Below are 242,974 nucleotides of genomic sequence, written 5' to 3'. Positions count from 1 at the left end.
TTTTGGCTCTAGTGGCCTTTATATGACAGTTGCTTGACAGGAAGGGGGTGAGAGAGAGCAGGGAATGACACGCAGGAAAGGGTCCCAGGCCGGGAATAGCCTCCGTACATGGGGCGGGCGCTCAACCCACTGAGCTACACACCGCCCCAAATACTTTTAAGAGATACAAAATCTATGTTGACTCATTCACTACTTTGGTCAATGTAGACATTTTCTATCCCGAACCAACTTATGTATATGTAATCATCAGTGACGTGTAGTCAGGGTAGGCAAGGTAGGCAGCGCCTACCCAAGGGTGAATTGATATTTTGATTATTTTTTTTAATTATAATATAATTATAAATTATTTATTTTTCAATTTCAGATAGCCTACAATACCTATAAGTTTGAAAGTGTCAGCATTTTGTGCTTTTCATAGCCCAAATCGCTAAACATCTCTATTTCCTAACCGCTGTAAGGCAGGAGGAGGCCACACCCCTTCTCATTGCTGCTGCGCCTCTGTTCCCATAGCGTGTTTTTATGTCTGCACATGTGCACTCAGTTCCCCAAGATGAAAACCATTTAATGATTAATGATTAACTTAGGTATAGCATTTAGCATAGCATTTAGTATAACATTTAGCATAGCATTTAGCATAACATTTAGCATAGCATTTAGCATAGCGCGGTTACAGCTATGCTGCCTTTGGACGTAACCGCGCTATGCTAAATGCTATACCTAAGTTAATCATTAAATTCCTTCTAATATTTGGCTCTTTTATAAAATTTGATGGGCTCCATTTTAGTTTTTCAATTTCCAAAAATGGTCAAAACTACAACACTTTGAGTCCCACCCACTTGTTGCACTAAAACAATGAGATTATTAGAAATTGTAGTTATTTAAAGGGTGTTATAGTACAAATGTGTCCTGATCTACCTGAAGTTTTATTGAGTTCTATGTGTGTTAGCTTATACCTGAAGTATGACTTTGATACTTTTGGTAAAATCACGAGTCAATTTCCAAAAAGCAGTGAAGTTCATGGACGCACTCGTTTGTTGCCTTTTACCGCCCACTGGTGGTGACTCAGCAGCAGGACATGCATTTATATATCACTCAGAGGTTGTTAATGACTAAATAACAAAAACTGAAAGAAAAAAAACAAATTCAGATAAAAATTAATAAAAAACATTAAAATGAAGATAAAAATATGAAAGAGTAATGTACAAAACTACAATAAAAATATGCAAAATGACTCCAAATCGACAAGAAAAATACAAAATTAATTCTGGGGTTTGGGTTGGGTTTGGTGGCGAGGGTGCGTTGGGTCCTCGGCTCTTTGAGGCTTTCTCGGGTGTGTATGTGGGGGGCGGTGGCTGCCTCTTGTCTTGGGGCGTCTGGGAGGCGTCTGGGGGGCTGCATCCTGGGGCTCCTTGGCCCCCGCTCCTTCTGCAGGTCTGGCTGTATCTTCTTTCAAAATATATAAAATATCCTTCATTCAGATTTTATCTACCAACAACCTAACATATCTTAACCGAATGGCCAAATTCTCAAATAAATTTTAACCTAAAGTAAGACTTGACACACTATGATCAATATTTACAAAACTGAAAGGTAGTCCTTTGAATAATAATTTAAAAAAAAAAAACTTCTTAAACTAATTTATAAAACAGAACAGAACAAAACATTTTATGTTGTCTTTATAAAAAATAAAAAAAAATTTAAATTGCCTTGGTTTTTTTTGTTAGCAAACGAACAGTTCAAAAATTTCCTTTCTCTCCACTCCACAGGAGCACTACACTTTTTAAAGGCTCTGAAAAACTGATGCATTACACAACATTATCTTTCTCTGTGTGAGCTCCAGGAAGCTGGAGTGGAAAATCAATAAGCTGGTTTTGTCAAAACCGATGTGATTAAATGGAACAAATCAGTGCAAAGCAGTTGTGACTGAGAAAACGCGGTGGCTGCTTCGTCAAAGTCTTATCGCTCCGTGGCCGAGCTGAAACCTAACACCACACTGTCTGGCTACGTCTTGGCTCATTTGCATAACCACTCACTCCTTCCTCTGTTCACGGCCACCACCATTATACCGAAGCCCCACACGTGCCACCAGACAAGCTGAACGGATTACACAACACAATTAGCACAATATGCACAGCTCACTCTCACTTTAAAGCAGTCAACTCTTTCCCACCCTTTCCATTTCCTACCCTGACTCCCTCTTCCCTGTTCCTTTCTCCCTCACCTAGATGTAACACTGCCCATTTTCCTACCCTGACTTCCTGTTCCCTTTATATCCTCCCTATAATAAAGTGTTTCATACCTTTCCAAAATATGCATTGCTGTTTTTAAACGATTGCACTTCTTGTAGTGTTGACCTTTAACAGCATGTGCAGACAAAAAAAAGGGAAAAAAAGGACACAGAAAAACAAACACGTGTGTGGTTTAGTTATAAATACATTGGTTATCTTATTTTATTTAGATTCTAGGGATTGTTTTTAATTGTTTTATTTCTGCTGACTTTTTCTTTTGAGTTACTCAGTGAAACTGTGATAAATCTTGGTTGTCTAGCTCTTTTATTGTTGTTATAGTTGTGTTGTTTCCTTTTGTTTTTCAGCTCAGTTTGAAATGATTTTCCCTCATAATAGAGAGAACAAGTAATTTACTCTCGCGGGCAAGTGTGGGACAGCAATCAATTAAACAAAGCTACAGGAGCATTGAAGCTGGCACCCAGAGGAAACCCATGCAAGCACAGGGAAAACAAGTAAACGCCACACCTAACCATTCTAGACTACAACAAGGTTTCAAATACAATACTAAACCTTGAGGTTATGGCTGACATGCGTCCAGGCTAGAAATTAAGAAATGCCGTGATTATGGGCGGGGCACCTGGATCAGTTAAGGCAGGGGTCTACAACCTGCGGCTCTGGAGCCTTATGTGGCTCTTTGACTCTTTCACAATGGCTCCCTATAGCTTAAAAAATATATATGATGATAATATTTCTTACAGATATTTGTTAACCTAAAAATAAATCAATTTGCGCAATAAGTCGACCACCTTCCTACTTCACCTCCTGCAACCTCTCTACAGACATCAACTTTCCTTACACCTGTGGCTAGTCTTGAGTTGTAAATCCCTGCCAAGATAACTAAACTAACAAAAAGACTATTCTGGAAGAAAACAGATATTTTATTTGTGTGGGGAAAGATTTATTCAACTGTCAACATGCATGCTTGATATGTTGCAAGAAGTTAGCATGTGTTGACCGACAATGATCACTTGTTCTCAAATTCAAGTTATATTTTGTAGCCCTTAAAAACCGTTAATTCATAAAATTATTCAATATTATTTCAATTGTATTTTATTTTATACACTGAATTGTCTTAATTAAGAAGGTATTCTTTTCGGCTCCGGAAGGACTTTAATCCAGGTGAGATTCGGCAAAATGGCTCCTTTGAGAGTAAAGGTTGCAGACCCCTGAGTTAAGACATGCCCAGTCTATTCTATAAAGTATCCAAAGAACAGTCAATGCAATGCTAACTCGCTACTCAATACTCACTATCCCTCTGTATTCACAGTTTTTCTCAACCCAACCTTCTCACCACAGACTGAAGTGTCCAGAGGTGCTAGTTTTTATAGGAGGGGTGGGGCTAACAGTGCTGGTTTGTGATGTAAGAATCCACCAAAACGTCACAAACCACCATTTTCAGCCAAAATAGTAAAATTCAATTGTAATAGCCGGGTTTCAACCCATAGAAGGGCAGTCACTCTTTTTACAACAAAATATGCTGACACTACTTCATACTCAAATTAGTTTTTTTCTTCGATAGAAAAAGTGGTTTCAAGGTTTAGTTATTCTTTAAGGGCCTTAAAATAAATTTAAAAAAAGATGAGCAGGAATAAGACAGGAAAATACAAAATTAGAAGGAAAAAAAAAATCACATGATCTTTTTCTTTAATTTTTGTCACGCAATTGCCTGTGATCCAAACATTTGAGTTGTCTTACTTTGCGTTATTTTTAACGTGACACCACTTTATTTTATTGTATAATTTGTATTTTATTCTTTTATTCTATACTCTTTGTTATAATTGTATTGATTTTGAGCTGCACTGCACTTATATCCACGACAAATTTCCCCTTTGGGAAAATAAAGTTTATCTTAAATATTAATAACAATGAATTTTATGTTGATAATGATCAATTATATATTGATAGCTATTCAAAAAAAAGTTTTTAAGTTGCACATATAGTACATATTTGTAAGTTTATTATTTTCTTTTACCATGTAAACCATATAAGATGATCCACTTCCCCCTATCATTTAATACCTGCATGCTTCTTTCTGTTACCTGCATATCACGCTGTTTTCACCAACTTCCGCATATATTCGAGCTTTGACAGATTTCTTAAAGCACCCGCCTTATCCCGGAAGTTACTCACACTTTTCAACCAATAGCATCACAGAACTTCAATATAAATGACGTAGTTATGTGACGAGCATGTCTTTTAACCAATCACTAACATCGGTGTCACGCCTGCCTAATGAGACGGATTTCCGAGCTCAGTGTAGCGACGAGCCCGCACTTTGTTTACGTCCTGCTGGTTCCCTGACAGCTGTTGTATCTCCGTGTCTCCGTCTCTGCCTTCAGCCGAGTGGGAGGAGGATGGACTGTTTTGTTGAATGAGGGGTTCCGCTCGATGCCGACAGGAGGATGAACTCCATCACCGGTCGGGTTCTCGCACTGCCCGCCGCCTCTGTCACCAACTCTGGAGCTTCATCGTCTCGATCCCTGCACGTAGAGCTGACGTCCCAGCAGGTGAGTTCAGACCCTCTGGACCTGTATCAACACCAGCTGTGTTACACCGAATCACCCCCTGTGCATAACGTTACTCCATTGTGTGCACGTCTCTCGCGTATAGCACGAACTGCTGCCTGGACGGTGTTCTATTAATACTGGTTAACATTTTAACTGGTGTCTGACTTACGAATGCTGCACTGTTTTTAGCAATGCTGATGTTGGGTAATATTGACGATTACTTCTGTTATCTGTTAGCATTGCATTAAAATGGCTTGAAACAATACCCGCAAATATCAACTACCTTCACGTGTTCATGTGCAGCAGATTTGCATTTTCAGCAAATTCAACAAACATAAACTAAAACGTTAACATTTTTAATCGCCTGGTCACTTTATAATGACTTTGCCTATTTGAAGAGAGCTATGCCCTATTTTCCAGTTGTATTAGTCACTTTTACCGTCATAAACCAGCAACAGAGTTGGAGTGTAGTCACCATTTAAAAAGGTCACGAGCGGAACTGTAACATCATCAGGCCGACCCAGCTAGCTAGCTAGCCAGCAGCTGCTAGCTTACGGTTTATTCCTTTAGTGTCAAACATTGATATAATGACACTCAGAGAGACTGGAATAACTTAGTTTATTTTGCTATTTTCAGCTCTACATTTGCAGCATTACTCGTTGGTATACCTAGAAAGCTTAGACTATATATGTACGAATATAAGCTCAAACTATCGTCATGACAGCTCACAGGTGACAGCTCAGTGGATGAAGACAATGTACATTAGGCTGTTTAATTAATTACACACAGCTCCATTGTAATGCTAGGAACGTTTTAACCTGCAGCCTATCTTTGAGGTTCACAAGGTGTTTACCTGACATACTGTAACATGCAGTCATTCATTCATTCAGTAACTATAAATATAAACTCTCATGATCATGCTACCTACGGAACAATACATTATTAAATCAATAGTTCAATGACATTGTTTGAGTCTAAGATAATTTGTTCTGCATAATTCTTTTTTGCCGGAAACATTCATTCTGATATAAGAATACTAATGGAAGTAAGCAACATCTTTAGCCACAGCTGGTGCAGTCTAATAGAAGTGTGGCTTCCCACCTGTGCCAGGAGCCTCTTGACACACCAGTACATTCATCCATTTCATGTTGTTTAAAGCTGCTGGAGATTACATTATTTTATCAGATAAATTCACAGTGTAGGGCTCATACAATGATAAATCGAAAAAGATGTAAAAGGTTGAATTTGCTGCTCAAAGGTTTGTTTTGATCTCCATTGTTAACACTTGTTTATTGACATTGTATGAAAAGCTTCGTGCATTGCATTGTGAGATGTGGAGTCATGTAGATGGATGCTTAGAATAATTATTTTTTACAATAAATCACAGTTAGAATGTAGTAAAAACACTGCTTTGTATCTGTTTATGGGACTCCACATCCCACAATGCATTGCACAAAATCTTTCTGACAATGTCAATTAACTTGAGTATTTACGGTGGAGATCAAATCAATTGTTTGTGCAGCAATTTCAACCTTTTACAGCTTTTATTTGAGGAAACCATTTCTGATGTATTGATCTATGAGGCCTACTTTATGGTTGTGTTAATATAATAATAATGTACTACTCATACTACGTCTAATGTCAAAATGAGTATGTAGTGCGTTCACATTAGATAGTATGAGAGAAATACCCGCATTTTTATATCGGGACATTTTTTAAGTATGCATGACCATGATGTCATTCTCAACTGCCCCATGATGCATTGCGAGCGAAATGAGAATCGTCCCAGGACTGGTTTAAAGCTAAAAATGAAAAGTCATCTTTTCAAAAATACAAGCATCTCTTCTTGTCTTCCCTCTAGTTTTTAAAACTTTTGTAAATAGGGCTCTTGTTTTGAAGTTAACCGGAAGTTTTGTCAGTGGCACGATGGCCGGCATGAAATGTGTTTCCACAAGATTTATGGATCAAATAGGCACATGTTGATTTCTACTTGGTCACTTTCTCACTTAAAATGCTTTCAGAACTTTTAAAGGTAATATTTAGCCTCAGTGTTCTTGAGGTTTTTGTCGTTGTAGCTTCCAAATGAATTTTGGCGAACTTTGAAGTATACTTCAGTCGGAATGGAATGGTCCTCTTCCTAATCATACTTATAGTATATAGTAGACATTATTTACTCATTGACTTTGTAGTGTAGAGTACCGAGTGACATTTCGAACACAGACCATGTCTTAGCCTGATAAAATGTTTTTGTCTCCTGCATCTTCACAACTAAATAAATCTAAAGTAAATAATAAGTTAAGTTTGCTGGTGTTCCTAATGATTCATGAACTCACCATTACTATATTGCATTGAGTTTTCTTTGTTTCACAATCACAGCTGAGTAGAGCATTTGTTGGGGAAAGCTGTAGAAGCAGACTGTGTGGAAAAAAAAAAAAAAAACAAGCTAGCCACTTCTTGTTGTACACTTCTTAAACCACTTCCCCTTTTTTTAGGAGCCTCAGGCTGGCAGGCAGATGAGTAGTTGATTAAAGCTGTTTTTCTCTATTATTCCATTTGAGTTAAAGTAATACAAAACCCATCACATGAATCCACTTTAGATGTTCAGTATTTAGCTGAATAACATAACTTTGTTACTAATTCCTGAAAGAAATGTCTCTGGAGTCATTTATAAAAATTTTCAGCCTTTAAATACACATAATATTGGGTATATAATAATTAACAAGAAATATACCTTAAACTGGGTGTCCACTCTACCTTTAACCTCAGAACCTCCAAAAGCATGAGTTTTAAGTTCTTTTCTTTTTTTTTTTTTGTATAGCATATGCAGCCTCTAAATCGCCTCATTCTTTCTTACGTGTAAACCTATGAAATAGTCTTTCTTTTGAGCTGTCTGTCTTTTGGGTGAAGTATCCCTTTAAACATAAACAATTGAATAATGTATTATTTCATTCATTTAAAAAATGTGATGAAGTTGCCTTTAGTTTAATAATTTTACAAAACTAGACAGTCTAAACATTGAACTTTGGACTGTGTGTAAAAGTTAAGTACTGGCTGTTAGGGGTGTGCCACATTTTCAGTAAAACGATATATCGCAATATTTCGTCTTGCAGTACGTTATCGATACACTCCCACCGAAGATCTTTTATTTTTTTTTTATTTTTATTTTTTTTTTACACAAGTTAAGTACTAAGCGCAAGTTAAATGTTCTCAGGTCTTCAAGTTTACAAAGAGCAATTTGATATTAGCATTAGCACTGAAATGTATGTGCCGTCTGCAGTGCAGGTTTAAGTTGAACTTTACACATGGTGGCAACTATAAGTTAAAATGTGTGCGGTGTGAGGTCTTCATAAACCACCCAGTTGTTTATATTATAATGCACTGACTAAAATGTTTATTTTTAATATGCAGTGAAGTTTTCATAAAACAAGATAATTCTGTTTGTTAAGCAGCACAGGTATGTGTCCATGTTTACAGAGAAGTTGATTATACTAGCACTGAAATGAGTCTGACTATTTTCTGCATTCATTTTGTTTTTAATGATTTCAAGTTAATTTGCACAAACATTATTAATAATTTTTTGGTGACATCATTTTCTATCAGTCTTCCCTTAAAGACTTAAACATAACACAAGGACATGTGACTAGTTGTGGTCATGGTGTGTTAAGCAGAGCCACTGTGTTTGATTTTTACTGTCATTCATGTGAAATTGATTGACAATGTTTTATAATTCCTGTGAAATGGATTCAGTGCAGTCAATAAATTCTATGTGTCTTCAGTGACACATATCGTAATGTATAAGGGCCAAAATTAGTGAAGGAAAGCTATAGTTGGGTTTGTTTTTTGTTTTTTTTTGTTCCAGTACCTTAAAGATGCAGTCCACAACTATCAGATCCCTCTCTCTCCCTCCCCGCTGCTCTCTTGCCCTGCCTCCAAACTTTCCAAAGTCCCTCCCTTAGAGGAGCTAACAAGCTAACATTAGTCCGACAGCAACATCACAGTAATACAACATGCACTGTTAAAAACATATTAGTGCAGCGCTTCTCTCTCTCAATGTGCACACACCTCAGAAGCAGCAGCAACAACAGTGTCACTTACAGCGGCCCACAGGTAGGCTCCTGTGCGCACTCGGTCGCGGTGCATTCTGGCAATCTGCCAAAGGCTGCAGGAGCAGCAGGGAGGACTCAATGACCCTGTTTTTTTCACACAAACTACTAGATTGATGTAAAGCTGTCCTTGCATAGTGACAGCTTTAGCAAATATGACAAAAAGTCACTTTAATAAGAGTTGCAGACTGCACCTTTAAGGTTAAAAGTTATTTGTTGAATTGGTGAAGGTGATGACGAATGTAGTTAGATAGTCATTCATGCTTGGTATATATATATATATATATATATATATATACACACACCCTAATGTATCCTAAATTTATGTAACGTTTCACTCAACCCAATACAATTTGATTCACGTTACTGGGTTCACGATACGATTCGCTCACGATTTATTTTACAAAATGAGACTGTAGACAAATGATGACTGAAAAATATAAAAAAAAAATTCTTCGAAAATAAAAAATACTGTACTATTTTCTTTTTTCTTTCATTATCAAAAGAATTCCAAAACAATGCAATTTAACTAAAAATAAATCCTGAATGAAATAAATAAATAAAGGAATAGTACAAATGAAGAAGAAGCCTACTCATTTAAATTCTGGCTCTACAGTAAACTATGTAAAACTGCATAATAGTTCCTTTTCTTTTTAAAAGTGGAACTGAAAATGTATTTTGTGCCTTAACTGTTGGACTTTAAAACAAATCCCATATCAAAGAAATAATATAAACTATGGCTTTCATTGTCTCTCTCTTGTTTCTCTTTTTTCACTCTGAGCCCCTCTTACCTTGGATTTCACATTCTTTTTTTCTCACTTCTTTCATTTTGTCTTGGGGAAGCCAAAATGCTTCCACACTTCTGATTTAAAACACGGTGGTGTGTCCTGAATTTCTAGATTTGCTGTGTAAAAAAACCAAGCAGAGTAAGTACACAGGCAGCATCAGGGGTAGTTAAAAGGCGGCAGGGGTCCTCTGGGTCTTCGGGTCAAAACAGGAACATCCGAGCAGATCGCCTGTAATAAATTGACAGTGCGGCTGCTGTATGTGTTTCTCGGTTATGGAGTTTAAAAAGATAGTTTAAATAACCCGTGCACAGCTGGAAGTGCCTTTAGTGTCCAAGTGTGCAATAAATATTACGACGTTTGCCAATTTAAAAAAAAAAAAACTACAGAATCCCCCCCTTCCCCACCATTGCTCCGTCGGGGATCAAAATCTGAACGTAGTGGGCCACTACGTTCAACAGGGCTGGCGACAACACTGCCTGCGATATATTGATTATCGCTGTATTGTGGTAATATCGTTATCTAAAAATATTGCGATGTATTGTATCGCGAGATACCTGGCGATTCCCAGCACTACTGCCTGTGTTTATTGTTTAGTGATACAGTATGAGATATCAGACACTTATTCACATGTTTGCTCACAAGATTGTGTCGAAATGGTTCTTGTATGATTAAATGTATTATTGTGTCGATTCAATGTGAATCCATTATTTTGCCTCATCTACTAACTCCAGTATGACTGTTCATTAAACTTTAGTGGTAAAATGTAATTTCCAGAATGGAGATGCTTGTTTAATGATCCTAATGTAAGACAAAGACAGGCATACCAACCCAATCTAAGCTACTATACATGCATTAAAGGTATTCCTCACTCCGTGTTTCCCTTTTAGCAGTTCCGACTCCTCTTTTCCGTTGTTTGCTCTAGCATATTGTGTGAGTTAGCCTGGAGTACACACACACCATAAGGTTGACAGACTTGCTTTACTAGAGTGAGTCACTACAGATAAGCTTTTGCGTTGGTGTATTTTTAGTTTAAATGAAACAATGTGAAGTTTCTGAGTTATGGTCCAACATATCAGGAGGAAGCAAAGCATGTGACCAGCTAATCAGTCACTAAGTCACACCACTGCATACCAGCAGCAACATAATGATCATTTGATACCATGGGACTGTTTTTGTTTTAAGCCTGTGTTGATTTGAAATAAAGGCTGTGATAGTGATGTGGAAGCTTTATTTGAAAAATATTTGGCCCTCTGCAGCATCATCATCATCATCATCACATCTACTTTGCTCTGCACTATTCCATCTCTATAAAGGAAATCCCATGACTTAGATTTGGCCTGCTAGAGATATACTGGGCCATGTTAGTTAAGAGGGAGCTGTGTTGTTGAGATGTGCTTCCCTAAAGGGGGTTCAGGCCTAATCACTACTCTGTTTCTCCTGGTTCTCTTTGAATTTCAAATGTTTTTAATGAGAAATAATTTAGAAATAGCAGTTTGACCCGTACGACCCATACCTATGTAGGGCCCTATAAAATCGGTTTTATTTTTTTTCCAAATTCCGTTTTCTCTACTTTAATTTTTTACATTCCGTTTTTTTTTTTAGAAATATTTATCATTTTTTAAAGAAAATATTAGTTTTTAACTTCTGTGAGGAAACAAAATAAATTAAAATAAATAAATAAATTCATAATTAAACAAAAATGTATGTCAAAAATAAAGTACATACAATTAAATCCCCTCTCGGGGATCAATGGTTTACTGAATCTGATCAGGTTTATTAATTAAGTTTGGATCAACTTAGGATAATTTAAATCAGGTTAATTTAAACTATCATCTGTGTAATGTGGAATTTGACATTGTTAAAAAACAAAAGAAAACAAAACATCTTTTTTAGGAAAACAACAAAACAAAACAATGTTCTCTAAATAGATAAAAAATACTACATTTTTCATTGCTTAATTAACTGCGCTACATGAAACACGGACAGAGCTTTACAGACACAGCAAAGTTATACTGGCACTAGAGGTTCTGTAGTTAGGAGCCAGTGATGATTTGCGTTGTTTTAGAGGGTGTTTGTGGTGGTTTAAGATGAGTTTAATGCCGCCAGGACAAAAAAAGCAACTACCGAGTCCATTGTTGGTGCTGTGAGCCACAAATCTGTAAACATCCCCATCATTTCCTCCTCAGTTGACAAGCGATGTCGGGTCTCGCTGCATAGGCTGGTGTAGCATTAGCACGGAGTGCTAACAGCTGATGTGTCTAAACAATGGCTCAGTGGCTCCAAGCAGTGACTCCCAACATGTTTGGCAGCATAAAAAGTAGTGCAGTTTGTATTTACATATATAGCAATTAGGAATGTGCGATATTTTATCGTTTATGATTTATCATCAAAAACATTCTCGTCGGTAAGAATATGTCAATCCACGATATAAACGATAAATTCACATGTCTGAAATTAACGAGAGCCACAGGCCATTTGTCCCTCAATTTAGCCAAGAATGCCTAAAAAAAACGTGTTCCACGGGACAAAACTGCCCCTGTTTGTCGTCAACAACTTATTATTCTCTGGAGCAGAACGCTGTTTACGGAAACTCTGCACGGTGTGCACTGCCACATCACTACTTGGTTAAAACCAGATAACCATCCAACAAAGGGAACCAATTCAAGTTCCTCCGTCAGATCCACCCAAAGTTCCACAAACACGGGTACAGAGATGAACCCGCAGCAACGATTATGAACTGGAAATTCAACTAATGCTAACTATACTAAGCTAACCCATCGACACACAGACTGGGCTAAGAGCTAACGCTAACCACTCCATATAAGGAATAGTAAAAAGAACACGTCTTACTGTCATGATTTGTTTATGGTCAGATTTAAAACTTGTATGAAAGAATAAAAGCTAAACATGTCACATGTTGTGCGAAATAAATGTTAGCATAAATAGTAATGTCACTATTCATTCGTCCCAACTTGTGAAACGCAATATTTTTTAATTATATTTCACGTCTTCACAGACAAAGCTGGTCCCATTAGACTAATTTATTGAGATTACACCTAAATATACTGAATAATTAAATCATCAGATTGATCTGGATTAATTGTAGGAAATCAAAGAAATATATTTGTCAATCATAACTTTATGTAACTCATTATCAAATATGAAATAAACAAGATTCATCAGCAGTAAAAACTATTGGAGTTATTTGTGCTTTTCATGTGCTTTTTTTTTACAATTTTTATTTCAAGTGAGGAAATAAATGAATTTCATACAATAGCACTAATAGTGACCCACATTCACAAATATATTTCATAACATATCAGCTCATGAACTCTGAGTCAGCAGCTATTGTAGCCTTTTTAAATATGTCTAATGTTGATGTATTCACATTTATTTGTTTGTAAGGAACCTGTTTACACTAAGTTGTGAATTTTTCAAATAGTTTTTATTTATCGTGATTATTATTGTTATGATAAATACCAGAAATTATCGTGATTATTTTTTTGGCAATATCGCCAACCCCTAATTTCAATAAAGTATAATATATATTCTATATTAAACAGCACTGTTGTTTTAGCTGTTAGATAGTTGGAGAGGGAGGAGCTCACATTTTAGGAGGCGTGTTAGATGACGTCACCTACTAACGTGGGCAAAATCCAACTCGCCCGTTTAAAGCTGACTTTTTACAAAATGTGGAATAACAAGAGAGGGAGGAAACAGACCTTTTTCAACTATGTAGCTCTGAATGAGGCTAAAGGGATGTATATCACTGTATCAAAACTATTATAAAGTGTTTTTTTTTCATCATACCTCCCCTTTAATGCACTTTAGGTTTTTTTGGAATGCGTGTTTTGTTTTATTTGAAGGCCTAATATAAATGAAAAACTTTGTTGTGCTTTTTATGAAAAGCAAAGACTACTGGAATATTTGCTAAATGTCAGAATATTCAATAAACATTTGCTTTCTTTAAAAAAACATGTCTAAAAATGTATTCTAGGCCATTTATGCACTATTAAAAAAAATTGTGAAAAACTTAACCTCATTTGATATTTGGTATTCGGCCAAGCGTTTTTTTTTTTAATTCCGCTTCGACCTAAAATTTTCATTGTGGTGCAGCCCTAGGCCAATACCGATATTGATCTGATACAATCTCATCAAGAATCATACTTGATCAAGTGATCAAAATAGTTAGCAACATAAGGTATGAGGAAAAGTGAGCCATTTATTATTCACCAATGGTAACTTACATCCACTCAAAGCTTAAACATAATATACTACATTTGAATAAAATAAACAAAAATACAATTAGAAGACCCAGAGCAATGTTCTCAGAGATTTTAGATGCAGGCTGATGTAATCAAATACTTTTGTATGATATAGGACCGATTTCCGATATCAATATTCGATCGGGACACCCTTACTTTGCATGAAATTATTTAGTTTTGAGCCACACAGCTAATTAACAGACCATACTGTTTTTAAAACCCAGCATTTAAAAAAATAAATAAAAAATTACAATTTATTTGTTTGAAAATCAAGTGTCAGGATTTTGTTTTAGTTTCCTGTTGCAAAAAATTCTAAAAGTATTAATTTACCAAATCAAGAAAAAAACTATTCTGAATGCAAAATAAAATACACAAATGTTTGTCCGGCTTCTACAATTCATGAATTAGTTCTGATGATGTTTTGCCTTGTAATTAATTTAAGATCAATATGTTTTTGTTTCTAAAAATGACAGAGTCATTCAGTCCAGCCTAAACAATACAGACTTGATTTGGCTCCTGTTGAACCTAAACACTTTCTGGCCACCCACTTTTCTGAAGTCATCTTTGTAATGGGTGATACTGTATTTGAGTGTGTTCTGCTGCTTTGAAGCGGTCATTTATGTGTGGTTTGGTGCAGCTGAATGATCCTTTACTGCATAGCTAAAATCTTTCACACGTTCCTCATGTGACAGCCATGACTGAGCGTTTCCTGCTTGTTCACTGGCCGTAAAGATTTAAAGTTTTTTGAAACCACACACAGACAGAAGCTCTTCCCTGTCTGCATTAAAACTAATCAGTATCAGAATCAGAATCAACTTTATTGACCAAGTAATGTATTGAATACACACAAGGAATTTGTCTTAGTGAACTGTGCTCTCTCTGATAGTGTAAACATTAAATAATAACAATCAATTAGAATGAAGAAAAATAAATAAAAAAGAAGCATAACATAAATATAAAGAGTAGTTAGACTAATAATAACAATCAACTAGAAAAAAGAAAAAAAAGAAGTATAAACATAAATATAGAGTAGTTAGACTAATATGTGCAAACTAAATAAAATAACAAGATAATTATAGTAATAATAATAATAATAATAATAATGAAATGAAATAAAAAAATACAATAATAATAAGATAATAGTGCCGTAGTGCATTGATGAGTAGTGCAGGTGAACATTTAAATGAAAATATTATGTCCATGAACATTCTCAGTGACTGGTTGATCCAGGGTTGTTATGTTTAGTTCTATGGTTATTTCACAGTAACAGAAACAGGTCTGACACTCTATGACTGTTAAGTGTTGATCAGAGTGACAGCCTGGGGGAAGAAATGGTTCATTTACAAATTTTAGATTGTGGTGTAATTGGTTGTTATCCCAAACAAAGCTGCTGTATTGTTTACAAATGGCAGGTCTCAGCAGTGAGTCGGTGATGTTTGTTGGTCTCCATGTCTCACTCTGTCCTCTCTCCTGCTCATCAGAGACGGCTTCGTCATCTTCGAAGCATCGCAGCCAGAAACATTGTTAACAAGAATGGTTCCCCGCTGCTCGACACTTACTTCACCCTGCACCTCTGTTTAGGGGAGAGCATTTCCAGAGGTCAGTGTTATCGCTTAATGCACATACACACATCTACCTGGGAGCTCCAGGTTCCCTTCACACTGGGTGTTTGATCTTACATGTAGTCTGAAATATTACTGAAGAGGACCGATCCATTCACCTTCTGTTGAGCACAGGCCCAACTTATTTACGGTAATTTATTATCTTTGATTTCTCTAAAGTAGATGCGCTTTTAATTGTAAGTCAATGACACATTCATGATTTATGAAGATGACAATAAAATGAATTGATTTGTGTAAGGCCATTTAATCTCATTCCAGCACTATAAACATTTAAATCAGCCACCAATTGTGCAAGTTCTCCCACTTAAAAAGATGAGCGAGGCCTGTAATTTTCATCATAGGTATACCTCAACTATGAGATAAAATGATCAATTCATTAAAAACCCTACAATGTGATTTTCTGGATTTTTTTTTCTAATTTTGTCAAATCTGTTTCTGTATTTACAAATATTTGTACCATCCCATATCAGGTTAATCAATGATATATGCATCTTAAAAAATGCAGAAACTATGCTGTATATTTTATTCGACAATATCTGTAACAGCTTTAGTTGACTAAAATTTCAATGTCATTTAGCTGAATAAAACTAGACTATAACGGCCTGTACTACGAAGCTGGATTTCTTCTTATCGCGCTAACTTCCGGGATTTATTTTGTGTGTGCTGTATACAATGCTGGCTAACTCAGTTGAAAGTTACCTGCCCATTCCTAGAAGATCCTGGTTGCTGCATTTATGGAAGAAAGAATATTAATGGATAAATGCAATCCTTTCATTTAATGATGCCATCCTTTAGGAGAGGTATAGATTGGTTAGATGAAGTCCGCTGACAGAGAGATATCCTGGATATACTTAACCAGCTTTGTAGTACAGGCCCTATATGAAATAGCCCTGATGACTAGATTTTGACTGCATTGTAATTTAATGATAATAATAATTATCCATTAGATTTTATATAGCAATTTTTTCGTAGACACTCAAAGCCCTTAAAATGGATATGCATTATTCTTTTACTCCACACATGGTGGTGGTAAGCCACTATTGTAGCCACAGCTGCCCTGGGGCAGACTGACAGAGGCGAGGCTACCCCAGGCAGGTCGACCCCACCGACCACCACCAACATTCACTCACACTACATTCATACAATTCAATGTGGGTTAAGTGCTTTGCCCAAGGACACAACGACAATGACTTGGCTAGAGCAGGATTCGAACCCCCAACCCTTTGGTTATTGGACTACCCACCCTACCACTGATCCACTGACTATATAAAAAGTTCTGTCTAAATTACCACTGCTTACCCCTTGAGTCACATGTTAGGCTCCAGTACCTCTGGACCCTGAACAATGATAAGCCAGTATAGACTGATGAGAGTTCTCAGTCTTCATGGCTGATAAGTGTGTATGAATGTTTGTAACTTTTGAATAATTCGCCCTCTTGATGTTTTTTCAGGTTTCTACAAGAGTGAAGTGATAAGAGACTCTTTGGTGAGTATGATTATTAACATGTTATTTTCTCAGTTAGAAAAGGTTAGCTGTAATATAAATACCACTGCTTGTGTAAGTATCCTCCTGTACAGGATTATCTGACCTTTACTGCGTTTCTGTGCATAAGCAATGCAGCTCTGCATGAAGCTTCTTATCAGCCACTGGTAATGAGCCACTGGCTTTGGGCCAGCAGTCCAGTAATGAGCTGACCTAAGCTGGTTCAGGGACCCACCACTCAGGCCTCTCCGCAGACTGAAGCAGTAATGCTGCATAGGAGTCATGGGGCCCTCAGCTCTCAGCAGAGCTCTGCAGCATTGCTGACAGGGCTGTTGTAGATCTCAGTCTTCTTCCTGTCACTAAGAGTGGAGGGAAAAGCTTCCTCTTGGCCTTCCTATTTTCATTCAAACTGCTGTTTAGCTGTTTCCTGTCAGGACTCTCACTAGTTTTATTTGGCTGTAGTCCCTGGGTCACACTTCTGCTTTTAAACTTTGTTTTCTGTCCCAGAGAGAGGAACTCTCTAAATGGATTAAGTGAAAGGAATTTGGGATTGAAGGTGAATTAAGTTAAATGTCAAGTTTGGTTGAAATTGACTTAACTGTGATGGAAAAACTTTACATTTCTCTCCTGGTGAGAGTGAAAGAAAAGAATCATGGAGAGGGTCCCACACAAAGTAATGATTAACAACATGTACTGTATGTTTAGAGGTCCTAGTTCAAACATTCGGCCTTCTAATGGTAATAGTTTTGGATTGGACTGCTGAAGTGCTTCCTGTTGTCATCTATGGAGCAGGTCATGCTTTTAATGATGGGACAGAATGTTTCAAAGGTTGATCAGGATCATTGAGTTACTGAACAGATCAGAGACACATTATGGGAATTAGACGTTTGCTTTTAGATTTGATTTAGAAAAATAAACATGGGCTGTGTTCAAAATGTCACACTCCGTACTATACACTACATTCTCAATGAGTATATACTGTGTGTCTACTGTATAGTATAAGCATGATTAGGATGATGAGCGTTTCCCAAGATGCATTTGCAGAGCTCGAAACTGCGACCAAATTGGTCGCATATGCGACTATTTTTTCAGTGTGCGAGTGAAAATTTAATCTGGTCGCGCGGACGTGGGGAGGAGGGGGCGGAGGGGGCGGGGTAGAGCGCACAAAACTCACCGAGCATAGAGACGGAGCGCATGTGGGGTGCGTTTATCGGACCTGGGGGGGAAGAATGCGCTGTGCGCACCAAGCAGAGTGAGAGAGCGTACACGTGCGGCACATATACGATTCCACACCAAAGAGGAGGACCTCATCAGAATCAGCATGGAGGGACCAGAACTGATGGACTATGATGCCAGGCCAGATGTTCAGCTGTGGTTCTCCCTGAGCAATGGTCTGCAACCTGCGGCTCTGGGGCCTAATGTGACTTTTTTCCAGTGGCTCCCTAGAGATTTAAAAAACTATTGAAATAAATAGTTATTTTTTACAGAAGCTATTAATGATTAATGACAAATAAAATCAAAATATAACAATTTGTTAACCTAAAATAAATCACGTTGAGCAATGACTCAGCACTTTCCTACTTCACCTCCTGCAACATCTACAGACCATCAACTTTCCTGCACCTGTGACTAACCTCAAGTCCTAAATCCCTGGTAAGATAACTAAACCAACAAAAAGACTATTCTGGAAGAAAATAAAGATTTTAATTGTGTGGGGACAGATTCATTTAACCACCAATTTACCGGTTAAATATGCATGCTTTATGTGTGGCAAGAAAGGTTTATAACACTGTATTGTCTTAATTTATTTTTATGGCTCCAGGAGGACTTTCATCCAGGTGAGATGAGGTTAAATGGTTCCTTGTAGAGTAAAGGTTGCAGACCCCTGACCAGGGGAAGAGGGTTAGGAGACCTCACTAGAGTTGGACCCTCTGAATTTAATTCCATGGGGTGAAGCAATGCAGATGCTAAGCTAATGTTACTGTTAACTTAATTCAAGTACAGCATTTCTGCAAAATAAAAAAAACAGAATTAATGTAACCTGTTGTTATGCTTTGCTGTTATTTAAAACATTTTTGTTACGTTTTCTTTTAAAATTATATAAAAGAAAATACCTGTTATTTCAGACACTGCTTGTTGCAGAAAAACTTAATATTGAAATTAAAACATTTTGCAAATATCATCTCTCGTGTCACTGTCAATCTTTACGTCAAACAAAACAACGGTACGCCACTTTAGTCAACTATTCATCAGAATACATGGTTATTCTGTAACCCCCGCTACCGTATTTTGTGCTGGTGCTTGATTTCTAAAATCAAGTTTCAGATTATTATTGTGTGTCCTTTTAAATGTTAGAATCCCACCTGGCGGAGCCTGGACTTTGGGATGCTCCCGGACCTTTTGGACACCTCAGTGTCGTGCTTTGTGGTCAGGATATGGGGAGGACAGGAGGACCACTACCAGCTGCTCATCGAATGGATGGTCAACCTTGATGGGCTCAGATACACTGGACAGCAGGTTTGGAAATCACTCACAAGAAAATGGAACTGTATTGTGTATTGTAGCATATATGCGCATGTATGTGTTCTTCTTACCCTATTTTTTTCCTTTTTTTAATGTAATGTAATGTTTCATACATTGTGTACCAAACTGATCTCCTGCCTTACTGCCGATTTGAGCTTTGACGACCCTGCACAACACATAAAGGGGACAGAAGATTTATTATAACAAATTAAATGACATACATCACATGTTTCTGTACGGTTTATACTGTGTTAATGTTCTCATATTTTTTAGAGTTATTTTCCTCCAATGACTAGATTTGTTTATTAAACTAACTTCATGTACATAACTTTGGTTTTTATGAGATTTAATTCTTAAAAGGTTTTACTTGGGTTATTAGATATAGTTCATCTTTGTATCTGTCAGAGCATTTAATGCAAAACAGAAATGTAATAACAATGTCGGTATAAAACAGTGTTTCTCAAATGGGGGCTTGTGTACACCTTGGGGTACGCAATGTCACCACAGGGGGTATTTGAGAAAGAGAAAGTGGAAAATTAACAAATGAAAGCATTAAAATATGGGGTTTTATGTTTATTATATAGTTAAAAATGATAATCATAATAATGATGATGAAAATGATCTTGATTAGAACATGAACAGGTACCTAAAAATCAAGCACTACTTTAATCGGAATATGAAAATACCTTCATCTGACCAAACATTTATGTCACTAACAACACCCTTGTCCCTTACCAAAATGATTTACAAACTGTACAACAGCATCTTGTGGAGTATGGAGGAGAGCACCTACTACGTAAAAAGAAAAATGGGAAAGAGAAGGGTGTTTTACGGTAACTGAGGAAGAAATGGGATCACATTTGTGAAATTCAGTCGGCCTCAACTGGGTCAAATACATATCATCAATTCTGGTGGAAAAACACAAAGCGTTTTTTCATTACACCAGCACAAAAATGATACCAGGAAACTGGAGATGCATGTTGGAGATGTGGTAGTACAGGGGCGAATCATTTTCATCATCATCAACATATTCAAAATGTATTTTCAATTGTTTTCCCCTGACATTTGAAGCAATCTATCTTTGTAGAATAGAATTGGATGGAATTGACAAGAGAGAAAAGAAACTGCTTTACGTTCTCTTAGCAGCAAATAAAAAGGCCGTCACAAGAAGATGCCTCAAGCCTGAAAAACCAACAAACGAGGATTGGATAAACATTGTACAGACCCTTTCCAAAAAATTAGAATATCACGGAAAAGTTGTTTAATTTCCATAATACCATTTAAAAAGTTAAACTTTCATAGATTATAAATTCAGGGCCCACAATTTAAACAATTTCAAGTATTTATTTGTTCATTTTTACATAATTTGGGCTTCCAGCTCAAAAAACGCACAAAAACAGGAATTCAAAAAATTAGAATACCCTGAAGAAATCACCATTTACTTTTCAATTTTTGCAGAAAAAAAAGAGGAGAAGAAGGACTGGACTGTTGGCCAGTGGTCCATGGTCCTCTTTTCAGATGAAAGTAAAGTGTGGCTTTCATTCAGGAATCAAGGTCCACGGGTTTGGATGAAGACGGGTGAGGAACAGAACAGAACATTGCCCAACAAATCATGACTGACTGTGGATATTTCACATTGGACCTCAAGCAGCTTGGGTTATGTTCCTCACCCGTCTTCCTCCAAACCCTTGGACCTTGATTCTTGACCTTGGACCACTGGCCAACAGTCCAGTCCTTCTTCTCCTCTTTTTTTTCTGCAAAAATTGAAAAGTAAATGGTGATTTCTTCACAGTATTCTAATTTTTTGAATTCCTGTTTTCGTGGGTTTTATGAGCTGGAAGCCCAAATTATGTAAAAATAAACAAATAAATAATTGAAATCGTTTAAATTGTGGGCCTTGAACCTATAATCTAGGAAAGTTTAACTTTTTGAATGGAATTATGGGAATTAAACAACTTTTCTATGATATTCTAATTTTTTGGAAAGGGTCTGTACATCATGAAAAAATTTTCATTTCAGTTGAAATTGCAAGCGGACCTAATTTATCGAATATGGACAGAATATGTTAAGCCTACAAGATCTGATTTCATGTAATGTTGAAATATAAATACTGATAACTGCTATTGTTGGTAATGCTGTGTTATACAAAAGGGCGCCCCACCTCTCTCTATGGTTTTTTTGTTTTGTTTGTTTGTTCCAAGTTTCATAATGCAAAAATTGAAGAGCAAAATCACATGACCTTGTTGAAGGAAAATGTAAACTATTTGTCTCTTCAATAAAAAATAAATGTGGGAAAAAAAAAGTATAAATAAATTCATTCAGAAGGCACTAAATACACTTTAATGTGTGTGTTATTACTCGTTTATTCCATTATTATGCTCTATAGGGGCTTTTTGGACAAAGGGGGGTACTTGGATTAAGAAATAAGAGAAAGGGGTACTTAAGCCAAAAAAAGTTTAAGAATTGGTGTAAAAGATAAGAAAGTGAATTTTGTAGGCTGTGATAAAGGTTGGTGAAACTTTAGTTGTAATTTCAATGGTTGCATTTATCTTTTCTCTTCAAAGACTTAGTAGATTTGTGGAGCTAATCTGGTTCTTTCCATTTATAAAAGTATATAAATGGCGTGTAAAGAGGGTCTGCGTCTCACAGCCAGACTGTATTCAGACTTTGTAAATGGATAGCACCACTTTATACACTTCCAGATGCTCGCTGTCCTTTGTTCTGCTGTGTCTGACTTTACAATTAGCCTCTGCTGTGTCGCTCTGTTCTCAGATCAGATCCAGAAATCCAAATGAGATCATTTTCGGGCTGAACGATGGTTACTATTCAGCTGACTTTGATCATAAGGTACAAGCTTCCTGTCTGTTTCTCAAAGCTATTGTGTGGTGATAGAGTGGCCCTGCAGTAATCACATTTACTGTTCGGTCACGCTTTGAATTCTGAAACACTGACGTTTATTCTTTTCAGGATCAGTCGGAGCGGAAGAAAAACAGCCTTCTTCAGGTTGACCCCAATGCAGTCAGGAACTCCTACAGTGTCTTCTCATTGCTCAGGTAAGCGAACAGCACACATTCTTATGGAGCCAGACCATCATATCATAAACTATAGTATCAGGCATCCTTACATACTCCAGTGTAAATGCTTAAAGCTGTTTTTAGTCTGGTATCACTTTTCAATAGTCAAGATCAAACGTGGGGGAAAAGTGCTAAAGTCAAACCTTTGCTCCTCTGTCTTTTAAAGTCATGAAATAAATTACACACAGTTACAGTTAGTTTGATTTATGATCATTTCTTATATTAACAAATATAAACAGGCTACACAACCCTGTGAAATTGCTCTTTGTTAAAGCCTGAAGGCTGTGGGTTGGAGTCTTATCTTCATGGAACATTTAGACTTAAGTCTGGTTTAAGGTTCAGCATCAGGGCCTACGCCGGGGCCATGCCGTCAACGTTGACCCTTTTACATCTGCGTGGAGGGAACGCCTCGCTATGTGATTGGCCGCCTTACTGCTAGGGGGTTGTGGCTGTGTTGTTGTTGTTACAAATGAGCATTAAAATGCCCTTGTTTATCTTCCGGTCACAGAAATATGTTATGTGTTTTTTAAGTGTCTTAAAATGTAAGTTATTTCTGGATTATTACTTACCTACTGAACCTAACCATGTGTGTTATGTTAGACACAAATATTAAAACAACGCTTTCAAAAGGTGTACTTTATTTTTCACTATAAACATAGATAACTCATAAACAAAGTATAAAAGTGTATCGAGCGGACTGTCGACTGCTCCGGTCAACAGTCACGCCGGGGGTGAGGAGACCCCGACCCCACCGTAGAGAGAGCAGTGAGGTAACCGGGTCCACGGAAATGTAATGACAATGTTGGTGTTAAGCAGTGTTTCTCAAAAAGGGGGTACGGTCATTTTAGAATGTAAAACAATTACTCATATTGTAATAATTGCTCTACTTTTTTTTTTGCAAAAAATAATGAAAAACAAATGTCCTGATTATTCAGATGAATAGTTTCTAATATGCTCAAACAAACAAATGAACACACTTTGGTTAAACCTTCATGTTAGATATGCAGAATCTAAGACTTTATACAGTCCACCAACATGTTTAGCATGATTTTATAGAGAAAACTCCACTTTTTCCTAAATACAGATGCAATCCAGTATTTTTGGGATTTGCTTGATTAACAATTGAATTTAAAGTAATCATGGCATCAGAAATTAAAGCGCACCTCAGGATCATCAGTGACGTAAACGCTGATCACGGTTGTCAATCATTGTATTTTTTAAACTAATTTTCCATTGAGTAAATACAGAGAAAAGTAGAAAAAAATTGACCATACTAAATTATGACTTGAAGTCTCACAGAAAAAAGTCGCCGCAGTATATTTTTGGACCACAGGAGGGAGGCAGAGTTTGTAAGTAAATGTCTCAAAGGGAAACTTCCGATCAGCAGTGAAGGAACTTCTAAGTGGTGGAATGTGCTGAGGAGCAGACATGTTGTGTTGCATGTGTGTGTATAGATGTGGTGAGCTGCAGGGAGCACTTTAAGGGTTTCCCTCAGGGGAAACCCTGTGTTTACTGAAACACCACCCACAGCTTAATTACAGCAGCAGCCGCCAAATAAATGAACCGTTGGAAGGTTCAAGTTGAACACTTCCAAAGTTAGATAATGATCCTATTATTAGGATGGTTACCAAGGCTCCACAAGCATTTTCCTGCTATAAAAAACAAACATCCGGTTTATAAAAATTTCAAAGGCATGGATTTGGGACAAAAACTTTCAATCAAAGCTCACTAACTTAATCAAGCAGTCTCATGACCAGGGGCGGGGCCTTGTTTATTGAACGCTGCGTAGGATCCATACTCAAAGTGAGCGTTGGCCGAAAATCTGAAAATGTGCTGTCAAAAAAAAAAATCTGATTTATGAAACCGGACGAGGAAAACCTACACAATATCGTGATTCAAAATGTATCAAGTTTTCTATTTTGGCGATATAGAAAATGACAATATCCACTATATCAAGATATATCTATATATTTTTTTTTTAACTTATTTTTATTTATTTAATTTATACAACAAATCGTATCATACAAGTATTTAATATTATTCATGGAGTACAGTCAAACAGTGTCCTCCAAGTGTCTACAAGTTTTCCATAGTTTTGAGATATACATTTTTATAGGTTATTTTGTATTATTATATATACCAGCTGTTTTAGGAATCACTGCTTTGCTTTCGTTACTTTTCAGAACACTATGAAAAGCACAGTTAGATGGATTTTCTGAGTGTGTTCTAACCCAGACCTTCCTCTAAACAAGCCACACTACAGAACTCACTCACACATGCTGTTCCTTATAATTTTAACCCAGAATTATCTTTCTGGTAAGACTTTATTGACATAGAAATATCGAGATTTATATCGTATATCGCCATTTTGAGAAAAAATATTACGATATGAGTTTTGGTCCATATCGCCCAGCAGCCCAGTGAAGTCACTTCATAGCCGACCCTCGACAAACCCACATTCTACAATAAACGGTCAAAGCAAAGGAGCTCATCAATGTTTTTTGCATTGAAACGAGCCACTGACCAATAAGATTCTACGATTTGAACACTGCGTTTTCAGAATGAGGAAGGGGTGCTTGTGAGTGATGGAGGCCAGAAAAAGATTATTTGTTTGGTGGTCACAGTAGTGGCATAAATAAATGAAAGTGAATTAATTATAGCAGTCGTCACTGCTGTAAACAGTGTATAAACAGTTGAAACTCATCATTTGAGATGGTGTAGGTCCACAATACAAAAAGGTAATCTGTGCCCTAGAAGTGTATAAAGTACAGTGGGGCAAAAAAGTATTTAGTCAGCCACCAATTGTGCAAGTACTTCCACTTGAAAAGATGAGAGGCCTGTAATTTTTATCATAGGTATACCTCAACTATGAGAGACAAAATGAGAAAAAAATCCACAAAATCACATTGTAGGATTTTTAATGAGTTAATTGGTAAATCCCTCGGTAAAATAAGTATTTGGTCATCTACAAACAAGCAAGATTTCTGGCTCTCACAGACCTGTAATGTCTTCTTTAAGAGGCTCCTCTGTCCTCCACTCGTTACCTGTATTAATGGCACCTGTTTGAACATGTAATGATTTAGTTTTTTTTTTTTTTACTTTAAAGTGAGGGGAATCAAAATGAAACTCACTTTCAATCACAACTTTGTAGACTTCTGTTCTTGCTTTGTTGTCTAGGTTCTTTTTCTGTTCACACCTTGTTGGACTTGGTAAACTTGACTCCTCCCTTTTTTTCTTCTGCATGAACTTCAACTCATCTTCCCTGTTGGGCTTTATTTTACCAGTTTTCCAATTAATGTATTTTTCTTCTTCTAGTTTTCCCAAGTGTCAATGCTAGTTTACTGTAATGAAGAAAAACATCAGGACTGCACCAGTTTGTGATGAAATGCCAACATTATTGTTGTTCATAGTACATGTCTCAGTACAAGCCTCACTTTCAACTTGTTGGACGCAGTGTGTTGTGATGTTGCATGTTCTTTGTTCTGTGAAACCAGCTAGGCTTTGCTTGGGTGCTCAAGTCAAATAAGGGACTTTTCACTGACTACATACATACCCATATGCTTTCAGACTACTGCAGTGTGGGGATAAAGCGCTATATAAAGCAAGCCCATTTATGATCATAGTTTTTGGCAACTGAACGTTGTAGAGTCTTCTTTTAACTGTTTTTCTTAAATCCAAGCTTGATCTTTGAAAAAGGATCTTCTTAGGTAATCCATTACTTGATTTTCTCTACCTACAATAGGGGATATGCCAAAAGGAATCCCACAATGTAAAACATTCTCCAGTCTTACTCTTATATGTCTGAAGCATGTTCTTTAGTGAAGAGGCTGAGAGCTTTTTTACTGCAGAAGCCCTGATCTTGATTAATGACTGCAATTTGTTATAAGTCTGCTCTTCTGCTCATCCCTAGTTGACAACATCAGTTGCTTGTGTGAGTAACTTGGTGATGCATTGCTGACCTGTGAACAGACAGGTCACCAATTAGACTCTTCTCCTTTTCTATGGCCACTGTGTAAGCAAAGCCTCTTCCTCCAGTGAACTGGTCCCCTGAAGTTGGTCAAACAATAAGCCAAACTTTCTGATCTGTAGGATCTTTCAGCATTTTCAACTGCATTTTGCTGCTAAAAAATCCCAATGGATTTTAAACCAAAACAAATAAATATATGGTTATCCATATTTTTGCAGGAGAACATTTGGGACTAAAATGAGTGAGAACATAAAAGCCTGCTGCAAATTGAATTGGCCAATTTAAAATAGCACTGTCCTAAAATATTCAGACCTGTGTTTTTATGTATTTGTTATATACATTGACAACAAAACTACTTTGGTTCCCAAATTTTAAGAGTGACCTCAGTGACACAAGGCAAATAATAATTCCCAAGGCAGAACTTTCACAGTTCACTGCCTTGTCTTAAACTCCTTTAGCCTAAAGTATAAACTTTCCTCTCATCTCCTGTGATCAGAGCCACATGTTGCCTGTGCTTCTTGATTTGCTCATGTATGGTCCTATAGTGGAGGCTGTTCAGCATGCGTGAACAGAAGCGGTGCAACAGTGACGCTCTGGGAGGGGATGGTAATGATCTCAGGGCCAAAGCCCCTGAGGTGTCCTCACTTTCTGTTTTTTGCATCGACATGTCAGTGCTGTCATGGTTCTATATTGAGGGTGCTTGACCTTTTGAACTGAAGATTTTCATTTAAGAAATTACCGTCTTGAGGCTGTTATCTAGGCATATGTTACTAAAATTTATCTCAATTCAATGAGACTTAATTTATATAGCCCCAAATACAACGTTGCATGGTTCCAATCACAAAATATAGTTATGTTTTAATGAATAAACACATCTACACATGAACAGCATCATTGACATGTGGAAATGTTCCTTTTTAAAAGAAGAAACCTCCAGCAGAACACGCAGCCATCTGTAAAACTGGTTGGATTGTTTGTGGACAACGAAGAGGAGAACAGAACAGAAAGAGAGAATAAATATCAGAGAGCCACAGATGAGGAACTGTCTGTTTCAATGCCAGGATACTTGAAAATTAAAGAGATAAGAGTGAGGAGAATGTGCAGTCTGAAGAGGGAAGGTTTAACTAAAGTTTTGAAGCCTTATTTAGTCTATTTTGGTCTGAAAATTACTAATATTGTGGATGAATTAATTTAAAGTGGAGAGTTAGGAGAAGAGGATGTCAACAATGAGAAAAGCTCATGATGGAGAAACCATTTAGGGGTTAGGGTCGTTGTTAGGGAGTCGGTGTAGGGACCAGAAAGTGGCAGATTAGACTGCATCAGACACGCTGGGCTCAGCGCAGTCTGGAATTCTAACCTTCACCCCAGACCATTCAAGTGGGAGGAGGAAAGGACTAAGCTGATCCTTTATACTCTTTTTCAAACAAGTATTGTAATTTCCGGACTATAAGTCCAAATTCTGACTCAGAGTCCGTCTCGCTGTGATTGCTCCACGGTAGTTCACGGTAAGAAGCGCGGATGAAGTGTTGTATCAGTCTGGTTCCAGTAAAAAGTGACCATAAAAAGCTGTAAATGGACTGATATGTAGACACGGGGCAGAGGAGGAGACTTCATGTAGTAAAGGAAACTTATCAGTTGAAACACGGACACTTTTGTGAAAACTAACTTGAGTACAGCAGCTCGTTCTGATTGGCCGAGTTGTTTGACGGACACCGTCATCAGCCAATAGGCGTGCAGCCTAAGTTAGGCTGCGGCATTTGTGTGGATTTTTATTAAAAAATTGCTAAATTATTGTAATGCGGCCAATAAAACAGTGCGCTTTATAGCCCGGAAATTACAGTATTTAAAAAAAGTTTAACCTTAAAGGTGGAGGGCCTACCAGCATTGTGTACTGAGATGGAGATCTGGTTCCATAAGTGAAGAGACTGATAGTTGACTGCTCTGCTTCCTCTACAACTTTTCGATACACTAGGAACATCCAGTAATCAGACATGGAGCCAAGTGTTGTACGTGGACACTAACATGTCTTTGAGAAATGCTGGAGCTTGATCATTTAGGAGCTTTGTATGCTAACAGGAGGATTTTACAGGAAGCCAATGAAGGGTAGCCAATACAGCTTGTACCTGTTAGTTCTCTAGTTCTGGATTAACTGGAAACTTTTATTGGGATATCCTGACTGGAAAAATGATGTCAAAAATACATGGATTAGTTTTTCACCATCACTCTGAACCAAGGTGTTTCTGATGTTAGAGGTAGTATGGAGGTTGAAGAAGGCTGTCCTTGACATTTGTCAAGTTGGTATCAAAAATAACACCTTCACTTCACTGTGGTACTGGGTGACAGAGTAATGCCAACTATAGATATTACTGCTATTTGCTCTGGTAATTTGTCTTTGAGGTGTTTTGGACCAAATAAAATAATTTCTGTTTTGTCCTGGTTAAGAAGGAGCAAGTTACAGCTCATCCAGGATTTGATGTCTTTAAGACAGGCCTGGAGTTTTAATAGTTGCTATATTTCACCTGCTGTTCATAGAACGTTAGAGCTGTGCTTCATTTGCACAGCAGTAAAAGTTTACAATATACTTTGTGATAATGTTGCCCAGTGGAAGCTTGTATATTGTGAAGAATATCGGACACATCAGCTTTATCTCTAGATTTTCATGAAGTGGTCATTGCTCAGGGCACTGATGATTTTTCAGATTGGTCATTAATCTAAAAGCTGACATGAATGAATATTGATAATGTGGCCCTTTGACCAGACTATTACAGTTTTTGTGGCCCCCACTGTGATTTAAGTTGTCCATCTTTGTGTTGTAACAATATCCAGGGCATGATTAAGATGATGAGTTAGTTTGTTGACATTCTATGTGAAGCCAATTGAATCTAATAGCTTCATTGTAATTTTGTTGCAGTATTCATGTAAACAGGCTTTATGGTAACCCGGCAGAAGCCCACAAAAACATCAACCTGGAAGTGTAGAAAGCCCGGCTGACAATTACATTTCATCCAAGAAATCTTATCTCTGCAGATGGAGACGAGAGAAGTGTTGTGAATAGCCAGTGGTTGAGTTTGTTGACATTCTTTTGCACTGAGATAGAAATTAGACATGGGTTTGTTTTGATTGTTCTTCTGTGTTGATTATTTGGTTTCTGGCAGAGGTGTGAAGTGGGATATCATCTATTATTTGTTATTATGGATTGCACTATGTTTACACAAAACAGAATTGAAACTTCTCTTTCTGTTTCAGACTTTGTTTCCAGATTTTACAAAATATTTTCCCTTGGCAACCTATGATTGAATTAATTTTACATCATGCACAATTCACATTATATTTTTGTCATGTTGTGCCATTGCTATAGGTTCCCTCATGTCACCATTGAAGCCACTTTTAGGTTTTAAACATTTTTTTTATCCAGTGTTTTAAAACAACAGTTTGGCATAGTTACCTGAAAAATTTGATATAATTATTGAGAAACTATACATTGGGTATCATCTCGTAATGTCTCTCTTCATGCATTGTTTGGCAGCGTAGACCTTTTCGTTTGCTAGGGTTTTTATTTTCTAATTTTGCTTGTGTATCATCTGAAAGAGGAGGTGAGGGCTAATTATGGATTAATAATAGGAGAGTTTTCCTTCTTGCTTGACTATCGCTGTAGCCAGATCACACATCTGTATTTGGTCATTCCTCCTAAACATTACTTATAAAACTGCAGATGTTGGAACAACATAGAGCATAAAACCGCTACAAATATTTATCTCCATCTAACCAATATGTGCAAAGGTTTGATAATGAAGAGTCATTGATGATGAGGTTTGATTTGTCCTTGGCTGGTTAAGTCTGCCCTCAGTCTTTCATTTTAGGTTTATCTCTCAGGAGTAAAGGTTGAGTGGCGGTCACAGCCATAACTTCTTCTGTGCCTGGGGAACAGTCGTTTGGCCACTATCATGCCTCTTAAAGTAAAGGAATCATGGTTCACGAGTTAGTGCTCTTTGGAAAGTTGCCCAACTGTTAAAAGATTGCCTACAGACTGCCCCCTGCTGGTTTGCAGGCTGCAGTAATAATAGGGAAGCCTTTAAGGGAGCCGACATGCATGAAAAGCACAACAGAGATAACTATTCTCACCTGGGGGAGAGGACCGTATCAGATTCTGCTGTTGCAATCACCCAAACAGATGAAGCTGTCAAAACAGACTCGCACTGATGTTCTAAAAAAAAAACTATCTCCAGCTCCTGACATTATCGCAGGAGACCGACTCAGAAGTAAAGTTAACAAAACCCAAAACGATTTTTCACCACAACTTCTTTATGCTCGTATTGATTTGTCCCACTCGTAGGTGAGTATGTGAGGCTCATACCCTCCACCAGGGTTTGTAAAGTGACCCCACCAAGTGGTAAGCCTGTTTAAAAGAACCTCTTAACAATAAATCCACTCAAGAGCCGGTTTCTTGAAAATTGAAAGCAAGTACATACCTAAGAAAGTCCACTCACATCACCCTCATGACCCAAACCTTAATCCTCTTACTCTGCTAGCCATAATCACCATCTCCTGTTTCTGCTCTTATGAATTCCAACTGAAGCTATCCAGTTTTTGGACCACAGTAGTATAAGTAACTTATATACGATTTAATATGAACACTGATCTTTGAAACTAAAAAAAATCTGTTATTAAACTAAAACATCTGGGCGGTCTTCTCCTTTTAATTTAGAATTAGGAGATTATTGGTTTGTGCAGAGAGTTATAATGTTCTTTCTGAGTGTGGATGGGTTTACTGTCTGTCCTCAGCATCACCCATACATCAAGCGATGTGGTTTGTTCGACAATCAAATATACTTTTGTAGGTTTTATGACATTAGTCTATGCTAACAAGCTTAAGACAGCTTTTCGTCTAATTCTGTCCAAGTCCTTGAATTTTTAAAGAATCACAATGTAAATAGTGTCAAGGATGATTTGTAAGAAATGGAAGGGTTTTAGGAAGCGTCAACATGACGTTTTATAATCACAAAATATGGTCCCGCCACTACTCTTTACGTATGTGTTGTTTATCACTTTTCCTTATTAGCAAAGTTAATAGATAGAAATTGAAAGCCAGAAAAAGGAATAATTTGAATCGCATGTTTAGTGATTTTTATTTTATGATCAAAGGGGGACAATCATAAGCTGTAGATTATCAGGCCCAACAAGCACTACAATGATACAAGGGTACTTTATTTGACATTATGTGCATAAAGATATACATAATGAAATAGTCTCCCCAAGTTCCCCATTAGTCCCTTAAAGAATAAATGACCAGAAAGATTAATAGTGTAAAATGATAAAAATAGAAAAACACCAGTTGTGCTGTGGCAACATTATACCAGTAACTGTTCACTTTAATGGCTCCTTGATCATGTTTTCAGTGTTATGTCCTCTGTGTAATTTATAATGATGGGAATGACTTGTTTTTCTCTCACAGACTTCACACGGCGCAGAGAGCAATCAAACAGACCCAAGTGACAGTGCAGAAGATTGGGAAGGAAATAGAGGAGAAGCTTCGGACAACAGCGACCTGCACAGAGAAGGTGAGCACAGTAACTCCTGAGCAGCATCTCTGCCTAAGCAGGTCATTAGCCTATTAGCATTTTTAGCCCATGAAACAATAATATTATAAAGTATTTGTACAATTGTTAAGAGGGAAACACTATTGATGAAATTCTGTTTGAAATGTGATGCTTTCCATGAACTTCACTAACATCACAGTTGTGATTGCTGAAAGTGGCATAACGGAATCACGGTTTCTGTAATAACAAGCATCAGCAGACTGTTCTGTGAGTATTACTTATCAGACTACATGGGGCTGTATCACCCAAAGCCCCAGGTGTAATGGTAATGTTTCACACCGTAAGTTGTCATCATAAACTTAGGGCAGTTACTGGAGCTGTTTGTTTTGACAGATCAGTTGAAGAGTAGAGGGAAAACTTGCCTGAGTGATAACACTTGAGTGAGCGAATTCCCCTGTTTGTGTTTCCACCTTCTGTCATACCCTCGGCAGGGATCCACAGCAAAAACAAGAAAGCATATTTAACATTTTTGGGGTTGGCAGCCATACAGCTGTGAAAACCTAGAGCTGATCTGAGCTTTGACACAGTATTTATGGTAAACACAGTCCTGTCTCTGAAGTCGTAGTCGCTCTACTGAGTTTTGTCTTCCAGAGAATCTTACGTATGTATCTCTTGGATCATTTTGGTAATGTAGTTAGAAACGTATCACACCTTTTGCTCTTATTGGCACAATGGATGCATTTAAGGTCCACAGACAAAACAAGCATGGTGACATTTTTGGTCATTTGCTTAGTCAAAAATAGAATATTAGGTTTGATCTATTGCACATCCTGAGTTTTGTCTACGTTGAATTACTTAATGCTTTTAGTGCGCTCTAACAAACTGTAGTGACATGTTGAATATACTAACTATTAGTATAATAAGTAAATGTTAAAGCTACAACAGGCTAGTCTTAAAAAAACTGAAGAGCCTTTCATACTGTCATGTAAGGTCTGAACATAGTCATATGAAACGTCATAGAAGACGAACCCTATGGAGGTTAATTTGGGCAAAAATCTGCAGTATGAACCATATATATTGGAGTACATGTACTAGTAGATATTAACTAGTACTAAGTGATGTGTGGTGAGGTTCATGACTGGTGAGGCATTTAATAAAAAACAAATTTATGTACCCAATTAGAAGCTTAAATGCATTTTTTTTACAATATAATTTCATATTTGTATATAGGGAGCTGTTATTTCATTGTACTTTTACTTTTATTCTGCATTTGCTAGAAGTATTTCTTGCATATATTGTATTGCACTTAAATGGTATGAGTTTGAATGTAATTCACCAAAAACTTTCTGATTTTGCATATTTATATTTCAATGTTCTGCCTTAATTAAAATATTTAGTTGTTTTGAAAGTTTATTATTTAATCCATTCCATATTTTTTAACAATACAGGAGCAAAAAAACAAGATTTTTCATTATATCAAACATTTTCAATAAAATGTATTTGCATTTTACATTTTTTTCCGGGGTGGGAAAATTAGTCATTTTTATTTACTAAATAAAAATATAGTAGTAGAATCACCGCACTCACTACGAAAACTGCCAAAGTGCCAGAGCTTAACACATATTTGTGTGAAATAGAGATATGCACACTTGGATCAATGCAAGTAAAAATACTACATTTCCCAAGGTTTCGGTCAGAGGACCTTCAGCAGGGTAAAATGATTATCTTATTTTGAAGTTTGACGTTTAAGGGTCTTGTTTGGAAACTGATGGTGGGGAAGGCCATGCCTGATCACTGCTGGTCTCCAGATTTAAAAACTTCCCCCTGTCTGTGAGTCGAGGTACGGTCTGCCTCACTTTATACTTTTTCACTGTGCATTTATAGATGACACCGCCGACCAGATAGACTAAACATGTCACACGTTCATTAAATGTATTATTGTATTAGACAGATTGTGGAACGTCAACATGTGCTAAGGCTGGGCAATTTTGCCTAAAAGTAAAAGAAAAATTTGAGTTTCGATTCGATTTTCAAATTATTATTTTTTTTCAATGCCCTTAAAATGACTGCAGACATCAGATATATTTTCAAAAGTGCAACTTTATTTCTGTGATTGTTCTCAAGAGTTAAAATGCATAGAACAATCCCAAAATTAAAAGTAAATGAGGTTCTGTCATTCAACAATTTCACGCTTTAACCAGGTTTAAGCAAAAGTGCAACAGCAACTTCACAGTAGCTTAACTTATCTGATTACGAAATAAGATAACTACATATTTTACAACATAAAACATTACAATAAAAAAACATTAAACATGCCTGTGGCACACATATAGCCTACTCAAAGGATAAACAAATGAAAACAAAGAGAGGGCTGGCTTACATCGCTCTACGGTAACCCACAAGGATGCAACGCGAAAAAGTCAGAAAAAACTGTGGTGGGAAAAAATGAATACATTTAAAATAAAAAAAAAAAGATATTTTTCTTTTTAAACTCGAATTTGCAAAATAAAATAGTTTTATCTACAAATTTGATAAATCGATTAATAATTATTTTTGCCCATGAGTAATTTAAGCATTATAAAGAGAGAAAGCAAAGGGCATGTGCTCAATAGATTGAACAGGGAATGTGTAAATTCAGCGATTTTGACCATAAAAATTTGTAACAGTACTACTAGTGAATCCTTTGGCTCTACGAGTACTACCAGTTGACTAAAAGCAGTCTACGAGTACCACTAATTACAATTTAGATTTTAGTTGTATAATTAGTAAACAAAAAACTTGTTTGACTATTAAAGATTTATGTGCACTAGTACATGAGTAAACCGTACTAGTAAAGCAAAAGTTAAAATTAAGTTAGTAAAGTAAAAAAATCTAATGTTTAAAAGTCATGCAAAATTGTTTAATAGTAGATGATTTTGCAAGTAAGGTTATTAGTTACGACCTACTTACTAGTAAGGTTTACTCGTGCTCTAGTAAAACATGTTTTTTTAATATGAATATAGATTGGCTTGCACCATATGAAATTTCTGGGCTTTTGGAAACTTTTTCCATTTGTCTGTACTTCACTTTGTGAAATTCTTAACAGCTGGGATGTTTTTATGTCCACCGAAAGCTTCAGATCTTTGAGTGTATGTCTGTGCACTGAAGAGCTACTTTGCACAGCTGTTACAGCTGTTGCTTTCAATCTGTGCTCCTTCAGCTTTTGATATGCTTCATTTTCTGTGTGCCTTTCCCCTAACCTTCAACCTACCTATTAAAGCTGCTCCTCATAGCCTCAGTCTTCCCACAAAAAACATTAAGGCTCCATTCTTTTTCAGCCACAAAGGATTCCATTCAAAAAGTCCTCTCTGATATTTCCCTCTCAGTGAAACATTCCTTGAAACTCTTGTCAGAGCTCAGAGCAGCTAATAAATCACCTAATCCTCATCTACTACCTTTCTGTAAAAGCCGCACCGCTCAGAGTGAGTGGAGCATTGTGTGGCTCTTCTAAGAGTTTCTCTCTTTGAGATCTGTGTGCGCGTCGAGGCGACCGTGGATCAAAGGGGGACAGAGTGGAGGCCACCAACCCTGGCGTATGGCCCTTTCACCCTCTCACCCACACTCTGCCATTAATCTGCAGGGTTATAACGTGCAGCACCTCCTCCCTACGCCTGCTAAGTATTTACTCAGCTGACCCACTGCTGTTTGATGTTTACTAGGAGTCAGACAGACCCTGGTGGTGGGTTCAGTCCTTGTCTCACACACACACACACACACACGCACACACACACACACGCACACACACGCACACACACACACACACACACACACACACACACACACACACACACACACACACACACACGACTCTAACCCTCTTGTTGAGTATGCTGCTCAGAGTAAGTGTAGGAGGATTACAGTTCGTGCAAACGTCAGTGAAGGTTAACATGCAAGTATCAGGGTGTAACACGATGGAAAGATGGAGGCTCTATCAGCCATCTCACTGCCACTGATATCGCTCCTTGTTTGCCCCACAGAGTCCGACAATCTCCCAAAGAACACTTATCTGTTTTGCTTGTGATTCAGACTGGGATCTCTATCTGCGTGTCTGTGCATTTATGCCTGCATGTGTGTGAAATGCAATACTCTGAGCTTGCACTGTGGAAGATGAAAGAATAACTGGAAACTCTGTGACTGGAAGAGTGGACCTGGAACTTTTCAGTGTAAAGTTTGCATTCTTACATTGGACAGTTTTCCTCACTAATATACAGTATTATGTATTCTAGGGGCCTCGAGCAGCGCACACACTCATGGGTCATTCCATGTCATTTCAACAAATTTACAGCACATCCCATGCACTTTGCACATATCTGACTAATCATTAGTGATTCGAACAGTATATGTACATAGCTGAGGCATATGCCAAGTTGTTTACTGAAGGTTTAAACATGTTTGAGCCCTGACAAACTTTTTTCCAATTTTAAGGAACTGGCATGTCCACCAGATAGGATGTATAGCAGATCTTTTTATTTATTCTGAAAGTGTTGGTGGAGCTGTATTACTATACCAAATAGTTTTCTATTTGATGTAGTTCCTGAGATATTAGAAGCTGAAAATTGAAAACAAATAAGGACCCACGAAAATCGACACATACCCCCCTCACTAAAATAGCCATATCTCAAAAAGTATTTATCTAATTAAACAAAAAAATTGCAGTATGCCAATTGAATGATGATAAAAATCATAATTGTTTTAGACCAAAGTGCGTGGCCATTTATTCAAGTCTTCCCTGGATGTTCTGTTCAGGTTTTTGTTGTTGTTTTAAATAATATCACATCCACACTTCACCTAGCCTCTTAGATCTTCCAAATTCATGCTCAAACCAGTACTTATGGCACAAGCTGAAGTTTCTGGGTTTAATAGTAAAGGTGTGGACAAGACCAAAGTCAGGCTAGTATCGAGGTTATCGTTTTCATATTTATGACCTGAAATGTTGATATGGATGTCAGTAACCCTAGTCTTTCATTTAGAAAAAAAGCTTAATCAATCCATTTCTAAATATTTAATTCATTTCATTTTTTTTTTTTTTTTTCGAGCAGGGACAAGAAAACAAAAAACAAAAGAAACAAAAAAGACTTTGTTTACAAGGAAACTCAAACAGAGAGAAACAATCAGAGATGTTTAAAATAACAGATAAGATCCACATACACCTATAATTGTAATAATATGTCTGCTCAAAAGGGAGGGGAAAAGAAGAAATGCTTATTTAATCCCACCCCCATTTCTTAATCAACAAGTTTCATCATATTGCTTCCGTCTGTTTGGACTTCTAGAAATACACAATGTGCTAATTACTATCATTGATATTCTGTAGGATTGTAACGGTCCCTCCGAGCTTCTCCCACGACCTCAACCCTTCAGGAAACCACTGCAGTGCTTGAACACAGATTTGAACACTATTCACTCCTACGAGCAATTTGAACACTACAATTAACCAAACTTTCATGATTTTTAAAAGTTTGGAGGCAAGTTCAGCTAGGAAACAATCATGGCGAGAATGTGTAACTTCTACACAGAGTTCCCAGGTCTGCCCAAAGAGTCAAACGCAGATGTTCTGGCTGCTAATCCTTTCACCGCTCTGCTTCCGAAATATATATTTGTATAATAGTGTTCATATCTGTTTTTTTCAGCTGCTCATTGAACTTCATAAGATTCTGTTATCAATCTAATGTCATCCTTGTTTAATTTGATCACATTTTGATATGAGCTCTGTTCCTTGTTAGATGAGTCCTTCAGTTAAACCCTTTTTTAGCTGTTAATGTGACCAATTTCTGAGATTTTTCTAAATGTTTCAAAGTAAAGATAAAACTCTGGTACATAAGAATCAGTTCAATCGTTTAGTCTTGCGGCCCATTTCTGAGCTTGGCCTTTGATTAAATTTGAAATTATTTTTGGCCTTTTGCCTTAACACCTAGTATTGTAGCAAGGCCTGTTTTGCTGTTTGTTGTCTGTAATAGATGTTCCTTTATCCTTTTTATGTTTTTTTTTGAAGCACTTTATTGATTGAATTGGCTCTATAAATCAATGTTTATAATTAGTTGAAAGGGCAGGACATCACATCGGCTTTTAAGTCTTGACTAATGGTCTGTATACTAATGCTTTTGCTGTTGCTCACGAGGCATGTAGTTTGGGGAGATGCCAGGCAAGAGTTGTGGTTACAGAAGCAAACTCGGTGACTATTGTGAAGCTTTAGTGGTTTTTCACTCTTGGATTTCTCTCTTTTCATCTTTTAAAATCCAAACATTTACATTTTATTGGATTCACTTTTCTACTTGATGTTCCACTGATCCAAAGCTCTGACAGTAGTGCATATTTACAACTTTCCATGCTGCCACTCACCACAGGATCTTTGGTGCGATAACGAACTGATAACCTCACTGTCTCCATCAGTTAGACACCCTCTGTTGACACCTGCTTGACGAGACATGTGCTCAGGTTTCATCCAAAGAGATCTATGCCAACCTTTTTAAAGCATGGACATTTCGGTCTAGGTTCAGTTTGTTTCATTGAACATGTAAAAAAATAAAGGACGAAAAAGTCCAAATAAAGGTAAGAGAGTTCAATTCCATTTTTATTTGTATAGCGCAAATTACAACAAAGTCATCTCAATGCGCAGAATTTAAATCTCTTTCTGTTTATTGAACCTGAAAATTTGACCGTTTACAGACAAGCCCATGTCCGCTCTTGCAGTTAGGTTATGTTATGATTCATTCCTGTTTATGTGGACTGTAAATCATAACCGGCTACATTCGAATTTGAATCTCTTTTTGTTTATTTCAAAGCGACCATTTACAGATGAGCCCATGGACACTAGCGGTGAAATTAATGCTATTATCCGGTATACGCAGTGACGTGCCGTGACCACTAGGGCTGGGTAGGCACGTTGCAAACCGAGACCACCAATGACAATTTCATATGTTTCTGCTGTCAAGCGTTTATACAAATAAAATTGATTTGAATTGAATTAAGTAATTTCCAACAAAGTCATCTCAATGCGCTTATCAAAATATAAAATTCATAATAAGAAAGAAAAAACCCAATAAGATCCACATGAACAAGTGTTTAGCCATCTAAGAAAAATAAACATCATAAACACCATTAAAGAAACATAAACAATTATTTAATATAGCCTCCATACTCTCCCAACAACATATATCTTATGACACGGCAGCACATCTGTTGTTTGTGTTGGAAACACAGAAACACCGAGAAAATGACAACTCAGAACAGCCTCAGTGAGGAGCATCCACAAAGTCAATCCTTCCTTTTGTTCCATTCACTGTGAAAAGTATGAAACATGTTCTGACCTTACCTTTGCTGAAGCTCTGGTAACTCAGGTGTTCGTCTCCATCTTTTAAAAGCTGTCGTTTTTCCTCAAAGCAAAGTTTCTCTATCATCTCTAGCGCTGTCATCCTGACTGTAGTGTTGTCCCGCCCACTAGCTAGAGAACGTAGCAGCAGCAGTCACGTGTCATCTATTCACTAACTAATGTGCTGTGAAATTACGTATAGCATTTAGCATAGCGCAGTTACGTGCAAAGGCAGCTCTCCACACTGCCTTTACGCGGAAATTGATGTCACATTGGGGACCTGACTGCGCATGCGCAAACACGTAAAATAACGCAATGGGAACGGAGGCAGAAGAGCGACGTGCCTTTGGGAGGGGGCGTGGCCTCCCTCTGCCTTACAGCGGAGCGAAAAAAAAAGACTGCAGCTGTTCCAGGAAATAGCGCTGTTTAGTAATTTGGGCTATGAAACGCACAAAATGCGAACACTTTCAAACTTATAGGTACTGCAGGCTATTGGAAATGGAAAAATAAATAATTTATAATTAAAAAAAAAAAAAAAAAAAATTAGAATTAGAATTAAATAATCAAAATATCAATTCACCCTTGGGTAGGCACTGCCTACCTTGCCTACCCTGATGGCACATCACTGGGTATACGCTTCAGCATACAGTATATTTAGGTTTAGAGTTTATCCTTAAAGGTGTTAATGGATTTCAGTTAAGCTTAAATACATTTTGTTTTCCATTGTCATTCTGCCTTGATGACAAAGGGACATTTATTTGTATAGCGCATTTCATACACAAGACCATTCAATGAGCTTTTCATCATTAAAGATGCAGCAATTAGAAAACATTAAACAGGGTTTGAAATCTACAATAAGGTGAATATAAAACATCCTCTCAGTCATAAGCAGAGAAAAGGGGAGCGTTTAACTTAGATTTAACAATTTTCACATTGGATGCTGATTTCAGGTCTGCTGCAGTTTGCTCAACTTCTTTGCAGCATAAAAACTAAAAGCAGCGTCACCATGTTTGCTCAACAATCTGGCCTGTGTCAATAGATCTGAGAGACCTGCTGGGTTCATACCTGACTAACATCTCACTGATGGATGAACCAAACCCATTCACAGATTTATACACCAGCAGCAGAACTTTAAAATCTATTCTGAGGCTGACTGGGATCCAGTGTAAAGACTTTAAAACTGGACTAATGTGCTCTGATCTTTGTCTTGGTTAAGACTTGAGCTGCAGTTTGCTGAACCAGCTGTAGATGTGCTTAGAAAATAACTTTGCTCCTCCAAGTAGGACTTGCAATCTGTGCAACAAAATGTTCTGGTCCACAGTGTCAAATACAGCAATTAAATCCAATATAATGAGAACGGAAATTTTTCCTAAATCAGTGTTAAACGTTATGTCATTGATCACTTTGATAAGAGATGTTTCTGTGCAGTGATGAGAACCAAAGCCTGACTGAAATGTATCAAATATTTTGTTGAAGGATAAGATCAGATGTTTGAAGATGTCCTTCTTAATGGTCTTGGCCATGAATGGATGGTTGCTGATTGGTCTATAGGTACCCAGTATAGAGGCATACAGTGTTCTCTTTTTACAGAGGTTTCTACTTTCAGAGATTCTGGTACTGTGCCTGACTGGAATAAGCAGTTGATTATCTGACACAAATCAGTCACTATTGACTATACAACTGTTTTAATGAAGTTCGATGACAGCATGTTAAGGCAGCAAGTTAATGGATTTAGCTGCTGAGCAGTTTCCTCTAATGTTTTAGTCTCCACATGTTAGTTGACTCATCCCTCAGTGGTTGAAGCTGGCTCACTTTGTTCGGGTCTGAATTAATTTCAAGTTTTGTTTTTTCCATTGACCTTCAGCTTTCCTACGATCAGATTTTAAATTCCATGTCATTTAAATTCCAATGAGAGGTTCTCTTTTGGTAGGATGAATTAGCCACTGCACATACAAAACACAGGCATTTCCCTTGATGTACTACTGTTTGACAAAGATTATATGAATGGAAGGGTGCAAGTATACTGTAAGCATGAAATATTCAGATGAAGCATGACATATTTAATGTGAGGAAGAGTAAAGAGCCTGAAAGTAATGTCTAATCAAATGAATAGTACACTGTATTGTTGACGGTCCACTTTATGTTTGGCTCTCAGCCTCATCTGCCACATGTTATCACTGCAGCTGATTGGATGCCAAAAAGCTGGAACTCAACTGCACTTAACCTTTTTCCATGATACACGTTAAACTCCACAGTTCCCACTGCACTCTGACACGTGTTTAGATAGAATATTCACATGTTCATTGGGTTATTTATACTTGGTGGAGTTCTCAATACAACCAGTTTTACAAGTTTGTAGTCAATTAATCAAACAAGCTTGTTTTTTGATAAACCTTTTGGATCCTTTATTAAGTATATTAAAACCAAGATTAGTTTTGAACTGTGTTCAATATATAATGTTGCAGAAAAAAGAGCGGGAGTGCATGCAGCTGCGGATAGCCGTGCTGCGCAGTGAGCTGCAGCGGCAGAGGAAGGCCCTTGGCAGAGAGTTCGACCTACGGCAGAAGGACAGGTTACAGCTGACAAAGAAAGGTAAACTTTAGAAATGTGCTTTGTGAAATATTTAATCTTGCTTATTGTTTCCTTCTAATAGATGCTCTTCTTTTTATGCATATTTTTTTTTCTTTTATGTTTAAAGATAAATTTATGTTTAAACACAAGCTGACATAATGAGTGATGGATTGGGTTGAGTCACTTATTAACATCAGATTTGCTAATAGATCCAGTCTGAAAAAAAATAAACGTTTGTTAAAAATACCATTAAAATGAAATGCTACAGTAACACATTTACGGTTTGTGTGTAAACTTGCAATTATAGAATGTAAGACAACATAATGCAGGTAAGTTTAAAGGGGACATATCATGGTTTTAAATCCTTCCTTTTTACATATAAATCATACAGTTGTGGTCTATATAAAGCGGAACTGCAATGCTTGGGTCTGAATTCCACATTATTATAGCTCCACAGGCCCCTTTTCTACCCCTTTTCTGATGTGCTTCTGAGTGCAACTTGTTTTGGTGCGGTCTCTTTAAATGCAAATGAGACACTCCATACCCCGCCCCCTCTTCAGGTGACACTCGGTTCAACTCCACCCTGCTCGGCCATTTTTGTAGTTTGATAGAAGAGATACGGCTATGTAGCGGCGCATAAACTTTTTATTCAGAGGTTATTTACAAAATGTCAACAACGGAATACTTGTCCATCCAGCCTTACATGTTCGAGCCAGAGTCTGACCCAGCGGAGCGAGATGAAAATGAAGATGATGAACCTGCAGAACCCTAAAAAGTGAGCTAACACAAGCACCGAGCTAACGCTAGCGCCATGCTAACGTCACGAAATGCATTTTAATACAGTCTTTTCAAAGACAAAAACGGCAAAATGAAATGACTAATGAAAACTTTAGACTTAAATTAAATCACGTAGGCCATATCATCAAGGATCTAAAACGAGCACACAGCGCTAACATATGAAGTCTGAAGACGGTGCAACTGCTAATGCTAACAAAACAATGACAGGGACGTCTTATCACACTTTTTAGCGTTATTTACAGCTTACCGAAGTGCTCTATTCGTCGTCTCCAAAGATAGAAGGAATTGAACCCTCAATCAGACAAAGTCTTTCGGCAAATCCTTCTTTATACTGGTGGAGGTTGCAGAAGCAGTCATCCTTGAAGTGCTTCGCACACAAAAATGACCTTACCCACAGATGTGGGTACATTTCCGTGAAAAATAAAACTCAACCAGGCACTTTGAAAAGGTTCTGATGCTGGGAGACGGTGTAATGAAGTGTGTGGGTTACTACATCCAACAACCAAACATTTTGATTTATCCTCTTGTAACTTCTGCATCCTTGAGCTTGGACTACAAAATAAAAGCGAGTAATAAAAATGGCGGATTGCTCGAAGTGTTGGACCTGGAGTTGATGTACTAATTTGGCAGTTCCGCTGCAAATACTGTGATGTAATAGTTCAAAAAACGTAATAGAGAATAGAAAAATCGAAACAGATTGAAAAATATGAGCAAAACAGAATATAAAGATATCAACGGAGCACCTGAAGAGACTAATTTGATTTTTTTCTGTACTTCTAAGCACTCTAAATATACAACAAAATGCATTTAAGGGCTAAAAAAGTGGATTTAGCATGATATGTCACCTTTATGGTTCCCTCATTGTATTGAAACCTCCAGCATTGACAGAAAGGGCAGCACTTTATTTTTTAATCTAAGATGCATATTTTATCACATATTTAGTGAACAGCTTTAAGACATAACTCGAGTACGGGGTGCTTTTTACCTTATTTACGTTTTTAAATGTACCTTTATAAGGACATTTTCAGCAATGGGAGAAAAAGAACCTCAAACAGATTATTTGCATCTTTCTACAGCTAAGTAAGGGCATGTATGTAGTAATGTACACCACCTTAAAATTAATGGCCTCTCCAATATCACCCTGTTTTTTTTCTCTTTTTTTTAATGTCTCACCCATTCTAAAAATGTTCATTAAAACTTGCTCGTTATAGAGCTAATGTAGCCTCCACATACCACACTATTACCTGAGGTATTGCTGTGCTGATGATTAGTCTTAGACATATCATTTGTCATATATATAAGTATGTGTCTGATGTAAGGAATTTGCCACAGAAAAATAACCCAAGGTTTCAGTGTAGTCTAACAGCAGGAGGGAGGCTGTGAGCGCCCTTTATTACCTGTTCAGTTGGGAGTACAGTGGAGTGTTGTCACATAGAGGAAACCTCAGTCACGCTTCCAGTCAGAGGATCAGAGTCACTCAACACACACGCACACAATGCACCATTCCTGTGGTTTTTACTGCCTCTGCTAGGCCACTGAAGCATGGATGTTTTGTGTAGTGATAGCATTTTAGTTAACTCCATGCAGTCTGTACTGTGCTATGGTAAAGAGTTGAGAAGTTGTACATGCATGATAAACGGGGACAGTGGTGGATGTACACCTGCATGAAACGATTACAGACCAAACCAATCTATGGCTCGGCAAAATTAACCAAAAATCATATCTTGATATATGATATATAGATTGAGTTACAAAATGTTAACAAAACAGACGAAGAACAATTTAAGCAGATCATATCCTTTTCACTGCTTTAGTTATATTGCTCCACTTTTTGATTTTTCCTCTTATAAGGAACAACGCAGTGAATGAGTTCTGTAGTGTGTCCTTTTTAAAGGACGGACTGCGTTGGCTTGGCTGCAGCAGTAGTTTAACACACTCTTAAAATTATACCATATGCTGCTGTTATAGATGGTGTAAGAGATTAGTCATGCTCGAACCTTTAGTAGTTGTCTCTGCCAATTGTGTGAGTGAGCGTGTAGCATAGAGAGAGAGAAAGACAGATATGACTGTGTGTAACCCCCAATTTCTGATACGTTTCCATTAAAGTCTATGTGTCAATTTTCACCACATGCATAACGACTCCGTCAGTGCGACACCCTCCGCAACAGATATTCAACCCTTCTATTTTTGCCGGATGCCGGAGCAACGGTGCATACATTCAGCAAAGAAGCCTGTGTGGGACAGGAAGTAGTGCACAGACACAGAATAATATATCCAGTTTATTTTCAAAATACAATACTCGTTCAAGGCGGATCATATTTCCATTCATTTTCCAACCAGCTTGCTCCTTTTCAGGGTCGCAGGGATTTGCTGGTGCCTATCTTCAGTTTTCTTCAGGTGCTAGGAGGGGGTACACCCTAGACAGGGTGGCAGTGGATCATATTTCAAATATAAATATTGATCTTATCCATGGTTGAATCACAAAGATTTATAGGGCGGGACTGAGACAAATGAACTGTTTGTATGGCTTTATGCATAAATTTATGAGATCTCCTGAATCTTTGACCTCAACAGCCGCGCATCACAAACAGAGGCGGTGGGGATTGACGGACAGCAGATTACTGAGCAGTTATGCAGCTGAAACGTTGAGTAGTTAGGCATCCAATGGAAATGGAAGTCGCAGGAAGTTAGGGAAGAAATATGAAAGGTAGTGATTCTTAAAACTATTATTTTTACGCCAATTGAAGTGAAGCTGTATCGAAACAAATAACCATGTCTTGTTCCGTACCGCGCAGGATAAAACTCTTAATACATCTAAAATCTTAATTGACGGTCCAGCTTTAAACCAAAGAATGATGGTAAAGCACTTGATCTTGTATCAGAAATCATAGTTGTGATGATGGTCTCTAAAGTAGGACTAGTCTACTCACCTTAAAACCTTTTAATAATTTTCAAAGTTTAATTCTGCCATCATAGAAATATTTTTGCACACCCAAAAACTTTAATTACAAGGGTTGCAGCTCAAGTCTTTTTTTCTTCTTCTTCTGCTTTTCGTGAAAAACAATGACTTTCATTTAAATGTCTGAAACGTTTCAGCATGTCTTTGTAATTTGGGTTGAGTATCTCTTTAACACTCCCTTGCTCTTTCATGGGCTCTCTGCTACTAGCTGTTTGACAGGTGCTTATTGGGAAACTGTGGAAAAACATTCCTTCAGCCAATTTGAAAGGGAAAAGGTATTTTAGGAGAAATTGAGCTGCCGTGGTTGAATGAGGCAGCACTGAAGTCTTGTTGTATTTTCCCAGACTCATAACTCAAAAGCTTTAATCCGTGAAGTTGTGCTGTAGCTCTAGCTTCAACTCTTCTAATCAGCCGGCCGATGCTCATTTGTTTCATAATGCATTAATTACAGACAGGATGCTCCTAAGGACAGGTGTTTATAGAGCTGCGCGCAGCAACTGATCACATGTTGGCTTATGTTTACATCAGCATCATATTTTGTTTGCTTCTTCTAATTCTGCCTTTTACTTTGCACAGTTTTATATAAATACATTTGAACCTCAATATTATAGCTGTTTATACAACACACAAAGTTGAAGAAGAAACTGTGTATTAGTCATGTTTAGTATATATGCACATGGGGTCATTTACATACACAATTAGACAAATAACACATTATATGTGGTTTGTTTAGTTCCTTTGATTATCTGTTCTTATAAAATGGCAGAGCATGTCCAAAAACCATTGTATCTTAACTTCTGTCTTGACAGTGAGCTTGTAAAAAAAATAGGTAGTGGAATGCTATTCTGGATTGGTGGAAAAAAGGGAGGCGTTTGATTCCTAACAGCCTCCACTGGGAAGAAAATCAATTCACTCCAGCTGGCATGATGGATAAAGTGGTCAATCATTTTAAAAACTAAAATGAACAGTTTTAAAACGAGTTAGAAAATGCTCCCCTCATTGTAATAACGACCAAATTTATGTTGCTAATTTAGTCGTCATTGAAATAAACATAATCAATTTTATTATTGGCTCACTGTTAGTAAACATATCTATAGTTACTCTTTTCCTATATTCTCAAAATCCAAAGTCAGTGCTTCCCAAATGTTGCTGAGCTCAGGTTTTATAAATGAAATAAAAAAAAAATTGATTCCAAAAACACAAAATCACAACGAGATAAAAAGAGAGGGCAGTGTTACACCTAAGTGGGGGAAGGGAACAGGGAGGAGAGATTCAAGGTAGGAAATTGAAAGGGTGGGGAAGTGTTGATTATTTTAAAGTGAGAGAGATATGTCATGTTGTAGTTGTGCATATGGTGACAAGTGTGAAGCTTAGGTATAATGGTGGTGGCTGTGAACAGAGGGAAGGAGTGAGTGGTTATACCTAAAACTGGTATTTAGTTTAAACCCACTACTTGCACATTGTATATTGTTGTCATGCTTTACTGCTACTTGTTTTACTTGGTTGTGTACGGGTATATTTAAAGTTCAATAAATGTTAAGAGTTCTATTGGTGTATTTAATTTCTAATATATACGTTTATATCATATTAGTGTTTCAATTGTCTTTCATAATCAATGTGCTTTAAAAAAAGTATATCGGCTTCCAAAATTGGCTTTAGATATCAGCCATCGGCTGAATTTTTTTTATTAAAGAATCGGCATTGGCCTTTCAAAATCCAATATCGGTCGACCTCTAAGTTCAACACGAAAACAGCCTTAGTCAGTCCATCTTGTCTTTGATTTAATTAAGAATCCCATTGGTTAGATCATGTGCTGTGGTCGTAAATGTCATACTAACGTATTACTCATACTAAGTCTGACATCAAAATTAGTATGTAGTGCGTTCACATTAGATAGTATGAAACGACTGAGTATGCGAGAAATACCATAATGTACCAGAAGTGTGACAATATCTTGATACGGCGATATATCACAATATTTTTTCGCACAATCAATTATCGATATGCTCACGCTAAGTATCGATTATTTTTAATAAAATTTTTTAAATTTATAATTTTTTTTTTTTTTTTTTTTTCCCAAAACCTTTTCTGCTTTTTCACTAAAATGTGCAGAAATTTGGTTGCTGTTGAAGAAACCAATATTTTGTTTACTGGAATATTGCACTATAATGTGTCACTGGTAAGAAAAACCCTATTGTTTGTTTACAGAAAGCACTATTGGAGATACTTATTCATTTACATTGGTTGACACTTTTTGTTTACAGAAATGTTGCACTAAAATAGTGTCACTCTTCATAGGACACTTTTTCAATTTATTGTCTTTCAGAGATATAAATTGTTTTTTTTCCACTTAATCTTTTTTTTTTTTTGTTAGATTATCGTAGATTGATTTCTGACCAATATATTGATAATCGCAGTATCGTCATATCGTGAGATAATCGTTATCTTGAGCGTTGTATCGCGTATCGTGAGGTACCCAGAGGTTCCCAACCCTGCTGTATACTATATTGGGACATTTTTTAAGTATGCACGGTGGGCACACTAGTCATACTCAACCGCCCCATGATGCATTGCGAGCGGAATCTAAAATTGTCCTGGGACCAGCTTCAAACTGAAAATCAAACATCCCCCTTTTTTTTTTTTTTTTTTTTTAAAAAAAGCATCTCTTCTTGTCTTCTATTAGTTTTTAACACTTTTATAAATAGGGCTCTTGTTTTGAAGTTAACTGGAAGTTTTGTCACTTGCACAATGGATGGTCTCTGAAAATCTCTGGAATGTCGGAATGAATTGTGTTTACATGAGTTTTATGGATGAAATGAGCAGATGTTGATATTTTACTTGGTCACTTTTTCACTTAAAATGCTTTCAGAACTTTCAAAGGTAGGGAATCAACAGAGATATTTAGTCTCAGTGTGCTTCAGGTTTGAAATGTATTTTGGGAAACATGGAAGTATACTTTAGTGGGAACGATCAACTCCTAATCCTCCTAACCATACTTATAGTACATAGTAGACGGTATACACTCATTGAGTTTGTAGTGCATAGTACGGAGTGTACCAGTTCTATCACAGCCACTGACATCACTGGGTGGTGGAGACATAAGCAGGAAGACTTGGGAACACAAAGATATGAGGTAAAGCATGAAACTAGAATTGAAACTAACCAGAATAAACAAAGACTCACCGAAAAACAAAAAGGACCACAACAGCTAAAGCCAACTAAAACCAAACAGAACCTGACAAAGAAAATTAAATCTGGTGTCAACACTAGCAGTGTTCTCAAACATCAGTTGTCAAGGCTTGAAACATCAATCATTGTTTCATGTTCAATTTGTTGAGTTTTCACACGTTCCTGCACTTCTCAGATGCAGCTTTTCTTCCAAACTTCATTGACAGTTTAGCAGCGTGTGTAAGCACATTGCTATGCAGCGTGTCCCCATAGGCCATCCTGTATACGGACTCTTAATCTCCATTTTTCGTCACGCTCTCGAGGATCTCATCTGTACCTGGCCTGTGTGGTCTTCCTGTCTCTGCCCTATTCACAGGATGCATTAGCCAACAAGTCTTATCAGCCTCTTTCCCAGCAGAGCCCACCTCCTTCAAAACAAACAGCTGAGCAAACCCAAACATCCAGTGCCACGCCCAGGCAGGTGTGTGCAGAGAGGAAATTTGCCTTTTCCCTCTTTTGCAAAGCTTGAAGCAGAGTTGCTATCCCGTATTTCATTTATTTATTTAATTTTTTCCATGTTCGAGTACTACCTGAGTTACTACTGGCATATAAAGATATTGGGAGAATTTAAACTCTTTTTTTTTTTGCTTTTATTTCTCTTTGAGGTGATGAAGGCTGCACTGATATGTATCACACAAGTAAACAAATAGTACTCTTTTCAGTTTTTGTTCAGTTTGTCATCCTCTGTCCTGGTTTTTTTTTTTTTTTTAAATGGTCTGAAGAAAAATGAAGGAAGTGCTGCCTTGTTCTTAACTCTGCAACATCTAACAAATAATAGTGAAGGGAGAGCTGTGTCACTGGATAAAGCTCTTGTTTTCAGACCATTTTTTGCAAATTAGCTTTATTCTTACTCAATAATATTCTAATACAGACCTGGCCCTTGGCCTTATTTTGTGTAGCCCACGAAAAAAAAAAAACAAAAAACAAAACATACACAAAATTTCTTCAAAAACCCACAAAATGACTATAAGTAACTTACAGATATACGAAACGACAACAAAAATACACAAAAAACCCATTCACTTGTAATTCACTCATAGGTTTATTGTATATTGTTAAAATGTTTTTTCTTTTCTGAATAGGGTGTATTATATAATTAGTTTTTTTATTTTATTTTTTCACTGCTCTAATAAGGGAATTTTCCCATTGTGTGATTAATAATGTATAATCTAATCTATTTATACAAAACAAAACAAAAAATACAGGACAGAAAAATATACAAAATGACAACAAAAATACACAGAATGACACCAAAAACCCACAAAGAACTAGGGCTGCTCGATTATAGAAAAAATAATAATCACGATTATTCAAACAATTATTTGTCAACCAAAAGGTGATTTATTTTTTGAACAAAAAACACAATATTTTCTTTAAACATAAATAAAATCCTTCAAACAGTAAAATGAAGTATGTTCACATTTGCACAAAACAAAACACTTCTTGCACACGATGTGTGTTTGCTCTAGGTCAGGGGTCTGCAACCTGCGGCTCTGGGGCCTCATGTGGCTCTTTAACTCTTGCAATGGCTCCCTATAGCCTTAAAACAATACATTGAAATAAAAAGTTATTTTCTTACAGAGGCAATTAAAGATTAATAACAAATAAAATAAAGATACAACAATTTGTTAACCTAAAATAAATCACTTTGTGCAATGACTCAGCACCTTCCTACTTCACCTCCTGTAACATCTACAGACCATCAACTTTCCTGCACCTGTGGCTAACCTTACGTTTTAAATTCCTGGTAAGATGATTAAACCAACAAAAACACTATTCTGGAAGAAAATAGAGATTTTAATTGTGTGGGAACAGATTCATTTAACCACCAATGTGCAGGTTTAATATGCAGGATTTATGTGTGGCAAGAAATGAGCAATTAGCATGTGTTGACCACATCATCATGTGTTAACAAACTTCAAGTTACTTTTTGTAGCCTTTCAAATACATTAACCAAAAAAAAAAATCTTCTTTATATAACATTGTGTTCATGTAAACTGAGATTTGTAAGAATATTTTATTTTATTTTAAACTGTTTTTAAGTTGCCATTTACATGATCAATAAAAATCAAATCAAATGAAATCAAACATTCTATATCATTTTAACTGTACAGAATTTAATAAACTTCATCGAGAAGGTATTTTTTTTGGCTCCAGGCGGACTTTAATCCATGTGAGATAAGGCAAAATGGCTCCTTTGAGAGTAAAAGTTGCAGACCCCTGCTTTAGGTCTTTATCATCAAACCCAAAGTGTTCCCTTAGAAGAGAATTTGACTTCCCTTGCTTGTTTACCAAGCGTTTTTGCTGCATTTCTCCTGCTATGTTTTAAGACCACTAGCAACAACTTTCCTTGTGTTATCCTGCAGGCTAGCTTTGGCTTTGAGAGGGGGAGGGCGGAGGGGAGGAGCTTGCATATGTGTGGATTAAACAACTCAAAGTTAGTATTAATAACATGTGTGCCAAGCTTTATTATTTGTAGATGTCCGAAGTCGTGGCTTTGTTTTATTTAGCGAATAAAACGTATGTTTAAAAAAAAAAAGTGAAAAAACAGAAATCGAATTTCGATTAATTGAGCAGCCCTACAAAAAACCTCAACAAAAATATACAAAGCATCAGACAATCACGTTTCTGTGGTACCCACTGTGATAAAAGTTCCCATTTCTGAACTAATACAAGGGAGGAGAATGTATGTCAAACCCCAAGAAAGAGAAGCTCAAAATTATGTTGAGATCACTATCATAATTGCTCACTTAAACATTTGCTCTCAATTCTCTATCTTGTCTTTTTTTCCAATTATTAGCCACATTAGATAAGGTGGATCCAAAGTAGTATGATTCTATGCTATGAACTTGGACAGTGTTAACATTTTTTTGCTTTATTGAATCCAGAACATATTTGTATTGTGAGCTGTCTTTGTGAATTATAAAGCCACCTGAAATAGGTTAGAGCAGTGTTCTTCACACTGGCTCGTGAGGCCATTCTCTGCATGATTCTGATGTCCCACTGCGCTGACGCACCTGATTCCAATGACGCACACTGTTTCAGAGCTTCATAATGACCCGTTCATTTGAATCAGGTGTGCTGTAGACAACTCTATCATCCAGGAGTGTGGAACACTGAGAAAATGGATGGACAGATGAGATTTGACAGAGATGGGCATCACATGAAAGCAGTAGTGCAGTAGATGTTAAAATATGTGTTGGTTAGCAGTGGGATAGCCTGTCTGATCTCCGTGTGACCCGATTTGTCTTTCAAGCTTATCTGATGGAGATACTGCTGAACGTCTCTGTTATCTCGCTCACTCTCCACTCTCTCTCTCACTTTAAGCCCCTATGAAATGGAAGAATCATACATTTAGGTGGAAATATCTTGGAAACATTCTTTGCCATATTTAAATGTTGCTGCATTTGTCTTCCTGAGACCATATGCCGTTTTCTAACAATTGGAGACATTGGTTCTTATTTATCAACGGTTCGTACGTTAAGATCTGAGCGTACGACGTGCGCTCGACCAAATTCACGCAAGCTCTGGTATTAATCAATTCTGACTTGATAGTACGCTACGATCAGATCTCGCGTCAGGTCTGACTTTGTGTACGCAAACCTGAGTGTGTGGTTTTGTGCTGTAGCACTGCCTAATGTGACTGAGACTGAAAATAAAGTATTAAACTATTCTCAGCTGTCATTTAAACATAATTAAACACACTTTCAGAACAGATCAAAATTGATTATTAAAACAAAATGAATGAATTTCTGAAAGCCTACGTTATTACTCATACCACTTTTTTGGCTTTTCTTCAACAGAATGCTGGATAAACCCACTGATAAACCCAGCTGCTACAGGGCAGGAGCGCATAGGTTCACCCCGCGCTCAACACACTCACACGGACTCGCGCTTGCAAGCCTGACTCATATACTTTTTCTTGACCAAAAAGCAGGGTATTACCCGTTAATGAGTAACATAACATTTAAACAGTGACGTGCCGTAAGCACTAGGGTAGGGTAGGCAGGGCGTTCCAAATTGAGACCACCAATGTCAACGCCAATGACAATTTTATATGTTTCTGCTGGCAAGTGTTAATTCAATTCAATTCAACTTTATTTGTATAGCGCAATTTACAACAAAGTCATCTCAATGCACTTATCAAAATATAAAATTCATAATAAGAAAGAAAAAACCCAACAAGATCCACATGAACAAGTATTTAGCCATCTAACAAAATCAACATTGTAAAACACCATTAAAGAAACATAAACAATTATTTAATATAGCCTCCATACTCTCCCAGCAAGATATATCTCATGACACGGCAGCACATCTGTTGTTTGTGTTGGAGAAACAGAAACACGGAAAAAATGACAACAACAACTCAGAACAGCCTCAGTGAGGAGCATCCACAAAGTCAATCCTTCCTTTTGTACCATTTACTGTGAAAAGTATGAAACATTTTCTGACCTTACCTTTGCTGAAGCTCTGGTAACTCAGGTGTTGGTCTCCATCTTTTAAAAGCTGTCGTTTTTCCTCGAAGAAAAGTTTCTTTATCTTGTCTAGCGCTGTCATCCTGACTGTAGTGTTATCCCGCCCACTAGATAGAGAACGTAGCAGCAGTGGTCACGTGATATCAATTCACTAATGCACTGAACTTAGGTATAGCATTTAGCATAGCACGGTTACGTCCAAAGGCAGCTCTCTGCGCTGCCTTTGGTTAAATGGTTTTCATCTTGGGGAACTGACTGAGCATGCGCAAACACATAAAAACACGCTATGGGAACAGAGGCACAGCAGCAACGTGCCTTTGAGAAGGGGTGTGGCCTCCTCCTGCCTAACAGCGGTTAGGAAATAGCTATGTTTAGCGATTTGGGCTATGAAAAGCATAAACACCGCCATTAGTCATGGGTTAAGTCAGCTACGGAGAATTTAATTCAAATCTTAGCTCAAGTCTGCTCCAATACGGAAACGCTTCCATTGAATGAGCTCCTTAAATTCCGGTTTTCACACTACCGAAAAGCACATCTTTGTTTTTCTTCACCTCAGCTGTGAATGCGCTGATTTTCATTTCAGATACGTTCACTACCTTCCCAGTGCGTGTTTGTTTGGCCTCAGTGGGTGGGGTCTCTGAACCAGGATTATTTATTTGAGGGTGTAACATGTTAATGATGATCAAATTCAGCGGCTATATTTATCAACCCCTGATCATTGGTGCGCTGGGATTGCTCAGATATAAATGTTTCACAAGTCCCACGTTGGTCCTGTCGTACACAATGTGCACTCAGATTTGCACTCGTTTTCACGCAAGGTTAATAAATGAGGGCCAATATCTTTATGTGCATCTATTGTTATTAGCAGGCGTGTACAGGAATGCTATGGCTTTGGTAAGGTTAGACATTGCTCACCCAGCTTTAATATATGCCTTTGTATATAATGGAGGTAATCACAGAAACCATGTAGAATCAGCCTGTAGGTCCAGCCCCTGAAACATCCTGTGATAAGTTGTAACTCTTTAAAGCCACTTAAGACAGACTTCAAACCAGTTGAATTGTTAGCCTTCGGTCTAATTTTGTGCGGCCCTCAAAGTAAATGCACAAATTGACTCTAAAAACACCCAAAATGACAGAAAATTACTCAAAAAGATGACAAATAAATAAAAATGAGAGCAAGATATACAAAATGACAATAAAAAATAACAAGTACACAAACAACAAAAATATAGAAAAAGAAAGACACACAAAATGATTCCTAAAACACACAAAACATTATAAAATATACAAAATGAGAGAAAATAATGAAAATTAGCAAAATAAATAAAGAAATGCCAGCAAAAATGCACAAAGGATCATAAAAACACAAAAAACAAAATTACATCAAAAACACAAAAATGACTCCACAAAACATGCAAAATAATAACAAAAACACACTATATGACAAAAAAAACAAAACAAAACAAAAAACACCAAAACGACCTTTTGTTCTTTCCTGTATTAATGTTCAGATTGGTGGTTATTTGAATTGCTGATATTATTTTCTGATATTTGACCCTCATGTCAGTTAATAACATTCAGTCCTTGTCTTTGTGTGATCATGTATGTAATGCACTTTTTGGTTTCAGGTGCAAATTCTACCTCATACTTTTGTGCTTTGAACCCATGCTGATGTATTGTATACTGTGGTTTGCCAACTGCCCATCGCTTTATCATTCATGTCCATTATCTGTTTGATTTTATTTATTTGCTCCATTCTGTATTTACTGTTTCTGACAAATCCTATAATCTGCATAACATGTGTTGTTTGGTTTTATGTGGTGTCAGAAGGAAACGGTTTGTCTCTGATCAAAAGTGTTGTCTGATCCTGCAATCTTTCACCGCTTTACAGACAGTGAATCTCACACAACCAAACGAGGCCACCTGGATATCTTAACAACACACACACACACACACACACATACACACAGCTGATAATTTCCTGTTTTCTTTTGTCAGAGGAAGTGTTTTCTGCTCAACACGACAGTCTACATGAGGAGAGGAGTTCCTTAAGCAAGCTGGAGAAGGAATGTGCAGCCAAGAGGTGCGTACAAAGCTTTAATTAGCACTGATTCATGTGCGTTAGAAAACCCATTCATTGCATTCATCCCTGTGGGGTGAACAGAGCACTGGTCCAACATGTTACATTAAACTGTGATGAGATTACCGCTCAGGCTTTGCCTCCCACCTCGATCTCTTAAAACAAGGGGATGTTTTTGTGTGGGAGCCTACAGGCAGATGTCTGCTAAGGATGCTGTTTCTGGATGTAATTTATTTGTGAAGTAGCTGGCAGTCACAGAGGATGAACCAGAGCCTCTGGAGGGCCAGCAGGAGCTGCTGTGAACCAGCAAACAGGAAATCAACACTGACACTTGGACAATCAGCCTTCTACTTATCATTCAGGATTTAATCAACATTATTGACTAATAAACTGACTCACAAATGTTTTCAGGGATTTATTACTGAATGAACAATGTAATCATTTGCTTTTACCACGATAATTTAAGAACAGCTAGAGAAAAGCTACAGTTTGTCTGCATGCTATCAAAGGTTAACACTATATGTAATGCACAGCTATGCATATTTTATTTTTGATAATAACCTGACAACAAATTCATTTATTACATTGCTTAGTTGTGACCATCACCAGCCTTCCTTAAAGAATGGTAAGCTTAACTTTATTTTAGGAAAAACATAAAAAGAGAAAGCACTGTTACACCCTTGTGAGGGGGATAGAACAGGGGAGAAGGAGTTAGGATGGACATTAAAAGTAAATCCTTAAAGGTGCAGTCCGCAACTCTCAGATCCCTCTCACTCGCTGCTCTCTTGCCTCCAAACTTTCCAAAGTCTCTCCCTCAAGCTAACATTAGCCCGACAGCAACATCACAGTAATATAACAAAGAGTTACGAATGTAACTATGGTTTTATGAATCCCGAATGACCGCCAGAGGCGGTGCTTTAAGCACTGAATATTCCCCTTCGCGCATGCGCAGTGCGAGTATGTATACCAACAATGTCACCCGTGACCCCTGGATGACCCAGAGGAAGTTTATATCTTCCGGTATCACTCCAGGGCACTTTCCTACAGAATCTTATCGCGAGCACACGAGGGTTCTGAGTGACAAAGAGCTCTGGCGGTCATTCGGGATTCATAGAACCATAGTTACATTCGTAACTCTTCGTTCTATTTCATCCCTGCTGACCGCCAGAGGCGGTGCTTTAAGCACTGAATGACTTTTACCAGAAAAGTCACGAAGAATCCTGCTTACCACCCTTCAGTGTGTAGGGTCAGAGGACTCTGGCCGAAGGACCACAGCCAATGGATGGGGTGTGGCTACATTCACCCTGTAGAATCTGGAGAAAGTGCCTGGCGACGCCCATGAGGCCGCAGCACAGATGTCTTCCAGGGGCACTCCCCTCAGGGCAGCCCATGATGTAGCAACACTCCTGGTAGAGTGGCACCGCACACCAGATGGGATGAGACGGTTACTTGCCTGATATGCATGGGCAATCACATCGACAATCCAGTTGGACAGGCGCTGCTTGGAGACAGCACCACCCCTGTTAGGGCCACCATAACAAAGAAAGAGCTGATCAGACCCCTGAAAACCTACAGTAGCTGCAATGTAGGCTTCCAGGGCGCGCACTGGGCACAATAGGTCAGACTGAACCACTGGCTCCACGGAAGAAGGGTTGAACCGTGCCAGCCGAATGGGCTGGTTGAGGTGAGCGCGGGACAGCACTTTAGGGAGAAAAGCTGTGTTCGGCCACAGAGTGACTTCCGAGCCATCCGAATTCCACCTCAGACATGTGTCGCTGATTGACAGGGCGTGCAGCTCACCGTCACGCTTTGCGGAGGAAATGGCCAGAAGGAACGCAGTCATAAGGGTAACCCACTTCAGCGCTGCTCGTGCCAAGGGCTCAAACGGTGGAAGGCGCAATGCCTCCAGCACCAGGGGAAGATCCCATGCTGGAGTCCTTGTGGCTCTTGGAGGATGCAACCTCCAAGCTCCTCTCAAAAAAAGGGACACCAGCTTGTGGCTACCAATTGTGCCATTGTCGACCATTACATGTCTGCAAGATATTGCTGCGACATAGACTCTCAGCGTTGAATGAGAAAGCCCTTTGTCCAGAAGGGACTGGAGAAAGTCCAGAATAGCTGGCACAGGGCAGTGCGCCTTGTACACCAGTCGGGAAAAAAGTTTCCATCTGTTCTCATACTGCAGGCGAGTAGACGGCGCTCTTGCATTCATTATAGTATATCTAACTGGGTCAGCACAGACGCTCAGGAGCGTCTCGGGCCCCCCAGTGGCCAAACGCACAGTTGAAGGAGTTGCGGATTGGGGTGCCAAATTTGCCCGGCCAGTTGGGACAGGAGATCCCTCCTGTCGGGAAGGCGCCACGGTGCGCCGTGACAGAGGCTGTGCAGCAGTGGGAACCAGCTCCTTCCTGGCCAGAAGGGAGCCCTGTGGAGTACCAGCTGAATCAGAGGAAACGGAGGGAAGGCATACAGGAGGCCATCCGGCCAAGGATGAGCCAATGCGTCCTGGCCGAGAGGACCGGTTGTCTCGGCCAAGGAGAACCACAGAGGGCAGTGGGTCGACTGCTCCGAAGCAAAGAGGTCCACCTCTGCCCTGCCGAATATGCGCCATATAATGTTCGTTACCTCCGGGTGGAGGTGCCACTCCCCTGACGGAGGTTTCCGACGGGAGAGGAAGTCCGCCAAATGGTTCTGTTCTCCCGGTATATGCATTGCTCGTAGCCCACTGTTGGAGCTGCTGATGCGAAAAAAGTCCGACCGCCGGCCCCAAAGCCTCAATCTCTGCCCCTTGGGGCCCTAGTGGGAGGGCGGAAAAGGCTCTGGAGCTCGAAATTGTCTGGGGGGCAGGCGAGCAGAGCCCCGAAAATCCCAGACTGGTGTCCGTGCGGGACGCTGGGCATCACGACGACCAGTGGAGTGAGTTGTCGACGGCATGTGGCTGCGAAAAACCACCGGGGGGGGCCCTCAGCCTGCCGGCCGGGGGTCTATCAGTAGGCGGCATCTGGCTAAGCCCGGCAAGCTGCTGCCTGGTTTGCCCCGCCTGGATGGTCCGTTCCAGCGCTTCCTGGGCTGCTGGACCAAATATCTCCCCTGGTTCGACTGGGAGGTTGCGCAGCATTCTCCTGGCTGCCTCCATTAAGTTTGACTGGGACAGCCAAACCTGACGACGAGCTTGGACTAAGATGGACATTATTCGCCCAAGCTCTCTGGACATGAGCCCAAAAGCCTCCAATGAGGCATCACAGAAGGTGACCGCATCGGCATGTACACCGCCCTCCTGCAGTGAGGCTGAGAGGGCCAACATGAGGTGTGATAGGGAGTTTCCCATGCGACCAGCACGTGCTCCAGCATCATAAGCCCTCGTGAGAAGGTCACCGGTTATTCGACACTGTAGCCCACACGGAGGCTGCTGCGCGCACATGAACAAACACATGCACTACAGAGTTCTAGTGTATCAATTATGAATCAAACAAAATGTAAATCAAGCAGCAGTAATTACCTTTCAAGCAGAAATGTTGCTTATTCCATCTTCTACTCCTCTAGACCATACACTGTAAAAAAGACGGTGTTCTAGTCCCGGGAAAAGGGCGTGGCCTGTGAGCAACAGCTGTTAGACAGCTCAGCAAACTGATTGGTTCTTTTTGCTCGGTCGCGGTGCATTCTGGCAATCTGCCAAAGGCTGCAGTAGCAGCAGGAGGGACTCAATGAGCCTGTTTTTTTCAGACAAACTACGAGTTTGATGTAAAGCTGTCCTTACATAGTGACAGCTTTAGCAAATATGACAAGTCACTTTTATTTGAGTTACAGACTGCACCTTTAACATTAATTAAAAAAAACAAAAAAAAAACATATGCCATACATCGCCTGCTGATTTTTACTGATCACTCATTTCACTTTTTTCACTTTATATTTAATGGATTTGTCTTACTAACTCTTTTTAAATGTTTCAGTTTAGAATTTAAATAAACACAAATACAATTTAGAATCATTTATTGGTTTTTTGTGCTTCTTAATCAGTTCTGGCAAATCATTTTTTATTTAAGGGTCTGTGGTTCTTTTTTTTTCGAAAAGTGTTAAGAAAAATAATTTTTAGTTCTCACAAATTGTGACAACAAATAATGTATTAATTTGACATACATGTGTTGACTGGGAGAAATGTAGGTGAAAACCAAATCACTTTTAATCGAATGTAATACAAAAAAGGAGGCTGGTCGGAACAACAAATATACAACATAAACATACAGTACATGAAAATATAAAAAGTGCAACAAAAACACACAAATTACTTGTTTTTTTCCATGTTAATGTTTAGATCATTTTAGCTGTTTCAAAGAGCAAAACTCTCCTTAAATTTTTATGCACCTAGACAGTGGAACTGCCTGCCAGGAGATCTCATAGGAGCTGAAAATATTCCGGTTTTTAATTTATTCAGTCTGGCTTTTTTAGTGCTTCATAATTTTACGCTTCTACTTTGATATTTTTAGCCATTAAATATTTTGTTTTTAACTTTTATTGTTTTTGTTCTAATTTTAATGTTTTATTTGCCATCTTTTTAATTATTTTATTAAATAACTTCTGTGTGCATTAGTTTCTAAGCCATTTTTTATTATAATTTCTAACTTTTGTAAATCATGTTGCAAAATTCTGTAAAGCACTTTGATCTACAATTGAATTTGTCGAAAAGGTGCTATATAAATTAAGTTTGATTGATTGAAATTCAAAATTTTGTCATGAATATTGATACTGTGGCCCTAGGATTAGACAACCACATTCTTGTGGCCCTCACTGTCATACATGTTGCCCATCTCTGACTCAGGGTCTGATTTACTGAAATCCCTGCCAAAAAAATTTCTAAATTTGTTGCACACTGTTTTTGCACCTGTCTTTCAAAGAATAACTAAACCCCTGCTTTCTGCTGACCTGCCACTAGGGGGGAAATCCAAAAAATGCCTTGATTATGGGTGTTAGGTGCAGCAAGACACGCCCACTCAGGCACCGTTCAGCACTGTGCGCAGAGACAGACGGTAAAACACTCAATGATGGTGTCTACACCCACAGCGAGTTCATAAGCTGAGATGTGTCACTACAACCACACACACATAATCACCAAGTGAAGCTCACACACAGCCTTACAGACACCACTCAGAGGCGAACTCCTCCCACCACCACACTCACACAGCAAAGACGTACAGTACTCTATGTCCGCGCACACGCAGAGACAGACGGGAATACACTTATGATGTGTCTGTAAACACACACAATTTGATGAACCCTCTGTTTGACCAGAATCTGCTCTTTATAGAAGCACAGTGTCAAAAATATCACTGCTGCACCAGGCTGTTTCAACTGTCAATCAATGCTCACTGAGGGCTGTGATTGGAGGAAAGCCTCCTCTCAGCTTTTATATGAGGGGCGGGGCCAACAATGAAAGTTGTTGAAGCAGGGGAATTCAAAGAATCTGTTTCAGTAAATTGCAAAATTCAATTGTAGTAGGTGGCGTTCAACGATTAGGAGCCAGTATATCTGACATTTTACAACTAAATACGCAAAATTAAAATACTTTTACTCAAATGTTAAAAGTTGGACTAGGATCAATCAACAGCACTATTTAATACCCAAATACATACAGTATGTATTCAGCAGAAAAAAGTGGGTTTGGGGTTTAGTTACTCTTTAAACTAGGCTTTTGTTCACTCAAGCTTGTGAGGGAAGACAACATGGCTGATGGGAGTGACCACATGTACAATATGAAATGTTGGAGGTGTTGCAACCTGGAGCTCTTTCCCAGGATTGTATCAAATCTCATTTTAGATTTAACTTGCCTAACATAGATACAGGAGGTCTGGGGAAAACATGTCTTCCCTTTTCGGGCCATCTCCTCTCTTTCATGCCTGCAGCGTTCATGTGTAAAGCTACAGTTGAATGTTTGCTCACATTTGTACGCATGCAAACAGCGAGTAAATCAGGCTCTTAGTATATAATTCCTATGTTCTGTTAGCAGCCAAATGCTCATATTGTCTTCTCTGTGTCTGTTTCTCTCCTTAGAGAGCAATTCCTTAAATTTAATGCCCAGCTCACCTTCCGCTGTCGGCAGCTCCTCTCTGAGCTATCCTACATCTACCCTATTGATGTGGTGAGACGCACACACGCACACACACATTCTCGCACACACATGTCTGCACACTGCTTTCTGCCTTTATTGCTGTACTAAGGCAAGGTGAATGTATTTGTATAGCGTATTTCATACACGAGGCAACTCGATGTGTTTTGCATGATCAAAAAGTGCAACAGAAAACATTTAACAGCTTAAAGGCAGAGTTTCATTTTGTGCACACTGATAGTTCTCTAATGCAGTGGTTTTCAAACTTGGGATTACAAGACACTGGGAGATGCCTTCAAAAAACTAAGAATACTTTTTCTCACAATTTGAGCCTATTTTTGCTTATTTTTACCCTTTTTATGCAACTACACTAAACTTGCTATATTTCAACCTATTACAATCACTTTTTCTTGCCATATTTTTGCTCCTGCGTTTTTTGCTGCATTACCACTTCTCCATCAAATTTCAATGCCTTTTTTCCACATTTTTTTTCCACTGTCAAGACATTTTTGGCACTTATAAACCCTTTCCACCACTTTTCCCACCTAATAGCACATGCTGACCCATTATTTTCACTTTTAACCTCTTTTCTACAATAATTATTTGCTTGCTTATTTAGCCATCTTAACCACATTCATGATTTTTCATGCCCATTTATGCCGCTTTCAAGCCAATATTGACTCTTTGAACCCCTCTGACCACTTTTTCTGTCCATTTTTGGCTAACTTTTAACCAGTTTTTGTGGTTTTTAAAATCCCATTCCACCATTTTAGGTCACTTTTAATTCATTTTATTTTTAATTAAAACAAGGATTTACATCTTTAAGATGACTATATGCTATGGCACAAATAATAACAGTGGATATTATTCAGATAAATAAATAAATTAATGTGGTGTCTCTGGCATCTTTATTTTGGAGGTTGCGGGCTGAAAAGGTTGAGAACCACTGATCTAATGTATGCTAAATTAGTTACGACTACTAGCTAATTCTTACACTAATAATTCAAATTCTACCTAAATGCTGCATATTTATAATGCTCTGTTAGTTGGTGGCAGTCAGAGTTGAGCTTTTTAAGAGAAAAAAAACAAACCTAAAACAGAATAATTTTCTGCGTTCATGAAGCAATGAGAGCAGCTTGTTGCACAGCAAACTGAATACAGACAAATGACTTTTAGGGGGAAAAGAGTGATTTGAATCCAGTCCCTCAGGCACCTGCCAAATGTTTTAGTTCCGTCTTGTCTCCGACTGCTGTCTGATTGTTGCCTTTTAGATGAAACTCTTTTTTTTGAATCCACAGGCTAATCAGTCCGATTATGTCATCTGCGGAGTGAAGCTGCCAAACTCTGAAGAGTTTCAAGGTAATTCATGACTCGTCTGTTGGATTTTCAGGGTCCCAGGAGGACAATATGACAGAAGTTGGCTTTGCTTGGAGCTTTTTCTGAGACACTTGTTGAAACCAAGCAATTCCACGTTTTATTTTTGGTTAACAGCTTGAGTTATTATGCACACAGAATCAGTAATATTATAATTATAACTTCTCCAGATGGCAATTTTGCAGAACATTATTACGATGCTTAGGTGTGACAGGTACACATGAAGGACATCATTTAATAATTACCGATGGCGCGTTCTGAAAGACATAATGACATAATTATATATAAGTAGAAAAGCTGCAGATTGACTAACTGAGGGTATTTTTTATTTTGCTTTGAACATTTCCTCAATTAAAAGCACACATTCACCAATGCGCTTACCTCATGTGTTAGCTATGACTGAGCAATTAACATGCGCGCACACACACGCACACATGCACACACACACACACACACACACACACGCGCGCGCACACAACCCCCAAGGGTGCTTTTTTAGTTTTAAATTTCTCTTAGGATGTTTCCTTTTAAACATTTATCTTCTCATCAAATCTTTACAATTACAATACACTGAGCTATCACAATGTAAATCTGTAGTTTAGTCAATAGGTTAAAGATTAGGGATGTAACGATTAATCGTAAGGCAGTTAAAAATCGATTCATAGGTATCACGGTTCGCATCGATTCTCTGAAAATTGAATTGCAGTACTTTTTTTAAACAGCTATATATTTATCCTTCTCTTGTCCAAATGCTGAGGCGGCGGATGGAATCTGCTACTACTTTCTTTCTGGCCGCCTTCTACTCTTAAACATGTTCATAAATGATTCATTACCCCTTTAGCACCAAAAGAATATCTGTAATATTACGTGAATATCTGTAAAAGTCACGTTTTTTTATTAGCTTTCTCTGCTAGCATAGCATCTCTTCTTCACTGCTAGATTAGCTGCATCCCAACCAACCACTGAGTTACCAGCGCCCTCTGCTGGTCCAAACAAATATCTGATGTAAATACAGTGCAGACTGTTTTTTTTTTTTTTAAAGTCTAATTGTTAAGGCACAAAATACATTTTCAGTTGCACTTTTAAAAAGAAAAATAACTATTATGCAGTTTTGCATTGTTTACTATAGAACCAGAATTTAAATTAATAGGCTTCTTCTTCATTTATATTATTCCTTTATTTATTTCATTCAAGATTTATTTTTTAGTTAAATTGCATTGTTTTGAATAGTTTATCAAGGGATTCTTTTGACAATGAAAAATAAAAGGAAAGTACTACAGTATTTTCTAGTTTTTTTCCCAAAAAAAAATAAAGGAATATTTTTCAATCATTTGTCGACAGTCCCATTTTGTAAAATAAATCGTGAGAGAATTGTATCGTGAACCCAGTGAATCGAATCGCATTGGGAGTTGAGTGAATCATTACATCCCTATTAAAGACTAATGCATGACTATGTAGTGTGAAAAAAAAAAAAATATTTTCCCCTATTCCTGTGTTTTTAACAGGCACTATTTTCTTCTCATAGTTTAAGGTTGATTAGAAACTTTCAATGTTTTTGATTCATGTGATCATGTTGTGCTCTCTGCGTTACGCATGCATGTGTAGTTATATACAGTATAAGAAATGACATTTTGATTATTAAAAATGTGTCAACATGTTTGGAGTATTTAGTTATGGTTTCACTTTAATGTTTATTACTATTTCAAGATTATTATTTTTTTAAAGCTTAACGGTCCAGTATTGTGCTATTTTTCACTTGTCTCCATTTGTTTTAACAACATAGTATTTAAGGTTTATTTTCCTAAACTCGCCTGTTTTCTGGAGTTTTAGCCCTCTGGAAAGTGACTTTCATGGCGCTTCTAAAAAATAGGCTGTCTTTGGCCCTCATGCATATGCATGAGTGGGTGTGTCTGTAGAACTAGATTCCAGACCACAGCTGATCACCATAGCGATTGTATTTTGCTATTCACACACTCTTGTTATTGTTTTCAGCCAAAAAACTGCACAATACTGTGAAACACATGGTTATTTACGCAGCTATTGTGATTGTGAGTCCGACACACGCAGCAGCGGAGTCAGTCATCTGTTTCAAACTCTCACCAGAGCTGCTACATCGTTTTCTTGTCATGCTCTTCTTTTCTGAACACCGGAGTAGTTCATTTAAGATGATAGTCCACTGTTTTGTCCTACCACTGCATTGCATAGGGTTATAAACATGTCAGATCATGTCAAAGGCAATATAACAGCTACTAAAAATGGAACTGATTGTGTACGCTCACACTGCGCTTCAGATTATCTATATACTGAACGTAAAGATATTATCTGTGGATAAAGGGACTAGTGGTTAAGGCAGCAGGCTTGTAATTGTAGGCTCACTGGTTCTAATCTCCCTGGTCCATCACTGTGGGATGTTGATCAGTCTCTTATATTAACCCTAACTGCTCCCTGAGCGCTACACCGTGGCTGTCCACTGCTCCTCAGGGAGAGTAGAACACATTTTGTGTACGTAGCTTTACATATATGACTATAATGTATATTCTGTATTAAACCACAGTGTTTGTTTTACCTGTGAGGTTGTTTGAGAGGGAGGACCTCACATTCTTATATAGGGTTGGAGGAGCCTGGATTGTCAGGAGCAGGAGTTTTCGCTTTGTGACGTCACAACTCGAGAAAAATTCAAATCGCCCATTTGGAGGTGACTTTTTACAAAATGTGGAATAACGAGTGAGGGAGGAAACAGAACTTTTTCAACTTCAGCCCTCTGAATGAGGCTAAAGGGAAGTCTATCACTGTAGCAAAACCATTTTAAAGTGAATGTTTCTGAATACTGAATACTTTTAAAGTGGCTGAATACAAAAATCTTAATAAATCCATGGTTTAGAACTCAATAAATAAAAAATCATTTGCTTTGAAAAAAAAAGATGTAAATAGCTGAAATTTCTGCTTGCAAGTTCTTTTTATCGAGCTAATGATCTTTGTTTTATTGATCTATGAGGCCTACACTATGGATTCATCATGTGATAACACAGATATCCTCATCTTCAGCAGTTTTAATTTTGTTTGTTTTTTTTATTTATCTGCCTGCAGTGACACCGTGTGAATAGTAAAGTCTAAATATTAGGCTATAGGATAAAAGGGAAAAAATGCCTGTTAAATCCACAAAGCTCTTGTTATGGTGATGGTGAGGAAGATTAATATAAGGGTCACACCTGTAGGTTGTAATAAATTTGATTTAGTGTCATTGTAAAGGAAACCTGATGAGATTCAGACGGATGGAATGGTAACTGGGTTGAAGCAGGTAATAAATGGTTAGCTGTGCAACACACACACACACACACACACACACACACACACACACACACACACACACACACACACACACACACACACACACACACACACACACACACACACACACACCTGTTCATACTCTTTTCCTAATCACTTATAAAGCAGCAGGCTCAGGAATACCACGAGGAGCCCCCTCCGCTCCCCGCTGTCACAGCCCACCTGTCCACATCTGTTAGGACTGCACAGATGTTTGTGGTGGTGACAGCAAACCCATTTGTCTTTGAGTGATCACTTGTTCCTTTAAAGTGGGAGCCTGTGTGTAAGTCTGCTTCAGATTCACCAACAGAGGAGAGCATAATGATGACATGAGCAGATTTCAACAACTCCATAACCAAATATAATTAATCTAATGCTGCCTGGTAACTTCAGTGTCCTATTGACATTGATTTCTGTTTCATGTGCTTGTGTTTTGTGAAGAACTATTGTTCTTTTTTGTTTTAGTCTTTTAAAAAAAATCTATTTTTTTTTTATAACATCTATACATGTTTTTTTCCTTGCAAAAAAAACCAAATAAAAAATCCTCAAAATGTTTTCATTTAAATAAAAAAAACAAAGGTAACTTAAGAAAGAAAAAAGATTAGATGAGCAAAATAAATTATTTATTAGTGCTTCAGACACATTCATTTTGTGTGTGTTTTGGCAAGTGGTAACATGCACGTTATGTTTTGTGTTAAAATCACTTTTACACTGTTTGTGTGTGTGTGCACACATCAAGTTTTAGGTCAAGTTTTTTTTCCCTAGATTTATGATCAACAATTTTATATTGTTTTATGTTTTACAGTTATTTTCATGTGTCACACACACACAGGGTCATGAGTTGGTGTTCCATCTCCAAACAAATGTGTTTTTTTGAGTTACTTAAACTATCATGACCTATTCATTATACAGTATATATGGTTAAGAAAAAAATTGGCATGTATACCAATTTTCACTCACAACCTTCTTCCACTGCCAATAGTGTGTGTCTATGAAATGTGTTAAAGTATGGATAATCATTTGGTGTGGAAATTAAAATTCAAGGACTCAAACAACATCCTCTGGTTTTATCAAGGACCGATTGGAAAGAAAGTTGTACAAAAACTACACATTTAGATAACCATTTTTCCAAACTAGATGGATCATCATAATTCTTATTTTAAAGGGATTCTAAACCCAAATGACAATTACAGCTCAACCTAAAGAATATAACAGCCTTTCTCATAGAAATAAGATGTGATTTAGCAATAAAAAAGCGCTTGAAATTTTTGCTTGTGGAGGTCAACGTGTTAGACAAACTGACGTAGTGATTACTAAAGGAAGTGCTCCATTCATGTAACTCAAACTGGTTTGATGGTTAAAGACATCCCATGGTTCCCATAAAGCGCAGATTAACCAAACCATTTTACATGTTTCACGATTCGTTAAAAGTTTTTTGTTGGTGGCTAGTAAAATGTGAACATGATGATTTTCTATGAAATGTAATGAAAATGAAACAATTGCATAAATTAAGAGAAATAAAGTGTTGAACGTGCCTGCTAGCCTACCTTATTATCTTACCCTCTAATTCAGGGGTGACCAAATTATTTTCATTGAACTGCCAAAAATTAATTGCAGTGGAGGGACGTGGGCCAAAACTAAACAATCATCTTACATTGCATGGAATTAAATATTGAAATTACGTAGCTGTGTAAAATTAACATGGTAAAGTAGTTTTCTTTATTGTGTTTCACGACATAAAATTATGAAACCTCTAAATGTTTTCAAAGACATTTAATGCACTATAAATTCAACAATGATTAAAACACTACAATTTCCATGTCTTGAACAAAACTTGAGAAAAAAAAAGTAATTGGACATCAGTCTTAGATTTTTTTTCTTACTGTACATTTTGGTTGATATTAACTATAGAGAGCAAAACATGTTCCAACGTGACTGAAAAAGGTGAGGAAAAAGCATATGCCAGTTTTGAGGTGACGGGAGCTCAACAGCACTACCCTACTAATGTAAAAAAAATAATAAAAATGGCAATTTGTGGTGATGGGAAGGAAATGCAACAAATCACATTCAGACTGCTGGAAATGGGGGAAAAAAAACATATATTCATTTTTTTAAATAATCTCACATATGGGCAGTGGGCCAAAACCAATCGCTGGCAGACCAGTTTTGGCCTTCTGGCCCAAAATTTGGACGGCCCTGCTGTAATTAAAGTGAAACTATGAAGTTTTTGTATTTAAGAAGTGTTTTTCTAAGTTGTAGCCCTTTGGATTATACAGTACCTGTGAAGTAGCTCACAGTTTCAGAAAGGTTGGTGACCCCTGCTCTCGACGGTTGGTGTAATCCCACCTTATGCATGATGATAGGCACCAGCAGACCCCTGGGAGTCTGTTGTGTTGAGTCTTTGGTGCCGTTCTATGGTTCTGCAAACCAATAATGGATACATTCGTACATGGAATGAAGGGATTGATTACAATTTAACTATAAATTACACAAATGAAGTGTATTAAGGTTTTCAGACAATAAGAAAATGCTTTTGGGAGAGTAAGCCATAAACCCCGTCAATAGTCAATACAACCATCAGCTCAGATAACTGCTGATCATTCCTCTGACTAACCCCTTAGCTGTAACATGCCATTAGTGTGAGGTCTGCCCTGGCTGCTCAGGTCTGTGTATTTATTAGTGTCAGAGTTGGTTTGTAAAAAGGTCCTAGAGGGGAGGATGTTCTCAGTGTTCCTCTGCCTCCATCAGGAGTCAGTCTGTGGTGTTGCCCATAGCGTCATGTCCTTTAAATTGAGGCTTGTGATAAAAGACAGAGTGCACACAGCGAGCGCCATTGGAAGTTGCCACAGTCTGTTATTTCAAAGCCTAAAGATGAAAACCACGGTGATGCTGAAGCACTGTCCTGCTGCGCTCTGACAATGTGAAACCACTTAGTGTGGCCATGAAAACCTTTTCTTCATCTGACAGCGGGTGTCCTTCCCTGACTAAAAATGCTCACAAAGGCTTCCAGGTTGACGATGAATGTGTTTTTGTGCACAGAGAAGAGTTATGGTGATGTGTGTTTGGATTTTTGGAACAATGTGTTCTCTGCCCTCCAAACCACAGATGCTCATCTTCTTCTAAATATACGGTCACCACACTGTTTCTATCTCTCACTGCTATGTTATTGCGTTTTTGTTTATCCACCTTTGTTTGTATGACATGATTTCTGTAAACACAATTTATTTTTCCATGCAATATGATTCCACCATAAACAGTCAGTCCTGACTGGGTTGCACATCATAAAAAAACTAATATTTTGAACCTATCCTCATCCATTTTCTGTTTAATTCCCATCAAATTACAGGATTAGAGGTTTTGTGTTCCTATCAAGTACCCGGATTCCTAAACCATACTCTAAAACCACCTATGAACGCTTTTAGTTCCAGTTCTGTTTTCTGATTTCTAGAGCTGTGGAGCTCAATGGACAGCACGTACTGAGAAATGAACTGTTTTTCTTTTATCTGTCATTGTAGGCAGGTGTAAATGCTTTCACTATTAAGGCTTTATCAGCTGCAGGTCAGAATTTGTATTTTGTGAATTTGTTTTGCTATGCACTTGGGTATATTTACATTTGCTAAAAAATGCTTCATTCAGCACTTTTAATATCAAGTCACAGATTACTTCGATCTATTTCAGTTTTAAAATATAATAGTATTGTGTATATTATGTATAATGTATTTACCTTTGAATATTGCTTTTCTTTTTGTAATGTTTTGTGCAGTGGGTATTTCCTCCATACTTAATTATTTCTGTTACTTTTAACCTTCTAAAAGCCTCCTGTGGACAGGTGTTGTAAATCAGCATGTGCTAAAACACTCGAAACAATACATCTGCGTTACTAATGTAATTGCGATGTCCATATTAAATAACGGGAATCGATCAAAATTAGAATTGTATCTAAAGAGTTTACTGTGAAGTTGCAAAAAATGCTTTTGTTGAATAAAAATGCTCTTTCAACAGATTTTATTAGGTATTTATTACTAATTGCATTATGTAATTTAGACTTTGAAAACATGCAAAATGAAATCAATAAGAATGAGTGCATTAATTCGTCCAAATAATTGTTTTAATACATACATATAAAATGAAATTTATTTAATTAAGTATGATATAGTTAACAACTGTTAAGCCAAAGTCAAAAATGTAACAGTAAATGCACATTTTTGAGTTTTCCTAAAGTCAACAAAATGAGAAGTTCACTAAACTACTAAAAAGTGGTGAAAATGTTACCTTTTTTTTAGTTTAATCTAAGCAACAGTTTGTTACAATGCAGAACCCTTTGTGCCCCACAGCAAAGGATGATGGGAGTGTGGCGGTCGCCCTGGGGTACACGTCGCACCTGGTCCTGATGATCTCCTGCTTCCTGCAGATTCCCCTCAGGTATCCGGTGATCCACAAGGGTTCACGCTCCTCCATCAAGGATACCATCACCGACAGACTCACAGAGAAGGAGAGAGAGTGAGTACACGAGTGACTGACGTGCAAACACCAACTATAACTCAATCTAACCATAGGGGGGTAGTATGATGGAAATATTCAATCTCCAGCTATACACATTTATAAGAAAAACAGCTTCACAATTAAAACAAAAAACAAAACGTCCAATTGTCTATCATTTCCAATAAGAAGCTTTTTTTCCAAAGTTGTAACATTAAATCCATGTTGCAAAAAGTATTAAAATATACAAAGATCTGCATGGAATGGTTTTTTTAAAGTGCATGTTATGTTTATTTTATTTTTTTATTTCCCACTAAAACCATTCACATGTTTTGGATTCTGTATTAAACCATCAACAAATGCACTTATTTCCAGACGTGTAAAGAGTACTGATATATCCTACTGTTATATATCGAAGTACTGTTACTTGATTGAAAATATACTCAAGTACAAGTAAGTCATACATAAGATACTCAAGTACAAGTAAAAAGTAGCTGAATGAAATAGTCCTCAAAGTAAAAGTCACTAGTTACTTTCACCCTCCCTGTTTATTTTTGGTAATAAATCTTGCCACGGTTCCCTTTCATACAGTAAACATCTCATGTATAAACTTAAAAAGGAAGAGACCAAATCTGGCACAATTGGAACTTAATTTATTTTGAACAAATGCATCTGTATAAAATAAAAGGTTTGACAAAATGTTTAATTCTTTTTTGAATAAACTAACACCAGAAAATTCAACTGAAAAATTCCTCAGGCTTTAAGTATAGCTACATTTATGAATTCTAAAACAGTGCCATGCTAAATATGCCATGTGGGTAACAACATATTAGGTTGGAACCAAAGAAAGTGGTGTTGTTCAGAAATGGCACGACTAAGAACATATGTGTTGCGTAATGTGCTTCATAAACAGCTATGAAGAGAACATGGAACGGAAATAAAATAATATTCACAAAAATTATCATTTACTCGGTTATGGTTGGGTGTAGAAATGTAACAAATTACTTCAAACATACTTAAGTACAAGTAAAAAAAAAAAAAACTGATTCAGAAATATACTCAAAAATGTACAAGTATCCATTAAAGCAACTTAATTACAGTAACATGAGTACAGGAATATGTTAACCTCTGCTTAGTTCATATCTTAGTTTGTATGCTGTAATTATTATTTCACCATCCTCCCACTAACAAATATAGTAATATAAAGTTGTATTTTTTTGGATTAATTGTTGTGCATTCATATGCAGCTCATATTATCTGGCAAATAAAACAACACACATTTGGTAAAATGCTGTATCATTTACACCATTTTGTTGACTATAAATGTTCTTCATAGTTTTCTTAGACTACATTTTTTTTAAGTAATAATAACTAGACTGACTAATTAAAAAATACACAAATAAAACTAATAAATACTTTACTAATAAAACACAGTAATTTTGTCACATATTAGTCAAAATCCAATCAGAACTCATGTGATCATGTGATCTTATGCATTGATCACAAATTCTGTCTGTCTATTTACAAAGATTAATACAATCCATTATCAGGTTGATCAATAGTAATTAAAGCATTAAACAATGCATACACTATTTTGCTGTATATTTTAGTCGACTATCTGTAACAGATTATGTCGACTAAAATCTTAATGTCATTTAGTTAAATAAAACGAAGTTTTAGAAACTAAAATTAAGTTATTTCGAGCAGTGTATTTATTTATGTTATCTACTCACCATGTCAATAGCCATGTATGCTACAAATTGAAACATGTATGTACACATACTAAAGCTTTTTTCTGTTTTTATTAAATTGCTCGAAATAAATGAAAAATAAATAAGTTACATTTTAGTCAAAAGATGAAAACTAAATAAAAATGTATTAAAATTATCACTGGTGAGACAAGTCAGTTTTCACACTGCATAGTAAATTATTTTACTTGAAACATTTGTTGTTAATGAAAACAAAAAAGTAATCCTAAACTAAAAAAGTGTAACAAACTGCAGATCCTACATTTAAAATGAATTGCATTTAGAAAAGTTCCACATCAATACTCAATCGTTTGGGTGGATTCAACAGAAAAACGGTTACAGTGAGTTTGCTTTTCTTTTTTTTTTTTCAAACTGTGCAACTCATTTCCTTTTGTTAGCATTATCTCACAGGTGTTGCTCATTTGCTCCGTCACTTCCAATTATGTGAATATCTTTGCGAAATTGTTCTCAACAAGGCTCACATTTGTTTTCTACTTGCTTTTTTAGAGATAGGGGGATTTTTCCCTGATTACTCCCAAAGTTGGATCCGTCATTCGGGCTTTATTTATACGCCACATTCCATGCACAAGTGTGCCATGCAGAGTACATATAGGAAGTAAACATTTCCCTATGGCAGAGATTAGAACGTGAGAAGAACACTTGTAGAAAGATACTTTAACGCAAGAAGAGGAAACAACGGATAAATAGAGAAAAGTGTAGAAAAGGTAAATAAAATTATTTTCATAATTTCTACACGGTGGAAATATTACGATAAATGCTATGATCAGTCATATGTAATATTCATAGTGTAAAAAACAAGAACAAATAAATGACAGGATTTATTTAATTGATGACATGATTAAAACAGGCTTGACAATATAAAACTAGGCAATTAAAAAAGTAGTTAAAAATGATAAATCTCAGTTCATTGAGAAAGTTGTTCCAGAGATGTGGACTGGAATATCCAAATATGCAGCGCACCCCGCTCCAAGTGCTTTGCTACATGTTCACAGTTTTATTCTGTATTCTGTTGTTGCCTTCATCCATACTTTTAACTGAAATATTGTGCAAATGATGATCATATAAAATCCAGAGCACCAAGACAACATGATCATGATATAAATAATTTCATTTAATTAGTAGAAAACAAATTGACAAAATTAGAAAAATAGTTTAAAGGGTTTATCGTGTTTTTTTCAGCCGCATAGTACCATTCTATAGCATTCTCAATGACGCCTTGATTTCACCTCTGTCTCTTTAAGAAACTCCAAGCTTGTCTGACGCACCCATGAACACGCCCCCTTCAGTACTCACACAAACACACATGGATTTTGTTTACTTCTGTTTTTCTGTGTGCTGTATTTAGTTACTTTCTACATTTTTACATCGCTACAATACATTACAATGATTATCAAAGTGAGGAATGCTAACGTATGGACAGAGATCTCTTCCCTGTCTCTCTCTCTCACACACACACACATTCAGTGTCAGTGTACTTATTAATCCACTTTCAAATAAGCTCGTTTTAACGAGGGTCGCTTCATAAGATAAACTCCAACTATTGTTGACGAGTTGTTTCATCCAAAAGAGGGCTGATTTTTTCGCATCCAAAAATACATTAGATAAGGCATTTTTAAAAACTAAAGGCAGGCAGCTACTACGATGAGCAGAGTAGACAATCGACACATAGTTATCTCACAGCTGTTTTTGGACGGAGGTACGTCCTGGAAGTGGGGCGAGGGGTGCATTTTTTTTTAAATTTATTTAATTTAATTATTTGTTTTGATTTTTAATGCGTACATAAATGAGCACAGACAACATAAGCCATGGGTTTATTACAAAAGTATTTAAAACAAGTAAGTTAAAAGCTTAATCTGCGGAGGCGGGTGTTGTGTGCTGAACTAAGGAAGAGAACATAGGAGGGGGGAGGGGCCTCGTTCCCAAGGCGGAGGCTTGTCCCCTCGAGCATAACAGCAGCAAAATGGCTGCTGGCAGGAGATTTAAAGATTACTCAAAAATATGTGAATCAGTCTGAGCAACACTGAAAGTATGTTTTTTAGGAGCCAATGACACACTAACATGATATAAAGCTTGAAAAAGTGATTTTTACATGATACACCTACCCTTTAAGAAAAACAAAACTTTCCTTAAATTAAAAGAAACCAAAATGGATTTGTTTTGGATTGTGTAGGACAGATTATACCTTGAAATTGGGTCTGAATGGAACAGAAATTTATCGTGTCTATGAGACCAAGTTCTTGGGCGTCATCATAGATCATGAGCTTTGCTGGAAGCTGCACATAGAACATATTAAAAATAATACATCTAAAACTATTGGCATTCTACATAGAACAAGAAGTGTATTGAATTGAGAGCGTCTGAAGTTGCTTTATTCATTGCTCATATTTCCTTACCTGGCCTATTGCTCAGCAAGCTGGGATAATACATGCAAAACATATGTAGATACATTAATCAAATTACAGAAGAGAGCATTAAGAATAATACAGAAAGTGAAATTCCAGACACCTACTAATAAACTGTTTAAAAAAATCTAAAACAATAAATAATAAAAGTTATGGATATAGTAAGGTTAAAAGTGAGATTGTGTTCCGAGTAAGAAATGAAAGCCTTCCTTTGGGTATTATATCACTTTCTAAACAAAGAGAAGGAAAGTATCATTTAAGAGGGTTTATATTTTTGAAGTAAATTTAGAACAAATTTTAAAAGAAGATGCATTTCTGTTTATGGTGTTAGAGTTTGGAATGATCTTGAGGATCACTGTAACTTAATGAATTCACTGTCTATGTTCCCAAATTCTTTAAAAAACAAAATGCTTTATTGAAAGTTGATAAGCTGTTATTGTTTTATATATAATGCTATTTGGGGATGGGCTCTGATAAGCAGTTACTGCTTCTGCCCATTCCATTTTTGGTTGTTTAAATGAATGTGTATTCTTTGTATTGAATTGTATGATGTTGGATGACAGCCAAGAACAAATAAATATCAATCAATGAAAAAAATCTACCTCCACAAAGCTAAGAGGCCACATCAAATACCTCCACACTGCCACATTCTAAAGATCTGAACGGTGTAGTCAGTAAAATGCCGGCCCTGTTACAATTTTATTCGCCTCCAGACACTGTATTTAAAATTTTGACAGACTGTAAATCCACACAGTTAATACAGCGTGGTCATGGGTAGAGAGAATTTTATGACTTAAGTAGTTACAGCATTTCAGGTGAAATTATTGGCAGTTAAATCCAGTTTTAGATGTGGTGTGAAAGCTGAAAACAGCCAACATTTGGAGTGAAGTGTAAGATCATGTAAGAATTTCTCCCATAGTTAGGACAATGGATACAGCCTGGGAATGTAAGTGAATATGATACTGAGAAGGTAAACGTACCTGAGGATGTGTGATGCTCTCTTTTATGACAGCACACTATTACAGTGTGGAAGCAGTGTTACAGCGACCTTTAAAGCAGCTGATTGCTAGCTTACCTTTGCCTCGTCAGTGTCAGTTGCATCTTGCTGTCCTGTCTTCCATTAGCTGCTATGGAAGCTCCAGGTTTCTGTTCATAAGCAAAAGCAGATTTATTGTAGGAGCAGTGCATGGGATCGGATTGGCTCGAGCATTTCTGCCTTTAATGTTTATGGGATCATTTTGCAATTCCACAAAATCATGCAGCATTTTTACAAGAAACGCAACAATGAAATGTACTGCATGGCTTTAACTGTGGATGTTGGTGTGTTAACGTTTAACCGTATATCAGGGGTCTCCAACCACCGGGCTGTGGACCATTTGTATTCAGGGCATAAGGAAAGAATATTGTGTGTGTGTGTATATATATATATATATATATATATATGTGTTTCTCTAAAAACTATAGAAATAAATCCATTCAGGAGGCAGTGAGTCAGGTTTTTCAACCTTGGGGTCGTGACCCCATGTGGGGTCGCCTGACATTTCTGAAAAATGTAAACAGATTTTTTAAATGTTTTAATTATTATTCTTATTCAGTCTTAAACAACTGTATCTCTATACTTTCACTTTGAGAAATATAAATCTAGTTCAACTAAATTGCAGTAAAAAAAAATATCTGAGCTCGAACTTGTTCAAAAATTAATTCAAGAAAAGCAATGTCTTTAAGGTCAACAGAAATTCTTGATACATCACGATCCAAAAAAGCTTGGGAACCTCTGCACTAAATACTGTTTCTTTTCACTTATTTACAAAATGAGATTCTTTAAAATATGTTGTTTAGTCCATCATGGTACTCTATAGTCGTTTTTAAATCGTAAATCGGTTTCAAAGCAAATGTTGTAGTTTGACAAAAGGGGGTACTTGGATGCAGAAATAAGAGAAATTGGGTCCATGAGTAAGTTTGAGAATGAGATATATGATTTAATTTCCATGTGTTTTAGAAAAAGACACTAGGCGCATGTATTGGACACGCACCAGCCACACAAAGGCATACACACGTGCGCGCTCACGTGCACCTACTAAAGGGCAGTTGTCACTTTGGTTCAACCAAACATCAGACCCTGTAAAAACATACTAAACTATAAAAACTCTTATTAACAGTTTCTCTCCATGTGGGCAGACCTGTTGTACAGGTTTTAAAACATTTTTTGAAAAATTTAGATTTTATGTTAATATGTTTCATGACAACAGAGGAACAAAGGAACCAAGTTTGTCTTGCATAGCTCGTAAAGGATTACATTTTAACCACCTCATTTAGCACTATCATCCTTTGGATGATATCTAGGAGATATTATAGCTCTATGGCAGGAGTGTTAAAATCATTTTACTTCAGGGGTCAACTACAAAATAGTTTGATCTTAAAGCTGCAGTATGTAATTTTTTTTTGGCATCATTTGGTCAAACATCCATAATCATCTTTGAGCATATTGTAATCCAAAGTGTTCTGAGTGAGCAGTGAAACTATTTTCCTTCTCCTGGCTCTGTAAATGAAGTTCATAAATCCAGGAGCGTGTTTTGTGAATTACTATTGGCTACTCGACTGAATTCAGGCACGTTCATGTACCATCGGTAGTAAAAGTGCATTGGCGGATGTTCCGGCAGAAGTCCCCATCACAGCGTTACAACAGTTAAAGAAAAAGGCAGACCGAGGTTAAGAAGCAACAGAATGAAATCACAAACACTGAGAACAAATGGACCGCTTTGCGTCCTCGCTGACCAACGTGACTGCGGAGGGACCGCCACATGTACTTGTGTCAGAGGGAGAGTGAGAACTGACGGGATACATTGCGTGTAATCAATACTGTTAAAAAAAATATATATATATATTGACTAAAGCTCCCCGGTTGAGTGTAGCTTTTATTTTTAGAGCTTTTCCTGCTGACTGGCTGCAGTATAGGTCATAAACCCTGCCTCCTCATTGATGACAGATAGGTTGTGGGTCAAACTGTAAAGTTAAAATACTTGTCACATGATTTTTTCAAACCTAAACTCTAGCTGTGATCATTGGTTATTATCATCCTGCATTGTGTTAAAGTGCTTATTTTTCTGTGAAGTTTGTTTTAAATAAGTTATTTGAGGTTAAAAAATGGGATTTTATGTCATATATGACGATGATTGACAGCCACAGATCTTGCTTAGCTCTCTTTGTGAATAGCAGTTACATCGTGAAGGAAAACAGAGACCGAATTTAACTCAATGACTGCCATTGATGTCTATAGACAGCATTTGGTTTAGTAACGTTGACTGCCAATGACGTCTATAGATGTCAGTTATGTTTTTCAGAGGGAACAGGTGCAGTAAAGCCTTATGCAACTTCCATGTAAAGATCTTACTAATACAATATTTTATTGAGTCAACAGTTCTCTTTGAATGCCCAATCACAGGTAGCAGAAGTAGAAACCGCGGCTACTTCCTTTGATCTGACTGACGAGGGTAGGACGATGGCGCCGAGAGCAGGAGAAGATCGAGAGAGAATGGCGAAATGCGAAAAATCCGATAAGGAAAAATACGGGCAATTCACACTTTAACAGGTTTTGGTTAGCGGTGGTTCTCGTAGTAAGAATGTTGGAGGAGATGATGGGAGAGTATCAAGACAGAGCTGCTGCTTGCAGGTAAAAATTATTATTTTGCCATCAAAAGCCCTTTCTCACTGTTTTTATAGGGAAACCTCTCTTCAGATGTTTGAGGTGTCACTAAAGCAAAAAATATTAGGTTCAAGCTCGTTTTCTCTGTTTTTTTTGGTCAGAAACAGCTGTTTTTGGTGAAACCAACCGATGATATACTGCTGATAACTACAGAACGTAAAAAGGTGGAAATAAAATTTGTTTTCCTGATGAAAGAAGAGTCTAACCTTTCTTTTGGTTGTTTCTATGTTTACATATAGTCAAAGCACACAATATTCTGTGGGCCTTGAAAGATCAGTGAAAATAATCTAAAACGGCTGGCAATATGGGGTTGGCTGCTCTAAAAACGTATTTTTGGGGAAATTGTGTCAAATAATTTCAGGAAAATTTAGTTCCTTGAATAATTTGAGATTTAAATGACAAGTGAAAAAGTGAAAAAAGCATTTTAATACTGCAATCTTCTAAATATTGTTGAGTTTCATTGAATTTGTGTATTTAGATATCTGAAATATCTAAGCAGAGATATCTACAACTTATTTGGTAATTTGGACAATAATTTATGTGTTTTCTGCGGGCTGCATTGGATGGTCTACAGGGCCGGATTTAGCCCCCGTGTCTAGAGTGACACGTGCTCTACGGCATTGAATGCAATACAAAGAAACGACACGTCCAACACAATGGAATGGATTTGACCAGGAAGCTTCATCAAAATACACAGAGAACTCTTAGATGTTTTCTGTCAGAGGTTTTAAAGTCTCACAATGTCTTCTGGGTGTCCTCTCATGTAGTCATAGATTGTTTTTCTTTAATTTTCCCCTCAGGTGCACATGAAGTTGGCACTGCACATCAAATACAGATTTTGTATGCGTCTCTGCAGCAAGAAGAGTTTAATCACATTTATATTTTAGCATTGTCATTTAACTCAAAAGAAGCCAATAATTAAGAAATACCAGAGTGACGTGGACCCCTGCAAACACTAGCCTCACATGACCTGAGCCAGTCATGAGCTGTGGAGTGATTTACACCAGGTTCTTAATGCAATGAAATTATTGTTTTGTCCGTATTATGGTTTTGTTGCCATGCACCCAGGCTGTGTAGATAATTGCTTGCTGGTCACACTCACCTGCTCAGGTATGCACCGTATAGATCTACCAGCATTCCTCACTTGCATTAAGTTGCATTCAGTGAGAGACCTGAGTCGTGCTTCCACATGTTGATATCAGCTGAATGGCTAGAGCCTCCGATTTTTCATTTCAAAATGTTCCCAATTCCGTTTCAGTTTACCCGTTTCTGTGTCATTTTTGCATCAGTTTCCACTTTTACGTATTGTTTCTGATTTATCAGCTCATTACAGGCTCATGAGCTTCCCAAAATCGTGTCTAACATGCCTAATATGGTTTACTATTGGAGTTAACTATTGTCATTAATTTCAGATTTATACACAGCAGAAATGTGCTGAAACAAGCATGCCCTGAAATCATGGGAGATTTTTCTCAAGACGCGACGAAAATTCGGCCACTGAAAAACTTTTTACACCAAAACAACCTGGCCGAAACAGGATTTTGTCACGATTTTGTCAATTCCACAGTCAGCATGCGCTTGTCTGGATCGTGGCCAACGTGTATGCAGAGCGGCCTTATTTCAATAGATCTGCTCAATAAAGCGTCTTCTAAGCAGAGGTTGAGACGGAACAAGATTTATGTTTCCCAAGTCACACCAAAGGACAAGTAAAAATCTGAAGGCACACCTATAGCCTTTATAACACGTGTTATCACTCATATCATGTACAATATCTGTAAATGTGCATAATTATTTACAAAAGCCAAATAAAATGTGACAAAGACAACTATATATATATATATAGGTATAGAGTATGTATTGTGAAATTAGTGCATACAAAGTAGTACATTAAAAAAATATTATTTTTGTGTACCTAATAAACGGTCCTCGGAAACATTTCCGCATAAAAAGAACATTCCCTTTCCTCACGGTGATGCCGTTTTATGCCGATTCTGTTCATTTTTGCGTTCAACAGTGGATACCGTTTTTCATTGGTTGATTCCGGGATTCAGTCCAAGTCCGTTAACGTGGATTTTATGGGGCACTAAGTAATAATGTATAATTATTCTCCCAAAATCCCATGGCACACCTGGTCTTGTCTCATGTCCCACCGTTTTGGAACCACTGCCCTACACCGTGCACTGTACACTGATGTGCGCCTCAAAAAAAAAAATCCTATCTTTGCGTGAGAAGCATAAATTTGGCTTTAGAGTCAATCAGCACACGTTTCACAGAGATCTAATCGAATCCTCTGCACTGCATCGCGCATGTACTTGATTCGCATTATAAATCATCAGAAATACTTTCTGTAATGTGAGAATAAAGTGGCACGCACAAGAAACGATCCACGTCGTGAGCAGAAGCAGCACGGAGAGGCGAACAGAGCAGTGTGCTGAGAGACTGTTCACTGTGTTCAGTGCTGCGACTCATGAGAAGAGGAACAGATTTCACTGTGATAAAGCAGAGAAACTGCTTCAATGCACTTTGTTTATTAATTAGAGAACATATTCAATTTATAGGCATGTACATTATTATTTAATGTATACAAAGGTGATTTCAAGTTCAACATTTCATTTTGTATTTTTAACTTTTAATGAAAATATTTTGCATTGTTGCAATGTCAGTGCTAAATAAATATTTGCAATATATTTTAGTTTGTATTTTTTCGAAGCATTGTTATTAATTTATTAAATGCAATGCCTTAATTTTAGTGAGGTTATTACACAGTCAGAGCCAGAAATTCAATGGTAAGAATAATTGGCAAAATGATTTATTTTGGTGTTTCGGTTTTTGGCCATGGTTCATTTCGGTATACGTGTTATTTTCCCAAAACATACATGTGAGGATATATTTTGTGTCCTATTGCAATTTTTGCTTGCTTTTGTTTGAAGAATAATCATAACAATATTCTCATTTCTGTTTTAGGAACTTTGTTCTGTATTTTCTGCCTGTTTTCAATGAAAATTAGAGGTCCTAAAGTTGTTTTTTATTAGAGCTCATTTTTTATTCCTTTTGCACAATTAAATAGCAATATTTGTTTTTATATATAGTTTGAAAAATTAGTTATGTTTATAACAAAGGCATTTAAATGTAGTGTAGTTGAAGCAGACTTTCTGTACTCACTAAACTGCACGTGTTGAGGTGCCGATCAGGCCTCAGCATTCAAATGTTTCCTTTTGTGTGTTTTTATTAAAAAGTGTTTCTAAATTCATTCTCCTGGCTCAAATATCGACTGAACCAGATAATTATTTTTCAAACCATCCATTTCAAAAGAACACAGCTGTTGTTCTTCTGATATGGTCAGTTATTTATTTTTTTTATCTTGGTGCATTTCTAGATACATTTTTTTCAAATGACGAAGACTCTGCTTTCAATACTTTTTCTGTTTTATCCCATAGTTCCCCCTTTTTGTTATTTCTGAATCTAAGTCCCCCTTTGTCCGACTACAACATTTTGCTCAGAATACTGTGAAAAACAACTATAGAGCATAATGATGGAATGAATGAGTGTTAACACACATTTTGTAAATAAGTGGAATGAAGCAGTATTTAATGCTTTATTTCCATATTTTTTCACAGCTAATATTGAGTGCAATGAGTGGTGATCGTTATACCAATCAAACATAAATTGACATTCACAAACACCACTGAGGGGCGATTCACTAAAGGTTTAGGGGTATTAAAACATGTGCAAACGTCACTCCACGCATTAAAAAGGGAACTTCAGGTGATCAGGACTGCGAATCTTCTGCGCGTCACAATGCGCCCAAAATCTATTACGCGTGTTTCCCTCTGATGACTATGTAAAGTAGGCGGATCTCATAAGCAAATAAATGAATGCAGTGGGCGCAATGCAATTCTTCAAACCTGGAAGTGTTTGCGGTGACTGTTTCAGCTCAGGAAAACAGTACGACTGACAAGCAAACTCAGATCAGGACTGTCACGTCAGAATCAGCTGAGCGCTGCTGGGGGTTCAGACCTGCTGGACGATGGTCAGTAGATCATCTTCAAATGGTGCTGATCGACTGATTGACAGACTCTGTTGCTGCATTAACTCAGATCAATGGCATCAACAGATCAATGGGACGGTTTGTCCAAATCTGCCTGTTTTTCATGGACTGATGAGAGCAAAGTTACAGGACGTGACAGAACATCCACATTAGATTAGGGGAAAAAACATCATTGGGGTTTAAAGTTGTTCTTAAAAAAACAAAACATGTTTTATTTAGTTTTCTACATTATTAAATGTTTGTGAAGCTGACAGAGAAGTCCACCCACCCCCAATTGAAATTCTTCAAATGTCATTTTGTGCTTCTGTGCACTCACCTCTCCATGTTGAACGAGCACAATGTTCATTTAAATAGGGCGGACAAATTTATGCGCACCTATTAGTGCCGCAATGTTACTGAATTCCCCTCAGCATGTGAGGAAACAGTGCCACCAAAGGATTTAGGGAGTTACCTGCTTTACCACCCTTTATTTCAGTTCTTATTGAATCCGCCCCTAAGTGTAGAGACTCAACTGAGCCTATTCTTTTTCCTTTTTCAAACACACAAGTGCCACAGTAAGGATATGTGATGGGTTTAACACTTGAACATCCTTGTGTCTAATAGAAGAAGACTAACAGCTGGTAGAAAGTGTGCGTAACAAAGAGACCTTATCAGCCACTTCAGTTATTGAGCAGTCATCTCTGTGTGTGGGTTAGAAAGTAAACGTACCAGCTGGAGATGCTCACAGCCCTACCACTGTCTGTTTATACCAATAACCACAAACACAAACATGTGGCTAATAAACAAACACAGCACTCACAATTTTGCTCTCAAGTGTCTCTAACAAGGTTGAACACCTTAACCCCCACCACCACCCCACTTACACATGTGCGTGACCCCTGAGGCCTGGACGGCTGCAGACACAAAGCAAAATGACGTGTGCGTGGATGGAAAGCAACTAGTCGTGTTCTAACAGTGTACAGAAAGAAGGTGATTAAAGTGTCGGAAAGAGGCAGCCGCTGGTGATAAGTGAGGTGGCACGGGATCGGTTTCTCAAAGTGTGCTAGGATTAGCGAGCAGTCACTCAATTATTATGGCGTGCACTTAGAAACCTCATGCTGGGTGACGGTCACATGTTAAACACTCAAAGTCCCAAGCTGGTTTTCTCTTCAGTAAATGTTTTTGTAATATGAAAAATGGTTTTACCCTTTGTAGGCCACTTGGTTCATCTTTGTCATTAATTCATGGTGTCATGAATCAACAACTTTTACTCTAAACAGGTAAATTTAAACTTGTGGAAATCCATTTTTTATTTTTTTTTTATTTAGTTGTGCATTGGAATTGAAGAAAAGTAATTCCACCAGAAGCTGGCATCATGGGATTTTGTCAAGTGCTTCAAAAACATTTCACCTTCAGATGTGTAATGACATTTTGTTGAGCTGCTTTGTGCCAGTATTGTGTTAATGTAATGTTAATGAACGAGTTCAGTTCTAAGTCACCGGTTAGTTAAATGTACTTTTCGTTGATGCATTAAAGTAATAGGAATAATGAAGTCCTTATGGAATGGTAAAATATATTCAGCTTTGGTTGTAGCTCCTTTGAGTTGTTGATAATCCTAATTAAATAGTTTTTATAGCTTTTAATGTACTTTAAATTCTACATGGCAAAACTTGAATAGTGAGTTGTGTACTATTATTTTGGAACTTCAGTGTTTTGTTTTTTTAGTTTTTTTAAACTAGCCACAACTGGAAATTCAGGATTCTAAAATAATAATCTCTTTCTATCCAGTAATCTGCTGTACCTGATTATCTTCAGCAGGTTTCTAGAGCAGTGTGTGTACATAGGAAGTCCTAGAACTATATTAAAATGATGAATTATTTTATCTAATTAATCATTTTGCAGAGGCAGGTGGTGCAGACCACTCCTAAAAAACATATGATTTAGTCGATTATTTCTGGTTACTTAATTAGTTAATCTCTCCAGTTGCAGGTTCTACCTTCTATTGCCTTCCATGTCCTTTCATTTTATTCAACATACATTGAGTAAGGTGCTGAAAAGCTGAGATAGTTTTTTTTTTTTTTTTTTTCCCCCATTACCGTGAAAGCACCATGTAATTCCTTTTAGATTTTTGTATGTCATTCCATCCCATTCAGGAGGGGATTGGTTGCTTGAGGATTTAGTAAGGAGGTTATTAGAATACAGTCATTATTTTCCATTATGTGTTAACTCTGCATCTGCCAAGCATTTCCGTTTTGTTTATTAAATAGTTACTAAACTTCCCAAAATTGTGCCAAACATGCTTAGTACAGTTAATGGAGTTTGCTAATGTCATTGATTTCAAATTTATACACAACAGAAATTCCCCAAAACAAGCACACACTGAGGTCATGCAGGATTTTGTGCGACATTTGACATCCAGCCGTTTTATACTTGCTAAAGCCAGGTATTAGACGGGCCGTTTTATGGTTAAAAATACAGTGGAAATGTGTGATATTGTCTTAAAACATCTTGGTGAGGGTTTAGTCCTTTTGAAGATACTGGCTGTATTCGAAATGGCACATTGCGTACTATACTCTACAAACTGTCTACTATATACTACTAAGTATGATTAAGATGACAACCGTTCCCACTGAAGTATACTTCCAAGTTTCCCAAGATGCATTTCAAACCTACAACAACAAAAACTTGAAGCACACTAAGGCTAAATACTGTATCTCTGTTGATTCTCCATCTTTGAAAGTTCTGAAAACATAAGTGAGAAAGTAGAATATCAACATGTGCTCATTGATCCATAAAACTTGCGTATACACATTTCATTCTAACTTTTTGAAGATCCATATTGTCCACCATTTACTACTGACGAAACTTCCAGTTAACTTCAAAACAAGAGCCCTATTTACAAAAGCATTAAAAACTAACGGAAGACAAGAAAAGATGCTTTTGTTTTGAAAAGGGGATGTTTGATTTTTAGCTTGAAGTCGGTCTCAGGACAATTTCACACTTACTTTGAATGTCCGCTCGCAATGCATCATGGGGCTGTTGAGCATGACTCAACCACCGTACACACTTAAAAAATGTCCAGATATAGTATACATCCGGGTATTTCTTGCTGACTCAATCTTTTCATGCTAACTAATGTGAATGCACTACATTCTAATTTTGACGTCAAACTTAGTATGAAGTGTTGTTATTTCAAAATTGACGTGAGCATTAATAAACAATGTTAAATGATGGTGAAATGAAGGAGTGTGCCTTGGTAATATTCCATATGACCGGGTTGAATAATTGATACAATTCTTCTGTCATTTACTCCAAAAATCAAGGTCACATTTTTGAATGTGGCAGCCCAAGATCATAATTGATAATATTAGTGTGCTGTGCAGAAAACATTCGATACATTTTTCATTAAAAATAACTGTGTTTTGTCACAATAACTCTAAAAAGTCTGTAGTCCTTTAAAGTGAGTTGGTTACAGTTCAGCAAGAAGCTGTGTATCTACTGTCAATGTTCATTAAAGTGTCACAAGCACCAGGCCTTCAGTGTTTGAAGTGTTTTACCATTTAAGTTTTGCTGATCTAACTTTTTACCTTCTTACCTGAGGTGTTTGGAATAATGGATCTCTTATTTAATATTCAGATTTTCCTGCTACAAGAAAAGAAGCCAGAGGTTTTGTTGATCTCGAACTTTGACTTTTGGCACGAGCCAGAGAATGAAGGCAGCCCCATAGGAGAGTTTGAAAGACAGGCGTGGAAGAGGACTGCTTTGTTTAGCTCTCAGTATGATTTGACCCTCTTGGGATCTCTGACTTGCTATCTTCAGTCGGTCAGTGATGTTCTCTGAAAATCAGTAGACTCAAACAACATGTTGCGTCCACATTTGCTCTTTTGGAGGGTTCAGTTCCAGTGATTGCAACAGGGGGAGAGGGAGGAGATGCAATCCAGATGTCCAGTCTTTGATTGAGACCAGAACAAGACCATTAAAAGCAGGGGGCTGCCTCCTATAGCCGCTGTATTGTAGAAATTCTGCTTTTTCTTTTGCAGGGGTGAAAAAAATCTAGAGGAAATAGCGACATAAGCTGGATTTACACATGGCTGCTGGGCTTAAATTCAAAAGAAGCCGATGATGGAGGTGCATGTACGAGTGAAAAAGTGAGAGGGCAGCTCAACAGTAGTGAAACCTGTGAGATCCATGTAAAGAGGTTATTGTTCCAGAGCTTCTGGGGCTTTGGTCTCTTACTCTGGACTATGTGAACAGAAGAGAAGAATTACTGTATGAGCTCACCAACGAGACACCTCTGCCTCTACTGACATTACAGATAGTCTAGTATGACAGCGCTGATGGTTAAAGGTCTCACTGGCCTCCATCAGTTCCTGTTGTGTACCTTAAGGTTATGTTCACACTGCAGGTTCATTCAGATTTTTTTCACACATGTGACATGTATCTGATTTTTTCATGTCAATGTGAACAGTACAGTTCAGATCTTTTTTAAATTTGACCCAGGCCACTTTCATATCTGGATATACTGTAAATTGATACATATCTGATATTTTGCAATGCGACTGCTGTCTGAACGGCCAGGTTGCATTCTATCTGACTTTTTCGTCATCAAAATGCGATAACATCATAATTCTGAGTTCCAGAAGGAGCGGTTGGGGGAGTGGGGAAACTCCGGTGCATGACGGAGTAAAAAATAGTCAAGGAGAGTGAGTTCTTAAAATGAATACATATTTATTATATTATACATATTATCAATGGCACACACAGGAGTAGATAGGGAGGTATCTCATCTCAGCATAACACTTTTATTTTATATAACGCATTTATTTGCCAGTCATGTACAGCTTCTCGCTAAACCTGCTTGAGCATTAAGACCTGCAATGTGAACGTAGCCTTAGGCCTTGTTTACATGACAATGTTATGCCTCTGTTTCCAAAAAGTTCCGCATTCACATTGCAACGTTTTCAAAACAATCTCTGTTTACATGAGACTTTAGGAAGCATAAAAACAATGTAGCATACATGCCAGGTCAATAGATGGCGATGCACTTTTGCAAGCTTATGCGCAGAGACACTTATGCCGAACACCAGTAAGGGAAGAGCTTTAATCTTTGTAATGTTTTATTTTTAACATTTTTGAATTATGTTAACCCACTCTTCAAAGGTCGGAGGGTCCGGTTTTAGCCACTTCCTGGTTATGGCTTTTTTACTCGCTGCCAGTAGAGTCCAAAACAACCTCTTGTCCTTATTTCTCCAGTTGGTAACATCTAAATTGCCCAAAATTGCAAGGTATTTTACTGCCAAATATATGATTAATATGGTCACATATTTGTGACCAATAAGAGCTTAACAATGTGCAGCCCCAGAAAATGTGGAAATGATTGGCTCCTGAGGATCTACAGAGCCTTCAGCATGAGTCTCCACTACCCTGGTGCCTCTTTTGAATAGGTGTGATATAAAACCTGACTATATTCTTCCAACCAAACTCACGCCAGGTGTTAGAACCAGTAGTGCTCCATTGAAATCCACATATATTCCCCCAACTGTCATTTGAAATTTTCATATTACCTTCCATTTCCCATCTTCTCTTAATGAACTCTGTTAGGTTTTTTGCCTTGCTGAATGGATTTGTATAATTTAGATATTAATTTATTTAAAGAAAATTATTTAATTAGTGTTAAGAAAGTCTGTAGGAACCCTAAGTCACATTTTTCCAATGTTATTTTTATATTTTGATCAAAATAATGCCTAACCTGTAAGTACATTATCTATAGAAATCGTCTTGACCCTAACCATATTTGTTCTGTAAGGATTCATAACTCATGAATGCTCATTTGTGGATAAAAGAGTAATAGGTTGTAATTCCTTTTGACACCCAACCTTTAAATCTTCCATTTAGTGCATTTGGTCTGAAGACAGAATCATATGCACACCACCTTAAAATTCCAGACAATTTTTCTAAATCACATATTTGCATTTTTCTATTCCAGGAGTTCAGAAGAGATTCATAGATAAAGTAGTCAGTTATATTGATATTCCTTTGTAGTTCTTTTCTTGATTAAAAGGGCTATAATGGGTATATCTTCGGTAATAGTCCCTTCAACGTCTTTCCATCCAGCTGAATAAATGTGTGAACATAAACAGGTTAAAGGTCTAACTTGAGCAGCATATTAATAATCCCTGAGGCAGGGAAGACCCAGTCCCCCTTTCTCCTTCATCAACTGCATTGCTTGATATTTTATCCTAGCCCTTTTATCTTGCCAAACTATACTTTGCCAGTATTTTATCCCACTCATCAAAATGTTTTTGAGTTATACAAATAGGAAGACATTGAAAGAGGTACAGGAAACGGGGGGGAGGATATTCATTCTAAAAAATTCAACCTGAGAGTGTAGACTCAGAAATGGGACATTGTTCTACCTTTGTAAATCTGATCCTATTTTTTAGATTAAGGCCCATAGTTGGCACCAAACATTCTAGAAGGATCCTTTGTCAGAATAGTTTCCAAATATTTAATGCTATCTGATGCCCATTCCCATTTGTATGTGTTTTTAATCCTTGTAGCCAGGTTGAAACTCAGCCTTAGACCCTGAGTTTAGGTAATATTGATTTTATAGCCCGAAAAAGTGCCATATTCCTCCAGCATTTTCATTAATTTAGGAAGCCACCAAGTGGGATCTGTCAAATATATTAATACGTTGTCAGCAAATAGAGCCAAGCTTTGTTCCCCTGATTTTAAAGTTACCCCTTGAATTTCTGTGCTCAGCCTTATCCACTGCGCTAAGGGCTCAATTAATAAAGAGAATAAAAGTGCTGATGCTCAACAGCCCCTGCCGGGTTCCTCTTTCTAAATTAATAGATTTAGATAAATCCCCGTTTATTTTAATTCTGGTGGTAGGTTTGTTGTACAGTGCAGAAAATATCTCAACTATGTCAGAATCAAATTTAAATGCTGCCATTACTTTATATCAAAAATACCCATCGTACTGAATCAAATGCTTTTTTTGCATCTAAACTTATAAGAGTTACTAATTTGCAATGCCTGACATGTTTCGTTATTAGAAGCGCTTTCCTAATATTGTCTTGCCTCTGTCTAATAAAGCCTGTCTGGTCTTTGTGTATGAGTTCAGGTAAAATTACCTTGAGACGTTTGGAAGTAAATCATTTGTAATAAATATTGAGTACACTCACAGGGCTATAGTTTACACAGTCAAGTTTGTCTTTGTTTTCTTTGGGGTTAATCAAAAATAATAGCCTCTCTCCGAGATGGAGGAATAGTCTTTGTTTCAATTACCCAATTGAATGCTTTCATTAATGTTGGTACCATATGATCTTGCATGAGTTTATACCATTTAGAATTTAATCCATCTGCACCGGGGGCTTTTCTGTTTTTAATCTCTTAATTGCGGATATAATTCTTTAGTTTAGCTTCTTGTTCTGATCATTTGTGACTTGAGATAAATTTAATGAAGATAGAAATAAATCAATTTTCATGGCACTTCTTAATTGAGGCTGATAATATAGTTTCTGATAATACTCCTCAAAACACTGTTGTATTTGTTCCAGGTTAGTCTCAATTTGGTTTGTTTCGGGATGTTTAATTTTGAAAATTGTTCTCTCCACCTGTTATTTCCTTAATCTATATGACAAAAGTTTAAGCGCTTTCCCACCGGTATCGTAGTACTGTTTCGTAAAAAGAAGCCTTTTTTGAATGTCATGTGTTTATTTAATATATCTCCTTCTTCACTTCAAGCATTTTTAATTCCTCTGAGTCCTGTAGAGAAGATTCATGCTCTTTCTGTAATTCTTTAAGTTTATTCTCAAGATCTAGTGATTTTTTTTTTCAATTTTTTTTTTTACAGTAGAGGAAATTGCTATAATTTTCCCCCGAAGCACTGCTTTTAAAGCATCCCATAATACAGTATAGCTGGTGAGACTGCGTCATTGTCATTGTATTCCAGATTGGATTCAATTTCAAATTCCAATTTATTCCTGATTTCCTTGTCATTCAGAATATTCACATTTAATCTCCATAGAGTATTTTGTAGTTACATTTTTTAAAATATTTTTTTTTTGGTGTCTGGTTTGCCATTTCAACTGTCGTTTTTTGGACTTAATCAAATGTTAAAATCCCCCCCCACATATTAAAACGCCCTGACTCTTTGTTGTCATTGGTTCATGTACGTGTTTTTAAAATGACGAGTCACTACCTGGTGGAATATACACATTGAACAGACTCACTAAGGTTCCCTCAGTTATACCAATTACCATAATATACCTCCCCTCTTTTTTTACAGATATGAATTTGAAATTTACTGCACTGCACAACAAAACCACCACGCCTCTACGTCTACCTGAGTCATGTGAGGAGAAATATACTATACTCTTTTTAAAATTTAACTGAACTTGTGTTGATTTACTTCAACATCACTTGGATCAGCCGAGACGTATTTTATGCCTGCACCAGATTCTGACGACATTCATAGTCTACATAGAGCTATTTGCCCAAACCTGCGGTCGTGCTTAATTTTGATCATTTTAACATGGACTCTGGTTAGGCTCGGCTCGGACGCTGTGCGCTGAATGAATGGTCAGGTGATACGTTTCAATAAGTGCGAGAAAGATGCACAAATGTTTGCTGAGAAGGTGACTGGATGGCTGTCATCTGGTACATGAATAAATTAAGTTATAAAATTCATAAATGACTCGTTGTGGAGCTGTCACACATGTAGAGAGCACGTTGCAGAGTTGTGTGTGTTGCAGCAGTAACTGATATAGCGCGTAGCGGCACAAGAAGTTGTCATGTTTACAGTTGTATGCAGAACGAGTAACTATTAAATATAGCCGAGTTAAGAAACTTGCCTACATGTGCGAGCTGCACACGGATTAGAATAGCATCGGGCTTAAAGAGAGATCAATTTTCTTCAGGTACGCATGCCTGTGAAACAGAAAGTCCCTTCCACTCTGGAGCCTTTTTTTAAAAGTTCCATTTTCAAGCACCAAAATGCCATTCTCATGTAAACAGGGCCTTAGATCCTTTAGACCTGTTGGTACCAACTTTCTTTGCCTTGTGTAGCTTCTGCAAACATAGGCGCTTTTGTTAAAACATGTGTCACTTTTATATCTGTTACTTTTCAAGTTCAAGTTTCATGTAGCCCTTATAAAGTATTCATGAAGTTATTGCATTAAAGTGTGTAAGCAGCACATTGCAGATGATTTGGAGAACTTTCTTGTATAAGATTGTTTTCTCAGACATTATAAAACAATTTTAGTTATCGACTTGTCCTACAATTGGTTCCACTCATTATTTAAAAATACGACACAAGTCTTGGGAGTACACCAACAGACAACAGAAGAATTGTGCCACAAATTAAACTTTTCCTCACATAGTCCAGTGACACTAACAGATTTAGAGCTGCTGGCGATGGGGCTTTATTCAGACGAACAAACAAATGCAGATGGTTTGTGTGTTAAAAGTCATGATCAATGGTTACAAAATGAGACTACTTTCCCAGTCTCATGTTGGCTATTTCTTTCATACAATCAATCAATTTGAACGTTTTTCTCAGATCTATTTAAGGATTTGGTTTCACTGTTGCTTCTGAAAAATACTGCACTTGATGCTTTGCATTGACTCTGAATGCACTAAATCACACATGCGCGGTCTCTCCAAAAACTGCTGTGCTATGTGCCGGTTATATCGTAGTGGCCTCGCTGGATTGGTGTCTAAGTTAGGCTTAGGCTTAAAAGAACATTTTGGACTCCTTTGTGTAAATTTTTGTCACAAGTATTCGTGCTATTGTTATTTATTTTAAGAAGTTCAACATTTATTAAGTTGTGGTTCTTGGTTGGGGTCATTTTGATTTTTACTGTATGCTTCAAAAAGGAGATGAAGAAGCCAAAAGAGTTCAAATCAAGTTGGAAAAAACAATCTCTTAATTTATGTCTACCTGTCAACTACAAAGGGACGCCAGGACCTCACTAAATGTTTACGTGTCTTCCAAGGGTTTCTGCCAAATCACTCAATGACAATGGCAGGAATGTTATGTTTATAATAGCCCTGAAGAAGTCAAGGAGGCTGTTTGTGGCTGACAGGTTAGTTGTATAAGAAGCCCTTTATCTTGGCATCCTGCTGTTGCAAAGCCTATTCACACAGTTGTCTTTTCTTCATTAAAATGATGACAAAAAACATGTGTGCTGAATGGCTTTATGAGAGGAAACCTTGCTTGGGCTAAAGAAGCTGATGACAACTCATGTCAACTAGAAATGTATGTTTTTGTAAGACAATTTTTTTCTCACCAATGATTTTTATTATTGTATAGCTGTTTTGGTAGTTTATTGAGTTGGCTATTTGGTCTTTCAAGAAAATATATTCAACTAATCAAGTTGTTGACTGAAACTTTACATTTGTCATTTGTCATTGATATTTGATTAAAGACTTTAAAAGCAACTATTAGTTATCACAGTAATTTAAGTCAGTGCGGTGTAGGTATCACATTGTGCACAATTTGTGTATATTTGTGAAACATAGACTGATTCTGTCTTTGTCTTTGGTTCTCGTTCCATGTTATACCAGAGCTTTGGGCTGTTTCAGACAGTGTGGTAGTATTATTCACACACTATTTGATGCTGACAAAAACCCATTTAGATATTGGTCACTTGTATTACCATGTGCCTCATCTCCAATGTTATAAGTTACCTCACGCAGTCAGGAGTGCGTTGTACTGGCTTGAATGAAAGATGGCGGAGAGGAGAAATCTTTCCTGCTCGAGTCGACATTTACATTACTTTCTCACCGACAGCCTCCAACATTTAGTTTCTCCTGCTTATTTTCAGATTTGTTCACGTTGCCCTCCCTAAATGACCAGGCGTCACGTTCTGTTTGGAAACTTTAATTCTTTCAAGTCTGCAGTTGGAAGTACTCCACAAAGTTGTTTCTGGTGCGCACAAAAGTTTACAAACTGGTACACATGTTCACATTTTACATTTACTGCTGAATTGCTGTTTAATTGTAAAAATTTAAAAAAAACTTCTTAGAGCGCGTTCATACAAGCAAATCCTTAAAGTTAGGGTTCACAATGTTGAAAAGCTAGCAAGACCTCCTCCATGCTCCTCCCCCTCCCATATGCTCCTATCAGGGCTCTGTTAAAAGCCATGCATTAACGCACATACGACAGGCAGGGGAAACGAGAGCTGATTCAGCCATTTCATAGTATGGACAGAGTGGGGGTGAGGGCAGGATGAGTCAAGAAAGAAACTGATTGGTTCTTTTCATTCAGACTGAACAGCAGGAATTGGTCAGTTTTTACAGAATTGCAGCTGCTGGAGACGTCTGATTCTTGCCTTTCCTTTTTGAGAATAAATAATGTATTAAGTACTCTCAGGATGGAAGGACCACTTCACCCAGTATAACAAAGTATTTTTGAACAGGATTGCAGACTACCCTGGAAGAATAATCTATTTTATCTTAAGCTGTTTAACAGCTCTACAACCACATTTGCCATAAAATATAATATCGGTCGACATCTATATCAGTTTTTCTGCCTGTACAGATGCCAATTGAAAAACCATCCATGTGCTCTGTTGTTGTTTCAGAAAACATGTTAAAATATTATAGTATTAATATTACCTTCACTAAAGTTCATCTACATCCAATAGGACGTCACACTAAAAGTAGGCTTAACCTGATTTTACCATGGAGATATTCATAGAATAGAATTGATAGACAGAAAAAGAATAGAATCCTTTTATTGTCGTTGCCGAGATTTTATTGTCAAATTACACATCAGAAATTAAGCATTGACAATATCGTCATATTGGACAACAGCAAAAAGCTGATTCGAAAAATCTCTGTAAATACAGGATTTTTAATTGAAAAAATTAAGCAACTGTGCTTAAGTGAATTCCATATAAAGTTCTACACATGCTTCTTCACTCTAAAGTAAGGTGAGTGCATTGCCACTATTCTCAGATTCAATCCAATTATTATTTTCTCCACAATTAGGAATGTTGGCAGGTTACGTACATGGGTATAGATTACATTCTTTCTACACTGATTTCTTGTCTCTAAAACAACAGAAAAAAGCCGATCTAAACAAAGGCTGAGGGGATAATGAGAGTTTGGGGTTAGGAGCTGGCTCAGCAGAACCCTGGATATTCTTAAGAGGCGTGATGAAAACTTGGTATGACAGAGCGAGCAACTGCCACATCGCTCAGGAGACACTTTAAGAGCACAAACCGTGATGGCCAAGTAGTTATGCAGGGGTCCTAAGTGCAGCAGCAGTCATTAAAATAGCAGCCACTGACAGATGCTCAGTGTAATCATTTTTAAGATATAGAAAATTACAGTTTGACGTGATTTATATACTAAGCACTGCCATTACAGCTTTGACAGTTGCAAGGCAGGTGATTCTTTTAAAGCGAGCAAAAATGATTTATGATCCCCATGCTGTTTATAATTGCACATTAAAGATGTTGCTGAAACGCGCAAGACACACACGAAAGCATACCAGCACCGTTACATTAGGAACAGGAGTGTGAGCCCTGGCCAAAGCTGGGCTGCAGCGATGCACACCAGATCTGCTTTTCACACATTAGCAGTATTAATTGGAATGTCTAAACAGGCCAGCCAGCACATGTGTATATATCAGCCTCATGTGTGTATATTACAGCAGGTCACTCAGTCACTACGAGTCTTCCCACCATTGCAACGCTGAGCCCGACCACCCACCTACAAACCTGCTTCCTCTTGTCATCTCCTTCACAAGGAAAGAGTGGGGTGTCCAGTACCCTCCACAGTACTTAAATATACATTCTTTCTATAGTTTGTACAAGAAGCACCCACTGACCTCATGGCCTTGGCTCCCTAACAGCCCACCTTTTAACTGGACTGATGCAGACACGCCGACTGTGTGAGAAAAATACATTTCATACGGACTCACTGCCCTCTACCTTTGCAACTCTGTTATCATAAAACTATTGTCAGGGTCTCCACAGTCATGAAATTCTTGGAAAAGTTATGGAATTTGAAAAACCAATTTTCCAGTGTTGAAACGTCATGAAATAATTTAACTGTTTTGGAACAGGTTTGGAAATATAGCTCATTTTATTATAATGTTTAAAATCCAATCTTTGCCATTACTATGGGACGTTAAGCAAGTCCCTTAACCCTAAAACCTTGTGTTGTACATAGCTTTTAATACATGTTTGCAAATTGAATTTATAATCTTATAATTAAACATGGTAGCACTTAGTTACATTCAGTAGCTGGTGCATCGTTATTTGAAAAATAGAGAAAAATGGGCGTCAAAGTAGGGCTGGGCGATATATCGAATATACTCGATATATCGCAGCTTGTAGTCTGTGCGGTGTTGAAAATGACCATACCGTTAAACTCGCGGACTTTTTTCTTTTTTTTTTTTTTTTTTTTTTAAATATCTTAGTGGCATTATGCACAAAAGGTGCACTTAAATTTAGTGTTGTTTTGAAATGTCATCTTAATGACAACATGCACAAAAGGGCACTATTTGTTTTAAAATTTTGTAGTGGCATTATGTACAAAAAGTGCACTTTAATTTTGTGTTTTGAAATGCCATGTGAGTTGCATCCTGCACTAATGTCTTGTTTTGAAATGTCTCTGTGACAATTTTGCACAGAACGTGCACTTTCTGTTGACAATTTTATGTTTGAGCCACTCACTGTTTAATAAATACAGTTATGTCAACTTTGACTTAGTTGTGATATCCCCTTTTTTGCATGAAAGTTTAAAATTGGCATATATTAATGCAGTATGATCAAGAATGTTTTAATGTAGACATATAGAATCATCATACTGGTGTGATTTTGTGCATCAAAGTGTTAATTCAAGGGTAATGCAAAATATCGAGATATATATCGTGTATCGTGACATGGCCTAAAAATATCGCGGTATTTATAAAAGGCCATATCGCCCAGCCCTACGTCAAAGGCAATTGCGCCATAGTACGATGCTGTATATGTGATGGGAACAACTTGCATTCCCTGTGCCACGTTTTTGCTACTAACCTTAGCACACTGCAGACCTCTGTTACATCAGTACGCTCATTTTTGCACTCTAATAGTCTTGAATAGATCTTAGTGATTCAAAACTAACTCATGGAAATTTGGTAAACTATTTTGTAAAAGTTTAAAAAATCACTGTGAAAGAACCATGTGAGGACCATGAATTGTAAAGCAATTAAAAATGTTCTAAACTCTTTTACAAAGCCTTAACTGACATGTCCGTCATAACCTCATTTTCTCTCTTTGCATAAACACTTGTGGGCACTTAGAGCCAAAGCAATAAAAGGCGTCATATGCTGCTGACACCTGCTCACAGGCCCCCCTGGGTGCAGTCCAGGAAGACGGTGCAGACAACCGTGTGGTGAATGAAAGAATTATCACTCTGCCTGTGATTAAAACGTCCCTCTGCAGGAATAGAAGACAGAACACCAAAAGAAACGGGCAGCACGTAGAAGCTATGAACTTCCCGTTGCTTCATCTCGTCATTGTAGCTCCACGTTTATTGGTTGTTTCCTCCTTTTAACGAGAGTCCCTGCTTTGTATTTGAAGGTTCTCTGTGTTGCTAACGGCTGTCTAGACCCTGCAGTTAAAGAGCTGGCAGATGCTTTTCACTCATAAAACCAGGGGACTTTCCTGAGAGATGCTACTTTTGTCTTGTCAATTGTCACAATTTCACGCTTATCAATTACATATTTCATGGCTGAAATGTAAATGAAGGGGTGAGGCAAGGCATTTTTTAATGAGGGTAGAAAACAAATGACAGATTTACTCCAGCTTTCAAACCCCTGCCATTTTTTTTCTTCATTTTTTTCCCCGAAGCTTAGAACGTTTGAGTATCAGCTAAACAAAAGCACATTTCATGTTCCAGTAATCAGTGTATTCCAGCACACGAGGGTAAGGTTGGTGTGTTGATTATAGTTTTTGTCATATTCACTTTGCAGTGTTAGTTTCACAGACACAAGCCTTCATCGAAGCCACCGCTGAGCAGAGTGGGATTGGGATGTGCTGACGGAAGGAATGGCCTGATGAGGGAAAGTGAGGAAATGGACCACTGAGATGTAAATGATTGGGTTTGATTTATACGTACAACACAATTACACAAAAGAACCAAGTACACTCTGCACAAAGTGAAGGAGGTGAATGAGACATGAACTCTCAGACAAAAACACAATTACAAACCGTTTGTAGAGCAGTGAAAGCAAAGCCAGTACCATCATATACCTCCTTTTTCCACGTGTATATATATGTACGTTCTATCCTGGTTGGTAGAGAGGCTTTTCTCACCCCAAATACAGTTTCAAGTTTTAGTAAACTTGATATCCAAAACTCCCCCAAATATCTTTTTTATGCCATCCAAAAGACACTTTGACTTAGTTTTTTTTTTTTTTGGTTGTTCTTTGGTGCGTTTGCATTTCATACTTCATATTCCAAAAAAGTCTTGCATGTGCTATTGCTCTTTGCTCTCCCATAATTAGATATTAATGTTGAAATGTGAATATTCATTATGATAGAAACACAGATCAAATATGAAACGAACTACATTCCCGTTAATTGCATTGTTATGAAAAAAATATGATAGTCGTTTAAAATGAACTCATAGCAGCCTACATGCAAATAGCAATATGTCACTTTAATTACAAACCAGGAGGTGCCCAAAGAGAGAGAGAGAAAATCCCCCTTAATGTCCAAGCTTCACATTAAAGTATTGCTGCTGGTTTAGATAATGTTTCTCCAATTAAGCGTTATAGTGGGGAAAAAGGTTTTTCCTATTCCTATTTAATTGCCGATGTATGCAAGTATTGAAAATAACTTAAGCTAACTTTATTATAGATAAACAATAACTTAACAATGTTATAAAATGTTAAGTTATGGTTTAAATGCATTTACTGTATGCTTTCTCTCAGTTTCACCTTTGTTCAGTTTTGACCAGTTTTACTCTACATAAAAAATTGAAAGGTCGAAGCTGGATTTTAGATGTTTTGGTATAATTTCCCCAAAGTCTTTCATTAATTAGAAGCATTTGGTCATTTACTTTATTTCAATCAGTTTTAATTAAAAACATGAAAATAATACCAAAATAACCCAAAGCAAAGGTTCACTGGGGTCTTCAGGCATTTGCACTGGTGGCCCGGGGACCACATGCGTACGTGGTCTAACTTTGTGCAGCCACTAAAACAAATCCCCAAAAATGGAATTATAGAAGTTGAAAATAACATGAAACCCAACATACTACACATAATGTTAACAAAAGTACACAAACTAGCAGCTAAAACACACAAAAAATTAAAAAAAACCCACACAAAATGACTCATAAACCTCACAAAAAACTAGATGCATAAAACTGCCTCACGGATATAAAAAGAATAACCCAAAAGAGATACAGAATACCTTTAAAGGCACACAAAATTATATAAAATGGCAGCAAAATACACAAAATAACTAAAATAGAGAATAAAACTCACTAAAAAATACACAAATCTAGAAGCAAAAATCTAGAATATCTCAGAAAAATCACATCAATGTTGCTTTTGCTGTGATAAAAGTAGCCCATCCATACTGTAACCTAAACTAAAAACACAACTAAAAAGTGGACTACTGAATCCCCAGCCCAAACTAACATAATAAAACACCAACATGAGCTTGGAATAAAGTAAAACCAAACTCAAGTAGACATAAACCTGTATGGGGAGACTTAGAAGATAAGGAGAAAAATGAACTCCTTTGCTGGTCGATGAATGTTTATATTGTTAGATGTATTGCTGGTGAAGAATGTGGGTTATTAGTTTACTATTTTTACTATTTTCTTGTTGATTCTTGTTAAATTTAACAATGACTACTTTTAAATGATGGGGTCATTGACAATTACTCTTGTATTTTGAGTAGGAGTTAGAATAATAAATAATATACCTAAACGACTTAAGGAACGAGACACTGATAATTAAATGAATGCTTTACTCCTTTAAAGCCTCCTCCTTTTCCTCCTCTTCCCTCCTGCTGCTGTGTAATAATATATTTGACTTTACTGGACGTCCCTGTGAGGAATTCCTGGTGTTTGGTGAACCGGAGTCTCTCCAGTGTGATTTCAGACACAGTGGACAGCGGTCATTAATCACCTCGCTCTGTGACGTGTGCGTTCATGTCTTTGTGTGCGCGCCTGTGTGTGTGTGTGCGATTTTTTTTTTTATACGTGTTCCTCAGCAAACAGCTCCTGTCTTTTTGCGGTGAAGTGGTTTTGGGTATGGCAGCAGTACCGTGTGTGGGGAATGCTTGTTGCGGTGTTCTTCCTCTCGCTGGTAATTGTTTCCTAGTGCTCGGGTATGACCTCTGGCATGTCGCTTTTCTTTTTGGGGCCCTGGTTTCACTTTGGGGATACCAAGAGTGGCTGTGTGGCCCTCTGGCCAACATGTCTCACTTCTTACTCTCCTAGCTTTGCATTAACATCCTGTTAGATTTCATTCTCGGGTCGCAATGATCTCCATCTGTTTGGCGTTTAGTTTTTAAACTTCCTGGAGCTCAAGTGTAACACGTGAGTGAAGAACTGTTTACAAGAAGCACAAGATCTCCAAACGGGCTCAGAGCCCACACAGAACAAACTCTGAAGATGCAGATAACAGCCAAAAAACTAAAAATGTCATGTTACAATAGAAACTCTGTCATTGTCAAGTTATCAAGAACAAATGATAAAACAAGAATGACAGAGCAGGGATCTGCATGGAGGTGTGTGTAACAGTGCCGAGGAAATAGAGTTTTATTTGTATTCTTACCTCAGGCACCTACAGGTCAAATTAACAGGGAGAAGATCTGCTCCCACACATTATTAACTGAAGACCAAGACCCAATCCCTCAGGGGTTCACACACATTCTTACTCAGGAAGTTAGCATGCTGATGTTCCATTCACACCAGTAGGCACTCACACGTGCAAACCATTCCACATGAAACCATTTCGTACATACAGTTCTATTATAACCAGAGGAGGGACCAAAGAAATCAGATTTTGATTAGGTAGTAAAACGTATTTAAGGCCCATTTAATGTCTAGATTGTTTGTGCTATTTACGTATTTATTATTCAACCGCAGCGTTTTAATGCACTCAAACCGTTTGTTTGAATGTGGTTAAAGAAGGGATGTCTGCTCACGATTTTTGGCTCCCGATCTGATTTTAGATTTTGAGTATTTGTTTTTTTCTAATCATAGGCACCATCAGACCTCCGCAAGTCTGAAATAGGACAAAGTGGGTCTGAAAATGGATGGTTGGATGGATTTTCACCGATCTGTTTTTATTTATTACTATGTCGATATACAAACAGTTCAATAAATTAATTAAAGCAACTCTTTTTTTTTTCTTGCTCTCAACACAGGCGTACACTATTTCTCTGGCTCCCTCCCGCCCTTATCTGCCCTGCTTGCTGTTTTGTCTTGTACTGTCTTTTGTTAGAATCTAATAGGAGCCTCTCTCTACATCGCTATCCAAAAACCGAAATGATGGAATTGATCAGTTGGTCTCTCAATGCAATCGCCGAAATTTTTTCCACGAAAAGAATAGGCCGTGGAGAGCCCGCCTGTCCTGACGGAACATCTGCAGCTGGATACACGATGGACTCCTGGGACAAGTGGAGAATCGTGTGTCTGTCTATTCTTTCTGTTGAACGTGGAAGACGTCGACATAATTGGAATGATGATAACAGGTATGCTGCTGATTGGAGCTAGCAGTTTTCTGATCTATCACAAAGTCTGGATTACGTTGGTAGCTGTTTTGGGAAGGCTGCCTGTAATTTCTGATCGATTGTGCAGGGTTCTTAACACTCAGACTCATATGATAAACAAACTCACAACTTACAAAGTAAGCAGGATACTACTTTGGAACGTCTACATGAGATGGAATCTAACGTGGAGAAGATAAAGGCTAGCATATTGGATACACTGCTTGAGACCTGGATTCGAAGGCTGACGGAAATTGTGCTTAGCCTGGACGAAAACAAAATGCTTAACTACATTGGATCCCCCACAAGCCAGCCATTCAAGACCAATTTATCTCACTATTCTCCAGGAGGTTTGTGTTGAATGACGCTTCGTCCCCTCCTTCTCCTCTTCCCCACCGCCACCACCTGGGAACTTGGTTTCTGAATCAGATCTACCCAAGGTCGTTTCACCTCATCTGGCGACGAGCTGAACTGTACAGAGTGAAGCGAACGGGATGGTTCAGTGCCTCCTTTGGTCCCCCGTCCCCCCTCCCTCCCACTTACTGGCAGCAGGAGGGGCAAGCAAGGTACCTGTAAGAGACTGCATACACGCCCCAAAGCGGCTGACTGCAGTCCTTTCCTCCGCCCCAGACCCTCAACCCTCCCCTGCCCTGCCTCCTGCCCATGTGCTATGTTCTCAAATTTTGTTGTGATTGTGTTTTTTGGTGCCTGTATGTGCTGAGGAGTTATTTCCTAGTCCTACACTGTGCTCCCTCTAAGGGAGCATAGTTTAGGACCTGCCTTTTACCCCTGTCCTTTCCTCCTGTTTTCCACTTTTCATCTAAACACGCCACAGATGGCTGCCTCTGTGTGTTGGTTCTTTGCACCAACTGCCAAGTTAAATTCCTTGTGCTGTTTTAAACTGTACTTGGTGATAAAGTCCTTTCTGATTCCAATTCTTATATAATGATCTAAAGCTAAATTTAGATACGTTTCGTCAATTTCTATGTTTAAAATCAAACCAACAGTTCAATGCACAAGCACCATATTACCTTCAACAGGGCAGTACAGTGTGTGCATTTCACTCACATTTTCCTCCATAAAAACGTGTTCCGACCCCTAAAAATAATTTAGGTGCTTGTTGTACGAATGAATGGCACATGCCACTTGATTGGCGCGCAGTGCACCCATTCTGAGATCACGTGTTTTCTAGCACGCAAATCATTGTGCAGATTTATACCACTCAAAATTACTTTCTGTGAAGATTACGCTACCTGAGTGGTGAAGTTTTTCCCTTCAGATTCTGACATGCTAACTCTCTCTACCCTCCATTGTTGGTTTTCTTTTAGTAGACTAGGGCTGTATTCGAAATCGCATACTAACGTATTACTCATACTAAGTCGGACGTCAAAATTAGTATCCAGATTATATTAGATTAGGTACTATGAAAAGATTGAGTATGCAAGAAATTTGTATGTATGTATACTATATGGGACATTTCTCAAGTATGCACGGTGGGCACAGGAGTCAAACTCAACTGCCCCATGATGCATTGCGAGCGAGTCATCTGGCAATGTAAAATCGTCCTGGGACCAGCTTCAAGCTAAAAATCAAACATTCCCTTTTCAAAACAAATCATCTCTTCTTGTCTTCCATTAGTTTTTCAATGCTTTTGTTCTTCTTTTGAAGTTAACCGGATGTTTAGCCAGTTGCAAAATGGAGGGTTTCCAAAAATCACAAAAATGCTTTCAGAACCTTTAAAGGTCGAGAATCAATGAAGATATTTAACCTCGGTGTACTTCAGGTTTTTGTCGTAAGTTTGAAATGCATCTTGGGAAACTTGGAAATACACCTCAGTGGGAATGATCATCATCCAAATTAGTGATAGACTGATACATCGGCCGGCCGATATTATAGGCCGATTTTTGCGTTTTTTACGTGTATCGGCATCGGTCGATGCGGGCTGCTGCGTTCGCCAACCCTCATTATTTACAGAGAGCAGAAATCTTTTTTTTTACTTGTTCTTGTTCTACGTCACCTGTTTTTAATATTTGTTAAGTATTTTTTTACTTGTTTACTCACCTTTGTTAATTTTAAAACATGTTCATTTTTAAAAAAATTGAGACTCGTACCATTTGTTATCGTGTAATTTTTATTATGTAAATTGAGGAAGCAAAAGTACTATCAGGTCCAAATATCGGCTCAAGAAAATCGACAGTCCATATTGGTCATCGTTAAGGCTGATGGAAAAAAAATTGGTATCGGCATCAGCCCTAAAAAGTCCATATCAGTCTATCCCTAATCCTAATGATACTTAGTATAAAGTAGACGATATATACTCAGTGAGTTTGTAGGGTATAGTATGTAGTATGCCATTTAGAACACAGTCTAGATGCAGCAGAGGCATGTTGCTGCCCCCACTGGTCAGCAAAGGAAGTTGTTGTAGACCAGGAACAGTTTATGGTGTAGATGGGTGGGTACTGTCTGTGTACCAGCAGAGTCCACTGCCCTACATGTTTTGGTTTTTTCTCTGTTCGTTAGACCTTATGCCGAGCTGATTAATAGCACAATTATTGGAAACAGGTGTGAGGAAGCAGGAAAACCTCTAAAAACATGCAGGACTGTCGACCTGGTTGACCTGAAATGCCCACCCCCTGTGTAGACTGTGGATTTTTTTAAAAAGGATGTCATGATGATGATGACCATGTATTAGCTGTGTGGTTCTAGTTACAGATTGGCATGAAATGTCAGTCTGGCAGTGACACTTTAAGGTTTTGCACTTTAAAAAGAAAAAAATCTTATTTTATTGTTTATTTTAGTTTTTTATATTCAGTTTGAAAGTTGAAAAGCTCATAGAGAGTGCAAAGTCAAATACATTTTGGTGTAGTAATAATAATAATGATAGTAGTAATAAAAAAAAAAATTGAAAATAAACTAATAAACAAATGAATAAATAAAATAATATTTTTCTTATTTTTATACTTTAGAAAATGTTATATTGTATCAAATCTTGTGAAACAAATATTGTGCACTTTGTTGTATTATGACACCAGTGTATTGCCCCAACCCAATATATTGGTTACATATAAATAAAGAAGTAGCTCATCTGTGGAAAAAGTGTGAGCACCTCTAATCTACAACTACAAATCCCGCAAAACAGGATGCAGGATGAAGTCACTCCACTTTGATTTTGAAAGAAAGTGAAAGGAACACACGGGGGAGAAGTCGTGAATAAAGGAAGATTAACAGGACGGTTATTGCTTCTAGTTTAGTGGTTCATATTATTTTATGCAGACACGCTTTGTCCTTTAAATGCAGATTTAAGGACTTTCCTAATTAATGAGTTGATCAGCTTGGAGGCTCCATCTGAGAAACAAAGTTTGACTTCTAATTGTGCCAAATGGCCAACACACAAAGGTAGTTGGATAACTGATATTATCTTTGTTTAGTTCACAGAGGGAACAAATGAGAAATCAAAATGTAAATTAAAAAATGTGTGATTTGCTGCCTGTTTGTTTTTGTCTACAAATAAATAAATCATGTGCCCCTTGGGAAGAAATGTGCACATAGAGCCCTGATCAGACATGCACCTGAATCATTCAAGTGTAAAGTAACAACCAGCAGCTGAAAAAAGGAGGAACAGCACAATTTTACTCATCACTTATTCCTGAAATTTTACAAAAATTGGCACAGATTACATTAAGGTTATACTTAAGATGCAGAAAGGATAGTATTCCTGTAGCCTGCTTAAGATGAACAGGTAATAATTCAAACACCAATAAGACATATTAGAGAGTTTGAAAACAATTAATTCAAAAATATTGTTAATATTGGCTTTCCTCCATTGAAATACTACAGTCCAGTCTTTTTTGGTCCTGCCTTGTCCACGGTTGTGTTTTTGGCTCATGGATTGAAAGGAAAGTTGCTTATTGCGTGGAAAAATCTAATGGTTTTCAGCTGTTTTGGCAGTTTGCAGTACAATCGACTGTAAAACTGTCACTTTTTCTATATAAAAAGAAGTGCAGACTCCCTACTGAGCCTGCACTATAACCCAACCTGAATGAGGTGAAGAGCCTTTTGTGGGTGTTTGGCAAAAGTTGTAGAATAATGCTGGGTGAGCACTGACGCAATTTCAGGGTCAAAAAATAGATCACGCTGTATACTCAATTAGGCTACAATCCAGTGTTTTGTCAAACTTTTGTGTTAGAAATTGTGGGAAATGTTGAAGACAATCAGGGTCGTCAATGTTAGCCTGAGATTTTTTTATTTTATTTATTTTTTTAGCACTGGTTCAAATCCAAGTTTGCACTTATGAACAACATGGGTCAGTTTAGGGTTCCCCTGATTAGCTTTTTGCTTGAGGGTGTGAGAAACTTGAGGCTGAACCTAAAGGTTTGCTCTTTTACAAAGAGCAAAGTTGCACCAGGGTAGGTTGCTCTAGTATAAGTGTAAGTGTATAGCATAGCCATGAATGCTGATGAATGGTTGACTTAACTGGCGTACCGTAGCTTTGTTTGTAGCTCAGTAAAGATTGACAATGACTTGAGATATATGTTTCAGGTTTTAGTGACAATATTAAGTTTTTCTGCAACAAGCAGTGGTTGAAATAACAGGTAATTTATTTTATATAATTTTCAAAGAAGACGTAACATTTTTTTTTTTTAAAAAACAGCAAAACCTAACAACAGGTTACATGAATTCTGTTTTTTTATTTTGCAGAAATGCTGTACTTGAATTAAATTAATAGTAGCATAACCAACTTAGCTTCTGCATTGCTTCACCCCATGTAATTAAATTCAGAGGGTCCAGCTCTTATAGTGGGGTCTCCTAACCCTCTTCCCCTGGTCAGGGGTCTGCAACCTTTACTCTACAAGGAATCATTTAACCTGGATTAAAGTCCTCCTGGAGCCATAAAAATACCTTCTCAATGAAGATAATACAGTGTAATAAAGTCTATACAGTTAACATTATATATAATCATGTTTGATTTACTTTGATTTGATTTATATTGATCATGTAAATGGAAACTTAAAAACAGTTTCAAATGAAATAAATTGACATCAAGAAATAAAACAGTATCTTGCATCTTCAAATTCTTACACATCTCAGTTTACATGAAAGCAATGTTATAGATAAGATTTCTTTAGTTATGTATTTGAAAGGCTATAAAGTAACTTGAATTTGATAACACATGATCATGTGGTCAACACATGCTAATTACTCATTTCTTGCCACACATAAAGCATGCATATTTAACCTGTACATTGGTGGTTAAATTAATCTGTTCCCACACAAATAAAATCTTTATTTTCTTCCAGAATAGTGTTTTTGTTGGTTTAGTTATTTTACCAGGGATTTAAAACTTAAGGTTAGTCACAGGTGCAGGAAAGTTGATGGTCTGTAGATGTTGCAGGAGGTGAAGTAGGAAAGTGCTGAGTCATTGTACAAGATGATTTATTTTAGGTTAACAAATTGTTATATTTTGATTTTATTTGTCATTAATCATGAATAGCCTCTGTAAGAAAAAAAAAAAAAGCTATTTATTTCAATAGTTTTTTTTAAAGCTATAGGGAGCCTTTGCAAATGAGTAAAAGGGCCACATTAGGCCCCAGAGCCGCAAGTTGCAGACCCATGCCCTGAGAGAACCACAGCTGAACATCTAGCCTGACATCATAGTCCATCAGTTCTGGTCCCTCCATTCTGATTCTGATGAGCGTGTACACTCTATCGCTGAGCTCAGCACTTTATTCCTTTTTACTGCTGCCCTCAATGTGAGCGCGCACTCAGTGAAGGACTCGTTATTCCTGGCTCCGTTCACGGACCGCGCGCACACCAAAGGAGCACATTGGTGTTTATGCTCTGCTTATTCACCGTTGTATTACCCGCAGCCAAGTTGTGAGTGCGCACCGTCTCCTCACCCGCAGCGCGGAGTCCTAGAGAGAGAGAGAGAAGTGCACTCTGTGGGACGTGACGAAGTGCTCGTCCGCGCCATCCAAAATGAGGTCACCTATACACACTCGCACGGATGCGACCGGATAAAATTTTCACTCGCACACACTGAAAATATACTCACATAGACCAATTTGGTCACAGTCTCGAGCCCTGAGTATGCTTACTAAATGATTCACGTTCACACCAAACAAGACTTAAAGTATTTTGCTATTTTTCTCCAATTGTTCTAAGAACCCTAACAACATAATATTTGAGATTTATTTTTCCAAACGTGCCTCTTTTCTGGAGTTTTAGCCCTCTGAAAAGTCACTTTAATGACCGCTTCTAAAAACAGGCCGTTTTGGGGCCTTCATGCATGAGTGGGTGTGTTTCTAAACAGCGACCACGCCACAGCTTTATTACCATAGCAATTGTCTTTTGCTGTCCAGCTCTTGTTATTGTTTTCAGCCAAAAAATTCCACATTATAGTTAAACACATGGCTTTTTAAGAGGTTATATTGTGATTGTGAGTCAGACACAACGTTGCTTCAGGGTGTGTTTTTATCACATCAGCAGCAGCGGTAAATCATTAACGGTCACTTCCTTCTCCTCCTCACATCTTCTCACCACAGAAATAGGCAATTTAAGACAATAGTTCATTGTTTTGTCCAACCACTGTGTCACATTGGCTCACAAACATGTCAGATAATCCCATAAAGGTGATACGAGGCAGTATACATATGTTAAAAGTGACACTGATGAACGCTCACGCTGCGCTTTGTATTATCTATGTATTGGATCATCTATATACTGAACGTAAAGCTATTAACTGTGATATCAATCTTCCTTTGCCATGTTTGTTTTATCTATGAAGTAGTTTGAGAGGGAGGAGCTCACATTCTTATAGGGTAGAAGGAGTCAGGATTTTTACAAAATGTGGAATAACAACGGAGGGAGGAAACAACTTTTTCAACTTTGGCCCTCTGAATGAGGCAAAAGGAACATATATCACTATAGCAAAACCATTATGAAGTAAATTTTTCATAATATTGCCCCTTTAAGCGACTTTAGTTGTAAAATTGTAAATGGCTCCTGATTTTTGCTCGCTTCCTTGCTTCATTTACCCCGCCAATTTCAAAACCCGTTTCCGGCTCAATATTCATTTTCATAATAAACGTGTCTGATCCTAACACGATTGCATCATTGTTCTTGCCGGAAGACTAGACGCACTCGTCTCTGGATTCATGAGATCCTTCATGAGATCCATGTTTTTCCAGTGACGTGACGACCGGGGAAGTGACGTTGTAAGAAAGTCATTGCTGATTGGATATCGTGACACAGCGTCACTTAAAGTCGCTTGAAAAGTTAAACATTTTTAACCTTGAGCGACATTGCTTGAAGTAAGGTCGCTCGACGTTGAATCATTTACATTGATTTTGAATATAATCTAGTTTCCAAAGTTTCTTTTGGTGTGATCACACAAAAGAAGTGTGATTAGCTGTGTTCTCTCTCTTTTGTTTCTCACTACTTTAACTCAGACCCCTGACTTGTATCGGTGGGACTTTCCCACCACGCTGAAGTCACCTTTGCTTCTATTCAATCGCCTCCTCTTGTGTTTGATATTTTAGTTTAACAAGGTACAGAGGTAGCATATGTGGGATGGGATCACAGTCCCACACCTACTGTGTTGAACCCAATGCAAGTGTAAAACGCTCTAAACGCTTAAGGCTGTGCCAGCGAACACTATGTGAGGAATTCATTATTCACAGAAAAGCCAAAGAGCAACAGTTGTTTAAGTCCTTCACTGTAAAATGAACAAACACTGAACCCCTTTTCAATCTTCTACACGTTTATTGTGATATGTACTGTGTCACCCGCTCCTGCTTAACTGTGTTTTCTTGTCTTTTGCAGATTCCCGTTGTACTCCAGGGGCGAGCGGTTTCATTTTGAATATGGCGTTTATTTACTCAACAAGAACATTGCTCAGGTAAGACATGAACAGTGCATTAATGATGGTAAAGTGCAGTTACATAAAAGAGATAATACCTGAGCACCTGCAGTATGTATAGATATACCAAAGAACATATTCCACCCTTAGTTAATCTGCATCAGTCGTTCCATCTCTATCTTCAACATGGACTGGACATGGGCGGAGCTTTAAATTGACTGGTTCTGTCTATTTTGCTGGTCATGTTCTTCTTACATGCCTTAAAAAAACACTTGTATTCCTTTAGAGGTAGATAAACTCATAGATACAATTATTTTCTTCAAAATGCATCACCACCACATTAAGTTAGAGTAGACATGTTAAGTAGGCCAGCTACCAAATGTGAATCACTTTAATCCTTGTGACAGAAGCATGCTGGCTGGAGCACTTTATCTTTCTCAATCAACACTACGCTTTTAAATGTTGCTTTTTCTCCACTGGAATCTATTTCCTCTTACTCATCTGTTTAATCTCTCTTCTCTTTCTGTAAAACTCCTGATATCTCTTTCCTTGTTCCTCTGTTGGCTACATTATTTTACTGATGCTTACAAACACTACAGATGAGTGAATACACTAGTTGATTTGGAGATTGACAGTTAGCAAATTCCATTACATTTGAAGTATGTTTGGAAAGGTTGCTCAACTCTGACTGCTTAAGTGTCAACTTCATTCTTTTCATAAATATTTTACAAGAACATTCAAAGACACTTTATTATTAGTGATTATTATTTCATTATTGTACACATTTAATCAGATTTAACCTAAAGAAGTTGTTGTATTGTAATATGGTTATTGATGTTTTTTTCCTTATCAGGATTTAGTATTTTATTTTTGATAGCCCTTCTCAAACCTTCTCTATTATTTTGACTATAAATAAATCATCCAGGAGATCACATCACTAGTGTACGTCCTGGGTAACCCACTTTATCTAATAACCACTGTTTACCATAAATGGTTGTTAGTTAACTCTTCACATAATTATGGATAAAGGCGCCTCAGTGAACAAAGTAAAAGTCGTTGCTGTTCATTTCTATTCGAGGTAGAAATCTATATCTTGTAATGAGGGAATTTCCCTCTTGGATTCCATCCATTCATTAATAAGATTAAACACTTTCATAATGAAAAAATGTTCACTACATAAACATTATTTGGTTGTGCTCTTAGAAAGTACATCAAATATATTTCTAAAGGAAGATAAACAGACAAACGCAAAACTTTCCAAAAGCAGCAACAAAAACTACACAGTCATTATGTTTCGGAAATTAAGTTAAATTAGGCTCCAAGTTAATTTCTGTGTTGGCCCAGTGAAAACAGCCGATTTCATACATGTTGAGTTCTGTGTAAGATGTGAGAAACCATCCGGAAAGACCCGTGTCATACTTTTTTAGTAAATGGAGTAGTTGTTTGTACTCATTCCCTCTCTGTTAGGGGTTTTCCCCTTAACTGAGACTGAATGTTTTGTTGAACTGTTGACCCATCAGAGCTTATTAAAGTGCAACTAATAGTGTTGACCTGTGAGGCAGCCCTCCGTTTATCCATGAGACATTTTGCAATTTGCATTCCATTCCCCATTTCCCTCGTCATCCGTGCTGGGAATGAACGTCCTCTCCATTCAATGAGACGGGACAATTAGCACTAGCAGGTGGCAGACTTCAAACCACTGCATGTTGACAGGTTTTTGTTGAACTACCAGACCACAAGCTGCTAGCCAATATCCAAGACTGCCATCTTCTCACCAAGACAGGAGAAACACTTGCCTCAAAATGCCTTTTGGCTGTCAGGTAAAATAGGATATGTCAGAAACCACCCAAAGGAATGATAAAGCATCGAACCCCGTGCTCTTTATTAATGCTATATATCTCAAAAATCATTATGAAGCCGTTATTCAAGACTGGCCCTCTAATGCACCTCCTGCCTATTTAATTGTGTGTCAAACTCCGCTACTCTGGCACTCATTCCATCATTGCCCTTTCCAAACACTCACATGTCAGAGGAGGAAAATAAAGAGAACTCAGAGGTTGGTATCATTCACTTCATTTTATGGAAACATAATAACTACCACCGTTAAAAAATCTGGCTAAAACCTTTTCCTTGGCACATGTGTCTAAAAAGGTCAACACAGTGTATGCTCCCTCCCATTTTATGAATAATTCCAAACACTTTGTAAACGAAAGGTTTTTATTGAGTTAGTACCATAAAGTAATAATAAAAAATAAAAATAAAAAACAATAATGTAATTTAATGTAGTTTAATTGCATTTTTCCTTCAACCTGGTGTCCATTCCACCAGCTGAAGACATCAGAGAAAAACTCCAAGACAGATCCAAACATGTTTAACACTTCATCATTTCTTTCACAGACTGAACATTTGGTGCCCAGTCATCTTAGTGCACATTCCTACCTTTCAACTTATATAACTCTCACCCCCTACTATCACCATTCATAATCCGTTTTATCAAAGCCATACATCGTGATCAGTGCTCTTTGAAATTTCAATTTTATGATTCCTAACCATGTGGTGCCATCAGATGTGACGCTGTACACTCAGTCTGGCTGAAAGTCTAATTTCTGTACATGGAAGTATTTTTACTGTCTATAGTTTGCGGTTTCTGGAAATACACTAAGCTATGGAACATTTAAAAAACAACAACAGATAGTATGTTTGTTGCATTGCATTTCTGTTTAAAATGGTTGCACCACTTGTTGATCAAATGCTGCAAATCTAACTATAAAAGCAGTGTGCACGTGTGTGCGTGCGTGTGTGTGTGGCAAATATCTCCCTGACGTGGTATCTGTTCGACCTGAAACTTTGCCAATGGCTTCCAAATACAGCGAGTGTGTGCATCCGATATTTTGGAGTAATTTGGTGTTGCAAAACATTCATTTTAATTTTAAGATTATGGCTCCCTCTTCGCATTGAGTGCACTTCTTCCGGTTCCGGGTCATGACGTCACTGTGTCGCAGTTTGTTTGAGTTTAAAAAAGAAGGTCAATATTAAAATTTTTTTTGAACTACTAAAAGTCATTTAAGTTAATATTTCATAGTTTTTTTAATATTTCATTAAAATTATTCCCGTGATCCCAAACTTCCTTTAAATCGCGGGTCACAGAGTTCACTTCCTCCTCCGTCTCCACGAACTGTGCACGGCAGCTGTGCTGATGGCCAATAGCCGACCATATCACAAACTATCTTGTTCTTTAGACAGAGGAATGTAACTTTTTTGTGAGCGGATGGGTCCACAACGCAGCTTTACAATGATTGTTTGTTCTTTGCAAGGGTGAGCGTTTCTTCTTACATTATTCTATGTGTTAAGATGCTAGCATGTTAACACACACACCCACACATGGCTGATGTGCGTGGTTGTGAGAGTGCCGCTGTAGTGTAGAATAAACCTTCCGTGAAAGTTTCTTACGGTTGACAATGGGCATGCGCACCTGGCGTCCATCATGTTGAAAAAAGATAAGAATCTTTCATTTCATTTTTAGGGTTAGGGTTCAGGTTAGGGTTAGAATTAGAATTAGGGTATATCATAGTAGGAAAGTTAAGGTAGCAAAATATTGTTTGTATATGTGTAAATATTTACTACGCTATTAGTGCTCTTGCTCCTGTAGGAGGCTTTCACGCGTAGGATTATTTTTCACTACACCGGGATGTACATGCTGAACGCACACAGGGCCGTTTAGGGAGAGAGATGCGACTTTGGTGTTGCAAAACGTTAATTTTTTGTGGTACTTCCGGGTCCCTTTTTTATCTCTCAACTACCCGTGACAGATTATGTGTGCGTGCGTGCGCGTGTGTGTGAGAGATGAAATACGGAGGAGATGGAGGTCGTGACAGGTAGACACTTTAAAGAAATCTGTTGCACGTGTGGATACAAATGAGATGTAGACAGTCTTCACCTGAGACTTTGAAACCAATGCACAAAGAGTCATGATCCAGGCACATTTTATCTGGAATTTGAGGGATGATGTATTTTGAACAGTTTGTATAAGCGCTGCAGTTTTCCGAGCTTGTTTTTTGTGGTGACAAAAACAACTTGTTTCGATTTCTATTGTACCAAGAGGAAAGAATACCTATAGAGTAAATAAACATCACAGTTGGTAATGTGAATGAGCTACAAACTGAGCTTAGTGTGACATTGTTATTTTTCTCTAAATAAACGACGATTCCATTTTGGTTTAAAGGAGACACAAACAATACAGACATAATAGGATATAACACAGATTGTATTTATTAACACAACCCTAACAACAGAATAACACTATTTATAAATACAGGTTCTCCATTATTGGGTGTTGGGCCTAATTTCATGGCATCTTGGGGATTTACCTGAATAAAACATTTTTTAATGTTGTGTTTGGAATATATACAGTATAAATCTACCCACCATTACTCAGTGCTTTAAAACTACACTAAGGCTCATTTCCAAGTTTTACACTCATTAAAATGTGTTGCATGTGAACGTAAGAGGACGATATTGAATGAGGTCATTAAAGTTGTCATTAAGAATATTGTCAACAATATACATTCAACAAGAAACATGAACAATATTGAGTAAGTTTCCAAAAAAAATGATCTCATGCTGTAACCTTTTCATTCTAATCATCTAATAATCAGGTTTGTTAATCTGGTCATTGTCAACCAGTGTCAAGCAGTGCAGCCCTGGTATTTGTTTTCTATGCTTTTTAAAAAAAAATTTTGAGCGTCTGATCCTTCTTCTGATGATGATGATAAATTTCACCAATATAACCTGTTGTTCAGTTTCAGCACACAGTTTGCCAAGTTCGTTTTTATGAAATTCTCCTAATTCACACACTCAATTTGTCCAATGTCTGGCTTCATGAAACAAAACAGACGAGGTCCGTTCTATAGCTCCTTGCTGACTGGAGCCTGGGTGGGAGACATTAGCTGTCCATCCATTATTAAATTGCCCTGTGTAGCTGTGTTTGAAAGTGATACAGGGAAGCTGGAGAGGGATCAGGGCCACAGCGGGGATAACCTGCTTTGATGTGGCAGAAGGAAACAAATGTTGCTTTTATAAGGCTTCATGTCACAAGGCCAGGGTAAAAGATGAGGACTCTGGAAGTCAGGTGCTAACAGACTTCCTTGTTGTTGTTTCCGTTTAATTTTTATGACAGGAAACCTATCCAAAAAGCCTTTCTCAACCGCATCTACATCGCAGGGCAATGGGGACCGATGGGTTGAATGAGCTTTCTCAGTCTGCACCACAAAAAGAGCAGTAGAGCCGATTTGGAGAGCCACACAAACTGCTACCTGTTATATATACAGTATATATATGTTTAAATACAGTTAGGTCCATATATATTTGGACACTGACACAATTCTTTTCTTTTTACTTGTTTAATGAAACATATTACAATTATAGTTATTTAATGGACATGGACATAAAGTGCAGACTCAGCTTTCATTTGAGGGTATCTACATTTTGATTGAATGAAGGGTTTAGGATTTTGAGCTCCTTAACATGTGCTACCTTGTTTTAAAAGGGATTGAAAGTTATTGGACAATTGACTCAAAAGCCATTGCATGGGCAGGTGTGGGCAATTCCTTTGTTCATTTCCCAGGAAACACATAAAGGCATGGAGTTGATTGTAGGTGTGGTACTTGAATTTGTAAGATTTTGCTTTGAAGACAACATGCAGTCAAAGGTGCTCTCCATGCAGGTGAAACAAGCCATCCTTAAGCTAGAAAAAACAGAAAAAACCCATCAGTAAAAGTGCTACAATATTAAGACTGGCAAAATCTACAGTTTTGTACATCCTGAGAAAGAAAGAAAGAAAGCACTGGTGAACTTGGCAACGCAAAAAGACCTGGATGTCTACGGAATGCAACAGTGGTGAAAAGAAACCCCTTCACAACAGCCAACCAAGTTAAAAACACTCTCCACGAGGTAGGCGTGTCATTGTCCAAGTCTACCAACACTGCGTGAGAGTAAAAGAGCGTTCACTGCACGGTAGCAGCCACTCATAAGCCATCAAGAATAAAAAGGCTTGATTGGACTTTTGGAACAACATTCTTTGATGGCAAGAAAAAAGTATGGAGAAGGTGTGGTACAGCTAATGATCCAAAGCATACCACATTGTCTGTAAAACATGGCCTAGGCATTGTGGTTGCTTGGGCATGCATGGCTGCTAGTGGCTTTGGGTCACTGGTGTTTATTAATGATGTGACACAGGACAGAACCAGTCGGATGAATTCTGAGGTGTTCAGGGACATACGTCTGCTCAACTTCAGCCAAATGAAGCCAAATTGATTGGGCAGCTTTTCATAATACAGATGGACAATGACCCAAAACATACAGCCAAAGCGACCCAGGACTTTATGAAAGGAAAGAAGTGGAATGACCAAGTCAGTTACCTGATCTCAAACCAATTGGGTATCCATTTCACCTGTTAAAGACTGGCAGAGTATTAAAAGGAGGTAACCCAGCGTCTGGTGATGTCCGTGATTTCAAGACCTCAGGCAGTCATTGGCAACAAAAGGTTTTCGACTAAACTAAACTAGGTTTTCAAAAAATGCTTGAGTTCCTCACATTTTTATGCAATCTTTTTTGTTCAACCCACTGAATTAAAGTTGACAGTCTGCACTTCAACTGCATATGAATGGTTTAAATTTAAATTAATTTCAGTGCTTTACCAAACCAAATTTAGAAAAAACATGTCTCTGTCCAAATATTTATGGCCCTAACTGTATGGTAAAGGCAAAAGTAAATTACAGATATTTTCATATAAATGAAACAAGTACTTTTTAATGCACATATTGTTGTCTCAAAAAGACCCCAAAAGGACTTCATCATGGGCTTTTCTTGGTGCCTTTCTATTCTCTCTTAAACCCAACCTACAGTCTTTTGTCTGGAGAACAGCCATATGCAGTCCTCTGTGTTATCTACTGTCTTGATGTGAAACTGGCATGTGGGCCTGATTAGATGGCAACGGATGCTGCACTTTTTTTTTTAGGAAGAGAGGTCGGTACAATTAGTTCTCAGTCACTGCTCTTGAAGTATCATATTCTGTGAGCTCCAGGCTCAGGAAACCATGTTCTGGGACTTAAAACACAGAAAATCTGTTGTGGCCAAACAGGGTCAACTATGGGTCCACGTATCTCTCTCAGCAGGACAAAGTTGTCAGTTGTTTTTCTCTCTTGTATTCGGCACCGATGTTTGACACATGAATCTACAGGCGGAGTGCCATACTGGTGGTCTGGTGCGTACGTCATAGCGTCGGCTGCCATTAAGGGTGGCAACTGTAAAACACAGCACTTACTCATAGGGGAGCCTTCTGTATTTAGTGGTTTGTGAAGGTGGCAGGGAGCGGAACGGAGGATGGTTTACTCAAAATGTCCTTGTGGAAGGTATTAGGAGACTTTTTTGGTGCACAACCAAGAGTTAAGAATGAATGTTTCTACTTGGGGAAAAACAGGACTATTGAGAATTGGATACAATAATATGAAAGAGAGAGTATAAACCAGAGCATAATAGTGGCTTTAAAACAGAGTGCAAATAAAAAAAAAAACATTTATTTTGTAAACATGCAGCAGTGTGACCCTCCAGGACTGTAGTTTGAGATATTATATATAAGTTTCTCTGCGGTTTGAAAATTATGTTGTCCTGGAATGGTTTGTGAAAGGGCTGAAATAAAGATCACAACCTCCAAGTTTGAGGCCATGGTTCTCAGTCGAAAAAAATTGGATTACCAAGTCCAGTTCAAGTAAGAGGTCTTTTCCGAAATGGAAGAGTGGAAGTATCTCAGGATCTTGTTCACAAGGGAAGCTAGGTTGGAGCGGGAGATCACTGGGTCATTGTGGTAAAGCAAAAGCTAACCCAGAAGGAGAAATTCTCTGTTTACTGGTCAATCTATGTTCCAACCCTTACCTATTATCATGAGCTTTGGATAATGACCAAAAGAACAAGATCACGGGTGCAAGCGGCTGAAATGAGTTTGCTCCGCTGGGCTCAGCCTTAGTGATAGGGTGAGGAGAGATTTGACAATGTAAGGGTTGTACTGTAGTTGATCTGGAGGCTGTGGTGGCCTAATGGTTAAAGTGTATACTTATAACCATGTTGCAGGTTGAATCTGCTGTGGGTCATCACTTAAGCAAGGCTCTTAACCTCAACTGCTGCCTGGGCACTACTATGTGGCTGCCCACTACTCCTCAGGGATGGATTAAAAGCAGAGAAAATAAATCACCTTTCTACAAGTATATATATATCTATATACTGTATATATTAAAACTGTATTATAAGAAAAATATATAATTACACAAATTATAAATAACCATTATATGAACCCTGTCCACAAATTAGTCTCACACAGAATAAAACCAATATTTGAGTATTTTATAGAGAAAAAAAACAGATGCACTGGCTTCAAAGTAATTTATGGTTTTTTACAGAAAAGAAAAATCTAATACATGTGTTTTTTAGCTTTTGAGAGGTCGTTATAAACGAACTAATTTCTCTCTTTTTCCACTGATTCTCTTGTCAACTCTTCCATCTTTGTTGAGACATCATCCCCATGTTGTCTTCCAAACTTCAGGCCTTTCCTTCATCTCCTCACCTCTGTGACAACTCCCATGACCTCAGGCAGGGAGAGATATGACAAACTTTTGGCATGGCCCTTTTGCGGCCATTAGCTCATGTGATTGTGCTTCAATAAAAACCATATGACAGTCAAAGGCATGCAAAAAGTGAACATTAGGCAGCTTCCCTTCACCTCATAACTTTCCTCCACCTCAGACAGAGCTGTCCGCAATGTTCATATTTCCATAAGAGGGCTATCTCCAACCATTACCTTATGTCTTTTCTCCTCGATTATCGTGGCAGTTTGAGGTGGAGCAGAGTGCACTCTGGGCATTCCCATCAACAGTTAACTGCAGTGAGTTGAAACTAAACTGGGCCTGAGTGATATAACAAGATTTACAATATACAGAGATTTCTATTTTTGACAATATAGAACATTACAATTTTGCCTATAATGATTTTATTTAATTTTGACATTATTTTTATTTTAAAGCTTATATTTTTTGGAGTCACTGCTTTCACCACTTCTCTCTCACAATGTCCGCACCACCTCTGGGCACGAACGCCCCATCGACCTTCACTCAGCCACTCAGTGGCTTGAAATTTCTATTTCAAAATTTCCCAATTTCTGTTTAAGAGTTCACCAATTTTTGTGTTGTTTTCACAGAAGTTTACACATTTCCATTTCATTTCTGTTTTATTGTTTTTCCCTAATTAGATGTTATTACAGGCTTAGAAACTTTCCCAAATCATGCCAAACATGCTTAATATAATTAATAGAGTCAAGCATTTCCATTAATTTTCAATTTATACACAACAGAAATAAGCCGAAACTAGCACAAGATCACACTACATTTGATCTCTAGGCATTTGCTACAATTGCAAAGCTACACACTTGTACAGTATACACATGATCATGGAAATAAGTGATTTTGCCCCGAAAAGTCTTTATATGTATTTCTGACCACCCGCTTACAAAGACAAATTGTGTTATCTTTTCCCATAACATGTATGTGAGGCTATATTATGTGCCTTTTTGCAATTTTTGCTTAATCTTTATTAAGAAGAACAATATTATTGCCATGTTTGTTTCAGGAAGCAAATTCTGTATTTTTTATTGTTTTCCATGATCAAGTAAAATTGGAGCCCCTTACTTGCTTACTATAACTGTGCAGAGACCACATGATGGCAGAACTGTGTTGACTTTCTGCATGTGAGTGGCCGACAGTGGAGTCACAGTGGAGATGTCCTGTTGTCACTCAGTTATACAAGTGGTGGAAGCTCTGAGACAACGTGGGTGGAAGTAGTGTATTTATTTGTCAAACTGTAACATCACAAACCCAATGAGTTTGAGCTTCATGAGCAAATATCACTCTAAATGTGCTCCATTTACACACACATCTCTCTCTTATTCACCCACATGGTAACTGGCTTCCTCTGATCTTAAAGGTGTCACATACTCTTAGGGGCAGATTCACTAAAGGTTTCCAGGTATTAAAACATCTGCAAACATCACTCTAAGCGCTAATAAGGAGTAAAAACCCTAGGACTGTGCGTGTTCATTGCGGCACTAAGCACCCACAATCCATTTAGCGTGTTTCTCTCTGATGAATATGTAAAGTAGGCGGATCTCATAAGGGGGGAAAAAAAATGGGAGGGGGAAATGCAAATAAATGCGGTGATTGTTTTTGGCGCTGAAAATAGTATGACCCACAGGCAGGTGCAAACTCACACACGCAGATCATTGCTGCACTGAATGTTGAGACAAAACACAGATGGAAATAGGCTCCAGTCAACCTTTTTAGTATAGGAAAATAGTTCAAATAAAACAATAGTAAATGTTAACAGCCACTGAATGAGAAAATGCAGAGTAAAGTGTGTGTGAGGGAGAGAAACAGCTGGACGGTGTGTGTGTCCACTGTAGTGCAGAGAGTCGCTGTGCACCATGGATGGATGTTGCTCTTGTGTATTTCTCTCTGTGTTTTGACCGTCAAACTCTCGTGTCGCGTTGATGTCAGGCCAGAATCAGCTGATCAGCTGCGCAATTAACGCAGTGATGGAACAATGTTTACATCTGAGTGTGCGTGACTATTCAGAAGCTCTGACCTACTGGATGATGTTTTCAGTGGAATGATAAGAGCAAAGTTATAGTTTTGACAGAGCAGACATTTTAAATTAGGAGGGGGGGGGAATAACATTAGGTTTTAAAGTTTATTAAACAGCATTTTTATTTATTGTTTTCTACACTATTAAATATTTGTGCAGCAGAAAGAGAAGTCCACCTGCCTCCGATTTCACTCCTTCAAATGTCATTTTGTGCTTCTGTGCACTCAACTCGCCACATTAAACAAGCAAAATGTTCATTTAAATAGGGTGGTCTCAACCACATCTATACGCGTACCTATAAGTGCCACAATGTTAGTGAACTCCCCTCAGCAGGTGAGGAAACAGCGCCACCAAAGGATTTAGGGGTTGCACCTGGTTTACTACCTTTTATTTCAGATTTTAGTGAATCCACCCCTTAAATCAGCCTAAAAAGCACAGTTTGAAATGATTGCTGAGTGCATCATTAGAAATGCATGCAGCAACCCAGACCAATAACTGTGCCTTATGTGGCATTTTGCTTCTATGAATTTAACCTAAAGTTGTCTTTCTGGTAAGACTTTTTTGTGGAAGAGGTTTTATATTGTTTATTGCCCATTTTGAGACAAACTATTGAAATATTAAAATAGTTTTGGTCCTTATCACCCAGCCCTATACTAAACCTAATACGTCGATCATGGCTGATGTATGATTAGTTATTAACCACAAACACGTGCTCAAGATGACTACTTCCTCATGAAAGTTAAGACACAGTCACCAACTGAGCCAGAAACAGCTGAATAGGAGGCTTTAAACTTTAGTACACCCCTCAACTGTCCAGAGAATCTTTTGCGGAAGTGGTGTTCACGGATGAGTTGAGACTAAATACCCAAATCTATATGGAAACACTGTAAAGTGATTAAATTATGCATGAAAACATGCCTGTGATACAGAAGAGTGCCAGCAGGTGCTATAGGCTAATAAATCAAAATGTTAAAGATCTGAACAGCATATGATGTTTAATCAGCAGCTTACAATTGTTTCACAAGACGGTAAATTAATGATTTTGCATCCAACTGCCTTTCTACTGTATTCTGAATCAATATTATTCTCAATGCAAATATATGATGATTCTCCTTCTCACCTCCTTTTGACATAATTAATGACATTTCAAGCAAGGCTAAATACACATTTAACTTTATGCCCAACCTTCTTCTGAGTTCTCAAGAGCCTACAATTGTAGCTAAAATGGATTATGTCCTAATCTCAAAGGCATTGTTTCCAGAAATAATGAACCCCATATTTTGCTTGTATTGGCTCTACTTTAAGTCAGATCCAATGCTCATGTTAAACGAGCCAGAGAGAAGTCATCAAACTTTTTCTCTGTGTCTTTCTGACAATTGTAACAGTTTTGGACAGAGTTGCTGCAGGTTTCCAGCAGTAGATGTTAGTCCTGGAATCTCATCTTAACAAGCCATTCTGTAAAGCTTTACATTCACCTCAGGCCAATTCAGCTGCCTGCTGCCACTCATTGTCTTCATCCTGCCATGACAGCCACATCCGTTTTCCATTTTCCAGAGATTGATGTGATAAAACACATAATGGGCAGAAGTAGCAGCACTAAGTAAGCATTGCTTGCCTCACTTTCACTCATGAAAGAAATAAAGGAAGTAGTTTTTTTTTTTTTTTTTTTCCAAGCCCTGTGACGAATAGTCAGATTTTGTGTGCCTCGAACATTAGTTTCCACATGGCCATATGCTATACAAATGTTAGATAATCATTCCTTCCTTTCTAATCCAGAATAATTAAATTCTAATCCAAAATAAGAAAATTCTGAGCTTTGTGAGTAATGCAAGACAGTTATCAGGCTAATGCGATCAGAAGCAGTAGGTTGATGCTTATTCGCGCAGCCTGTTCTGGTTATTGATGCAGCAAGGAAGGAGCGGAAAGCCAAAAGTGTCGTAGTGATGAATCTGAAAGGTCATCTGTAAAAGCAGCATAGAGCCCTAGTCTGCAGTTTCTATAATCTAATTTGGATAATCTCCTGTAAGTATTGGTTGGTAATACTTTGTAAAATGTGGTTTGTATTGACCTCCCCTTCCCAAAAGTGCAGCTGCAATATTTCAAAATGTGCTGTACACATTACACACTGTGAGGTACATTTAAATATATTGCATGTCTAGTAGCTACTGCACCTTTCTTAAGATAATCAGGCTGTTATTTTCTAACAGACACCAATGTTGCCAGATTGTATAGTTTCCTGCTTTTGATGGTAAAGAACTAAGTTTTCCTTTTTAAATGTGAAATCGGTGAACGTTGTGTTATGGTGGTTTTGGGTGAAAAAGGAGATGGAGTCAAGAGTCAAAGGTTAGTGGTAAGATGCAGATACAGGGTCTATTTCACTAGAGCTATAACAACCTGCTCACAATATGTTATGCCTTACATATGTAAGGTAGTGGCCTAACGTTGCCGCAAGGTGTTGCTTTGTAGTCCTTTGAGTTCAGCTGTATAAGTAGTTTGTCCCTCACAGGGCGCCATAGTTTGCATTAATCTGAGCGCGGGGGCCATTTTGTTTCATTGTTTGCTGTCATTTATAAGGTGAGCATGGTATATTCTTCTCTCTGTAAAATATAATGGTTTAAACTTAAAACGGCCACACAGCCATTGTCTTTAATAGATGTGTTAATGTTAGATGCTTATGTACCGATTTGTGTGTTTTATACAGTTGTACTTGTGTTTTGTGTGGTAAGAATGAACCACCTTTTCGGATTAGCGTTAGCATTGTGTTTGCAGGGTGCATGTGTTAGAAATAGCTTTTAATTTCTCAATGGTTTTTTTATTTTATTTCATTAATTCAGTTATTTCTAAATTGTAACTGGAAGTTTGTTGATTACCTCCTGATGCCTATTTAAGAAAATGTGCAGAACTTTATTTTTATTAATAGATTCATATTTTATTTATTTATTCTATGCAATTTATGTTAAGCACAGTAATATTCTTGCACTCATTTTGTTTCATTGTTTGCTGTCATTTTTAACGTAGATGTGGAGCCGTTCTATGAGCAGTGTGAACCAAAATAAGAGCTCCTGGTCCCAGCCACAATCTGAATTCCTGTCTCCGGTGCTTCGTCTTCCTGCATCACACCCACCCCAAACTAACATCAAACACAACGCAGAGTCCAAGGGTGCTTAGGGAGGGCTGCCATCACCGATTGGGTTACACATACATCTCATCTGTGAAAAGTAGGGATGTAACGATTCACTCAACTCCCGATACGATTCGATTCACGATACTGGGTTCACGATACGATTCTCTCACGATTTTTTCATTTACAAAATGGGACTGTAGACAATTTTTTTTTTGGGAAAAAAAACTAGAAAATACTGTATTATTTTCCTTTTATTTTTCATTGTCAAAAGAATTCCTTGATAAACTATTCAAAACAATGCAATTTAACTAAAAATAAATCTTGAATGAAATAAATAAAGGAATAATACAAATGAAAATGAAGCCTATTAATTTAAATTCTGGTTCTATAATAAACTATGCAAAACTGCATAATAGTTCTTTTTCTTTTAAAAGTGCAACTGAAAATGTATTTTGTGCCTTAACAATTGGACTTTAAAAAAAAAAAAAACGCGATTACACTGATTTACGTCATATTTGTTTGGACCAGCAGAGGGCGCTGGTAACACAGTGGTCGGTTGGCATGCAGATATCTTGCAGTGAAGAAGAGAAGCTATGCTAGCAGACAGAGCTAATAGAAAACCGTGACTTTTACAGATATTCAAGTAATATTACAGATATTCTTTCGGTGCTAAAGGGGTAATTAATCATTTATTAACATATTTAAGAGTAGAAGGCAGCCAAAAAGAAAGTATTAGCAGACTCCGCCCGCCGCCAACACTTCCGGATAGCGCCCTCTGCTGGTTAAAAAAAGTACTGCGATTCAATTGTCAGAAAATCGATTTTTAACTGCCTTACGATTAATCGTTACATCCCTAGTGAAAAGTGATCCCACAAGATCTTGTTTCTATACAGCGCTCATTATAGCATCCTTATACTGAACAGAAGTCCGGCATCTTTTTTGTCTGCTGCACACCGTTTAAACTATGCTAGAGTCAGAGGCAGAGAGCGTAAGTGTTGAGTGGTAAAACCAGCATTTTCAATATATCCAAGCACCTTGTATCGTAGCTACGTGTGACGTTTTTAAAAATCAGTTTGGAAATTAAAATTAAACAAATAATTCTACTTAGAAATTGAGGAGTACCTTTTTTCGTCGTAGATGTCCATGCACCGCTGCCTCCACCAGCACCGTTCCAAGATGGAGGCGCTGTACGTTGATGCGGTGTCTGCGTATATTACATATCTCTATGGTGTCACTATTTAAAGTTCCTTGTTTTAATTTAGTAGTGTTTTTCTTCTTGGGCATTATAAGAATTACTGTTCATGTACAGTAGAGCAGTCACAGGGGAGCAGTTGGGATCACCGTCCCACAGTGATGGCCCAGGTGTGATTCCAACCGGTGATCTGCCAATTACAAGACTTCCTTAACCACAATATATGTTATATATTGGCCGACATGTTTGATATCTGCTTTTTATAACACCAATAACCATATCAGCATCGGCCCTAAAAATCCTATATCGGTCGGGCTCTACTTGAGTCTATCTTCTCAGTGTGTTGATGCAGGCTGGCCAGAGATGACAAGTTCTGTTAGAGTAGTTCTAGAATTAACCATACCAAACATCCTATATATTTATGTAACCCAGGGATTGTGGGAGCATTTTGGTGGGTGTTGAATAGTTTTCTTGGGGGGAGGGAACTCATCAGCTCTATGTAGAAACACTTGCAAACTCAAAATTTTGGACCTTTGCTCTGCTCATTGTAACTCATCATAATATGTTAATCACATAATTCACAATGTATGGCTGAAACAGATAAGGCAGAGGTGTTTAGTGCTTAATGAGCTTACTTTATACCTTTTAAACTTCACAATAACATTGATATGACTTTATAGCCATATTTCTTTATCATTGAGAATGATTTGATACTTGTGTTGGTAATTTGCATCACGCGAACCTGACCGTGTTCAGGGAGAAGCTGTGACTGTTTCTTTTTCATATGTCAATAAAACTCATGAAGAAACTGCATTTCCACTGGAGCAGTTTGTGGCTCTTAAGTAGCAGTCTATAGTGGAAAAGAAAAGCACTCCCAATGGTTCAGTCACCCTGTTCCACTGAAAAGGTCTCTTTAAAGTCGCCCATTAACCAAACCCGCCATAGACTTCTCAATGCACATCAGCTTTAATAGCCTGATTGTGTGGTCTCTGTTTTCCATCACAAACATTCGTTGCTAGCTACATCTTGCCTTAATGGCCTCTTGTTGAGTTTCAGGGGTGATCCTAATTAGAAGACGTAGAAGTGCCTCCTTCCCTAAAGACATTATTACCAGATACTGGTTTATCGGAAAACCCTTTAAGTTTTTTCCTGCCATACCAAAAAAAAAAAACAAAAAAAAAAACAATCTTACTAGCATAGGCTCAGGGTGTTGTTTATGAAGAAACATTGATAGATGATCTACAGCCATATATCAAATAAGAGATCCATCTATGTATTGTTGCAGTATCTACCCACCTTCAGCCAGAAGTGTCAATTGAAGTCTGCTCTTCTAACTATATGTCATGTTTCTGTGGTTCCCACTCTTGGCTGTGTGCGCGCGCAGCAATGTGATCCTGCCTGAGCTCCAGGGTTTTATAGGAATTCTTCTGGACAGCCACCTATGACTTTATGAAACACTTAAATTCATCTAATTGAATTTCCACATTTCATGGTTGGTAGTTTGAGGTTTGTTCATTGCCACAAAGAGTTACCAGAAGAGCTAAATATACGGGGCAAAAGTAAACGTTACACTTATGTTTGTGTGTATGTCACAGCATGTGATTAGAAATTCAACTGTAAAAAAAACTCAAAACCTTTGGTTCTTTTGATCCTAGCCGATGTTTTTTCCCCTTATGGTTGTCAAGTAAGGAGATTATATTGCGTCAGATCGGTTTATATTATGACTATATACTTTATAAATTTTAGTACTCTGAAATTGGTCTTTAAATGTTTGAACAGTCATGTGTCGCCGCTGTTCTCAGCTCTCATTGTTCGGCGTCAGGACTCCCGTAGACCCAACACCAGAGCCTCGGTCAGTGGGGACTGTGTTCTCCCAAAATTTACAAAATCTTTTGGACAGTCCAGTTTCTCTTTTAATGGATCTAGCCTGTGGAACTCACTGCCCACTGATTTAAAACTGCAGACTGACATGAACAGGTTTTACAGAGGTCTGAAACAATGGCTGAAGTCAAGTCAAAGCTGCTCACATGGTAACGCTTTATGAAATGTATCCTGATGTGTATTGTTTACCTTTTAAATAGTGTAATGTGTATTGTATTGCATTGTGTATTGTGAAATGTGTTGCCTCCTATGGACAGGTGTTGCAAATTAGCAGTTTTGCTATAACACTGAAAACAATGTATCTGGTTTGTCCAATGCAGTTGTTATGTCCATATCTAATAAACGAATAAAAAAAAAAATATATATATATATATATACAGTATATACATAATGATGGATGGATAGATCGATTGTGAGGCGGGACTTTATTATTTTTTTATTTAATTAAATGTGCACGTTATGCTTATTTGTAATACATTGAACATATTTTATTTTATATACATTCCCACTACAGTTACCCTTTCAGTAATTTTCACTCAATTTTGAAATAAGACTTTTCTAATAGATTGTAGTTTACTGGGACTTTGGGTGTTTGGAGGGTATTGACCGCTGTGTCAAAGACTGAAGTCATCTAACTACCACATGAATCTGTAGTTGTATGCAGATTTCTGAAAGTTAAGGTTGTGGATTTGAATAAGACATTTACAGTACAAGCCTTGTACTGTTAATTATTTCTTTATTTTGTTTTAAAACCAAATCAAAATAACAAATAAATGGTGTGGTTATTTTGTTTTACTGACTTACAACCAAAATAGAAATATTGAAACAACAATAAAATATTAATGGTGAAATCTTGTTCTGTTTGTGAGATATTTGGATATTTATGGGGAAATTACAGTGAGAGTTTAAGCATGTCACATTCTGTCAGAGCACTGACTATTGACTGTGAGGCTGGTGTGAAGAACAATAGATGTTACAACTTCTGTAATTTGACACTTTCGCAAAAGCGATTGCACAGCTTTTTGGAGGGCAGTAGAAATATTTATTTTGCACATTATAATACCACTAGCCACAAATGGGAGCCGTCAACACACAAGGAAGTTGATCACAAGAAAAGTTTAATTACATTGTACTTGCATGCTTTTTGTATCATCCTTTTTATTTATTTATGTTTCATTTCATCAGTTCATTGGTCAAGTGACTTATGCATTGCTCCTTTATTTGTCTGGGAGTAAAAGCCCACCCCCATCTGTGGGTCCCCTCTGTGTGGTGAGCTTAAAACATGAAGCTTTCATCCTAGTTTTCTTTAAATATCAAAACATTACACAAACAGAGCAAGATTAATTTAAAAACAGCAAAACGCTGCTTGTCTGGTTTTTGATTTCTCTGTAATTTTGTTTAGGTTTTAAGTTTGTAAAACAAAATAACCACCCCGTTTATTTGTTATTTTGATTTGGTTTTAAAACAGAATAACTAAAGCATGAACAGTACACAGATTATTTACCCACAATTTGAATGCATGAATGTTTTACTTTAGATTTTACCATTTTATTTAATAATTGATGTTTTCCTGATAATGTGGGTTATAGAGATTTATTTTTCTGGATGAATACAGTACATTTTGGACAAAACCTGATTACATATCCAGATTAGTATCTATAAAGTGAAAAAATTAATAGCAACAAAAAAGAGGGGTCAGAAAACCTCTCTGTTTGCTGTCTTAAAGTTGAGAGAAACTCATTTTTCTTTATAATTCATCAAACACTACCAGCTGCTTTTTGGTTGTCGGGTTTTTTTTATCGTGAGTGCAGGCCTTTAGCTGCCCAGTGACATTAAACAGTGCTTGGAATAAAACAATGCTGGCCCAAATGGTCAGTATTTTTTTTTTTTCTTTTTAAATCAGACATCATGGCTCTGCTACAGTTTTGTAATGCACTGCTGCTCAGGCATCCATGTGAATTTCATTATAACACCCTGACTTTGGCCGATCAGCAGCTTTTTATCTGAATTAACACAGTTACTCTCAACCACAAATCTCTTTTATTTGTACTAATAATATGTCTTTACTTCTACTTTGTTTTTTATACGTTTATAATAGATGGGTTATTCTGAATGTCAGTTCCCCAATGCCACTACATGTCATGTAAAGACTCACCTCATTAGTGCAGTGTCTCTTTGTCAACCCCAGATGTCAGCTCCCATTACCTGGCAGGAAGGAGAGTTTAGGGTGGGGTGCCCTCACTGTCATGTCATCATCTCTGCCATCCAGCCACAGTTTTTTTTCTATTAATGAAGTGTCTGTGATGAGCCACAATGGCTCTTTCGGTTTTGCAGTTATTAGGGGAAAGGTATGAAGAGGCTTTTGAAAGACTGTTAAATAAACGCTATCCAGAGTTTTTAAAAGGGTGTGAAGAAGCTTGTATTTGATCCTTGTAAAAATTGGTAGCTGGCCCCACATGTGGCCCTCGATCTAACTTTATGTGGCCCCCAAAGTTAATGCACAATAATAATGACATAAAAATGCACAAAATGGCTCTAGAAAATACAAAACAACAACAGAAATGCACAAAATGATTTAAAAAAAAAAAAAAAAAGCATGAAATTACAACAAAAGATAGAAAACAATACCAAAAATACACAAAATGACAGAAAAAATATGTGACAATAAATTATTAATAATGTTTTTGTCCAAAACCGGTCTGTCTTAGACATGACACTTTGTTCTCTCAATGGTACTGTACCTGTATAAATAAAGATCATGAATAAATACATGGAATAAAAATGGTAACAAAAACAAACAAACTTACAAAAAACACAAATTGCTCGAAATAACACAAAACTATAATAAAAATACACAAAATTACAACAAAATACACCAAGTGATTTAAAAATACACAAAACAAGAATATACAAAAATGAAAGAAAAAAGAAAAAAAAATCGAAATGACAACAAAAACATTGATTTATTAGTTTGGTTATTATTTTGAATGCTGACATGAATGTTGATAATGTGATTTTCAGATCAGATACAACCAGGGCTTTAATTTAACTTTTTACATCACCAGCCAACACGGTTAGTAGATTCTTAACGTTACCAGCCAACCCGATTTTCCACCAGCCACATTTTTCCAGTGAAAATAAGCTATATTTAGATTTAAGTGTCCATGTTTCTTTAAATAGTTTTAATTTTAGTTGATTGCCGAAATACATTAAAATGGTAAAAACAAACATTTAATTTAAAAACAATGTTTTTAAATTAAAGTGGGTTCGGCGTCTCGGGGCGCCCCCCCCCCCGGCCTTTCTCCTGCTCGGCCGCCGCCTGCTTTGGCGGGGCGGGCCGCTCTGGGCCGACTGGCGGCGGGGGTCGCCTCCTGGGCTGCTGGGGGATGTGGCTGGTGCCTGGTTCCACCTGGGGGGTCCCGCCGTGCTCCGTACGGCCGGCATGGTTCGGGGGGGTGCCGCGGGGGGTCTCCGGTTGTGCTGCTCGGCGCGTCCCTGGGGCCCGCAGTGCCGCGTGCCCGTTTGCGCCATCTACCCTCTCCGGTGGCCCGCCATGCGGATGGGCCGGGCTCCTACCAGACAGTTAATTTTACAACTTACTTTTAGATCCTATTGTTTATTTTGCGCCGTTCTGTTTGTCTTCTCCGATAACAATCACGCTAACGTAAGCACGTAGCCAATTGTTGTATGACACGTCATGACATAGTGTTCATGAGAAATGTAGAATTAGTCGAACAAGCAGTGTTGCCAGATACACATTACGTTTTAAAGTCTAAATATAAACAAAAACCTTCACGTTTCTTGGCGGAAAACAGCCCAATCTTGCAACAATGATTTTCCGCAGCCTGCCGATTTAAACAGATGTAGCAGTGGTGTTTCATTCTTCACCAGCCAAAATGGCTAGTAACGCTACAATGTTACCCGCCAAAGTTCATTTTTACCTGCATTTGGCGGGTGTTAATTTTGCAGATGTATGACGAGCGTTACCGTCTTTGTGAGAGAAATAATAGCTTTGGTTGTTGTACCTACAGATGCCCTCATTGCAGCAAATATAAGATTAAATATATACTGCAGAACGCAATGAAACACTGAATATCTGTGACAATATAACCAGTCATAGGAGTGAATAATTTTGATTATCTCATACCAGTCATTCATGTCAAACTGTGCAATATGTTAAGCATTACCAGATCAGTCAGCTCTCCTTTGGAAAATACCCAGTTAACACAAGTGGGAAAATTTGCTGGAAAAAGTCAGATGTGCAGCAGCTCATAACTTACAGGATCTAACGCATCTGCTCCAAACATTTTGGTGCCCAATACCGCAAAGCACACTTAAGCAGTAGAATGTGAGTGTTTGGCTCCCATGTTAAGTTCCAACTGCGTGTCGTGCAGGTTTGATCCGGGAACAGTCTCAGGTGATATATCAACTTTCCAATTAGAATATTCAGTTCAAGGTGTTTGGAAATGGTGTTATTAATGTCTTGTGCTTTGATTTGAATAGTTGGATGAGTTTATTGGCTAACAAAAATTGCTTCTGTGTTTCTCTGCTTGGCAATTTTTCACCACATCTCGTAATTTAGCCTGAGATTGCCAGAAAGGTCTACATTATTATTATTTTAAGTTTTTTTTGCACACATTTATTCTCTCTTGAAGAAAAATCCCAGTTAGGTCAGGGCAACCTCACATACTCGCCAAAGCCATATCACTTTAACGCCATGTAAGTCTGTCTTCATGTTTGCTGCTCTCTTTCACTCACACTTGAAGACAAACGGAGGTGTGAAAGATCAGGGTCACACTGACCTCTTAAGGGTCACACACTGTGTATTCTTAGTGTGTGCAGGCTAAATTAAGGGAAAAGCACTGACTTGCGTTTCCTTCCTCTGGACAAATGTAAACGTCACATGTAACCGAGCTGGTTTGCCATTTTCACATTGTATTATTTCATGCCACTCGTGCCATTTAAAAAGTGTTTTATTAGTACAAAACGTTTGAAAGTTAATTTGACTATTTTTAGATTTGTCTAACTACAAACATATGCTCAATTTTGTACTCATGCACAAACAATAGTTTGAGTAATTGCAGGTTGTAAATGTATAATTTGGTTGATTTCGCTATCTACTACCATTGCTGTTTGTTTCTCCATGGAAACAAAACATGGCCAAAACTTTGGCTTTTTGCTTCTCAGACAATTACAATGCTTGTATCCAGCTTCAAATAAAAACACAACTAACCCTGCTGTAAGTGTGTCATCACACTTGTTTAGGTTTTATGTGTTCGGAGGCATTGACATTGCAGCTATTTTAGGGAGCCAGAGGAGTTTACCTGTGAATGTGAACTCAAGTGTTTCTGTGTGTCACAGATTCAGTTTTGGGCTACATGGAGAGCACTGAGTAATGAGTTAAGCATTTTGTGCTGAATGGTATTAAGGCTATTAGCTGTATCTAACCTAATTCTTAAAGCTGCTGGAGATTAAATGTTTTATCAGATGAAGACAGTGTTGCAGCTTGGATCAAAAAATCAAAGATCATTTCCTCCAAAATAAAATGTAAATTGTAAATGGTTAAAATTACTGCTCGGAAGTTTTTCATCTTCAATGTAAACACACACTCAAAAGTTTCACGCATTGCATTGTGGGATGTGGAGTCCCAGAGACTGATGCATTGAAGTGTTTTTAATTCATTCTGAGTGATTTTCTTCTGGAGGACAGTGATTGGCTTGACACCATTTTTGTTGTAGTTTGTTTCTGGTATTCCCCGTGATATCACTTCACTACGCGAGACAATCAGGTTTAGACGGATTCTGATCTTGTTCCCAAAAAAACATCTGCCATTGTTTTCAGTTTGTGAAAACACCAGAAAAGTGTTGGGAAGTCACTTTGAGTTTTTCGTGCAAACACAAGAAATCACAATAAGAATAAGGAAAATCACTTTGATTGCATCCGTCTACAGCAGTGGTTCACAAGTCAGGGGTCCCGACCTCCGGAGGGGTCTGGGTCTCACCCTATCCCCGCCGTGGGCGCGCTTGTGGGGGATGCGCCGGCGTCCGTGGGGTTGCGCGGGCACCACCCCCGGCCCAAATTGCAGTCCTTCGCTCAAAACCACTCTGCACCGATGGGCGCGGTGGTCTTGCCCTCCACATCCCACAATGCAATTCACAAAACTTTTCCAGGAACGTCATTAAGTCAGCAAATAATCTTTGATTTACTGATCTAAGAGGTCTACACTATTCATTTTTTTTTTTACAAAAAATAATTGGCTCATGCGATTTCAATGCTTTTGTCTTGTCTGCTTTCATCAGGGCTATCAGATTGTTTTTATCTGTATAATTTCAATTCAGTTCAATTCATCTTTATTTATATAGCGCAAATTACAACAAAGTCATCTCAAAGCACTATCAACAATAAAATTCATAATAAGAAGGAAAAAACCCAGCAAGATCCACATGAACAAGCATTTAGTTACAGTGGGAAGAAACAACTCCCTTTTAACAGGAAGAAATCTCCAGCAGAACCAGGTTCAGAGGTGGCAGCCATCTGCCTCGACTGGTTGGGGTTAGTGGACAGAAGGAACAGAACAGAACAGGATAGAGAGATAGAACATCAGTGTCCCAGACTAGTTGAGCCGTGAACCACAGATCACGAACTGCCATCATCAGCTTCACGACACCTGAAACAGTGCAGAGAGAGAAGGGCGAGGAGAAGGCACTGACTGCAGAAAAAGATGATACAGGAATACAGTAGAATGAGAATGAATATGGGGTGGACATCAGTCTAAATGGTGTGTAAGTAGTGTGAGCAATGTGATGGGCATACGACAAGGTTCAGATGTGTGGGGTTGGCTCCAACTCGGTACAACTTGTCTGACTGGACTTTACCTATTGCAACCCATTAGAGCTATGTGTAGATGGTGGATTGTGTTTGAATATACCTGTGATTTTGGTGTTCTGCTATATAATCTTAGTTTTTAGTTCTTTTTTTTAGGTTTAGGGCTTTGTTCCTAGTGGTTAGGTTAACTCTATTATACAGTATACGCTTTTGCAAATAAGTAGGTTTTGAGTTTACTTTTAAAGGTGGAGAGAGTAGCAGCCTTCCGTACTAAAACTGGGAGCTGGTTCCAAAGGCAAGGAGCCTGGTAGCTAAACGTTTTGCCTCCTGTTCTACTTCTAGATACTTTAGGAACTTCCAGTAAACCAGCAAACTGAGAACGGAGTGTTCTGCCTAGACGATAGGGCACTAACAGGTTATTAAGATATACAGGAGCTTGATCATGTAGAGCTTTGTAGGCTAACAGGAGGATTTTAAACTCTATTCTAGATTTTACAGGAAGCCAATGAAGGTAAGCCAATACTGGAGAAATATGCTCTCTCCTGTTAGTACCTGTTAGTATTCTAGTGGCAGCATTCTGAATTAACTGGAGACTTTTTAGTGAGTTACTAGGACATCCTGACAGTTGAGTGTTACAATAATATAGTCTAGATGTAACAAATGTATGGATTAGTTTTTCAGCATCACTCTGGTTTGTTCTTATTGGTGGTATTAAATGCTTAGTCCGTTGTCCTAAATGCAAATGTGCATTTAGACAGCAGTGACCTTTATTTGTACATTACCAAAAAAGCAAAGTTCATGTTTATTCTTAAATGCTGATTTAATAAAAGCCTTTACAAAGTGTAAATGTTTTTGGAAGCATCCTTTGATCACACAATAGTTTTTTTTGTTCCTTGTTCCAAACTAGTGGCTTAATGTCGGTTCTACTTAGATTTGATTGATAATAGAAGAAATAGGTCACATTTTTCAATAATTCGTGTGTTTTTTCTCATTAGCAAAGCTTTTATGTACAGTGCGATACAGTAACAGTATGTGTTCATGCCAGGTTGTGAGAAGCTGTGGCTTCACTGTGCACATTCAAAGGATAGTGTATAATTTATTTAGGCTGTCACACATGGGGGCAAGCGCAGCAGCTGGAGAGGAAGCAAAGCAAATGTATCTAATCAATGTATCATAGGCAAATAAATAAAGATGCGAGCTGTTGTTATTAAGCTCACAGCTGAGAGAGTTGAACTCGGGTTAGGGGATTTATGAGCTTTAATTGGCCGTTTTAAGCACAGATTACACCTTATCTGATTCAAAACAGTTCATGCAAACACAAAAACACTTCACATGACAGTCTGGCTGCGTGTGGGGTTTCTTTCTACTTAGAATCATACATTGTGTACAGTAGATTGTGTCTTAGCAGTCTGCCGTGGATTGTAAAGACCAGGTCCTGATTCTAATCAGTCGTACATTACAAGAAAATCTGTCTGTGTTGGAATATAGTTGTTCCAATTCTAAGCACGGCAACTCTGCTTCTCGCTTTGATAAAAAGTCTTAACTTCTTTAACACCGTGCAGGGTCACAGTTGAAAAAACCCAGATGACCAGGGAATGCTCCGGGCGCTCCAAAGTAAACCGGACACAGACTTACACTCTTCCATAACCGTGACAGCTTCTAATTTGATATTTGGAGCCAGTGCAAAAGAGAGACATGTTTTATTTGTCTTTCCTTTTGTTTACTGTACTGGCACATTGCTTTCACCAGTTTCACAAACCTTTACCATGCACTACTGTATTTGCTGAACATTCGCACCACATCTTACTGTATAATTTGATTAAAGGGAAAAATGGGACTGGATTTCTGCAACTGGGGTCAGTCAAAATGTTACGGCTACAATAATAAATTAAGTATAGAGATTTTCCTTTACACAATGTCCATTTTAATGTGTAACAAAACTCAAAAAGATAAGAATATTTAAAGAAAAAACCAACAAAAAAGGTGACTATGATTTGGGTTGTAGTTGGTTCAGCGAGTTAAAAGTATTGACATAGTTTAGTGGGAATATCTCCTACAGTTAATTACCATACATGGGTCTGTCAACATGAAGAAAGAATGAAAGGAACTCAGGTGGTATTTCTTAATTACTTCATAGGTAATATTTATTTTCTCAGAATTTAATGTGAAAATTCTTTCCAAAACACGATGTCAACTTCCCCTTTTCAACTGACTTGGAAAGTTGCCTACAAACACTTAGCCTTTTTCAATCCTTAAGTTTATGAAAATAGCGGCTAATGCTACAAAGGGTTGAATCCTAATCCTGATGGGTTTATCTGGTCCTTTTCACACAGAATCAAATCTAAAATACAGAATGTGTTGCCAATGTCAACTTATATAGGGGATACATTTTAAAGGTTGATCACATTTCTCACCACACCTGGTCCAAATGTATATTTTTATAAGTCCGACGAAGCCTATTTTATCCTGCTCAGAAAGCAGCAGGATGTGACAAAACTTTCCTTTGAACTCGGTGAAATATTGAAAGCGTGAGCTCTTAATTCTCTGGTTAAGCTCTGCGCTTACTGCCTTGATTGAACATCTGCTCGGCCATTCAACAGCAGCGTAGACCAGACCCGGTCAACAGGAGTCTGTTCAGGCCTGAAAAACTGTTTTGATATCATAAAGTGAAAGGCTTCTCATCTCGGTTGCCAAATCAAAATGTTTGCTGTTTTTATGTTGTGTGGAATATTGAGAAATAACCAAACTAAAGCCCAGATCAGAGGCAGTCATTATTCAACACTGTGTGATTCCATCATACTTTGGACACGTTCAAACAGACAGTTAAACTCAGCAGACTTTTGGACCAGCACCACAGGCTTCGTCCTAAAAGCAAACACCTCACAGAGCTGGATGATTTTTTTATTTTTTAAAGCCTCTGCTCTCCCCCTGTCGCAGTGAGGCTAATGAATATCTATAATCATAGACATCCACAAAAAAGAGGAAACTTAACATAATATGCTCATTCACTAAAAGTGGAGTAGACTCAGAGAGCGCATGTGTGCAGCATGAAGCCAGCAGGCACCTGCCCACAAACCACATATTCATCCTCTCTGGCTTTGCTATTTCCTAATTGGCCTTGTGGAAACACACATATTAAAAATATATATTTCCCTGCAACACTTGGATTCCAAAGAGTAAAACAAGCGTGATAGGTATTCAGTTTTTAGGGTTTGTTTCACTTTTTAAATTCTGTTGCTGCTTTTTTTTTAGCTTTTTATTATGTTTTTTCAGCAATGTTTTCCCCAATTAATCCATCTTTTACTGCCGGTCAAGAAGACGAGATGTGGCTTGGGTTCAAGATGAACTCCTTTGCACACATTGTAAATCCCCTGCTTTTCTAAATTAGTTATAAATAAGTTTGTTTTTATTTTTTACAAAACTTATCTAGAAGGCATCATTCTTCAGCTTTGTTTTATTTACTTTAGCAGTACAAATTTTAATGACATTTAATGAAATGCTTAATTTGGTAAGAAAAAATAGGGTTTATTGTTCAAGAGTAAAGTGAAATAAATTAATTTTGTAATTTATTTTCACAAGACAAAATTAATTTAAAAAACATAAAATAACAGAAAAATATATGAATGAAAACAAAAATTCACAAAATGACTCCAAAAACACACAAAATGACCAAAAAACAAGAAAATGACTTCAAGAACACACAAAATAGCAACAAAAACATACAACATGATTAAAAACACGGCAATGACTCTTTGTTTACTGTATTAATGTTCACAATGGTCTTTCTTCTAAATGCTGACATGAATGTTTAGCATTATACATATCATTGTTTCAGCTCTTTTAGTATAATTTCATTGGATACTTTGTTTATTTTTGTCTGGATTAATGGTGCCCACTTATGGTATGCTTAGTATTTCAGACTTCAAAGATGTCACTTAGCATTGGCTCTTTGACGTATTTCATCAGTGAGGCCTGCGTCCTTGTGTGAGCTGCCATGAAGGATTGATGACAGTCCCTCATGCCAATAGCGCTAACAGGATGTTGACCCCAGTGTTGTGACTTTGCAAACAGGGTCGGCCAATGTGGGGGTTTGGTCACTCCCATTTTTCAATCATTAGCCATATGACTCAGAGCAACTATTAGTGTGTGGCACATCCAATAGGTGTCACTGTGGCACACAGTGCTCCATGGCCAATGCCATGTTGAAAAAGTAAAGGGATGGCAACACCCACCTCTGACCCTGCTCTTGGTGATTGGGATCAGAGGAGACCAACGTTGGACTCTTGTCACTGGTGGTCTCTCCTTAACCAAATTTCCTTTTCATCTCACACAGCCTCTTCCCGTAATTATGTAAATCTGTTGACTGAATTTGGCGGGAATACGATACTCAGCTAAGTGTAATTCGAAGGAAGAATCTGGTTAAAATTAGGGGTGCATTTGAACTGGACTCAGGCTTGGTGAGCGCAGCACATCTGTATTACATTACCACAGTGTGGAGGAGACTGATAGAAGGGAGCAGAGTAAAGGATGTTAGATGGAGCAAAAGAGCTTTGAGAAGGAAGTATTCACAATCTTTTATTACATGCTTATATGAACTGGCAAAGAGACGGGAATCACAAAAACATTGTATCTCAGGGAGTCCTTAAAATGTAAGCATGCACTCTACGTCCTTACAGGTAGACATTTTAACATTCCCTCAATTAGTTGTTTTTTTTTCTTCAATTTTGAATATGACTATAGCTGGGTTTCCATTACAGATTTTTGCAAAAAAATCTCGAGACTTCATTGTAGGAAGACATACGCTCCAAACCCCCTTATAATGCTCCTTATTCCTTTGTTGTTTCACTTCTGATGTGGCAGTCATCATTTTTAAGTATAATGCTCAGAAATATCTCAATCTTCTTTTGTGTTTACACATACTACGCCATGTTTACTCGGAGAAAAGTGGTCATGTGACCATATGCATCCCGTTCTGACATGTACAGTATTTCCTGAAAAAGTGTTCCCATAAAGTAAAAAGTAAAAGACTGTTAATTAAATGAGGCTTAAATACAACTGCAAATACGCACGGAAATATATTACAAATATAAAACAAATGTATGCAAATATAGTGAGCATCTACAATCATACAATCCAGAAAGCTGTTGGGTTAAAGTGAGGAGTTAAATTACCACAGAAGGTGACAATGGGCTGTATTTTTTTATTTTTTGCACTATTCACAGTATTGCTATGTAAATGTGAAAAGTGGAGTAGTACTTTGAACAGATTTACCAAGATTTAAGAATAAATCGGTAGTTATACGTTAAACTCTTTTAATCTTTATTCCAGATCCAACCACCTTAGTCTCAAGTGGCATCGCTTGAGTTGATTTGTGGCCCCTCTGGAGTTACTAAAGGCTTTATTACAACTTTCCTCACATTTGTAAAAGTTTTCTGTAAGACTTGTAAACTAAAACTGATGGCGTTGCCTTTCAGTGTCAGACTAAGGTTTTCTCACCTTTGGAATTCCACTTCTGCTCCTGCGATTTTACTCAACTGCTGTAAACTGAAACACAGGGATTAAGATCATATACTGTGATAAAGTCATGAATGATTTACTCCTAGATTATAATAAGCTTGCAGAGAGTGCTGTTGCTTCTCGTCACATAGCTTGCAACATTTCACACCTTTTTAATGTTTGTCTTGTTTCTCATGCAGCATATCAGTATTTAACAGATGAATGGAATAGTCCTGGCTTTTAAGTCCAGCCCTGCAGGCAAATATGCTTAAATCATCCTGTTCTTTGATGCCAGGTCACTAGTGGTTTAAAAAGATAAAAAATGAAACTCTTTTCGCCACCAGACCACCAGTACTTTAGTTGTAAATCTCTGCTGGTGTTAGAGATTTTTGCTAAGCTTAAAAAATGGTCACTTCTAATTTCACACCTCACATCTGCTGTGTATTTTTCAATCCTTAAACAAAGCGAGATAATCACTGGAAATAAATCTGTACGTCAAGCTTTGTCGTCTCTGTGCGTTAAACCCGTTGATAGTCAGGTGACCTGTCCACAGTTTAAACCCACCTTGTGTCGTTTATGAGCCCCAGCATTTTTTATCATACTGTAAAGGATAAGCAGGTACAGACCACACAGTATGAAACATTTTGTAGTACGAGTTTCACTCATCAATCATCAAACCTTAGGTTTTGGGTTCTACAGAAGTAGATGAGGTTGGATCTTGTAAAATAAAAAATGTGTATATATATACATATATATATATATACATGATTTAATCAAGGATGCAGATAAATTATGACAAATTCAGAGATATTGCACTCTTACAATAGATAGAAATAATGTAATTTTATGAGCATGTCCATGCAAACTCAACCCTAATACAACAAAATTTGCTATAAAATAGTGTCAATCGCGTTTAATCGCATTATTGTTTAAATTTTATCACAATTAATTGTGCTAATAAAAAAAACAATTTGGCTGAAATGATGTGCACAGTATTGTGTTGTGGCAAAATGAATGGAGTATATTCCAGCAAATGTATTGTGCAAAACAACAACAAAGGTTCAGCATTTGTTCAACATTTATTTAAGTTTCTTTTACAGGGAAGCAGCTATCTATTACTTTTTTTAATATCTATTACTTTATTCTCCTTAGAGATTCTGCCAAGCGCCGAATATCTTTTTTGCCAGATATTTACATTTATCTGGATCAGTGATCCTGATTATGGTACCATGATGTTTCACACTTTAAAGGCTTGGAAGAAATGTCTATCCCCATTAACATCCATCCAAATGTATGGGCACCCTCATTTTTGTGAAAAATTCCGTTGAAATGCACAATTTGGATCCTATCTGGATGAAACTTGGTAAGGTAATTGAAAACTCAACACGACATAAATGAGTCAAATGTCATCAAAATCGGTGAATTACAAACCAAGATATTCATTTTTGAATTATTGCCAATGATGAGAGATGGGGATTTTTTTAATTTTTGAAACTGATCCAGAATCAGTATATTGATCTGGTAGAAGAGCTAATGATAAACACAGCCCCTGAATTAACAGACCAATGGCTGCTCCACATCAGTTGTATTTCAAGGAACAAAAAAGTGCTTTTAAAATGTTTTCTTTGTTTTATGAATGAACACGATTGATGTTATGAACACGACTAGTACAGGTTTTTATTCTCTCTTGTTAGCAGGGGCCTTTAGGTTCCGCAAAATGAAGATTTATATTATAAGTGACAATTAAAGATGAAAATGTGTGAGAAGTTACTTTTCCTAGCATGCACACAGCTGGAGTGTTTGTGAATTCTCAATCTTAGCTCTAAGACTGAATGATGATGGCGATTAATGCTGAAGGCCAGAAGTGAATTACCATTATGAATGAATCATTGACCATTGCCAGACTAAAACATTTCTTGCTCAACATATTCATCGAGACAAAAGGAAAAGTCTCTGATTAAGCATAACTTTGGATTTTATTTTCCATGCACTACCCCATCATTGTTCAACTTACGAGCCACTGTGTGAAGTTTCTTCTCTGCCAACTCAAAACTCCAGGCGAAGATTTGAGAAATAACGTGGGGAAAGACTACATGTCTCACACAGAGTGAAAAAGCAATAAAATGTTACTTATTTCAACGTTCTGAATATTCTATCTCGCCTAATGCCTAAGCCTCCCATCTGTGGCTGCTTTATTTTGGCCATTTCTCTTGCATCCTGATCAACATTTCAGTGTAATTCATTTAGCGGATGAGTGAAGTCTGAGCAGGCTGAGTTTCATTATGTGCACAGGATGGGCCAGATGGAGGAAATCATGGATTCACTGCTCAGCACAAAACATAATCAACCATTTCAAATCCACTAGTGAGCTAGAAAGGGCTTTCCACAGCATGAAAATCCTTAATATGTAATGGTTGACGCTGTGGGGCAAAAAGACAGGTCTTTGAAGTGAATGCAGATCGTTGCAGAAAATCCAAACTAGAAATCATCTTTGTGTTGAACCTCTATGGTGGATATGAGCATGAACACCCTGAGGGTTTTATGAAGATTTCATAACTTAAATTCTGGACTTTGCTGTCCTCTCTATCTGAGCTGTTGAGGCTTTATTTATTATCATATTTTAAATACCATTGTAAGAGCCTTAAAAGGAGAATCTTAAAGTTTATCCACAGGTTTCTGATAAGTTAAGACAATCTTACAATCTAAATATTGCTGTGGCCTGTGCCACGTATTAATTAGCTGAGCACATCCTCAAAGCAAGTAATATTTTAAACAATATTTTAGTTAAATTTAGCTTCAGTAACGTTGTTTGATCTCTCTCATGCTGTCTGAAGTGTTGACATTTTTAATTTATTGGCATAAAGTTTGGCAAATTTTCCTCATTAAAAAAAGTTTAGTTTGGGGGGGGGTGGGGGGGCTCATAGGTTAACTTCAAAGATTTCATTTCAGTTTTAACTACTATATCTTTTAAGTGTGTAATGATATTATAAAGCTGGGGTCTATAGCTTACCTTGGGCTGCTTGGAACACACACACACACACACACACACACACACACGGAAAAACAGTCTTTGTATGAAGCAATAAAAAGTTACAATTAATATTCCTTAAAAATAAAATAAACAGAGAGTTACAAAAGGTCAGTTCTGTTCTCACCTTCTTGGAGGAAATACTAAAACAGGAAGTAGACTATTAAACAAAAACGCTAAGCCAAGCTGTACAGTGCTAAAGGTTCTTGAGAGGTTGGGAAGAAATACAGTCTTAGTATAATTTAATGGTTTCTTCTCAGTTAACCAATGGCTGGTGCACTGGTTAAAAAAAATAATAAAGAGGAGATCAACAACCCTGCTCCCTTCTGAAATGGCTGGTTTCTCTACTTTATTTAAAAACAGTAAGCTTTGCTATACAATTGTCCATACTTTGCTACCTAAGTGCCAAAACATTTTATGGAATAGCTATATGTCATTTATATTAATATTGTGCAGCAAATTACACAAAAAAGAATGAAAATACTCCCAAAACATACAACTGCAAATATAAACAAAAATAACAGAAACATATACAAAATAACAAAAAGACTCCACAACAAAAACATTAAAGTGCGAGTGAAATACACAAAAGGACTACCTACACAAAACGACAACAAAAAGACACACAAAAATAAAAACCTTTTGTTCTTTTCTAATGCTCAGATTGGTTATTATTCTAAATGCTGGCATGGATAGTGATAATGTTGAGGTGGATTAAACACATATTTTTGTTTCCCCCACTGTGATCAAAGCTGCCCATCACTGGTTTATAGAAACACCATCCATCTGCACGTTGCCCAGCCTATGCCAACAAATGTTAAAGCCAAATGTGGCCCCCAAGTTGAAATAATTGCTCACCCAGGAAAACACTACTGTATATAAATTCAATCAGAATTATTTTGAAGAGCTTTATTGTTGTAAATTAAATGTATATTGTACTGTATTGTGAGCACAAGGGCAAAAATGAAATCATCAACTTTAACATCCATCTCTCGACAAAGGTACCGTATTTTTTGGATTATAAGGCACACTATCAATGAATGGGTCTGACCGGGTCTATTTTCATACATAAGGCCCACAGGACTATGAGGCGCACCGGTTTGTTGTTGTTATTATTATAATTATTATTATTATTATTATTATTATTATTAAGACGCATTAAGCAAAATAAAATAGTCGGATAAGTCAAACTTTATTCAAATCTTTAACAATAACTTTCAACATTGTTCAGGTTTAACACATAAAATACAGAACAATACACTCACTTTTTCAGTTCAGTATGTTGAAGCACAGTACAGGTACATATCACTCCATGAGGCACCTGACTACAGTAGCCCTAAAGTGCCAAAAATCCATCAAGCACTGCAGCTTCATAGTTTACCAAAGTTGTACTGAAACATTTTGACATATTCATTTTATACATAAGGCGCACCTGATTATAAGGCGCACTGTTGATTTTTGAGAAAATTGCGCCTTATAGTCTAAAAAACACGGTATTGGCCACAGCTTTTTTCCACGATTTTGATGAGGCATACCAAGACATTCAGGACATGACTATCCTTCCAACTTTGTGGGAACAGTTTGGGGAAACAATGCATACAAGGTCTGGTTTTTGCAGCATAGCTATGATGTATTACACCTACGCCATAACTCTTCTGTTTGAGTCAAACTGTGTATTCAAATGTCAAAACAGCTGACCTGACAAAAGTGCTGGCATTGGAAAGGGGCTGCTTATTTTCATGCATGTGTGTGGTTTTCATGTATTCTGCCAAAGATCTCCACAGGTCAGTATAGATGTTCAAAATCTGCTCCACCAAACCAGAGAACTCATGGTTTATTGACCATTTTATTGCTCTTCTCACTTACATTTGCTCATATTAATTCTCTGAAAAACAGCTTGTTAGTTGTAACACACATATCTATTCAATTGAAGGTCAGTGTAATATTGGACAAAGTTATGGAACATAAAAAAAATCTGTAAGCATTTCTGAATATATTCTTGAATTATTAGAGATGTAAATACTTGGTGAGCAGGTTATTGTTGGCTTCAGCCAAATATTTAGCAGCACAGCATGTAGGTTTGGTTTAGAATGTAAAGATGCTTTATGCTTTCAAACAACTTAGTCTATAGATTCATTTTTGTAATATGTTACATGTATGTATGTATGTATGTATGTATGACTCGTGATAGTGTTTCATATCAGCAGCTGTTTTTTTAGGGACTTTTCATGACTTGGTTTTTTTGGCCTGATTTATTGTCTGTGGCAGGTTATCTCCCAGAGCTCCATGGCTCAACATATCAAGTCTACAAACTGAGTGTCGTATGAAGTATCCAGTCCACAGTTTGACCAGAGGGCGGGTGGAGGGAGGAACACCTGGTTCGCCCGCTCTATAACAAGCTGTCATAAGACTTAATGAGCCCCCTGATTGCCTTCCCCTGGGAGTGTGTAATACGTATGTGTGCGCTTTCTATTTTTAACCCCAGTGGGAGGAAAAAAATACTGAATACAAATTGTTAGATAATTGTCCCTTTTCCATGAAATACTCTGGAGTTTGATTTGGAGACCTCTCGACCTTTCTTGATGAAAATACCCCTTTACCAGTGATATCTTCTTCTGCTCATCTTCAGTGGAGACTAATGGGAGCTCACTGATGTGTGCAAAGCTGAGCAGCTCCAATCTGGTTTTCCCGAAAATGCTAAAGCAAGGCAGGAAGGGAGAGAGCAGGGTGTGCTTGGTTACCTGGGCCACCCTACCGTACCATATCATCAGTAATCAGCCTCAAAAGGCCCCCTCCGCCCGCCCACACCAGCAGCCTGATCTGAAGGTGATTGGTAGTGACAAACGCAGGGAAACGGCGATGCATGGCATAAGCAAGGCTGCGTTTGTTTAGCCTCTGTGCAGAGCTCGACGCAAACAACAGAGCATTTTCACGAACGACGTGAAGCATGCACTATAATCCCCCTGATTCTTGTCGACTCGCTGTCAATGCCATTGTGTGTGGTCGTGGATGCTTTTTGTTCACTCTAAAAAAGTGTTGGGAGTAAAATGTGCAGATGTTGGTGCTTCAGAAGTTGAATGAATGAGTAATGAGGGAGGGGAGTGTTCTTACACAAAGGTGTAAGCAGCAGCAAGGAGAGCTGGCCAGATTCATTTCTTTATGTCATCATGGGAAATGTCCCTAGTGAGTCTCCCCAGTCTGCCCACCCACCTCCCCCTCCAATTGGTCCTCTCGCCTTTCAGCTGTCCTCAATAGGTGCTAAAAATTTCTCACCCTGATCTCGTTAGCTTGGTTACACACACTCACAGGCGGGCAAGGTAACTCCAACCTTCCTCACAAACACAAATGAAAAGGAAACTGGAAATGACAACTTCCCTCAAGTGGACTGCTTCTAGTTGGTGACAGTCACTTTGTGATTGTTTCTGGAAGTGCAAACACTCATTCTCAAGAGAGCAACAAGAATTAAACCATTCCAATCGTTTGTGTTTTGTTTAGTGCCAGTTACGTTCAGAATATAAACCTTCTTTCTTCTTTGTGGTTTGTTTTCCTGCCACAGTTCAAGCTTTCATGCTGCCGAAACTTGGAAATGACACAGCTTTATGTCATTAAGCTGTTTTCCTTTTTTCTTGTTCTTCCAGTTGACACAACCTGGTCACTGCAGATTGTTGTTTGTTTAAGGCAATCTCAGTTGAAGTGAGGGGCTGATGTTTGCAGATTTGACAGCCAGAGTTGAGAATAAATACCTTTTTCCAGGACAAAGATCACAAGAAACACTAAGGATTTCCTGATCGGCTGGACCGGTGCTGAATTTCATAGAATGTCAAGTATGGGACAATAGCTGTGGAGAATTGTAAAGGAATGAGTGAAATTCATTAAAATAAAACAACTTCAGTCCATGCAGAGGCTCATACACACACTCTGAGCCACAGAAAAGCATACTGTGGTCTGGCAGGCAAACACATGCACACACACACACAAAAAAAAAAATCAACGTTAGCGGATACTGAATTTTCAAAAAATTGGATTGAAAAATAAAGATCAGGACAACCCTAAGAAAGACACGTACACACATATTCATATACATTATGGCCATAGGGCACAGATTGAAGGGAAAATTGATGCCACAGGATGGACTATAAACAGTATATTAATTAGGGCGACCGTGGCTCAGGTGGTAGAGGGTCGTCTTCTGATCGAGAGGTTGGGGGTTCGATCCCAGTACCTGACTATGTGTCGAAGTGTCCTTGGGCAAGACACTGAACCCTAAGTTGCTCCCAGTGGTCGACTAGCGCCTTGCATGGCAGTCCTGTCCCACTGGTGTGTGAATGTGAGAGTTATTGGGTGAATGAGCTGATATGTAAAGTGCTTTGGGACTGCTTCAGTGTGGTTATAAAGCGCTATATAAATCAAGTCCATTTACCATTTTACCATTTAATGTAATAGTTCTGACTAACTATGACTTGGTCAGCTGTAGATTGTAAAGACCTAAATTTGTTAAGCATGTTATTATAGATGGCAGCAGTTTGAAAAGGACCGAAGCTAAACTTAAGGAAGAGATTGTAGTCTATATGTGCAGATTTGTTCGAAGCATACATTCTATGTTTTGTATGAAATTTTTGACGTATGTAGATTTTTAGGTAACACTTTACTTGAAGTTTTTCACATAAATACTGACATTACACTGTCAGTATTATGACCCAACACCTGTCATGAGCATGAATAAGGTGTCAAACCCTAACCCTTCTTTACCTTAACCCTAACCCCGCTAGATCCCTCCGCCTAACCCAGGGGTCTGCAACCTGCGGCTCTGGAGCCTAATGTGGCCCTTTTGACTCTTTTGCAATGGCTCCCTATAGCTTTAAAAAAAAAACTAGTGAAATAAATAGTTTTTTTTTTTTTTTACAGAGGCTATTAATAATTTATGACAAATAAAATCAAGATATAACAATGTGTTAACCTTGCAATAAATCACATGTGCAATGACTCAGCACCTTCCTACTACAGACCATCAACTTTCCTGCACCTGTGGCAAACCTTAAGTTTTAAATTCCAGGTAAGCTAACTAAACCAATAAAAACACTATTCTGGAAGAAAACACAGATTTTAATTGTGTGGGAACAGATTAATTTAACCACCAATGTGCTGGTTAAAAATTCATGTTTTATGTGTGGCAAGAAATGTGTTGACCACATGGTCATGCGTTATCAAACTTCAAGTTATTTTGTAGCCCTTTAAATACATTAACTGAAAACTGTTAATAACTGTTTCATTTCTTCAATTTATTATATTTTAAACTGTTTTTAAGTTGCCATTTACATGATCGATTCAAATCAAATTAAATCAAACATTATTCTGTATCATTTTAACTGTATAGAATTTAATACACTGTATTGTCATTGAGAAGGGATTTTTTCAGCTCCAGGAGGACTTTAATCCAGGTGAGATGAGGCAAAATAGTTCCTTTGTGAGTAAAGGTTGCAGACCCCTGATCTAAACCAAAAATTGCCAACATAGCTCCAAAGGTGTCATAATTTAGCGAACAATACTTAATGACAGTTTAATGACCGCCTTCATGACACATGACAGATAAAGACAGGCCAATGTCAACCTTATGTATAAAACTTCAAGTAAAGTGTTATTTAAACAAACTTACTTAAAAACATTGTAGAAAAGCTGAGTTGTTCCCAACAAGTCATTCAGTTCAGTGGCAGTTTCTTACGCAGACTACCACATCATACTAACAAGTTCACTTTTGAAACTGTGTTTTTTTGCTGAGCACCGTTGATGCTTAGGATAGTTTTAGTTTAATAAAGCTTATAATCATGGATATTCTTTTTGAAGACCCACAATCTACCACACAGATTGTTTGTTCAAGCTAAATCGAGTGTCCTTGTGCAAAGGTTGTGTGTTCTCCAGGTACTTCAGCCTCATTTCACAGTCCCTGCCTTTCATTACTGAACTTGGTCATATTTGTAAAAATAGGTGATGCAATGTTGGGTGACGAAGGGATATGTAAGTAGAGCGGATCTGTAGCAGTTGTGGTGGTTGAGGCAATGGAACATCCCAATCTCATCAAAGAACTAGGGCTAGGACGACATGCTTTTGTACTGATTTGATTTTATCACAATACTTTCTACACAATACAATACGTTCTACAGATATTGCAAGTCGATACTAACAAATATTCCCATTTTAATTTCCTTGTTTTCCTTATCCAAAAACAAAAGTTGAATCATGCACTTCAAGAAACAATATGAGTCATAATTCCAAAAAACAATGCACACCATAGTCAGTCGCTCTTATATATTTGTACAGTACATATATTTTTTAACTGCACATGAAAGTGCACTACACTACATCTAGTGTTAACATATGACCACATACCCAGACATACATATTGAAAAAGAAAAGAGTAAAAATTATTTCTGGGAGAAATAGCGATTTTTATTATTGTCACTAAAGAAAATCGCAATATATCATGAATCAATATTTTTTACCATCCTTACAAAGAGTTTTTGTAAACGTATGAGCACACTGGAATAACAGGAGGATCGTGAAGCCTAAAGCACTCACATGTGTGCATTTTAACATCTTTCTATATTCCACTCCTCCTCACCGAGCGCTATGCTAATATAGTGCGCCCGGAGCAAATGATAATGTCAAAGTAGCTTGTCTTCACCCGTATTTAGTTTCTCTTTCTAACATTATGACAAGAAGGGTCACACATACTGATGCACTCTGCTACGTCTGCTCCTATAGCCTGATGTATGTTAGGCTGGACCTACATCATGGGTACCGCGTCAACATGTTGCAGAGGTTGGTCAACTGTACTGCGTTGAGGGAACGCATGTGGCTATGCGATGCCACCATGCCGCTAGGGAGTTGTGGCTGTGTGAGATTTCAGAAAAGCATTAAAAAGCCCTCATTTACTGTATTTTCCTTTCACAATAAAAAAATATAGCATCTTGAAATGGAATTATTTTCTGGATTATTACTGACCTACAGTACCTAACCATGTGTGTATTATTGAACACAAACACAAAAACAACGGTTTCAAAAGATATGTTTTATTATTCAATATTATGCAACATACTAACAAAGTATAAAAGTATATCGAGCTATGACATTTAAACATATCATCATGTCTGCGCTTCTCTGGCAGCCTCCGCAGCATGTCGCTTATTGTTTGCTGTTAATGAACCACACACACACTGTAGGTACAGAGACAAGGCAGAGTAGCACACACACCTTTTCATTTGGCGAAAGGAAATAATATAACACTGGCACGTTTTGTCCGTCTCGGTTCTCTCTTCGACTCAATCCGTGAACTCTCGTATTGCTTTGCTAAAAGTTGAAACATTGCGGGTGTGACTGGGGCTGAGGTTTGGAGTAGACCAATCACAGCCCTTACAGACCACAGTCAGGATTTTTTGGTGGACGCACGTCAGGTTACAGCATGGGGGTCTATGATGATGTAGACTGCTATGCCGTCAACCTGACGCAGAAGCATACTGTATATCAGGCTTTACGCTCACACATGCATATGATTCACAATTCAAATTCAACATACTTGATATTTTTGCTTTTAACTTGAAATACAGTGCACATTGTCTCGTTGGTGTCCTGGTTTCTATTCCGTGGAGTTTAACGTTAAGGTTGTCATCAGGGTGCAACTTTCAAAGCAGGTCCCCAACTTTCCCTATGTGGATGCTCATTGCTTGGTTCTAAACTGGTGGTGATATTGATCTTGGCCTTCTGTTTCAGACCTGACTGCATTATCCTTTGGTTAGACTTGAGGTTTTCAAACTCCGAGCTATGAATGGAACTCTGTCAAACGCTGGTTGGTTTTGGATCGTTCCGTCACCAGCTGGGTTTTAAGGCGACACCCTTTTCATTTGGCCGTCTTCATGTGAGCTGCTTTTGATAAACACCTCTGTCTGATACTGCTTGGACTGTTGGTTCTGTGGCTGCGCCTAACAAACTGGGACTAGTTTAGCCCACATGCTTGTGCAAACAGAGCAGGAGATAAATGTGAACAGTAAAGTCAATGTCATACACATGTCAGATTGTATGTTCTTTTTATTTTTCCAGTTATTGTAAGAATAATATTTTTAAATGTTGAAGTAGTCTGGTACATAGAGTACACTGTTGGCTGGCTGGCTCAGAGGCAGCTCTACAAGTAGCAGTAAAACGTCTTCTTTAGAATAGGACTATTTAAGAAACAACTACAGGGAAATCATATTGTTTGTGACTTAAAGATATAAACTAGGTCAGAGAAATTCGGCCGCTTGCTAAAGATGTATATAATCAAGGCAAATCTTGTATTTTTCTATCATCCAAATGGAAAAAAATGATTCCATTGTCCATCCAAGAGGGGATAACGTGATGACAATGAACTTTTTTTTGCCACATGTCAGAATCTTGATGGGGACGACTTACGAGTTCATTTTAATCTCAAATTCCAAGACCTGGATGAATCAGAATAAAGTTCTACTAATTAAATTTGAAACTCGGCCAAAGATCTTTCAACATTTTTTTGTTTTAAAACTGCCTTTTATACTGAACAAATCTAAACTAGTAAAATACTGCATGATGCATTGCTCTAACCAATCTTTTAGATAAAATACATTTTAATTCTTTGGTGTAATTTGTGTGATTAACTTTTATTGAAAGCGTTTTTCATGAAATCTGTTGCTAAATAATGAGCCTGTCTTATTGAAATATTAGGATTATAGTGTTGACATCACTGTGTGATCTTTTCACCCTTGCCATGAGTGTGTGAGTGAGTGTGTGTGTAAGAAGTAAAATGGAAAGAAAGCAGATGTCAGCTGGTGCATGCAGCACGTGTGCGCGAGGGGCCTCTTAGATATACGCTGAATGTGCGGCATGATGCGCCTCTGCTGTTCAGTGATATAGCTTAAATAAACTCTGGGACCAGGGCTGACTTGCTGTGACATCATTCAACTGTCGGAGGAGATAGTTGTGGCCCCACGGATGAAGTTTCAAACAGCTTCTCCGTTTCTCCTTTTAACTTTACTGTTTGGTTTGCATCATTTAATGAAGCATCGTGGTGAAGCCGGCGCCGGTTCAAGGCCACCTTTAGGGAAAGGGAAAGTGAGAGATCACGGGGGGAACGTAATGAGCTTTTTTGATGTCCTCTTTACCCCATTTCATCCAGATGTTCCAGCAGCCTGTTTGGTATTTTCTGCCACCCACATCTCATCCCCTGTCTCTCCACACACCTTCCACATTAGCGCAGACGCATGTTATCAGGGAAAGGTGCCCACTGAGTGTCCAGATGAGTAATAGACTGAAGGAGAGAATAGAAATATGTCATGGGGGAAGAATGTAGACTTTAGGGCTCATCTGTAGCTGATATTTCTTTTTTCTCCAATGCAGCCTCAAAACGTGGGGTGAGCTCACACTGTTAAAGTGATAGAGAATGATACTGGCCACCGGCTATGTGCATGCATCAGGACGAGGTGGGAGGTTGTGCGAGGTAAATAACACGGTGTCTGTTTCTTCTCTTGCAGCTGAGATATCAGCATGGATTGACCACACCAGACCTGCAGCAGACACTACCTAACTTAAAGAACTTTCTGGAACACGGCCTTATGGTGCGATGGTAAGAAGGATTCAGATTTTTCTTAAAAAAATATACTGCATAACACAGTATTGACGCATTATATTTATATTACGACACCAACGTGCAAAATGAAAAGTCTTACTTGTGAAACATGGAGGAAGCTAACAAACGTCCATCACTGGTTTGTTCACAAAAATAAAAAGACAAGATGACAAAGAAAGATAGTCTCCACATTAGCTCCCATAATAACATACAGTACATAGATGATAATTAATGAGTTATTAAATCTATCATCACAATATTGCAGCATCTTGTGCTCTTAGTATCTTATATATTAAATATTATGTTTCAGTTTTTATTCTTCTAAACTCCTGATCCAATTATGTGGCTCATACTAACATGCTCCATAATGAGGATTTAAAGATATGAACACAAAAGGCTGTTTGTCATAGTATGTAATGTATGTGCAGCTTTTTCCATATTAGAAATTTAAACATATTGTTCTCAAGCTAGTCAAAAAAAAAGTTGATTCACATTTGCTACAAATTACTCAAATATTTGTGTTCAGTTTTCAGTTTTTGGTATTATTTTTTATTTTCAGGATTTAAAAACTTGTAAAACCACACTGAAGTCCGTGATTTCTTTTTAGTAGTAGTAAAGAGTAGATGAGTGAAGCAGACTGTAAATCAATCACTCTGTGCAGATAAAGCAGCATCAAGTAGCTGCACTTGCACACCGTTTTTCATTGTGCTTGACAGGTAGGTGGTTCGTGTATCTTGCAGGATTCATTGAAGGACTTAGTCTGTCCGAGTCCATTTTCTCTCCTTGTATATTCTTCAGACTGACTCCTGGATGTTAGGCTCAGAGCACTGCTGGGGTCATTAGAGTTAGCATATGCTATCTTTGTAAAGGTCGTCTATTTTTCTCGTATACTTGCTAATCCTGCTCAGTCATAGGATCCTGAAGCTATCTCTCACTGAACTAAGAATTCACAAAGCGATGGATTTGCCACTTACTAACCTGGATCTGAGCTGGTTATAGAACATGTGAGATGCAGTATGTTGCAAAAGCTAGCTTAGCTTAAATTGTTATAGCACCACCAAGCTCTACATCCTTAAGGTGCATATTTTTTAGTTTAAAATCAGATATTGAAAGTGAATTTCTTTTATATATTGGGATTTTATTTATTTATGCTAGTTCACAAAATGGGCAAATTTCCTTGCATATTTGTGATGTATCATAAACCAAGATCATGTCAGTATGAGAAAAATGGAGAAAAAGCACAAAAAGCTGTTGACTGTGAAAATAGTGATTTTTGTTTGATGTAAACCATGCTAGTTGAAGTCATAAAGAAAGTACTCCATGCTTCAAATAACAGTATTGGATGTATAGTTTGTGTATTAGTGCCGAGCGACTTCTGTGTCTGGTGTTGTGGAAATCAGTAGTGGTGCCAGGATTTTGATAATGGGTGGGCCCCCAGTGATTCATGTAAGGCTTTAAAAACATAACACAGGGCTCAAGTAAAAAAAAAAAAAAAAATTAGATGCATTTTAAAATCATTAAATAAAGCCTGCATTACTGTGTTCCACAACCGCGGTAAGTAATTTGTGACAGTAGTGAATATTGTATATTATTTCCTCAGGTTTTTAGCATTAAAATGCTTTTAATCACTGTTTTAGTGGACATACCAGCCTGTCATTGCCCGATCTCGTTAGATCTAGGAAGCTAAGCAGGTCTGGGCCTGATTAGTGGTTGGATGTGAGACCACTGAGAATACCAGGTATGAATGCCTAGTATGAATGTAGTGTTGTAGTGTTGGTGGTGGTCAAAGGGGCCGATGGCTCACTATGGCAGCCTCGCTTCCGTCAGTCTGCCCCAGGGCAGCTGTGGCTACAATAGTAGCTTACCACCACTAAGTGTGGAGTGAAAGAATAATGCCTTAATTCTGTAAAGTGCTTTGAGTGTCTTTGATAAAGCGCTATATAAAATCCAATGCATTATTATTATTATTACCATGCATTGGGTGCCATAGTTGTTATGAGACGTCAAACAAATCATTTTTGGAGGAAATTTGACTTTACCGTGTAGGACCTCTGACTCCAGGTGGCAACCCCCTGTTGATAAACCCAGAGTTCTGAGTTGCATTGAACGCAGCATGACGACAGACACTTCCTGGTAACAATGCAGCCTGTAGGCGGGCTTAAGAGTCCACGTGTGGGGTGCAAGCCGCTGATTGGCTAAAATCTTTCATCCAATAACAAGCTTTCATTCGGCTTGTTATTGGATGAACCTCACCTGGACGGGCTTTGATTAAAATGGGTGGGCCCAGGCTCACCCATGACGCCACGGTTGGTGGCATTACACACTTTTTTTGGCTATTCATCAGGGATGCACCGAAATGAAAATTCTTGGCCGAAACCGAAAACTTTGAATTGCAGAGGATCTCGGGGAAACGTGCGCTGATACTCTAAAACTGAAATGATGCTGCTGATGCGTAGTTTGGATTATTTGTTGCCATGCGTCAAGCTGCGGTGAAGTAGCAAAGTGCTACACGTAGCTCTGCTGTCACATTGGCTCATATACAGACAAATGCGTCATTACAACATCCTGTTCCGTGCTGTTATAGACTTTTGGGCCCTTTTCAGTGGCCAAATTTTTGGTGTATCACTACTATTCACTCACTCTTGTTATTGGTTTAGTATCGCTTGAAGTGTTTGATTCCCAGTCTTTCAAATATTACAGAAACTTTTAGGTGAACATTTGTTACTGTAGCATTTGGATCAGTACGAGCTTCCCAAACCTTGCAAATAATTCACTGAAAAGGCTGGAAAAACACTCAAGGTAAAACAATATTCCGATGACATAGTATAAATACATTTGCCATTTAATGATGTACCATCTCTGCATATGATGAGTGAGCAGGTTTTTTTTTTTTTCAAGCAGTGGCTGATGAGATTTGCAGCAGTCACTCTGTCGCGGTGAAGTGGAATGCTTAGGATCTGCAGGTTTCTCTTCACAGTCCTTTGGCCTGTCAGTAACTCTTTCACTAAAACCTGGCAGACGGTCTGCTTCAGACCTCAGCTCCACTGCCCTATAAAAGAGAAAGGCGCCTTTGATCTCTCACTCCTGTTCCCGGGTCAGCAAAGGGGAGAATGTAATGCACACATTCATTTAATAATCTTTTGTTTTGAAAGGAAAGAAGCCATGAAAAGCTTGAGCTCTCAAATCAGCTCTCCACCGCCGCTCCTACTTAATAGGAAGTGGAAGGGCCCAAAGATAGATGAGATGAAAGCATGGACCCACTAGCCCTTTAGCCATGTGTGTGACTACGTCTGTTTGTATGGTTGGAAGCAGAAAAGGTAGAAGAAGTATTACTGTTTTCCAGCAGTTAGCCACAGCCGCACTCCTTCACAACTACGATGCCACAGGGACAAAAGCTGCTCTATACTAAATCATGTCGTTGGCTGTGGGAAAGAAACTGCACACACACACACACACACATACACACACACGCACACACACGCTAGAAGGCAGTCACTTTAGGAGTCTACAGATCAGTGGAAAATGTATATTTCATAGAGCCGTGGCTACTCATTATGTCAATCAGGATCAGGGGAACGTCACTACATTCATACAATTCTACAAGTAGATTGCATGACCAAAACCAGTGAGTACGCTGACCCAAGACCGATGTTGTTCTAAACTCAGAGCAGCACACAGGAAGCAGACGATTATCATAGTTCAGCACTCTTTGTCCACCAGCAACCACTAACCTCTGTGGTCTTCTAAAGTTCAGTAATAACAATTATTCAGAACTCAACAAGCAGTGCATCAATTTCATACTGCGCCTCTTGTTTATATTGCAGGACATAAGTTTGGAAGCAAGATCTAACTTGCACAAAAAGGTCTTAGTTTCATTGGTATTCTTGCATAACAAGTGCAATTATCAGGTATTTGGGTTTTTCCAGCACTGACTTTGACATTTATTTGTATTTATGTGCAAGAACTGTCAAAAGCCAAAGAACAGGAATGAATAATGCCAACTGTGATTAGTTTTTTGGGTTTTTTAACTTTTGTACTGAAGTCAAGATACTTGCCAACACTTAAACGCATTTCTTGTTTTTTTCTCTCTTTTTTTTCCAAAATTCTTTTTACTACACATTTTTGTTGGCACTCAATGAATAAAGATTCTCACAGTTGGTACAGTAATTATATGCATAAAAAAATAATAACAGTAGAATCCGTGTATCATTCGTTCATTCATTTTTCATTATGTAACAAAAACATGAAAAACAAAAAAAACACTCAATTGATATTTGTTTCCAAAACCAAAATGAAAAAATGGAAAACGCCTTGTTTTTCAAACTCAAGCTTTTTTGCTTCGGTACAGAAAACGAAAAACGGAAAACGAACACCTTTATTTGTTTTCTTCATCACCGATTTGTCAAAGTACGTGACCCAGAAGTGAAGCATTACACATTCCAAGATATCTTTTGTTTTGCAACACTTATGAGTCTGTGAGGAGGTTCTGTGCCCAACACCAGCTAAAGCAAAAAGGACACGTTTCGGATTCACAGTTGGAAGCAGCGATCTTGTCATGCCGAACTGCTGTTAGCATAGCCGTTAGCGTCAGATGAGAGTATACTTCCGGGTCACGTACTTTGGCCAATCGGTAATGGAGAATACGAATAAAGGTGTTCGTTTTCTGTTTTTTTCATTTTGGTTTTGGTAACAAATATCAAATAGTGTTTTTGTTACATAATGAAAAACAAATGAACTAATGATACATGGATTCAGTAGCAATGATAGTGAATAATAGCAACAATAGTGTCAAATAAATAGTCAAGCATACCAATAGATATTGGATATCCATTAAATTAAAAAGAAGAGGGAAAATTAGGGTTCACACAAAATTAGAATGTATGCATATATATGTATATAGACATACACACATACCCATTCTTTACCATTGTTAAAAGTTCAAAAGAAATTCCATTAAGGAAATCAAAGTCTGATCCCAAAAAACATAATATTTTTTTTTTTTAGGAAAGTTGTTAAAAAAAAAATCTTGTAACTTACATTAGAACAAACACATTTAGAGATTGATTGAACAACCCCCCTGACTGCCTATAATCATTAAGGTGTCTCGTCCTTATACTTGAACTCCTGAGATATCAAATCAATCATAGATGACACTCAAAGTAGTCTGCTAAATATTGGGAAATGAAAATTGCTCTAAATAATATGATCTTTTACATCAGTATGATTAACTTCATGTGCGTGTCTAACTGTTGGAGATGGTGATCCAAACAGATCATAGATCAAGTTCAATATGTTACACTAGTATCCTGAAGCCTCCCCTGAGGATGTGGCCTGTGTTCTAATGCAAGGGATATGCATTTTACGCACACTGTTGCACCATATCTTTCCCATATCAGTTACAGTCGTCCTTTCCACCTGGTTTGAAAAAGGATAAAATCAGATCCAGTGTCTAAATCTGAGGCTCAGCATATAAAATATGGAGTACGAAAGGGCCGCATTGCAGCTGTTTGTAATTTACTCATTGGCTGTAAAGAGTGGCCAAATCATTTCCTCTATCCCTTTCTTTGTCACCTCTTTCTTCCTTTCATGCATCCTAACAGGGGTGATTTGATAAAGTATAAAATTGAATGAACTGTCCCAGATTCAGACATGGAAACCCTATTGCATGTAGAACTAATTGAATATGCGCCCAGGCTGTAAGAAAAGCCTGACCCAACGTGCCAAGAGCCACACCGTGGGAGAAGAGTTGGATAATCTTGGGTTTGATCTGATAGAAGAAAAACAGCAAGGAAAAGCAGATAGTGTTGGACAATAAAAGCCTGCACCACAACCTGTGTCATTTTGATCCAGTGTTTTCTTTTAGTTTCATCTGGCAGCACTGCTGCTCCAATCCTCAGACATCCCTAAACATCACTGAGTCAGAAACACATCATAACATGTCAGAACATATCGAGCCCAGTCCCAGTAAGATGGTGGTGGGGTTTGTTCCCAGCATTGCTGAAAGATGAGAAACAGTGGGGAAATGGTGGATCTATTACAAAGCACGGACAGAGACGGTTACCCCGAAACAAATTTTTTGTAAAGTGCACAGTCTGCCCAGATGAAAGAAAAACCCATTCAACATGCTTCCATTTGCTGTTTCACATCCGTTGAAGATCTGGCAGATGTTCACAGAAGCCCTAATCCTGCTCTGGTTCCTGGGAGCAACGTTATGTTCACTGGGTGGGGGTGCAGGAGGATTCGACTCAGCACCTGGAGGTGAATCTGCCCCAAAAACCGTACAGCGTGTGAAAAGTTAGCAAGAGTTGATACATGTGTTGCACAAAAGCTCAAAATATTTAGACAGCTGCAGCATTGTCACTGGAAAATGAGAATAAATCTAATGTGTAATAGTGTAAAATCAACATTTTTTAAAGTTTTAGAAGCCTCTAATGCTGGCTGATGATTTGAGAGGCACAATGTTTAATTTCTCCACGGTCCACTGGAAAGTTACAGTCATTCCTCAAACTCTACTTTGTGTTTTTTTTCAAGGATTTGTTTACTTTCCCTTTAACTTGTTCTGTTTTTCTGTGAGATGCATGGTTATATTCAGAGGTGCAAAACTACCAATGCACATTAGCGCAGCTAAGATTTGAGGAGGAACAGAAGTAAACGAGAGGCGGTTGATGTGAGAGAAATGAGAAAAAAGAAAACCAAATAAAGTTTGGACACATTTTGATTTGATGGACAGTTCCAGAGCGGCGTGTAGACTGAGTCATCTAAACATTTCAACATCCTGTGAGAGCAATCAATCCGTCAGTGACAGTAGCAAGACCTTTTGTATTTTAAGTGGTCAACTTAAACTTGATGAATAATACATCTTTGATATTATTTTAACAGGAAGCCATTTAAGATACTATTTCTTTATTGTTTTTTTTTTCTTCTTTTTTAATAGATAATTTAATAATAATGAATGCAAGCTACAAAAAACCATTACATTGGGCAGCCAAAAATCTTCTGCTGTTTTTTAAATAGAGGAAGACAGTCAGAAGGAGAGTCTTGATGATAAAATAAATACTTTTATTAAAATTATACAATTAAATTTGTGGTGCTACACTGTTACGGTGCAAAAAAAACAACGAAGTTTAAAACAGTTTTGTTCTGTTTTTGAAACTCTTAATACAGCATAAATGTATTTGTCTTTTCTTAAAAGCCAGCAAAGTCTTAAAAACCAGAATGTCAAATCATTTTTACAGAAGACCCTTATCAAGCAGGTTGTTAGTATTAGACTGTTTTTTCTCTTCTATAAGGTTCCCATTATTCATCCATCCATTATACATTTATTCAGCACAATGTTTTCACCTATGGGACATATTTGGGCCTGTTGAGAACTACTGTCTTTATGTATGTGTGGAATTGCTTTACTGAGTTTTTTATATTTACATACAGTACCTGAAGACAACAAATTGTAGCGTGGTGCATACCAAAAACCTCTCCATCTTTAAATACCACGTCATATTAAATACATGTGTATTGTGTCAAAACAGACGAAAATAGTTATCTTTTATGTTAAGAAAAGAAAGTTGTTTCTGACTATGCAGCATCATACTCATGTCACTCCAACAGATAAAAGCCTGCCAGGACTGTAGGATAATGAGGTTTACTTCATTCCTTGGACCAGGTCTAACAGTAGATTAGTAGCAGTAGATTAGGTAACTTAAAACCCAGCTCCTTGGCTTTTTTTTAATGATACAAATCTAATTAAGTTGTTTATTGATTTAAATAATATTAAAGCTGGCTTGCATACTATATAAGTCCTGTTCATATGAAAGTATGTGTCAAAAATAAAAAAAAAGTGTGCCAAAGATTTTTCCATCAACTTATCTTATGGCATAAGTAACAAAAAGGGTGTGAGAAGTAATTGTGATCAACCGAATGAGAACTGAAGAGAAATCCTTGAGTGCAGATCTTACAAACAGTCTTGGGGAACAAATTCCACTCCAAATGTGGAAAACAGACTTTTCTTGAGCAGATAGTCTTGCAGAGATGATTATGACAGAAGTGTTTAGCAGTGGCAAAAAAAAAATAAGTACACATGAACACCAGGCTAGGCCATCATGGAGCTAGTGAGCACAGAGGCAGCATACAACCAGCAGATTCTCACATGATGCCAGGCTCAAATACACAAAGTAGTTATCAAGAAGGAAGGATGAGACTAGCGGCAGAAAAAATCCACAAAACAAAAAAAGTATACCTAATAACAGCTTTTTCATAGTTTTAAAGCATTCTCTGACCTCTACTAACTGCATTATCCACAAAGTGCCTAGACCTGGATGGTTGCGGTGTTTTACCACTTAGATCGATCAACATCATCAATGTTTTCCAATAAGTCTAGTTTGGAAACCCTACAAAGGTTTTTTTTTTTATTTTTTATAAAGCAAATAATATTTGCATCAAAACCCATTCTACATTGTTTGCTTTTTATGGAGAAAATCTACAGTAGTTCTTGTTGTGCTACAAAGAAGCATCGGCTAGGAGCAAGAGTTCAACCGACATTAGCATTACGGCACCACACTGGCCAGCAAGTTGAAATCCTTGCAGGATATGAGGCAGAAAAAGTAATATTCTTCTAACTATTACATTTAGATTTAAAGCAATACTGACTCGCATCTTTTACATGTTATGAAAAGACGAAAACATATCATTTTATTCGATCATGTAATCATTGCTCATTTATTCCGTAATCCTTCATGAAGTCATCGTAACTCTGTGGATTATTCACTGGAATCCATGTCCTTCAATAGCTCAGGTAGTAAATAATTTATGAACCAATGACAATAGCACAGGAACTTGGCATACTGTAGGTATTATTGACTGTTTTTCAAATGAAACACTGCACACCCCCCCCCCCTCTGTTTACAAGTGAAGAATTCTGAAAGTTCCTCCACACAGTAAGAGTCTATACACCAACATGTCTTTGGTTCACATTTACATCATAACACTTGATATTCCTTGGATGTCACCCCAGGACTTTTTAAAAGCTAAAGTTAAGGGATTCTAGCATGAATGATTAACACACAAGGGAAGCAGCAAAAATGAAGCAACCATGGAAATGTTTACAAGTGATGTGAAAAATCTCACACAATGGACCAAAATATCCAGAGACCTTGATCTCGTGCTTTGAAAGTATTTGAACATATTATAAATTGTCAAGCCTTCATGAATTCCAGCTTTTCTAAACAAGTGTGCAAAATGTTTTTGATTCCCTTCCCAACATGTTTCATTCCGGCACTATCCTTGTGTGGATTGAACATGTGGCCTAATTTTCCAGCATTAAAATTCATGTAATGGGTAATGCGGCTCAAATGCTATGAGAGTAAAAAATGTGCACTGAGGTTTGCTTGGCCGACGTCTTCACTGACACACCCAATCAGCTCATACACTCAGTGTAACATGACGCAAATGAGGGAATGAATTGATCCTAACCTTGAAACTCTAGAATAAAATAAAAACAACAATCCTAACCCTAAATTCCTTATTTCTCAAAAGGCTTTGTGTCAAAGTCATGTAATATTATGGATGAGTTAATATTCTTGTTCAGGCCGTAGACACCTCGATGATATTTTAATACAGTGATTAACTGAACTATTCTTTATTGTCCGATTTGTTCATATTTCCAAGTCTGTACACGGTTTCAAAGGGGATCAATGTCCTCCTCTTTATTTTGCAGCCATCACATTATTTAGGGGCTTCTCTTTACATCCTTTTCCACCAGAAAAATACTTCTACTGGTATTTTGTAACAAAAACTCTATGAAATCTACAGCTTCAGCACATAAACCTCATCTTCTTGTGTTAGTGGAAAAGACCCATTAAATTTTCTAAAAACATCCTTAATAACTTCTCTGTTCAGTTCGTCTGCCAAGTTGGTAATATTTTGATTTCTTTGTTTGTCCTGTAGCAGGATTGTGTCAAAAGCACTTATTACTGAATCTAGATCAGTTTAAATAATCAAACAATCCCTATCACTCATCATTGGCAAAATTTTAAAGTTTCTTATCTAAGTTTGGAATTGACCGATGTTTATTAAACTTGACTCAGCTATGTCGCGTGGGTTCGTCAATTACCACACCAAGTTTCATCCAGATCAGATCAAAATTCCGAATGTCATTGCAATTTTTCTAAGTAGTGGGGGTGCCCATACATTTGGACCTACTGTACAGTTATTAATGGGGATATAAATATCTCCCAACCTTTTAAAGTGTGAATGATTATGGTACCATGATCAGGATCATTGATCCAAATAACCTACAACATACTGACCAAATGATCTGGACGTTCTTAGGCATAGCACAGAGAACAAGACCAGAAAAATCCAAAAATAGAGAAAACCCTTTTCAAACAGACTAGGGCTGGGCAATATGGGCCAAAACTCATATCTTGATTTTTTTTTTTCAAAATAGCAATATACGACATAAATCTTGATAATTCATCCATCCATTTTTAGGGTCGCGGGGGTCTGTCGGTGCCTATCTCAGGGCGCCAGTCCATTGCAGGGCAACACACAGACAGACAACCACTCACATTCATTCCTACGGGCAATTTCAAAAATCAACCTAACAGTCATGTTTTTGGATTGTGGGAGGAAGCCGGAGTACCCAGACATGCTAACCACTAAACCACTGTGTGCCCTAATCACAAACATTTTTATTAAGTCTGACCAGAAAGACAATTCTGGGTTAAATGTGCTGATGAAAAATGCCACACAGGCACATTTATTAACAAACAGCTGCACATTATGTGCCATTTTTGCCTTTTTCTTCTTTAAAGGGGACATATCATGGTTTTAAATCCTTCCTTTTTACATATAAATCTTACAGTTGTGGTCTATATAAAGCGGAACTGCAATGCTTGGGTCTGAATTCCTCATTATTATAGCTCCACCCCTTTTCTACCCCTTTTCTGATGTGCTTCTAAGAGCAACTCGTTTTGGTGCGGTCTCTTTAAATGCAAATGAGACACTTCATACCCCAGGTTCAACTCCACCCTGATCGGCCATTTTTGTAGTTTGATATAAGAGATACAGCTATGTAGCGGCGCATAAAAAGTTCATTCACACGTTATTTACAAAATGTCAACAACAGAAGACTTGTCCATCCAGCCTTACATGTTTGAGCCAGAGTCTGACCCAGCGGAGCGAGATGAAAATGAAGATGATGAACCTGCAGAACCCTAACAAGTGAGCTAACACAAGCACCGAGCTAACGCTAGCGCCAAGCTAACGTCACGAAATGCATTTTAATACAGTCTTTTCAAAGACAAAAACGGCAAAATGAAATGACTAATGAAAACTTTAGACTTAAATTAAGTCACGTAGGCCATATCATCAAGGATCTAAAACGAGCACACAGCGCTAACATATGAAGACGGTGCAACTGCTAATGCTAACAAAACAATGACAGGGACGTCTTATCACACTTTTAGCGTTATTTAGAGCTTACCGAAGTGCTCTGTTCATCGTCTCCAAAGATAGAAGGAATTGAACCCTCAATCAGACAAAGTCTTTCGGCAAATCCTTCTTTATACTGGTGGAGGTTGCAGAAGCAGTCATCCTTAAAGTGCTGCGCGCACACAAAAATGACCTCACCCACAGATGTGGGTACATTTCCGTGAAAAATAAAACTCAACCAGGCACTTTGAAAAGGTTCTGATGCTGGGAGACGTTGTAATGAAGTGTGTGGGTTACTACATCCAACAACCAAACATTTTGATTTCTCCTCTCGTAACTTCTGCATCCTGGAGGTTGGACTACAAAATAAAAGCGAGAAATAAAAATGGCGGATTGCTCAATGTGTTGGACCTGGAGTCGATGTACTAATTTGGCAGTTCCGCTGACGTTATTGTTCAAAAAACATAATAGAGAATCGAAAAATCGAAACAGATTGAAAAATATGACCAAAACAGAATATAAAGATATCAACGGAGCACCTGAAGAGATTAATTTGAACTTTTATGTGCTTCTAAACAATCTAAATATACATCAAAATGCATTTAAGGGCTAAAAAAGTGGATTTAGCATGATATGTCCCCTTTAAGGGACAGCACGTGTGAGTGAGTTCTGTAGTGTGGCTTGTTTAAAGGAAGGTCTGTGTTATGATGCACCCAGAAATCCATCTAACTTTCTTCTTCTTCTAAGAAATAGTGAAAGTAGCGACTCCTTTTACTACAAAATAAGCAATCAAAAATAAATATATTGATATAGATGATAGTGTAATTTTCTATATCGCCAAAATAGAAAACTCAATATATCTTGAATATTTATATATCGCCCAGGCCTAAAACAGACTGTTGTGTAGTTCTGTTTCTAACCCTGACATTGACCGTCTATTTACATATTTGTCTGTCCAATTAGCAATGAACGGAGTAATATGTTGTGACATAAGAATGGTTCTCATTTACTGCATCACTTTGAGCTTAGACAAGTTTTTCTGTAAACCTGACAAGCTGCTAGTGTCCTACCTGAGAACCCTGTCAGGACCACCTCAGCAGGGTTCGTCAACGGGTCAAACTCAGGCTCTTTTCTTTACAAGCCGTCATGAGTTCTGTGGTGAAACTGTCCGTCAGTGCGTGCGTTAGCCAGTGCTGTCGTAGCTAATGCCAAAGTGCTGCTGTTGTGAAGAAGCCTCGCTTTAGAAAGTGTCAAGACGACAGGATAGAATTTACAAGGACATCCATTATGGTCTCACGTTCAACTACACAAGCAAAGATTTGTCCTCAACTCTTTTACCAGCACATGTGAATCTCTAAAGAGCACAAAGGGGCCCCTGTGTCACCTCTGACCCCAGCAGTACAGTGCCTAGAATCCTGAGATAGCACAACAGTCATGTTAAGCAGACGGCTAAGTAGTCTAGTGAAATATACGTGACCTTGGCTATCGGAAGAAGCGGCGAGGCCCCCATTTCTATAGATTTATGACAGCCGTTCTGGGCAGGGCGTGATGTCCCAGTTCCCAAATCTGTTATCAGTTATAGTTTGAAAAAGTATGACATAGTGGAGTGGACGCCTGCTGCGTTCTTCCACTCAACAGTCCCTCAGTGCAGACTTGCAGGCTGCTGTATAGTTTTGTGGTGTTTGTGAGGGATTTACAAAGAGCTGCAGCAGCTGCTCTTCTCTATGCTTTAGGTGGAGGTGATGGGAAGGTTAAAGGAAAACACCTCCAAACAAAACCCACCATTACTTATTCAGGAATACCACTATTACCACTGAGCACATGTGAACGGGTTGAATTTAGTGTTTGGATGTAAAGTTGACTTTTGGTAAGAATGTTATTATTATTATTATTATTATTATAACTATGTAGACCTATATAGTTGGATTTTTCTGTGCTTTTTTCCATTTAAAAAAATGTTTTGGTTCAAGGTGAACTTTCAGCTTAATATCCTTCAGATTGTAAAGAAGACAAGACGTCTGGATGAATTTTCATACTTTATTAATGGTTTGAAAACATGTATTATGTTTTTAATCTAATTCATTGCTTGCTTTTCTGTGATGAACTCATTATTACCTTCAATAGCAAAAAAAAATCAAAAGCAGGGTTTTATTGTAAATGTGCTCCAATATTAATAAAATACAATAACTTGTGGTTGAACACAACCAAATCTAATAACATGTTTTTAAAAAAATGCATTTTCTTTTCCCAGTAGTAGTAAAACAAAATAAAAACATGAATCCAGTTAAAGCTCCTTTATTGTCATGGCAATGGTGCGTTTGAGGGAGGCTCGTTTGTGTGTGTTTGATGCAACAATCGTGTTTTAACACTTCAGTGAAACCTAAGGCTGAGTTGAAATGCATTATTTAGTTCTATTGATCTCAAATCAAGAGAGCATGAGATGCAGAGCAGATTTACTGCAATGGTCTCTGCAGGAAACAATACATACATAGAATAACATGTAAATGTCAATACTAACGTACTACTCATACTAAGTTTGATGTCAAAATTTGTATGTACTGCATTTACATTAGGTGGTATGGAAAGGTTGAGGACACAAAATACCCAAATATTTTTGGGACATTTTTGAATTATGCACGGTGGGCACACTACTCATACTCATACCGCCCCATGATGCATTGCGAGCAGACTGTAAAATTGTCCTGGGACCGACTTCATGCAAAAAGTCAAACATCCCCTTTTCAAAATAAAAGCATCTGTTCTTGTCTTCCATTAGTTTTTAAGGCTTAGGTAAACAGGCTTCTTGTTTTGAAGTTAACCGGAAGTTTAGTGGCACAATGGAGGGTCTCTGAAAATCTCTGAAATGTCGGCATGAAATGTGTATACGCGAGTTTTATTGATCAAATGAACATGTTTATATTCTACTTCGTCACTTTCTCACTTGGAAGTATAGTTCAATGACTATTACAACAGGCACTAAAGTGCTTTTAGGATTATTTTTTCTGCCCCAGTGCATCGCGTACAAAGCTAAAGCTAACGTAAAATGCTAAATGCTGTTAGACACTACAGAGCCATCAGTGTAGCATACAGAGATCTGTGCTAACATGTGCTGAACACTCTGTAACATGGCACCTTCTCTGATTTATTCTTGATCCTCTAAATCTTTTGATCTTCTCACACATGATCCGAGCACCCCCAGTGTGCACACAGGTGGTTGTTTATGGCCCCCCACCCCCATCCTCCTTAACTTATCGCTTTTATTTCTTTCCCAGTGACCGACATCACAGCACCAGCTCCCCAGACCGAGGGCTGAGGAAACGAGCCAGCTCCGAGGCCGAGAACAAGTGCAAGCCCCCCCCTCCACACACCTACAATACAGCAGTGGGTGGGGCGTCGCCGCCTTCATCTTCACCAAAAAACTTGTCATCCACTCTCGATGCTAGCATGGCTACACTGAACCTCAGCTCAGCTACAGAAGTGAGTGAATCAGAAGCTCAGAAGGAGCAGAAGGACGAGGGGGGGGTCACAGCGGTGGAGGCAGAGCGATGTAAAAGCACCACCCAGGAAGATCCGGTGGATGTAGAGAGTGAGACTGAGGCCGTGCCACAGATTAGTCCAGAGGCACCCAACACTGCAGCAGACAAAGACTTTGAGAAAACCAAATCCCCCCCCCAGTACGTTGGTGCCATGAACGGCTCTTTGGTTAGAGAACAAGCTCCTGTGGGCCTGGTCCCCGCACTGAGCTGCTCTGTGGAGCAAGCCGAGGAGATCATGGGCACAGAGGCCACGGGCTTAGGGCTGGGGTTGGGGGCGGGGCTTGTGCTGGTAGAAGAGGCCCAGCCTGAAGACTACCACTGCATCCCTGTGGACCACGCGGTCGCTGTGGAGTGCGACGACCAGGTGCTCGGCGAGCTGGATGTGGCCGGCATCGAGGAGTGTTCCCGACGCATCTATGCACTTAACGAAAACATGTCCAGCTTCCGTCGGCCGCGGAAAAACTCTGAAAAGTGATGAAACTTGCACAGTAGACGCGTTTAGGGGAGTGACATGAACCGAAAGGATGAAAATCTGTACCTCACGCCTCAGTCACACCATCGGAAATTCAAGGAACTATTCTAAAATACTTGTTTGCACTTGTTATTAACGTTTCCGTAAAAAAAAATGTAAATCATCAACAGTTAAAAGTGTGAGTACTGGGGAGTGAGTTTCATTTTTTCTTTAATAATGGAATGATTCTTTCTTGTGCATTTAAATCTACTGTAGAGAAAGAGGAGACATGCTTCAACGTGACTTCCATAGTGACACGAAACATTTCATTAAATTATAGCAGATTAGGAACTAAGACTGATGTGATCAGAAAGTGTGAATACATTTTCTAGCTTCTATCCCAGCTTTTCTGCTCTTTTTGCCAAAGAGATGTGATATTCCTTTTGAATATATTGTAACCTGCAGAGTTTCACCTCTAGGTTAAACTAAATGCAGTCCTGCACATTTTAGATGTCAACCTCCACTAAAACCTCTGAATCAAATTAGAATGTAGCTCTTAAAGGGATCCTCCACGGTTTTTACAAATCTGGCCTAAAATCTTTGAATTTCCTTATTAGAAGATCTATGCCTAACAACACTTTATTTTTGCACCATATTTGTTTTATTAACTTTTAAAAATGGGACTACTTTACCGTTTTAAAACCTGTTTTCCGATATCTTGAAACCACGTGATTGATGATGTCACACTGCCTGTAAACATCCCATTGTTTCCTATTGGAGTGAAGCAAGCTTTTTAGATCATTTAGCAGCTTTTTCACTCGAAATGACAACTTGTGCTGCTTTTAGTTGCTCTAAATAATCAGAAAAAGCTAAAGATGGAGATGTAAACCTTTTGTTTACAGAAAGAGGATAAAAACAGTTGTGACCTGAAAAATAATCTATCACCGCAGGTGGTTACAGTTCCGACAAATGCAGTTTGGTCGTAGACAATGAAGCAGAGAAGAAGAGCTCTTCTAAGGGACCTTTACTTCTCTTAAACAGTGAGCAGCTGATGCTCTGGTGGCTGAAGTTAGCGAATAAATCATGGACTGTTGAAGACGCAAAAACCCTGAGGATAGAAGTTGTTCTGGGTGGAAGTCTTTCAATAGTCCATGATTTATTCTCTAACTTTAGCCATCAGAGCGTCAGTTGCTCACTGTTTAAAGGAGAGTGAAGGTCCCTTAGGAGAGCTCTTCTTCCCCTCTTCATTGTCTACTACAAAACCGCAGAGTGGGAACTGTCACCCTTTGGTCATAGATTATTTTTTTAGTCACAACTGTTTTTATCCTCTTATTTTAATCTTACATTGGCATCTTTAACTTTTTGTGATTATTTTGAGCAAGCAAAAGCAGCACAAGTTGTCATTTTAACTGAAAAAGCTGCTAAATGATCTAAAGAAACAGGCTGAATGCTTCACCAATAGAAAACAATGGGATGTTTACAAGCAAATGGGGTCGTGTGACTTCATCAATCAAGTGATATCAAGATGGAGAAACACAGACTCTAAAACAGTAAAGTAGTTCCAAGTTATTAAAATGAACTTTGTGCAAAATAATGTGTTTTGTTAGGCATAGATCTACTAATAAGTAGATTTCAAAGGCTTGAGGCCACCTTTGTAAAAACAGGGGTGGATCCCTTTAAGAAAAGCCCAATAATGTGCCAGCATACGGGACAGCCGTTCTCCAGGACTGCTGGTAATGACCTGTGCTGTTGGAGTAACAATGGTGCAGAACCACAACTCACAAAGGAAGGAAGGAATCTCACCTCCACTGCGTCTCCAGTTCTCTTTTCTCTCTCTCATTCCCAGTATTCTCAGTTTTACCTGCTCACCATTACGTATTCTGTCCAGCCTTTTCCTGAGGATCCTTTCGCCAATGAACGTGGACCACAGCAGGTTCAGCTGTGACCGTGAGGCGGGAGCAGCGACCAATTAGATGCTGCGTTACTGTGAGCCGCTGCACTCACCTGCCACACGTCCTCCTTCAGGTCCTCACATGGCAGCACGTGGCAGGGAGATGCTGTTAACATGTCTGATTTATACACTAAGATGACCAAACATTGGACTGTGTGTAATGTGTTGGAATGTTTCACTCAGGCTTTATGCTTTATTCAAATAGAAAACGTCTCCAGACTGTGATTTCAGTTCTGTGTTTTCTTTCAATCTTCTGTACTGGTTTTCAATGCATTTAATCCTCCACTTACTGGTTTGTTTTGCAGGAAATCACCCGTTGGCTATATTTCCTCACATTCTAATGGTGTGTCACTTCTGTATGTCCTCTGATGATATTCTTAAAGAGTGTCTGAGCTTCCTCTTTGAACTCGGCTTGGTCTCACCTGTTTAATGTTTCTGATCCAGTTCTTTGCCGACTGCTGGGTAGGCTTGTATTTTAAAACTAAAGTTTTAACCATATTCCATCATTTCCATAAACTGTCAAGTGACCATGTACATATACTTTTGTATGGAGATGTTTTTTGGTTAATAAAGAGTATCAGTTCAATGGAATGGGTGTACCAACGCCCTTAAACACAGTCGTCAGTCTTTGAATTTGAGATTATCATATTAATAGTTACATATTTAGATAAACACTTTTTTAACCAGAATGAAGATAAAAATGTCAAACCCTCTAAATGTCATAAATACTGAACCTAGAAAGACAAACAGGTGGTAGCAGTGGATGTGAGGTGAACTGAAAGGTGTGCGTGGGTTCAAATAAACCTGATTAAACTGGATTCTTTAAGTTGTCTTCATCCTAACCTGGTCTTCCTCAGGGCTCTCCTACCAGAGTTAGCTTTTCACCCACAGTCTGAAAACAAAACATGCCTATGACCAATACTGTCAATAAAATGTATTCGTCTCTATGAGTCAACTGGAAATTACTGTATGTGAAGTTTTAAAGTGGTAGACAAAAAACTAAGACTTAATCCACAAACTCAAATGTTCATAAGAAAATGACCAATGCAAATTTCAGATGAGTACCATATTTTCTGAGCTATTAAATGCATCGCTGTATTTGCCGCATTCCAAGAGTTTTGCAATTTTCCAAGAAAAATCCACGTAAAGGCTGCTCCGTCACATAGGCCGTACTCTATTGGCTGGTGAAGGATGCCCTTCAAACGACTCGGCCAATCAGAACAGGCAGGTAGGAGGGCTGCTGAACTCCTGTTCTGTTTAACAGAGATTTCCATGAATTCCGAGTTTCCTTACTGTCCCACGTCTGCATATCGTTTAATTTATGGATTGACAGATTTACTTATCAGTCTCATCCGTCCTGAGTTATTAAAGCTGCGAGTGCTTTCCCTTTTCCTACAATATCCAAAGCTTATTTTTGAACGTTCAGTTCACATTGACGTTGAATGGCTGTACCAGCTCAGTACCCACGCTGCAGGAGTGACTATTAATATTCTGCCTCCTGACACGTGAGTTTACTGGACACGTGCGCAGAGTAACTGAAAAAAATCCTCACGTAGAGTCCCCACCATATTGGCCACATCCATCCATTTTCTGTAGCTGGTCAGGTTGCGAGGGAAGCATCCTTAGTAGCGAGGCCCGGACATTGTCCAGCGTTTCCCAGGGGATCCCGTGGCATTCCCAGGACACTGAGTCTTCCTCGGTGTCGCCTGCCTTGGACACGTCATCTGGCTCTTCTGGATGCAGAGGCTCTACTCAGAGCCCCCTTCACATGACTGAACTTCTCACCCCATCTCTAATGGAGAGCCATAGCCACCTGACAAGGGAAGCTCATTTTGGTCGCTTGTACCCACGTTCTTGTTTTTGTGGTCACGACTCAAACTTCATGACCACAAGTGAGGGAAGGAACCGAGATCGACCAGTGAATTTAGAGCGTTGTCTTTCTTCTCAGCTCCCTCTTCACCACAATGCACCATTGATGCAGAGTTTGCATCACTGCAAAAGGAGAGGCCCAATCCTGAGGCCACCAAACCGGGCCCCCTCAATGCCCTGGCTGCATCCTCAACTTTAAATGACAATAATAAAATAGCGGCCTATACACCGGAAATTTGTGGTACTTCAACAGTAGGTAAATACTGTCTAGTTTATAAAATATAGCAAACTAATTATTGTCTCATACTGACTACATACCAGTCTGTGTGCCCGATCCCGTTAGATCTCGGAAGCTAAGCAGGTCTGGGCCTGGGAGACCACTGAGAATTCCAGGTGCCACAGTGGGGTGGCAGTCACCCCAGTGGTATCTGCCATTGTGTCCTTGGGCAAGGCACTTCACCTACATTGCCTAGTGTGAATGTAGTGCGTGAGTGAGTGTTGGTGGTGGTCGGAGGGGCCGATGGCGCACTATGGCAGCCTCGCTTCCGTCAGTCTGCCCCAGGGCAGCTGTGGCTACAATAGTAGCTTACCACCACTAAGTGTGGAGTGAAAGAAGTGTCTATGATAAAGCGCTATATAAAATTGATGGATTATTATTATTATTACATGGCCTCAACAGCATAAATGAATCCTATTTCAATAAATTGCAAGAAAATACTATTTTATGGAGCAATAGTACTGTTAGTGGGTGGTGAATTTGTCAAAGAATGGCCTAAAAAGGAACTAGGAATAATTTCCTTTTATTTTAAAATTAATCGATGAACGTCGATGCATCGTTTTGTAATTCAGACATAGCAATCATCAGAATCAGAAAAAAATACCCCCGTGGGGTATTTATTTATTTATTTATTTATTCAGTTCATTTCCGACATGGTCGCATTCACAGAAATTAATTTGACATTCAGAGCAAAATCACATCATTGTTTTTTTTTTTTTTTTTTTTTTTTTTTTTTGTCCTTTTTTTGTCCTTTTTCATGCCGGAAAGGGCGACGGAAAAAAGCATTATGCTTATCCAGATCCGTCCCCTAATTTGAACACAGATAATTTTACATCCAACCTCGTTTCTTCCCTTTTTTTTTTTTTTTTGTCCCTTTTTTTTTTTTTTTTTGTGATGTGTTCTCGTCTGCAGTCATTGTTCCTGTTTAGAAAGGCAAAGAGCGGTACAGTAAATTAAAGAAGCAATAATAATAGTAATAATAAACTGAATAACAAGGTGTAAATGAATGATAAGGTACCAAATGCTTACAGTATGTATAAATACAAAATAAAAAATATATATATACATTTTTATTTTAGGACAGTGGCAGACCAGCTGTCAGATACTCAGTAGTGGTAAAAAAAAAGTGAATATAGTAACCCTTTAGTGGTCAGGAGAACAGCAGCTTTGGGGACAAATGTGGCCCCCCTCCTCTGGGTCTTACAGGCTGGACAGCGTAACCTGCGTCCTGAAGGAAGCAGCTCAAAAGATGAGAATAGAGCATGTGATGAGTCACTGAGCCAGGCCACATGTCTGCTGTTCATACACAGTGCTCAGGTGGAGAGTAGGAAGTCCAATTATCCTCAAACACACCTTAACAATGTTGTGCAGGCGGTTCCTGTCCTGGATGGAGATGGAGTGATACCAGCAGCAGATGGAGAAAACTGAAACACTTTTGATAAATGAATGTAAAATGTCAGTAAGATGTTCTTTCTGACACACAATGAGTTCAGTTTCCTGAGAAGGTACATCCTCTGGTGACACTTCCTCACGATCCCCTCAGTGTTGGAGAACTTCAGCAGGTCGTTGAGGATGGAACCCAGGTATTTATATTCCTCGACAGGGGAACCATGGATCATGGTGGCGACAGCTGCAGCCACTTCCCTACAGCTGTTGGAGAAGGTCACCACCATCTCCTTGGTTTTACTGATGTTCTGCCCCAGGTGGGAAGCATCACACCACTCTACAAACAGCTGCAGAGCAGGTCCGTGATGCAGGGAGGGAAAGGAGAACTGTATCATCAGCGAACTTCACCAGGTGACCGTTGCGTGAGGGGAGGAGATCTCAGAAGGTATGGTTGATCTGGACCTGCTGGATTCTGATGGTTAAAAAGTCCAGCGTATGAGCTGACTGCTCATGTTTTGTACTTCAGACATAGTAATCGATAATCGATGCATACATTTCCAATAATCATTTATTTAAAGGGTAAGTAACACAAATTACAGTTGAAGAATATTTAAATGGATGAACTGGATAATGAACACTATAGTACTTGAGCTTCTGATTTAGTTTGTTATAGAATAACATATTATTTAGATAAGCCCATTTTGTATGTTGTATATATTACAGAATGTGCCCAGAGGGCCTACATTACAGCTATTGTAGGCTTTCGGGGTCTGATCAGCTCATTGTCTGTTACGGTGGTCCTAGCAGGGGTGGTGCTGTATCCAGGCAGTGCATGTCCACTAGATTGTTGGCGTAATTGCTCATTCATATTGGGAAAGTAACCGTCCCCTCCCATCTGGTGTGCGCCGTGTGGTGCCATTCTACCAGAAGTGTTGCTACGTCATGGGCTGCCCTCAGGGGAGTGCCTCTGGAGGAAATCTGTGCCTCGGCCTCATGGGCATCGCCGGCACTTTCTCCAGATTCTACAGGTGGATGTGGCCACACCCCATCCATTGGCTGTGGTCCTTCAGCCAGAGTCCTCTGATCCTACACACTGAAGGATGGTCAGCAGGGGTCTTCGTTACTTTTCTGGTATAAGTCATTAAGTGCTTAAAGCACCGTCTCAAGTGGTCAAGAAATAGAACAAAGAGTTACAAATGTAACTATGGTTCTATGTATGCAAAATGACCACCAGAGCTCTTTGTCACTCACAATCCGTGTGTGCTCACGAGAAGAAAAAAATGACACCTGAAGATATACACTTCCTCCGGGTCATCCAGGGGTCACAGGTGACATTGTTGGTATACACACTGTCGGCGTCATGGGGGGGTCATTCGCGGATCGTGCCCCCCCCAGCTGACCTACTGTGATTTCAGATGGAGGGCAGGAAGTGAAGCTTGAGAATCTGCCGTCTGAAATCATCAAATTGCCCATGTTTTGTGGAGTTTACGGCTGCTCCAATCGTTCTAACCGAGAAAAGGAAAAGAGATTTTATAGAGTACCGAAAATAATTGTTAACAAAGGTGAGAAATGTCAATAGAACAACGCTGTAAAAAGTGGATTTTAAACCTACGTTTGTGGTTGGGAGGAGCAGAGTCTGCTGATGCCCGTGTTTGGAGCGACCACATCATCAGAGGTATGTTAGCGAGCTAACTTTGTTTTTGTGGCTGTCTTTATGTAGCATTAGGTTGTTAAATGCTCATTTACTATTATTTATCTTCTTTCTTTCACCCCTGCTGCACCCTGTGCACATAAAGCTGAACACCCTAATGCTATTTCATTACATGTCATATAGTACATTCAGTAGTCGTATGTATGTATGTATGTATGTGACAAACAAACCTCAGGTATCCTTGACTGTCAGGCTAACGTCGTCGTTAAGATGTTTAACATTGTTGTTTTATTTATTTATTGTAACTGTTGGTGTGCAAAAGTGTGCAGATTGTGGTGCGTGGCGCGTGGCCATAGTCAGTGTGAGTCTAAAGACAAGCCCACTCATAAATATGCATAAGTAGGCCGCAAATCAGCCCGTTTGTGTGAAGTTCCTCAGAAAGAGACTTTTCAGAGGCTAAAACTCTGAAAAACAGGTGAGTTTATCCTCAAATACTATGTTTTTGGGTTTCTTAGAACAAATGGAGATGTCTGAAAAATAGCATGATATGGGACCTTTTAAGCACCGCCCCTGGTGGTCAGCAGGGATGAAATAGAACATGTAACATTTGCACAAATTAAAAATTTTGCAATATTTTACAAAAATCCACTTTGACATTTTTTGAAACACAAACAATTGATATCTGCAAAACTTCTACAATATTGTCCCAAAGTTCCAGTGAAATAAACATTTAAAGATAGTTAATTTAATACTAAAACTTGCGCAGCAATGTGTAACTCTACTAATGCTCTGACTACATCTGGTGAGCTGTATTTATCTGTGTGGGTTTGGAGAACCTGGCAAGTAAATCAGATTTTGGACAAAGCTCATTGGTAACTAGTGTTCCTGTAAGAACAGGCCTGAGGCCACATCTTGTTGTCCATGCGGGCTACCTGGTGCCCACGGGCATCATGTTGGTGCCCACTGATCTAGATGCATTGATTGATAATAGAATCGCAGTCCCTGTGACCAAAATCCAATCGTGGGGTGCCTCAAGATTCTTAGCCCTATATTAAACAGCTACAGCCTTATAAGCGCTTCCGTATCTTAAGGCAGGCATACACTGTGGGATGTTTGACCCATTTTGAGCCGATTTTCGACTCATGCGTCTATTTTGTGGGATCGTGCGAGTCTCTGCTGGATTGTGTGTCGTGCATCGTGTAGTATACACGGGGTCACGAGAAGTGATTAACACCTTACGATCAGCTCCTGATCAGCAATCGTATGGCCGTAATAAAATCAAACATGTTTGAAATCCAGTCGCTCCTCGTGAGGGTATCTCACAGTTGAAGCAGTGCCACAGACCGGCTTACCTTAAACTCTCACACTGCGCATGCACGTTCACAGTAGTACCACTGTAAAACTGACGGACTGTACTGCCCACGTCTGTCCAGCCAGTTCCTGGTCCATCACATCGCCGTCTTTTCTTTTTTAAAGCTTTTTAGCGAGAATCTCTCCACTTCCGGGTTTTTCTTCTTCGTCTGTTTTAATGGCAACACTTCAGTGTTCTTCTTCTTTTTCTAATTTGTACGTTGCATTTCCAGAAATAGACCTCGACGTGTCGTTTATGAACAGTACAGTGTGAGCAGTCAGATCGTGTCAGAGAGTCAGTTCGTACAGTGTGAGAACATGAATCGTGAGCTGCGCACATTCGGGCTCTGCACATGAGTCGCACAGTTTGAGCTGGAGCTGAGTACAACGATTGAAAAAATCTCACAGTGCATCCCAGCCTTTAGTCGTGACTCGTTGCTCTTTGCACCTCAGTCTAAATCTTAAAATCATGAGGCTTTGAACAAGTCCCCATGGAAACACTTTATCTCTCTTTCTTCATTGTGTGTGCGTGTGTGTGCGCGTGTGTGTGTGTGTCTGACCTGGTCACACTCCTCTGATCTCAGACTTTCTACACTTGTCACAATATTTCTGTTCAGTTCTGTTCTGTTGATTAGCTTCGGTGGCTAGGCCATTATGAGTTATTTGCCCTGACAGTGTAACCCTCCATGAGCTCATGCATGTGACCAACGCCACCATGAAGCCACGCCTCCAACTCAGCTTTTTTCTAATGAAGTAAAACCTTCTGCTTTCCTGTTGCAGATTATGCACTTAAGAGAGTCGCTCTGCTGCCATTACCGCATCGCTTTGTTGTCATGGCTGCAGGTAACGTATCAATTTGTACACATTAAACAGCGGAAAGCAGTGACTTTATGCCCTAGGTGGATACAGAGAGCTGCTAGTCCACATGTCCCTTTGGCCTCAGGCCCGTTACAGCCTCTGTATTGTTGTGTTGTCTTTTCTCCTTCTTCACAGTCATCTCCTGCACTCCTCATTCATGTTTCCATGCAGGGGTGTCAAACTCATTTTAGTTCAGGGGCCAAATACGGAGCAGTTTATCTTAAGTGAGCCTCAGATTATAGACGTGAAAATATGTAATTCAATCATTATTGTGCATAGTTTGCACTTCTACGTACAAATAAATGATAAAATATGTACGGCACTGATAATATTAAAGGGGACATATCATGCTAAATCCACTTTTTTAACCCTTAAATCAGAATCAGAATCAGAAATGTTTTTAATGGCCATGTACAGTTTTAAGGACAGTACAAGGAATTTGTCTTGGTAGTTGGTGCACAAAACAAACAAAAAAAAAACAAAAAAAACAAAGAACAACCCAGCAACAATAATAATAATAATAATGATAAATATAAAGGATGAGGGATAAATAGGATAAATATATATACAGTGCAGCAGATAATGTCATCATGGAGGTGGTGATCGGGTGGGGGGGGGTTCAGTGGGTGACTTGGGGTGTGTTCATGTGGATGGTGGCAGAGGGAAAGAAGCTGTTTTTGTGTCTGGAGGTTCTGGTCCTGATGGACCAGAAGGGAGAGATTGAAACAGTTTATGACCGGGGTGGGAGGGGTCGGCCACAATCTTTCCTGCACGCCTCAAATTCCTGGAGGCGTACAGGTCCTGGAGGGAGGGCAGATTGCAGCCGATGACCTTCTCTGCAGAGTGGATGATACGCTGCAGTCTGGCCTTGTCCTTGGCCGTAGCTGCAGCGTACCAGATGGTGATGGAGGAGCAGAGGATGGACTGGATGATGGAGCTGTAGAAGTTCACCATCATCTTTGTTGGCAGACTGAACTTCTTCAGCTGCCTCAGGAAGTACATCCTCTGCTGAGCTTTTTTGATAAGGGAGCTGATGTTCAGCAATGCATTTTGTTATATATTTATATTGTTTAGAAGTACAGAAAAAATCAAATTAGTCTCTTCAGGTGCTCCGTAGATATCTTTATATTCTGTTTTGCTCATATTTTTCAATCTGTTTTGATTTTTCTATTCTCTATTACGTTTTTTGAACTATTACATCACAGTATTTGCAGCGGAACTGCCAAATTAGGACATCAACTCCAGGTCCAACACTTCAAGCAATCCGCCATTTTTATTTCTCGCTTTTATTTTGTAGTCCAAGCTCAAGGATGCCGAAGTTACGAGAGGATAAGTCAAAATGTTCGGTTGTTGGATGTAGTAACCCACACGCTTCATTACACCGTCTCCCAGCATCAGAACCTTTTCAAAGTGCCTGGTTGAGTTTTATTTTTCACGGAAATGTACCCACATCTGTGGGTAAGGTCATTTTTGTGTGCGCGCAGCACTTCAAGGATGACTGCTTCAGCAACCTCCACCAGTATAAAGAAGGATTTGCTGAAAGACTTTGTCTGATTGAGGGTTCAATTCCTTCTATCTTTGGAGACGATGAACAGAGCACTTCGGTAAGCTGTAAATAACGCTAAAAAGTGTGATGATAAGACGTCCCTGTCATTGTTTTGTTAGCATTAGCAGTTGCACCGTCTTCAGACTTCATATGTTAGCGCTGTGTGCTCGTTTTAGATCCTTTGTCTCCGAAAAGACTATATTTAAATGCATTTTGTGACGTTAGCTTGGCGCTAGCGTTAGCTCGGTGCTTGTGTTAGCTCACTTGTTAGGGTTCTGCAGGTTCATCTTCTTCATTTTCATCTCGCTCCGCTGGGTCAGACTCTGGCTCGAACATGTAAGGCTGGATGGACAAGTCTTCTTTTGTTGACATTTTGTAAATAACGTGTGAATAAAAAGTTTCTGCGCCGCTACATCATCGTATCTCTTCTATCAAACTACAAAAATGGCCGAACAGGGTGGAGTTGAACCGAGTGTCACCTCTGCAACCTGGAGAGGGGGCGGGGTATGGAGTGTCTCATTTGCATTTAAAGAGACCGCACCAAAACGAGTTGCTCTCAGAAGCACATCAGAAAAGGGGTAGAAAAGGGGTGGAGCTATAATAATGAGGAATTCAGACCCAAGCATTGCAGTTCCGCTTTATATAGACCACAACTGTATGATTTATATGTAAAAAGGAAGGATTTAAAACCATGATATGTCCCCTTTAAAGCAATCAGTCCTGTAGGATCTTCATTTTTAATTGATTTGATTTTGTGACCCATTTTTATGCAATTTAGGGAAATTTTGTGGAATAATTTTAAGAAAATTGCAGGATTTGAGAAGAAATGACACTTCTTTTAACATTTTGAGATTAAAAATGAGATGAATAAAAATGTGAGTTTCATTGAATTTGTGTATTATTTGGAGATATTTACAAATGAATTAGTTGGTAATTTACACGATGATTCATGGTTTCTCTGACTTTTTTGCTTTCTGCTCTGGGCTGAATTAGGTGGTCTAAAGCAGGGGTTCTTAACTCCCATTTGGGGTCGCGATACACTGGGAGAGGGTCACCTTACTTAAGCCTTGCACCCTGAGTGGGGCATAAGTTCTCATGTTTACCCTTTTTCTACAACTACACCAAAACCAATTTTTATCACTTTTTCTTGCTATATTTTGCATTTTTGCTACATTATTCCAATTTCTGCCACTTCTCCATCACATTTCAATGCCTTTTCTGCACATTTTTTCTTACTTTCAAGACATTTTCGGCATTTATAAACCATTTCCACCACTTTTACCACTTCACTTTTAACCTCTTTTTGCCATATTTCATGCTAACTTAGTTCAAGATTTGTCGTGCCCATTATTTGCCACTTTTTTCTGCCACTTTTGAGCCAATATTGACACTTTGAATTCTTTTTACCACTTTTTCTGTCTGTTTTTGCCCACTCTAATTTGTAACTTTTAACTAATGTCTGTGGTTTTTAAAATGCCATTTCACAACCATTTCCACCATGACTGTTCTTCAATGTTCGTGTCTGTGTTCAACCACCCTCAGGTACAGTCGGGGTCTTTGTTCTCTGGCACCTTTATTTTGGGGGTCGCGGGCTAAAAAAAGTTCTCAAACCATTTTGTTTATGTCCGGCTACAAAATTTTGCTCAGAATTATGAGGGGGGAAAAAAAACAACTTTAGAGCATAATGATGGAATGAATGAGTGATAACACATTTTAAAGAAACTCATTTTGTAAATAAGTGGAAAGTGGAATATTTTGTAGGGCAGGCAGGAACTCTTGGCCTCCTTCCCAGCAGCTTTCTCCTGCTGGGCACCAGCCGCTGATGATTGGTCACCAGCCGCTGATGGTTGGTCACCAGCTGTGATGATTGGTCACCAGCCGCTGATGATTGGTCACCAGCCGCTGATGATTGGTCACCAGCTTCAATTAACTGCTCTGAGTTTAAATGGGAGGCTTTGCCTCAGTTCAGTGCTGAGACATTTACTATGGTTTCTCGCTTGTTTTCTGGGCTTGGTTTCATGCCAGTAATTCCTGGATACTACGACAAGTGTTTCTTCTCTGATTTTGGACATTCTTCTTTTTTTACCCTCGTTCCGTGTTCTTGGTTTGCCTTTTGTATGTTTTTGATTAGCTCTGCCTCCCTGGACTGACCACCTGTGTGATGAATCCCTGCTTGTCTGACCATGCCTCAAAAGACAATAAATATTGGTTTAATGCACCTGAGCTCCACCTCCGTCCATGCATTTGGGCCTACACCTACACCTGCACATGACAGAAACGGTATTTAGTGCCTTCTAAATAGATTTATTTCTATAGTTTGTTGTTTGTCTGCTCTTTTTATTATTCAGTACAAGACTGACACCCCACCCTTGACCCCACCATGGTCCCATCTTATCTCCTCTAAAGAACCAATCAGCACCACCCATCCCTCCTCGACGATACCAGGCCCAGGATCACTCTTCTCCTCAGGCCAGCTGTGTTCAACTTACCTGTCTGATGTGTGCTGGGTCCGGACTGCAATACATTTATTTTTAGGAACAACCAGAAAAAGTCAGGGCCTTATGGAGCTAATGCAGCTTCTTTAATTCCTGTGGTGACAGGTAACACAGGTAAAATTGTTAAATTAAAAAGACACAAAAAGCTTAATAGAGATAATAAAACAAAAAAATGATTACTATAACATGTCATCCAAAGAGTTCACCAGTTTCTCCAGTAAAGTATTTAAAATTAGCTCTTCTTGATATTTGATCTCTTGTTAACAAATCACTGCTAATTAATGATGTTATTTTGATCACTTGGACTTTTTACTTCTTAATGAAATGTGGTTGAATGATGGTATCAGTAATACTATTCTCAATGAAAATGCACCAGAAGACTTTATTTATTTCATTAAGTGTCGTACTTGCAGGAAAGGTGGTGGAGTTGCTGCCATCTTTAAATCAATATTTCAGTATTTTTTAATAATAACAGGTGACTTTAATGTTCATGTAGACAATAACATGGACAACACTGCCAAAGAACTGTATGCTTTATTGGACACTTTTGGTCTTACACAACATGTGACTGGTCCGACACACACTCAAGGTCACACTTAGGATCTGATTATCTCTAAAGGTGTTGATATCTCTGCTGTTGATGTAAGAGACTTTGCTCTATCTGATCATTTCTGTGTCTTTTTTTAGTTAGAGACTGTAACATCTGTTCCCCCTACTTCTGTGTGTTTAAAGAAAAGGTACATAAATGACAACACATGCACAGTTTATGGAAGCCATAGCAATGACACCAACATTGAGTACTGAGACAGTTGATGATCTTCTGGATGAGTTTAATACAAAAGTCTGTAATGTCATAGATGTGGTGGCTCCAATCAAAACTAAGAGAAAACCAAACACACAGAAAACACCTTGGAGGAGCACTGAGATAATGCAGAATTTGAAATCTGACTGTAGAAGAGCTGAGCGTAAATGGAGATCAACAAAACTCCAAATTAATCTAGAACTGTACAAAATGAGTCTTCAAAAATTCAATCATAGCTTGTTCAAAGCAAGGCAGCAATACTTTTCTGAAATTATTGCTAAAAATGTCAACAACTCTCACATTGTTTTCTGTAATTGAAAAGGTCACAACCCCCCCAGATCAGATAGCCCCTGAATTACTGTCAGCTGGAAAATGCAATGAATTTGCTGTATATTTCAATGAAAAAATACAATCAATAAGGTCAAACATCAGAACAAACCAGCAAAATAACAAAAAGCTTTAACAGCTTCAACCACTGAGGGATGAGTCAACTACAATGTTGGAGTTTATTACAGTGAACCCAAAAACAATAGAGGAGACTGTTCAGCAGCTGAAGCCATCAACATGTTGCCTTCACACATTACCCTCAAACTTCTTTAAAATTGTTTTAAAGTCAATTGTCACTGATTTGTGTCAAATAATTAACTGCTCATTCCAATCAGGCTGTTATGATTTGAATGTGGACCCAAATGCAGTCAAGACAGCTGAATTGAAGAGCTTGAGGTTTTATTACAAAGTCTGGGTATGAATAGTGAACTGGAGGGCAGATGGAGGAGATTGATTGAGTTAATCCGATCCCGCAGGCAGACAGGGTTGTGGAGTGGTTAGGAGGTAAGCAGGCTTGGAGGAGATCTGAACAACAGGAGAGGAAACAGTTAGAACTCGGAAGAGTAGACACTGGGAATTAACTCTGAAAAGGTTTAGAGCGGCTGATAATTACAGTCACTTGAGTAGATTGAATAATCTGGCGAAGAGTAGAGCAGAAACCAGGGTTTTTGTACTGAAGCAGATGAGCAGGTGTGAGTAATCAGATGCTTGATTGAAGAGGCCACGCCCCCCAGAGACACACACAGAAAGACAAAGGGGAGGGAACCCGTAGGGAAAACAGGATCACAACCAGAACCGTGACACAGGCACCATACCAAAAACCCTGAAAGTAGCTGCTGTGAAACCTCTGTTAAAAAAGAGAACACTGGATGCCTCTATACTTGCTAACTATAGACCAATCAGCAACCTTCCATTCATGGCCAAGATCATTGAAAAGGTGGTCTTCAACCAACTGAGTCAATTCTTATCCTTCAACAAAATATTTGATAAATTTCAGTCAGGTTTTCGTTCTCATCACAGCACTGAAACTGTTCTGATCAAAGTGATCAATGACATAAGTTTGAACACTGATTCAGGAAAAGTATCTGTTCTCACTCTATTGGATCTAAGTGCTGCATTTGACACTGTAGATCATACAATTTTATTGCAAACATGGGTTGGACTAAATGGAAAAGTAATGCAATGGTTTAAGTCATACTTGGAAGAGCGAAGTTATTTTGTAAGCATTGGAAACTTTGAATCTGACAGATTACCAATGTCCTGTGGGGTTCCTCAGGGATCTGTTCTTGGACCTCTTCTGTTTAGCCTTTATATGCTTCCTTTAAGACACATTTTACAGAACTGTAAGGTTGATTATCAGAGCTACGCAGATGACACACAACTATATCTATCACTGAACCCAGATGACTATGGTCACATTGAGGTGTTGTGTGACTGTTTAGAAAAAATAAACTGCTGGATGAGTGAAAACTTCCTTCAACTAAACCATGACAAGATGGAGGTGATTGTCTTTGGTAACAAGGAAAAGAGGACTGTTATCCCCAATTATCTTGAGTCTCGATCTTTAAAAGCTAAAGACCAAGTCAAAAACCTTGGTGTTCTGATTGACTCAGATCTGACATTCAGCAGTCAGATCAAATCTATAACAAAAACATCTTCTACCACCTCAAGAACATCTCCAGAGTGAAAGGTTTAATGACTCAGAAAGATCAGGAGAAACTGGTCCATGCTTTTATCTCCAGCATACTGGACTATTGTAATGGTCTTCTGACAGGAATCCCCCAAAAGAGCATCAAACAGCTACAGCTGGTTCAGAACGCTGCAGCTCAGGTCTTAACCAGAACAAAGAGGTCAGAACACATTACTCCAGTTTTAAAGTCTTTAACTGGCTTCCAGAATACATCAGTGAGATGTTAGTCAGTTATGAACCCAGCAGGTCTCTCAGATCTATGAACACAGGTCAGATAGTGGAGCCCAGAGCTCAGAGGAAACATGGTGACGCAGTAATGTTCGTTGTGTTGCACAATACGCTTCTTGTCTGGAGCAGAGTTTAATACAGCTTTGGTCATGTCTAAATCTGTTCGCGATGGAATATATGTCCATACTTTTGATTTAAATTGTACAGGTGCAGGTTTAATCATGGTTTGTTAGTTTGTTTGCTAAAGGGAAATCCCAGCTACTACAGCTCTTCTTCGTGCTGCAAGTCTTCCTCGTGTTTGCCCTCACTTGCTGGTGCATTACCGCCACCCAGTGGTGGCCCACGAAAATGTGAAAAGTACAATGAAAAAAAATTTATACTGGGAAGCAGAATTGATTATTAAAATTGGCCACAAGCATGTTTAATTTTCTTGATCAGAAAAATCAGAAAATGTAAGCTACTGTGAAGTTGCTGTTGCACTTTTGCTTAAACCTGGTTAAAGGTTGAAATTGTTGAATGACAGAACCTCATTTACTTTTTATTTTGGGATTGTTCTATGCATTTTAACTCTTAATAATAAAGTTGCACTTCTGACAATATATCTGATGTGTGCAGTCATTTTTAAGAGCATTGAAAAAATTAATAAAAAATCAAATCGATAACCCAAATTTTCCTTTAAAAATATTGGAGATTTTTTTTTTAGGCAAAATTGCCCATCCCTAAGATAATGTATGACGTGAGCTAAAATGTACATTGGGAAATAAAGTTTGGAAAACACTGTTCTATGTCAAAATGTTTTTATTTTTGAGGATTGTGTTCATGGTCCCGTGGGTGTCCCTTATTTTCTTTTCTGAAAGGCTGCAACCCTACCTAGGGGTACACATACCCCCATTTGAGAAACGCTGCTCTAAAGGACGGAATTTAGCCCCCGGGCCTTGAGTTTGACACAAGTGCTATAATGTGTGGCACTACTGAGTATATCCTTTTCATTTCCACATACACATAAAGCAGTTTCCCACTCCAGAATCTGATAAGCTCTTCCTGTCGCTCAGTGGTAAGCCCTCACAGGTGTCTCAGGCCTCGGGGAAGAAGCAAACTGCACAGAAAGCTGTTCCATCACTGAGCAGCAGCAGCAGCGTGTAAAGCATGAGCCTGTCTGCAGGTGTACATGTTTAAACACTGAGGGTTTGCAGGGTATTATTTTGCTCTTAAGTTTATGGGAACAAGAGGCGACGTACTGAGAGTGAAAGTAAGCAGGCCCTGATTCCACCCTCACAAAAGCATCTTCGTGTTTTAGAGCTGAGAGCTTGGTTTAAAGAGTTCACGATACACTCTGCAGTGCTGTTCACCATCACCGGCACCTCACAAAACACACACGGCCCAAAGCAGCATGGCCGCCTGTCCGAGTCCAGGCTCAGTATGTGCGTGACGGACACAAATAAACACACACTCCCTGTCTACACTGTCCTGAGTAGCGTCCTCATTAACTCCAAATATTGATTTAAACAGTCAGCAGTGAAAGTGTCCACTCTGTCTAATCCTACCTAGCACAAGTCTTCCCAGCATGCAACAGGAGAAGGAAAAACAAGGTACGCAGGCAGGAGAATAGAAGCAGCCCTATCATGTGTCACAGTCAAAGTCATTCACTGTCTTTGTGTCACACATTTCATGCTCAGGAACCATCAGGAATAGGAGTGAAGATTAGATCTTTTGTACAAGATGCTGAATTCATGTTTTAAAACAACACCTTGTTACATCTCCACAGAAAAACCAAGACAAGATCAAACCAAGTCCATCTATTTGATCTAATTGTATATAAGTGCAAGGCAAATGTATTTGTAAAGCTCATTTCATACAAAAGGCAATTTAATGTGCTTAACAGTTTAAAATTCAATATTAACATTGGAATCAGCAGTAAAAACATCAACAATAATTTGATTAAAAATGTCCCTCTCAGTAGAGAAAAGTAGTTCCTTTAAAGCTGCAGTTTGTGGAATCCTCTCTCCGCTTTGTTTTGAAATCGAAACTCAACCTCCCTTACCTGTGTCTTTTGTGAATGCTCTTAGCGACTTTTTTCTCAATATAGACTAGTGACAAGTGTATGGACTTTATCTTGTGTTATTGGAGATTTTTCTGATGTTTTAGAGACTCTAACATGAATGCACGTATCACCCTGTGAGGGCTTGTCCCTCACAGAGGCGGCTGTGATCTAAGTTGCCTGCCGCTCTGAGCGGACTGATAGCCATCACCCCGCATCCAGACTATAAAATGAATTCACCCTGAATAAGTTTCTCTTGGTTTACACGCAATTCATCCCATCTGTAATCACTCTCTTTCTGACTCCAATGTGTGTGTGTGTGTGTGTGTGGTGTGGACCATGTGCAGTCACGAAGGTCCGCGAGGAGCGATCAGTTCCTCTTCAGTGTTTGTGGCTTTAAACTGTTGCTTCTCCACCTCGGTTTGCTTTTTCTGCTTGATTTGCTGTTTAACTGTTGGAGATTTTTGCTTGGAAGTCTGTCATTTCACTTTTACTACCGAGGGTACCTGAACGCGTCTGACTTCAGTCGAGCAGCTAATAATAACGCCAAAAACAGCACGTGTTTGTAGAAAGATCTCTGATTGGCTGACATCCAGATTCTAGAAACATCACGCTCCTGGATTTATAAAAATAATATATATTTTACAGCCAGGAGAAGGAGAATGAGATTCATTGTCCACACAGAACACTGTGATTACAATATGCTCATATGCTCAAAGATGATTATGGATTTTTGACCAAATGATGCCAACAAAAAGTTACATAATCCAGCCTTAACCTCTATTTCAAAATGTTCACATTAGATGCTGACTTCAGCTCTGCTGCAGTTTGTTCCACTTCTTTGCAGCATAACAACTAAACACAGCATCACCATGTTTACTGTGAGCTCTGGGCTCCACTATCTGACCTGTGTCCATAGATCTGAGAGACCTGCTGGGTTCATACCTGACTAACATGTCACTGATGTATTCTGGACCAAACCCATTCACAGATTTATACACCAGTAGCAGAACTTTAAAGTCTATTCTGAGGCTGACTGGGAGCCAGTGTAAAGACTTTAAAACTGGACTAATGTGTTCTGACCTCTTTGTTCTGGTTCAGACCTGAGCTGCAGCGTTCTGAACCAGCTGTACAGTACATGTTTGATGCTCTTTTGGGGGATTCCTGTCAGAAGACCATTACAATAGTCCAGTCTGCTGGAGATAAAAGCATGGACCAGTTTCTCCTGATCTTTCTGAGTCATTAAACCTTTCACTCTGGAGATGTTCTTTAGGTGGTAGAAGATGTTTTTGTGATAGATTTGATCTGACTGCTGAATGTAAGATCTGAGTCAATCAGAACACCAAGGTTTTTGATTTGGTCTTTAGCTTTTAAAGATGGAGACTCAACGTACTCTCTGACAGAAGTCCTCTTTTCGCTGTTATCGGCTCCATGTGCACAGTATGTGAACCTGCACTGCCTAACTAATCCTTTCTGCAGACCATGTGCACTCTGTGATGGAAATGCTATTCCCAAATGTCTCCGTGAGAGGTTTGAAATGTTGACTTTGTCTCCAAATTCCACAGATCTCAATGCAATCCAGCATCTGTGAGGAGGAGGCCCTGCCCAACAACTTACAGTGTTTAAAGGATGCTTTGCTAACTTCTTTATGGCAGATACCCCTTCACACCTTCAATGAGACATGATTGGTGTAAATCTTGACTACTTTCCGAGTGTAGCTTGAAAGCTGATTTGAGCCAGAGTCTTTGAGCAGCTTTGAAAGTTTTGATTTGAGGTTTTGACTTTGTTCATCATCTGGAATAACAAACACAATGCACATCAGTGCACTTTTTCATCCCTCTTGACATGTGATGGAAGCAGTGGCAGTGGTGTGTGTGTGTTCTCTGTTTTAGGAGCACGCCTGTCTGCCTGAACCTAATTCCAGCCACCTTTCTGTTTTTGAGCAGCAGTAAAACCTCTCTCCACTCTGTTACCTCTTGGATTTTTACTTCATTCCAAATCTCTCCTCATCAAATCTCTGACTTTTATGGCACTGGTTTGTCTTCTCATGCTTCAGCTGTGTGCATTAATGACATGTTGTGAAGTCCAGCTGACCAATGTCAATATTGAGATTTTAGTTTAGTGTGAAAAAACCACCATCCCAGTCATGGTGGTGGTTTTATTGGGAAGTTTGTGAAATTAAAACCAATCGCACAGGACTGATGTCATCGCTCTCTTTAGAAATGTAATGTTAACTGCTGCTTAGAGGTGTCTATAGTTACTGTATCTCCAGAACGTCCCAATGGAAACTAAATGGAAAGAGGAACACTCCCTAAACATGCACCAATGCTAACAAAAAGCATAAAATGGTTTATCAGATATTCCTTATACTTGATTCTTCTGTGCTGGTGACATAGCGGCCCAATATTGATATTCTTCTGTGGATGGTGATGGGACAAACTTAACCACTTATTAGAAATGATAAAGTCTCAGTCTTGTGTAGGATTATAAAAAAAAGAAAGATTATTGAAAACAAACATGTTATTACAATTAGCATTATGGTAAGCATTAGGCATTGAATGAACAAAAAATCTAAGAAATCTTGGGTTTTGTCCACATATAGTTGGCATTTTGTCATGGATTCTTCTTGGATAACATGTTTCTTTCTTAGAGAGTGATCCTGATCCTGGTCAAATCCGGATTATGCATTTTATCGCAATTTTTCAAAAAAAAAATGTGGGGTGTCCGTACATTTCGTCCTACTGCATTATTAGTAATGGGTGTGAATGATCATGGTACCATGATCAGTATCATGAAAGAGGAGATTTTGGGCCTGGTGGAAGTTTGCGCTCTTTAAGTGCACTTGTTTATATATGATGCATTAGTGCACAATAACTACTTTACTAAAAATAAATAAATACATATAAACACCTGTCCACAGGAGGCTTTTTATATCACAGATAAATGCAACTTCAAGATTTTGTACTTTAAAAGTTTATTAGTTTTTGGAAATATTTCAACAACTTGTGATTCGAATTTACACCAATCATGTCGATTAATAAGGTTCCTGCATACATTAGGGAATGTCATGCATTAGACTTTTGAATTTGCAGGAACTAAGACATCTGGAACTAAACTAATTTACACAATGATTTGTGTTTTTGTTGTAATTTTTACTTATCCTCCTTTATCTTATCCTCTCATAGACCAAAGTGGAGTCGCTGATGAGCCACATTTGGCCAGTGGGCCTTGAGTTTGACACAATCAATCAATCAATCAATCAACTTTATTTGTCTCCAATAGTGGTGATTCAGTGTGCAAAGATATGGGGAGCTTAAAAAACATACCAGTACAAGCCATGATAAAACAAACAAGAGTGCATAAAAACGTATAACATGTAGCAGTGCAACTTGACCCATTAAAAACACAAGGTAATGTAAAACAAAGTGACAAATATAACTCCAGCAAAGAAACAGATCTATTGAGATATCCTTTATCCGTCCCACATTTCAGTTACATCCAAGAAATCGTCCAAGAAAAATGAAAAGACAATCTGACAAAAGACAGCACACAAACAAGCACATACTGTATAACATGGGAGGACAGGCGCAGGGGAACTGTGGGTCGCCACAAGGGCGGCGACCCGTATCCTTAGGTGAAAAACGGGGGCAAAGAAGAGGAAAAAAAGGCAGATCCTACACTATGTTCCCATAGGTGCACACAGTGTACGACTAGAAAAAAACTCCTCAGCGCATAAGCCCATGAAAAGCCCATGAAAACAATTACAACAAAAATTTGACATAGCACGTATAGTCGAGGGGAGGATTACAGCCGGCCGCTGGAGTGTCATTTGCACATGTTTTAATACCCTTCAACTTTTAGTGAATCTGCCCCTGAGTGTTAAAAGTCCTGCCCAATCCATCAGAACATGACTGGCAGCCTTCCTAAAACAGCTGCCAACGTAATCCAGACTTTGCGACAGTCAAGAAACTGCCAGCTCCAATCAGCAGCATACCTGCTATCATAATTCCAAATATGTAGACGTCTTCCACGTCCTCGTGTATCCCGCCACAGAAGTTCTGCCCGGACAGGCGGGCTCACCTCTGCCTGTTCTTTTGTTGAAAAAATTTGGTCCATTGCATTGAGAGACCAGCTGATAAATTCCATAATTTCAGTTTTTGGATAAAGATGTAGAGAGAGGCTTCTATGAGATCCAGACAAAAAGAAAGCACAAGACAAAGAAGCAGCAGCAGGGCTGATAAAGCAAGGAGGGAGCAGAGGGGTAAGCGTGCGCCTTCATTGAGAACAAGAAGAGAATAATTCACTCATTAGTTAAAATGACAGTAGAGCATCTCTGGCTTAACAAAACCAAGCACAAGTGATTCAGTAATGTGGAGTGTGCTGCTCATTTGGAGACTCAACAATGCTGCAGAATGTTCAGTTTATGGCTTGTCTGTAAAAGCTGGTACACATATAACAGAGCCAAATGATACCGTGTGTGGTTTGCTACAATAATCTCAAAACCACACACAGAACCATTCTGTCCAACAAACGATCATCCTCCAAGACAGAAGTCTTTTGTGATCAAACAATATCTAACAACGTGATCTAATGCTGCGTTCAAAGTAACTCAGATTTATTGACTTGGAACGTCACCTGAAGTCGGAGCTCCTCCTCTGTAAAGTCGGGAACAAAATCCAATACAGCGGTCAGGCATTTTTAAAAAAATATTTTGGCATACTGCTACTGAACTTGGAGATCAGAATTTTCAACTCGGAAATGCCAATTTTCGAGTTGCCTGAAAATTAGCATTAAGTGTTCTTTAGTCACCCTGCTTGTTGATTGGCTACATACCGTTCCACACCACAAGTCCCTGAGTCATGAGCCGGGAGTCGTTCCACACACACATATTGAACAGGTTTGATATCTAATTGTTGGCCCATTTCAGAGCTGAATAATACATTACCTAAACACACCTCTGACCACAGAATAATCTTATAAATCATAAAATAATCTGGCGTTTGCTATCCTTGGTCAGGAAGGGAGAATATCAGGGCAAAAAACGCCCGATTATCTCTATGCGAGTACAAAACAAAAACAGAATACTGCAGTACATCATTAGCCACAATATGAACACGTAAAAAACTATCTAATGGGAAATCTAGTGAGCTTTCTTTTGACATGGGGTTCAAAACAAACTAATCAGGATTCAGCCTGATTTCTACCTTTTATCTTAAGTCTTTTGACTAAACCTATACTAACTCATTTAGTTATAGAATAGTTTAAGTATCCTAAATGATAAAGCAAAAGAGTTTATGCACTTTTTTGTAAGATTTAGTTAGCATTGATTAACCTGATATGGGATGGTAATAATGTTTGTAAATACATAAACTGATTTCATGTGATTAATGCATGAGTTCTGATTGGATTTCATCCCTTGTGACAAAATTATAGTTTTGTTTTATTAGTCCTAAGGTCAACATGTTTCTGAGCAGTGGAAGGAAACCAGGGACTAACATACATGCTCAGAGAGAACATGTAATCTCCACTCAGATAGATGGATGGATGCCATGGCCTGGATACAAATCCTGTGAATCCAGGAGAAAAAAACGTCTTTATAAGAAACATGATTGAAGTGGACACATCTCTGAGCGTTAGTGTGTGTTCATGCAGCCGTGTAATCCCTGTGTTCCTTAGACATTCCCTAACCACGATCCCTCAGCTTTTAGCGGCTTAGGAAACCAGCGCTACATGCATTCTTGGTACCATCTCAAGCTTCTTGGACATCATTCCAAGACCTCAAACAAGACACGTTTACAGACAGCTTCACAGAAGGAAGCTTTTCCCACCACAGTCACGTGCACGTCTCATCCGTCGTCCTGGTTCATCACATGACAGCCGGCGTTTGTGTTTCAACAGGAGTTCTACTGAAACCACATGTTTTCTGAACATGTGTCAGTTACAGACAGACGTTGAAAACAAACAACTTATCATCTCATCATGGACTATTCTCCAGTTTGAGAAGCTGCTGTGAGTAAAGTCGGATCAAAGGGTTTTTCTACATGAACCAGAGCCACGTCGTAGCTGTGCAAACTCACCTGATAATGGCTCACACATGGACTCAGTCACTGAAGATCAGCAAAACACCTTGAAACCTTCAAGGCTGCTAAATTGTCTTAGTGCTCTCTTTGCTAATTTCCCTGTCATGTGTGTAATTGTCTTGTCTTCTGAACAACATTTGAATCCAGAGCTTTAGATCTCGGCATCAATTACACACATCTGATGTTCATTGTCTCCTGGTGAGACAAGTTACACAATGTAGTGAGAGCTGGAGAAAGTGGGAGGACGGGAATGTGTGCGGGAACTAAACCCACCCAGCAGGTTGGAGGTTTCAGCCTCAGGATTTACAGAAGCCTCCTGAGTGCAGCCTGGAATACATACTTTAATGTATTTTCTCCAAAAGCCTTTTCCGTCATCCAGTCTCCAACATTAAATCCATTGTGTGTTTTCTGACCGCCATCACTTCCCAGCGCTCGGTGCTGATGTGGGTGACATATGTGGTGGTCAGATTCTCAGCAAAGACATGCATCCACATGTCAGCTTGTCTTTCTGACAGATCGTCTCTGGTCTTCCTCTAAGACTTTACCCCAAACTCAACATGGAGTCACAATTGAGTATTCGTATGTCATTCTGGTGGAGCTGCTGGAATTTCACCTTGGACTGTAAAGTCATCCAAGAATTTAGCGAGCCTGTTGGGAATAGTAAAGATCTATGCGGTGGTGAAAGAACTGAACGTTTAACACGCTTGTCATCATTTTAAGGATGTCAAAGAGACAAACACATCTGATATCTGCTAGTTGACCTCTGAGTCCAAACCAATAAAAAGGTTTTTTGAGCAAATGTCCGGAAAAAAACTCCATAAAACAAAACACACGCAGATGTAGAGATAGATAAGAGGAATAATTTTGCGAAGGTAGGGCAAAGTGAAATGATAAGACAGTATGAGCTATGGGTCCTTTTTGTTCTTTATTGATCATTTTATTATTAGAAGTTGTCACTGTTCAGGCCAAACAAAGTCAATGGATGGAAATATTAAAGTGTTTATGACCCCATTTTGTCATCCTATGTTCTTAACACCAACTTATCCTGTAATAAAGGTCTAAAACAATGCTCTGTCTGTTCATAATCTTTAATGAAACTTTGTCATTTTCACTTCCTCCCAGCGTATAGTTTTGTTCTTGCTGAAAATCCAGCGACCTGCCTGTGTCGTCAGCAGAGGAACTCTCAGTGCACAAGCGACGCATTCGAAAGTTCCTTTTCCAGAAGTATGCTTGAAAAATGTTTAATTTTCATGATCGAATGCAAGTGAATCTGAGCACGAGTTCCAGATGGACATTCTACTTGAAGGATTCATCAGCTTTATCGATATGAATCAACCCTATTTGAATCACAAGGAAGATGCCAGACAGCTGTCAATGAAGGTGTAGAAGAAGGCAGAGTGCAAACTACTAAATGGTGAATATTTCTATATTAAAAGGATTCATATGGTGGCTGAGAAGTGCAAAACTCATTTACAAATACCACAACACATTTACAAATTACTGCAACACATTTACAAATTACTGCAACACATTTACAAATTACTGCAACACATTTACAAATTATTGCAACACTTTTACAAATGCCACAACAAATTTGCAATTTTGAAAACAAATAAACATCATTATCTAAAAAAAATACAAATAGAAAAACACTTTTACAAATGTTGAGACAGATTTACGGAGGCACGTTGTAATTGTGAAAGTGTTTCCATATTTATTCATTTGTTTTGACCATTTGTAAAAGTGTTGCAGTAAACCTGTCCGCTGATACCACATTTCACACAAAATGAACACTTTTCTCGGCCCGAAAATTGTGCGTTTTGGCTCAAGCGGGCGCAATTCTGACTTAACCCAAAAACCAAGCACATATTCGGACTCTGGAAGAGAAGACCTTTCCATTGATACAACGTTTTGCCCAATCCCAGCATTTCTAAAATTGTATATTACATATAAATTATATTACATTTATTCATGGTTGAATCATATATATATCTTGCATGATTACACCTGAATTTGCAGGATCTTCTGAGTCCTTGTTGCAACAGATACGCAGCAAAACTGGAGACGGTGGGGATAGAAGGACAGCACCAGTTGTACCATGGAATGCACCCGTCGTGAAATGCACCCCCTTTGCGTGAGCGCGCATACACTCTAACCGTGAATTTCCACTGGGTGTGTATCCACTCAGAAACTGATTTGCTGCGTAACTGCAGCGTAATCTCCTGTCCCTCAATCCCCACCGCCATATATGTGATTCAACCATGGATAAATATAATATTTATATGTGAAATACAATTTTAAAAGTGCTCGAATCTGGCCAAGCGTGGTATCAATGGAAAGGTCTGGTCTTCCCGAGTCTGAATATGTGCTTGGTTTTTGGATAGAGTCTGAAATGGAACACGGAGTATTTTATTTTAACAATTATCCCCCCTTTTCTGTCCTGGGTTCAAGCCCTGGGGTGGACTTGGGTCCTTTCTGTGTGGAGTTTGCATGTTCTCCCCATGCTGCGTGGGTTTCTTCCGGGTACTCTGGCGTCCTCCCACAATCCAAAAACATGACTGTGAGGTTGATTGGAGTCTCTAAAATTGCCCATCGGAGTGAATGAGAGAGTGAATGGTTGTCTGTGTCTGTGTTGCCCTGTGATGGACTGGCGCCCTGTCCAGGGTGTACCCCCGCCCAGCGCCCTATGAGAGCCAGAGATTGGCACTGGCAGACCCCCGCGACCCTGTTAAATGGGAATAAGCGGGTATGAAAATGGATGGATGGAATGTGCATTTGTAAATCCATCTCAACATTTGTAAAAAAAAAAAGTGTTTTGCTATTTGTAGTTTTTTTTTTTAGATAATAGATCATTTGTTTTCAAAATTGTGAATTTGTTGCAGTCATTTGTAAAAGTGTTGTAATAATTTGTAAATGTGTTTTGCACTTCTCAGCCACCGTAGATTCATTACCTATAGTCAATTTAAACTTCAATGACTCATAAGTCTGCAAAGTAAAACGTAACTTCTGCTTGGGTTATAGCATGCAAGACCCCATTTTGACTGTCTTCTTTTTGTCTCGGACTCGGGGGCCTCTTGGTTTCTTAGTGGCAGGACTCGTGATACTCCCTCAAGGCCAGCGTTGATCTGCTATTCTTTAACTTCATCAATGTATTAATAAGGAGAACACTTGGAACTGTTACTGATTAACTAATGTTGTAATTTGACGTTAGCTCACTGAATGTTCTACCTAGTTAGAAATCTTTCCAGTGCCTGATGTGTCAAAGACCTGCAAAATCTGGGAAATCATTTACCTGATCTTATTTAAAGGCATTTACAATAATTATCAACTTATCAGTGGCTTTTAAATACATACAATGTTTCATTTTTTGCATTTAAATTTGTCAAGATTTGAGGTTTTTGGATGTTGTAGAGTTTCCAAGCATCTTTGAGAGTAGTTTGTGTAATGATAAAAATGATGATGATCTCTAAGTCCATGGGTGTAGTAGTCAGTGTGGTCTATCACTCGACCAGATCCTTTCGACTGCATCACAATCCTTATATGGTCATTCTCTGAAAAGCAGGCGCGCAAAAAACCACGTTAAAATGCAAAATATAATGATAAGATGCCCATAAAAATATAAAATATGATGTGGACGCACTATTTAAGATGTGTAATATACATTGAATGGTTTTTGTTTGAGGAACTGTAGTTGGTAACTGTACTTTTGGTGTCAATGATGAAGGATAGCTTCTTGCTTTTAGTGATAATTTGCTGTGTGACAATAGGCATTTTTTAATCCGAGCCCGACCCAAACCCGACAGAGCAATAATCTGCTCGATGGTCCTGGCAGCAGCGCTGAAGTTGCGCTAACTGCGACTGCTGCAGGAATGCCAAGAACGCTGCGCGCAAGGAAACGATTTGACGGAACTCGACCCGAACATGACCAGCAGTTCTAAACATCTGTCCAAACCTGACCAGAATTGTTGGATACCTTTGGGTTTGGCTGGGTATCCTTCATCCCTGAATAACGTTGCATCAGTGGAAGTATTAGTGACTGTACTGCCCGTCTTTATTGTCAGTGTAAAATGTGCAAAAATCCAATTTCTTGAAAACATACAAACATGGGTGATGAGTCATGCAGATCAGGTGGTGAAGGTCAGAAGGAAGAGTTTTAAAGGATGTTTCTGATCATGACACTGAGGTGCAGGGGGTGAGGATGGAGCTGTTTGGAAACCAGTAAAATCCACCCTATGATGTTTTTCCTGAGAACTTTTACATAGGAAATCCTCTGCAAAGCTTTTTCATTCACTTTCTATGTCCAGTTCATACATGCCAAGATATTTGGAAGCTTGCACATGTTCGTCATCTTTCCTGCTTCCTCCTTTACTTCAGCTCTTTATACTTTGCAGTGTTTCATTTTTGAAGCAGTCTCTGAGAACCTTTTGTGTAAATATTTGTAATAAAATGTGTTTTTTTCTCTTGTTCACAGTACTCCCATTAACCACTACGGTCATGAACCTGAATATTGTTATCCTGGAAATGAAAGGGAAACAGCTTTATCCAATGGTTTCCAACACATAGCCACGTCCAGGAGGAATTATTTTGTAATGTAGTGTTAATTGATGCCATTGGTCGACTCTTGTAGGGCTCGGCCTCTCATTAGCCTCGTCCACTGCTAGCTTTCACTATTGTCTTATTAGCGATGCATGGAGGCTGCTTGTTTCCTCCCTTTTATAAAGTGCCTTCACTTTTAATGAATACATAAAATAATACTTGGAGCTGAATTGCGTTCTATAAAAATGTCACTCAGACGCGAGCAGCGCGAGGAAACTGTGATGCAGAACATTCCTGATGAAGCACTTGGCTGAGAAAGGAATTCATAACAATAAATCACCAGGTGGATTTACAGACAATAAAAGTGGACGTCCTGTTTAATGGCTGCTTGTGTGGAAAGTGAAACAACACTCATTACTCTCTTATTGCGTGCATACGTCTGCAGCCAACACAGAACCCATTCTGCTGATCATCACACACACTCCTCTGGCTCCACCAGTTGCACTCAACCACAGCGTCCAGTGTCCGCTGCCAGTCCAGCCGCTGCTCACTGACCCTGATTACATAGATGACATCATCACTTTCCAAACATGGAGATACGGCCTGGCAACGACGGAGCATCTGAACTCTGGCTGCTGCACAGTCTCAGGCAGTGCTGCACTTATTAGACTGATGGGATTTTGATCTAAACTCTTCATAATTTGGGGACTTTGATGACAAGCCCCATCCAAATGTTCCCATGGTCACTCACTAACATGTGCTGCGGATTACTGTGCTGCATGTTCACGTGAAACAGGAACCGTCTCTTTTTGAAATAGGACAGCCTACAGTTTGGCTTGAATGGCTTTAGATAAACAGATGGATTTGGGCTTTGCTCAATAGTGACGGTAAAATGTCAAAACAACAAATGGTTATATTTGGATTTTATTTATTTCAATGTCTTGGTGCAATGATCTGTACCAGAAGGCCGGTTGTGATTTGTGAGTAGTTATGACGAGGCTTATTGCCTTTGGGGAGGAAGGTAAAGAAAGGGTTAAACTATAGATTCTCTGCTAGCATGGGAGCTTTGGCCATCTGTTCTCCTCCTGCATGACTTGTTGCTTGAAATATAAATGAATGGTTTGTATAAAAAATGTACAGACGTATCATTAGAAACAAGATGACAGTGATAACTTGAGTCTGTTTGAACATCCATCCATTGCTCTTCTACGTTCTGTTTAAAGTGGGCTGCTTTCACACCGGGATTGTCCTGGACAAAAGAGTGGAGATCAGCTGATAATTTAATCACCTTGATGTGGGTGAGTTTGAGTTCACAGTGCACTCCAAAGAGCTTCTGATGCAGTTTCATGAGCTACTCAGTTCGGGAGTCGTTCAGACTACTCTGGGCGGACAAACAGAAAGCATAAGAAGCAGTAACAATGCTTTCACACCGGTTTAGTCCCAGACTCGGTCTGAATGGTTTGTGGTTTTTGATGCAGTTGCATGAGCTAACCACTTGAGGGGCCGTTACTGGAGTAGAGACTTTTCTAGGCAGAAAAACAGAAACCTGAAGAAGAGGCTCCCAACAATGGGTCAAAGTGAGCGCTTATGAGTGCGCAGAAACTTCTGCCTCCTTCGTTTGTTCTTTCACAAATTTCAAGAATGGAGCAGCAACAAGTTGCCATGGTTTTGGTGGTTTTAAAGCCCTGTTTTTCACCATCGCTGGCTCTACTGACCAACCACAATACCGTGTGCTCTATGTCATCACCGATTCTTCCTGTGTTTGATCCGCTCCGAGAGCGGTTGTGTTCATGGTACTCTAGGCTTCGATTGGAAACTCTCCGAGACCTGCAGAAACAATCGCTCTAGAAATCACCGGTTTGATCTGCTCTAGACTTGGTTTGCGTGTTCACACCAACCAAACGAGGTGGGCTATCTGAGCAAACAAATCCTGGAGTGTTTTAACTGCTCTAGTCTTCTTCTAGTTTTAACTTAGTATGTATAGACGTAAATGTACGATATAGACTTTGATGGAAGTTAAACTCAGTATTTACTGAGCTGCCTTTAAGACAAGCCACTGGTGTGGTTCCAGTTATCTGTGTTTATGTGATGGATGCAGCACAGACACGAGAGAGAAGCTGCTCAGTAAATCCAGTATCCCTGTTTTCAGAGATAAAGGGTCCTGCATTCTTATCAATCGCCACATTTTTCAGAGCTGTGCTGGAGACAAAGTCCACATACTCCCCTATTGTGTGATACCGGGGGATTATTTTCACTCCAGGCATTCCATGTTATTCTAGAGGGCCTCCTGGTCTAGTTTTTCATCAGGGGAAGTAACATGGCAGGCCTCTGTTTTGAAGACCCTTCCAGAAATCGTTCTCAGTGCCTGAGCTCTGAAGCCGCTCTGACAAACAGCCATAACCACACTGACCTCCCATGACCAACTTCCTCTGGAGAGGAACCCAAACAAATGCTGCTATTCAGATCCTGTAAACAGGCAAAGGCAGCTCTGTGTCAGGGCGTTATGGGCTTTTTATGAGTGCCAGCTAATGTGGTATCAGTAAAGCTTCTTTATGGCTCTATGAAACAGGAATTATAGAAATGTGGAGGTTAAATCACAGGAAAAAGTGTTTGACTAACTCTGAGGAAAGAGTTACAAGTATAAATAATAACCAATGTAAGAAGAAAATACAGAATCATGATATATTCACTTAAAAGGTTTTTTTTTTGTTTGGATTGTGTGGGTTAGAAAATGTTCTGAATTTTGGTGTGATTATAAAATCTAAAATCACTTTGCACTAGAAAAGCAACACAAATACAGTCTTTTCATGTTTTCTTTTTGATATACTATTGTCTAAGGTCTGTCTAACTAGTTCCCATAAGTCATAGGATACGTATAGACCAAATGACTATAAAATACACATTCCTATCCCCAAACTACCACATACATCTGCTTTGGACTGAGAATAACTGACAAGTCTTAATGGTAGTGTTAGTATTTCATTTTCCACTGTCTGTGTGCTTAGTTTGATACTTTTTTACTTTATGAATTAATGTTTGAATTCATCCAAAGTTATTATGATTTCACATATTTATCATAAAGTGAGCAGTATTATTATAATTTCTGCTTGGAAAAACTCTGGCTCCAGTTCCTCCATTAAAATAGAAGTTTGTTGTCTTGTTTACCTCAAATATTAGATCAGTGTACTGTACTTCCTGCTATCTGCTTATTCACTACAGAAGGTGGAAACATGTTGTCATTGACCTGATTATTCTTCCTGTAAGCATTTTCTTAGCTCCACACCAGAGATGGGCCACATTATCAACAGTCATGTCATTGTTTAATTAATACAGGATTATTACAGGAAATACAGGAAAGAACAAAAACTATTTTTCTTGTCATTTTGTGTATTTTCTGGTCCTTTTTTGTACATCTTTTTGTTGTTGTTTTGCATATTCTTCAGTCATTCTGTGTATTTTTACTGTCATTCTGTGTGTTTTGGAATCATCTTTTGTATTTTTGTTGTCACGTCACATTGGTTTTGGAGTAATTTTGTGTATTTTTGTTGTTGTTCTGTATGTTTTTGGAGACATTTAGTGTGTTTACTTTGGGGTCGCACAAAATTAGACTGAGGGCTGCATGTGGTCCCGAAGCCGCCAGTTGCCCATGCCTGCTCCAGATGGTTTGAGGGTCAATGGTCTTTCTCAGAGGTTCCCAAATTGTGGGTCAGGGTGTAGAAGTATTCAACAGGTCAATGGCTGTTGCCTGCACAGAAATGTATTTATTAACATAAATATATATACATACATTTATCATACCTAATGAATGATAATCATCATATAAAAACAAGTACATTTTCTATGCTTCTTAATAATCCATTTTTACTCTCTATGATGCAATTTGAAGTTATAAATTGTTACGTTTGTTATCTAAAATTTATATTGTTCCTTTTTACTTAGAGTAAGCAGGAATATTTCTCACTCTAGCATTGTTATCTGCATGATGTTTGGGTTTTTATTCTAAACTTTTTCATCAAATGTTGCCCACAGTGATTTTGTGCTTCAAAATGCTCTTTTTTTTTTACTTTTACAATGTCATTTTGAGAACTGGACACATTCCTTGGTTTAAATCGCAGCTTAAAATTGGAGGAAAGAGTTTTGGGTCCTGATGCCTCAACAGTTGAGAACCAGAGGTGGATCTGACTGGGAAAATGTGAAGTAAATAGACTAAACCACATGCTCACTCTAAACAGAAAACTGATGCTCCTACCTGTAATAAATACACATTGGCCTTTCAAAGGTTGCTCTCCAGAAGCAACTCAAACTGGGTGAAAGAAGATGAAACAGCTTCTTATACTGACTTGGACGACGTCTTCTGATCCGAACATATATAAAATACATATGCAGCTATAGAACTCTTTGAAATGCTCCATATAAAAGGCCGTCTGCCAAACAACAGCCCCGAGCGCAACAAACTAAACAGGATTTTGACAGACTGTCAGTGAATCGAGAAAAAACTAGCCAAAACTTTTGGCTAACCTACGATATTTAGAGCCTTTGTTGGCAAAGGTTTCTCACTGGTTACTGATGATGAATCAACATCGACAAAACAAAACGGGAGAAGCGTCATGCCTGCTTGTTCAGGATATGAAAAATAATGTTGTTTGTGATCATAAATGAACAAAATGTGGTGTCATTGGTGCCAGTGTTTCCTCATAGACACCCACAAAGTGCCCACAGCAAAGTGAAAACCAGTAACTGCTTCCAAACTGTCATTACCTCTGAGCAGAGTCGTTTGTATCTTATTGGGAAATAGGCGTGTTTTTAGGTTTCCACCACAGCTGCCAGAGTGTGTGTGTGAAACTGTCCACAGTTACTCCTGTCACACCAGTAGTCCATTACCGGCCCTTGAAATGGATACCCAGCCTCTGTGTCATAAAATAGTGGTATTTTATGCCATTAGCATTACACTCATTACCGGTTTAGCACTGAAATCAGATACAATATCAAAGCATTTGGTAATGGAAGGACATTATAATGCTGCATTAGCTTGTTATGATGTTTAGTTTTTTTTTGGTAAAGATGTCTGATGATAGTCATCCTTTAATCTGTGTAGTCATCCAGGAAGGAAGGAAAAGACATTTTTAGGAATGACTTTGTTTTGTCCCCTGTTCAGTGTGTTCCTGTTACATAGTATGCATCATCAATGACTTTTTTCTGAATGTTTTAACAACTATTCACTTTTCACTTCATTGACTTTAAACAGAAGTTAATTCCCCGCTATTCTGACAATTGAAACAATAAATAAAACATATAACCCTAACTTAACATTTCTCCATTTGTTCTAAGAACCCCAAAAACATAGTATTTGAGCTTTATTTTCCCAAACTCGCCTGTTTTCCAGAGTTTTATCCTCTGATAAGTCACTTTCATGAGTGGGCGTGTCTATAGACGGGACACTGACTTCTTCCTCCTCGCACGGTGACGTAGGGCCAGAGGACGGCCCGACCCCCTCCCACCAACTCCATAGCTGAGCTCATGCTGCTTTACAAACACGAGACAGAGCATGGGGGCGGGGCGTTCACCTGTACATACATAAAATACATACATAGCACTGCGCGAAGGGCGCTGAAATGCTCACCTATGTGGGTGTGTCTGTTTACTTGTCAATCACAGCAGAGAGCTTCCTGGGGGCGCGGCTTCTCCAGCTCAGTGTCGCTTCAATTAGTCATCAAAGTGGGAACGCATCATCAAATTGGAGCGAGGTGTGTGGGCTCACCCTGCAGTAAGAAAGGAGCAAATCACCCTCTAATGATTGAGGGAATCAATGAATAAAACACTTTGGGCATGTGTATGAAGCCCTAATAGCACTTTATGATGTTTAAAGCACAGAAAAGTTCACAACAAACGCAACTGCAGTGCTGCAATAGCTTCCATTGCCCCTGAAGTGTCGCTTGCTTTTTGGTCACTCCATCTCCTCATTGTTCTGGTGACGCGATCACCAGGGAACTGTGTGTGTGTGTGTGTGTGTGTGTGTGTGTGTGTGTGTGTGTGTGTGTTGAGCCAATGACAGGGAAGAAAGAAAGAGAGAGAGGGTTGAGCACTTTTTTCCTTCTTGCTCTGCTTTTACGGTTTAAATGATCACCTCATATTAAAGGATGGGTTCACTCAGAATGTGTTATGATCAGTAGTTACTGTGGTTTTCCGGAAGTTAACCGCTTTAATTTTGCACCGATAAATTGAGGAAACCGTACAGCCTCCGCAGCAGAGAACGTGAGCTGGGTTTAGACCGTCGTGAGACAGGTTAGTTTTACCCTACTGATGATGTGTTGTTGCAATAGTAACCTTTCCATCCTTCCATTGTTTCTGAACATATTTTACTCATATTTTACTTGTAGCAGGAGGTAGCAGGGAGGGGCAGCAGCTTCCGCACTACAGACAGTAACGGACGAGGGATTTGTTGCTTTATGTCGTTTAAAAAGTTCAGATTTTTCAACTTTCAACAAATTACACGTCACGTCACTCAAGGGGAGATCGCATTGCGTCATTCAATTCAGTTGCGTTCAGTGTGAAAGCACCTTAAAGGAGACATATCCTGCTTTTAAATCTTTATTTTACATATAAATCATACAGTTATGGTCTATATAAAGCGGAACTGCAATGCTTGGGTCTGAATTCCTCATTATTATAGCTCCGCCCCTTTTCTACCACTTTTCTGATGTGCTTCTGAGAGCAACTCGTTTTGGTGCGGTCTCTTTAAATGCAAATGAGACACTTCATACCCTGCCCCCTCTCCAGGTTGCAGTGGTGACACTCGGTTCAACTCCACCCTGCTCTGCCATTTTTGTAGTTTGATAGAAGAGATACGATTATCTAGCGGTGCAGAAACTTTTTATTCACACCTTATTTACAAAATGTCAACAACAGAAGACTTGTCCATCCAGCCTTACATGTTCGAGCCATAGTCTGACCCAGCGGAGCGAGATGAAAATGATGATGAACCTGCAGACCAAAGTCTTCATATGGATGTTAACAAGTGAGCTAACACAAGCGCCAAGCTAACGCTAGAGCCAAGCAAACGTCACAAAATGCATTTTAATACAGTCTTTTCGGAGACAAAAACGGCAAAATGAAATGACTAATGAAAACTTTAGACTTAAATTAAATCACGTAGGCCATATCATCAAGGATCTAAAACGAGCACACAGCGCTAACATATGAAGTCTGAAGACGGTGCAACTGCTAATGCTAACAAAACAATGACAGGGACGTCTTATCATCACACTTTTTAGCGTTATTTACAACTTACCGAAGTGCTCTGTTCGTCGTCTCCAAAGATAGAAGGAATTGAACCCTCAATCAGACAAAGTCTTTCAGCAAATCCTTCTTTATACTGGCGGAGGTTGCAGAAGCAGTCATCAAGTGCTTCACGCACACAAAAATGACCTTACCCACAGATGTGGGTACATTTCCGTGAAAAATAAAACTCAACCAGGCACTTTGAAAAGGTTCTGATGCTGGGAGACGGTGTAATGAAGAGTGTGGGTTACTACATCCAACAACCAAACATTTTGACTTATCCTCTCGTAACTTCTGCATCCTGGAGCTTGGACTACAAAATAAAAGCGAGAAATAAAAATGGCGGATTGCTCGAAGTGTTGGGCCTGGAGTCGATGTACTAATTTGGCAGTTCCGCTGCAAATACTGTGACGTCATTGTTCAAATAACGTAATAGAGAATCTAAAAATCGAAACAGATTGAAAAATATGACCAAAACAGAATATAAAGATATCTACGGAGCACCTGAAGAGACTAATTTGAACTTTTCTGTACTTCTAAACTCTCTAAATATACAACAAAATGCATTTAAGGGCTAAAAAAGTGGATTTAGCATAAGTCCCCTTTAACATGGGCCCTTTAACCAGGTAGTTCCTTCAACCTTAAAACTAAAAAGTATTGTCCTTAAAAACATAACTTTATTATTTATGCCATAGGATGTATTTGTTATGTTTGAAGCTTTATAAATGAAGTTGAATTGAAATGATTGGAATTTAAATAAATTCTGGAAAAACATAAATTATTTGACATGTTTTTTATGTGTGTGTTGGTTCTCTCTGAGCAATCTAGTTCCTCCCAAATTTCAAAACCATTGATGTAGGGTTTGTTAGCATTTTTAAATGGATGGTAAGAAGATTTATGTGGATACTGCTATTTAGAATTAAATTAAAAGCCTCATTTTTTGGAATGTACCACCAGGCCTATAATGTGTACTGACTGGTGTAGACTAGTGCTGGTTAAAGTTGTTACTGGTGGTCACTAATGACCTGGCGCATGCTAACATGCTAATGTTTGATTTAAACCATACATTGTAATTTGCAAACTGACAGCTTAAAAGTTCATTGACTTCTTCAAAGCTGTTGTAAAAACTACAAGAAAACAACCCCCTACACATGAAATATGTCACAACATCACTTTGATATGGTCTTGTCTTTTGGTGCAGTGCTAGTTTAATATCATTTATCCTGCCAAAAGTTAGCCTGAAAGGAAAGTGGAAAAACACCAACAAGTGCTTTTGATTAGGTGCATCGGGGGCACAGGCGTACAGTAACTATCGACGGTGCAACGGGTGCTGTGCACTGGGGCCCAGGCGCCTTAAGGGGCCCATGAAGAAAGGAAGATGAAAAAAAACAAAATCAGTGTTGTCCAGATAAAATTTTTGTGAATGAAATAGCTCAGGGCGGGTTAACGCTTAGTGGCTGGTACGGGAGGGGGAAATGACAATTTTTCTAATCACCTTGACATCTGTCAGTCATGATGAGTTACAATGACTCATTCAGCAAGAAAAAAAGTGGCGTGCAAAAGAGGAAAGAGATAAAGGAGCAGGATGAGAGTGAAGCTAAAATGACCAACTTAAGGCTGGGATACACTGTGCGATTTTTTGAATTGTTGTACTCAGCTCCAGTTCAAACTGTGTGACTCAAGTGCAGAGCCCGAATGAGCGCAGCTCACGATGCATGTTCTCACACTATACGGAACGACACTCTGACCAGATCTGACTGCTCACATGAGAAGAAGAAGAAGAAGAAGAAGAAGAAGGCCCGACTAATTCGACTGGACCTCACTCTGCCTCCTGATGCCAAGACAAAAAAACTATATAATAGCCATAAGATGAGCTTTTAATGAGTGACGACAGCTTCTGTTTGTTTTGAAGTGAGATTTAAACCTATAGCAATGCACTTGTGTGAAATATGTGAACCTACTATCTGTAATCCTGGGTTGATTCCTAATTTTTGTGACGCTTAAAATAAATGTTCCCATCTGAAAATGAAAGGTATTCTTTATTTTATTTGATCTATTACATACAATATAGTTCACCTGTTCTCTTTCTCATTGAAAGTTTTACTTGCTGTGCCTGTGTGTGTCCAAGCGTGTGTGCGTGTACTTGTGTTTAGGGTGGGAGCACAAAAACATATGTGCACCAGGGCCTATCACCATGATGTTATGCCACTCTTTGTTAAACATTCTGTGCATTATAACAAGTTTGTATTTTCCAGAAATGACGATATCCATAATTTACTTTCACGTTTAATGCAGATACATTTTATTGGACGTGACGTCACGTCAGTATATGGATATCATTATTATGCAGCTGCATTCCACCACTTAATTAAAATTACACTTTTTTTCCCTGGAAAACAGGTGAATGAATGTCTAGCAAGAAATGTAGTCAATACCAGTTTTTCTTTGCACTTGATGAAGTGCATATCATGTGATGTCACACACTGTACAAAGAATAGTGCATTGCAGGCATGCATTGCTCTAAAAAACAAAATGATATTATATAATAACATTAATAACAACAAGAAATTAATGCATTTTTAAACAATTAATCAAAATATATCAATTTGTCAAATTGTTTCACTTCCCCTTTAAGAGCTTTTAGGTTTATTCAACGTTGACCTGTAGACAGGTTACCATTTTAAAATACCAGATGCCTCAGTTTGGAGAGGCTGGTTCAGTTTTAAACAGCTGGGATTCGTCACAGGTGTTATTGAAAACAATAAATCTGTTAAGAGATGTTGAAACTCTTCAGCTACTTTCTACCATTACCAGCGTCAGCCCTGGCCTCACATCAATTCACTGGGCTTTTTATTTTCATTTTATGAAATCTTTTAGCTTTCAGTTTATTATTATTGAAAATGAAAAATCCTGTTTGTTTGATTACTGATTAGTTAAAGGATAACTGTACGAGTCATGTGCACAACTTCAATTGTATTTTATGTATTAACAATAAATAAAGGATGTGCACACATAAAACAGCACAATTATTGTACAGTTTTGAAAAATTGGATACATTAAAATACAATCTATGGGGATCAGCCATGTTTGGTCTTATTCCTCATTTCCTTTAATATTGTTTTATTTATTTTTTAGTACAGACAACACAAAGATGTTTTTTGCAGCTCCCTTTGTAAATATGAAATTGTTATTGTATGGAGGTAGATTTGTGTCTGTATTATTCAATAAAAACTTTTCAGTAAAAAAGATGACTTCAATAAAATTAATAATTAAAACAACAACAAAAAAACAATTTTCGATCAAAGAAAAAAAGTGTTAAAATGCAATCATTTCATTTGCGTTTTTGATCGCCCCAAAAATCCTGATTGTGTAAAGCCTAGTGAATAGTGTCAGAATGGAGAACTATGAGATAATCCATGTAAGGTGACACCAGTAGACACTGTTGTTCTTCTAGTGTAACAATGGCCCGGATGGATAGCATCACATCCTGGACAGTGTCAGATTAAACCAAAGCAAAGTCTTAACCAGCAGGACGAGAAGCGCATAAAGATGCCAGTATGTCAATGTGTGTGGTACGTGTGACAGACAGCTTGCAACGTCAGAGAGTGCACAGAGAAAACATGCATTCCCTGTGGCAAACCAAAAGGTGTACTTTACAGCTATAAATGGCTGATTCAGAAATAGTCGACACTGTGCCCTACAGCGATCACAAAGCTCGTATTCAGGAATGACACACGCACCACAGCTCAGAAACACCAGAAGCTTCCACATATTCCTCCTACATTTTATAAAGGTTTTATTACAAGTGACAAGAAGCTGTTTAGTAAAGATAAGGACTCTTGGATGTTCATCCATAGTGGTTGAACCATCTGTTTATACAAAGCAAATTAATGTGGACTCACATTGGTGGAAATTGGTCTGAGCTTCAGGTATTACTGTGTGTTTTTAAGCATCTCCCTGTGGAAAGTATCAGTGCGACTGCTGGAGAAAAAATTTATCCAAGGTTTGAACACAGGTGCAGTTTAATCTTTGCTGTGGAATGCTACATCCTATCCACCCTAAGCTAAAATGAGACAGAGAATGGCTCCTGGATTAGAACACGTAAATTTCAAGGATTTATAAGTTGGAAGAAGATAACGTCTTGTACACAATAGAATAGAATTAGTCTTGATAAATTATTTCCTATAAAAAAAACCTAATTGCTAAATAAATTAAGGTTATTTTGGTATTTTTTTTTTTTTACAGCTGAGTAGATGTTTGAATTGATTTAAAATGTCCATCACATTGTGTCCTGTCTAGTGAAACATTCACAGACAGACTGAAAGCTTCAGTCTCAGGTTACACTGACTTATTCAACAGCTGACATGACTTATTTGTTGTTAGTGGTATGAATAGAGCTTTACAGCACTGTTCATTTTGTCAAATAGAAGTTTTCGTCGACTTTTATATCAGGTTGATCAATAGTAACTGAATCTTTAAAAAAAAAAAAAACTGCATAAACTCTTGTGCTGTATATTTTAGTCGACTAAAATCTTGATGTCATTTAGGTTACTGAAATTATACTATAACTGAAATAGTTATAGTATAGTTTTAGCCAAATAACTATGGCTAAAACTATATCTAAATTTGCTGTCAAAAGTAACACAGTTTACAGGTGTTAGTGTGTGCGTTAGTGTGTGCGTTAGTGTGTGCGTTAGTGTGTGCGTTAGTGTGTGCTAACGATCAAGTTAACTTTAGACCTTCAATAGCAACATTGGTATGAATCGTTGGTATGAAATTATTTATTTGTTTATTTTCTCTTTTTTTTAAGACTATTGTGGCAATTGATGCTTTTACTGGGAAGATTTTTGAACTTTTTTCTTAAAGGTAGGGTAGGTGATTTTCAAAAGCCAGCATGATTTTGAATGTAGCCTCCCTGATGGCTCCACCTTTACCCCCCTCCCCTCTGTGCTCCGTCTCACTCACATGCACAGCAGCTGTTGTAGAAGCAGAGCTCAGCTCATCGCTTGTATTGTGTAGAAACTTTGTTGTCTCATGTCTCATTCAGCAGTAAGTAAACAATAAACTTTACCATTAAATATGTTAAAAAACGGCACCAAAAACTCTATTTTAACTCTGTCAACAGTGACATGCGAGCGGTCGAGAACGAGCAGGGAGACAAGGAGACGTGATTGGTTAAAAAAAAAGGTTAATTTTTTTTCCATTGGTCTAAGTTATTACAGATTTACAGCTGCTACAGTTGAAGGATTTTCTTTGTTTCTTTTTCAGAGCACATAAGATCTTAATTTCTGTCAGGACATAAAGACAATTTCAACCAAAAACTTAAAAAGTATATCTGGAGAAAATCACCTACCCTAGCTTTAAAGGGGACATACTGTATCATGCTAAATCCACTTTTTTAGCCCTTAAATGCATTTTGTTGTATTTTTAGAGTGCTTAGAAGTACAGAAAAAATCAAATTAGTCTCTTCAGGTGCTCCGTAGATATCTTTATATTCTGTTTTGCTCATATTTTTCAATATGTTTCGATTTTTCTATTCTCTATTACGTTTTTTGAACTATTACATCACAGTATTTGCAGCAGAACTGTCAAATTAGGACATCGACTCCAGGCCCAACACTTCAAGCAATCCGCCATTTTTATTTCTCGCTGCGATTTTGTAGTCCACGCTCAAGCATGCCGAAGTTAGAGAGAGGAGAAATCAAAATGTTCGGTTGTTGGATGTAGTAACCCACACACTTCATTACACCGTCTCCCAGCATCAGAACCTTTTCAAAGTGCCTGGTTGAGTTTTATTTTTTATAGAAATGTACCCACATCTGTGGGTAAGGTCATTTTTGTGTGCGTGAAGCACTTCAAGGATGACTGCTTCTGCAACCTCCACAAGTATAAAGAAGGATTTGCCGAAAGACTTTGTCTGATTGAGGGTTCAATTCCTTCTATCTTTGGAGACGATGAACAGAGCACTTCGGTAAGCTGTAAATAAGGCTAAAAAGTGTGATGATAAGACGTCCCTGTCATTGTTTTGTTAGCATTAGCAGTTGCACCGTCTTCATATGTTAATGCTGTGTGCTCGTTTTAGATCCTTGATGATATGGCCTACGTGATTTAATTTAAGTCTAAAGTTTTCATTAGTCATTTCATTTTGCCGTTTTTGTCTCCGAAAAGACTGTATTAAAATGCATTTCGTGACGTTAGCTTGGCGCTAGCGTTACCTCGGTGCTTGTGTTAGCTCACTTGTTAGGGTTCTGCAGGTTCATCTTCTTCATTTTCATCTCGCTCCGCTGGGTCAGACTCTGGCTCGAACATGTAAAGCTGGATGGACAAGTCTTCTGTTGTTGACATTTTGTAAATAACGTGTGAATAAAAAGTTTATGCGCCGCTACATAGCCGTATCTCTTCTATCAAACTATAAAAATGGCCGAGCAGGGTGGAGTTGAACCGTGTGTCACCTGAGGAGGGGGCGGGGTATGGAGTGTCTCATTTGCATTTAAAGAGACCGCACCAAAACAAGTTGCTCTCAGAAGCACATCAGAAAAGGGGTAGAAAAGGGGTGGAGCTATAATAATGAGGAATTCAGACCCAAGCATTGCAGTTCCGCTTTATATAGACCACAACTGTATGATTTATATGTAAAAAGGAAGGATTTAAAACCATGATATGTCCCCTTTAAATGGTGCTTCACAATGTACAACTCTATGAACGTATACATGCTTTTATTGTTATAGAAAAAAACTATTTCGACATCATAGGTCAGAGTGTATGGTACACAAAGAGGCAAAGTTCAATTTGATTAAATTGTATTTATATAGCTCTGAATAAGACACAGTCATTTCATTTAGTGGATAGGAAGAGGAGAACAGAGCATGACAGAGAGAAAGAAAGAACATCAGAGGATCACAAACTGCTCACATTAACTGAACTCAATGCAAACTCTCACCAACAATTTAGCCTGCATGTTTTTATTGGTGGGGGAAACCAGAGTATTAGAAAGAAACCCAAAAACCACGGGGAGGACGTGAATCAAACCAGGATCTTTTTACTGTGAGGCCAAAGCGCTAACCACTAAACCACCACACTCTTTGATAGCGGTTAATATCTTACTCTGTTTGATTGGTGGAGTCAGTTGACCCAGTCTGTGGTGGAGATGAAGACTAGTGTAATGGATGGAACGCTGCAAAACTTTTGTAAAAGTAGAAAAGCATGTTGCATTAAAATGACTGTCATTACAAAAAAATACCTCGATGAAACAGAATGCTATGCCACAGGCTATTTGGATTCTTCTATAGACTGTACGGGTGCAGCTCTGAGCTCTGCAGAAGAAAAGATGGATGAGATAGAGGCTTCAGCACAGGGTGGACGTGCGGTGGGATTGGATCGATGGTCCCTCTTTAAAAGCCCCAAGGGCCGGGGCATGGATCCTAAGATGTTTCCTTCAAAGACCTCCTATCTCCTATCTGAATAATATTGACTTTGCCAGATTTATATCGCTGTCTTCTGATGTTTGGTCGGCCTTAGCGAGCTACACTTTGACCCTCATTTCCCGCCATTTCTTATTGAAGGCACATGTGAATATATGATCAGGGTTGGTAGTCTTTCCTCCTTGAAACCAATACAGCTGTTTCACCCATGTTCAGGATCGGATCAAGGTTAACTAAGTTAGCATGGACACATGCCTTTACTCAACATAAGCTGAACTTTTGCCTTTTTTTGTAACTGAGGAATGTCAACAACAGGAATTTTGAATTTTTGGAGAAAACATCACATCCGGTTCACTAACACTTTAAACTGAAGCATAATTTTTTAACATTTATTATTGTAAACATTCAGAAAACAGAGTGGCACAATATTTTATTAAATTCCTATTAATGAATAGTGTTCATTTTGACAACCAATTTTGCTTTAGTTTTAGTCATAGTCTTTTGACCAAAATACAACTTAATTTTAATCAAAATGTATTCATCAGGACTATTTCAGTTATAGTATAGTTTTTGTCAAATGACATCAAGATTTTATTCGACTAAATCTGTTAGAGATATAATTGACTAAAACATAAAGCATTGATCAACCTGATATTAGATGGTATTTATGTTTGTAACTACACAGATTTAATACGATCAATATGTAAACCACATGATTGGATTGGATTTCGTCCCATGTGACAAAATTACAGTTTAGTTTTTATTAGTAAATAAAATGTTTATATATATTTTATATAGTTTGTATTCATATGTATTTTTTAAATTAGTCATAGTCTCGTTATTATCACTTTAAAAAATGTAGTCCATAAAAACTCTAGTCAACAAAATGACTACTACAGCCAATTGATTAAATTAATATAAATTCACTCCTTCCTCTTGTCTCCACAAAGGTGTGTCCAATTTCCTAATGGCTTTCCCTGAACTATCTAAGACAGTGGTCACCAACATGGGGCCCGTGGGCACCAGGTAGCCCGCATGGACCATGTGAGGTGCCCTCAGGTCTGGAGTGCTCGTCACCAATCAGCTCCATCTAAAATCTGATTTACTTGCCAGGCTTCAAACCCACAAAGATAAATAGAGATGATAGATTTAGTCAGAGGCTTAGTAGAGTTACATACTGCCACACTTAAGTTTTTGTATTTAATTAACCGTCTTAAAGGGGCAGTATTATGAAAAAAATCACTTTATAATGGTTTTGCAACAGTGATATACATTCCTTTAGCCTCATTCAGAGGGCCAAAGTTGAATTTTATAAAAAGTCAGTGAGTTGGATTTTTTCCGCCTTATGACTCATAGCGCGGAAACTCCTCCTCCTGCCTTACATAAAAATGTGAACTCCTTGCTCAACATCCCCATGATGGCCCAAGGAGATTCGAATCAGTGACCCTCCGTTTACATTCCCGCTCCCTTAACCACTAAACCACCACTGCCCTTCATCCACAGTTAATATATTTACGTTCAGTATAGAGATTAACCAGTATGTAGATAAACTGAAGTGCAACACGAGCGCTCACAATCAGTTTCCTTTTTAGCAGCCATTATACCGCCTCGTATCGTCTTCATGACATGATCTGATGTGTTTGTGACCCAATGCGACACAGTGTTTGGGCAACACAGTGGACTATCATCTTTAATGCACTATTCCTGTGGTTAGAAGAGGTGAGGAGGACAAGGAAGTGGTTTAGCAGCTTAACACTCCATTGAGTGTTTGAAACAGCTGACTCAGATGACAATTTACTCCGCTGCTGCTGCCACACACGCACGTACGCGCACACACACACACACACACACACACACACACACACACACACACACCCTGAAGCAGCGTTTGTCGAACTCACGATCACAATAGCTGCTTCATTAGCCATGTGTTTTACTGTAATGTACAGTGTGTGGATAGCAAAAGACAACCGCTATGGTAATCAACTGCTGGAATCCCACACACCAAACACAAAGTATAATATTAGTGCAAGCCAAGCGAGGCGTAGTCTGCATCTACAGACACGCCCACTCATGCATTTGCATGAAGGCCCCAACACAACTGGTTTTTAGAAGTGGTCTGAAAGTGACTTTTCAGAGGACTAAAACTTTGGAAAACAGGTGAGTTTGGGAAAATAAACGTTAAATACTATGTTGTTGGGGTTCTTAGAACAATTAGAGATGGGTAAAAAATAGCATAATACTGGACCTTTAAAAAAAATCACAGATTTAAGTTGTGAATGGTTAAAAAAATGCGTTGGATATTTGAAAAATATTACAAAATGGTCAAATTCTACAACGTACAGACATGTTACATGTTTTATGATCATTTGAAGTTATTTGTGGCTCGTAAAATAGGAACATGGTGATTTCCTGTGAAACGTAATGAAAAGATTGCACGAATAAGGAGTTTAAAGTTTAAAGAAAAGGTACATAAATGACAACACATGCACAGTTTATGGAAGCCATAGCAATGACACCAACATTGAGTGCTGAGACAGTTGATAATATTTTGGATGAGTTTAATACAAAAGTCTGTAATGTCATAGATGTGGTGGCTCCAACCAAAACTAAGAGAAAACCAAACACACAGAAAACACCTTGGAGGAGCACTGAGATAATGCAGAATTTGAAATCTGACTGTAGAAAAGCTGAGCGTAAATGGAGATCAACAAAACTCCAAATTCATCTAGAACTATACAAAATAAGTCTGCAAAAATTCAATGATGGCTTGTTCAAAGCAAGGCAGCAATACTTTTCTGAAATTATTGCCAAAAATGTCAACAACTCTCGCACATTGTTTTCTGCAATTGAAAAGCTCACAACCCCCCAGATCAGATAGCCCCTGATTTACTGTCAGCTGGGAAATGCAATGAATTTGCTGTATATTTCAATGAAAAAATACAATCAATAAGGTCAAACATCAGAACAAACCAGCAAAATAACAAAAAGCTTGAACAGCTTCATCCACTGAGGGATGAGTCAACTACAATGTTGGAGTTTATTACAGTGAACCCAAAAACAAATCAACCCAAAATCAACATGTTGCCTTCACACATTACCCTCAAACTTCTTTAAAACTGTTTTAAAGTCAATTGTCACTGATTTGTGTCAGATAATTAACTGATCATTCCAATCAGGCACCGTACCAAAATCCCTGAAAGTAGCTGCTGTGAAACCTCTGTTAAAAATAGAACACTGGATGCCTCTATACTGGCTAACTATAGACCAATCAGCAACCTTCCATTCATGGCCAAGATCATTGAGAAGGTGGTCTTCAACCAACTGAGTCAATTCTTAACATTCAACAAAATATTTGATAAATTTCAGTCAGGTTTTTGTTCTCATCACAGCACTGAAACTGCTCTTATCAAAGTGATCAATGACATAAGGTTGAACACTGATTCAGGAAAAGTATCTGTTCTCATTCTATTGGATGTAAGTGCTGCATTTGACACTGTAGATCATGCAATTTTGTTGCACAGATTGCAAACATGGGTTGGACTAAATGGAAAAGCAATGCAATGGTTTAAGTCATACTTGGAGGAGCGAAGCTATTTTGTAATCATTGGAAACTTTGAATCTGACAGATTACCAATGTCCTGTGGGGTTCCTCAGGGATCTGTTCTTGGTCCCCTTCTGTTTATTCTTTATATGCTTCCTTTAGGAAAAATGTTATTGAACAGTAAGGTTGATTATCAGAGCTACGCAGATGACACACAACTATATTTATCACTGAACCCAGATGACTATGGTCCCATTGAGGTGTTGTGTGACTACTTAGAAAAAGTAAACTGCTGGATGAGTAAAAACTTCCTTCAACTAAACCATGACAAGATGGAGGTGATTGTCTTGGGTAACAAGGAAAAGAGGACTGTTTTCCCCAATTATCTTGAGTCTCCATCTTTAAAAGCTAAAGACCAAGTCAAAAACCTTGGTGTTCTGATTGACTCAGATCTTACATTCAGCAGTCAGATCAAATCTATAACAAAAACATCTTCTACCACCTCAAGAACATCTCCAGAGTGAAAGGTTTAATGACTCAGAAAGATCAGGAGAAACCGGTCCATGCTTTTATCTCCAGCAGACTGGACTATTGTAATGGTCTTCTGACAGGAATCCCCCAAAAGAGCATCAAACAGCTACAGCTGGTTCAGAACGCTGCAGCTCGGGTCTTAACCAGAACAAAGAGGTCAGAACACATTACTCCAGTTTTAAAGTCTTTACACTGGCTCCCAGTCAGCCTCAGAATAGACTTTAAAGTTCTGCTGCTGGTGTATAAATCTGTGAATGGGTTTGATCCAGAATACATCTGTGAGATGTTAGTTAGGTATGAACCCAGCAGGTCTCTCAGATCTATGGACACAGGTCAGATAGTGGAGCCCAGAGCTCACAGTAAACATAGTGACGCTGCTTTTAGTTGTTATGCTGCCAACAAGTGGAACAAACTGCCAGCAGAGCTGAAGTCAGCATCGAATGTGAACATTTTTAAATCAAAGTTAAAGGCACTTTTTTGGTCATGTTGTTGATGTAATGTGTTTGATTTTAAATGTTCTAATTGATTTTAAGCTGTTGAATGTTTTATCATGTAAAGCATATTGAGTTGCCTTGTGTATGAAATGCGCTATACAAATAAATTTGCCTTGCCTTCTGATGTTTATTGCACAGAAAAGTAAATTTAGCTTAACATGGGCCCTTTAAACAATCTACTGGCATAGACTGGTTGGGGTTAGCTCATGCTCAAATTTACCGGGTAATCCAGGTAATCAAAGTGGCAGCCTCCAAAGTGAAATTCACATTCCTTTGAATGACAGCACTGTTCATGAATAGTCTCAGTCAAATCTTCTAATTTTCCATCTTAGCATGATGTGTTTTCTTGTTGTTGGCACTGTGATGTTTGCCATGAAAAAAACATTTCGAAATCCTTTCAGTGATTTATTATGTTGTTTGCGTCACCTTTCTAACAAACTTGTTCAGTCACAGTTATTCTGCTTTCAAACTTAATCCAGTACATTAGTCCTAAACACACCGTGTCTTCTTTCTGAGTGATGCGTGCAGAGACACTTGCTTTGTGGTTGACCTTCGGCAACGGATGCTGTGCTTGCTATAAAAGCCACAATAGACAGCATGTCATCCTAATCCAGGCTATAAAAGAACTGGGAAGAAAAGCCAAGTGGATACTGGAGAAGGGGGGATGAACAATGGGGAGGAAAGCTGGAAACACACCTTCAATAGAAGCAGTGATGTATTTTAAGCCTTGACAAAGCTTTGACATCCTCACTGTGAATCTGCAGCTCACCTGAGTAGCTCTTATGGATTTGTAGCCTGCAGTCACATCCAGACTCTGCTGTGGCTGCACAATGGGTGGTTCTCCCTGTTAACAAGGCTTTCTGTCAGTCGTTCACTCTCGTATATCTGTCTGTCTGTCTGTACATCCAATTGAATGTGAGCCTAACAACGTACTAATGGCTGATATATGGACTCAGTCTTTCTGATCATTCAACAGCATAAAAGACATTTAAGATTGGATGTAAGACAACCAATTTGTGCTTTATAACTGGTTGGCTTTGCTGATTGTAGGGTTAAAAATTCCTTTTAACCCCTTTGGACCCTTAACAGATGACTCCCAAAGCATCAGAGGTAGCAGTCATATGCAATGTGCGGCTCTGTCCATGCAAGACACATGTGCTACAACTTAAGTCTGTGGAATAAATCATCTTGTATGAGGGGAATAAGGAGGATTTCACATTAACCCCCGAATGCCTTGTACTCACATGGGATCTCCCCCTGGCTACAGGGATAAATAACATCCAGGGAGCCCTATAAACGCATGCTCTGTCGAGGATTTATACTTCTTGAATTCCGCTCGCTGAATGGTAACGAGATCAGCCTTTCTGCTGGGTATGAGGTAGCTCTGTATGTCACATGACGTCAGTGCAGCAGGAAAACAATGCAAATACTGCAACAGTCAAGTTACCTGCCACATCCCATCCACTGCTGCACACTGGCCATAGTGGGAAACCATAATGGAAATAAATCAGCTGTCAGGGTGGCAGCTTTGTGGTGTCAAATTCTCTGTTGAGTAAATAAAAAAGGAAAGGTAAGATGACAAATGAAGAGCGAAAAAATGCAAGTGACCACTAAACGATCAAATTCTTGGGGAAACTATGAGTCTCCATCAAGGTTGCCCAGGTGGTGTTTGAGCCAAAGTTGTATGTTAGCTTCTGGTTTTATTATTCAGATATATGCCACTGCAGTGCAAAGACAGGCAGCATGCCTCTGTAATGCTTTTCCATCTGCTGTAACTTTAACTTGGTCCCATCAACCACAGAGCTTCAAGCTGCATGTGGGAACTGTCAGTTTTCTCAGGAAGCTCAGTGTCGGTCTGTGCCAAACGAACTCAATGTGATGTTTGATAGACCCAAAGACAAAAGCAATAACAGGCAGAAGGCAGACAGACAGGTTGGCAGGGGCACAACTTTTGAATAATGAAGAGAGAATAAGAGGTGTAGAGAAAGGAGAGACAAAGAAAGAAGAAGGGCAGGACAAATGTAAAGGTCGTGGGTGGAATGTATTTGCAAAACCTTTTGTTGTGATGCCTTAATAACGGTTTCCTGATCACTTTAAAATCAATATATGCTTAAAATCATTCCAAGCAAATCATGGTTGATGATTTGAAGAGAAAAAAGTTTAACCAACGTTTTTCTGGAAGCAATAATGATAAAGTATCCACCTATTAACCCTGCCTGTTTCCATCATTCCTTTAAATTACATGTGCTTCAAAATTACTGGATGAAATGGCTTTTGGATCCTGTTCCCAGGTAGAGGCTCTGGGATCAGCTTTGTCTGATGTCTTCATCTGGTCTGTACGTTTAAGTTAAAGATAAATAGAATCTCATTTTAAAGGTGTTCAGTTGGACCAACAAAACCAAACTTCATGTAGAAGAGTCCAAAATAAAAACTGTCCAAGTTGAAGCTAATGACCTTAATTTCCTTCCACCCTTGAGAAAAATCTTGGAAAAACAATCAGAGCATGGAGACCTGTGCATTTTTTGCCTTAGCGGTGCAATACCAAAATAGTGACACACTGGCACTGTGGCCAGTATGACATTAATACCACTTTTTCTTCAAAAAGTGGTGCATTGAGGGAGTCTGATCCATAATGTCATCTGTAATGGATGTAGGGACTTGTAGTTCTTCCACTTACATTGGCAATGACATTATGATGACTGCATTCTCCAAGAGTTTCTACTTTAACTCTACATGACCAGACCTAACCTGGCTAGCCAGGCACTGGAGGAGGACCAGCAAAAGGCAGGCAGCCAATAATAGGCAAGAGCCTTAATAATCTTATATTCATATGATAAATACATATACAATATTTTTTGTGGAGCTTAACTAAAATAGTGACTCGGTGACGCAAAAACCATGCTCATCTTCTGGCTTCAATAGTGAAGCAATGACACATGACGCAGGGACGCAATATGCAACTCCCCAAAAAAAGTGACATGCTTAGCTATGCAAACAATGAAGTCTGAGGTTTTTTTAGTTCAGTTATATATCCGTCTTAGTCAGATGTCTGCTCTTCTTTTTGGTGTTTTTTTCCATTCTGTATTATTTTTAGTTTACTTTTTGTCTTGTCACAGTCTGTGGGTTGTTGCTTGCTTATTTGTTTTCTGTCACCTCTGGTCAGTCAGCCAGTGCAAATACAGTATGTGTGTGTTAAGCCAGTGTTTCTCAAATGGGGATACGTGTACACAATGGCACTACAGGGGTACTTGAGAGAGAGGAAAGCATTAAAATATGGAGTTTTATGTGTATTTTTAGTTAAAAATGAAAATCCTCCTGAATATTACCAGCAACTCACAAAATAACAGCACAAAATAAGAGAAAAATATACTGAATAATAAGAACAGACAAACAACAACAAAACATGTCGTCCTGTTCTTCTACTGCTCTCAAATCCCTGTGTACATCATCTGTTATGCTTGTTGTAATTATTCATCCAATCACTTTGTCCACTGTGTTAATATTTCTCTCACAGCGTGCATTTTAGTTAGGTTTTGGGTTTTGTTTTGTTTTGTTTTACTCTGTTAGCTGCCTTGTGTAGACCTTTACTAAACTTTGAATCTTCATTAGAAAGTCTTTCCCACTTGCCTGCTTTTTCCGTCAGAATACTTCAGGTTCTCTTTTCCCTCCTCATTTCACTCAAACCAAGATTTAAAGTCAAGATTTATATGAAACTTACTTCTGCTAAGGGACATCTTTAGTTCAGTTGGAGTTTATTCCATTTAAAAGTGTGGAGAGAAAAGATTACGAAGCATCTAAGTGAAAAGTTGAGAAGGATAATAAAATGTTTGTGGGTACTACAACCGCCGCTTTACTTCTTTCGACAGGACAACCTTCATCCTCTTTCTGCTCTTTGAAGTCAGTGATTCCTGGCTGCTCTGGCACCTTTACACAGGAATCCATCCATGATCATGTTTTCACAGTGGGCTTGGATTCTGTCATGGTGGAGAACAAACAAAGTGCACAGTAGTATTATTATTGTAGCAACAGAATTTTGGACCTTCACGTCCCAAATCAACCTCCCAATAATATTTAATATCTCAAATATTTTTCCATGAGAACCACATTGTCAATGCAATTCAATTATATTTGTCTTTATTTACTGTACATAACCCCAAATACAACCAAGTCTACTCATGACATTCACAACAAATCCTTCAAAGATCAAGTATTATATCGTCCTGCAAACACAGGGTTTAGTATTTGAGCTCTTTTGCTCTCCCAGGCTAACTTATCTGAAGTCTAGCTCTGTATCCTCGGCACATTGTCTCAGTGAGGATGAATCTGTGAGACACCAACACTGCAGCCATGTATGAGGTGTGTGGCCTGGCTCCTTTTCACACCCCACCCAGCCAACACCGGTCACTAACGTGGGAAGGTGACCATGAACTAATAACAGCACTCATCATCGTACAAACATATACACTCCTCCCAGGTGGGTCACAGCTGCTGAGCTGACCGCGCCCCTATCAGCTCTAAAAATACAAGCGTCGACACAAAGGGAAAAACAAAAAGGCAAGTTAATGTAAAGTATCATCAAGTCTTGAGACAGTGCTGCCTGCCACACGGGAATTTCCCTATCCTGTAAGACATCGTTAGGGAATATTTCACAATTATTTTGAGAAAATTTACAATATTACAAGCTGAGATGCTACAGCTGTGAGAAATTAGACCAAGCATGTGGCACTCCCCATCTATGCAGCTGGTATCTTACCAGTTTGAAAACCTCTTGCTGGTTTTATAAACATGGGAAATGGGACATTAAATGAGTACTAGATACAAAGAGGTGGAATAAATGGGTCTTTTTTTAGTCTTTCTCTAAAAACAGCAGGGTTTTCCCCACTATGGGAACACATGGCAGGTTTACCAATATTACACTGTAATCAGATCTGAGAAGCACCGCTGAGTGTGAAGGGTCTGTTCACACTGCAAGGCGGACTCCATGGGTATAACTAGAAAGATGAGAGCAGGCTGGCACTGCAGGTCAGCAAGTAAAAAATCGTGTGTGGGCGAGTGCATCAGTACGTGCATGTGTGCAGCTCCAGCTGCTGTGTGGTGTGGTGTTTCAAGGAACATCCCTTTGTTAATTAAACAGCATCCACCACCTTTTTAGCTCCGGGTGTAACTTTCCACTGTGGACTGTGTTGAATGCCACCATAGCAGCTCCTTTAGCATTAATAGAGGACTCATTCAAACAAGCATAAGGGCATGCTGGTAATGTATAGCCAGTGCTGACTTGAAACAATTTGGCACCCAAGGCAAAATATAAGGTGTTGTCCTTTGGCATCAGAATTCTTCTTCTGTTTTAATGGCAACACTTCAGAGTTCTTCTTCTTCTAATTTGTACGTTGCATTTCCAGAAACAAGACCCCGACGTGTCGTGTAGTGCAGTGCAGTGTGAGTAGTCAGATCGTGTCAGAGTGTCGGTCCGTTTAGTGTGAGAACATGCATCGTGAGCTGCAAACATTCTGACTCTGCAATTGAGTTGCACAGTTTGAGCTGGAGCTGAGTACAAAAAATTGCATAGTGTATGCCTGACTTTAAGTGAAATACAACATTGATTATTGGTAATCAGAAACAGTACTTCTTTTTATCACACTAATGCTGATATCCGGAGTTTCTGAGAAATCTATGTTTATGTATGATTCTTTTGAAATGCAAAAAAATACTTAACTCGTCTTTTATCATGCTCTACTGCCGGTGATCATTCATATACATTAATGAATATAAGTCCCTCCTTTGTCCCATAGACACCTATACAAATGGAAATGATCACCGACTTCGCCCAGCCAATAGGCTTTTACTTCCTGGAGTGAGCCACTGTCAACCAAAGTAAATGCTCGTGCACCGTCACAACAACAAACAGATATCACTCTGAGCAGCATAGCGTCATGAGGGGCACTCTGAAACTCCAGTTACCCACTCCACGATTACCAACGTACAAAGCTTCTACTAAAAGACAAAAGAAAAGTCCGGGTACAAAGCTTGTGGATAAACGTCTTCGTCACCGCAACAGAATTTATCATGGAGCTGCTTTTCAAAGGTGGAGGGACTTGCTGCTTTTAAAAAGATTTTGAACGAACCAGGATTTGGCGACATTTGTCATGGACAGGTAATAAACATGTTTTAATCAAAAGTTATGGCACTCTAACAATAATTGTGGAGTTTTTGTAGCTATGCGACTTTGTTATGTTTTGCAATGCGCGTGCATAAACGTAGAGGCGTAGCTTCTGGTAGATTGACCGAGGCAGGGGAGGAAGTATAGCTGTTGAGGGCGGGACATCGGGACGTTCTCTCAGAAACTCCGGGAAGCAGCTTTAATGAAGTTGAAGATGGAAAATCTTGAGTCCGACTAATCTGAGACAGAGACGAGGTAAAAAGTCCGTGACCAAGACCTTCAACATGTGGTATAGTAACAATTTCTTTAATGTAGGAATATTATGCAATATGATCTAAGAAGATTTTTTTTTTTATTCCTCCATATGTGGCGCCCCCTGGATGGACCATGCCTTTAGCGTTTGCTTATTCTGCCTGTGCCACAGGGTGGCTCTGTAAATAGCCAATTGTAGCTCTCCCTGATCAAAAGCTACATAGCAGATGGTATTTCCATTGGTAGAGCTGGTGCACACATAAACAAACACACACTCAGATTGACGTTGAAGCCCTGGGCTCAGAGTGAATTAAAGGTCATTCCTATGACAGCTGGCACAGGGCTGCAGCCAGAGGCAGGGGATCAAACATAAAGCATCCATTACTAACCATGAATATGGAGTATGTTGAGAAAGTAAACACCTCACACCATAACGAATGGTTCTCCAAACAGGATCTTCAGTTTAACAAGCGTGGCATCCAAGAAAATCTCTTGTCAACCATGCAATGTCATATTCCTGACAGCTTGAAAGGGTTCAGTGGAATTAGATGGAGTTGCCCTGATGGTTATCACTCTCTCTGTCGGAGCATCTCATCTGTGTTGGAGCATCAGGGAGTGCTGGGACTTTCAAGTCAAAATCCTGGGTAGCTATTTACAGAAATCAGAGCTGTCATTGGAAACTTGTTTTAATCCACTTTGTATAGAACCAGGTCATATTCCAAACTTCATATTATTAGCTTTTACAGGCTCACTAGAACCTTTAGGACAGGGTACTTTGATCAATGTCTACTAGGTGTAGATATAGCAAACCTTTGATTTCACATTAGTAACACTTAATTAGAACTTTAGGTTATTCTAAGTTCTGTCAGAGGTTTTTAACCTTTTACTTGAGCTTCATTTTACTGATAACAATTGACCTTTTTGTTCCTCAGTACACTCAATCTTGATATTTTTCTTTCATGCTTGTTCTCTCTGTTGCTTTGTTGCTTTTGATGAAACTATTTTAACCATTAGAGCCTACTACAAATGGTTTTGGTCCAGAACCTGCAATCAAATCTAATCTTAAAATCAGGTTCAAGACCTGGGTTCAAACTCTGGTCCGTCTCTAAATTCCAGGCTCTAAAAGACTGAATACATGAATGCATGTGATTGTGTGTCTCTCTGTGTTTTACTTGTGATAGGCTGAACATGGGGATATTTCTCCTATATATACCTAGATAATGACGTAGCCTGTTCCTGGATTTGAGTCACATGACTTGGACTCGAGTCACATGACTTGGACTCGAGTCACATGACTTGGACTCGAGTCAGACTCAAGTCAAGAATTTGATGACTTTAGACTCGACTTGACACAATGTAAAGAGACTTGTGACTCGACTTGGACTTTAACATCAGTGACTTGTGACTTCACTTGGACTTAAGCCTAGTGACTTGGAAGGACTTTCTACTTTCCCCCGAGGCCGAAACATGTTGCTATAAATCGCCCTAGCCGTGTGTGTTTGTCTCCCCGTATGAGGATGTATGTGCTGGGTGGGGGTGATGCCGTCAGCACAATATCCAATCAAATAAGGTGCATTGTTTTAAAGACAGCATTCAACCAATCAAATTGCAGGACAACAGGATGAAGAAGAACCGTCAATCAAAGGGTCGGCAGCAAAATTATACCTTGAATAATTTTGTTGGTGTACAAGAATTATGAGGTCATCAATAACAAACGAGTTGTTGTATTCAAAACATGCGCTTTAAGGATCACGGACGGAGAAGCAACAACTTCTAACTTAGTTCATCATTTAAAGCTGCACAAAGAAAAGAACAGTAAATTCAGAATAAAAGCTAAAAATATAACCAAAACTTTTCAAATCAAAGTCAGTTTTATAGGTAATCAATATTTAGAATGTATATACTGTTTTAGCTTGCTGTCAGATGAGGTTTTTCAGCCAGGGAAACATATCGTTCTCTTCAGCATCCCAGATTCCATTTACAAAAACTGCAATTTTACTTTGCAGCATACAGAATTTGTTATGTTTATTTCTGTCTCGTTTGGGCCGTTTTTGTAATTTTATTTATTCACAACTAAGCTGAACAAACACTGAAGACACTAAATAATGCAAAGGAGCATAATTATTGGAGCAGCAGTTGAGCATTCATTTCTGTGTGGTGCGAGGTAAAATTGCTGTTTTGTCAAGGGACTCTGGTGTGCTGTAGAGCGGGAATTTAACAAGCGATTTACCGTAGGTTTTCTGACCGAAAGTGTTGTTTGACAGCAAGGTGAAGCAGTGAAAATATTGTTGATATAGTGTACACTAAAACTAACTTTGATTTTATTTGGTTTGTCTCATTTTAGACCTCCTTTCACAAATTCAGTTCATCTCAAAGTGTGGTGCCTAACCCACTGGTGGGATATGGAGACATGACATGTGGAATGCTACACATGTTCAATTTAATGCACTTTTCTGTCTTTACAATAAAAATCATACAGAATCACACACCCTAGCTAACATGTATGGGGTGCCAAGTGTAAACATTTAGTGTAAAAGTTGTAGCTTACACATTTTCATTATTTATCTCACTTTTCTCATATTTAGCACATTTTCCTGCATTTAACACAACATTGAACCACACATATAGAGGTAATATTTCAATATTTCAATCTAAATCTAAATGGTATATGTTACTGTATATCTAAATGTTAAATCTATGTCTAAATATTTAATATAATTCTAAATTTTAAATGTAAATGTTATATCTAAATGCTAAATCTTATATCTAAATGCTAAATCTTATATCTAAATGTTAAATCTAAATAACTATGGGCCACCTTTCTAATTTTGTCTTTTTTGGGATGTCTAGAAAGTTGTAAAAATTCTCATTCTGCACCCCTCATTTCCATCACGTCATTTCAATGTTGGTCTGCTCAGCAGACGTATTCCAGACATCCCAAAAAAGACAAAATAAGAAAGGTGGCCCATGGTGGGTTTGAACCCTAAACCTTATGCTTTCAAGCACATTTCCTTACCTATGTAACTATGGCACCAACATGAAAAACAGCATGTCGCATCGTTGGATAAAGCCAGCTGTTTACCAAATTAACCAACACTGACAAACTACAGCATTAAATTACATTTTAATAACTGTATTGCACTGTTGTTTTGGGAGTGTCCTGTGAAGTGCAACTCGTACACCTGCCATGACCGCGCGCTTGATCTCCGCCGCCGGGAGCCATACATATCACCCAGGCAGGCATCGGTGAAGAGGCGTGTGGGAGCGGCTGTGTGTGTCTCTGCTTGTGTATTGGTTGAGGTTACAAGGGGTGGGGTCAATTAGCATATGTGCGAAACATTTAGGTTCAACATTTGGATTTAGATTTAATATTTAGATTTAACATTTCGATTTAGATTTAACATTTCGACTTAGATTTAAACATTTAGATTTAAACATTTAGATTTAAACATTTAGATTTAAACATTTAGATTTAAACATTTAGATTTAAACATTTAGATTTAAACATTTAGATTTAAACATTTAGAGTCAACGTATATTTACATTAAGATTTAAACATTTAGATTTAAACATTTAGAGTCAACGTATATTTACATTAAGATTTAAACATTTAGATTTAAACATTTAGAGTCAACGTATATTTACATTAAGATTTAAACATTTAGATTTAGATTTTAGATTTTGATGGATAGACATAATCTCTTGTGTTCTAGTGCAATATGTTTACTCTAATCACAAAATAAGAGATGGGTTACGCCTGTTCTAGAGCAATACACAGTTGAAATTCACTTCGGCACTGTTAAGGCAATCTGTTGTTAAAAGAACTCGAAAGGACTCAAAACTCAAATGGTAGGACTTGGGATCTGACTCGGGACTTGGCTGTATTGACTTGGGACTTGAGGGTTAGGATTTGAGACTTACTTATGACTTGCAAAGCAATGACTTGTTCCCACCTCTGGGAATATTCCTACTAGTCATGTTTTTGTGCATTTTAACTGACAAATTCATAGAAGTGTTTTTCTTCATTCTTCACTTTGTGTTTCTTCACCAAACAAGGAGGACAGTGATTTACTTGACACTATTCCATCTCAGTATTCCCTGGGATATCACCTCAGTCTGCGAGGCATTTGATTTTGGCTGCAATCGAATCTTTCTGTATCATCCCCAAAATAAAAATACTAAATACTAAAAAGATAACTACCGTAATCCGTTATCTGGGTTTTGTGAAATACTCCCCTGAAGTACCTGGGGACAGCAAGAACATGCAATCTCCACACATAAAGGTCTCATGTGCAATACCTGAGAATCTAATCCAGACGTTCTGGCTGTGAGACTAAAGTAGGAACCAATTAACCACGGTGCTGCTTTAGTGGTGTATTTCTTTCTGAATTATAATATATAATGTATGCTTTTTTTTAAATAACCAGGGAATCTGTTAGTACGTATGACAGTGATATGTCACATATTAACATCATCGCTTTCCCTCCCAGACAAACAATTGCTTAACAAGTGGAGAGTCAAAGCCTGTGAAAAATAAATGCCTTCTCAACAGGTCATCCATTGGCAATGAGTTTTATAGTCGTCTTCCTGTTCCAGATTCTCACAGCCCTATCCATTACTTTACACTTTATTACCTCCTCAATTTGGTCTCTATAAGTCTCTAAGTATTCTACACATGCAACTCAGAAAGAAACTGTATGGAAAATAAAAGGTAATTTAAAAAAAGAGTGCTGGTGTTGTGTATCAAGTTTATTTTATAAAATGTGCACCCCATGCAAAGCTAAATGGATCTTGAGTGAGGACATTAATATGTTTTAGGGCTTGTCTAAAGCTAAATCTATATCCTGTTAAGTTTCAGTAGTCTACATTACATTGGCTTTGAGCAGTAAGTAATTCACAAAATAACTAGTGGTGGAAAAATAATAATTTATCCACTGAGTTTGTTCATTTGTAACTCATGGGTTTATTCATTCTGGCTCTGAACCCTGTCATCTTATCCAGTGTAGATTGGAGACACACACTGCCTGCTCGGACTAGGACCTTTGTCCGTGCTATGCTAGCTGCTACATGTTTAGCAATGAGGTGCTTGTGTAGGCTTGAAGAAGTCTGGTAGCCAACTCTTCTTTCCTTTTCTTTCTTTCTTTTTTTTTTTTAAACTAAAAATAAATCCCACGAAGCACAGCAACAACTTCTCCTGTTTCTTGTTGTGCTCTGAGCATCAGTATTATGGGTATACCAGGACACTTGAGAAATGAGAAAGGTTCCACGCTTGGACTGCGGAAAAAAAAAAAAAAGAAGCGATGAACTGTTTTTTGTTTTGTGCGTTATTTTCCTGTAATTAATTAATAGAAATTCCAGCACTAAAAATAACAACTGATGGTTTAATGTTTCTACATTACTGCGCTACAGCTATCAGTGGCCACGGTTACAGGATGTTTTTTAATTTGATTTACAAAGTTAAACTTGGCGACATTACAGCCTGTGCAGCAGTATGGGGATGTATTTCCTCTATCTTCGGGTTTTGGTATCACCCGTCCAATGAAGGCAGCTCCGTTTGCTGATCTCCGTGTGTGTTTAATAAGTCCATGTGTCCGTGTTAATGTCCGCACGTTTATACCTCTGTCCATCCACTCTTTTCAATAGATCCATTTCTTTTAAGACTCTTATTATTATTATGACGGCTCTAGTCCGGGGGGCCATGTTGGATTATGTCGTCATCAAATGTGTCATCGCTTCAAGTCGCACATGCGTAAAACGACCGGAATTAACTTAAAGCGGCTTTAAGTGTTGTTAACTGTTTACAAGAAAGAGGAATTATTTAATTCGGAAATAAAAATGGAATAAACCAGCCAACTAATTCAGAATTAAATTAGCATTAGGAATTCCGTGTTTACAAGGTCAGGTTAAAGAGGAATTAACTTTGATTCCGCTTTAAAGAGGAATTAAAGCTCCCATGTAAATGTGGCCAGTGAGTATTTTAGCTGATATTGGTCAACTGTAGCATTAGTTACAAGTTACCCTACACAGGTCAAGCATGAGGAGCTGTTGTCATGCTACACTTTTGTTCGCTATGAACACGGTAGACACTGTTGGCAGTAGAAACCTGGGTTTCCTTGTGCTTCTAAAGGTGTGTAATGTTAAACAGAAACCGTGTAAAGTCTACCATTCGTGCAGTATTTACTTTGGGTTTTAAGGATGTGAGAAAATAAAAGTGCTGCAATCAAATCAAACAAGGTGTGATTAGGTGATATTTAGAATGTTGTCTTTAGTGCATACCTGTTAAATTGCATTAGTTCTGTATACTGTACTATAGGATTCCTAATGATTAATAAACATTCACATGCCTTTTTTGGACTGCTGTCTATTTTATACTATTGTGTGTTGTACCTTAAACTCTGCTTTATTTCATTTTGTTCTTCCCAACCCTCTCTCTGATGTAACATGGATTTTCCATTCAGATTACCTTCTTGGATCGGCTTCCCCCCTGCCAGGAAAAAATCATGACTCACTATTGGATGCTGTTCATTGTATTCACTGTATTATTTTTTTTATTACTAATAATATATTGATAGCTTCTTTAATGCTGTTTTTTGTGTGTTTAATGTTGTTCTCATAGATTGGTAATAAAATAATTCTATGTTGTGTAATTGTGTTTTAGTGCTGTCAAATAACTTTTCAGCACGTTTAATCGCATGATATTTCTGAGTTATTCGCAATTTATCAGGATTTTTTTTTGCTGAAACTACATACTGTGTCATGGCAATATGAATGGAATGTATAAGCATTAAGTTTTGTGTGTTATCGTTCAATAAACCCATTTCATGTGACGTATGCATACTAAATTAGGTGCATGCGCGCACAGACTCGGTGCAAAACAACATTGTTGATTGCATGAATAGGAGTACAAACAATCCAGGACTTACATTTCACAACATACTGGCTGGTGGGCACCATTTTCAGAAGAATAGCCAAGACTTACCAGAGGCTGACAGCTGACGTATTTGACACACACACACACACACACATACGGAAAGAGAGAGAGAGCGCTGAAACATCTATAAAAAGAAAAGTAAAAATCAGCCGGTTTATGAAATTAACAGCATAAAGTTGCCAAATAACCACAGAAGAAACGTAATTGCTGCTGAAGCGATGGTGCACGGGAGCGGACAGAGCGCTATGTTAGACTGGATCCAGTAAAAAGTGACCATGAAAAGCTGTAAATGGACTGATATGCAGACGTGGAACAGTGAGGAGGAGATTTAATGTAAAGATGGAAACTCATCTGTTGAAACTGATCAGAATACGGAGGAATACACAGAAACCTTCATTAACAGGAGTACAGCAGCCCGCCTACCTGCCCGTTCATAACAGTTATAAGCTTCTAAAGACCGTATGCTTTTAGGTTTTCTTTTTTTTATACACTGGGTCAGATATGTATAAATGTCTGGCCATTGAACATTGGGCCAGGAGCACACATCTGATGACCACTTGTTTTCAGGAATGCTGCATAGGTCCTGCAATCGTTTACCTGTATTTAAAGTGAGTTTCCTTAAATAAGCGGCCGCGTCCTCAGGTGACAAGCTTTCTACATACTGCAAACTACTTTTGGGCCTTAGCATTTTTCAAGCGTCACATATGGAAACAACATGGCTTCTGCACAGAGTATGCGCGCACACGTCAGTCACGTGACTGATGTTTGTACGCATCGTCTATATCGATTTGATTAAAATGTGCAGTAAATGCTGAAGGCTTGAAGCAGACGCTGGTGCCATTCATCGTATTTGCTGATTCTCCTGCCAATATGGCGGCATGAACAAAACTATTCACGTGACGTCCGGAGCCCTTTTCATCTTCTGACACACAATGGATGCTGCACTTCAATACTGGTCACATGTGTGCACATGTAACAGGAACATATACACTGTTAATGTAATATAAGTACAATAAAGTTAGCTTGGTATTTTATTTTCAAAATTGAATATGTGGAACATTTCTGTTTTTTTCACACACTGTACCCGTACGTCAGTTTTTAGGTTTGTTTTGCTCCCTTCAAATGTTTGCTTTGCACCTAACTTTGTTTCTTTGTGTTTTAGAGAGATTTGGAGTGAATAGGAGATTTTGGGGTTCTTTAACAGATGCTTCAGCAAGATTGTCTGACGACTACACAGGTATCCACATAATTAGCCCTCCCCAAACACTAGAGACACATGTACGAGAGCCCCCTTGTAAAAAAGAAAAAAAATGGTTACAGGGAACAACAGTTTAACAATGTGTACATTGGAAATTTTCCACACAATTGTTCTCTTTTTTATATCGACCCTTTGAAGTCGCCAACACTTGGTTTTACTGTAAAGCAGAAAAAAGCATCACCTTTAGGAAAATAAAAAGATCCCATCTATGTGACCTGCATCGGCTGAGACAGAGCAGAGCTGCTGTCATTTGGTCAGACCCGTGGATATCGCTCTTTAACAGGAAAGTAATGATATCTGTCCTGACATCCCCTCAGTTATTGGAGAGTTTTTCCAAATATTTAGGAATGATGTCAGAATCCTTTTTGATCTTCCCGTCACGGTAGTCCGAAGGAAAAGAAACCAAGCACAGGACTTCCAATAACAACAGCACAAAATAGAGAGAGGTGGGGGCTGCAGTTATCACTGTCTAGGGAAGCTAAACTACACTCTAAGTAAAAAAAGAATATAAGGTAACAATGTAAAGCTTTACAAACACTGTTTATTCAGTGTTAGGGAAACAAACTGGAGAAGTGCCTCAGAGCAGGAAGGGATGAGATTAAATCCTAGTGAAGTCTGTTTTGGAAGTAGTTTGTGGTTTTAAACCCATTGATTAGGAGGAGAAAATAACGGTCCTTTCTGTTCTTACAAGCCATGAAATCAAGAATTGCATTTCGTAAACACTTGTTAGGTTTGGCTCAGACTTATATTCTTGCTAACTGGGGGAAAAAAGCTTTTCTCAAGACACACAACAAACTTCTGATGTGTCGTGCATTGACGATATCACAGACATTTTCACTGTCAAAAAACACCTGACATGATGTGTCTCAGGCACAATATGGTATCACATTTGCTCAACCCAGATCTGATCAGTTTTCAAATTGCAAACAGAGAGGTTTTCCTCTATTCTGAGAGAGTAAAGCTGACCATGACCACACCTAGACCCGCCCTACATTCAGATATTTGCCGAACTGTTAGATGTTAGGTAAATGCAATGAGAAAGTCTTCCCTTAGATAAACTCTGCCTGTGGGAAACAACCAGCTAGCTTAGCAGTTTAGCTTTTAAATACATCAAACAAACAAATGTCCAATGAGTGAATTCATCTTCAGATGAGCTGCAAGAACATCATGTTGTTTTTGGACGACTTTTTGATAAACTTTTCACAAAATGTAATTTGATTGAATCACACATTTCCTGGAAAGTCAGGCAGCTCTTTGTAACATGTTTGGGTTACTTCTAGCTGGCCAAAAATAAGTGGATAAATGAAATTTTCTCACATCATTACAAATGATTTGCCACATATTAAAACAGCACATCAGGGTTTAAAAGTAGTTTTTTTTTTTTTTTTTTTTAAATCTCTGGCCCATTGTGGCAGCGCTTGGGTTTGCAGAAGTGGTTCTTGCACAAACATTGGTGATGGATGTACTGGCATGTCTTGGGCTGTGGGATAAACTCGTACTGGGCTTAACCTTAAACACGTTGCAAAATGCCAGTTTTAGGTATAGCCGCTCACTCCTTTCCTATGTCCACAGCCACCACCATTATACTTAAGATCCACACTTGCCACCAGATTGGCTGAATTGATTACACAACACAATAAGCACTAAATTCACAATTATAACATCACATCTCACTCTCACTATAAAGCAGTTAACTCTTCCCCACCCTTTCCATTTCCTACCCTGAATCCCTCTTCCCTGTTTGTTTTCCTCTCACCTAGGTGTAACACTGCACTCTCTTTTTATATCCTCCCTAAGTGTTTCTTACCCTTCCTTAGGGAGGGCTGGTGATGGTCACAATTTTGCAATGAAAATAAATTCATTTATTTAATTGCAGTAACAAAACATGCATCGCTGTCTTTAAAAGATTGCACTTCTTGTAGTGTTGACCTTCAACAGCAGGTGCAGACAAAGTAAAAAAAGGCCATCCATCCACCATTGTCTATGATGACGTTTGTTCAGGCTCAGAATTGCACTACTTGTCTTAGACCAGTTATACCCAACCACCGATCAAAGACCGGAACTGGTCTGTGGACTATTTAGTGCTTAGCCAAATCGAAAAAATTATTTTTGAAATTATGACTATGGTCACGATCTTTGGATAATAAATAAAGAATAAGGTTGTGGGTACAAAGTTTCCCACCAGTGAAGACTAGGGATACATATCGTTTTTGTCAATACCGATACTGATACTCCTTACGGATGTCGATATTTATTGGCATAACTATATGTAATTTGGTGTAATAAAAGAAGTGAAAAGATTAAATGGTTTGTTACCCTTTTTATTACCACAACACGGGGTAACAAACAACGTAACGTAACATCTCACATCAGGGAAGACTTTTCTCAACACCTGCCTTTTCACCCTTTAGTTAATCAACTATATTTGTAGTGCACAGTACTGCCAAACAAAGGAGCAGCACACTATGCATAGAGAGATGCTGATAAAGTGCCTTTAAAGGTGGAATAGGTAACTCTTATAAAAGTTGCTTTTTGTCATATTTGCTAAAACTGTCACTATGTAAAGACAGCACATGAAACTAGTAATCTGTAAAAACAGGCTCATTAAGTCCTGCTTACTGCTCCTACTGCAGATTGTTTCACCAGTGGTTGGGAAAAACTCTTTCAGATGCTGTTGAAGAAGCCTGGACACAGAGGTAGCTGGAGGACAGTTGTGATAGTAGGGGAAGTGTGTCTGTCTTACCCCACCACCAGTGGACGGGGTCATGGTCAGTAGAGATAGGGGGAAGACCTCTGTAAACTGACATTTCTAATATTGACGGTGGTGCACTGAGCTGCTGTTGACTGAGTCACCTTTGCAGTTGTCTATCTTCTTGTGTGAAGAGTTTTGCAGATGCTGGTTTCAGATGCTGAAATACAAAGTCATAACATAGTTTTGAAGTCAAGTTTATTGCTTTTTGCTGCAACACGGCGTAAGATCACATAAATATGTCTAACTTATATCATCGTCCTCTTCATCATCATCATCGTCCAGTGCCTTAACCTCAGTCATCATCACATCTGGCTGTAGATCCTTCACAATAAACCTTGTAATGGCCCTGTGACATTCCTCTATTTTTTCTGCTGTCATATTAATTTGCCCTCATTTGGCGATGGTAAATGGGATTAGCAGACCCGTCGGGGCTACTGCTCGGTTCACGTTTGCTCAAGGATAAACGTTATTTACATTTAGAGACGTCACATAATATCAGCAGAGTTAATAACTATAGACTTAAAGATGTGTACTTGTACCATTACTTTCTGTTAGCGGAGCATTGTCAGAGACTGAGCTGGGAGGTTGCACTGCAGACGCAGCGCTAATGTTAGCCGCTTGGCTTGAAGCTGATATCCAGAGTTTCTGAGAAATCTATGTTTATGTATTATTCTTTTGAAATACGAAAAAATACTTAACTAGTCTTTTACTATGGTCTACTGCTGGTGATCATTCATATACATTAATTTATATTCTGTAAGTCCCGTCTTTGTCCATTGACCCCTATGCAAATGCAAGAAAGCGCCGACTTCGCCCAGCCAATAGGCTTCGACTTTCTGGAGTGAACCACTGTCAGTCAAAATGATTGCGCACGCACCGTCACAGCAGCAAACCGGTATCACTGAGCAGCATAGCGTCATGGAAGAGCGCTCCGAAACTCCAGTTACCCATTCCACGATTGCCAATGTATAAAGCTTCTACTAAAAGCTATTCACAAAGCTTGTGGATAAACATCTTCATGACCGCAACAGAATTTATCTAGGAGCTGCTTTTCAAAGGTGGAGGGACTTACTGCTTTTAAAAAGATTCTGAACAGACCAGGATTTGGTGACATTTCTCATGGATAGGTAATGAACATGCTTTAATCAAAAGTTAGGGTACTCTAACAATAAATGTGTACTTTTTGTAGTTATGCGACTTTGTTATGTTTTGCAATGCGCGTGCACAAACGTAGAGGCGTAGCTTCTGGTAGATTGGCAGATTCAGAGGAGGAAGTATAGCTGTTGAGGGCGGGACATCGAGACGTTCTCTCAGAAACTCTGGATAGCAGCTTTAAGCAGTCAAAAACACAGCTGTCTTTCATCTTTATTCTGTGCGTACCTTGCAAGTGTTTCAATAGATTGCTGGTGTTTCCTCCTTTGGATGCAACTACTTTGGAATAAATATTGCATTGAGCTGAGTTATCTGTGTTCTTGGTGAAGTGAGCCCAAACCTTTGAATGCTTAGCTCTAGTGTTGTGGTAGTCGAGACCGGTCTTGGTCTCGAGACTAGTTTCGATAACGCTTTCCCACTTTGATGACAAATTTGACGCGGCACTGAGCTGGAGAAGCCACGCCTCCAGGAATCTCTCTGCCGTGATTGACATGTAAACAGACACGCCCACAAAGGTGAGCATTTCAGCGTCCTGTATTTTAAAGCAGCATGAGCTCAGCTACGGAGTGGGTGGGAGGAGGGCGGGCCGTCCTCTGTATGGGGAGGAGGAAGTCAGTGTCCCATCTATAGATGTCAAGTGTATTGGTTCAAACCATACAAAGTACTTTTTTGTGCCTGTGCATGGTGTGTTTTTGTGCATATGCTGTGGAGTGTCATTAAGTTTGCAGTGTGTGTTCATGTAGTGATGTTGTAAATATTCACGATAGAAAACTATGACCGATGGACCTGACACACCCCCCAACTCAGACCAATTACGCACGGGTGCGCTTAACCTATCAAAGGTGTTCCTGGGATAGTAGGTGGGACAATAAAAGGAACATTGAGGAGTCAATGGACAGGAGGAAAAAGGTGACCAGAGAAAGATACCACGCGAGGAGCAGGCAGAGGACTCTATGCGAGCGGCGGCACCCGGGAGCATGCACAAGGAAGTGGATGATCCTCCCCATAGATCCGGAGACGCACGGGCAACGGGACGCCGAGGCGGTGGATCAGCGGATGGATATTGATGCGCGCACAAACAGCTGAGTAAAGGAATGTGTTTTATCCTCCTGAGCGAAAGGCTGAGCATGGTGCCGATGCGTTGCTTTGCCTGAGGAACTGTTTACTGTGTTGACAGCGCATCGTTGGACGTCGTCAGCAGAGCTGTCGGGGATCCCGGAAGAGACGGTGCCACGTCTACACCGCTGCAGGCCCGTCGAGAGTCGCCGTTGGAGACGTGCCAACGCGCGCAGGAGGAGGACTGATACGCACATTAACATCGGACGCGCCGACATCTGGGATAGGAACTACGGATTCACTTCAAGCCCACTCCCCTCCCTACTTGGGACTAGTACTTTCTGGCGGACGGGATAAGTACCTTGGACAGCGCTAGAACCACTAACGGAGCCACTTTTAGACACTGTTTTAAGATTTTAAATGATGCAGGAACCAATTTTCTGATACACTAACACTATTAAAAATATATTTAAAAGGAAACAAACTGACTGTGTTTCATTCTTAAACAGTGAAATCAAAGCTGGGTCTGACCATCGCACAATTGTGCGACAGTAAATTTTGGCGTTGCTCGACAGGACCCAGCACCACTGTTTGAGAATGGAACCAGGTCAGAGCAATGGGGTTAATCCACCAATTACTGCACAATTTGTGATGCCGTGGTTTATGGGAGCTGCATTCATACCCAAATTTAGTGGAGAAAAAGCGATATTTGTAGAATGGAGAGCTCAGGTAGAGGCCATGCTCAGAGCCCAGGGACTAAGCCAACAACAACAAGCAGACTTTATTTTAGGTGCATTGGAAGGAGAGCCAAAGCGAGAAATATTGCTAATAAGTAACGATGAACGGGATACGGGACAAAAAGTTTTAGAGTTATTGCAGAAACTGTATGCTAAACCCAACACCAGAGCTCAACTGAGGTCCCGTTTTTTTAACTGTCGGCAATATAGTGAGGAAACCATAAGGACGTTTGTACTACGCTTGAGAGAGCTCTTCTTTAGTTGGCAACGACAAGAAGAGGGTGAGGCAGAAACTGAATTACTATTAGATCAACTAATAGTTGGTTTGAGGGCAGGCCCGGTGAAACAGGAGCTAGCTCGACATTTGCGCCGTCACCCTGGATTTTCATTTGAGGAAGCCTGTAGAGAAGTATTAGCGTTAGAACAGGAGCTACAGATGGAGGAGGGCATAGGCGTACAACGAATAATGGCTCCGGCTGCAAAAGACTCTCAGGTTTTAGAGTGGGAACGAATGGAGAAAAAAATATACTCGCAATTACAAGTAGATTTAATGGGCGAAGTAAAAAAAGAGATCTCTGAACAAATGAAAGCTCTCTCAACCAACCTCATGGAGGAAATGAAAAACCACCTGACACTGGCCACTCCCTCAGACAGACAACAGAGTAGAACCCAAAGCCCAAGGGAGAGACAACGTAGAACTGACAATACCGCAACCTATGAACAGGGTCCCCAAGAACTCATCTGCTGGGGTTGTGGGGAGAGGGGTCATCGGAATCGACGCTGCCCAAATCGAAGACCCAGACCACAGGATTTTTAGGGTCCCCTACAGCTGAGGGCCAAGCAGTGGGGGTAGTGACCCGGGAGGGAGAGCCCACGCCTTCAAAGTCCACACTGGAGAGGGTGGCCCTAATCGGTGAATGTCCTGATGTGGTGGTTGCTATTAATGGGAAACCTATCTCTTTTTTGTTGGACACAGGATCCCAGGTCACCCTGATGAGCCAGACACTGTTCCAGAGACACCTTGGGGGGACGGGTATGACCCAAGCAGATCAGGTACCGTGGCTTAATCTTCGTGCCGCTAATGGCCTCGACATCCCTTATGTTGGATATGCACTGGTGGACTGTTTTGTAGGGGGAGTTCACTTACCTGAGAAAGGAGTGGTTATTGTAAAAGATGAATGCCTTGGACCAGAAAAAGGTATCCTTGGAATGAACATTATAAAGCCACTGTGGTCTATTCTGAACCAGAGCAACCATCCAGGACTGGTTGTTTTCAGGACCAATCTTCCATCAAAAGAGGGAACGGTGTGGGCTCAAGCTCTAACTGAATGTCAAAGGGTGGCCACCAGAGACTCCGGCCCACCTTACGAAAGCATAGTAAGACTCCCAAAACAGTCCCCAGTAGTAATCCCACCAGAGTCAGAGATGATTGTCTGGATGCAAGTAGTAGAAGGGACAAAGAATCAGCCCCTAGTGATGGTGGAACCACTTTCTGATAATGAGACTGAGTTTCAGGTGGCATGGTCCTTGGTGAGACTCAAAGATGGACGGGTCCCCTGCCGCCTTTGCAACCCCAATCCATATTCTGTGGAAATTCCACAACGACGACCATTGGCTAAAGTACTGGAGATAAAGTTGGATGACGTTCGAGGGGAACAGGAGTTGACGATCCACCACATTGAAGCGGATGTGGTCGAAGTAGCTGTAAGACAAGTGAGTGCACCTGATATTGATGGGGAAGGTGTTCATCCTGTGATGTCTTTACAGGGGGACAGACTGACAGCTGAACAACAAACAGAGATGACTAAAATGTTGCAAAGATGGAGTACGGTGTTTGCTGAACATGAGGAGGACTTCGGCCACACTGGAGTTGTTAAGCATCAGATCCCCACTGGCTCGGCACCCCCGAGTCGGGAAAGATACCGGCCGGTGCCTCCGACCCTTTATGCAGAACTTCGTGCTTTGCTGCAACATATGTTGGACGGGGGAGTGGTAAGAGAGAGTGTAAGCCCTTGGGCAGCCCCAGTTGTTCTCGTAAAGAAGAAAGATGGAAGCTGGAGGTTTTGTGTGGACTTTAGGAAACTAAATGCATTGACTCACAAAGATGCTTACCCACTACCCCGCATTGAAGAATCCCTCACTGGTCTTAAATCCGCTAAATGGTATTCCACCTTGGACTTAGCTAGCGGCTATTGGCAGGTAGAAATGGACCCTGACGATCGGGAGAAAACTGCCTTTACTACACCGTTTGGCTTATACGAGTTCGAACGTATGCCTTTCGGACTGTGCAATGCCCCGGCGACCTTTCAAAGGCTTATGCAACGTTGCCTCGGAAATATGGTTAATGACTCGCTCTTAATCTATTTGGATGATGTAGTAGTGTTCTCCTCTGATTTCAGGAGCCATATACAGCACTTGGAGGAGGTGTTTCAGAGGTTGCAGCAACACGGTCTAAAGCTCCAGCCTAAGAAGTGTCACCTGTTCCAGCGGCAGGTGGCCTACCTAGGCCATATCATTAGTGAGAGAGGGGTTTCTACTGACCCTGCCAAAACTACGGTGGTGAGAGAATGGCCGATACCAGAAACAGCCAAACAGGTAAAATCTTTTCTCGGATTTGCTGGCTATTACAGACGTTTTATCCCTGCGTTCTCCAAAGTTGCTGCTCCTCTTCATGCACTGACACGTGGCACTTCTGTTAAAGGGAAAAGTAATGTGCCCATAGAGTGGTCTGGAGACTGTCAAAAGGCATTTGACCAGTTGAAAAACTTATTGGTAAAGGCTCCAATACTGGCCTATGCTGAATTTTGCCAACCCTTTAATTTGTACACTGATGCTAGTCTGGAGGGATTGGGTGCAGTGCTCGCTCAAGTGCAGGAGGGTAAGGAGCGTGTAATTGCCTATGCCAGCCGCAGCCTCCACCCCACTGAACGCAATGACCAAAACTATAGCTCCTTTAAACTTGAATTGTTGGCAATGAAGTGGGCCATCACTGATAAATTTAAAGACTACTTGTATGGCACTGAATTTACTGTCTTTACAGACAATAATCCACTGGCACACCTAGAAACGGCAAGACTGGGAGCAGTGGAACAACGTTGGGTGGCACAACTCGCTAACTTCAAATACACCATCAAATACCGACCAGGTGCAAAGAACGGGAATGCCGATGCATTATCGAGACTGTCAGCGCCGAGGGTAATGGCAGAAACAGCTAAGGTCACAGCTGAGGAGAGCAAGGACTGGCGAGAACTCCAACACCAGGACGAGGACCTTGCCCAATTCCATCAGTGGAAGGAGCAAGATGTACCTCAACCGCAGGTAGACTTGTCCCCTTATATGACACGACTGTGTAAAGAATGGGAGAACATCAGACTGAAGAATGGGGTCCTGGGGCGATTAACAGTGGATCACATGGGACTAGAGGTCTTCCAAGTTCTTATCCCACCACAGGAGACTCATGAGGTGTGGAAGCAATACCACCAGAAGATGGGTCATCCTAGCAGTGCGAGAACCCTGGCCGCTGTTCGTCAAAGGTGCTACTGGCCCCGGATGACCCAGGAGATCAAGGAGTGGACAGCAGCATGTTGGCACTGTTTAAGCGCCAAAGCTGGACCAGAGGTACGAGCCCCGTTAATGTCCATTAAAACCTCTTACCCATTTGAAGTAGTAGGCCTGGATTATTTGTCTATTGGTTGCCCGGGGGAACAATACCCCTATATCTTGGTAATAACGGACCTTTTTTCAAAGTACTCCTTTGCAGTGCCGACCAAGGACCAATTAGCAGGCACAACAGCACGGGCCTTGTACACCAGCATGATCCAGATCTTCGGCTGCCCGGAACGGATCCTCACGGATAGAGGTGGAGCTTTTGAGTCAGCATTAATGGGGGAGTTGTGCCAACTTTATGGATGTCAAAAGAGCCGTACCACGGCCTATCATCCACAAGGCAACGGAGCTTGCGAGCGGTTTAACCAAACGCTGCTGAAATTGCTGTCGTCCATAAGTGAAACAGACCAAGCCCAATGGCACAGTAAACTGCCTGCCCTACTTCAAGCCTATAATAACACTGTACACAGCACCACAGGTTTAACCCCACACTATGTGGTCTTTGGTAGGCATGCACGCCTTCCCATGGACTGGACCCTTGGTTTGAGGCCAGCAACACAGTCACAGACATTACAGGGGTGGGCCTATCAGCACAACAAAACATTGAGCCAAGTGTACCAGTTGGTTAAAGAACAATCTCAGAAGAGACAAGGAAGAGATGCAACCCGTTATAATCGTCGGGCGACGTCTGTCCCACTACTACCAGGGGAAAGGGTACTCCTCCGCAATTTCCGCAGGCGGGCAAAAGGAAAATTGGCACCCCGATGGTTACCAGAACCCTTTGTGGTAGTGAGGCAGCTAAGGGATGGCCACCCGGTGTATGTTGTAAAACCAGAGGGTAAGGAAGCACCCACACGCACACTACATCGCAATAACATACGACCTTGTCCCCTTACAGTGGAACATGACGCAGGAGGAGAGGTGGCAAGAGACCCTGTAACGGCCCCGCAAAACCTCATCCCACCAACATTGTGGTTGCCAGGCATAGTGACCGGCACCATGATGCACCCTACACCCCAAATACAGGAGGTACCGGCAGGCCCACCTGTGTCTCCTGGGGCATTGGGGCAGGAAAATGAACCTGAACAACCAGTGGTACGCCACTCACGGAGGACAAACTTTGGGCTGCCCCCTGCTAGGTTCCGTACACAGTGAGTAGTCGAGACGACTAGGGTTAAAAAGGGGGGGAAATGTCAAGTGTATTGGTTCAAACCATACAAAGTACTTTTTTGTGCCTGTGCATGGTGTGTTTTTGTGCATATGCTGTGGAGTGTCATTAAGTTTGCAGTGTGTGTTCATGTAGTGATGTTGTAAATATTCACGATAGAAAACTATGACCGATGGACCTGACACACCCCCCAACTCAGACCAATTACGCACGGGTGCGCTTAACCTATCAAAGGTGTTCCTGGGATAGTAGGTGGGACTATAAAAGGAACATTGAGGAGTCAATGGACAGGAGGAAAAAGGTGACCAGAGAAAGATACCACGCGAGGAGCAGGCAGAGGACTCTATGCGAGCGGCGGCACCCGGGAGCATGCACAAGGAAGTGGATGATCCTCCCCATAGATCCGGAGACGCACGGGCAACGGGACGCCGAGGCGGTGGATCAGCGGATGGATATTGATGCGCGCACAAACAGCTGAGTAAAGGAATGTGTTTTATCCTCCTGAGCGAAAGGCTGAGCATGGTGCCGATGCGTTGCTTTGCCTGAGGAACTGTTTACTGTGTTGACAGCGCATCGTTGGACGTCGTCAGCAGAGCTGTCGGGGATCCCGGAAGAGACGGTGCCACGTCTACACCGCTGCAGGCCCGTCGAGAGTCGCCGTTGGAGACGTGCCAACGCGCGCAGGAGGAGGACTGATACGCACATTAACATCGGACGCGCCGACATCTGGGATAGGAACTACGGATTCACTTCAAGCCCACTCCCCTCCCTACTTGGGACTAGTACTTTCTGGCGGACGGGATAAGTACCTTGGACAGCGCTAGAACCACTAACGGAGCCACTTTTAGACACTGTTTTAAGATTTTAAATGATGCAGGAACCAATTTTCTGATACACTAACACTATTAAAAATATATTTAAAAGGAAACAAACTGACTGTGTTTCATTCTTAAACAGTGAAATCAAAGCTGGGTCTGACCATCGCACAATTGTGCGACATAGACACGTCCAAATCTGCCTGTTTGTGTAGAGTTGCTCACAAAGTGACTTTTCAGAGGCTAAAACTCTGGAAAACAGAGTTTGGGGAAATAAACCTCAAATACTATGTTTTTTGGGTTCTTAGAACAAATGGAAATGAGTGAAAAATAGCATAATATGGGACCTTTCAGTGAAAATAAACATTTAAAGATGGTAATTTAATACTAAAACTTAATCATGTCCAGTTGTATTTAATTTAAGTACTGACTACATCTCTCATATGTTTTTATCTGTGTTAGTTTAAATCCTGGAAAGTAAATCAGATTTTAGATGGAGCTCATTGGTGACTAGAGCTCTTGAGGGCACCTCACATAGTCCATGCAGGCTACCTGGTGCCCACGGGCACCGTTTTGGGACCCCCCAGGTAGATCTGGACGTAATGGTCAGGGAGAGGAAAGTTTGGGCTTCCCTGCTCAGGATGCTGCCCTACGACCGACCATGGATAATTGGTAAAAGACGGACGGATGGAAATTATATGTAGTTTATTTTTAAAATTTCCACCACTCCTGCAGCTGATGCAGCATTTCTCAAACGAGTTTGATCCACATACACAACAAGAACGCAGTCTGACTGCATTTGCACACATTATGACAACTACTACTACAATAACTTGATAAACGTGCACCATGAATGAGCTGATGAAGTACTTGATAATTAAAGGGACTCATTGATTGGTCAAAAGTGCAGAAAAAAAGTTGCGGTGGTTGGATGAATTGCCTGTAAGAAAAGGACTGATTTCTCTTTTCCATGAGAGAAAAAAGTGGCGCGGAGAGGCGAAACAGCTCCGCGTGGGTAGAAAACTGCTCTCTTGATTCAGGAACCCTTTCGAACTTGTTACAGCAGATTAATATAAAAAGGCATTGGCAGAGATAAATCATTATAAGATGTTTTACTCAGGCAGAAACCAGAGGGCGGTTATTTGTCTGTCTGAAAAGTGAACGACATCTTAAATGGATTGGAAAGCCCGGATTGTATCAGACATGATGTGAAACAGCAGTGATGTTATTCTCTGACATCTCTCTGCTCTGCTCTGATACACACATACCGACGGCCGCTATGCTTCAACTCCCAGTGGACTTCCGTGCTACGTCCTCCTAGCAGAGCGTCTACATTTGGAGAAAGATGAATCAGGCTATTATTAATTATACAGTACGCAAGTCAGTGGCTCCATAAATAACCAGGAACTGACAGACATGCTTTAACCAGAAAAACAGACTGGCGTGTGTTGGTATTTGCTGAACAGGAAGGAATGGGGGTATAGAGTTATCTCCACAATGAAGTCATGTATTTTTGAAAGTGTTTCCTCATGTTAGACAGAAGAGTTATTTATTTTCATATTTCATGTTTTTAGTTTCCTATAGCAAGTTTAATCTTTTTAAAATGAGCCTATTTTTATACTTCAGCCTGAACATTGTATAGCCAAAACTAAACCATGTATTTCTACAATCAAAGGATCTATTTGAATATTGGAGGACTCAAAATATTTATATATTGCATATATTGTCTTTTATTGTATGTTGGTGCTTTCTGTTCCCAGACTTGAGGTTTAAAAGAATTAGGTAGAACATTTTCAGACTTTTCTCTAAACTATCAAAGCAAGGTTTTATTACCTCGAACCAAGGAAATAACGTTTTCACATTTTTTCGGATTACGTCAAAGACACTTTATGGATTTTGACAAAATCTTAACCCACGAGAGACCTATCGCCATCTATTACATTTGGGAGGGGATCAGGATTAAAAAACAGATTCTATGTCATGTTCTGTTTAGTTTAGTTATTCTGTGTCTTTGTTTTATTCTGAGTCTTGTCTGTGTTCCTGTTTGTGGCTCCACCCCTCAGTGATGTGTGT

The 242,974-nt window shown here is 38.7% G+C and overlaps 1 protein-coding gene across 1 annotated transcript; it reads left to right on the top strand.

The window, feature by feature from the left end:
• Positions 1–4,514: 4,514 nt before the first annotated feature.
• Positions 4,515–167,975, top strand: uvrag (UV radiation resistance associated gene). Its single transcript, XM_028467535.1, has 15 exons — positions 4,515–4,795; positions 15,433–15,550; positions 17,024–17,058; positions 19,411–19,572; positions 22,351–22,425; positions 22,546–22,631; positions 32,072–32,177; positions 41,970–42,096; positions 55,537–55,621; positions 61,664–61,751; positions 63,017–63,077; positions 70,754–70,919; positions 109,358–109,433; positions 151,157–151,248; positions 165,951–167,975. The coding sequence occupies exons 1-15, from the start codon at positions 4,691–4,693 to the stop codon at positions 166,687–166,689; spliced, it is 2,121 nt and encodes a 706-aa protein (XP_028323336.1). The 5' UTR covers positions 4,515–4,690; the 3' UTR covers positions 166,690–167,975.
• Positions 167,976–242,974: the final 74,999 nt, after the last annotated feature.

The sequence above is a fragment of the Gouania willdenowi genome, chromosome 14, assembly GCF_900634775.1.
Source record: "Gouania willdenowi chromosome 14, fGouWil2.1, whole genome shotgun sequence".
Classification (NCBI taxonomy): Eukaryota; Metazoa; Chordata; class Actinopteri; order Blenniiformes; family Gobiesocidae; genus Gouania; species Gouania willdenowi.
This window is presented reverse-complemented; position numbering and strand designations above follow the sequence as displayed.

Coding starts and splice junctions, on each gene's coding strand:
- uvrag (XM_028467535.1), top strand. CDS start 4,691: ATGAACTCCATCACCGGTCGGGTTCTCGCACTGCCCGCCGCCTCTGTC. Junction 15,551..17,023: donor AGGGGAGAGCATTTCCAGAG/GTCAGTGTTATC, acceptor ATGTTTTTTCAG/GTTTCTACAAGAGTGAAGTG. Junction 22,632..32,071: donor AGTGTCTTCTCATTGCTCAG/GTAAGCGAACAG, acceptor TTTCTCTCACAG/ACTTCACACGGCGCAGAGAG.